This window comes from Panthera onca, chromosome A3 (assembly GCF_046562875.1).
Source record: "Panthera onca isolate mPanOnc1 chromosome A3, mPanOnc1 haplotype 2, whole genome shotgun sequence".
NCBI lineage: Eukaryota > Metazoa > Chordata > Mammalia > Carnivora > Felidae > Panthera > Panthera onca.
In genome coordinates this window covers 24,360,321-24,592,676 of record NC_138341.1, presented here as the reverse complement: position 1 = coordinate 24,592,676, position 232,356 = coordinate 24,360,321, and the positions used below count along the sequence as shown (strand labels likewise).

General features: G+C 45.4%; 3 protein-coding genes and 1 long non-coding RNA gene across 9 annotated transcripts; 1 reads left to right on the top strand and 3 right to left on the bottom strand.

Annotated features, from left to right (window-relative positions):
- Window positions 1-116,061: 116,061 nt before the first annotated feature.
- Window positions 116,062-157,876, bottom strand: LBH (LBH regulator of Wnt signaling pathway). 4 transcript variants are annotated; one of them, XM_078444828.2, is made up of 4 exons: window positions 157,781-157,876; window positions 157,414-157,529; window positions 139,210-139,312; window positions 116,062-118,738 (listed from the first exon to the last, which is right to left on the bottom strand). In XM_078444828.2, the coding sequence occupies exons 3-4, from the start codon at window positions 139,285-139,287 to the stop codon at window positions 118,550-118,552; spliced, it is 267 nt and encodes an 88-aa protein (XP_078300954.1). In that variant the 5' UTR covers window positions 139,288-139,312; window positions 157,414-157,529; window positions 157,781-157,876; the 3' UTR covers window positions 116,062-118,549. The 4 variants fall into 4 exon arrangements, with proteins under 4 accessions (XP_078300954.1, XP_060507866.1, XP_060507874.1 ...); XM_060651883.3 differs by lacking the exons at window positions 157,414-157,529; window positions 157,781-157,876 and adding an exon at window positions 141,912-142,160; XM_060651891.3 differs by lacking the exons at window positions 157,414-157,529; window positions 157,781-157,876 and adding an exon at window positions 139,638-139,785.
- An 11,277-nt stretch (window positions 157,877-169,153) lies between these two features.
- On the bottom strand, window positions 169,154-205,051 carry LOC144615828 (uncharacterized). Its single transcript, XR_013554437.1, has 3 exons — window positions 204,476-205,051; window positions 170,186-170,320; window positions 169,154-169,248 (listed from the first exon to the last, which is right to left on the bottom strand). It is a non-coding gene; the product is annotated as an uncharacterized LOC144615828 (long non-coding RNA).
- A 5,645-nt stretch (window positions 205,052-210,696) lies between these two features.
- Window positions 210,697-225,858, bottom strand: YPEL5 (yippee like 5). 3 transcript variants are annotated; one of them, XM_060651852.3, is made up of 3 exons: window positions 225,747-225,858; window positions 213,159-213,323; window positions 210,697-211,637 (listed from the first exon to the last, which is right to left on the bottom strand). In XM_060651852.3, exons 2-3 carry the CDS (start codon window positions 213,297-213,299, stop codon window positions 211,413-211,415), a joined length of 366 nt encoding a protein of 121 aa, XP_060507835.1. In that variant the 5' UTR covers window positions 213,300-213,323; window positions 225,747-225,858; the 3' UTR covers window positions 210,697-211,412. The 3 variants fall into 3 exon arrangements, with proteins under 3 accessions (XP_060507835.1, XP_060507845.1, XP_060507855.1); XM_060651862.3 differs by lacking the exon at window positions 225,747-225,858 and adding an exon at window positions 224,673-224,948; XM_060651872.2 differs by lacking the exon at window positions 225,747-225,858 and adding an exon at window positions 222,795-223,391.
- LOC144615962 (uncharacterized) lies at window positions 223,796-231,853 on the top strand. The gene is made up of 3 exons (XM_081795122.1): window positions 223,796-223,828; window positions 224,677-226,763; window positions 231,480-231,853. Exons 1-2 carry the CDS (start codon window positions 223,796-223,798, stop codon window positions 225,802-225,804), a joined length of 1,161 nt encoding a protein of 386 aa, XP_081651248.1. The 3' UTR covers window positions 225,805-226,763; window positions 231,480-231,853.
- The last annotated feature ends 503 nt before the right edge of the window (window positions 231,854-232,356 follow it).

The window sequence follows — 232,356 nt, the reverse complement described above, 5'->3', positions numbered from 1 at the left end:
ATTCTTGGTCTTCTGTATAGGTTTCATCTGAAAAGTGTCAATTGTTTCTTTCTGCTCTGAAGATGGGCACAGTGCTGCTAATGACTCTCCCTTGTAAAGACGTAGAGAGAAGCCAGCCAAGCTGGAGCAGAGGTGTGGAAACTCCAAGAATAGGAAGGTTGCAGAGACTCTGTACTGTATCAAGTTTTGACAAGCTTTCTCTCCTTCAACTATCAATTTCCTTCCCAACACCCCTACATTGTTTTAAATTGACACCATTCTGAGGCATTGTTGGTCACTTTACCATTTTCCCCTACTTTGCTAGATTTGTAGGAAATTGTGTGGTCCCTAGCAATGAAGTTATTAGCCTCGGGAGCAGGCCCCTGTCATCAGCCTGATGGGTGCTGCTTTTTTGATCTGTTGTGATCATTTGCAGGGCTGTCCTGTGAATGGCTCTCAGGAGGTAAACCTCATTCTGGCCCTCTCCCCACCATGTGCCAATTCATCTATCTTTTTTCTGAGATACCTATAGATCCTTCCTTTTTCTTCATTAATCTTCTCTATCTTCACTCATCTCCATGACCCTGTCAATGGAGACTTCCCTCATCTATTCTTTGATTTTTGCTATTTCCGCTTCACTCTCTTCGCCTTTATAGGAGAAAAAAATGCTCTGCATTGATCACTCCTGAGTGAGGGGAAAGCTATTCTGTTAAAGTCTTTGGGTTGGTGCCTTCCTTTGAGCATTTTTAATGTATTTTTAGCATGTCCTACTTCTTCATAGTCTCTTGAAAAGGGAGTTAAGTCTCCTCTCCCCTTAATAATCTTTTTTATAGTTTCAATTTCTTCCTGTTCCAATGGGAATTTGCATACTCTCTATTTTATCTTGCCAAGTTTCCAAGACTTTGAGAATTCCATTTTGATCAGGAGAGAGGATCTTGGTCATCACCCCACTTTTATGAGTCTTGTGACTTTGGGTCAGTCACTTAACTGTGCACTTCTGGTTTTCCATTTTACATACAAGGATAAATACACTTTACTGAAAGGCAAGTGATAGATAAGATAATTACTCGAGCTTCCTTACTGCTTTAACACCTGGACTTCTGTGATCAGAAAAGAGATGGTTTTCATTTTGTAATAACCTTTTTCATATATATCCTGTCCTTTTCATTAGTAAGTCCTTTTCTTTTAGTAAGTTTATAATATCCATAGCCCTTACAGTGTTCAGAAACCTTTCTTTTTTAAATGTTTATTTATTTATTTATTTTGAGAGAGAGACAGAGAGAGTGACAGAGAGAGCAGGGGAGGGGCAGAGAAGAGAGAGAAAAAGAGAATCCCAAGCAGGCTGCACAGTCAGCCCTGCCTGACATAGGGCTTGATCTCATGAACTGTGAGATCATGACCTGACCTGAAACCAAAAGTTGGACGCTTAACCGACTGAGCCACCCTGGCACCACTCAGATACCTTTTATATGCATTATCTAGCTTTGTCCTATGGCTAGCACATGTAACTAATGACACTTAAATTCTGTATCCTTAAACATTGTCACACAGAGTGTGATCATGCTTCTTTCTGTCATTCCACTTTCCCCAAAAACATTATATCAGGAACTCAATGCAAAGTTAACATATGTAGCTTTACCTTATTTTTTAATTGGTTGTCTAATATTCAACTGTATGGGTTACTATAATATGTCTAATCATTCTCTTATTGAGATAATTAGATTGTTTTCAATTTTGCTATCATGAATACTACTGCCATGAATGTGCTTATACATATATATTCATGCAATTATTTCTGTAAGATATTTCCCTAGAAGTGATATTGCTGCTTTTAGGATATGCTCATTCTTAGTTTAATAGCAAAGAGTCCTAAATAATTGTATCCATACACAACTTTTAAACATCTGGCTTGGCTTTGTCCCTTTTCCTCATGACAATTCTTTTGTCTACACTTAAAATATGGCATTGTCCTAAAAAATATGGATGTCCTTCCTTTGGTGCAAAAAATACTGGAAATTTATCTTATAGAAATAAGGATGAGTACAGAGATTAGCTATGAAGATTTTTAAAAATTATTATCATTATTACTAAGTACCTATTATGCACAAAGCATTGTATAAGGTATTTTAAATATATCATTTCACTTATAACAATACTTTTTAGTAGGTACTATTTTTAAACTCATTAAGCAAATGAAGAAACTAAACCTTAATGAGACTAAGTAATTTCCCAAAGATATGCAGTTGATATGCAGGGAATCTGGGAGCTGACTTCAGAAAAGTTTGTCACCGGAACCCACAGGATTAATCCACTGCACAAACTCCTTATAGCACAGTATGCAATAAAGAAATGTTGGAAATAACCAAACTAACCAACAATAAGGAAATGGTTACATAAGTAAAATATATTTATATAGCATATATTATACGTAGCCATTAAAATAGTGTTGCCCACATATTTATTATTATTGATATGACAAGATGTGACTTTCGGTTTTTTAAAAAGAGATATTGCAGGGTGACTTGGTGATTCAGTTGGTAAAGCATCTGACTTTGGCTCAGGTTATGATCTCATGGTTTGTGGGTTTGAGCCCCACATCAGGCTGTGCTGACAGCTCAGAGCCTGGAGCTTGCTTCAGATTCTGTCTCCCTCTCTCTCCGCCCTTGCCATACTCGTGCCTATCTCTCTCTCTCTCGAAAATAAATAAACATTAAAAAACTCTAAAAAACAAAAAGAGATATTGCAAAGTGGTATGATGATGGTCCCATATTTTTTTTTAAATGTGAGTGACCTAGATCCTTCTATATGCAAGGAAGAGCTCGAAAATTGTCTTTGGGGTCATAGGATTGAGAGTGTTTTTTAATATTATCTTTTGTCTTTTATTTCTTCTGACTTTTTCTATAATAATTATATATTACTTCTGTAATAAGATTAGATTAAAACTAAGTCTTAAAAGTAACAAAAAAGGGAATCCAGTTTTGTCAAAGAGGTTTTTTGTTTTTGTTTTACGTATTACAGAAAGAAGTTTGATATTATTGAAGTGGCTTTGAACTTCCAAGAAATTTACTTCACCTATTTGACATTCTAGTTTGTTTCAGATATCATCCATAAATTTACATAAAATAATCAACGTTTCCCTTGTGGCTTTTTTTTTGGGGGGGGTGGGGGGGAGTCATATATATTTTCAAGCCTGTTTTTTTACTCTACATTTTATTCTTTTACTTTCTCTTTCACATTTGTTCATCTTTCCAACCTGCTCCCATAGCTTCTGAAAACCCACCTTCCTTTCAGAGCCTTCCTTCTGCTTTTGGAGATTTTGGGCTCTGACACAGCTTTGTCCTGCCACCTCTCTCTCCTTACTCTGCAGAGTATCTGTGGAACCTTTTAATATATTTTGTAAGAAGTTAACTCCAACAACTGCACATATTTTACTAGGGTGTTACAGTTTATTTATTTTTTAAATGTTTATTTGAGAGAGAGACAGAGACAGAGACACAGAGAGAGGCAGAGAGAGAGGGAGAGAGAGAATCCCAAGCAGGCTCCACACCCAGTGCGGAGGCTGATATGGGGCACAATCTCATGACTGCAAGATCATGACTTGAGGTAGTATCTAGAGTCAGACATTCAACTGACTGAGCTACTCAGGTGCCCCAAGTTTTATAGTTTAAAGTGCTTTTGCATGAATACTCTTATTTGATTTTTCCCAGTAGGTCTTTATAGGAAACAGGGAAAGTCTCATAAATCCCATTTTACAGAAGAGAAAACTGAGCTTCAGCAAGTTTGACCTCACTAAACCTCCACATCTAGCAAATCACAATGCAGGGAGCCAAGCCTAACCTCCTGATTCTAAGCCCAGTGCTTTTTCTTTCTACCACCCCATACCACTGCTGAAGAGAGTTATCAAAGACCACCAGATGGATAACTATTCCCCAGATCTAAAGACTTATACCTTGATTGGGCAAACAGATCCTTTAATATCCAAAATGGGACCCAGACAGTGCTTCCAGTCAAGGTAACTTTGGGCTAAAGGCCACCATTGTCCCAGACACAGCAGACACAGAGCTATCCATGGTCCTGAGATCACTTGCCTTGAGCCCTCACTGACCCTCCCCGCTCTTGCCCATCTGACTTGTTCACTATTTGGTCATTACACACTACTTATTCTTTCGAATTTCACTGACTATTCTGTCTCATGTGGTCTCTATTTCTCTTCTTTGTTATTCATATCAGCAGGTCTCAGAATCAGTAGTGCCTACTAGTCCAGAGTTCCATATATGCTCCATGAAAACTTTTCCCTACATGGTTGTTATCCTTCAACCAGGATAAAACCAGCTTTTTGATAAATAGTGAATCCAGGAGTAAACCTAGATCTTTGATACATAGATAATTTCTCTACTCATCTTTAGCGTTGAAAAATGAGTATCAATCTACATCCAATTTTTCTTTTTAGCCTTCTGCATATTTATGCCATTTGTTTCATGTGTATCTGCCTCCAGTCTTCCTTTACCTATACTTGTGTTAACATGTTAACATATTTTCTTATATTTGTTTTTCTCTTAAATTTGCCTTTTTTGTCTCTTCCTTGCTTCCCAGGCTTTATGCAATGATTTGTTTCTATTGCCACTTTCCTGCTTCTGGGTTTTTGGTCCAGCAATAGTTAACCAATATGCTTCTTAGTTTTAATTTGTCTTATCTCACTTAGTGTCTCTCAAAGAATGGTCCAGAGTTTATGTGAGTCAAAATACTCTGTGGCTATCACTGACATTTAGATTTCTGGGCTCCATCTCTGACTGATTCTTCCACTTTGGTCTGGGGCCCTTCTCCTTCTGGTTGTCCTTATTATGAACTGGGATATCCCTGTTCCCAGCAAAGCCCTGGCCAGCACATGTGTAAGTCGATCTGAGCTCTGCCTTTTCAAGACCCCATGCTGTCATTCCTTCCAGTGGATATTTCTGCTCTGCTGCCCTTTGTCCCCACTGGACTGTGTATAGTTTGTGACTACACTGTGCTCTCATATCTATTCTCTACAGCCCCTCCTCCCTCCTTCTCATCCTCTATCTTAACCCTACTTTAATTTGTTCTCCTTCATGGGTAGCCTGCTAGAATTTCTCTGGACCTCCTGGAGCTCCAGTATTTCTATAGTACTTCCTCACTCTGCTCTGTTTTATCATTTCTGAGGGGTGTGTGTTTTCATCTCAGAAGCTGTCACCTATAAAGTCAAATTTGTTTGATTCTAATGATAAAGTTGTAAGTGAAGTTGAAATATGTATTATTCCTCCTTTCCAGATGAGGAAAAGGAGATCTAGAAAACTTTAGGTTCAAGGTGAGTGACAAGAGGTGAAATTAGAAATGTTGTCTGAAGAATTTTATATAGCAATTCAATTCCACAAATTCTTCCTGAGTTTCTACTATGGTCAAAGCCCAGAATCAGGCATTAGATATACATGAATGGAGAAAAACTTCCCTCTCTGGTTTCAGGAAGCTTCCAGTGGCCATGAAGAAGTTAAGAAATGCCCAAATAACATAGCACCAGCAGCTGTGTGCAGTGCTCCAATCTTCAATACATTTAATCGTGAAATAGGACCTAGAGAAATAAGGGAATGCTTGAATACTTTTAACTAGGAGGTAAGGAGTGATGGCACAGGAATTCTTGGGTGTGTGGAGTTTGATATGGGCATTGAAAACCATGTAAAATTTCTAGTGGAGTATATTACATGTTTGGAGAGAATGCCCGGGGGACTTCAGGTTTGGGGTTTGAGAAGTTTGAGAAGTAGGTAACTTTAGGATGGTAACTCGAGGCCACATCAATGTCCTTGATTTCAATGTCAAAGTAAATTGGAGGTGGGGGAAGTCTATAACTTCATTAAACCAGGCTTCCTTCACACATGAGTAGGAAAAACACAGAATCCTAAATATTATTTAACAAATGATAGCACAGATTTGGGCACATAAAATGGAGAACTTAGCAAAAACAGAAGATGAGACAAGCACAGAGACCCTGAGCAAGACAGTGACAGCATTTCTGAACATCAAATTGGGGATCAACACTCAACGAGTTTCCCGGAGAGGGCAGCCCTCCATCTCAAAGAGGGAGCTGGCACATGCCGCCCAGAGCTTGTGTTGACTTCCTAATGAGTGTCCCGAGTCTGAAATACAGCCTGATCTTTGGGGTCTTTGTAGTGTCTTCCACATTGTAGTCATGGTAAATAAAACTCCTATAAATGTGTCAAGCCACTTGAGCAGAGAAATGGGGAGTGTGGGAAAAGGTGATGTTTAAGTACAAGGCAAAAAGCTAACTTTTCTAAAGTATGTATTAGCAGCATGTAGCTAAAAATAGCCACCTGTTCCAGGTTGGATTGCAGATTGGAAAAGCTCTTCACATACCATATTCAAAAAGCATCTGTCACCCAGTAGCCATGGCAACAGGCATCCCTGAATAGATGTAGAGAGATGTTTTTGGAATGGAGCTGGAAAAGGAAGTGGACATAACAGCCTCTGGGTAAGGGGTGATATTTTCTGGTCCTCCCTTGAGTTGAAGCCTCAATTTTTCTTTCCTATTTCCTAGCCCTTCTTATTTTGCACAGCCATTGGTTCTTGTTTTTTGTTTGTTTGTTTTTGTTTTTGTTTTTTTTTAAAGCAGCATCTAGAGTTAGTGCCCTTCCAATTGACTAGACAGGAGAGAAGATGGGGAGAAGGGTGGGACATGTAATGACAATGAAGAGGTGGGATGGGAGGCCAAACTGCTTGGGTGAGCTTTGGGAACTCCTAGAGAAGGGAGTAGCACAGAATCTAATGTGCATTATGTTCTTTTGCTATTCACATATTTCCTTTGTCAATGGTTGTCTTAAATGTATTTATCCCTTTATATTGACAATATTAAATGCCATGGATCTTTTTCTTTTTATTGCTCTTTATGCTTTGTAAATGCCTTGAGGGTAGGGAGTCTTCTTTTTAGCTCCCCACCTAGCACTAGAACACTCCTTCAAACTGTCAGTGTGCTTGCATGATACAGCAGCATGACGTTCTCTTAAGGCTCAGAATGCCTACACAAAAGTTGTATTTTGCCCTCCACTTGTCAACTCCCAGAAACCCCAGTTATGACAAATATTTGAATGTGTTGAGCAGGACTCTGCTGTACAGATCCTCCTTGAAGATAGTCATAAATTATGAATGAGACCACTCCAAATAATTGTGCACAATAAACACTCTTAAGTACATGAATAAACATAAGTGACTAAAGATGCTTAGGGTGACTTTGGTGATAAGGGCAGAAAGGTAAGGATGGAAAAAAGCCAGAATCTCTTGAGTGTGTTCTCTAGGTAACTGACAGCCTGAATAAGGCAGACATTTGACCTGTGGAGAGACAGGATCAAAATCAGATTACTAGACAGGTGAAGGGTCAGCATATATTTTCTGAAGACACAGTTAAGAGTCCTTGTGGCTTTCATGAGATTTGCACTGGACAAGATCTGAAAACTATCTATATTCCTCTAGGAAGAGCTCTTTGCAAGCACATAGTTCTAAATCCTGGCTAAAAAGGTTGCTGAGAGACACTTTTCTCTGGTATTCTCAATGCCCTTTTGCTTACCTAATGAGGAAAATAATATATTTATCGAGCACCTATGCCTATGGGTTCTTCATTCAGCAGGCATAGGACCATTCATTCATTAATTCATTCAACAAATCTTTCCTGAGTGCTATTGTGTATGGCGTGCTGCATGGTCCCTGTCCTCGCAAACCTTATATTTGGACAAGAATGGGATATTGTTGCTGTTGTTATGATGGTCCCTGATGGTGACGGTAATCCTCTCAGCTATGATAGTCATCCCACTGCACAAAGCAGCCCAGTTTACCACACAGTGCATTAGCTACAGTTGACCTTTGAACAACACAAATTTGAACTGCATGGGTCCACTTATACATGGATTTTTTTTCAATGAATTCAGTATAGTACTGTAAATGTATCTTCCCTTCTTTATGATTTTCTTAACATTTTCTCTTCTCCAGCTTACTTTATTGTAAGAGTACAGTATAACATACAAAATATGTGTTAATTCACTGTTTATGTTCTTGCTAAGGATTTGGGTTAACAGTAGGCTATTAGTAGTTAAGTTTTTGGAGAGTCAAAAGTTGTATGTGGATTTTGACTACAAGGTGGGTTGGTACCCCTACCAAAGTACCCTATCTTGTTCAAGGATCAACTCTGTATTTTGTTTTCTCTATTCTTGGTGCACCAGCAGAGGGGGTCTTGCTAATCCTGGAGAGACTACCCCTTCCAGGGCTAGCTAATTCTTAGAGATAGCACATGACTCCCCTGTGAATCTGTGTTTCATATACAAACCAACCAACCCAGAGCCTATACTTGCCAACTACCTCCTTTATGGAGCTCTCACAGGTTGAACCACTATCCATTAGCCACAATCACCCCAGGGACAGGTACCAGGTAACTAGGGGAAGTCCCTATATCCCAGGGAGCCTGCTGAAATTATTCAAGCTAGCCAATCCTAAACCTGTATTACCTGCTTACCCTGACTCACCCATTCTGTCCTAGGAAAACCACTGTAAAGACTTTTGCCCATGTTTTCCCTTCACTTCTCTGCCTCCTTACCAACCCTGGTCCTTCCCTGTGTGGCTCTGTGTGTGGAGTGCCCCCTTCTCTTGAGAACTGTAACAAAGTGTATTTTCAACGGCAATCATCTCCTGATCTGTTGGCCTCATTCTACCTGAATAATAATAAAACCTACATTTTAAAAAAGTTTTATTTATTTAAATAATCTCTATACCCCACATGGGGCTCAAACTTGGAATCTTGAGATCAAGAATCGTATGCTTCTCTGAGCCAGCCAGGTGCTCCAATAAAACCTACATTTTACAATAGTAAGAGCTTAAGCATTGGTGTCAGATCGCCTGGATTCAAACTCATCTCCACCATTTACTGGCTGTGAGACATAGCCTCCATTTCTTATATCTAAAATAGAAACAACATCTAATGCTTTTGGCACTTAGAAGAATTAAATGAGATAATCCTTATGAAGCACTTAACCCATAGTAACTGCCATATGTGAAAGCTAAATAAACATGAGAACTAGATATATGTTTGAGAGGAAATAGAATGCTGGCCTTATGCCTTTTTAAAGTCTAGAATTTCCAAAGAGTCTTCTGGAATTTCCAAAGAGTCTTTCTTTGGAAAGACTTTCTAGAATTTCCAAAGAGTCTTTCTTTGGAAAGACTTTCTAGAATTTCCAAAGAGTCTTTCTTTGGAAAGACTTTCTAGAATTTCCAAAGAGTCTTTCTTTGGAAAGACTTTCTAGAATTTCCAAAGAGTCTTCCTATTCATGATCTTATTTCATCCTGACAGCTCTGTGAAGGTAGATGGGTAGATGGAGCACCCAGGTTTTACAGACAAGGAAACTGAGACTAAAAGAGAACTAGCTAGTTAATGGAAAAGATTGGAATAGGATCCAGCTGTCCTGACAACTAGTTCCTTCCACCAAGCCTTTCTACTGAGAGGACAGATGTGGTGTGGATGAGGACTTGGCAGTCAGACCGACCAGGCTTAAAAGCCCAGCGTCACCACTTCTTAACTTGCACATGCTGAGCAAGGTTAGAAGCCTCTGATCTACCATTTTCTCAGCTGTTGAAAAGGAGAAAATAAATTTTTCAATCATTACTTATTGGAGACTTTTAAAAAGGAATGTAATCAAAGCTAGCTGGGGTATGGAATAATAAGTACTCTCATATGTAAAGCACTCCTATTTTCTTATAAAGAAAATCTCAAATATAGAAAAAGCTAGCTGCACAGCATTGCTCACCACAATACTATCTAAATACAATTTGAAAGCAAGCGGCCTATTTAATAATAAGGAGATAGAGTATATTCATATGATTGGATAGTATACAGCCATTAAAAATGGTGTTTACAAAGTTCATAACAAAAACTGCATTTACTGTTAGGTCAATAAATCATGCCTTCTCTCCCATTTTGGTATCACCTAGGTGCTGCATTGGGGACCCTGAGGCCAGTAAGAGTGTCCCAGAGTGAAAATGTTGAGAAAAAGCAGATCCAGGCAGTGGTATATGAGCCCAGAGATTAAACACTTGCTACCCAGTGTTTCAGAGAGTGCCGTAATGAGACCCTGGGAAGGTTACCATTGATCCCTTGTTTTCTTCACGTGGGGGGCCATTGTCCCTCCAATTTATACCCTTATGCTTCAAACTATAAGGCAGCTCTTTCTGCATCAACTTTACCTCCTGTTCAAACCTACTTTCCTCTGCACCTCTGAGGTTTGCCCTGCTGAATCTTAGCCTTCCCTCACATGTGTCACCTGAAACTTCCCATCCTCCCAGAAGCCTTTCCTGGCCTGTAACGAGATTGGATGCACCTTTGCTTTGCTTTCACATTGGCGGAATCTTCTGGTCCTCAAACTCATCAGTCTCTACTGTCATTGCTGGGCAGATACCCTTCTTCCCCACATGGCAGAAAGCTCTTGTCAGGACAGGGCTGGGCTCATCTTTCTCCCCATCATTTCCCTCATAGCCTGCAGGCTCAACATACTTTGGTAAATGAATGAATGAGCGAATGACTTATGTATGTGTGTAGGTGTATGTGTGTGTGTTTGGTGGGGTTGGGGGGGACTTAGGGCATGAGTTTCTGGAATCCTGAGGAATAGGCTACTGAACTCTGCCAGCTACCAGTTTCCCCCTGTCCCTGCTTTTGCTTTTCTCCCCAGTTCAGGAAATGGCAATGTCAGCAACACCCCCCAGGGCAGCACAGACAGCCCTGTGAGAGAAAGAGGGTTGTCACTCTCCTGTTCCTTTTTCTAGCCCAGCAGATGTTCTAGGACAGCCCTCCAGGGGCTGGTGCTGCATAGCCCATACTGAGCACTGAGACCAAAGAGGCTCTGACAGGGAGGTTTTGGGGGTCATGCTCTCTCCATGAAAACTGAGTGGGGCCTCTGCTCAACACTAGTGCTGTTGTGGGGCGCCTGGGTGGCTCAGTCGGTTAAGCAGCCGACTTCGGCTCAGGTCATGATCTCGCAGTCCGTGAGTTCAAGCCCCGCGTCAGGCTCTGTGCTGACAGCTCAGAGCCTGGAGCCTGTTTCAGATTCTGTATCTCCCTCTCTCTGACCCTCCCCTATTCATGCTTTGTCTCTCTCTGTCTCAAAAATAAATAAACGTTAAAAAAAAAAAAAAAAAAAATTAAAAAAAAAAAAAACAAAACACTAGTGCTGTTGTGTATCTTCCTGCTTCCTCCCAAACAGCTCATCCCAGCTGGATCGTAAATAAGAGAACAATATAGCCACATATTTATAGTCTCTGTGAATCACTGGTGACTAATTTTTCCCATTTTGTAACCCTAAATAGTTTTCTCTTTAGGCTCCTAGTGAGGGCAAAAACCAGCCAATCATTTAGATGACAATGCACATTTTTATTAAAAATAAAAAATCCCTTTCTTAACATGGGACAGAAGGTTGGCAAATACAGATATTTAACCAATGACTGCTTCTCTTTCTGGAAAAGTGACGTTTTTATCTGTACCCAGCTCAGGAGAATCAAGGAACTTTTTCAAGTGAATATTTAGACAACCAGGGCTTTCCAAGGCTCTATGATCTTCCTCTAGCACCCAAAGAAGATTTAGAAGTTAAAAAAAAAAACCCAGAGTGAAAGGTATCACTCCTATTTTTCCGTTGTGTTTGTTGGCTGGGTCTCCTTAGCAAAGAAATGGTCTTCCAGTATTTTGGTTACATATCATTATGTTCCATTTAGTAAACCCAACTTACAAAGGAGGCAGGGACAGCCAGTTTCCAATGCCCCAGCTCCTCTGACATGTTCTTATTTAATACTAATTGCTCCCTGTAAAATTTGGCCTCTTGAATTTTGTTTTTCCATGATCAGCATTCTTCAATGTCTCCTACCAAAAGGCTCTATCAGTCATGCATAGCTTAGATAATTTATTGCATTGCCTGTGAGGATTTATTTCTATGGTGTGTTTCTAGAAAACTCATTCAACTCCTAAATCAAACAATGGAAGGAAATGAGTGTTGGGGGAGAAGTATCTAGAGAGGCGATCTGGGGTAAGAGGAGAAAATATCTGAAGATGTTATTTAACCAGAAAACAAGATTGTCTGTATTCAGCATTTCTAAATTGCTGGGAAATCGATTGACAAAGGTGCTTGGCTTGGAGGTGGCCCATGTGTGCATAGAGGTGACAGAAAATGTACTGAGAAGGCACAGCCAGCTAAGTGGTAGGGCCCAGACAGAAGAGGTTGGCTAGAAGGAAGAAGAGTTGGGTGGTCCCTGGGATTCTGAAGGACAAACAGGGTAGGTTCTGGGGAGTCTTGCTGTCCTCCAGCCTGGCTGAGGTCCAATCATAGTGCAAGTCTCATGTCCTACCACCTGCCCCTAGTGACTCTGGCTGGGGCTGGCTGCCTCTTCTGAAGTCCCATTGCAAAGAATGTGCTTGTGAAATAATTTAAGCTGGCTGTCTGTCATAATTTGAGGCACACAATGTCATTTTGCCCTAGAGAGCTCAAACCTGCTCCTTTGGGTTTGAGTCCGTTTCTTGCTCCCAGAACCAAATGACTTTTCACCTCTAGATCTCTACCCAAGGCATGTTTTGACCGTGGAACCAGGCAGGCTTCAAGGAGCCAGGCTTTCCTGCCTGCCAACTGAAATTTGCCAGTGCTGATTTTACACATTCCTATTAGTTTTTAACGAGTATTTTGTTTTAGCTATAAAATCACAACTGCAGGGCCATAAATTTACAGATCATGTGATTGGAAGTGCATTCTTTCTTTTTCCAAGGGTGTCTATGTAGAGCTAAGTTCCTAATCTTTCATTTACCCCATCCTTGGTAATACTCCACAGGTATTAATTGAGCACTTACTGTGAGCAGAGCCCCATCCTAGATACTATAGATGGCATAAAAAAAAAAGTTGCAGTCTCCCCTCAGGATCTGAGGCTGGAAAGGAGTGAAGAAATGAGTACTAAGTGATCAGCTCCATGAAGACACTCTTACCCACCCATTTCTGGTGCCCTCCTACCTCTGAGGGGCCCTCATTTTCCCCTCCCACATTGCCCTCTGTGCTCCAATCATCAACTTCTCTCAGTGCGCAGAAGGTCATCTCCTCTCATTGGCCAGTGGTCATTCACACCTGTTTCCTTGACTTAAAACACCAGTCTCCCCATAACTGTCACCTTGCCCAGGAAACCTTACTGACTAACCGTAGCCCTCACCACCCCTCTCCCCTGTCAAGTACTCTCCAGGTCACAGCATCTATCATACTCTATCATTGTTCCTTGTTTCATCATCTGTAACTCCTGCAAGCTCGGTGAGGGCAGGGCCTGTGTTTGTCTCATGTATCTGTACCTCTAGTGCCCAGCACAGTACCTGGCCCTTGTAGAAGGGACCCAGTAAGGATGTACTAAAAGAAGGAAGAAAGGCCTTCCCTCTCAATGTAGATGGAAGCCTTGTAGAAGCTCACTTCACATCGTATCCTTTTTTTTTTTTTTTTTTTTTTTTTTTAAGTAGGCTCCATGCCTAGGGTGGAGCCCAATGCAGGGCTTGAACTCATGACTTGACATCAAGACCTGAGCTGAGATCAAGAGTCAGATGTTTAACCAATTGAGCCATGTAGGCACCCCGGAACATTCCATTCTTATCTTACTGACTTTGAATTCAGGATGGTGACAACACACTTCCCCCTTCATACCCCATGACTTTGGGAGCCCAAGACAGGTCTTCCCTAAGCCTGAATGGGTTAAGGCAATGGGGATCTGACACCCCAGCCATTGGCTCAGGTACCTAGTGACCAACTCTCTATCAGAGTTTTCACAGAGATATTCATGAAAATACAGGCAAGCCCCTCATCCTTGTTCAGCAGTATCTTATTTTAGGCCTGTTAGGGCAGATATACAAGTCTTGTCTTCCTTTCTCCCAGCAAGTAGACAATGGCTGTTTAGCTGGCAGGAAATGGTCACTATAACCCAAGAGAAGTTGGCTCTGGTTGACTCTCATTTTTCTGCTATAGTCATTTGGGACATTTCAGCAATCTTTGGAATTTATATTCATACATACATACACACACACACACACACACACACACACACACATATTCTTTATAGTATTGGTTACAAAGGCCTGCACAGTAGGGGCATGTGACACTAGGGCAGGGAGTGGAGTCAAGGCTAAGAGTGGGGACAGCTAAGAGCCAAATTTTGAGCCAAGCTGGAGAGCACAAATAACGCCCACTTGGAAGGCCAGAGGTAGCACTTGATATTAGAATCGTAGATCCGAGAGTGGGAGTCTGGTGGAATGGTATCAATGTACAAGCAGGTTGAGAGTGAGGGGGTGGCTCTGGACAGCTGCCTGGAACACTGAGTGGTGGTTGGCGAGCTCACAGGGTTGTGGTTCAGGGGTGGGTCGGGCTGGCTGCAATGGTTATGGGCAAGGTGTATAAAACAGGATAACGTTCATGCCATCAACAAGCTTAATACATCATAAATAGAAGAGGTGTCGTGGGCATAAATAGTTCTCAGATAAGAGGGGTCAAGGGAGCCTCATCCTGGTTCCGAGGGTGCTTCCTGGGGGTGGTAGCATTTTAGAGGAGCCTTGGCGGTGGAGGTTAGATAAAGTTTATCTCATGTGGGTGAGGAGACAGAGGGGCACTTTAGTAGAGCTAAGCTGTGAATACAAGGCTATATTCCAGTTGGCTGGAAATTTGGTTGGAAGAGACTAAGGCCCTATTAAACCCTCTATATGCCAGACTCTGTACTAGAATTTATTTCTAGTTAAGTTTTTTTTTAATTAAAAAAAATTTTTTTTTTTTTACGTTTATTTATTTTTGAGACAGAGAGAGACAGAGCATGAACGGGGAGGGTCAGAGAGAGAAGGAGACACAGAATCTGAAACAGGCTCCAGGCTCTGAGCTGTCAGCACAGAGCCCGATGTGGGGCTTGAACTCACAGACTGCGAGATCATGACCTGAGCCGAAGTCGGACGCCCAACCGACTGAGCCACCCAGGTGCCCCTTTTTAAAAATTTTTTAATGTTTATTTATTCTTGAGAGAGAGACAGTATGAGTGGGGCGGTGGGGGGGTGGGTGGTGAGAAAGAGGGAGACACTGAATATGAAGCAGGCTCCAGGCTCTGAGCTGTCAGCACAGAGCCCGACATGGGGCTCAAACTCACAAACTATGAGATCATGACCTGAACCAAAGTCAGACACTTAACCTACTGAGCCACCCAGGAGCCCCTCTAGTTAAGTTATTATTAAAATTGATTAGCTTATAGCTTAGAATTCTCAGCATAGCACAGGGAGATAGGAATGATTAACCCTATTTTAGAGATAAAGCAATTGAGGCTTAGAGAGGAGAGAAATTTGCCCCAAGGCCTGTGAGGTTACAGTCAGGAGAGGGTGAGGAGAAGAAGGGGGTGGGTCTCGAACAGCAAGACCTGAAAGTCCAGGGGAAGGCTTTTGATGATTTGACCTTTTTTTTGGGGGGGGGGGGACATCAGCAATTCCGTATGGTTGTCAAAGGCACTTCGGAGCCTAGGACCATATCTGACCTGCTGCCCAGCCTTTTCCAGAGGCTTTGATATGTGAAGTGTTAATGCTGTGTGATTCTTTCCCACTTAGACAGTAAGAGGGTAGTTGTCTTACAGGAACTAGATGGCAAAGATACCAAGTGCTTGGAAGCCCAAGGTCTCAGTCCAAGTATGAGGAAAGGTGAAAAGAAGATGTGATATAAAACATGTACCCCCTTGTTTTTGATGTTCCTCTCTACCTTCTACCCCCCCACCCTCCCTCCCCAATCGACCCAGAAAAGAAGAGATTTTAAATAGCTAGATGTAACCCCAAGGCTTTACAAGACAGGAGGCCTTGTCTTCGCCTGGGGCCTGGGGTGGCAGAAATGGCCGACCTCTGCTTTAAGTTCAGGCATCGCGAATACCTGTGTCTCACTTGCCTGGGAAGTCCAGGGAAGATGCTGAGCCTTGGGGGGTCCTCTTGGCCACCATGGTGTGCTCCAAAGACACAGAGTAGAAGAGGCAGAGTAGCAGGTCTAGGCAGGCAACACCCCTAACCCCATCCACCCCCCCCACACACACACACACTTCCCACCCCCTGCACACACTCGTTTCCCGTGGCCCTTGCAGGGGGAGTGAGAATGAGCTTAGAGAGTATGACCACAGGGGAACCGCAGTCCTGAAAGGGGCCTGTGGCAGGCAAGCATGGTGCAGAGAGGATGTAGCAGCTTGGAGCAGCTGGCCAGGGACCAGATAAAGCGAGTATACAGGCTTAGAGCGGGGGGTATCTTTGATGACCAGACAGAGACACATTACATCTCAATTGAACTTGGGACAGACTGAGCAGGAGACATTGCCTCCCCCTCTGCACAGATGTGGCAGATCCCGAATTTAGCATCAACTTCAGGGAGGAATGAGAACAAAAGTCCCAAATTTAATAGTGCCGGGTCCTGAAATGAGTGACTTCAGTGACCGATTAACCTAGAAGCAACGATGCTGGTTTCTCTGCATCAGCCAGAATGGGGTTTGAGATAGAAAATAAATCCAATTACAGAAAAATAAAGAAAATGACATTGTATAGACCAGTCTTCTGACCGGGAGAACCAAAGCCTCTGTGTTTACTTCTTGCCTTCTTTACCCCTTCCCTTCTTTATCCCTTCCCCATCCTGCACCCCATCCCATCCACTTCAACATGCTGAACTGGGCCTCCTGTTTTACAGCACAGTGAGCCTGGTAAACAAACAAACAAACAAACAAACAACAACAACAAAACCCCAGGAATTTATAGCCTGAAAATAATGAAGCTAGAGGGGACCTTTGAAATGGTGTTGCCCATGGGTGCCTGGGTGGCTGAGTTGGTTAAGCATCCAATTCTTGGTTTCGGCTCAGGTCTTGATTTTGTGGCTTCATGCCCCACATTGGGCTCCTTGCTGACAGCGTGGAGCCTGCTTAGGATTCTCTCTCTCCCTCTCTCTGCCCCTCCCCTACTTGTGCAGTCTCTGTCTCTCTCAAAATAAATAAATAAGCTTAAAAAAAAAAAAGAAAGAAAGAAATGGTGTTGTCCAACCCCTTCAGTTCACCAGGAAAAGACATGCTTTGCACAGGGTCTGAACACAGCTGAGAAAACTTGGTCCCTGAACTTTTCCCACCACTTTTTCCCATCCAGCTCCTGTTGCTACTGGTCACCCAGGTGAGGAAACCACACCCTGGCCCCTCCACGCCAAGCCCAGCCTTACCCCACAGCCATAGCTCCTTAGGTGCAAGCTGCCTATCCCCCAGCTGGATGGGCTTCCTAGCTGGATCCCCCTAGCTGGGTGGTGGGATCCCCCTAGCTAGATCCCTCTAGCTGACAGGGGAGGGGGTGTGAGGGATGAGGGGAACTGTCTACCATGTAGCCTTATAGGTCACCCTCCTACAGACTGACCTCTTGGCCCCGGAACAAAGCAGTTCTCCAACACACCATGGATCATGCCTTCTGGGGGACAACATGACACATGCCAGAGATTCTTTCCAAGCCACAATTGCTCTGGAGCTGTGGCAGCAAGTCTGCCTGCTGGGGCCTGCGAGCTCCCTCCAGGCTGTGGGGAGGGCGGGGAAGTCTTAGACTTCACTGAGTTAGGAGTGCTGGCTGCCAGGAGACCACCCCGAACACCGAGAACCCAGGCGGACAAGCATTTGGGCCTCCCTGTCCTGAGGGTCGACTCTAAATCAATGCCAACCTTCTACAGAGGGAAAGCCCCAGTGTGGACCTGGCTCTGACCACCCTGGGCTAGGACCTCTTGCTCACTATGCTCATTTAATCCTCACAGACCAGGAGACAGGCATTATTATCTCCTTTTCAGAGATGAGAAAAATGAAATTTGTAAAGGTTAAGTGGCTTGGTTGAGGTCACGAAGTTTTTAAGGAGAGGCTGTAGGATTAGAAGCCTAGTGTGTCCACTCATTGGATACTGTGGTCTTTTAAGATAGATCCTTGTGTGTGTGTGTGGGGGGGGGGTGCTGGGTGGCTCAGTCAGTTAAGCAAACTCTTGATTTCAGCTCGGGTCATGATATCAAAGTTGTGAATTTGAGCCCCACATTGGCCTCTGTGCTGGGCATGGAAACTGCTTGGGATTCTCTCTCTCTCTCTCTCTCTCTCTCTCTCTCTCTCTCTCTCAAAAAAAACTAGATCCTTGTGTAGAGCGGGAGAACAGCCCAGCCTTGCAGATTAGGGTTTGGGAGTCAGAGCCCTCACTCACGTGGCTTCACCTCTCACCAGCCACAGTCCCTGACCATGCACTTCTCTCCCGGGGAAGTGCAGTGATCAGCACTGCTTCTCAGGATCTCCCACACTCCCTTAGGGATATTGTAAGTTGTGGGCACAGCAGCTCTGGGTCAGGAGTGACACTCCAAGAAGGTTAATCACCCATGAGCAGGGCTTACTGGAATCAAACACACCTGCAACAAAGTCAGACTTCCCTAGGATAAAACACCAGGCACAATCATTATTGAAACTAGGGCCCAGGACCCCTTCTCACCAAGGCTCAACCTTAGAAATTATGGAAATTTGTCTCAAAATGTTGAACAGTTCCTGATATTGACTGTAGTCCTCTTTTACACACCTCGGCCAAATGTTTACTTTTTCTATCACCACTCGGTTGGCTCTTTAGTTATAATCTGCCATCAGGCATGACAGTTTTCCTTGGTGTCAGGACTAGCTTAACCCTCACTTTCCTTGTGCCACATGCACCCCGATCTCCACACATTGTTGAAAGTAGAGGCTGGTGCCTCTGCTGACAGCAGGGCCCTTGCCAACCCCTCCCATGATCCAGATACAGGGTTTCTGGTGTTCCCTCATAAGTTTCCAGATGATTCAATTTCTTCTGTACCCACATCTTCGCCCAGCGGCACGTGCCCTTGCATGCACACGTACACACTCATGCACACTAACACGTGTCTAAGCATACCCAGAAGGAGGAATCCTTGAAACACTGTCTGTTCCCCAACTCAAGCTTTGGGTGCTGGGTGGGCTCCAGGTGCAGGAACTTGGGCCCTGAGTCTGTGGAAGGTTGGAAAGTTCTCCTGAACTCTCCAGGCCTTCAGCTGCATCTGTGCCTATTCCCTGAAGGGTTAAGGTGTCCCTCAGTGACTAAGTGGGGCCAGAGCCTGGCTCACACCAAGCACTGGGGGCCTGACTCAGAGAGCAGTGGTGGTCCTCTGCTACGTCCTGTTGTGTAGGATGCTGTTCCCTGTCTCCAAGGGTAGGCTCTCATACCCAGGCAGGCAGAGGAAGCAAGGAAGGGAGATGCCCATGGGATTTATAGAAAAGCCTGGCTCCTGGCCTTTTCCTTGTGTGGTGGCTCCAAGGCCCCAGGAACCCCATGAGCTTGGAGAAGCCCTCCTGGTCGATGCCAGAGATCAGAGGAAAGGTAATTCTGGCAAGTGCTAAAAATAGGCCTTGTGGTTATTTTAGACCTGTTTTGCTTCCATCGGAGGAGCAAATTTTGGATTCTGCTCAAACTTCCTGTCAATCCCACCAGTTTCTTCCTCCTCCATGCTCACTCCCCAGGCTGGTGGCATTCCAAGGGTTTGGACTATGACCCATGGTCATTTTACCCCAAGCTCTGTACACACATGGAAGCACACACAGAGAATTGAAAAGTACGTGAAGCATTATCTCCCTTTACTAGATATGATGTCCTCTATTTTCTAGCCTATCCTATTTCATTTTTAAAAACTCCTGGTTATGACCTGCAGATTAGTTTCATGACCAGTGAGGAGCATCCACAGTTTGAAAAACATTTAAACAAGCTATCCTTCCTTTTTTCTTTTCTCTGATGCTATCGCTAGTCAGTTATGTGGCTTTGGGAAGATCACCTGAACTTTACAGAACCTTGGTGTTTTTTTCATCCAGGAAGAGAGGGTGAGTCAATCCTATGGATTCCCTGAAGCTGTGTGGATTTGGTGCATTCTTTCTTGAAAGGGAATCACCTGTGGCATTTCCTGGTCAGCCCAGTTTGGGATTAACAGTGTCAAGTTCAAAGCAAAGGGAGTTTGGCATCTTTCCTCCACTGGTTCAGCTGTGGCTTTGTGGTGAAGAGTCAAGCTTTGTAGGTGGTCAGATCAAACCCCAGCTCCTCATGGGTCAGCAGTATGGCTGCCTTAACTTCTCTGTGCCTGAATTTCTTCATCTGCAGACAAGGATGTTACTGTCTCATAGGGCTGTTTGGGGTTAAATATGACAACAACAGAAATTTATTTCTCTTCCTCCCCTCCCCTTCCTTTCCATTTCCTCCCCTTCCCTTCCCTTCCCTTTCTGCTCACATTTACTAAACTTCCTTATGGAGATACTTCATCCACACCACTTCCTTTAGTTAGAGCTCTGCAGGTTGTAGAGCTCTGTCCCCCACTGTCCCCTTGGTCCTCTCAGGCATGCCATGGAGTAGGTAGTAGGTTGGCTGGGTAGGTATGTCGCCCATTTTATTGATTGGAAGAAGGCTACTAAAATGATTTGCTCGAGGTCACTCAGAGATTAGAGGCTGTAGGCTCAGGGCTTCTCATGCCTGATCAGTGGTTTGTCCTGCAAACCCGTTAATTTAATATAGCCTTGGGGAGAGCCCTTGGCCTAGAAAGGGCCAGAGTAGTGATTATACAGGTAACCAGATAGGATCACAGGTGTCTGACTTCACACATGGGTGTTAGTTATTTTTGTGGACAGTTACCCAAAATCGCTTATGATAAGGATAGAAAAAGTTTTGACTCGTGTTGACCTTTACTATAATTTCCAATCACCATATTTGTTCATTTAATTATTTTCACCTGTTTCCCTTTCCAAAATATACAATCCACCTGCATAAGGACCGTGTTTGCTTAGTCATTATGGTATCCCCAATACCTAGCACGGTGTCTGGCAAAATAAATATTTATTGCCTGAAAAGTATTTGTTGAGTAAATGACTAAACAGGCCACCTGTGGAGAGACTGAGCAGGGAATCTCTATATTTACATGGCTTATTTGATATCTGTGCTCTTTGACCTGGGTGATATTAATGTTATGTCTTATACACACCAAGGGAGTGGGGAAATTAAAGTAATTGTGTGGGTAATTCAGAGAACAATGAACCACCCACTTTAACCTTGATTACCTGGTTATTTTAGACAGAAGTAGTTTAAAACCCAAAGAACTGAAATAGTTGCCTAATTTCTCCATTTCAATAGATTCTTGCAGTCCTAGCTGCAGACAGATGTGGAAAGGCTTCCTCATTAAGAGTGTGGCCCTAAACATGAGACTCTTTTTTTAAAATGTTTATTTATTTTTGAGAGAGAGAGAGAGACAGAGTGTGAGTGGGCAATGGGTTAGAGAGAGAGACACACACACACAGAATCCCAAGCAGGCTCCAGGCTTGGAGCTGTCAGCACAGAGCCCAATGTGGGGCTCGAACTCATGGTTCATGAGTTCATGACCTGAGCTGAAGCTGGACGCTTAACTGACTGAGCCACCCAGGCGCCCCCCAAGAGACTCTTAAATACAGAGAACACACTGAGGGTTGCTGGAGGGGCTGTGGGTAGGGGGATGGGCTAAATGGGTAAGGGGCATTAAGGAAGACACTTGTTGGGATGAGCACTGGGTGTTATACATACAGGATAGATTACTAGAATCTACTTATGAAATCATTATTGCACTATATGCTAACTAACTTGGATGTAAATTGAAAGAAAGAAAGATAAAGAAAAAGAAAAGGAAGGAAGGAAAGAAAAAGAAAGAAAAAGGAAAGAAAGAAAGAAAGAAAGAAAGAAAGAAAGAAAAAGAAAGAAAGGAAAGCAAGCACTACAGCGGACACACAGCACCCAGGCAGCACTCACACACGGGGACGTGAAGGGGAACAGGAGTTTGAGAGAGAGACAGAGACAGGAAAGGGTATTTAAGAGGCTCGCTTTCCAGCAGGAGAAACTCTCTATGCCTGGCCTTCTGCAGAGTTCTGTTTCCTCCCTCGCCTGTGCCCTGCTGGAGCTCAGGTAACCACTCCTTGACCTTGACAAACCAGACCAGCTCCAAGTTGGACCCTTACGGGCAGAAAGGACCGGGCTTAGAGACAGAGTTCTAAGGAGATACATTTTTCAACTCTGGATTTAAAAAAAGAACAGAAAAAATTCAAGCCTAAGCCAAGAAGTTTGGCTTTGTCATGTCAATAGTATTTAAAGATGTTATTTGGCTGGAGCTGGAAATTCTGCGAATGAAAAACAACTTGGCCCCACTCTTGTCTCCCTCTCCTCCCTCTCCCTGTTGGTTTCCAGCTGTCCTTAGCTCCCCCACTGAAGCCCCACTAGTGTTTTTTTTTTTAATTATTTTTTTGATTTTGAGAGAGCATGCTCATGAGTGAGGGAGGGGTAGAGAGAGGGAGAGAGAGAATCCCAACTGGGCTCTGAGCTCTCAGTGCAGAGCCCAACATGGGGCTCCATCTCACGAACCATGAGATCATGATGTGAGCTGAAACCAAGAGCCAGATGCTTAACCAGTTGAAAGCCACCCAGGTGCTCCCCCAAAATCACCAGTGCTTTTGATATTGTCCTGGCCTGGAGCCCATTTTCCTCTCTGCACTGCCTGCTTCTGTGGAACTGGGAGATCTCAGTTATCTACCAGTCTCCTGAGAAGAATGGCACCACAGGGGGAGAGCAGAGTAGCTTCTTGGCATTTGAGGGAAGGTGAGGTGGAGGCCAGAGGAAGGAAGGAAGGAAGGAAGGAAGGAAGGAAGGAAAAGGCGGAGACATAGTTCTCACTGCCTGCTGTGTGCAAAGTCATCACTGGTATGTTGCTTTACAGGATAATGTATTTGAAGCTCAGACAACCCTGTGAGATGGGTATTGTAGGTAGGACCATCCCCACTTTACAGTCGAGAACACTGAAGCTCAGAGGGGTTAAGTGATTTACCTAAGGTCACAACGTTTAGTATGTGGCCACATCTTTCAGATTCCGAAACCCACGTTCCTTCCACCATGTACAAGGAAGTGATTGGCACACAGTCAGGGAGCCATCTGAATATCCATCAAAACGTATTCAGCCTTCACTTGTTCTCGCCTGTCAGCTTTTGCCAACAGTGTTCCCTCAGCCTTCCATCAACCCTCCAGCCATCTCTCAGGCTGAGTTCATCTCTTTCCTCCCTCTCAAAGCTTCCCTCACTTTCCCAAGCTAGAGTTAATCACCTTCTCTGTTGTGGTGGGTCTGTTGAGTAAGTCCCATGCTGGAGCATCTGTCTGTGTCTGCCTGATGGTATGGCTGCTGGGGCATGAGGGTGATGCTTAATGAGGCCAGGGCATTCTGATCCAGCCTGGCATCAGCTTGAGAAGACACAGGGAGGAGACAAAGTGTGGGGCACATTAGGCAAAGGAGAATTTTCCCCACTCCAAGGCAACAGACCCTGCCCTCCACTGGAGTTTGCTGTACTGGGGGTGGTGGTGGTGGTACTCACATCACATTCAGATTTCAGAAGGCCTTCTCCATCTTGCCGAGAAAGGGGGAATGCAAGAAACATTCAGGGGAGAATTGAGCTATAAGTTCTGAGCTCCTTCCCAAAGCAGAATATAGATCTGTTTCAGAAATCGTTGTTAGATGAATGAATGAATCTCTTAATGATTCAATGTTGCTACTCTCAGGAGCCACACAGCTTGGTCCTGGGTCAAGGGGGCTGGGGGAAGATGACTGTAAATACCACTCCTGAGTCCCCCTGGTTTTACCCCAACCACGCAGGTGTACTGGCTGGGCACTGGCTGGTCTTCTGGGTTCTTCCCAGGCCTGAGCCTGGCATTTTTCTATCTCTTGGGTGCCTCTGGGGATGTGATAAAGCCAAGGCCCCACACCCCTGTCTCCCATCCTCCACTTCTTTGCTGCATCGCTTGTGGTCCCACTCTCCACCTTGCCACTGGGATCATGCAGAGACCAGACCAGAGAGTGGCCCTGGGCCTCAGTCTTCTCAACCTAATGGCAGCAGCAGAGAGGCTCCCAAGCCTGGAGCACAAACCCATGGCTTCCCACAAACACCAGTTTATTCTAACTTGAACCCCGGAACAAAATGTGCATGAGCAATGGTGCACAAATGTGGGTGGGCACACGTGTGCGTGTCCAGGGTGGTTTCTCAGCCTCGGGATATCTAGTAGATACCAGGTTGTTCTTGGAGTTTGAAATTCAGTCCATCCAATCCCTTCACTGTATAGTTTATTTAGGTTAATAGGAGTCTTTATCTGAAAAGTGGGACATCAGAAATATGTGGGCAGACTTCATGACCACACAGGAGGAGAAATATCTGCTCATCATGACCTCCTCCCCTCCACCACCACCCTGTGTTCTAGAACCTTCTCCCTATAGACAGCTCCTCTCCTTTCCTCACATGCTTTATTAGAAACAAAACAAGCATAAGATGCTCAATGTCATTCATCATCAGGGAAATACAAATCAAAACCACACTCAGATACCACCTCATGCCAGTCAGAGTGGCTAAAATGAACAAATCAGGAGGCTATAGATGCTGGAAGGATGTGGAGAAATGGGAACCCTCTTGCACTGGTGGTGGGAATGCAAACTGGTACAGCCACTCTGGAAAACAGTGGGGAGGTTCCTCAAAAAATTAAAAATAGACCTACCCTATGACCCAGCAATAGCACTGCTAGGAATTTACCCAAGGGATACAGGAGTGCTGATGCATAGGGGCAATTGTACCCCCATGTTTATAGCAGCACTTTCAACAATAGCCAAATTATGGAAAGAGCCTAAATGTCCATTAACTGACAAATGGATAAAGAAGATGTGGTTTTTATATACAATGGAATACTACTTGGCAATGAGAAAGAATGAAATCTGGCCATTTGCAGCAACGTGGATGGAACTGGAGGGTATTATGCTGAGTGAAATAAGTCAGTCAGAGAAAGACAGATACTCTATGTTTTCACTCATGTGGATCTTGAGAAACTTGACAGAAGACCATGGGGGAGGGGAAAGAAAAAAAAAGTTAGGGAGGGAGGCAAACCATAAGAGACTCTTGGATACTGAGAACAAACTGAGGGTTGATGGGAGGTGGGGGAGAGGAGAAAGTGGGTGATGGGCATTGAGGAGGGCACCTGTTGGGATGAGCACTGGGTGTTGTATGGAGACCAATTTGACAATATATTCTAAAAAAAAATCTAGGAGACTGTTTTGAAAGATAAAATTATATGCATTATAGCAAATTATTTATAATATGAAGGACTGCCCCACCACCGCCACCAAAAAAAAAAAAAAAAGAAACAAAATAAGCAGAAGACATTGTTGATGACACAGAGATTTTTTTCATTGTCTGGGACCCGCCCCCCCCCCCACCTGTCCTTCCCTGCCCTGCCAGCGTGTGGCTCAGACTACCACAGCAGGCCACACTCTCTGACACAACTTTGTACCTTTTGCCTCTTTTTTCTTGTAGCCTTGCAACAACCTTCTGATCATGGTATTATTATCCTACTTTGTGGGTGAGAAGACTAAGGCTCAGAGAAGTCCAGCGGGTTGTCTGCAGCACTCAGCCAGCACCCAGTAGGAGTGGGATGAGAACCTCTGTCTTCTGACCCACCAAAGTGTGTGCTCTCAACCAGCATTCTCTCTCAACCAGCAGACAACTCCGGGGCAAATGCAGTGTCTACATTTCCTCTGGGCCACAGAGCTGCCTGGGAGGAAGCCTGCTTCTCCCGCTCTGTCCACTCTCCACACTCCAGAAGCATTCAGCCTGAACTGCTGAGTGTGGCAGGTGCTTATGAAATGGCTCTGACACCCCAGGAGCCCTCAGAGGGGCCAGCCTGTGGGTGTCTAGGGAATCCAGAGCCTCCACATGACCCCCCACCTCCGGAAGGGCTCCTTCTGCCCCAGGACCACTGGCTCTCCCTCAGTGAATGGCCCCAGAACCTTGACTCACAGCTGTCAGCACCAGCAATCCTCACTTAGGAGCTAAGCCCTGGCACTTCCCAGGACTGCACGGGGCCAAGATTCCCTTCCAGAGAAATACTTCATCTGTCTTCCAGCCTGGGGCCTGTCCCCTGTCCAGTGTCTTCATAATTCAGATTCCTGTAACTACAAAGGGGCTGGCACCCATGAGCAGGACTCTTTCCAGCTGAGTTCTATGAGACAGGTGATGCCTTTTCCATGAATACCAGGCTCTCTACTCCCTTTGGGCCTTACAGGATTAGAAGGATCCCCCACACACACCAAATTCTGGTGGCCTCTGATCCAACCCAGATACTCCAGGAGTCATCTGTGATGGAGCACTTGGCTTTCCATCCCTGGGGTAGGGTCAAAGACTTGGGGACAAGAGTCTGGAGCTGGGCAGAAAGAGAACAAAGGAACATTGGCACAAATGAAAGAGCTGGGGATCCTACACTTATGGGGGCGTCTCATTTTAGACAGGGTTACTCTCTCAAATCAGTGCACAAGGGAAGACCGTGCACAGTCACGATCCCCTTGATGCCTCCTTCTGAAGCTACCACCACGTTGGAGATCTGTCAGACTCTCATTAGTGTTGCCAGCAGATGGGACTTTGGCTAAGCGTGCACCCAGGTGACTGCCCCTAAACCAACATGATGTGATTCCACGGTGCTCTGCTAAGCATTTCCATGCCTGGCTGTGTCTCGTTGGGCAGAGCAGTAGGGCCCAGGGTGAACAACACTGAGAAGCTGGGAGCCCACTCCAGAGGCTTGACCCCTGTGCACCTAGGCTACCTTCACGTCGCTTTTCAGGAAGTTGCTCATTTTGAGGTGTTCCCTGTTGCTGTCTCCTCCCGACATCACCTCTGGAGACAGCCAGGCTTGGGGCCACTTTCTGGTACAGAACAATCAGGATTCTCCAGCACAGCCATAGTTTTAGGGCCTCTTCCCTCCCCACCCCTCCTGCACTGAGAGGTGTCACTTGGTAAGGGGGTAATAAATCCTATACACTAGAGGCTGGTGTCTTTTTGCTGTTGAGGTGCGAGGAGTGAAAGGTGTGAGTCTCCAGTGTGACTGTAGCTGACAGAGCTACAGGCACACACCTGGGTGTGAGGTGGAGAGAAAGGCGGTGGGGGAAGGGGGTGCTTTCGATGGTGGGACAAAGTAGGGCCAGAAACTGATGAGGCCAGAAAGGCTTCCTCTGAAAGAGCCAAGGGCACCCGGGGCTAAGGAAGCTGTCCTTTAAAACAGCGAGGATCAGAGAGAGGGCACCAAATCATGCCCAGGTTGCAATAATTAAAAAAGTCTTTCTTCAAATGACTGATGTTCCCTGAAAGTCCACAGGACGACGCAGGTAACTGATGTTTTGCAAATACCGATCCAGGTTCCCCCCCCCCCTCCCCCCCGCTCTCTGAAAGTAGGGCCTTCCCACAAAACCTTTCTAAGTCTGGAGGAAAGCAAAGAAGAGATGACAGGTTCGTAAAAGCAAAAACCCTCTTCGAATTTCTTCAGGTTAGGAAAAATTTTTACAGGCTTTTCATAAAAGTGAGGTGGCACAACGTGAACTTTTGAAAAGCAGGGATCCTTATACCAGCATTTACAAATTCATTATTTACTGGGAAGCCTGGGTGGCTCAGTCAGTCAAGCACCCAACTTAGGCTCTGGCCTGATCTCAGGGTTTATGAGTTCGAGCCCCACATCGGGCCCTCTGCTGTCAGCACAGAGCCTGCTTTGGATCCTCTATTCCCCTCTCTCTGTCCCTCACCTGCTCACTCTCTATCTCTCAAAATAAATAAAGAAAAACTTTAAAAAAATTCATTATTTATTATAACAAAGGCAGTGCAGTGATTGTTATGAGAAAGCCAACAGCCCAAGAAACAGATGACCAAGAAAGTGAAAGTCCCCCATAAGCCCACTGTGCTGGAAATAAACACTGTTAACAGTTAGGGTATTTGTACCAGGTTTTAGTCAACCAATTACTTGTATAGCAAAGGCATGCGCAGGAGGGGAAGCACGTGTTTTAAGCTGCCTCTCAGCTGTCCCTACCTGGAGAGCACCTTGCCAGGGTTCTGAAAGGCAAAGCACCTCTGTCCACCTGGTGGCACCACCTGCATTTCCTGGGAGGAGGGACCCAACTCCGAGCTGCCTTCTAGTTCAGTAGGAGCCATCTCAGCCCCGCCTCCTCCCCCAGGCACCTCTCCCTGCCGACTGGTACCGCATCTGGGTCCTTTCCCAGGACTCCTTGGGGGCAGGCAACCCCTCCACGGCACCCCAAGTCCTGCCCTGTCCTCAAGGCTCAAGGATGGTCAGATTCTCAACCCCACTCTTGCTCATAAGTGTCTCTGTCTGCTGTTCTCTAGTAGAAAGTGGGCTGGATTGGAGGTGAGGGCTGGGTCGGGAGAACACTGGAGTTCCTTGAACCCTCATGCCATCTAGAGCACTTAAATGCATATAAGTCTTTCGTCATGAAGGTAAATGACTCACGGTTACGTGGCTCATTGGCTGGAGAGGTGGCGCTGAAAGCCAGTCCTAGCTGTTGGAGAATCAGGAGACTTCGCATGGGGTCCTCCCTGGTGTTATGGGGTGCACAGCCATGGGGAAGCTGCTTCACCTCCCTGGACCAAGTGTCCCCATCTGTAAAGCAAGGAGGCCGGTACTCAGCTGTGACCGTTCTTCAGAAGCACCTCAGAGGCTTTAACAGTCTGATGTGTGGGCTCCGCCTGGGGATTCCGACTGAATCCGTGTGGGCTGGGGTCTGAGTGTGTTGCCTTCTGTGGCTCCCCTGCAGCACCATGGATCCTCGGGGCTAGACTGCCCTTCACGGGTGTATGGGTGTTGCTAACCCACATTTTATTCTCTCTCCCTGGCTCCCCAGACTCAAAGTACTCCTAAAAGGGTGTTAGACTCCAAAGGCTATGGGCTCACATCTCAGTTCTCTCACTTGGTGACCTCAGGCAGACTAGTTAACCTCTCTGTGCCTCGCCTTCTAGCCTGCAAAATGAGGAAGAAAATAGTGCGTGCCTCACAGGACCGTAGGGAGGATGAGATAATGTGTGCAAAGTGCCTCTCGGCAGGCCTGGCACTGTGGCTCAGTGGAATGACTTACTTCCATTCTCTCCATAACTCTTAAGGTCTGAGGTCAAATGATCACCCTAAGTCTTGAGTGTCCAAATAGATGGAAAGCAGGAAAAGGTCCCTAGGGAAAGCAGGAACACCTGGGGGAGATGAACCCATTCTTTAGCTGCTCAGGGAATTGCTTCTGTGACCTTACTTGTCCCTGAGATTCCCAGACACAGGGCCCGCTGTGTAACCAGGATATGGACTACCCAGCCACCCAACCTTTGGCAGAAGCTGGAAGAGTTGCATCTTCAAGATCCAAAGAAGTCCCTTAGCATCTGAGCTCCTCATCGTGGCAGTGGGCACCTCCTCGATGTCTGCCCCCCCAGCAAAGCTCTCCTGGCCATCCCCTTCCCCCACCCTTTTTTTCTCCCAAGGGTTGAGATGTGACTCACTGTTTGTTGTGACTCTGCAGTTGAGCTTTCCAAGGTTTGTCTGGGGGGAGGCCTGGTTCTTTCTTCAGGACTCACCCTGTAAAATATCTCTGGACTCAGCTCTGCCTGTTGCAGAAGGATCTCTGCCTCGAGAGAGGGAGGGAGCCCCGGGCACTGGAACCAGACACACCTGCTCTCCCTCCTTTTGCTTTACTACTTGTCAGCTCTGTGATCTCAGGCTTGTGGTTTTGCCTCTCAAGAGGAGTTTGAACACGGGTTAGCCTGTTTGACTCCGTTCTCCTCCTGTTGTGTTTGATCATGGTGCACGGCGACTTTCTCATGACTGGGAGAAAGAGCTGAGGAGGCAAAGGGGTCAGGACTGGAGTTTAATTTCTGGGCCTCCCAGCCCAGGACCTTGGAAATAGCAGGGCACACAGAGTCTGCAAGCCTGACTGCAGGCCCGGCCCAGTCACCAGCTGACTGCCACCTTGGGCAAATCAACAGCTTCTCTCCACTTCATTTACACAGCTGTGCTATAACGCAGTTAGTCTAAATCAGTCATTCCCAAAGTGAGCTAGTTGGTATACCAATTTTGCAAGCTGTTTCTCAAAAAAAAAAAAAAAGTCTCAAAGGTCAAATAAGTTTGAGGTATACTATAAACTCCACTCCCCAATTAGCACATCGTAATATATATACATCAATCTGTTAAAGGTGCCGAGAGAACCAGTAACACAGAGGCCAGTTTGGTTTTATTCAACTCACTTTTTCCTAAACTCTTTTGACCATAAAATTTTTCAATCCTATTAACATCCTAGAGCACTGGTGATTGGAGAAAACCACATGAGAAATGATGGTTTAATCCAGAGCTGGGCTTCTCAAACTTGAAAGTTCATTCAAAACACCTTGTTGATCTGCTGATTCTAACTCAGCAGTTCTGGTGGGGCTAGAAGCCAGCAAGCTCCCAGGTGATACATACCACTGAGTGAGTCCCAGAGGGCAGATTCCCAAGGATTTTTCAGCTTCAATATTGGAAACAGTGCAGAAGTGGAGACTCAGGGACCCAAGACTCATAGAGACCTAGGTTAGGGTCCTGGCCCCACCACTTCGTGGCAAGGTGACCTTGAACAAATCTCTCTACCAAACAGAGCATTCGTTTTCTCATCTGTGAAGTTTCAAATAGTATCAGCCTCATAGGATTGTTTGATGATTAAATAAGTCTTCTCAAATAAAACATGTAGTGCCAGACCTAACCCATGATAGGAGATCACTATACACTGGCCGTCGTTCATTAAATAGAGTCTATGCGTCTGTCCTGCTCCCATTCGGAGGCTGCTACCACGTTCACTTGCAAGGCTGCTTGCTGCCCCCGGACCTCTTTCCTTCCAGCATGATGGAACTGCCATCTCTTTTTATGGAGCTTTACATGACCGTTCTTCTCTAGCACATTCTAGTAACTTCTCCTGCTTCCACGGCATCAGAGGAGCTGAGAGACAATGGTTCTCCTCTGGTGATCCTAGACAGATTGTGCCAGCAGCCCTAGGGTTGGCACAACCCACATTTTTCCTGACCCTGTTGCAAGGGGTCCTCATTGATGGGTGAAGCGTGATCTCACCACATTATCCATGGGCCCTGGTGACTGTCTGGAGTTTGTATGTCACACGCGGAGACTGCGAGAGTATAACCCTATCATACTCACCACAGTGTCCCTTATAAGTGTTTTTACAACTGAATCGTATTCAAACCTTCCTATAAAATGTTCACGTGTGTCAGCAAGGCCTGTGTTTGGGCTCTATTAAGCTCTCTTCTTGTGTGTAGACAGTGGATTAAGACTACATCACCCTGGCTGCCCAGATCTTGCCCCATCTTGGAAGCTAAGGAAGGAAGAGGCAAGGAGGATCACCATTTTTGATCGCCTTTCAGTGTTCGGCTCTTGATGTATATCCTCATTTAAGCTTTGCAGCAACTCTGAATGGTTCTGTTTTTATCAGGCTCAGAGAGGCTAAGTAATTTGCCCAGAGACACACAGCTAGTAAGTAGGGGAGCCTAGTAAGTAGGGGAGCTGAGATTAGAGTTCAGGATCATTTGATTTTATTTCTGCTATGCTTTTTCTGCTCCCAGTCTTGATGGCAGAGGATGATAGCCTATAGCTTCCAAGTTTTACCTGTTATTGGAACACCTGGAAAGAAAATAAATCCTCTCTCAAGTTAAGTTATATATCTGGACCAATGTAACCATAGTGACAGTGCTGTACTATACAACCATGGAAGCTGCTGTTCTGAGCATGTGGGCAGAAGTAGGGACAGAGGAGAGAAGGTGAGTCCATGCCTAGGACAGGGTGACAGGCAAGATCCACTCTAGCGGGCCAGCTTATGAAATACCCTGTGTTAGGGACAGTAACTGGAAAGGATGGCATTTTAAAGGCAGATGAGAAGGGAAACTTCAACTTGAGCAGATCCAGACACCGTGTGGGTCATCTTCCGAACCTGGCACGGATCAGGACAGCCAGCTACTCTGCCTGCAATGGCCTTGGTCTTCTCTGGCAGTCTCATCTCCTTGGAGGGTCCCAGGAGTGGGATAAATCACATCTTCATTCTCTACCTCTGGTTTAGACCTATGTCATCCCTCCGTCTGGTCACAGAGACTGGTGCGTGCAGAGGTGTGTTGAGTTGCCCACACACAGTTGCACACATCTGGGAGCTTCTGGACTTCCGGATCCCTGCACTGCGTCACATACTTTATTTCTATGCCCTTTCATTTTTCCAGTGATGGAAGGGTGAGTGAGCATATGACCTGTGTCACAGGCCCAGGTGAAAAACCGTTGAAACCAAGACTTTCTGGAATGTCCCTGGAGTTTCAGGGTAAACTAGATAAAGTGCAAGTTGTTTGTCAACCCTTCCTCCAGACTCCTGAAAATTGACTTGGAGAGCCTCTCTGACCTCCGCTGCCAATAGGTCCTCGAGAGGCACAAACACTATTCAAAGCTGACAGCTCCCAACTTGACAATTGTCCTCTACACCATGCAAATGTGGTATGCCTAATTAATAACCTGGGATGCCCTGTCTGCTCCACACTCAAGGAGCTCAGAGCCTTTTTCTCGGTAACCACTGCCAGCTGATTTTTAATTATCTTTCGGACTGTCGCCTTTTGGAGCTCTGGAAAGGAAGTGCTCACCCCAGCTGGGCTGGGGCCAGGCCTGTTGGAGAACAATGTCCTCCTCCGAGTCCATTCTGTTTATCTCTCGGCTGGCATGCCAGCCCTCAGACGGGACAGGACTGTGCTCCTGCAAACCAAGAAGGAGAAAGAGTCTGGTGCCTTGTCGGCACTTCTGTAGGCTGCAGAGCTGGCATGATTCAAGAAACCGACCTCTTTTTAAACTCTTAAAACTTTGCATCTGGGTAGGACTGCCTCACTGAACGAGGCAGCTGAAATCTTCTATTGTTTTCTTAAATCAACACCTTTTTGTTTTTTCTTTAATGCATTGCCTCAGTCAAGCCTTGCAACCGTGCGAGGCAGCTACATTTGCTACCCCCATTTTACAGGAGAGGGGACTGAGGCTCAGAGAGGGTAAGCCCCCCTCTCCTGCCTGAGATTGCATAGTGGCAAGAAGAGAGTGCTGAGATTCAAACCCAGGCCACCAGGCTCCTGAGCCTACCCTTTTGCTATGACCTCTTCCTCCATCCTTGGAATTGGGCATATGCTCAGTTCTGTGGACCTGGAAACGGGTATGAGGAAAACACCTCAAACACCAAGCATCTGGTTTATAACTTTGACCTACTTTATCCCAGCAGCCTGTATGCACCTGCTGAATGCTGCTGAATAATGGAAGGGCTGTGTGGGGTCAAAGTGCCATATTCTCCCCACCGCAGTGAGGGTGAGGTCCAGGGACTCAGTAGACAGAGACAGATGTCTGTTTCCGGGAGGGGGTGGCTAAGCTCCTGGGATTACAGGTTCCTGCATGTTCTGTAGCCAGTTCCACTGGATGTTTTAGGAAAGAGATGGCTCATTCTGTCTTCATCCGAAGTTAAGAATCTGGGATGCTGCAGAGAGGGAAGGGGAGAGACACGGGGCAATATGGGAACAAGGAACTCTAGACAGAAGACGTTCCTGCCTTCTGCTGTTTATTGTTTTTCCACTGCCCTGATCCCAGGGTCTGCAACCCTTCCCCCTTACTTTTTCTTTGACCTTCCTCTCTGGCATGTTTGAAGCCACAAAGCTGACAAGCCAGAGTTTTAAAGTAGCCCTGGGCCAAGTGTGGTAGGTTGAATTGAGTTCCCGCCCCCCACCCCCCCGCAAAGGATGTGTGCACATCCCAAGTCCTGGTACCTACGAATACAACCTTATTTGGAAATAGGGTCTTTGCAGGATTAATTAAGTTCCAGATTTCAGGAGTGGGCCCTAAATCCAATGATGGTGTCCTTATGAAAGTGAGGAGAGGAAGATTTGAGACACAGAGACACACAGAGAGGAAGAGAGAGAGAGTGTCAACACCTATGAAGGTAGAGAGAGAGAAATTGGAGATGCGCCACCACATGCCAAGAGATGCCGGGAGTCAGCAGGAGTCAGAAGAGGCGAGGACGGATTCTCCTCTAGAGCCTTTGGAGGATACGTGGCCTGGCGATGACACCTTGATTTTGAACGTCTAGCCTCTAGAGCTGTGAGAGAATATATTTTTGTTGTTTTTAAGCCAGGCTGTTCATGGCAATTTGTTATGGCCGCCCTAGGAAACTAACACACCAGGGCCAGACTTTCTGTCATCATCTGGGTCCCTGTGGGGGGCACCTGTAGAGCAGTGCCCACCCTCCGGGACAGAGGTGTGCCAGCTGAGACTTTGAGTCTGACATGGTGCCAGGCTCAGCCCACAGTCAGTTGTCTGGTTGCTGCAACTTCGAGGACAGGTACTGGGGTTAATGGCTGGAAAGTGGTGCCTGAAAAAGCTGACCACAGTCAGAGCTGCCCTGGGAAACATTGGGCTGTTCGGAAGGCAGATGTCTTTCCCACTTTCCCTCACCTCCCCCCGCCCCCAAACTAGGTACAGTCTCTACCCTGGCTGGGTGGGAGAGGATTGGGAAAAAGGTGGGTTAAATGGCTCCCTATAATACAGTAACAGATATGTGTGAAGGATCCTTGGAAGCTCTAAAAGAAAGAGGTTTGGGCCTTTCCTCTGAAGAGCTGACAGAATCTGGAAGAGGAGAGAAGAAAAGAGAAGGAGGAGGAGATAGTTCTTTGACAAAACAGCAGCAGTGGGTGGAGCCGTGAGGACGGGAATGGCTGGCTGATGAGAGGTCCCTGGAGCAGGATTGGCCAAGGGAACAGCACAGTGGTGGCTTCTCCTCCATTTTCAGCTTTTCCTTCTCTTCTGCTCTGCCATCACCCTGTCCCTGATTTCTGCCAAACTGTAAAAGTCAGTTACGCCAGCTGTCTTGTGTCCTTGCTTCTTTGTGGAATGCAGGGAGAGAGATGCGCCATGTGTGGGGTGAAGCCACATGGAGAGCAGATGGCAGCTACAGGGGACAGACGTATGAGGCTGTTGATCAAACATTCACTGGAAACAAGCTGGATTGAGAGAGACGTAACTGCAGAATTCCCAGGGATTGGGCAAGGGGGATGAAGGAGGGCCTAGAATTCTGACCACCAGTGGGATGGGAGAGATTGGCAGGTGCTCTGGACTTTGGAGGGAAAGGTGAGTTGGAGGACTCGGGGCTAGCCAGGAGGCAGCTCTTGGGGACCCAGATTCCACTCAGTTCCTCTCTCCCCACAGAGCTAGCAAGGCGTGTAGCACACAATCAATTCTCAATAAATCCCCAGTGACTATGTCCATATAGTATTTGGGTCCATTGAGAACCAAAATACTATATAATATGCACAGGGAGCTCCCAGGCTACAAAGCCAAGTCAGACTATGCATTGGGGATCTTACAGGGATGTGGCCTTCTGTTCAGTCCCACCTGGCTCTGTGGAATTTCTTTCTCTTTCTCTTCCCCTAAACAAATTCTCAGTAGTTATTCAGTTTGTAAACTTTGGTCCCCCCCACCCCACTGAGATGATCATTCCCTACAATCTAGTTATTCAGTTTGTAAACTTTTTTCCCCCCAGATGATCGTTCCCTACAATCTAGTTATTCAGTTTGTAAACTTTGGTTTTTCCCCCAGATGATCATTCCCTACAATCTAGAATTCTCATCAAACAAGTCACATTTTATTTCTTCTGCTCCTTTAAGGCAACTTCTATTACTTTCTACATCCTGGACTTGAGATTTCTTGCTTACCCTCTTCCTCTCTCAACAGCTTTATTGAGATATGATTTACCTACCACAAAATTCAGCTTTTTAAAGTGTACATTTCAGTGGTTTTCAGGCTATTTAGAATTGTGCAACCATCACCACTATATAAATCCAAAACATTTTCATTGGCCTAAAAGGAAAGCCCATACCCATTAACGGTCACTCCCCATCTCCCATTCCCTAAGCCCCCAGAAACCACTAACCCATTTTCTGTCGCTATGGATTTGCTTATTTGGGACATTTGACATAAGTTAATTCATCCACATTGTAATATGTACTGGTGCTTCCTTTTTTTGTTGAATGAATAATAATCCATTGTGTGGATATACCACTTTTGTTTATCCATTCATTAGCTGATGGACATTTGGGTTGTTCTCACTCATTAACTACTAGGAATAATGCTGCTATGGACATGCATGGAAAAGTTTTAAAAAAATTTTTTAATGTTGATTTTATTTTTGAGAGAGAGAGAGAGAGTCAGAGCATGAGTGGGATAGAGGCAGAGAGAGAGGGAGACACAGAATCCAAAGCAGGCTCCAGGCTCTAAGCTGTCAGCACAGAGCCCCACACGGGGCTTGAACCCATGAACCAGAAGATCATAAACTGAGCTGAAGTCGGATGCTTAACCGACTGAGCCACCCAGGTATCCCCATGCACAGAAAAGTTCTTATGTGGTCGTACTTCTTTTTTTTCTTGCGGATAGATGCCTAGGAGTGGAATTGCTGGGTCACATGGTAACTCGATGTTGCACATTTCAAGAAACTGCCACACTGTTTTCCAAAGTGGCTGCACCATTTTACATTCCTAAGAGCAGTGTAGGACAGTTCTGATTATCTGCACATCTTTATCAATACTTGTTATTGTCTGGCTTTTCCATCTGAGCTCCTAATCTCCTTTAAAAGTTGCTTTCCTCTTGTTTACTCCTCCTTTTTTTGGCCTTTTGACCAAAGGATTGTACACAAGCCAGTAGTTGAAAATTTTTCACCTGAAATCAATGTCAACATATCTAAACTTTCATTTATATGACTGTGATTCCTGTTTGCTCCAGCCATGCACAGACTCAGACTACTTCAGAACGGAGTTTCCCCCAACCCTGGTGGAAAAGAGAATGATACAGAACATGCTTCTTTTCTGGGATCCTAGAGAAGCTACATGTAGAAGATGGGTGTGTTCTCTGTTCCTTTAAGAAATTTTAAGGACAATCACTGGTTATACAGTACTAACTAGTCCTCTCAGAGATTGCGCAAAAATAGTATTACACAACATATTATGGTTCTGTCATTTCATTTGCCTTCTTACAGAAACCCAGGGGCAACCATTATGAGTCTGTCCATCTTCTGGATGAGGCTACTTGCCTAAGGAATGGTGGAGCAGAACCTCCAACTCAAGCTAGGTCCTGCTCTTCTCTTAACCTGCAGGCTGTTCCCAGGATCTCTCCATCTTGTCACTGACTTGTCGGGAACTTCAAAGGGACCCTTCCCTATACCACACATTTCCTGCTGGTAAGTTGGACACCTGGTGTCTCAGCTCTTTGCGTGACTGGCTTGTGATTCCAGGGCTGCGTGGGGCTGTTTTGGCAACAACTGGGCTTCTGGATTTTGCTTTTGCTGTTTTCTTTTCCACTTCATTGTTTTCATAGGATGTCTGCCTTCCCAAAATAGCACCGGGGCATTCCAGGTAAACTCAACATCCGACCAAAATCCCCATTCAGCAGCAAGTCAGAGGGGATCTGGCTTGCCACTGTTTTCTTCCCTTCCTTTGATCACTGTGGCTCTGGAGGAGTAAGTCTGGGGCTCACTGTGGAGCCTGGACAGAGAAGGAAGTGGGGGGAGGGGAGGACGTGGTTGAGTTCTCTTGGAAGATGGCCAGCTGCCGCTCCAGCCTTCTGCCCCAACGCTAGAGGGAGGCCATGCTCCGGCCTCAGAAAATGTGAGGAGGAATGGAGGAAAGAATTGGGCAAGGTTGTGTGGTCTACATCGTTTTACACAGAGAAAGGAAACAACCAATGTGGACCCAGATTTTTCTCTGATTCCTGGAGGCAGCATGGTCCAATGGAAGAACACTGGGTTTGGATTAAGACAGAGCTGAATCCTGGTTCTAGGGTTTACCAGTAGCTGTTAGGCATAGAGCAGCTGTAAGTTGCCTTAGCAACTCCTTTACCACCCTGAGTCTCTAATTATCCCCATAATCGTGCCCACCATGAGCAGTAAAGACTGATAGGTGCAAAGCCTCAATAGGTCCAGGCCTTTGGTAGGTAATTCAGTCAATATAGATTAGTTCTTACCTACTTCCTAGAGCTCAGGAACATTTAAGGTCTCTTTTAGCAAATTTCAAGTATACAATACCATATTATTAACGACAGTCACCATGCTGCACATTAGATCCCCCCAATTTAGCCATAACTAAAACATTTACCAACCACTCCCATTTCATCCCTTCCCCCACCCCCCACCCCCAGCCCCAGTCTTCATTGCCTTTTGATATAATTATTACCCAAGTATTGAGAAGGTCCTAGAGACCAGTTTTGAGAAGTGAAAAACAGCACAGAATTTCATCAGACAGGCAGGGGCAGTGACCTGCAACTTTGCTCACTCATTTATGCAGCCCTAATATAATTTCCTACGGGTATCCACTCCCTGCCTCCAGCACATCCTAAAAATGAAATCTAAAAATTGTTTATCTAAGTTTAAATAGTTGCAAAGTGTGTGATTTCTGGCATATTGTAAATATTGACATTTAAAACTAACTGTTACATCACACTTTTAAATTTATCTGACGAAATATGACATCCAGTGACTATAGCATCTGTGATTTCATACCCACCACAATCCATTTTAAAATGTATGAAAAATCTAATTTAACATGCAAAATATCTACATACTTTTACCTCCTTGAACGTGTGTTACTATTCCTACTTCCTCTACAGACTTCTGTCCTGATTTATTTATTTTTTATATTTATCTATTTTTGAGAGACAGAGTGAGACAGAGCATGAGCAGAGGAGGGGCAGAGAGAGAAGGAGACACAGAATCTGAAGCAGCTCCAAGCTCTGAGCTGTCAGCACAGAGCCCGATACGGGGCTCGAACCCATGAACCATGAGATCATGACCTGAGCTGAAGTCAGACACTTAACTGACTGAGCCACCCAGGCGCCCCTGATTTATTTTTAATGCTTCAAAGTATTTTATTGACTACATTGAAAGTGGAGAAAGCCATTTTAGTGGTCAATTTTTCTCGTTGCTCCTATATGACTCTCCCTTAAGAGTATACATTCTTTGATGAAAGCAGGGGGAAAAAAGAACAAAATTGTTAAAGGAAGATTGTTATCACTCCCACCACCTGTGCAGGAGTGCAACAGACCCTGTGGGTGTGGACCCCTCCAGGGAATTGTTCCTCATGTTGGGTCCCCCTTCTTTTGTAAAGTTGGGACAGTCTCAGTGTGTGAGTTCTCTTATTCCCAGACAGCTCCATTTTAGGGAAGAGGGCCTATGGAAGTCAAGAGTCTGCAAAGTGGTATCCTGATTACTATTTTTGCCTGATGACCCTCTGGAATGTCCTGTGTATCCCAGTTAGGGGACAGCTAAGTTCGAATTTGAAACTCAGCTTTGCCACTTATGGGGGTCAGGGAACCCTAGGCTAGTTATCAAGCCTGTGCTTCCCCAAAGGATTGTTAGACTAAAATGAGGCTAAAAGAAATGAGGCTACAAAGTAGGGTCTCAATAAATAACATCAGTTCTCAGGGGCCACTTTTTTTTTCTTTTCTTTTTTACATTTAGAATAGATGAAATTAGGATGTATATTATAATCAGGGTGTACATTTGACGGGGTGGGGTAGGGTTGCCCCCAAAATCTGTTATTAAATTAATGGTATGTCTTGCAATTAGTTATCACTTGGAATTAAAGATATGGGGCACCTTACATCTTTCCATCTTGTTCTCAGCCTGGCTTCTTTTAGGTTGTTTTACCTGGTAACATTCCAAGGGGCCTTATGGGCCCTAAGAGCCAATTCTACAGCAACAGTGTGTGATCCTTCCTGGAGACTTTGCCTAGGTTGTCACTATGACCCAGAGATCAACAGTCTGTAGGTTTTGTGGATGTATTTTCTCTAGAACCACCAGTCCTAACCGTGGGACACTAAACTTCATATGATGTTTGTTTTTCCCTCCACAGCTCTGTGAATATTTCGTGCAATTTTCCTTGATCAGTTTGACAGATCATTGTCCAGAGGAGCTGTTGGCCTCATCAGATTTGGAAACATCACTGTGCATTCCTTATCATTTAAAAGAAACAAAGGTAGGGCCCCTCGGTGGCTCAGTCAGTGAAGCATGTGACTCTTGATCTCTGGGTTGTAAGTTTGAGCACCATGTTGGGTATAGAGATGACTTAAAAATAAAAAAATCCTTGGGGCACTTGGGTGTTTCAGTCGGTTAAGCATCGGACTCTTGATTTCGGCTCAGGTCATGATCTCACGGTTCACGGGCTCTGCACTGATGACTCGGAACCAGCTTGGGATTCTCTTTCCCTCTCACTCTGTCCCTCCCCCGCTCAGGCTCTCACTCTCTCAAAATAAATACACTTAAAAAAAATCCTCAAAAAAATAAAAGAAAGTCCATTAAAAAGAGATCTTAGCACTGACTTCTGTGACAGATGACTGTAAGTCACCTCCAGAGAAGGTTTTGTCCTTGACTTTGTGGCTCCACTTTGAGTAGATCCCTACCTACTAGGGAGTAGAGCATGAAACATCCTCTCCACTCACATACTAGGTGTCTGGCAAATGTTGTCGGATGAATGAATGAGTGAATGAATGAATGAATGCCATGAAAATTCATTTAAATAAAAACATTTTATAATGGAAGCTTCCAAACACAGAAGTAAATAGCACAGTGCTTCCCAAACCCCACCCAGCCCTAGAAAGAGCCCAGAAATTCTCATTTTGAAGAAGCATTTCCAGTGCATTTGATGTGCTCAGTGGAACCACACTTTGAGAAATGCCGTCTAAATCAGTCAAAGCTTCTGTCTTCTTCTGTCTCTTCTTTACCTCCTTGACCTCACCTCTCGCTGTGCCCACCTTGTATTCTGATCCAGTTGCTCTGAATTTCTTTTAGATCCTTGAATGTGCCCTGCTCTCTCTCAACCTCTCTCTCTCTTTAGATTATGCACTACTATTTTTCTTTTTTAGTGAAGTATAGTTGACACACAATGTTAGATTAGTTTCGGGGGCACAACAGTGATTCGGCAGCTCTGTAACTTAGGCTGCGCTCACCCCAAGTGTAGCTACCATCTGTCACCATACAACATTATTACAGTACCATTAACTGTAGTCCCTATGCTGTGCCTTTTGACCCTGTGACTTATTCATTCCATATCTGGAAGCCTATACTTCCCCTCTCCTTCACCCATTTTGCCCATCACCCCACCCCCTAACCACCAGTTTGTTCTCTGTATTTTGGGGTCCATTTCTGCTTTGTTTGTTCATTTTATTATTTCAGTATCACGTGTAAGTGAAACATGCTGTACCCTCTTTATCTGGTCTTTACATAGGCTTTAGTTCCGCCTGCATCACACCAAGTCTCCATCGTATGCCCTCACCCGCTTGACGTTTAATTAACTCTTATTCATGGTTTGGGTTCTAGTTTGGCATCACTTTTTCCCTGCTGCCTTCCCTAAACTTCGATTCCAGGTCAGGTGTCCCTCTACCTGCTCTCCCAGTGCCCCGCCCTTCTCTTCCATAACAACCATCATATTGCTTTGTCATTGCATCCTAATGACTGCTCTTCCTCTCCAACCAGACTGTAGGCTCCCTGAAGAGTGGAAAACTCATCCATCTCATCTACTGCTATAGTCCCAGCACTCAGCATGAGTCTGGCACACGGCATGCATTTGGCAAGTAATCACCCAAACTGAAACTGAATTCAACTGAAAGTTTATTTCAACCACACAAATGAGGGGAATGATTTTAATAGTAATAAATACCCAAATTTTATTTGTGTGCAGTATAAAACCCTCAAGCACTAGCGAGTACGTGCAAAATACCAGCCGAGTATAAACACCTGCTTGCTATGTATTCACTGTATTTTATGTCAGCTCTTATTGATAGATGTATCGCAGTAATTCTCAAAGAATTAAGAAAAATGAGGAAAATAACCACCACTTACTTTGTTCTGTCCTCTTACTGAGAAAAGATAACCTTTATTCATGTTTTGTTCAGCTTGAGGACTGCCAGCCAAGTCTGGAGGGCATTCTTTTCTTCTTTATGCTTTCATTTGCTCCCAAGAGAACGTATCATCTATTTCTGCACTGCCCAAGAGGGTAGTCACTGGCCACAAGCGGCTATTAAGCACTTGAATTGTGGCTAGAGCAGATTGAGATGTGCCGTGAATATCAAATACACACTGGACTTAATATGAAAACGAGAATGTAAAGTATCCCATGAAGATTTTTAATATTGATTACAAGTTAAAATTGATAATATTTGGCTATATTAAGCTATATGAATTAATAAAACATATTATTAAAGCTAATTTCACCTGTTTATTCTTACTTTTTTAATGCGGTTACTAGAATATTTAGAACTACATATGTGACTTGCATTACGTTTCTACTGGAAAGCACTAATCAACATAGCCATTTAAACTCTGCCACAGTATTTTCATCTCTACAATGGGAATAGCAATCATACCTTCCTTACAGGAGTGTTATGAGGATAAAATGAGTTCACATCCGTAAGATGCATGGAATAATACCTGGCATAGAACAAGTGCTTTGTAAATGTCCATGAAATAAATAAATAATGCTTACCAGATTTAGCATCTAAACCCCTTAGATTAGCCTAGTTCCCTACAAAACAGAATTTGAGGCAAAACTCAGGGTCTAGTGTTTTGTTGGAGGATATAATCTCAGGGAAGCTGGACTGAGGAATACAAGGAATGAGACAGGGAAGGAAGGAAGGAAGTGCAAGGTGGTATATTGTATTGTGCACCTGGCCACATCTCAGAAATGTTGTGGGAGGGGGAAGGTAAACAATGTACCTGCCATTTCCTTTCCATCTCCTGTTTCACATCCATCAAAGTTTGCCCCTTGTGGTACGAAGTCGTTTGCACTCTCTGGTTATATCTCAGGGCCCCTCCAGGTAGCAGTGGGGAAGTCAGAGACTCCAGGGGGTTAGGTGGGCTGAACCTAGGCTATGGAGCCACTGAGGCTCCTGACATGGCAGGTGTCATGGAAGTAAGTCTTTATGGAGCCTGACCCTCATCCCTGGAGGGTCATCCAGCAGTGTTAGTGGGGGTGGGCCATCTAGGAGTCAGGGCGAGAACCAAAGCCCAGGGTCGAGGGGACCAGGTGGAACCAGAAAAGGAGGCATGTTGTCTTGACCCAGGGAACCCGTCCTCTGAGATCCTGATGTACATGCTATCAGTCTTCTCCCCTCGGACGCCTCACTAGCATCTCAAGTTTGCACGTTTGGGGTTAAACTCTTGATCTCCATCCCTGGATTGATCCCCTAGCCCCAGATCCCCCATTTCCATCTTTTACAGCTCAGTAGATTTACCCACGTGCTCCAGACTGAAACCTGGGCCCCATACTTATGGTCTCCCAGTTCTCCAGCCCCACATTCCTCCATCAGCAAGTCCTTCTGGTTCTACCTCCAAATCACATCTCAAAGTCATCCAAGTTTCCTCACTCTACCCGATGACCAGGCCACCAGCATCTCTCCCTGGATGATTGCAGTAGATGGCAGGTGGGTCTTCTTGTTTCCTCTTTCCTCTCTCCTGTTCTTTCTCCACACAGCAGCTAGAGTAATCTTTTAAAAATGTAAATCAAATCATGTCTCTTGGCTGCTTTAATTAATTTTTTTTTTTCAACGTTTTATTATTTATTTTTGGGACAGAGAGAGACAGAGCATGAACGGGGGAGGGGCAGAGAGAGAGGGAGACACAGAATCGGAAACAGGCTCCAGGCTCTGAGCCATCAGCCCAGAGCCTGACGCGGGGCTCGAACTCACGGACCGCGAGATCATGACCTGGCTGAAGTCGGACGCTTAACCGACTGCGCCACCCAGGCGCCCCTCTTGGCTGCTTTAAAACCTTGCCGGGCTTTCCAGTGTGCTTGGAATCCAACCCAAACTCCTTATCTTGATCTATAAGCCCTCCATAACTTGACTCCTGTCATTTCCTCACCCGAGACACTTCCCTCTTTGCTCTGTGTTAGCCAGTCTCATTCTTTCCTGACACACACCCAGTGTTTTCTTGTTTTAGGGCACAAATTGGCAGAATACGGCTTGCTTGTATTTTGTAAATAAAGTTTCATTGGAACATCAGCAAGACAGAGATTCATGGACAACGAAACCTTACATGTTTACTATCTGACGCTTTACAGAAAAAGTGTGCTGACCCCTGTTTAAGGCCTTCGACCTTGCCCCAGGCTCTTTCCCAACCGGGTTCCTTGGCTTTTAACTCAAATAAAATTTCCTTGTCAACCTTGCCTTAATAGAAGCTTCTCTTTGAACACCACCCCCACCCCACACCCCTTTATTCTCCATTACTCCACTTTGCTTTTTGCCTTTTTAGCTCTTTCTCTATTTGAGATCACATATGTATTTGTTACTTTACTTGTTTATTGTCCTTTTCCTCCCCCTATGATGCTAGGCTCTATGAGGTCAAGGGGCATGGCTGTTTTGTTTGTCTTGTACCCCTAGTACCTCCAAGTGACCACTGGAACAGATGGCCCCTTTGGAGTGGTTCCCACTCTTGTCACCACCACCCTCGCCTGCAGCAATCCAGCGATTCTGCTACTGCTGAGAACAGCTTGGGGGTGGACGATGCTTCCAGAGAACAGTTGAGTATTGAGTCTGAGCAATGGTGTTGGAATTCATGACAATTCTCACCCATCTGAAGAGTTGTGATACCACCTCACTGTGTGATTTCTTTTTTAACAACTCCACAATTTCCACACTGTTCCACACACATCAGAAAATTAAAAAATGAGCACAGGGCAGTGTGTGTTTACCTTTTTATTAAGACAGCCTGAGAGTTGCTTTGTTGTGGGGCACCTACTCAGGAAGGCTGCTGGAGGAAGTCCTCAGCTGAGGCCCCGGAGGTTGCCACCTCTGCAGCCACCAGGGGGCTGTGCCACCTTCCAGCATCCTGATTCTGCCCTAACTGTCCCATGCAGGTGGGACGGGCTCCTGGGAGCTGGGAATCTAGGCAAGCAAAAACAGTTCAGGGGCATGGAGGAAGCAGACCTGTGGTATCTTTTTGGGGACAGGTAGAGCACAGGCAGGAAGAGCCTGGACATGTCAACACATCAGACTGAGACCCAGAACCAAGCACAGCTGGCTGCAGATACGCACAGGCAGTCATGGGGTGGAGGGGGCAGGGCAGGAAGTGGCTCAGAGGGCCACTCCCTCTACTTTACAAACGAGAACACTGAGATCTAGAGAAGGGAGCTAGCTAAAATTAGAACCAGCTAGAATTCAGGTTCCCCCCTCCCCCTCCCCGCCATGCTCTGAATATGTCCCTCTGGGCCGAATCTTCTAGGGTATCTGCTACTGCCAGGCTGTTTTACTGGGCAGTATCTAGAATGGCTGCACACAAGTAGGATTTGTCTAGAAAGCTTTCATGGAGGAGGCTTGAAAGAGCCCTGGACTTAACCTCAGATGGACCCAGGCCTGAATCCTGGCCGTCTGCTCGCTGAAGCCACGACAAGGGCCCCAAAACTCTTTAAGCCACAGTTTGACGTCCATAAATTGGGACAAGAGTCCCCGAATTGCTGAGCAGTTTTGTGAATTAAACAAAGTAACCCCCGAGGTGTGTTTAACAAGTGGTAGACACACCGTAGACCTGTGGGCGTTCCACTGACGCTAGTCGAATTTCGAGCAGCCCAGCTTGGCAGAGGAGAGGGCGGGGCAGGAATCCAACTATCCATGGCTTGTAACAACCTCTATAGTAACTACAAATACATTTGCAGAAGGAAGAATCCATGACCAGTGCCCCTTTCCCATCCCTTCAATCAGAATCTCCCAGAAGGCCAGTATGGCTAGTGACTCTGGGCCACTTTTACTAAACAAACAAAAAAAAAATGCATAAGCATTTAACTCCTGCTGGAGCAAACCTTTGTGTTCAGGTGCTGTGAGGATGATAATGTCTCCTCTGCTTGTCTTCTGAGGAATCAGGGTGTGTTCTCATCACATTTGACTTTCTGGGATCCAGGCTTCAGCATTTTCCAACCTTGCTCTTGTCTTTGGATCTGTCCTTAAGAAAGGCTCTGCACCCTCTCTAGGCCATTTTATGAGTTTCCAGTGGAACAATGCTATTATTAACGTGATTTTCTACTTTCCTGGAAGGCCTAAAACAAATGTATCTATGCAAAATGTTACTATTCAGTAAATGGATACCTGGCTGCCTAGTCTGGAGGGTTAGACTATAGCAATGGATGCCAACTTCATGGCTTTGGTCCCTTTTATGCAGGTTACACTCCCCCACGTCCCCCTTCCCTAAGCCAGGTAACCATCCGAGAACAAGGCAAGAGAGGCTTGTGTAGTAAATTTGTTAGTCCTTCTGGGAGAAAAGCTTCAATGCATGGACCATTGATGGTGGGTCATTAACTCCCTCAGTGGGCTAAAAGGACGCCATTTATTCTAATGTGGGACATCTATTCAGAGGTGGCTGAGATCCCACGGCGTTTCACTTCTCTAAGATCCAGGTTGTCCATCTGTGCTCTAAGGAATTTTGGACCTTCAGCAGAGTCTCTCTTGGTAGAAGAGAGGCCCAGCCAGCCACCAACCTCCCTCCAGACAAGTCTTGCTTTTAGCTATTTGCACATTAGGCATCAAGATTGCATTTGAACTAAAATTTTTGCAGCTAAAAACCAGTTTGGAAATCAGTGCATTAGAGACTCAAAATTATGGGCACCAGGCTCTGTTCTAGGTGATCGACACGTGTCATCTTGTGACTGACGTTCCTCTTTTGACCATCGCAGAAATGGGTGGTAGCCCTATTTCACTGGCAAGGAAACCAAGCAAGGCTCAGCAAAAGCTAAAGAAGGAATATCCCAGGTCCAGAACCGAGGCCTTCCTGGCTGGGAGCCAGCATCTCCACATCCTGCAGAATAATTGAGTGTACGGATGTCACAGGATTTCCCGCTGGAGGTCCGGGTTCAAGTCAGGTTTCTGCTTCTCCTTACCCAAGAGGTCCCTGATTAGACACTTTTTGTTTTCTGAGCCTCATTTCCCTTCTCCACAAAATGGGCATGGTAATAAGACCAGGGAGAAGAAGCATACAGCACATCAGATCTGAGTGGTGCTGTCTGTGTGGGGTCTTGGGAAATAGACCAGAGCACCTCCCTCGGGACTTGTCACACACACACACACACACACACACACACACACACACACACACACCCCACCAGGTGGTGGAGCTGGCATTGTAGCCAGCAGACTCTCTGATTCCCAAAGACCTCAGGTTTGGGGCTGTTGAGCTGCAAGGGCGGGGTGTCCCTCGGAGGCCAGAAACCCCTACTTGCTCTTGGTCTGGGCCTGTAGGCCAGGCTCAGGATCAAAGCTAGTGCTCTGTTCTCCAGAGCGAGACATACATCCCTTCACCCTGCAGCCCTCTTTAATTAACTGGGAGCCTCAGAGCAATGCCTTTTTTGGGTGCTTATCGGTGTATCCTGATAAAATAATTAATGGGTTTCTCTTCTCCACTGTGCACCCTCCTGCCCCGAGAGGGCTGTGCTCGGAAGGAAGGTGCTAATTAGTTCCTGTGCGATTATCTGGTTGAAGCAACTGCTCCAAGTCTCTGCGACTCATCCTCAGCCCTCCCCCACCCCCGGTTAGACTTCAGCTCTGTGTTCATTTCTTTTGCTAGGTGCCAGCTCTGCCCACAAAGTTCAGCCCCTTCCGCACACAGCCCTTCTCTCTGTCTCAGCTTGGGGTCTGCAGGTGGCACCCTGGCGCACAGGGCCCCACCTTGAGCTGGTGAGCCGTCACCAGGAAGCTCTCAGGGAGGTTCCTGGAAACACTTCAAAGCAAGTCCAGACTTTCCAAGCCCGCTTCAGTGAAAAGAGCAAGGGCAGCAGAGCGTCATGGAAAGAGCCCTTAGCTGGGGCAAGAGAACCAATTCTAGATTGAGCTGTGTGACCTGGGCTAAACTATGCTGTCTCTCCGTGTCTCAGCTTCCTTAGCTATAAAAAAAAAAAAAAAAAAAAAAAAAAGGAGTTGCTCTGTAGTCAGGAATGGCAAATGTATGGTTATGCCAACTGTGATGAATGAGTCATGGCTCTGCAACTGTGTCAAGATAATGAAGGCACAGCCAACTGCAGTGGGAAGCCTGAGTCGCAGAAGTCGATCGGTGATGTTGCTCACGGTTGATGCAGGTGCCACTGTGGGCATTCAGGTAGGGACAGTCCTCGCTGTGTTTAACTGCGCTTGTCTTTCAGGATGCTCCGTGTCCTTAGTCAACAGTCACTAAATGGCAAACAAACACTCCACACATTTCCGAACATCCCCTGGGTGGGGTGGGTGGGTATGCTATGCCACCCCTGGTCGAGAACCACAGGTAGGGAAGTAGAAGTAACAGTCTTTTGTGGCTGCAAGTGGCAAAGACTATCCTCAAAGGAGCTGAGCTAAAATGGAAATCTGTTTGTTTGTATGACCGAGAAACTGCGAGAGAGGCTCGGGCTACCTTTCTCCATCCAACAAAGATATGTCTCTCCTTCAGGGGAATCTGCAGGAGGGCAGGATCTTCCATACATTTGCCTCCCCCAACCCCTTTCTGTGTGGGGGGAAATAACAAAACAGATGAGCAGCAAGGCCCTTCCAACTATGGAAGTTGAATGGGGGAAACAGAGCCTTTTCTCACCCGTGACATCTAGAATATTAGCGGGACTTCAGTGGAGCCAATTGGAGGTGCCTGCCTGTGACTTGGAACCTAGAGAGGCCACACAGAGGTTCAAGGGCTCATCAGGGATCATTTGAGGCAGTAGTGATGGACTTGACAGCTCGGAGGTTGGTAGGTGTGCAGGGGTGATGGCCTCCAGCAGGACAGCAGCAGGTCCAGTGGCAGTGGTGGCTGGCAGCATCCTAGACTCACTGTTCCTGCAATGGACTTGGCTGAGCCTTTGCCATCCTTGGTTCCTGCCTCTGCCCTGTTCTTCAGCCTTCCTGTTGATTCCATGAGTGACCCAGGACCCTTCCAATAAATGATTTTCTCTATTAAGTTAACCAGAGTTGGTTTCTGTTGCTTGCAACCAAAACCCTCACTAAGATAGCTAAAGTGGTGGGGGTGCCTGAGTGGTTCGGATGGTTAAGCGTCCGATTCTTGATTTTACCTCAGGTCATGATCTTGTGGTTCATGAGTTCGAGCCCTGCGTGAGGCTCCATACTGGCAGCGTGGAGCCTGCTTGGAATTCTCTCTTTGCCCCTCTCCTGCTCGCTTGCTCTCTCTCTCTCTCAAAATAAGTAAATAAACATTAAAAAAAATACAGTTGGATAGGGGAATCTAGGCAGGATGGAAAACCAGAAAGCAAGTAGGATGCTTCAAAGTCTCAGGACACTTGGGAGAGGCAGTTTGGAATAATCAAAAGCCAACAGGACCCTAGGGCCACCATGACGATTTTCCTTGGTAGTGACTATGCCAGTGATCTTGTTGAACACTGGGAAATCCCTCTCACAGGGGCAGACTCACTTATATTTGAGACTTGGCTTTTTGAGGCTAGTTCCTGACACACTTCTCTCATGATCTCCCTCTTTCTAAACTCTGGCACAGAGAGCAAACACAGTGGCAGATGGGACGAGTCAATATTGTAACACCACCCGTGCTTCCCCTTTCCTTGCCACATAGGGTTAAACGGACAGGTGAAGCCACACTTATCACTGCCAGTTCTAGAAAACAACAAGAGCTTGCTTGAACTTAAAAAAGCAACCACACCAATGCCTGGGTCTTTCCCTCCTCCCGGATCAGCCGAGACACAGCAAAAGAGGGGCTAGTGTTGTTGCCATGAAATCTGTGGGTAGGGAGAGCCGTCTTCGCAGTAGAGGTGATTACTGTGCCCTCCCCCTTTTCCTCTAGCAGGAAATGGCAAAAGGTAAAAAACATAGACGGGGCAGGAATCTAGCAGAACCTGCAGGGGGAAGAAGAGGAGCGTCCTCTTTTGGAGCTGCGCAGGGAGCAAAGCTGGCTGAAAAGTCGGTCGCTTTCCTTTGAGTCCTTTTTCTTCTCTGGACCTCAGGGGTGGCTCTTGGAGTTTCCTAGTTAATTGCCCACCCTTCTCCCCCTCCAGCTCTGCCCCCACCTCCCAAGTGCCTGGAGGGTCAAAGCCATATGGCAGAGGCTGAGGGTTAAGACCATGAACTCTGGACTCTGCAGCCACATTTCCTGGGTCCAAATTCCAGCTCTGTCACAAGCTGTGTATATTTGGGCAAGTTCTTAGAATGACTATGCCTCAGTTTCCTCCCCTAGAATGATAAAAAATAGTGGCAGCTAACTTCATAATATTATTGTGAAGACTGGGGCACCTGGGTGGCTCAGTAGGTTGAGCGTCCGACTTCGGCTCAGGTCATGATCTTGCGGTTTGTGGGTTTGAGCCCCGTGTCGGGCTCTGTGCTGACAGCTCAGAGCCTGGAGTCTGCTTCAGATTCTGTGTCTCCATTGCTCCCTGCTCCTCCCCTGCTCACCCTCCGTCTCTCGCTCTCAAAAATAAATGTTATAAAAAAAAAAAAAAAAAAGACCACTGTGAAGATTGAGTTATAAATACCGTGTGCTCACAATGGGGCCTGGCAGAGAGTAGGATCTCAATACACACCAACACCCTAGTTCCTCTGTGTGGCACCAGGCACAAGGTTGAACAGATGATCCAATTCTCCAAAGATTTCCTGAATGGAACCAGGAAGTTAGAAAGAGCAAGATCATCAGTCTGCAAGGGCCCCAGATTAATGTTTGTTCCTTAAAACTGAAGAGATAGGGACGCCTGGGTAGCTCAGTCGGTTAAGAGTCTGACCCTTGATCCTCAGCTCAGGTCTTGATCTCAGGGCCTTGAGTTCAAGGGCTCTAGACTAGGCATGAGGCCTACTTAAAAAAAAAAAAAAAAAAGCGGGGCGCCTGGGTGGCGCAGTCGGTTAAGCGTCCGACTTCAGCCAGGTCACGATCTCGCGGTCCGTGAGTTCGAGCCCCGCGTCAGGCTCTGGGCTGATGGCTCAGAGCCTGGAGCCTGTTTCCGATTCTGTGTCTCCCTCTCTCTCTGCCCCTCCCCCGTTCATGCTCTGTCTCTCTCTGTCCCAAAAATAAATAAAAAAAGTTGAAAAAAAAAAAAAAAAAAAGGAAAAAAACAAAGAGATAGATTGTTCAGTGGCTCCCATTGCTGAATTCTGCCACCTCAGGATCACTTTGGTAGGCCAGTGGTGTGTATACCCACACGTGCACAGGCATGCACACACAGACACACAGGATGGGCCTCAGGCAGCCCAGCCACCGGTTCCAGGCACCTTCCTTCCATCTCTGGCAACTCCTCACCACCTTTGACCTAGTGTCCCAGGCAAGGGATTCCTCCAGTCGCTTTTCTTAGCCAACAACCCATTTCTATACCCTCAGCCTTCAAGACCCAGGCCCTCCTGGAAGAGAGAAAGTAGGCCTAGAAAACCCAGTATTCTTCAACTCCTCCTGCCCATAAGCCCTCTTGTTTGCAACTTTCCGAACACAGAATTCAGAAGCTCAAGAGCTCTTGACTCTTGTGCAGGTGGGAGTATAGAGCCGTGCCCTTGTCCCATCTTTCCTGGGGCCAGAGTCAGACCTTTAGTGACCACAGGACTACCAGCACCACTGCTATTGACGAAAACTTACATAGTACTTACAACATGCTTAGTACTGTTCTATGTGCTTTTTGTATCATAGCTCTTTTTAATCCTTTTAATAATCTTAGTAAGAGGTAAGGACTACAATCATTATTCCATTTTACAGATGGGAAAACTGAGTCACAAAGAAGTGGCACCTTGCCCAAGGTCATACAGTTAATAAGAGGCAGCCAGTCTGTCCCCAAAGGCTGAACCATCAACCACGAAGATACTTCACTCTAAGCACTGAAAGGATTGTTGCAGTGCCTCCCAACCCCCACTCACACGTGTAGTTCAAAATAAAACTAGGACTAAATCATAAAAGAATGTGAGAAGGTACAGGAGAGTTCTGCTTGTTTTCCTTAATGACCACCTGAAGGCTTAACAAAATAATCTTTCCAAACACACATTTTTCCCCTGGCTTGGCTGGTGCCCTAAGCATGGGTTCTTCGGCCTCGCAGATAATCCAAGGGTTGCTTTCTCCTCCCTCCAGCCAGAATGGCCTCTCCCTGACAAATACAAGGTTGGTCAAGCCTGGGATTTGTTGTTGCCCCTGGGGAGTCATGGAAGGTGCTTCTTGGCTGCGGTGGGATTGACTTTGGCCCTAGTCTGTAAATGGCAGGAGAATGGTTGCCAATCCAGTAGGACCTGCCTATAAATGGCAGGAAGGATGGCTGCCCTGAAGGACAACATTGTATGAATGGAGGGGTGTGTCCCTTGGGGGGATGAAGGAGGTTGACGGAGGCAGGGGAGTTGGTGGTGTGTGTGTGTGTGTGTGTGTGTGTGTGTGCGCGCGCGCGCGCGCGCGCGCGCGCTCACATGCACGCGCTCGCACGTGTGTGGGAGTATCTTAGAGGCCCTTCCTGGTCTCCCTGATCCGCTGGCTCTTCCAGTCACTGAGGCGATTTCTGGCACTTAGGCTGTAGTGTGTCCTTGGTCAATTGTTATCACCGAGAGAATGTTTCCCCAAGAACCTTTCTTCTCATTTCAGTCAGTTCTGTGACGTGATACAAACAGGACAATAGCCCTTGCATCCTCCACTTTACTGCTTTCCTTCATTCAACAAACAATGAGGACGTGCCACTCCCCCACCCCCACCCCCCACTTCCAGTGCCTGTGCTGGACAAAAAGGTAAGCAAAACTCACAGGTCCAGTCCCCATGAGTGCTCAAAGTCAGGTGGGACCTCCACGCTTCATTTTCCCACTTGACTCCCTTCCCTATCTGCCACCACACTGTAGGGCAGGGACAGGGTTTTATCTTTCTCTGAACCCCCTCCTCTCAGCTCACAACGGTCCCATTGCCCAGCACAAAGCTGGTGTTTGACAATGCAGGGGCTGGAAGCAGGGGACCTGAAAGGTTATCTAACCCACTGATTCTCAAAGGGGTAAAGTCACATCCCCCCAGAAGTGTTTCAAAAATTTGTGGAACCCTTTTGTTTACTGGGGGGGAGGGGGTGGCGGTGTTGCAGATGCTAGATGTTCTGCAGTTTATGGGACAGCCCTGTATAATGAATCGTTCTCTATCCGACCTTTCCAATGCTTCTCTGGACACTTACGTACTGGAAACTCTAGTTCTAGTTTTCTGAGCCTGGCAACTCTAACTCCATCTTACGTACAAACACAAAGAATTTTTGTGTGGTTTCAGTATATATTGAATGTTCCAGGCATATGACTTCTCTGAACATTGAGGGAAAATTGCACTTGATTTCAGTCAGCATTTCATGAGGAGTTGCCCACTGCTTTAGAAAATCACGTCACTAATGGTGGCTCTGCTCTTGATAGTAGAGTCATCAAGAAAACAACACATGGGTATCAGTTTGCATGGGTAGCTGCGGCTGTCATGGTGAACCTACACAGGTGATTCAAACATTTCTCATTAAGTCTTTCAGTGTAATGGTGGTTGGGCCTTTGCATATTGAATAGGTAATTGAATGTATGTATGTATGTGTCTGTCTGTCCTTTGACTTCTCCTTTTGTGTTCTTATTGAGTCATTAAATTGAGTTTTTGAAACTGAGTGGGTGGTTTGCATTTTTATGAATTTCATTTCAGAATAATATAGGGGGTGTTGTAATTGTTACAAAAGGGGGCCATGAATCTGATGAGGTTAAGAAGGACCCTGGAGCTAGTTCATCCCCCTCAACTTTGGTCTCAGCTGTCCCCAATGGATGCGAACCTCTCAAAATTTTAAAGCTCTCAAGATTGAGAGTTTTTACTATCCTCCATGGCAACCCATTTATTAAATTATTAATGTTGCAAGAAGTCCCTGTGGTATGAGTGAATCATCTGTTCTGTCTCTGGCAGAAATGATGGTCTGCTCGGGACCATGTTGAATTTCAGTCCCTTTTAAGTTACTTTTCTTGCCTTGTGAAGGACCTTGGGCTGGAGGGAATGGTGAATGGTGGCAACCTAGCTACAAGCATCGGGAATGGAGAAGGGCTAGGAGAGCTGTGGAAAGAGCACATTCTAAAGACAGGAGCCTGGTTTGTAGGCCCTGTGTAGCCAATAATCTGTGTACATTGAATAAGACAAGGGACTCAGTGATCCTGGCACCTGTTAAATATGCATTGCTACCGTGGCCCTGCCCACTACCAGGGACTCACAGCTTATCTGGCCAAGATGCTTCTGTTGTCTTCTGATGTTCTGCTATGATGGGGTGTGAGAGATGCCACACTAATGCATGGTGGTGCCACATCACAGGTGGCTTGAACTCATTCTATACCAAACAGCCTAGTCTGATGCTGCTGATTTAAATAGCCAGCACTGAGCCAAAGCTAAAACCTTCTTATGTTCCTTGCCACAGAAGCCCAACTAACACTAACATAAATCATCAGCTTTAAAATGCAAAGAGGCTATGTTGAAGGCATTTGGCTGTCAGAAGCATACAAGGCTTAACAATAATACCTGCGTGGCACTTAGGAGTTTTCAAGAAATTGGTACAGCAAACCTGTGAGGAGCCATTATCACTCCCATTATATAGATCAGGAAACTGAGGCTCCAAGAGGTTATATGTGTGGCCCAAGGTCAACCATCCACTTTCAAGGAGCAGAGCAGAAATTTCCACCCAGATCAGTAGAGCAACTGTTTCTGCTGTCCCATACTGCATCTCTACACTGTATGGGGTGCTTTGGATTGAACATATCTCTTGCCTATGCTAATAAAATCATGCTATTCCTGAATCAAATTGACAGAAGCCTGTTCTGGGGTGCCTAACCAAACTCAATTTTGTTGGCATAGTTAGGATGCTGTACCTCTCTTCCCACATCAGAAGGTGAGGAACCAGGACAAAGCCCAAGGCTATGACACTCTCAGGAAGCAAGTGGATCTAGCAGATGTACAGACCAACTTAGCTTTGCCCCAGATGGAGGCTTCTGCTGTATTAGTAGGCTCATTGATGCAATGGGCTTGATGCCTTTTTTGCCTGAAGGCAGGGGGCTGGGTGGGAAGGGCTTTGCAGTCCCATCTCATTCTCTGAGCCTCAATTATGAGGCTGTGACTCAGAGCTTCTTCACGGCTGAGAGGTGCTAATTGGTTCACATGCTGTTTTCCAAGATGTGATCTGGGAAGAGCTAGCTCTTTTGGTGCATCTCATTCCAGAGTATTCCCTAGGACTCTCCGTGATCCTGGGGCAGGGCATGGGGGAGGGGCAGTGAAGAGGAACGAAGTGTAGAAAATTCAATACAGGAGCAGAAATGATAAATCCATGAGCTACCAAAAATATACAGGATGAAGACAGCATATGGCTTCAAAGACTGAAGGTTCTAGGGATTTCCCCCACCAATCTGTAAGCAAGTGTATGTATCTGTCTGTTTGTCCCTGATAGGATTACACACATGTCTTGGGGGTTTAATCTCTGCAGGGTCACAGAGAATAAATTCAAAAACATAGTTACTCCAACTGAGTCCTCAGGAGTCTCCAAGGCCACATACATTACCATTTGTTCTTGTGCCTTCTTCCCTTCTGGGGGCTAACAAGGGGTTAGAGATAAGGCAGTGTCTCCAAGACTTGATAGACAAAAAAGTTGTGCACGTGCAACTGTGTGTGACCGTGTGTGTGTGTTAGGAGGAGCTTGCAAAATGAATAGGGTCTGAGGCATTTTTTATCTGGTAAATTGGGGCTTTCCCAAGAATGAACACGCTTGGCCATGAGCTGGCCTGGACTGCTTCCTGGGATAAGAGGGCTGAGGCACACATGGCTTTATTAATAGCCCAAGCGTCCCAGGCTCCTTTTTCCCTAAGCCAGTTCCATTTGTGGTTCCAATGGGGTTTTGTTTTTGGTTCTCATGAGTTATTTTCTGTCCTCTGCCCTCTGCCCTCTGCCCTTCTATGGTGGGTCAGCTGGAGGAGCTGAGCAAGGGGCCTGACTCATGGCACCAGGTCCAGTCCTCCAAGAAGAAAGGCTATGGGGGTGGGGTGGAGCCTTCCATAGAAAGCCTCCACCAAGTGCTTTGTGGGGACTCCAGGGTTACTGCCGCAGAGAACTGCTACTTATTGGAGCAAACTAGGCAGTTAGTAAACAAATCCAAGTGAAGATGTGGGGGAGGTGCTTCTGGGACTGCCAAGGCCTAAGGCTCACCTCTAAGGGAAGGGATAAATGTGTTCCCTCTGTGCACAAGTTCCAGTCCAGAGTTCCCTGAATAGATGCTAAGGCCACAAATACAGGCTCAGCTCCTAGTTTCTACCTTCCTTCTTGCTGGAGTCAAGGTTTGCAATATTGACAACAGACTCCATTGCACTGGTGCATGCATTCATGCTCAGCATCATAACCCAACATCTGTCCAATTTAGGTCAACTTTGTTGAGAAAGAGAGAGCATCTTGTGGCATAAAAGTTGTCATTATTTGATGGCCATGGTGCTATATATCATACCTGTTCCTTACTATCCTCCAGGGATATTGGACAGATAACTGTGTTTATCAACATATTTTGGAAGAAAGTGCAGTACAACTGGCTGTAGGACCCCCAGTGGGACATGTCTCCAGAAACTTGGGGCAAGGGCATGGACATTTAGGAGAAAAGTCCATCCTAGATTTGCAGATTTGGGAGTGAATGATTCACTATTAGCTGAAGTTTGAATTTGTGAATATGGATGAGTTCTCCGAAAAACAAAGTATTGAAATGAAAATGTGAGTAAGGATAAAAGCCTGGGGTAGGTCACCTTGGGGAGTGAAGAAAAGAGGGGAAAATCATGCTTAAGCCAACTTTGTGTTTCTTAAATCGTTCTCATGCTTAGAATGTGTTTAAGGAAGGAAAGAAGGAGGGAGGGAGGCAGGCCATCAGAATGGCAAGGGAACTGATACTTATCCAGCACCTTCTCTGTGTCGTGTACTTTGAATGTATCATCACCTTCAATTATTCAGTTATTTTCATGTTACAGATGAAGGTCCAGCAGTTCAGAGACAGGAACCCAAAGGCCCACAGGTAGTATGTAGTAGAGATCATATATGATCCCAGCCTGTTTGACCCCCCCTTACCTTTCACCATATTTCCTATAGGAGGAAAACCAAGCACCATTGGTCAGAGTTCAAAAGTAGAGAGAATTGGTGGCTCAAAGGGGAAGCAAGAGCAAACCAAAGTTTGTTAAAGAGTGGGGAGATCTGAGCATCTCTTTAGATAAAGTGGATGGAACACCAAGATTGGAAGAAATTAAAGATTCTGGGTGGGATATGGTAGGGTGGGACGTGGCATTGAAGAGAGATGACCTCCATGGGTAATGTGGACATACAAAGAGGGGAAGGGAGGGGCTCAGGGATGTCTGCAGAAATTGGAGACAAACGGGAAAAAAAAAAGAGTTCACTAGAAGAAAAGACAGAGAAGAGGATTTAAGACAGGAGAAGTCAAATGGACAAATGTGGAGACCTAAAATGCATGAACTGTGTGTATCAGTTAAGATTGGGTTTAGTATCAGAGAGGAGCAGAAAACTTAACCTAGTGGCTTAAACAAGCTACTTTTTGTGGTTGCATCTTTCTCAGTTCATCTTTCTCGTATAACTGGGAGACCAGAGGGAGACAGCCCAGAGCTGGTGTGGCAGTTTAGTGAGGCCCTTGGGGACCCAACTTCTTCTGCCCTCCTGCTCTGACATCCTCAACTCAGAGCTTTTATCCTGTTCCTCACAAAATGGTTGCTGCACCTCAAATGTTGTGTCAGAGTTCCAAGAAGGAAGAAGGGGGAAATGATGGACAAAGCTTTGCTCATTTATGTTGGTAAGAAGCCATTCTCCAGGACTTCGGCCTACCTTGGAACATCTAGAACGGTATAACCAACCTAGTCCCTTACCTCCACAACAGGGTGGGATTTGGGTATTTCTCTTTCCACCCCTTGTACAATAGGAAGGCAAGGCAGAAGGGTATTGGAATGGATGTTGATCAGGCCAAACTATGGAATCTGCCACAGTGTATTTAGCAAAATTGTGAGTGGTCCAGATTAGGCAGAAGAAGTGGCTGGAAGGGGGGGGGGGTGGCTGGTGGACGGAACAGAATTGTGAATGTCCTTCTTTCTCCAGGCTTGGTTTAAACTACTTAGAAGAGGCAAGACCCCGGTGGACGGTCAGCCCTTTAGATGTGACCCTGGATTTGGTCATTGGCAAGCAAGTGAGTATATCTTTCCAAAAGGTCTACTCTTTTTTTTTTTTTTTTGTAGACTTCATGCCCAGTGTGGAGCCCAATGTAGGGCTTGAACTCACAACCCTGAGATCAAGACCTGAGCTGAGATCAAGAGTTGGATGCTTAACTGACTGAACCACCCAGTCTCCCCTCAAAAGGATCTACTCTTAATTCTCAGGAGAATCTAATGGATAAACATGCCTTCTTTTTCCCATCAAATCCCTTCTTTCTCCCATCCATCCATCCAACCATCCATCCATCCATCATCATCAATGAAACATTTACCATGTATGTGCCAGATGCTGTGCTAAGCTTGCTTTCCCCTGCTCCTCTCTCAATCTCTCCTTTTTAATCTCTATCTCTTTTCCCCAGGCTGGGCCAAGACCTTTTCAAACGTGGGAGCCTAAGGATGAAGAGTTATCTAAGACAGTTGCTATTTCTGTCCAGAACTTGAAGCTAAAAATGTTCGAATGGAAAAAAAAAAAGTTTAAAAATATAGATGTGTATTTTTCTAAAACCCCATTAAGCTGTCAAGGGCCCTCAGTGTGTTTCCTTTCCCATCGTTGCTAATCAGCAAGGTATGTGTGTGCCCTAAACACAAGAGTATCCAGCCAGCCTCCTCCCCCTCCTTTTTCTCCCCACCTCTTTCTGCTGTTGCTGGCACTGGAACTGTTCCCCAGCCTTGGGAACCCAGAAGCTGGGCCTCCACTCTCCAGGGACACTGCTAGATGGGACAGCACCCCAGCTCCTCCATAGAGGCTGGGACACCAGCACTGGTTTTCCCAATGGCACGCTCAGACTGTCTGGGCTCCAATTCTGGCTGCACCACTTACCAGATGTATAACTTTAAGTGCTTTATTTTTTTTTGGGTCTCAGCTTCCTCATCTGTAAAATGGGGATAGATAACATTATCTATGTCTCAGTGTCACTATGAGATTACATCAACAGGTGAAGGATAGAGAACAGTGCCCACGTTCACAGAACTCAATATATGTTGCCCATTATTATTGTTACTATTCCTAGTATTGCTATTGCCTCATTGTGCTCCATTCCTTTGCCCAAATTTAGACAGTTGTAGAATATGAGAACTAAAAAATAGACTGTGTTGTCTCCTTATCTCATAATTTGGAAGTGAGAAAATGAAAGTGAAAGAGACTTTCCTGAAGTTGCCCAGTTAGGGGCAGAGCCACAACCTGGGTCCAGTGCCCTCTCTGTGCTGCCACTGCTTGGGCCACCCCCTCCTCTCTCCTCAGCCCAAATGCCTGTACAAAAACATTTCATATTATCATCGTTTACAAGTGTGTCCCTTAGTTCCATGTCATTGTCAGGGCCTGTCTTGTCTTGCTCATGTCCGGAGAACAGAGGCCATATGCATAACTCACTTGGCTCAGTGCCCATCACAGCAGCCATGCAGACAGAAGCCCCCAGAGGAGCTGCTCGGAAGAGAGACTCCAGGGGTGGGGTGGCATGGGGCAGTCCCAGAGCAGTGCTACTGCACTCCCAACCCAGATTCAAGGCAACACCTTGGGATACTCCCTCTTCCTCAATGTCTCCTTTGGCTAAATGGAAAATTGCTTCAAAGGAGGTATTTACAAGAGGAGATTTGAATAAGTTGAATACATAAAGCACTTTTTAGCTCTGAAATCAATGATTCTGATTCTTACATATATATAAATACAGAGTATCATCTCCAACCAGTGAAAAAGAGGTAGGGAATCCAGTTTCTGGGGGTACTGTGGACATTTCCATTTATTTTTTATTTTTTTAAAATTTTTATGAGGTTTTAACTTATTTCTGGGACAGAGGGAAAGCACGAGCTGGGGAGGGGCAGAGAGAGAGGGAGACAGAGGAACCAAAGTGAGATCGATGCTGACAGCACAACCCAATGTGGGGTTTGAAATTATGAGCCGTGAGATCATGAGCTGAGCTACAGTTGGATACTAAGCCAAATGAGGCACCCAGGCATCCCATGAACATTCCCATTTATTGATCTGGGTGATTTAGGAGTAGCCTTTCCAGAGCAGACGTATGTGTGTGTGTGTGTGTGTACGTGTATACACAGACACACACATATAGTTTTTTATGTACATTATTATGTTTTGACATCTTAAAAAACCTTTCTGGCTGGAGAGAGAATACTCCTCCCAGGGCTAGTCAATTATTAGGGATAGCAGAAGACTCAGCCAAGTGCATGCTTTTGCTGTACAAACTAACCAATCCAGAACCGCACCTTCTCTATCTGGCCTATCCACTCCAGAAGGCAATATCCCTTTGCTTTCATCACCCAGGGTCAGGTACCAGGCACTAGAGACCATCCCTACAGCCCAAAGTGCACTGAAATTACTCAAACTAGTCAATGCTGAGCTGTTGACCCTGTTCTGCTTTGCCTTTCCTTAGGAAAGTCAATAAAGACTGTGGTCTAGACCTTCTCCTTGCTTCTGCCTTTTGCCTCCTGACCACTCTGGTGTCTTTCCCATGTGACTGCATGGAGTGCCATGCCTTCTGTCTTTAGCACCTGTTGGCATAATAAATTTTATTTTTTCCTGAGCCTATCCTTTGTCTCCTCTTGTGGCCGCACCTGACTGACCATTACATAAAAGAATACAGAACAGAGTGTAAAAGTTCCCCAAATGCCTCCCCTAGCCTCGATATTCTTTCTGGTCTCTTTACTACATCAGCTGCTTAGAAATCAAGTTGGCTGGTTGTTAGGTGTCTCATGGGCATAACATAGGGTGTTACATGTGCCATGAGGGATCCAACACAAGTATGTCAGGATCCTAGCTTTTGAGAAGCTTGTAATTTAGATGGGAAGATAAGCTATGAACAGGTGACTAGTTCGATGAAAGCAGACACAAATGACAGTTCAAGACAGCCCAGCCCAGCTCTGGGTGAGGAGCAATAAACTACAGCCCCAAGGTGCTGGGAAAGGCCACTGGGTGGGGGTGAGGAGACAGAGATGAGAGCTCTGCTCTCAGGATTACCAACATCTTGCTATTACCTGAGTAATCTTCGACCTTTTGGGAAGTAAGTGGTTGGCCTGGACCCCCTAACTTCCTGTGTTTACCCCTCCAGTCTCCAGTGTCCTCATTCTATAAATATGGTGGGACTTGGGGCTCATTCTCTAGGTTGGCTTTGTCTTCCTGTTCTATGGGTCTTGAAAGACCTGCTATGTAAGTTTGGGGCTGCACCAGACTCTTGGTAAGAGACACACGTCATGGCCTGTGACCACACCTCACCCTCATTCCTGGGAGGTGTGGCCCCCTCCCCACACGGGACAGCTGATGGGCCAGGGAGAAGCAGGGGCAGGAGACCCCCACCAAGGGATTTCTGCCCCAGGAGCGCACAGCCTCAGGGCTTGATTCACTGTGTAAGTAAGATACACAGAGAATGAGAAGGGAAGCACTTTGATTTGGGGGAAATCAGTGTTCTCTCAGAAGAACACTCTGAAATTGAAAACAGTCCTCATCGTCCCTCATTTGTTTTATATGAAAAAAGGGTTCAGACAAATTCTAGCACTTTACTGTGGACCATTGGCCTCAAGGAGACCTCGCGTGTAGCTATAGCGGCTGACTTTTCAGCACACCTTCCTCTGGCATCCTTCTCCTCAGATGCCAGGACCACATCCCTTATTCATGTCCAAATGCTCACAACCTCACCAAATAACCTCCCTCTGCTCTTCTTGCTCAAGCCTGCATCCGTAAAATGTGCCAGTGGGAGAGGTAGCTTCTTTCTTAGCAACAAACCCTATTTATCAGTTAGGAAGTTTTAGGCTGCAAGCCCCAGAATATCCTGCTGATAGTGGCTTAAAGCCTACAAACATTTACTATTGCATGTAATGACATGTCTGGAAGCAGGCGGAGGTTATGACTGTTTAATGGCCCAATGATTTCAGCAGGGCTTAGGCATTTTCTGTCCTTTCTCTCTACCACTCCCATGGTTACAAGATGGCAGCCATAGTTCCAAGTGGTAAATCCTCATAGGAGAGACCATAATTGGTGGCTGAAGGACATTTCTCTTTACGTGTCTCTTTAATCAAGGAGGAAAGTCTTTCACAAGCAGGATTCCTTCATGTTTCACTGGCCAGAACTGGATCACATGCCCACCCCAGACCAGTCATTGGCAAAAGTAATTCTTCATTGACTAAGACCATGCATTTTCAAAGGCAGTGATATCACCCTCAAGGGAGTGAAAATTGATTTTTGAGGGCAAAAAAAAATCTTATTCTTTTTATGTATAAAGCACAGATATACATACAGTATATAAACATATGTGATATATCTATGGTATTAAAATTTCACAGGAGGCAATTAGGGGGAAAAAGTCTAAAAAGCTTCCTTAGGGTAATAAAAATAATAATTTTAAAAAAGGTTGATCAGCCCAAATGCCCACACAGGGATATTTATAGCACTTTTATTCATAATTGCCAAAACTTGGAAGCAGTAGTGATGTCCTTTAGCAGGTGAATGGACAGACAAGCCGTGGTGCATTCAGACAATGGGATATTATTCAGCGTTAAAAAGCAATGAGCCACCAAAGCCATGAAAAGACCTAGAGGAACTTAAATGCATATTATGAAGTGAAAGAAGGCCGATCTGAAAAGGCTGCGCACTATATGATTCCAAATGTATGACATTCTGGGAAAGGTAAAACTATATAATAATACAGTAAAAAGATCAGTGGTTGCCAGCAGTTAGGGAGGAGGGAGGGATGAATAGTCAGAGCACAGAGATTTTTAAAGCAGTGAAATTATATATGATATTATATGATATATAAGATACTATAGTGCCAGCCATTACACATTCATCCAAACCAGTAGAAGGTACAACCAAGAATGAACCCTGATGTAGACTATCACTCTGGGTGATAATGATGTGACAATGCAGAATCATTACCATTCCGATGGGGGATGTGGATAATAGGGGAGGGGGGAATCACACATGTGTGGGGGCAGGGGGAATAGGGGAAATCTCTGTATTTCACCTCCATGTTTCTTTGAATCTAAACTGCTCTAAAAATATAGTTTAAAAAAAAAAAAAAAGAACCACTGACCTGGACCAATTGCAATTCATCGCCAGACCCTGGGGATATTTCTTTTGGCCAGGAAATCTGGGGAATGATGGCCAAATAGGCACCAACAACGTTTGCCACATCCTGCCTAGAAAGAAACGTGCTTTGTGGGGTGAATACTTTGTGGGTATGTGTAGGTGTGAAACTTCAAGTCACCACGCTGACTATGGTGTCTCATCACTCACCTGCTTGCAAAGAGGTGCAGGGCTGGCTAACTCCATGGCTGAGCTGGGTTTGTCAGCTGAGGGCCAGAGCTGAATTTCTGGGGACAATAATGAGAATAAGCCAAGGACTGTGGGGGAAAGAACAGACACATTTAAAGGAGGTTTTTATGAAGTTTGGCTATGTGGTGAGAGATTGTGTTAAATGATTCAAAATATGTTTTTTCTCTCAGTTATGGCTCCAACAACATAAAGTCTGTGGCTCTAGATTGTTAGCATTCTTCTCCAATGAACACAGACCTGCTTGGGATTCTCTCTCCTTCTCTGTGAAAAATCACAGTGAAAAAACTCAGTGAAAAAATCAAAGGCACCAATTTGCTTTGGACAGTTGTCTAACTCCTGGCAGTGTGAAAAATACAGGGGCGCAAGGGTGTCTGGCATTCTTCCAGTCCTAGAATCCATGTCTAGTCGTGCAGAGAAGTTAACAAAGTCGGGATTATTAAAGTCCATTTCAGTGGCAAGAAGATCCGTGTTTTAACTAAGGAAAGGCACATTGATTCCTCTGTAACAATTATGACGCAGAGAAACACAAAGGAGTGTAAAGCTGCCTAGTTTTACTTTTTTACAAAACTGAATCGGTTTAGCTTTTAGGATGATGCCCTCCAGTATAGGTCCCTTTTTTGGGGAGTGGAGGGAAGGGGGATGTATGAAGACAATACCAGCTGCCCTTCCAGAATCCAAAGACACCAAGCAAGCCTGCATGGGGCACCAGAAAGGGGGTACCTCTGGCTTACCCCACCCCCCAGGGTGAAAATCATGCTGAAAATCAGCACGAGGGGCTGAGGGAGAGTTCAGTTCACAAGGACCTTGGTCTTCCCTCTTCAAAGATACTGGGCAGCATTTTGGATCCAGCCTCTGGAAAGACAAGCTACTGCCTCAGTTGGAGTGCCCTCCCACCAAGGCTGACCCTCTGTGGCGCTCTTTGGCAGAGGCCTCACTCATCACCCACTTGTCCCACAACCTTCCACCTCCTTCTCTCCCATGCTCCTTTTTGCAGCCACTTGTTTGGGCTGTTACTCTCCACTCAAGTCCTATTTCTGCTCTCCTGTGGAGAATAGGCCCCTGAGATCCCTGCTTAGGGCTCACTCATCTTTTCCCTTACTCGCCTGAGTCGGCCCACCTGCGCTGATGCACCTCACAGGCCCCTCTTCAAAGCCCACCCTGCCCGCCCAGAGCAGTACTGATGGGACTCTACTCGTGACTCGCACTCTACTCGTGACTGCAAGCAAGTCACATTTCCTTCCCTTTTTATTTTGTTTTTTTATTCTTATTTTAGATGCTTATTTATTTATGTGGAGAGACAGAACAGGGGAGGGGCAGAGGTAGAGAAGGAGAGAGAATCCCAAGCAGGCTCTGCACTGTCAGCACAGAGCCCCACGCCAGGATTAAACTCACAAACTGTGAGATCATGACCTGAGTCAAAATCAAGATTCAGATGCTTAACTGACTGAACCAGCCAGGGGCCAGACATTTCCTTCTCTTTTTAAATCAATTTCATTGTGATAGAATTTATATACCCCAAAAATGTACCCATTTTAAGTGTTCAGTTCAATGAGTTTTCACAAATATGTACGCACCCATGTGGATACCACCTCCTCAACAGAGCATTTCTATCCCCTAAGTCCCTTCCCCCACCAACTCCCAGGAAACCGCTGATCTGCTTTCTCTCACAATAAATTAATTTATCTGTTCTAGAATTGCATATAAAAGGAGTCAAACAGCAAATTCTTTTTTACAAAATTTTTTATAATGTTTACTTATTTTTGAGAGAGACAGAGACAGAGCGTGAGTGCGGGAGGGGCAGAGAGAGAGGGAGACAGAGAATCCAAAGCAGGCTCCAGGCTCTGAGCTGTCTGCACAGAGCCTGACACAGGGCTCAAACTCACGAACTGTGAGATCATGACCTGAGCCAAAGTCAGATGCTTAACCGACTGAACCACCCAGGCGCCCGAAACGGCATGTTCTTTTTAATGTCTGGCTTCTTTCTCTCTGCATGCTTTTGAGATTTACCTATATCATTGCATATAACAGTAATTTAATCCTTTTCACTGCTAAGTAGTGTCTCATTGTATGGATGTGCCATAGAATCTTTATCTACTCATCCCTTGATGGATATTTGTTTCTTTTCCTACTTTCAGGCTGTTGTAAATACAGCTGTGATGAATATGTGTGTATGTTTTTGTATAGACATGTGTTTTCATTTCTCCTAGGTAAATATCTAGGAGTAGCATTCCTGACTCACTTGGTAAGAGTTTGTTTAACTTTTTACTAAAAAAAAAAAAAAAAAAAAAAACCCAAACAACAAAAACCTGCCCAACTTCTCGAAAGTGATTGTACCATTTCACGCTTCGCCATTATGAGTGTTCCAGTTGCTGGACATCCTCACCAGCACTTGGGGTTGTCAGTTTTTGGAATTTTAGCTGTTTTAGTGGGATGTCCTTGTAGCTCACTGTGGTCATGTGTTGCATTTCCATAATGACTAATGATGTCCAGTGTCCTTTCCTGTGCTTATTTGGCTGTTCATACATCAAGGAGGTTATTGTTAACCTCTTTGGATCTCAGTTTCCTTGTCTGCAATGGGGAGGAATCTTCCTCACCTTCCTCATAAGGATGATCATAGCAGAGATGCGAAAGTTTTATTTATTTATTTATTTATTTATTTATTTATTTATTTTTAATTCTGAAGATTAACATGACGTAAGAAGATTCTATTTCTCCAAAGTGAGGAACTTCTTATATTAGGCTATGGGCTCTGGAAGCACTCACGAGATTCGTTTTTCTCAGCTACCACTTTGCCATCTTCTCCAGGTCAAGAAAAGTCACTGGCCCTCTCTTTCTTCTGTTATGTGATCCGAGCTCCTCAGTCCATGTCTAAAGCCCTTTACCAGCATCATTTCTGCCCTGACCTTGGCCAAGCCTCATCAGTGTTTGTCTGCATCTCTGTAACAGGTTAGTTCTCCCTGGCAGCCACAAGTCTGTCCTCTGTCCCTTTCTGGGATTTGCACTTTTCCCTTCCACGTGACCTTCCTTGTTTATCTCCATGGCATTTCCTTTTTATTTATTTATTTTTTAATTTTAATTTAATTTTATTTTTTTTCAATATATGAAGTTTATTGTCAAATTGGTTTCCATACAACACCCAGTGCTCATCCCAAAAGGTGCCCTCCTCACTACCTATCACCCCCCCCGCCTCGCTCCAACCCCCCATCAACCCTCAGTTTGTTCTCAGTTTTTAAGAGTCTCTTATGCTTTGGCTCTCTCCCACTCTAACCTCTTTTTTTTTTTTTTTCCTTCCCCTCCCCCATGGGTTTCTGTTAAGTTTCTCAGGATCCACATAAGAGTGAAACCATATGGTATCTGTCTTTCTCTGTATGGCTTATTTCACTTAGCATCACACTCTCCAGTTCCGTCCATGTTGCTACAAAGGGCCATATTTCGTTCTTTCTCATTGCCATGTAGTACTCCATTGTGTATATAAACCACAATTTCTTTATCCATTCATCAGTTGATGGACATTTAGGCTCTTTCCATAATTTGGCTATTGTTGAGAGTGCTGCTATAAACATTGGGGTACAAGTGCCCCTTTGCATCAGTACTCCTGTATCCCTTGGGTAAATTCCTAGCAGTGCTATTGCTGGGTCCTAGGGTAGGTCTATTTTTAATTTTCTGAGGAACCTCCACACTGTTTTCCAGAGTGGCTGCACCAATTTGCATTCCCACCACCAGTGCAAGAGGGTTCCTGTTTCTCCACATCCTCGCCAGCATCTATAGTGTCCTGATTTGTTCATTTTGGCCACTCTGACTGCCGTGAGGTGATATCTGAGTGTGGTTTTGATTTGTATTTCCCTGATAAGGAGCAACGTTGAACATCTTTTCATGTGCCTGTTGGCCATCTGGATGTCTTCTTTAGAGAAGTGTCTATTCATGTTTTCTGCCCATTTCTTCACTGGGTTATTTGTTTTTCGGGTGTGGAGTTTGGTGAGCTCTTTCTAGATTTTGGATACTAGCCCTTTGTCTGATATGTCATTTGCAAATATCTTTTCCCATTCCGTTGGTTGCCTTTTAGTTTTGTTGGTTGTTTCCTTTGCTGTGCAGAAGCTTTTTATCTTCATAAGGTCCCAGTAATTCATTTTTGCTTTTAATTCCCTTGCCTTTGGGGATGTGTCGAGTAAGAGATTGCTACCGCTGAGGTCAGAGAGGTCTTTTCCTGCTTTCTCCTCTAGGGTTTTGATGGTTTCCTGTCTCACATTCAGGTCCTTTATCCATTTTGAATTTATTTTTGTGAATGGTGTGAGAAAGTGGTCTAGTTTCAACCTTCTGCATGTTGCTGTCCAATTCTCCCATCACCATTTGTTAAAGAGACTGTCTTTTTTTTCATTGGATGTTCTTTCCTGCTTTGTCAGAGATTAGTTGGCCATACATTTGTGGGTCTAGTTCTGGGGTTTCTATTCTATTCCATTGGTCTATGTGTCTGTTTTTGTGCCAATACCGTGCTGTCTTGATGATTACAGCTTTGTAGTAGAGGCTGAAGTCTGGGATTGTGATGCCTCCTGCTTTGGTCTTCTTCTTCAAAATTACTTTGGCTATTCGGGGCCTTTTGTGGTTCCATATGAATTTTAGAATTGCTTGTTCTAGTTTCGAGAAGAATGCTGGTGCAATTTTGATTGGGATTGCATTGAATGTGTAGATAGCTTTGGGTAGTATTGAAATTTTGACAATATTTATTCTTCCAATCCATGAGCAGGGAATGTCTATTTCTTTATATCTTCTTCAATTACCTTCATAAGCTTTCTATAGTTTTCAGCATACAGATCTTGTACATCTTTGGTTAGATTTATCCCTAGGTATTTTATGCTTCTTGGTGCAATTGTGAATGGGATCAGTTTCTTTATTTGTCTTTCTGTTGCTTCATTGTTAGTGTATAAGAATGCAACTGATTTCTGTACATTGATTTTGTATCCTGCAACTTTGCTGAATTCATGTATCAGTTCTAGCAGACTTTTGGTGGAGTCTATCGGATTTTCCATGTATAATATCATATCATCTGCAAAAAGCGAAAGCTTGACTTCATCTTTGCCAATTTTGATGCCTTTGATTTCCTCTTGTTGTCTGATTGCTGATGCTAGAACTTCCAACACTATGTTAAACAACAGTGGTGAGAGTGGGCATCCCTGTCGTGTTCCTGATCTCAGGGAAAAAGCTCTCAGTTTTTCCCCATTGAGGATGATGTTAGCTGTGGGCTTTTCATAAATGGCTTTTATGATGTTTAACTATGTTCCTTCTATCCCGACTTTCTCAAGGGTTTTTATTAAGAAAGGGTGCTGGATTTTGTCAAAGGCCTTTTCTGCATCGATTGACAGGATCATATGGTTCTTCTCTTTTTTTTTTATTAATGTGATGTATCACATTGATTGATTTGCGAATGTTGAACCAGCCCTGTATCCCAGGAATGAATCCCACTTGATCATGGTGAATAATTCTTTTTATATGCTGTTGAATTCGATATGCTAGTATCTTATTGAGAATTTTTGCATCCATATTCATCAGGGATATTGGCCTGGAGTTCTCTTTTTTTACTGGGTCTCTGTCTGGTTTAGGAATCAAAGTAATACTGGCTTCATAGAATGAGTCTGGAAGTTTTCCTTCCCTTTCTATTTCTTGGAATAGCTTGAGAAGGATAGGTATTATCTCTGCTTTAAACGTCTGGTAGAACTCCCCTGGGAAGCCATCTGGTCCTGGACTCTTCTTTGTTGGGAGATTTTTGATAACCGATTCAATTTCTTCGCTGGTTATGGGTCTGTTCAAGCTTTCTATTTCCTCCTGACTGAGTTTTGGAAGAGTGTGGGTGTTTAGAAATTTGTCCATTTCTTCCAGGTTGTCCAATTTGTTGGCATATAATTTTTCATAGTATTCCCTGATAATTGTTTGTATCTCTGAGGGATTGGTTGTAATCATTCCATTTTCATTCATGATTTTATCTATTTGGGTCATCTCCCTTTTCTTTTTGAGAAGCCTGGCTAGAGGTTTGTCAATTTTGTTTATTTTTTCAAAAAACCAACTCTTGGTTTCGTTGATCTGCTCTACAGTTTTTTTAGATTCTATATTGTTTATTTCTGCTCTGATCTTTATTATTTCTCTTCTTCTGCTGGGTTTAGGCTGCCTTTGCTGTTCTGCTTCTATTTCCTTTAGGTGTGGTATTAGATTTTGTATTTGGGATTTTTCTTGTCTCTTGAGATAGGCCTGGATTGCAATGTATTTTCCTCTCAGGACTGCCTTCGCTGCATCCCAAAGCGTCTGGATTGTTGTATTTTCATTTTCGTTTGTTTCCATATATTTTTTAATTTCTTCTCTAATTGCCTGGTTGACCCACTCATTCTTTAGTAGGGTGTTCTTTAACCTCCATGCTTTTGGAGGTTTTCCAGACTTTTTCCTGTGGTTGATTTCAAGCTTCATAGCATTGTGGTCTGAAAGTATGCATGGTATAATTTCAATTCTTGTAAACTTATGAAGGGCTGTTTTGTGACCCAGTATATGATCTATCTTGGAGAATGTTCCATGTGCACTTGAGAAGAAAGTATATTCTGTTGCTTTGGGATGCAGAGTTCTAAATATATCTGTCAAGTCCATCTGATCCAGGGTATCATTCAGGGCCCTTGTTTCTTTATTGACCGTGTATCTAGATGATCTATCCATTTCTGTAAGTGGAGTGTTAAAGTCCCCTGCAATGACCACATTCTTATCAATAAGGTTGCTTATGTTTATGAGTAATTGTTTTATATATTTGGGGGCTCCCGCATTCGGCGCATAGACATTTATAACTGTTAGCTCTTCCTGATGGATAGACCCTGTAATTATTATATAGTGCCCTTCTTCATCTCTTGTTACAGCCTTTAATTTAAAGTCTAGTTTGTCTGATATAAGTATGGCTACTCCAGCTTTCTTTTGACTTCCAGTAGCATGATAAATAGTTCTCCATCCCCTCACTCTCAATCTAAAGTGTCCTCAGATCTAAAATGAGTCTCTTGTAGACAGCAAATAGATGGGTCTTGTTTTTTTATCCATTCTGATACCCTATGTCTTTTGGTTGGCGCATTTAATCCATTTACATTCAGTGTTATTATAGAAAGATATGGGTTTAGAGTCATTGTGATGTCTGTATGTTTTATGCTTGTAGTGATGTCTCTGGTACTTTGTCTCACAGGATCCCCCTTAGGATCTCTTGTAGGGCTGGTTTAGTGGTGACAAATTCCTTCAGTTTTTGTTTGTTTGGGAAGACCTTTATCTCTCCTTCTATTCTAAATGACAGACTTGCTGGATAAAGGATTCTCGGCTGCATATTTTTTCTGTTTAGCACACTGTAGATATCGTGCCAAGCCTTTCTGGCCTGCCAAGTTTCAAAGGAGAGATCAGTCACGAGTCTTATAGGTCTCCCTTTATATGTGAGGGCACGTTTATCCCTTGCTGCTTTCAGAATTTTCTCTTTATCCTTGTATTTTGCCAGTTTCACTATGATATGTCATGCAGAAGATCAATTCAAGTTACATCTGAAGGGAGTTCTCTGTGCCTCTTGGATTTCAATGCCTTTTTCCTTCCCCAGGTCAGGGAAGTTCTCAGCTATTATTTCTTCAAGTACCCCTTCAGCACCTTTCCCTCTCTCTTCCTCCTCTGGGATACCAATTATGTGTATATTATTTCTTTTTAGTGTATCACTTAGTTCTCTAATTTTCCCCTCATACTCCTGGATTTTTTTTATCTCTCTTTTTCTCAGCTTCCTCTTTTTCCATAACTTTATCTTCTAGTTCACCTATTCTCTCCTCTGCCTCTTCAATCCGAGCCGTCGTCGTTTCCATTTTGTTTTGCATTTCGTTTAAAGCGTTTTTCAGCTCCTCGTGACTGTTCCTTAGTCCCTTGATATCTGTACCAAGAGATTCTCTGCTGTCCTCTATACTGTTTTCAAGCCCAGTGATTAATTTTATGACTATTATTCTAAATTCACTTTCTGTTATATTATTTAAATCCTTTTTGATCAGTTCATTAGCTGTTGTTATTTCCTGGAGATTCTTCTGAGGGGAATTCTTCCATTTGGTCATTTTGGATAGTCCCTGGTTGGTGAGGACCTGCAGGGCACTTCCCCTGTGCTGTGGTGTATAACTGGAGTTGGTGGGTGGGGCCGTAGTCAGCCCTGATGTCTGCCCCCAGCCCACCGCTGGGGCCACAGTCAGACTGGTGTGTGCCTTCTCTTTCCCTCTCCTAGGGGCGGGATTCACTGTGGGGTGGCGTGGCCCGTCTGGGCTACTTGCACACTGCCAGGCTTGTGGTGCTGGGGATCTGGCGTATTAGCTGGGGTGGGTAGGCAAGGTGCACGGGGGCAGGAGGGGCAGGCTTAGCTCGCTTCTCCTTAGGTGATCCACTTCAGGAGGGGCCCTGTGGCAGCGGGAGGGAGTCAGATCCGCTGCCGGAGGTTTGGCTCCACAGAAGCACAGAGTTGGGTGTTTGCGTGGAGCGAGCAAGTTCCCTGGCAGGAACTGGTTCCCTTTGGGATTTTGGCTGGGGGATGGGCGGGGGAGATGGCGCTGGCGAGCGCCTTTGTTCCCCGCCAAACTGAGCTCTGTCGACCGGGGGCTCAGCAGCTCTCCCTCCCTTTGTCCTCCAGCCTTCCCGCTTTCCGAGCAGAGCTGTTAACTTATGACCTCCCAGACGCTAAGTCGCGCTTGCTGTCGGAACACACTCTGTCCGGCCCCTCCGCTTTTGCCAGCCAGCCTCGGGGGCTCTGCTTGGCCGGCAGGCTGCCCCTCCGCCCCGGCTCCCTCCGGCCAGTCCGTGGAGCGCGCACCGCCTCGCCGCCCTTCCTACCCTCTTCCGTGGGCCTCTCGTCTGCGCTTGGCTCCGGAGACTCCGTTCTGCTAATCCTCTGGCGGTTTCCTGGGTTATTTAGGCAGGTGTAGGTGGAATCTAAGTGATCAGCAGGATGCGCGGTGAGCCCAGCGTCCTCCTATGCCGCCATCTTCTCATGAATCCAGCATTTCCTTTTTAAAAGCTCTCTTTCCAGCTCACCCATTTCAGGAAGCCCCTTCAGACGGCCCGCCCAGTCTGTGGAGCCCTTAGCACTTAAGCAGGTGGATTGTGACACAGGGACTTTTTCCTGAGCCCCTCTAAGCTCCATGTTTCCAACCTGGAAGTCTCCATCTGAAACAGGCACCTCAGACTCCACAATGACCCCAGAGTTCATCACTTCTGTGTCCCATGACCCGTTTCTCCCTTGACTTCCCGATTTCTGCTCACACATTGCACTCTCCTAGTGGCCCTGGCTCCAAACCCCAGGATGGTCTGCGACCCCTCCCCTTTCCCTGAAGCCCTTATATCTCATTAGTTACCAAGTCCTGCCATTCTACCTCCACAGCGCCTCTTTCATTCACTTCCTCTTTTCCCTCCTCCCCTCTATGGCCCTGGCCTTCATCGTTGGAGGCCTGTACTTGGCCTCTTTGTAACCAAGCAGTACTCACTGCTGGTTGCCTTGTCTACGGCCCTTTCCCAGTACCCCCTCCTTGCCAGCAGACCCCACTTACCATGATAGAGACAGAAAATCTAGCTGCTTACTTTTTTCAGCCTCCTTTGCAGCCAGGCATGGTCATGTGGCCTGGGTTTGGCCAATAAGATACAGGGGATCCTTTCTGGAATGATTTTCCTCCCTCTTCTCAGATGTCCTCTGATACCAGTGGCTCTTCTTGCTGTTCTTAACTCCTCCCACTGCTATCACTACAGGCTGCTATCCCTACAGACAAGCACATCTGCCAGATTACCTCTCAGAAGCAGAGTTTTGACCAGGTTATATCCCTTCTCTGAAATGTTTAACAACTTCCCATCAGATGCTGGTGAAAGCCTAAAAGCCTATAGCCTGGCATACAAGGCCTTCCAGGATTTAGCTCTAATGTATCTTTCTTCTTTTCTGCCTGGTGATTTGCTTTCATATCACTCAGCCTGGCCAAAAGGGGATATGTGCTTTCCCTATGAATTAGCTGGGGTTTTCCAGAGCTTAGGAGGAGAGGTAGTCAGAAGGGGGACCTTCACTGGCCTATCCTGTTACCCTGTTCAAGATGGACTTAGGAACAGGTAGGTGTCATGGCTGCCCACAATCATTGTGTGATTTGATTCAACAAGGCCAAGGTTCCAAATGACCTCTCCCTCCAGGTGCCATGGAGTCTGGAATACCACCATTTGCACCATCATAAAAGCAGAGGTGCGTCTTGTCTGTGTTGCCCTCTAAAGCAAGGATTTGTATGACTGCATAGGCTAGAGACAGGCAAAGTTGTCCTGAGCCTCAAACAAAGATCTTTCTAAATATAATCAGATGAACTCAAATCAAGAAATTCTCAAGTAAAGAGCAGGTGGATTCCAGAAATGACAGCGGTGCGGGGAGAGGAAAGTGGGGACAATGAGAGAAAGGGAGACACACAATGTGTCAAAGCCTAAACTTCTCACTGAGCTGTGTGCCATTCTCTAGGCTTATTGAATTTAACTCCCCCCTTGGTTCCACTTCCTGAAAATAGTCATCATAAAAATAGCTAATATTTATTGAGCACTTCAGATGCCTGGTCTCATTTAATCCTCACACAATCCTATGAAATGAGTACTGTCGGTACTCCTGTTTTTTAGTTCCTTGCTCAAGGTTTATAGCTGGTAAGTGGCAGAGCTGAGCATGGAACTCTAAAGTATGACCAGCTGACATTCATTCATTCATTCATTCATTCCTTTACCAGACATTTATGGAGTCAGGGATTGTACCAGACATCTAAAGATAAATAATACATAACTCTTGTCCCCAAGGACCTCACCGGCTAGTGAAACAGCTGCATAAGCAAATATTCATACTATATCTCTGTGAGCACTACAATGAGAGCCTGAGCAAGTTATTCATCTTGTCCCTGGTACGTAACAAACTCCTGAGAGTTTGTCCTTCCTTGCCTAATCCCTGTCTCTTTCCATATCTTTTGTTATCCTCCAAGATGCTGACGTCTGTGTTTGTGACTTCATCTGATACCCTCTGACATGCTCTTTCTTGTCCTTCTAGACTTGGCTGGCCTCCAGCTCCATTCAGCACTGGCTACCCAACATCCTGTCAGGTCTGAGTGGGTAAAGGAAGGAGGCTGAGACCAGTCTGGGGAGCCAGTTCTCTGCAAGTGCCTGGAAGCAAGTCCTTGGACAAGTCACTTAATGCTGGGGGACCTCATTTTCCATCTTCTGTAGAAGAAAAGGTAGGATTAGATCCCCTGAGAGGTCCATTTAACTTTAGGTACTGTATTAACTGAGCACAACTTCCCAGCATGGTGTCAGAATAAAAGGGGAAGGGGTGAGTGGTAGCATTGCCCTGAACTTTCCAGTAAGCTCACCTTCTCTTTTTTCCTCACTCTTAGGCCTCACACCTGATAGACCCACCTTACTCCACTGGCATGCCTCTCTTTTCCATCAGGCACCCCCCTCACTAGGTGTGCTCAGGCCCCTGGCTCCACCCTGGGTCATAATCCACTGACTTCTCACCCTGAATGGCTTTCAAGGTCTAATTCACCCACGTCTGGGGCCCAAATGACAGATCCAGCCATGAGTCACCTGTGGAAGCAGAGGAAATCCAGGATTCCCAGTGCTTGGCCCAGGCTCAGATCCACTTGAGTGAGCTGGCTGCTTCCCTGTCATGAGGGCCAAGACTTCCTTCCTTGCCAATAGATGATCACAGGTCACAGGAGGGAGGCTTGCTGGCTGCCACCATACACATGCTTTCTCTCTGTCCTAGGCCCAGAGTCTATTATTTAAGAGTAGCACCCCAGGAATAGTGTGTGGACACTTCCTCCATAGAAAAATATTTCAAGTGTGTTTGTAGTTCAGGTTGTTCTTTCGTCCCTCCTTCTCCAAGCCAGCCATGGGTAGGAAACTAGTGTCCACACTAATCCACTAGCTCAGGACCTTCTCCTGATGGAGCCAAGATGACATAACCGTAGAATACTAAGACTTACAGAGGGGAAGTATCGTATCTCAGATAATTTAGCTAGCAGTGGGCCTGGCCCAGATCACACACCCCTGCCTTCAGACTCTCAAGTCAACACACATGCCTTTTATCTCTGATTCACTGTCTTGATTTGCCCTCTTATGCTCAACTCCAAATACAAAAAGACCTGCCATTCCTTCCGTAGCAGACTTTCATAACAGGAGGATTTTGAGCTGGGATTTTGGTGTGAAATGAATTGTTCTGCTCTGGAAGATGACTTCTTAAATGCTTCTGAGCCTGAGCCCTAAGCTTTACTTCCTTCATGTTCCTGCCATTTGCTGTTATAAATACCTTCACTCGCAATAGAAAGGACATATAGATAAGGACACAGCTGTCTCCCAAATATCAAGGCTCCTTAATTGGTCTCAGTAGCCAACCTTCTTGCCTGGACATCTGCCTCACTGAATCACCCTTCTAAAGAAGGAGCCACTGTTTACCTCTGTATGATTCTTAAGCATTTACTGAGCACCTGCTATGCCCAAAGCTCTGTAGCAGGCCCTTTGCAGCATAAAAATAGTTTACTTCAATAAATATTTATAATATACTTACCATGTGCAGAGAATGTGGCTGTGCACAAGAGGCAAGTCCTTGACCTCTTCTGGCTTACATTCTAGCAGCATGTGAAACTATCAGGATATGAAATATGGAAACATGAAAAGAATGAGTACCCTATCCTTAAGGAGTTATAATCAAGTACAGAAAATAAAACATGGTAATCAGTCAGCAATATTTTTTTAAAAGCCATTGTCAATATCCAGCCAGCCCACCCTTTGCTGTTGGGAAGAAAGTGGCTTCTGTGTCCATCATCTGTGCTGACAAGCATGTGTGGTGGAGAGGGATCTGGGTTTGGACTCAGCCCACCCAGATGAGTTCCAGACTCTGCCATGTGCTGATTTCGAAGCCTCAGGCCGGTGCCTTAACCTTTCCGGGTCTTGGGCTCTTCATCTACAAAAGGGCTTTTGCCTTGCTTTCTTGCCAGTTGTTTTGAGATAGCTAAGTTACTATACATGAAAGATTTTGCAAACGATAAATAGCACCAAAATATTGTTATTTTTTTCCTTCCTAACATTTTACTTAAAAAATTTTCAAACCTACAGAAAAGTTGAAAGAATTTTACAGCAACTACCCATATACTCATCACCTAGATTCTAACATTACTATTTCACTGCTATCTTTACTTCATCACCTCAAGCCATCCTTCTCTCCACTTTTTTTTTTTTTTTAATTCAAGTTAGTTAACATACAGTGTAGTCTTGGCTTCAGGAGTAGAACCCAGTGATTCGACCTTTGTATATGACACCCACTGCTCATCCTAAAAGTGCCTTCCTTAATGCCCATCACCCATTTAACCCATCCCCCCACCTAATTCCCTTACAGCAACTGTCAGTTTGTTCTCTGTATTTAAGAGTCTCTTATTGTTATTATTTTTGAGATAAAAGGTCAATATTTTAAAAAGTAACATGTTCCAAGTGTGATATTAGTACCCTTAGGATTCCCAAGGACTAGAGTTTTCTTTTCTTTCTCTATCTTTTTTAATGTTTATTTTTGAGAGAGAGAGAGAGACAGAGTGTGAGTGGGAGAGGGGCAGAGAGAGAGAGAGAGAGAGAGAGAGGAGACATAGAATCCAAAGTAGGCTTCAGCTCTGAGCTGTCAGCACAGAGCCTGATGTGGGGCTCAAACCCACGCACCGTGAAATCATGACCTGAGCTGAAGTCAGACACTTAACTGACTGAGCCACCCAGGTGCCCCTAGAGTTTTCATATAGTAACAAGTGCACTCAAGCACATCCATGTCAAAAATATTGGGGTGATTTTCTAGCCAGAACCTTCAACAAGACCAGGGTCACTTTAAAATTTTTCTTATGTTTATGTTTGAGAGAGAGAGAGACAGAGACAGAGCGTGAGAGGGGAGGGGCAGAGAGAGAGCAAGATACAGAATCTGAAGCAGGCTCCAGGTTCTGAGCCATCAGCACAGAGCCTGCTGTGGGCCTCGAACTCACGAACCTCAAGATCATGACCTGAACCAAAGCAGGGTCACGTTTAAGTGAGAATTGCCACCACTCACATGGGGTTGATTTCCCAGCTGGCTACTGCCATTTGAAATCTATAGTCAGAATGTTATCATTTTAGCTTAAGCTAGATGGGGTTTTGCCATGTGTTGAATGAAAATTGTCTACCTCAGTGAGAATGAGTTTATAATCTTGGGCACAAGTTCTAATAAGGTGATTCATTCAACAAGCATCTGCTCTGTGTTGGGAAGATACTTTATCTGAAAGGTCAATGGTGGTCAAGACATGCATGTGCCCTGAGCACTGTCCAGTGGAGACCTGAGATATGGAACTAGGAATGGAGGAAGCACAGTGACAGGGGTGGACAGGGGAACATGGATGCATCGAGCAGGTGCCTCTCAACCAGACTTGGGGTGGGGGTGGCAGCTGTGAGACACTTTGGGGGAGATGTACTGTTAAAGCTGGCAGCTGGGGAATGAGTTGGAATAAGCTGTGAAGGGGTGGGCTGGAGAGGTTCCTGGCAGAGGGAACAGTGTATATGAAACTGTAGAAGGGAGAGAGTGGGCAGAAAAGAAATGTGGGGCCAGGAGGGTAGAGGGCAGGGGTGATGTGACCAGAGGTGAGGCTGCAGTGCCAGCAGGGGCCTGTCATGAAGGATCCCATGTACCGTGGAGAGCACTTTGGACTCTGTCCTTAGGAAACTGACCAGCTTTGCCAGGGGCAATCATGGCTCCTGCCTGTTGCCTCAGGGGAGTAATGAATGGCACCATTTCCTTTCCCTCTTCAAAGCTGCCTGGGTTGGATGATAAATGACCTATCCTTAGGGCAGTGACTGGGAAGGTGTGGGGAGAAAAGACATTCAGCTTTTTTCCATCAACTGGGGGAATGTGGACACAGATTGACACGACTCAAAACACTAATGGGAACATTTCCACCTTTAAGGTAATTATTTCTCAAATACCAAAAGAAATGATTGAGTTCTCAATCTTACAGACCCTTTGCGGCCACCAGCAGTTCTATTGGTCACCCAAAGAAGTTTGAGGATGGACTAGCTTGCCTCTCGTGGGTCAGTAAGAAGGCACCCGGTGCCAGGAAAGGAGAACAGAGCACCACTTCCTTCAAGACAAAAGTGGGAAGCAGGCAGGGTCTTTCTTTAGCTCAGGTTGGGGAAGGATAGGTGTCTGAAACCACCTAACCTAGTTAGGCACACCCAAACCCCAGTTCCCAGCTCTTGGGAGGTGGGGGCTGGCTCTAGGGGGACACTCAGGCTTGTTCTCCTGCCCCCTCACCCTGGTAACTTGTTAGTGCTCTGTTGCCCTGACGAAAAGCCTCCTAGAAGCCCAGCTCCTTCCTGCACTGTTCCCAGCTGAGTAGGCTTGTTATCACTTAATGAGAGTTACTCACAGTTTAAGTGCTGTTTCCGACCTAGAGTTGGCATTTCTGCTCTGGCTCTGCCTCTGCATAGCAATTAACTAATTAACTATCAACAAGGCGTGATGCAGTTATGACACAGAAAGCTGAGCTCCTCGACTTCTCACCCAGAGAACCCCCTGTGCCCTTGAGAATCAAGAGGGGGCAGCCTGAGTTAAACAGCGTGTCCTCGGGCCCCAGCACTGGTCAGCCAGAGTTCAAGGCTACTCCCTTCCTCAGTTCCAGAGGCCAGGCTGGAGCTGATAGTGAACACTGGACTCTGGAGAAACCACTTAGCTACCAACCACTGTGTGCTCTGAGGAAGTGCCCATTACTGTGGCCCAGGGTTTGTCCCCAGGCTCCCTGAGCTTCTGTCCCTTATGAGTAAACAGACATAATACAAGCTTTTATTTTAGTGAATGTAAAAGGGCACTATGCAACCCCTCTTTGTACAGATGAGCAACCTGAGGCCCCGGGGCATTAAGTCTTTTGTGTGGGACCAGTAGGAGGCAAGTGGCACCTGGGTCAGAATCCAGGGTCCTGTGGCCAGCCAGCCTTGCCCACAGCAGCTCGCTGAGGAGGGAGCATCTGGCTTGCTGGAACTCTCAGGACAGCTGACCCACCTGAGGGGTGTGAGTCTCCACTCCATCTACCCCAGCTTCCAAAGGTGGTGGGCCCAGAGCTCCAGAGGTCCAAGAGCCCCCACAGGAGTCTGGAGGAACTCCAGAAGGCACCCCTGAAGGGGGTTCAGCCAGGGGTCCCTCCCTGGTCTTGAGGTCTATGGTGTGGCCCCAGGAGCCTCAGAGTTTCAAGGCCATTGACCCTAGGCAGGGGCCTGAGCCCAGTGGGGTTCCAGCTAACCCGCAGCTTTGTTTCACCATGTGCCTCCAGAGTTCACTGGATGCCTGGGAGAGCTGTTTGGTAAAAAACCCTCCCATACCAAGGAATCTCTAGGTGGAGTGACTGTGGAAGCCACCTCCAGTCAGAATTCACTCACATACTCTTGTGTTTGGTGATGAATTCCCAACTATGCCGTGAGGTTCTCCTGGGGCAAGCCTCCTCGAGCCTCTGGCCTCTCTGAATCTCCCAAAACACTTACCACGGTGCCTCAGCTGAACAGCTGCTCAGTTATACTCATGGTATCAATCACAGACTGTTTGCATTAGCAATAATTTCTTTCCAAATCTTGTCAACGTAATTTCTAAACATGTTAGCATTATTGTAGTGGTATGCAAGTGCTATTTGATTCTCAACATTTTTCATTTGACATTATTTTATCTATTGTGCACTTCAATGTGCATAATCCACATACTTGTCATTGTTAATGGCTACACTGGATTCCAGGGTCCTGACGTCCCATACTTTAAGCATTCCCTGATGGCTGGGCAATTGGGTTGCCTCCAATGTCTGAACACTATAAATAGTGCTGTAAGTCACCTGGCTTTTCTCCCCATCGCCTGGACGTGAGGAGGGGGTAGCATGGGGGTGGGAACCTCTTCTCTTGTGCATTTCTGGAAAGACCTACTCTTCATTTTATGTCTGCTGCTCTGTCTCACACAGTCCAGGGGTTCAGGCTGTTATTGGGGGACTTCTTACCTGGCCTATGACATTCTAGGAATGAGATGGGGTACTCAGCTCTGGGCTCTTGAATCAGCAGGTCTCCCACATTGAACTCTTGGCTTTGGAAGTGCCCTTTTGGGCACAGTGGCTGTTGGATGGTCTCATCAGACAAAGCCCTGGGGGGAGACCCCTTAACACAATGCTTATGTTCCTGGCAGGTCAGTTCAAGGTTACACTGGGAATCACAGAATGTCTGAGCTGAAAAGGGGACTTTCAGTTTATGTAATCCAACCTTTCCCTTTTATGGTTGAGGAGATTTAGGGCCAGAGAGGGGCAGTGACTTTCCCAAGATCACCCAGCTGTTATGGGCAGACTTGGGTCAGAGGCCTTAGCATCCTCCAGTCTTCCCACTGGAGCGTGTCTATGGATTGGAATACTCACCATAGTCAGTATGTCAATTCCCTACAAATTGACTTATAGACTTAATACCTTCCCAATCAAAACCACAGCACGAGTCTTTGGAGGTATGAGCAAGTGGATTCTAAAATTCACATGGAAAGGTGAGCCAAAGCAATTTTGAAAAAGAACAAAGTTGGAGACTCACATCACCTGGTATTAAGACATATTGTAAAGCAACAGTAATCAAAGACAGTGTGGTTTTGGTAAGAGGATGCACAGGATAAAGAACCCAGAAATAGGCCCGAACAGGTATGGGCACTTGATTTCCGAGAAAGATGGAAAACAATTCAATGGAGAAAGGAGAGTCCTTTCAACAAAAAGTGCCCGAACAATTAGACAACGCACACAAAAACAATAAATCCTGACCTACACCTCATACCTTATACCAAAATGAACTAAAAAATAGATCACAGACCTAAATGTAAAAATGTATAACTATAGAAGTCTTAGGCAAAAACATAGGAGAAAATCTTTGTGATCTTGGGCTAGGCAGAGAGTTCTTAGATACAACAACTAATGTATGATCCATAGAGACAAAAAAAATCAATTAGAGTTGATCAAAATGAAATACTTTTACACTTGTGAAAGACATTTTAAAGAGAATGGGGGAAAAACCTCACAGATTGGGTGAAAATATTTTCAAATCACACACCAGACAGTAGACTTCTATCCAGAATACATAAAAAACTATTGACATTCCAGAAAACACAACCAAGTTTTTTGAGTGGGCAAAGATTTGAAAAGATGCTTCACCAAATAAGACAGACAGATGACAGATAAATGCATGAAAAGATGTCCAGCATAATTAGTCATTAGGTAATGCAAATTAAAACCAAAGTGACATACCGTCACATACCTATTAGAATCACCAAAAATACCAGTGACACCAAATGCTGATGAGGATATGAAATGACCAGAATTCTTACATGTTTCTGATGGGAACACAAAATGACACAACTACTCTGGAAAAACAGTTTGGCTATTTATTATAAAACTAAACATATATGTACCGTATGACCTAGCAATCCCACTTCTAGGCACTTATACTAGAGAAATGAAAACTTATGTTCACACAAAAACCTGTACACAAATGTGCATTATTTACACTTGCCAATATCTAAAAACAACTCAAATGTCCCTCACTGGGTGAATGGAAACAGACTGTGGTACTTCTGTGTAATGGGATATGATACACCCGGATGATAGAGTGACAAACACCAATACGTACAACTTGCTGAATCTCAAATGCATGATGCTAGGTGAAAGAAGCCAGTTTCAAAGGTTACTGGTAGGGAGGAAAAATAATTTTCCCTCCACCTTTCTGAGTTCTTGCCTGAGACCCCCTGTAACAAAAGACAGAAAAATGAGAAAAAAAAGTGAACAGAAGTTTATTAATGTACACCTCATTTATACATGGGAGATACCCAGAAAAACTGAGGAACTCTCTGAGGTGGTCCAAGCCACCACCTTAAATACCATCTTCCGCTAGAGACAAAAGAAAGTTTAGGGGATGAGAGGCTACGGGAAATTGCCAGGAAAAGCATGGTAAACACGATAAGATTTGTTATGCAGATTTAAGTCTGTGCCTTCTCCACCAATAACTGTTTCTGGAGATTTGGAGTCTCCTTTCTCTTTCCAGTACAGGAAGGAGATGTTTTTACAAATGGAGACTTCTTTTATAAATGTAAATATCCCTTACAAAAGGGTAAGTTCTACTCTGCTTTTAGAGCTTCTCCTTGTCTGCTGTTTCTTAAAATAATCAACTCAAAATGATTCTCATGCCAAAGAGGCAAATTTTGGGGTGGCATACACTTCATTACATACTGTAGAGTTCCATTATGTGATATTCTGGAAAACTACAGGGACAGAAAATAAATCAGAAGTTTCTAGGGGCTTTGGGTGTAGGCAGGGTCTGAGTGCAAAGGGGTAGCAGGAAGGAATTCTTTATAGTGTTGGAATCGTTCTTTATCTTGTCAGTAGTGATGGTTACAGAATGTGCATGTGTTAAAACTCAGACAACAGTGCACCTCAAAGAGGTTCCTAGTGTATGTAAGTTAAAAAACACAAAAAGCAAAAGTGACAAGGCATTTCTATACCATTAACTCACATCTGAGTCTCTTTACAACCCAGTAGTGGATCCCCTACTGGGAACAGATTATTTAAGAAATACTTATGGGCCAGGGTGCCTGGGTGGCTCAGTCAGTTGAGCATCTGACTTCGGCTCAGGTCATGATCTCACAACTCATGAGTTCAAGCCCCGCGTCGGGCTCTGTGCTGACAGCTCAGAGCCTGGAGGCTGCTTCGGATTCTGTGTGTGTATGTCTCTCTCTCTGCCCCTAACCCACTTGCGTTCTGTCTCTGTCTCTCTCAAAAATAAATAAACATAAGAAAGAAAGAAAGAAAGAAAGAAAGAAAGAAAGAAAGAAAGAAAGAAAGAAATACTTATGGGCCATTGCCATGGACACTGTTCTACGTACAGGCACAAGGCAATGTCTTGACCTCAGAAAGCCCTCATTCCAGGAGGCAATTCTGAAGAGAGCCTTGTCTGTGGACCTGTAAACTTCCATCTCAATTCTGCTTTCCCTGGGGAAGAGTCACCTTTTCTGGGGCAGGTGCGATGGCTCTCTGTGAGGGCTGCCCCTGGGCCCTGGGATGCTGCAACCAGGCAGCAGAAAGCCTGACAAAAGGAGCATTTCCATGTATCTGATACTCAGAGGCCCTGGCCCAGGCGTCTACTCCAGGGACAGCATTTGGCCAAACTTTTCCAACAGAGAAAAGAGACCCCTCCCCCCTTGGCATAGCTCACATTCTCTGGTTCACACCGCTTCTGCTGTGAATTCCCCCTTTTCTCTTATGATTGAAATCAAGCCAAATATGGGTAGGGGTAGGTTGAGGAGTACTGGAAGAGCAAGAGAGAGTAGGTGAGTGGGCCGGAGCAGTGGGTGGAGAAGCAACCGTAAGTCACGCCAGGTGCTACTCTGGTCACTGTTCATGTGTAATTCTTCGAGTCCTCAACAATCTTACAAAGCAGGTATTTCTTACCCATGTAGAAGTGACAGAAATGAATCCTAGGGAGATTAAGTGACTTGCCTGAGTCCCATGGCTAGGAAAGCACAGAACCAGTCTTCTAATTCCTCTTTGGGCTTCCACAGCTTGTGCCCTGGTAGAAAACAATGTCAACTAGGGGTTCTCAAACTTGTCTGAGCATCAGAGAATCACCTGGGGGGCTTGTCAAACCAGTTTGCTGCTTCCCCCACGACTGCTCTGGAATTTTTGAGTCTGTAGCTCTGGGGTGGGTTCTGAGAATTTGCATTTCTAACAAGTTCCCAGATGTTGGTGGGGCTGTTGGCCTGGAGATCACACTTTGAGAATCATTTATTATAAACACTATGCTTATGGGCTCTTGAACCACACACTTTTGCGGGGTGGGGAATTCTGGTTTCACCACTTTCTTTTTTTAAATTTTTAAAATGTTTTTATTCATTTTTGAGGGAGAGAGAAAGAGAGAGAGAGAGAGAGAGAAAGTGCACGCACACAAGTTGGGGAGGGGCAGAGGGAGAGGGAAACACAGAATCTGAAGCAGGCTCCAGGCCCTGAGTTGTCAGCACAGAGCCCGAACACAGGGCTTGAACTGCTGAACCGTGAGATCATTCAACTGACTGAGCCACCCAGGGGCCCCTGGTGTCACCACTTTCTAGCTCTGGGACTTTGAACAGTTAACTTAATTGTATCTCAGTTCTTCACTTTCAAAATAAGGATTGTTATAGAGTGTTATAAAGATTGAAGTGTGTAGAATGCTGCCTGATAAAACGTAAACACTCAAAAATGTCAGCTCTCAGTACATGCTGGACTCTTCTAAAATACATCCTCTCGGGTAGTTGTCAAAAGATCTTTAGAAGTTAATAGCATCATTTCCGACATTTTCATTTTACAGATGGAGAAGAAACACAGGGTCAGGAAGATGAGAGGCACCATGCTACCCTTCACAACCCAAGCTAGGATCTGAACCCAGATTTTCTGGCTCGTAGTTAGGGCTTGGGACAAATTAGGTTTCACTGCTTCCTGGAGCCTGGTCCCCTTTCTTTAAACTCCAAGCCCTGAGAGTGGATGATTGGACACTTAAGGCTGAGTGCACACATAATTAGCTGAGAGTGGGTGGGGCTGAGTGCCGGAGGGAGGAAGAGAGAACAGGAGGCTTCGGGAGGATGTTTGCCTCAGAACATGGCATGGAATTACTCAGGATGCCTGGAGTGGGCATTTTGTGTCTTCAGAGGGCAGATAGACAGGGTGACTCAATGTCTTGCCCACACATTCCCTCTTTTCTCTTGGCTGCTGTAACTGATTGAAGTCATCAGTGAATGATGTGGCAGGTGCAAACGGATCACCCACTGATGGTGTACCCAGCACCAGAGGACACCCCTACTCCCAGCCTAATATGGACAGAAAATCCAGCTACTGGACTACAGCATCAGCACACACTGCAACCCTTCACAGGATGAATCAGAGCATCCCACTCACCCACATCGAACACGATGTTCCACAAGAAGGATCAACAGCAGCAAACGCTTCTGTGGCGAGCAGGTGGGGGTCTTTGTATCCCCCAGTCCTGATTGCAGCCAGTTGTCCCGCATTAAATGCTTATGAACAATGGTGGAGGCAGGGGATAGAGTAAGCCCAACCACTCATTTGCCAGAAAGGAAACTTTGACCCATGCCTGGCACTCAGCGGGTTTATAAATGGATGACTCCCATTTCAAATTGGCAGCCTGATTGCTCCCGTGAATTCCAGACTTTACTCTCCCCTCGTCTACTTGGGAGTCTCCCATATTCCCCAGATTCACCATGTCCAAACCTCCTCTCAATATCCTCTTCCCCCATAAGTTTGCTCTTCCTCTTGTCTCTACTGTCTCAGTTGGTGATAGTATCCACCAAGCACACAAGCCAGAGGCTCAGAGAGGACCCAATGTGCATATTCTAAAGCAAAGTTCACTCTGAAAGCTGCTAGTGGCCCTAACATGGGAGACACTCAGAAGCAGAGCTCTCAGGACATCCTTGGCAGCTGCCTTGACTTGTTTGCCCCGGGGAATGTCCACTCCCCACTCAGAGGGGCCCTCACCTCCCTCTTTCTGAGGGGAGCCACGTGAGGTTTGTAGATTAACCCTTATCTTAAATGTCAAGCTAGAGGAATCACCTCACACAAGTTTTGGGATAATCTGAGATGCAGAAGAGACACATTAGATTATATTACAAGTCCTTCTTGACCACAGTGCCTGCAATTCATTCTCATTTTGCCCCTTGTCAATTTCTTCTACTCAGGGACTTAGTTGCAACAGCAGGGTCTCCATCACCAGCCCTTGATTTGGGAGGGAACAAAAAGTGAGGAGGTAGAGGGGACTGGGGATACCTGGAATCCTAAACAACACCCTTCAGTCTGGTGTCTATTTGACCATGTTGAAGTCCCTTGCTAGTGTGCTAAGGGGAAGGGGAGCTTTCTTCTCATGCCCCTCCCCTTCTCCTTCCTTCTACTGTAAAGGCCCCCAGTGCTGTTTCTGCTGGGAGAGTGGGGAGGAGGTAGAAAGAGAAAGCACACAAGAAACTGAGGCGTTAAGCCATCTCCTGCTGGTCGCATTTTCGCAGCTGAAGACTCCTGTCAGCCTTGCAACTCTCAGATGCTGAAACAGTTAACTTCAGAAAGAACAACGGAATGATTTGGAATGTTTCCACTTATTACAGGGAAAAGGAATGCATTGTTCACATTTCTTAGCCTTTTTTTTTTTAATTTAAGAGAGCGGGCTATTAAAATGTTTCCTCCAAAATAAAAAGCCTTTCGAAAGTTCTATGAAGGTAGCCACATTTCAATTACTTTTATTATAACTAGATTTAGATGTCTATTTGGTATACTGCTGGGCATAATGTAAAGCCAGGGATGAACATTCCAGACTCATCCCCAGAAAAATGCACTTTGATTATGCACATAAACTATGCATACATAGTTTAACTTGACTTTCTAAACCCAGGTTTGGGGGGGGCAGGTTTGGGATCCCCCACAGCCACCTAGTCAGGGTCACTAGGTTCACAAACTTTAAGAACCAAGCTCATGGTCACTAAGAAGCTGCATGACCTTGGAACAAATCCCAGCCTAGGGTCTCAGGTTTCTCATCTGTGAAATGTGGAGCCTAGATAACAAGATCCACCTCCTTGATCTTGTTATCTAGGCTAGCCTTTATATTCTGATTCCACGCTAGTGCTGGCGCGTGTGTGTGTGTGTGTGTGCGCGCGCGCGCGAGTGCGCGTGCGTGCGAAGTGACCAATTTTAATAAATAATAAAATTACTAGGCTGTGTCTATTGTTTTCTGACTCAACCCTTGTTTAAGAAGTCTTACCAACACCCTGCCCCGCCTCTTTATGTGTCTAACCGCTCCGTGACATGGTCCTCTCTGGGAACGGGTCCTCCCCACCAAAGAACCCAACTTCCCCTTAACAAACTTTTATGAATATTGTAGAAACAATTTTTTGTTTCAGTGGAAAACTATGCATATCTATAACACACCCTTTCTGGTTATCAGATTCTAATGTTCCACTGTCTTTGAGCTATTTTGTAATGCCTTGTAAATTGTAAGTATCTGATTGATATGTAAATTCTGCCTGATAGAGATTTGACTCTCTAAACCCAGGTGTTTTTTTTAATTTTTAAAAAATGTTTGTTTTTGAGAGAGAGAGAGAGAGAGAGAGAGAGAGAGATACAGAGCAGGAGGGAGGGGGGGGCAGAGAGAGGGGAAGACATAGAATCTGAAGCAGGCTCCAGGCTCTCAGCACAGAGCCTGATAATGGGGCTCGAACTCATGAACTGTGAGGTCATGACCTGAACCCAAATCAGACACTTAACCAACTGAGCCAGCCAGGCACCCCTCTAAACCCAGTTTTATCTCCGTTTTTCTCCAATTCATTTCAACATTCTTTACTCAATCTACATTTATGTGTTTCTGACTTGTCTTGTAAATATCTGCCTGGTTCCCTCATGTCATGAGGAAAATAAATTCCTGAACACGTACGTTTTTATATCTGTGTGCAAGTCATGATTTCACCTTTTTGTGAAAATTGTATTTTAATAATACATGGTCTCTTCCTAACGTTTTAGGAGACTGTTTCTCTTTTTAGCTTATTATTTGAATTTGGTTTCATTTCAAGGCTCTCCTATCCTCACCAATTACCCCCTCACCTCCTCCTTCTCCCACCACCTCATGTGTTCCTCCTTCTAGATTCTTCTGTTGTTCTACCCCGGACTTGTGCAGAATCAGGCTTGAACATATCCAGGCACTGCTGGAAACCAAATGTTTTGGGGGTTTGTTATGTTGGAAATTTCAACTTCAGTGCCTTAGAAACACAGCCTGGGCATGTTTTGGTATTTGGTATCATTTAAGAGCTGCCTATTTGGTGCCAGGAGACAGAGACCATAGTTAGCATTTTCCCAGCTTTGGAAGGCAGAGTTGGGGCCTGTGTCTTTTCAGATAATTTGTATGACATTAACTATGCAAATAATTTAACCCTTCCTTTCAGATTTTTTTTTTTTCACTTTACAATAGAAGGGGTTTAGTGTTGAGGGTGACTTCTGTTACCTTCAGTTGATGATTTTGTTTTTTTGGTTCTTAATGGCTTCAGTTAACGTTTGGGGGGTTGTTCTTCGTTTTTTTAAATGACTTTAATTAAGAACTACAACAAACCCTGATGTGACTTTGCCAATATATTTAGCTGGCTTATTTGGGTGTGCACATATGTGTGAAACACAAGAGATAGAGGAAATGAGAGAATGCCCCAACAATTTGCAGAGTGTACGAACTGTGATGCTTACATTTATAATTTCCATTTTCTTCAGCTGTCAGGTTTGGGCCCCAAACAATGATTATCCTGGGGGAAACAAGAGCCTTTACAGGCAGCCCAAGTTCACGGCTTTCCTGGGCCCCTAGCACGGTAGGAGGTGATTTGTTACCTAGACAAGCTAATTAGAGACACTTCTTTTACTCTCAAATTTACAGCCAGGGGAGGAAGGGGAGAGAGGAAGTGAATGGGTCTCACTTCTTAACTTTTTTTCAAAAAAAAAAAAAAAAAAACTTAACCCTTTCTTTACCCTGACGTGGACAAAGTACATTTTAACCCCCAAAGTCACTGTATTAATGTTCTCAGATGTCCTGCCAGAAAACTTGCTGCTGCATCAAAAAAAGGGAGAAATTATACATGTGGTATATAGCTTATGGAGGAACATTTTCTGAAAATAGGGATAGAGAGAGGATGGATCACAGATTGAGACTAAACATAGACTCTGGTCCTCGAGGAAATTTCTCTGAATAGTCCAGTGAGAACCAGGGCGGCCATTTCAACATTTTATGAATGGAATTCTTCGTTAACATTTTTTCATCAGAAAAAGGCAGACTTAATCCTAGACTAATATAATTGCAGCATGAGAGATATTAATGTAATGTTAATATCACATTAAAAAAAGGCAGTGCTATTAAAGCCTCTAATTTGCCAAGCACCACTGGGTACCAGATGCTACATACACACAGAGAAATCTTTTCTTTAAACATGAGAAAGTCTGTGATGTTGTAGGCAGAGAAGCTGTGGATGCTTAGGATCCTGATTTAGATACTGATGTTCTTTTGAGCCACCAGAGGAAAAACCCCAGCAGATACCCAGAGAAGGTGCTAGGTTGTTTGGGTCCTAATTCTGCCTCCTTTTTGGAATTGGCTCTCTGGCTGTGACAAAGCGATTCAAGAAAGAGTGATTGGAAATTCTTGGCCTCTGGAAATCCCACTGATGGCTTCACATGGATCTCATTTCCTCCCAATCTACCAGAAGCCCAAATGAGAACCTTGGACCATTTCAGACTCACCTTTCTCCCTCTTCCTCTGCCCACATGTAGCACCACTGATTCTAACCCCATGTCCAACCCCTTCATTGGCTGCTGCCTGAACAACTGTCTTTCTCATTCCCTTGTCTGGATAAGCAGTAGGCTCCGTGCTGGGTCTCTCTCTGCCCTCCCATCCTTTCCCTTCTGTCTTCATCATGCTGCCAGAGTGGTTACCTTAATTGCAAATCTTATTGTGACCCTCTCTTGTTTACAAATCACCACCTAGGCCAGTAATGGGAAAAGTTGGCCCTTAACTAAAGGTCTTTTTGGTCTCACCTAAAAAGCTTGAAAGCAAGTCTCAAAAGAGCAAACTGCTTTCAGGTTACATAATGGAGTCTCAGAATAAAACTCAAAAATATTTAAGTAAAAAAAAAAAAATCCAGCATTCAACAATGTAAAATTCACATTATCTGGCATTCAATTAAAAATTATCAGGCATCAAAGACCCAGAAAAATAAAATCCATAATGGGAAAAAAATCAATTTATAGAAACAGATTCAGAAATGGCACAGATGACAGAAACAGGCAAGAACATTTTTTTAAAGTTATTATAAATATACTCCACATATTCAAGAAGATAGAGGAAAGCATGGGCATGTTAGGAGAAATATGAAAGATACTTTTAAAAAAAGATCTAAGTCAAATTTCTAGGGATAAAAAAATTAAATGTCTAAGATGAAAAACATATTGGGGACACCTGGGTGGCTCAGTCAGTTAAGCATCTGACTTTGGTTCAAAGTCATGCAGTTGAACTTTGGTTCAACCATGCAGTCACGATTGCATGGTTCATGGGTTGGACCTCCCACATCAGGCTCCTCACTGAGAGTATGGAGTCTGCCTGGGATTCTCTCTCTGTCTCTCTGCCCCTCCCTAACTTACACTCTTTCTCTCACTCTCAAAATAAATAAACTTTAAAAAAAGGAAAAACATACTGGGTAGGAATACAGTTTAGACACTGTGACTGAAGGATAGAAACAGAGCATCAATGAGCTGTAGTACAACTTCAAGCAACAAAATATAGAAATTATTGCAGCCCCAAAGGGAGAGTAAAGAAATAAAGAAGAAATAGCTAAAAAAATTTTTCCTAATTTGATAAAAGGAACCAGGAAGCTCAATGGACCTCAGGCACAGGAAACATCAAGAAAATGACACCAATACACATAATCAAATTACTTAAAAAGTAATAAAGAGAAAAATCTTGAAAGCAGCTGTGAAGAACAAACAGAAGAATGACAGCAGACCTATTGTTGGAGATAACACGACCCAAAGGACAGTTGAGCAACTTTTATTTGTTAATGTTTATTTATTTTTGAGAGAGAGAGAGAGGGAGAGAGAGAGAGAGAGAGAGAGAGAGAACAAGCAGGGGAGGGCAGAGAGAGAGGGGGACAGAGGATCTGAAGCGAACTCTGCGCTGATAGCAGCCCAGTGTGGGGATTGAACTCACAAACCATGAGATCATTACCTCAGCCAAAGTTGTACACTCAACTGACGAACCACCCAGGCACCTCTGAGAAACTTATTTTAAGAGCTGAAAGCACTGTGAATCTTGAATGCCATCCATAGCAAAAATATCTTATAAAACTGAAGGGATATGATTATTTCAGATTATTTCAGATATGAAAGGGATATGATTATTTCAGATATGAAGATTACTTCAGACATCCAGTCCTACAAGAAAGTTAAAGGAGGACCTTTGTGCAGAAGGAAAATGAAATCAAATAGAAATCTGATTGAAGAGTTGGTAAGTGGTAAATATATGGGTTAAATATATAGAAAAAAAACTTTTGAGTTTAAGATATTTAAGATTTTGACTTGAAGATATTTAAAGATATTTAAGATATCTTTAAAAGATACTTGATTGGGGTGCCTGGGTGGCTTGGTCGGTTAAGCGTCCGACTTCGGCTCAGGTCATGATCTCACGGTCCGTGAGTTCGAGCCCCGCGTCGGGCTCTGTGCTGACAGCTCAGAGCCTGGAGCCTGTTTCAGATTCTGTGTCTCCCTCTCTCTCTGCCCCTCCCCTGTTCATGCTCTGTCTCTCTCTGTCTCAAAAATAAATAAATGTTAAAAAAATTTTTTTACATAAAAATAAAAAAATAAAAGATACTTGATTGTTGGAAGTAAAAATAATAATGTATTGTGGTGTCTATATGTACAAGTAAAATATTTGACAAGAGTAACACAAAAATTTGGGGAGAGAGATGAAAATGGAAGTATACTGTAAAGTTCTTAAGTTATGCTGAATTGGCATAATGTTACTTGAAGGTAAACTGTGATAAATTAAAGATATATAAGTCCTAAGGAAACCATCAAAACAAAGCCAAACCGCAAAAGGTATCAGTAACAAGCCAATATGAGAAATGAAATAGAATTATTAAAAATAATCCAATCTAAAAATGAAAATAGAGGGGCGCCTGAGTGGCTCAGTTAGTTAAGTGTCCAACTTCGGCTCAGGTCATGATCTCACAGTTCATGAATTCAAGCCCCGCATTGGGCTCTGTGCTAACAGCTCAGAGCCTGGAGCCTGCTTCAGATTCTGTGTCTCCCTCTCTCTCTGCCCCATCCCCACTCATGCTCTGTCTCTCTCTGTCTTAAAAATAAATTTAAAAAAAAATTTTTAATGAGAATAGAGAAGGTAGGGAACAAAACAAGTGGGACAAATGGCAAACAAAGGGAGAGATGGTGTAAATTTATAACTAATCATAGCAATAATGACATCAATGTAAATTATGTATACAATTCCACTTAAAAGACAGAGGTTGTCAGACTAGATTTTAAAAAGGTAGATTCTAATCACATTTTGTCTATCAGAAAACAAATTAAAATGTGAAGACACACATAGATTAAAAGGAAAAGGATGCAAAAGGACATTAATCAGAGAAGCCTCTCCTCTAACCATGGGAGTAAGAATCCTGAGGGTTGGGAAGGGGATGAACAGAGAAAGATGTCAGCCATGTTCCTCCCACATCTTCCCTTGCTGGGGGAGCTGAATCTCCTCCTCTATGAAATGCAGTCAAGTGTGTTTCAGTAGTCCCCAGTGGTCACTCTGACCCAGCCTTGGGAGGGCAGACAATGGGGAAAGTGGAGGAGAGAATGCATCCGTGTGACACTGGTTTTGTCTTCGTGTCTAGGCAGGACTGGCTGCTAGAAAAGTGGCCACAGGAAGAGTTGGGGGTGGACTGGGAAAGGTGCCAGGTCATCATGGCTTCCAAGTCAGGGACAGATGTGGGAGCTGAGTACAGGGCTGAGTACAGGACTAAGTACAGTCACCTTAAGTGACTAGGGTGTGGTATTATTTTTTATTTATCAAAAATTTTTTATACTGTTGGGTAAAGGATGCTAGCAAGTTGGGAGTGCTGGGGCATCCTCAGGTCCTGGCGTGAGGTCAGCCCTAGTGGAGTGCAATTCTGCCTACTTCATTCAAACTGAGTTAGCCCTTCCTCCAACACAACTTTGGCTATACAAAGCCCAAATCTAGCTCCCTCAAATTCCTGCCATGGCTACTGGTGATTATCTTCACATCAGTAGAAACCAGCATGATTGTGAAGGGAGCATTCATGGTGCTTGTTGAGGAGCACTTAAGTAGGGTCAGACAGATGGTAAAGCAGGACAGCCAAATACCTGAGGGATGAAGTCAAGGTTAATGGTACAGGGTTGAACCAAGGAAGCTCTACCAGCCTCAGACTAAATGGTGGTCCCATGGGAAAGTCCTTCCTTGGGGAGGAATGAAGGGCAAAGAATGTTCTGTCCTGGGGGCAAAGAGCTCAGGTCTCAGAGCAGCACTTCTGACGCATGAGGCACTTTAGGCAATGGTTTCCCAGAATTGGATTTCAGGGTCAAAACTCGGAGACACCTGTCTACAACACTCTGTACTCAAACAAGCATGGAAATCTCCATGCAGTCGACTGATAATGGGACTCAAGAGAATCAGAGACACTCTCTGAAAGGATAAGTGAGGCTCCACAGCAGGGGCCTCATCTCTTTCCCTTGCCCACTGTTTCTTCCAAAGAAAGAGTGGTCACCCACAGGCCACCAGACAAGTAAGCACACAAAAGTTGCCTGAGACCAGCCAAGCGTCTCCCCAGACCTGTGCCTCAGCCACCACCCAGACTATGTCTGAGCCTTCGTTTTTTCAATTTCCCCCTCCACCCAGCTGTGAGAGTTATCTTCCCGCAAATCACAGCTCCCTCTTATCACAGAACAAACTCGACATCCTCCAGCCTGGAATTCTCCACCAATCTTTATTTCTTCCTTAGCATAAAAATGATGTGCATTCACATCTGTTTCCCCACTCACTTGCCTTAGCCTGGGTACCCCAGAAAGCAGAGCTCAAGGCATAAACAGATATACTACTGCTTTATTAGGGTGTGCAGTTCTTGGGAAACAAGAACAAATGAAAAGGGGGTGAGGCAGGAAGCCAGGAGAGCCAGCACGCAGTGTGCTACTCAGCTGGCCCCCACTTACATTAAATAAACCAATTGTTTGATATCATGGGGCCATCTTCCAACGGTCTGTATGAAGCTCTGAGTCTCAGGGCAGCCCATCAGTGGAGAGGAATGGGGAAGAATATGTCTACTGTCTCCATCGGCCAAAGATCTGCCCAACCTCATGCTTTGGGGTTGTGTGTATGAGGCACATTAGTGGCACCTCACACCTCAGAGGCAGCATGGAAGCCCCGGGGTAGGAAGGAGAGGTGCACAGTGCAGGAATGAGGTGAGGGGCTTCCAAGATGATGCCCCTGGAAGTTGGATGGAGGTGATGCTGAGCTGGTTGCATAGAAGCAGCTGGAGCACAAGCAGTAGCCAGGAGCCCCAGAAACGGTGAGGCTGAGAGGGTCAAGGTGGTTTAGAAGGGTATCTCAAGTACAAACTAGTCCCGTGTCCACGACATGCAGAGGTTTCTCAGAGAACATTTGAAGAGGAGTACATGCTTAAATATAACAACTATAATAATTCGTGTAAGGTGCTTGTGTGGCCTGGTACTTTGGAAATCCTTGGCAAATATTAGTTACTATTATTACTATCATCCTCCATAGTATCAACCCTGCTCCATCTCTGTGGCCTGGGAAAGGTGTTTCTTGCCCACTCCCTTGGCCCTGTTCCTAATACATGGCAGGCAGTCCTTCTCCAAAGGCCATTCCTCCACATCACGTATGTAATTCAGGCAGGGGAGCTGGTCAAGAGAAGAGAAAATGGGCCTGAGGTCAGGCAGGGTGGGGCTGTGTTGGGAGGGGACCCTCAGCTGCATTTCCCCAGATGACTTCCCCTGGCCCTGCCCAGCCCTGCTTCTGCTTCTCTCCACTTGGTCAGCAGACATGAACCAACACAGCAGGCCTCCTAGCACAGATGTACCAGGGCAGTGCCAAGGATGCAGAGACTCTTTCCTAGGCTCAGTGCCTTGGGAAGGAGGGAGCAGCTGAAGGAAAATACCAGGAACTCCCATTTTAAGGCGGTTGGATCCTGGCCATGAAACATCTCTCCCTCATTTCTTCACCTTGACGCAGACTCTCTCCTCACTCCATCCTGGCCTTGGTCTCTACTTATCATTCTTTAAAAAAAATTTTTTTTAATGTTTATTTATTTTTGAGAGACAGAGCATGAATGGGGTAGGGGCAGAGAGAGAGGGAGACACAGAATCCGAAGCAGGCTACAGGCTCTGAGCTGTCAGCACAGAGCCTGACTTGGGGCACAAACCCACGAACCGCGCGATCATGACCTGAGCCAAAGTTGGATGCTTAACCGACTGAGCCACCCAGGAGCCCCTCTACTTATCATTGTTAGTCTGGAACTAATAAGGCCTGGCCTGCTGGCTTTAAACAATTGGGTGGTTCCAAGTGGCAGCAAAAAGCAGAGTCAGGCTCCCCCAGGAAAAGAGTTCATCAGGAATGGGAAGAGGGGACAGAGCTGGAACTGTATCTTCCCTCCCCATCCCCAGAAACAGAATTCCATGCCCTTTCCCATTATAGAAACTCACCCAGTAGCCTGCATCAAAGAACTGCTCTGGACCTGGCTGGAGAGGCACAAGAAGAAAACCCAGAAAGCTCTCCCAGAGGGATGCAGCACAAGAACTTTACATGTAACCCAAAAGTTTAGTGCACATGGCAGGGGGCAATTCATATGTTCGTCACCTTAAAGTTACAATTAAGTGGTGTGATCTCATTAGCTTGTTTATCCATTCAGCAAATGAGTTATTAACACGAGACGAAAGGCCATGAGTCCCCTTCATGAAGTCCAGCTGCAGCAAGAAGAAGGTCCATAAGCAAGTTAATTAAATTATGACAAGGGAAAAGTCTATTAGCTCACAGAGAAGGGGAAACTCACTCTTTCTTAGGGAACCAGGAATTGTTGAGAAGGATTTTTTTAAAACTAGGTCAGGAAGGAAAAGTAGAAGTCTGCCAGGAGGAAAAATGAGGCGGCTGTGGACAGGATTGGTGCATACCAGAGAAACAGAAAAATATACTATGGGGGTATTAAGGAACATGTATTTATAATCATTCTGTGGATTTTTCCTTAAAACTTACTAGGTTCCAGGTAATTGGGTTTGGTGTCAGGAGTGTAGAAAGTAACAAGGCAGAAATGATCCTTCTCTCCTTGTAGTGGAAAAACATGAATTAAACAAACAAACTTCCCACAAAGAACAATACAATTGTGCCAAGGCCGTTAAGGGGAAGAAGAGCTATGGGGGCAGGAATGGGGTGACAGGGGCCCACTTGATCTGGGAGTCAGGAAAGGCGTCCTTGTGGAATACATGGATGAACGAATTAGTCAGGTAAAACATTCCAGAAAGAGGGAACAGCTTGCATGACAGTTCTGAAGTAGAAAAAGCATATCTGAGAGTAGTGCCCAATAGGAGACTGGACAGTAGAGCACTCTGGCTTACAGGGCACAGACAGGGTGGGATGGCACAGGACCATAAGGCCCTGCTCTTTATCCTAAGAGCAATGGGGGAGGGTGACATAATGAAATTTGTCTGCTCCTGATGGCCCAGTGAAAATGGAATGGAGCAGTGATGGATGTGAGGAGACCAGTTAAACCAGTGAGACTCAATCATAGCTGTAGGTTAGAATTAACTGGGAAATTTTTAATAAAGATGGTTTGGTTTGAGCCCATTACCAGAGATTTTTAAAAAAAAACTTTGTCTGGGATGAGATTTTGGTATTGGTGCATTTTTAAAGTAGTGCAGGCACATCTAGGGGTGAGAACCCTGGAGTATGAGGGTATTGCTTTGAAGAGGAGGAGATGGAGACTATCGCTCCATCACAGGTGACAGAAGATGGTGGCTTGGCTCATGGTGATGGAAAACAAATGATGGGTCCTTCTAGGAGGCAGAATAGAGAGCAATAACCAAGAAGTATTACCAGATTTTTGGTTTGGGCAATTCTCTGAGAACTAAAACATTGGAGAAGTGCCAATTGTGAGGTTCATGGCATGAATTCAAGGTTGGATGTGTTGAACGTAAGGTGCCTGTGAGCCAACTGAGTGGATAGCAGGCAGTTGGATACATAGACCTGGGGCTCAGAGAAGTCTTGCTGGGGTGCAAATTTGGGAGTCATAGATGCAGAGATAGTATTCAAGATGTGGCTGGGATTGCCTGGGAAAAGGAAATTGTGTAGGGTGGGAGGAGAGGAGAGGGCCTGGGACCAAGGCTGAGGCACTCCTCAGTTGGAGGTTGAGAAGTGGCAACATAATCTATAAATAAGAAGCCAGAGAGAGGCTTGAAGCCTAGAAAAGTCAACATTTCAATATTCCTGAAGGCCAAAAACAATGAGGTCTGAAAAATGTTGATTGGATATAGCAACCTCTAGGTCACTGATGATTTTGGAGAGAGCTATTTTGGTGGAGTGGTTAGGACAAAAGCCAGACTGGAGTGAATGGGAAGGAAGGAAATGTAGAGGACATGACAAGAGTTTGGGTGTAGCAGGAAGAGGGAGAGGGTGGTGGTCGCTGGAGGGAGTTGTGGGATCAAGGACATGTTTGCTCAGATGTGAGAGAACTGAGTGACCCAAAATGTTATTGGGAAGGAGAGGGAGGGATTGCAGATGCAAGAGAAAGATGGGATAATTGCAAACATGGGGTGAAGGGGGTGGGATGGCATCCAGACCCGTAGAAGAGGGATTGGGATCCATTGTAAGAAGTCACCCTCTATTGTAAGAAGATAGAGGAATAGATGGTTGGTTGGGTGCTGAAGTCGATAAGTTTGGCCCTTTAGGGTGGGAAGGTAAGAGACTTCTCATCTGATAGCTTTCATGTTCTCCATGAGACCCTCTACTGGGAGCAAGGGGTGTGCATATTGGGAAGGAGTCTTCAAAGATCAGCGTTAAGAGGCCTAGAAATCTGAAGAGAGTTGGGATGATTAACAGTATTTATTGTGGAGAGATGATGGTTGAGGTGGCCAGAGAAACAGTAAAACGTGTCTGTAGTACAGATTGGTGGAAAATGCTGGTCGAGAATTTATAGTAGTATTGGGGCACCTGTTGGTTAAGTGTTCAACTCTTCATTTTGGCTCAGGTCGTGATTTCATGGTCTGTGGGGTCAAGACCAGCATTAGGCTCTGTTCTGGGCATGGAGCCTGCTTGGGATTCTCTCTCGCATGCGCTCTGTCTCTCCCCTGCTTATGTGCGTGCATTCCCTCACTCTCTCAAAAATAAAAAATAAATGATAAAAAATAAATAATTAAAAAATAGAATTTAGAGTAGTATTAAGTTCTGGAGTGGTTTTCTGAGACTTAGCAAGACTGTATTGCATTAATTATTTATTGCTGTTTAACAAATTATCTCGAAATTTGTTAAAACAACCAGTATTTATTGCCTCAGTTTGGGGCAATAGTTTTGGGGTTAGGAGTTTTGAGTGTAGTTTGGCTGGGTGACTCTGCTTCGAAGCCTCTCACATGGCTGCAGTCAGAGGGCAGCCCAGGGCTGGGGGCTCCTCTGAAGGCTCCAGTAGGGAAAGACCTGCTTTCAAGTTCACTTGTGTAGCTGTTGGGGGGATTCAATTTCTCACAGGCTATTGGGCTGAGGGCCCTCAGCTTCTCACTAGCACTTGGCCTGCAGCCCTCTTCAGTTCCTTACCTTGTGGGTTTCTCTGTAGAGCAGCTCACAACATGGCAGTTGGCCTCTCTTAGGGCAAGTGAGAGGGAGGGGGGTGTGCAGGATGGAAGCCATGGTCTCTTGTGACTTAATCTCAGAATTGGTATCCCATTGTCTCTGCCTTACTGTTGTGGTAGAAGCAGATCACCATGGCCAGCAACTCTCAAGAGGAGGAGATCCACACACGTCTGCAAATACTAGGAGACTGAGATGACTGGGGCCATCTCAGAGGCTGCCTGCCATATTGCATGGAGCATGCGGTATAGGTGATGAGGCTGGGGAAGGGCTTTGGTAAAATTGTGCAGGGCCAAAGATGCCAGACTAAGAGATTAGAGTTTCATCCCATAGACTATTTGGGGTTATGGGCAATTTTGAGGCAAAAGGGGGTTAGATCAGTTTTTCAAAGGCTGACTCTGAGGACAGGGGAGTGATGACGTGGTTAGGGAGATAGAGGTTTAGGAAGAAGAGCCGGGAGCTGTTGGCAATAATCTCCTGCGAGGATAGGGACTTAAACTGGAGACAGAGTGGTTATGGGAAGGGAAAAAAATGGATTCAAGGGGCAGCTGAGCACTGCTACATGGTTCTCAGCCAGGCCAACTGGTTGTGGCCCAAGAGGTCACCCCTGATGTGGAGTCAAGCTGGGGTCTTTAAACATTGGGAGGAAGGACAGTGTGGAATCTCCCCAGAATGGGGTGGTATCTGTTTTTATCAGCATGCACAGGGTTGGGGTAGCCTCCATCAGGGGAGGTGGAGCTGTAGATGAGCCAAGTCGTTGAGGGAAGGTGGGGACTTTCTTAGAGCAAAGGAGCTTTAGGAAAAATGCAGATTTTTGAGAAGCCAATGGAGGGTGGACTGATTCAGAGTAACCAACTCAATAGGAAAACTTACAGGGTGAGAGGAGGAGGAAACAGGAAGGAGAGCTGCTGAGTGGAACCCAGGTTGGGCGGACTGAGGTGGGGGCTCAGCCACAGAGCTGAGCGACAAGGCATCTGGCCAAGGAAGCTGGCTAAGTCACAGCTTGTGGCTGAGGTGGCCCCAGCTCAGGCAGGGTCATAACCACATGCATGTACATGGCATTTGACAGCCAGCAGGACATTTCCATATCAGCTCCCCTGTAGTTTCAAAACAGCGTGGAGAGGTGGGCAGGGTGGGGATGATAGTCTCCAGGTTAGAGTTGAAGAGAGAAAGCCTTGGGACTTCTGGATGATTTGTTCAAGGTTATGCAGCTGGTACACGGCCGGGCTGGAGAGTGAACCCAAGGTACTGAGTCCAGGCCCCATGCTCTCTGCCTCGCTGTGCTGCCTAAAGTCACCAGGGTGATTGCATGGAAGGTCCCACTCCTTCAGGGATGCAGATGGCCAAAGGCAGAGCAAAGGAGCAGCATGATGAATCCCCTAAGAATTCTCACTTAGGAGGAAAAAAAAAGGGATAGGTGGGAGTAATTATGGAGAGACAAGTGGATTCCGACAGTGGAGCCCAGGGGGAGCTCTCCAGGAAGGGGTGGGGACTCAGGACTCCACAGCTGTTAGGAACCCTAAAGGCAAGGTCTCTTCCTCTCTCCCAATCTCTAGCTTCCCACTTACCATCTTTGTGGCTGTCTCACTGGTCTCTCCCTCTGCCTGTGTGGACCCATCTTTGGGCCTTACCTATTTCCTCCTACCCACACATCTGCTTTGCCATCTTGTCCCCAACTGTTTTCTCTGCTTCTGGGTGTGCATGTGGTGCCGAGGTAGGAGGGGGCAAATGGCCCATCCCATGGCTCCTGAGGCCATGTCACAGCTCTACCTGGTAACAGACCAGACCACCGATAGAACCTCCTGGAACACAGGATACAGCCTGATACAGCCAGGCCTGTGACTCTTAGAAAAGAGGGTCACTATGAGCTCAGATCTGAGAACTGGGGTCCTCATTTGATGCCGTATGGAAGAAACAACCCCTGGGGACACAGCAGTGACTTCCCTCAGCCAGTCATGTTCCAGCCTCAAGGCCTTTGCACTTGTAGTTTCCTTTCCCTGGAAAGCACTTCCCAGATTCTATTTGGCTTGGTCCTTCACACTGCCCAGGTCTTTGCTAAAATGGAACTTCTCCATGAGACCTCTCCTGACCACCCTATCTAAAACAGCACTCCCGGCCCCCTCCCACATTCCTTACTCCTTGCTTCATTTTCCTCCATTACATATCACCATCAGGCCCACTGTAGGTTTGGCATTTAATTTTTGTGGTCTATGTCCTCCTTCTACAATGTGAGCTCCACAAAAGCGGGGGGTTTTTACTGTCCTGTTCACTTTTGTAGTCCCAGAGCTTAAGCATAGATAGTGGGTGCTTGATAAAGATTTGACGAATGTACTCCTTCCTAAGTGAGATGTATCTTATTGTCCTAAATGCCCTCTGCCCACAGCAGTGAATGAGAAGGAGTCTTGTGAAGTAGGGATTACTGGGCTCCCTCAAATGGGCAAGAAAATAAGAAAGATTATGAAACCAGAGGTAGACAATTAGAAAGAAAATCTTTCCTTCTCTAATCCTTATGGGTTGGCAGAAGGAGCTAATGGTTTGAGAATAAATGCATATAGAGACTTGCTCGGTGAAATAACCACAGGGGTGCCTGGGTGGCTCAGTCGGTTAAACATCCAACTCTTGATTTTGGCTCAGGTCATGATCTCGTGATTTGTGAATTTGAGCCCCGCTCTGAGAGTGTGGAGCCCACTTGGGATTCTCTCTCTCTTCCTCTCTCTCTCTCTCTCTCTCTCTCTCTCTCTCAAAATAAATAAATTTTTAAAAAATTACAGATGTGGCAAATTCCATGAAATGGAGTAAATGTTGCAAATGTTACCAGTGAAGGCTGCCTCGGTGTGGGGTTCATCACGATCCCTCTAGTGACACCCCATGGGCAAACACTTAGCCTTTTAATAACTAAACCTGGCTTCCCTTGGCCTGATCGCTGCCCTTAGTAACACAAAGTGTTCTACGGAGTGAGGAGACCTCAGCCCGAGACCTTGTTGCCCCGAGTGCCAGGAGGAACCACCCAGCTTGGTCAAGCCCCAGGTGAGGCAACCCAGCTGCTTAGGGCACAAAATTTAAGGAGGCAACACTCTGGGGTTAGTGACAGTGCAGGGTGGTCCTTGCAGGAACCTAAGGATGAGAGCATCCTTTAATCCTGTGCTCTTGATAGGATGCTCGCTCTCAGGACAGGGGTCGTGATAGATTTCAGGGCCCTGGGCTCTTTTGCCTGTGTGGACCCATTCCTTCTTAAAAATACATATATTAAAAATTATATTTTCAAACCATGTTAATAAAAAGACTAATATAACCTAAGCTGGATTATATTCACATTTTTCCTCTGATTTGAAAATAAAACATTTTAATGGCCCCTAAAATTGTCCTAGACCCTAGGCTCTGTTCTTAGTGGCAAAGCTGCCCATGGCAAGGGGTTGTGCAAACCCGAGAGCGAGCCCTCCTGAATTCTGCACCTTAGAAGCTTCACTTGCCTCACCCTAGTCCCAGCCCTGGGCACAGGAGCATTCAAAATCCCTACATTGAAACCGGTGTTGAGTGATTTTATTTCCTTCCCTTCTCTGTCTGAGCTTCGGTATCCACATGTTTAAAACAGTTACAATGAGTTGAGAGGCGTTTATTGCAATATGAATAGGAGAATATAATAAAATCACCATGTGATCCAGCAATTCCACTCCTAGGTCATAGCCCACAGAACTGAAAGCAGGGACTCAAACAGATACTTGCACAGCCGTGTTCCTAGCATCATGATTCACAATAGCCAAAAGGTGGAAACAATGCAAATGTGCACCGACAGATGGATAGACAAAATGCGATATATCCATACCATGGAATGCTATTCAGCTGTAAAATGGAAGGAAATTCTGAAACAGGCAACATGGATGAATCTGAAAACATTATGCTAAGTGAAATAAACCAGACACAAAAGGACAAATGTTGTAGGATTCCACTTATATGAAGTACCTAGAAGAGACGAATTTGTAGAAACAGAAAGTTTATAGTTTCTGTTGGAGGTGATGAAAACATTCTGGAAATGGACAGTAGTGATTGCGATTGCACAATACGGTCAATGTACCTAGTGCCACTGAATCAGACACTTAGAAATGGTTAAAACGGTACATGTTATGTCTAGTTTTACCACAATAAAAGAATGTATACATGATCATCTTGCAAAGGGCAAAATGTCCTACAAAAGAAATCGTTGTTATCATTATTGATAATTGCTGTATTGCTGTAGTAGATGAGCATTCCAAAGTTCACAGACCAGACAGACAGACGGGCATAAAACTGCTTTGTAAACACAGCCTTCTCCAGCCTGGACCTGTTGCTCACCACCCACTGTAGCCGCTGATTTAATGACCGAGTCCAAGAATGCATGGATGCTGGTCAAGATTCTAGAAGCCCTGGGTATCTCAGAGCATGCACTTTCACCTGGGAGACCTGCCATTCCCTGCCTTCCAATAGCCTTTCCTCTGAGGGACCAGGGATACGGGGTTGGCTGAGAGATCTAAGACAGCCTTGGAGTTGGTGGCATGAGGGGTGAGAGGTCAGGTTACCTAGCAGGCCCTGATGGTGGGTACTTTGTGCTGAACTTGGCCTGATCTGGCTTCCTGGCTTGGGAAGAAGGTCTTGGTATCTGAGCAGAAAGGAGAGCTCTGGGGGCATTAAGACCTGGGATGGAGGCCCACAGGCCTCGGTGTGGGAGCTAGTCTTCCCATGAGCAAAAACCCTATTTGCCAAGATGAATCTTACAAAACACCCCTAAAGGGGTGAGGCGGGACAGGGGAGTCCCGGGATGGAAGGACACTTCACAAATTCACCACAGAGTTTCTTCTGATAACAAGTCTATCCAACAAGTGCGATTTTGGTTCCAGGGACACCCTGGCTCTCAAGGCGAGCCTGTGAATTCTCCAGAGTTGGCAAGCAATTTGTTGGTATTTGTGGGGAAGAAGCCTATAGGTCCCATCGGATTCCCAAAGGAGCCCGTGACCCAAAAACTACTTTTAAAACCACTGTTCCTGTGAATTTAGGATCTGTTCTTAGAGACCAGTATTGGAGTTGTACCCAGTTTTCAGAGGGTATAGGGATTCCTCCAAATGGGGTGTTGGGCTGCACACATCAGGCAGGAGAGAGATGACGCTTTAGGAAGGGTCACTGCTTCATCTTCCTAGTTTCTTAAGTGAAACAGTTGGTTTTTAAACAAGCAAATTTTACATCGGTGCACGAATGCTGGCTCCAAGCGACAGGACGTCTCCTTGTTGACCATGATCTCCTCCTCCTTCCTCCTAGCTTCTGTGTGTATAAATGACACGCCCAAGTCCCCAGTCAGCCCAGAGTATTGAGCCCATAAAAGAATGACCCCCCCCACCCCGCCCCAAGCCCCACTGATCCCAGTCTATTTTAAGCCCCAAACAGAGTCCTAGGCGATCTGTAGGGACTCTGGGCCAGGCTGGCAAGCATCAGGCAAACGCCAGCTTGTGTGGCCCTGCTTGTCCCTGCACGGGAGGCAGTAAGGAGAAGGGTCATAAGGCGTGGGTAATTTAAAGGCTCTGAAGAGTGACTCAGACATTCCAATGGGGCTTTTCTTTTTCCTCTTTGTTGATGTGTGAAATGCAATTGCAGTCACTTTTTCCAATGAGTTGATAAACCACGATTATCTGTGGCAGCTTGTGAGCCAGGGCCATCGTGAACAACTCCACATGCCAACATTTTTCTCTCTCCCGCCCCCAACACCTAAGATAACCACCCAAGGCTAAGGCCAGAGGTATCTTGGTCCCAGGAATTGTAACAAAGGTGCAGGGTGCAAGTGGTCACAGGCAGTTGTCTGAAAAGAGTGGTCCCATGGAGGGTTGCAAGCTTGTGAGCTCAGGCCCATCCTACCCCCACTCCTCTGTCACCTGGCATAAAGGAAGAGCAGACAAACGGCTTGTTGTGCATCAGAGAGGAGGTCATCAAGGAAGGGAAAGACCTACATCATTTGGTGAGCACCTTCTGTGGGTCAGGAGCTGAGCTGACTGTCCCCTTCCCTCCGTGTGTGTCATTTCATGTAATCCTCGTGACAGTAGAGGACTACTTGAACCTGAATGCATACCAAATGCCAGATATTGTACATACCCGATCTTTACAGCGATTACCCCAACTGGTTATGGTCTCCCTCCAGTTTACCCAGGAGCAAACTGAAGCACAGAGAATTAAATCACAGGGTCAGCAAGTGAATGGCAGGAGAGTAAGGGTCTTGAACCAGGTCTAACTCTGAAATCCATCCTTTTGCCCCACACAAGGCTGCCTCCCATCAAGAGCTGGCCTTGTTGGCCCATGATGGCCCATATGCCCAGCTATGGCCACAGAATTGAGCCTTCCAGGGATTTCACACAATGTAGCAGCTCTTGGTTTCCTCCTTCCAAAGAGACACAGGCTTCCAAAGAGAACCTCCTGTCCTCATCAACTGGTTCCTAATCAACAGACCCGCTAGGCAATGGCAATGGACAAGAGGAGCTGGGGAGCCCTGCTGGGTGTCACTGAGTCTGCTGTACAGTCTGTCTTCCCCCAGATGAGGAGACAGGATGATGGACCCTCAGATCGGCACTGGTTTGCCAGGGGCATAGTCCTCACCTCTGGAGGGGAGGTTCTCTTCAGTGGCAGGACTGTTGGGGGACCTCCTCTGCCCCGCCCCCAGCCAGGACCCCAGAGCCTAAACCTGGCTGGCGGCCATTGGGTAAAGGATTGAGAAGTGAGCCAGGACTGGGGTGGTTCTTCTGCAGGCTGTTTAAAGACCTTCTAGCCAGTGGGCACTTCTCACTTCTGGTGGGAAGCCACACTGTAGTCCCAGGCTGTGGTGGTGCAGCCAGCCTGGGGTGGGGTAGTAACAGTGGTGAGAGATGGAAGTGATGTTTGGGAAGGAAGTTCTGCTGAAGGTCTGACTGCACAGGGAAAGGAATCAGAGGACTTGGCTGTGAACAAGAGATAGGAGACAGAGAGTTTTTTCAGTGGACTTTCTGGAGCACCTGGCTGGCTCAGTCAATTAAGCATCAGACTTTGGCTCAGGTCATGATCTCAGGCTTCCTGAGTTTGAGCCCCGCATCAGGCTCTGTGCTGTCAGCGCAGAATCTGCTTCAGGTCCTCTGTCCATCTCGTTCACACTCTCTCAAAAATAAACATCAGGGGCACCTGGGTGGCTCAGTCAGTTAATTAAGCGTCCGACTTCGGTTCAGGCCATGATCTCACAGTTTGTGGGTTTGAGCCCCGCGTCGGACTCTGTGCTTACAGCTCGGAGCCTGGAGCCCGCTTCAGACTCTGTGTCTCCCTCTCCCTCTGCCCCTCCCCTGCTCTCCCTCTGACTCTCTCTTTCAATAATAAATAAGCATTAAAAAATTTTTTTAAATAAACATTAAAAAATAAAATTAAAAAATAAAATGGACTCTTCTAGTTCAGTTTGTACTAAAGACTGGGTGAGGTTTGCACTCCCCAAGGTGAGTTTTATTTAGACCCAAAAGTTTAACATTCACAAGTTTAAAAAGAGGTAGAGAGGGAGGGATAGACACTTTACCTCCAAAAAGCCTTGGTGCCGTGAAGTTAAAACTGCCACTAATACTGTGGGACTCTGAGCTACTTTCTCATCACTAAATGGAGACCAACACTCCTCAAAGTGGGCTTTGTTTTGTGTGTGGCTGGGGAGGGGGGGCTAGTTCAGGAGTCACTTCAATATTAAATCCACTGGAATTAACGGTCTTTTCTTTTGACTGCTTTTAGAATTTTCTTTTGGTCTCAGTTCTAGGTTTTATTTATTGTATCTTATTTGACAGAGAGAGAGCATGAGCAGAGGAGAGGGGCATAGAGAGAGACAGAGAGAGAGAGACAGAGAGACAATCTCAAGCCACAACCCTGGGATCATGACCTAAGCCAAAAATCAAGAGTCTGATGCTCAATCGACTGAGCCACCCAGGAGCCCCATCAGTTGTTCTTTATTTTAATTTGTTGCGTCTAGGTGTGTATTTCTCTTCAACTTTTGAGCAAGGGGTGGGGGGTGGGGTGGCGGTCCAGGAGCCTTCTCAAATTTGTGGGACATTGTAGCTAATCATTTATGACAAATTCTCATCCATTTCCTTGCTGGACATTGTAACCCTTTCATGTTTTCTCATCTGCTTCTGAAGCCCCAACTGGATGTGTACCGGATACTCTAGCTCTGCTCTGTCTCTACCCAGTGTTTTCATATTTTTTTCACCTCTTTATCCTCAAAGTTGTGGAGGACAATGTTTGGCACATAGAAAGCACATGATAAACCATTACACCCTTTCCTGGTAAAGGTGGGCAAACATAATTATTTGGGCAGGTGGGGGAGCCTTCTATTTAAAAGACAAACTGGAGGAAAAAGAAAGAAAAATGAATCACTGCAAAGTATATTTATATGAAGAATGAGGATTTTTGAATGGTCCTCTATACCTTTGCTACTCAAGGCGGTTTTCCTGGGCTGGCAGCATTGGCCTCACTCAGCAGCTCATTAGAAATGTAGAATCTCGGGGCGCCTGCGTGGCTCAGTCAGTTAAGCGTCTGACTTCAGCTCAGATCATGATCTCACGGTTCCTGAGTTCCAGCCCCGCATCAGGCTCCCTTTCTCTCTCTCTCTCTGCCCTCCACCAGCATCCCCCACCCCCACCGCTTGCTCTCCCTCTCTCTCTCAAAGATAAATATACATTAAAAAAAGAAAGAAATGCAGACTCTCTGGCCACCCTGGACCTCCTGAATCAGAATCTGCGTTTTAATAAGAGCCCCAGAAAATGCATACACACTGTAAAGTTTGACAAGAGCTTCTCCCTCACAAACTTGGCTGAGGGTATTAGAATTGCCTGAGGAATTTCTGAAACTACTGGCACCTGGGTCTCATTCCCAACGACCCTGATTTCACCGGTCTGGGGTGAGTCCTGGGCATGGAGAGGTTTTTTGGTTTTTATTTGTTTTTTAAGCTCCCCTGGTGATTCTAATGCTCAGCAAGCCCTGAGGCATATTCAGGTGTGAGGGGCACCTGGGCCGGGAGAAGCAAAAGAAACAGAGGTTTCCCTGCCTTTCCCAGCCAGCAGGAGTCTGTCCTGGGTTTCCCCAGCCCCCGCCCTAAGGAGGCCACAGGGCTTAGAGGAAGGAATTTGCCTTGGGATTCTGGGTTCTAATCCAGTTCTGCCTCCCCTCCACAGGCTATGTTCCTGAGCCCAGTAACCGCCAGTCAAATGTAGGACTAAGTGAAAAATCCCCTTTTGATTCCTGGTGTCCTTACTGGAAAATGAGGCTACTTATTCCCTCCAGCCATAAGATCTGCTGAAGAGGGCCTCTCCCAGTCCACACCCCAAGCATCTTCAGTAGGGAAGGTGTGTGTGCCCCCAGAGGGTACAGAGCACGTGATTCCACTGACGTGAAGGTGGCAGGAGTCAGAAGAGTGGTTACCCTTCGGAGGGGTAATGGGCAGCCAAGGGGGCACTCAGAAGCCTTCTGGGGTGTGATAGCATTCTAGATCTAGACCCGGCTGGTGGTTTAATGGGTGTATAAACCTTCGCTGAGCTATTCATCTGGGAATTGAACACTTTATGTAAATTATACCCCAATTAAAAACAAAGAGCAAGTAATGCTCACAGCAGGCCCCGGGGGAACCAAAAGTTCAAATCGCTTGACCGCCAGGAGCTGATGATATCAGCTAGCTTGGGAGCTTAAAGCACAAACTGGGGAGAGGGGGAGAGAATGAGAGCCCTAGACCCGGATAGACATGGACAGAGAAGGTGCTTCTGGGAATAAGTTGGCCCAAATTCCAGGCAGTCAAATTAGTCCTAGGAGAAAAGGGTGGGGTTTGGCCTCTAAGTATGGTGACCGGTTTGCCCAGGACTCCTGGTTTTAGCACTGGAAGTTCAGTATGCTGGGAAACGTCTCAGGCCAAGGCAGGGGGGACTGGCCTGGCTCTGGGCTGGCAGAGCCCAGGGAGAAGCCCCCTGCACCCAGAACCCCCCGAGTCATTCAGGAGGAGCCCACGATGGGTTAGGTAGATAGGCTCTCTCCTCTTCGGCCAGAGGTGGCTGTGAATCCACCGAGTCAGAGATGGCAGCGGCCACCTCCTCCGAGGCCCTCCCGAGTTCCTCCACCTGCATTATGTCCCCACAGTCTCCACCCTCACAGGGCCCATCAGGCTACTTTGCAATTGTTTATTTGCTTATTGGTGTTTTTCTTGGCTTTGAGCCCCTGGGGGGTATGGGTGAGGCTTCCTTGCCTTTGCACGCTGTATTCTAGCTCTGCTCAGGGCCCCTGCACCAGTGCCTGGGGGCGGGGTGGGGGGGGGGTGGGGGGGAGAAGCTTTTAATCTTTTTGTGCCACGGATCCTCCCCGCAGCTTTGAAGAAGTTTTAATCCTCAGAAGACTGCTTCCAATGCATAAAATAAGATGGGGAGGGTCACAAATCTATTATTCGGAGATACTGCTATCAACAGATTTCTTTAAGTGCCTTCGTGATTGAGTCTTAACCATCATCCTTCAGTAATGCTCAAACAGAACCCAGAGGCAGGTGTGATGTTGAGAAACCATGACTGCAGATGGTGTTGCGGGATCCCTGCCGCCCCTGGGCCCTGGAGGGGAGAAGACGCGGGATTTCCACTGGTGCCCATCCGAGGTGCCACTGGCCCGGCTGCGGGTTGCCACCTACATTCCTACTAGAGGGAACCCCAGTTTCACTTAGCAGTTAATGAAAATACAGGGGTACATTTTTGCCCCATCCAAATCCACGTGTGCCCCTGAGTTCTACCCATAGACTTCAGGTTAAGAAGTACTGGGTGAGTGAAGGCAAGTCAGATGTAAACTGTGGAGTGCAGGGCCCCTTGAATGTTGCTAGTGCTTGAGGGACGTGGGTGCTTCTGGGATGGGCAGGGGAGGTGGAGAAGCAGGCTAAAGCCCGCTGATTAGCTGGCAAACTTTGAGGCCAAAAGCAAACAGGGGAGCCTAGTCTCCGCAGCAGAACTGGCTGCCGGCTCTCAGTAAGCTTTGTGGTAGTAAAATAATATTTGGGGAGACCCTGGCCGCCTCCCTCCATTCCCCAGGGTGTGGGAGGGCACAGGGCTGGTAGAGCCGGTCTCTGCAGCCTGGAGAGGCCTTTGGGGAACAGCGGGAGGTGCTGTGGGGTCAGCCCCGTGTCAGACCACCGCCTGGCTAAGGCAGAGGCTTTGAGGGCTGCTGGGAAGGTCTTGTCCATCCCTTACAGTTCCCTGAACACCCCCCTGAGGAAGACAAGCTTCAGGTAAACCCTTCTCTTTTGGGGCAAAAGTCCACCTCAAGGGAGGTGGTACATTCAGACCTCAAGGTCTTAGCAGGAGTGATTTTTTTATATCACACTGTGCAAGAGTGCAGGGGACCAGAGACCCTGGGTCGGGGGTGGGGGGGGGGGCAAGCAGCCCCACTCCTGGCACCGGCCCAAGTGACCGCCAGCTGGAAAACTGCCTTCTAATTAGCAATCAGGAAATCAAGGCAAAGCACAGCGCCAAGCAGCATGACCCCAGCCACAGCCTGGTGACATTTCCATCCTGTAGACGGCATGCCCCTGCCCTGCACGGTGGGGCTGCAGACCCCATGGGTTATTTTTATCTAATGCTGCTATTGTTGGTCATTGAGTAGCTGCTGTGGTGGGTTCCAGCAGCCGTGAGCTTGCAGCAAGGGTTTCCTGTGCAGCTTCCTCCTCCTCCCTCTCGAGAGGCTCCCTCCCTCCACCAAGGCTCTCTGGCAACCTGAGGGCTCCTGGAGCCTAACCCTGGCCTTGGAGGCTGCCAAGGGCCCTGTGGCCTGCCCTGGCTCTCCCCCCGAAGCTCCACTGCCTCTGCAGAGAAGGGGGTAAAGCTGTTACTTCCAGTTATCTCTCTCACACTCCAAAGCTCTAGAAGGTAAAAGCACTGCTTTCTAGCAAGCCAGGTTCTCCAAGTCAGTGGCTCTCAGAATGTTTTAACTGTGACTTACAGCCAGAAAAAGATTTTTCATGACCTGGTACACACATCGTAGCTACGTAGAAATGAAAGGTTTCAGAGAATAACAACCTTCCTATGTCTGCTGCACTCTGGTTTTTACCCCCCCTGTACTGTTCTGGGTTTTCCTAGTTAGGATTCTGGTTGCAACCCACAAATAAATCGATTTCACAACCCAGTAAGGATTCATGATTCCGTTTGAAAAATACTGTAGCAGATCGCGCTTTCTGGAGCTAGTGCTCTTTTCTGAACGAAGGAAGGGCCCTGGAGTGTAGAGAGGTCTTCTGAACTAGGCACCGTCCTGGTTTGGAGTTCTATTCATTTTGCAGAAAAGGAAGCCAAGGCTCCACCAGCCTGAGTAGCTTGCCCACAAATCAGCCACGGGGGAACATGGCAAATGTTACAAACCAGGACTTCCCCCCACCCCTCAGGAAGCCAGCTCTTACACATTTACCAGTGCACCCTTGATTCCAACCCTGTTCTTTCTGGTTCCAAAGTCAGTGTTATTTCAAAGCCTGCTGACCTCAGCTTCCTCATCTGTAAATAACATTAAAAATGCCCACTTCATGGGAAAAATTATATTCCCTGAGTACATTCTGGTAAGAGGGACAGTGACTGGAAGGGAACAAAAATGCAAATAATTATCTGCCTCTGTGATGGATTTGACGTAAGGTCCCAAACTCCACTGTCTTGTGTAATTTCCATCACTGCTAAATGGAGTTTGCAAAGAAAAAAAAAAAATCTCTATAAAAACTCAAGCTTTGCAAAACTGTTGAGAATTAGAAGAAATGAAGGTAAATCTGTAGCCCGGTGCTCTGAAAATGGCAGCCAAGGTTCGACAAGAGGGAATCCACGTTTTTCTAATTGGAAATAGCAAAGGAAGTATTGCAAATGAATTGCGTTTCAAAGTAGGACCTTCTTTGCAGGTAGAAGGGAGTATTTGAATAAATATTCTGATGCATAAACTATAGCGACACACATAGCCTACATTAGTCACTAATTTTCAAAATTCTAGAATAAAGGCTTACAGCCTCACATTTATTCAGTCCGGCACATTGGTGCCCCTCTATCTGACAGCAGCCTTGGCCTGTCTGGAACTCTCTCCCATTTGTGGCCACCCTGCTCTCCCAGGGCCACACAGGAGTCTGTATCGTCATCCTCATCATATTTATAATAATAACTGCTCTATCAGTTTCCCACGGTGGCTGTCACAAATTACTACAAATTGTATGACTTAACACAAATGTATTATCTTACCGCTTTAGAAGTCAGAGGTCTGAAATAGGTGTCACTGGGCTAAAATCAAGATGTTGGCAGGGCCATGTACCTTCCGGAGGTTTCAGGGAGAACCGTTTCCAGGCCTTTTCCATTCTCTAGGGGCCCCTGCATTTCTTGGTGAGTAGACCCTCATCCTCAAAGCCGGCAGCATTTCACCTATGAACTTCTCTCTGGCACTCACTTTTCTGCTTCCTCGTTTCATTATAAGGACCCTTGTGATTAGATTGGGCTCACCTGGGTAATCCAGGGTCTCCCAAGCCAGTCAGCTGATTAGCAACCTCAGTTCCACCTACAGCCCTAATTGCCACTTTTCCCACGGAACCTAGCATATTCACAGGTTCCTGAGATTGGGACGTGATCATCTTTATTCTGCCCACCACGTTTCACATTTTGAGTACTTACTACGTACCTGGTACGGTTCTAAGCATGTTACTGGTAAAAATGCATTTAAATCTTGCCATAACTCTAAGAAGTAGGTATCCATTTCATAGATGAGGAAAGTGAGGCACAGAGAGGGAAAGTAAATTGCCCAGGCTACACAGCTAGTAAGAGGCAGGGCTGAGGTACAGATTCAGGAGTCTGGTCTCAGAGCCCATTTTCTTAAGCTATAACCACCCTTTAGCCACTGAAGGACAGATGTACAAATCAAATGCTACTTAATTTAATCCTCATTTGGTGATCCAGGCGCCCTTATGGGATGTGATAGTGCCTCAGGTCAATTAATACTGACTGTACTTTGCCACTGGTTGAACAACTTTGGATGGGCTGACCAGTGGATTTCCAGGGGCTAAGATGTTTGACAAGTCTGCTTCCTTACCCAGTGGGCCTCTCACAATGGCCAATAGTGATTCTAAACTCTGCTCTGTGGTATCTGACCTCAGCTACTTCTCTTTCTCTCCACTTCAGCCATTGTAGCTTCACAGACATTCCTCAAACAAAGCAAAACAAAACAAAACACCACAAAAACAACAACAACAACAACAACAACAAAAAACAAGTCAGTTTCTAACGCAGGGCCTTTGTACTTGCTAGCATCCCACCTGGAATCTCTTCCCAGTCTACACAAGACTCAACCATCACTTCAAACAGGTCTCTGACCAAGGATCAAAAAGGAGCCATGCATCAGGCCCACCTTGGTGGGTCTCCCCTCTCCTCTCCAATATTTTGGTGGAAAAAAGACATTAAAATTTTCTTCTTTTCCCTGCTTTCCCCCTTCATGGTGGTGAACAAAAGGGTCAGATTAAGGGAGTTATATTTGTAGGTAGGGAGGTGTCTTCACCTTGAGGTTCCCCTTGGCTCTGCTGTGTACAAATGGCCCAGAGCAAAAAGCAGGGGACAGAAGCCAGGGGCTAGTTTCTTAACTGCCAGCTCTTTAAGGGGAAGAGAGGAAAAAGTCTTGACTTACAGGGGACCTGCCGAGTACTCAGTCTTCATATCTCTGTGCAAGATGTACTAGAAAAGAACACTGTGGACACTGGATATTAAGAAATTGACCCAGAATTACATTTTTTTAAAATGTTTGTTTATTATATTGTGAGAGAGAGAGAGAGAGAGACAGAGTGTGAGCCAGGGAGGGGCAAAGAGAGAGAGAGACACAGAATCTGAAGCAGGGTCCAGGCTCTGAGCTGTCAGCACAGAGCCCGACACGGGGATCAAACCCACGAACTGTGAGATCATGACCTGAGCCGAAGTTGGACACTTAACCGATTGAGCCACCCAAGCACCCTGGCCCCGAATTACATATAGAGGGGCTGAGTAGGACTTGAACACAAGCCCACTTGAGTAACACAGGAAAGTTGCTCTTCCTTTAGGGAGAGAGGAGGTGAACTGGGATAAGGGGGGGACAATATTGAAGCAATTGGCCAACCACAGGAAAAAAACCTTTTTTTTTTTTTTTCTGAATGAGTAATTATTGTATTTAGAAACTCACAAGGAGACAATGGGAAACAGAAGTGAAGCCTTTGTTTCTGTCCCTAGGGGATATTTGCATATGGATACGCAATTGTTTTAGCACCACTTGTAGAAAAGGCTCCCTTCTCCACTGAGCTGTCTCAGCACCTTTGTCAAAAATTAATCGACTATACTTGTGTCTGTTTCTGGACTCCCTAGTCTGTTCTATGGATCTATTTGTCTATCTTGATGCTAATACTACACTGTTTTGATTACTGTAGCTTTGTAGTAAGGTTTGAAGTTGAGATTTGGATCATCTAACTTGCTTCTTTTTCAAAGTTGTTTTGGCTTTGCATTTCCATATGAATTTCAGAATTCAGATTGTGGATTTCTGCAAATAAAGCTTGCTGTATTTTGACTGAGTTGAATTTATAGAACAATTTGGAGACAACTGCCGTCTTAACATAGAATCCTCAGATCCATGGAACATGGTATACCTCTCTGTCGATGGAGGTCTAATTTAATCTTTCTCAGCAGCGTTTTGTAGTTTTCTTTGAACAGCTTTTGCACATCTTTTGTCAAATGTATTCCTATACTTTATATTTTTTATGCTAATGTAAGTGTACTTTAAATTTCAATTTCTAATTGTTCATTGCTAGTATCCTGAAGTATAGTTGAGTTTTGTAAATTGATCTTAGATCCTGCAAGCATGATGAACTCACACGTCAGTTCTAATAGGTTTCGTTTGGGGGGGTGGGGGCGTAGATTTAATAAGATTTTTCTATGTAAATGATGTTATCTGTGAATTAAACCATTTTATGAGGGGCTACCTTCAAGGAGGCTGTGTTCTAATACATTGCATCTCAGGCTATTAGAAGGAAATAGAGGGACAATCCGGGATGAAGATGATAGAGGGCTGCAAGTTATTCTCAGGACAGCAGATGCACAAATCTCATGGTTTTATTTAGGCTAGTGCTAAAACGGATCCATAGTCTATCAATGCTGGCGGACACTCTCAGCATAGATCACTTGATTATCTATAGTCCCCATGGTTATGAGCCCAGTTGTGGGCCGAGTGAAGGCAAAAATATCCAGCTTTATGTTGGAAAAGTGTCAGAAAACCCTTCCCACAAAGCGCCACCTCCCCTCACTGCCACCTCCATGAATCCTCCTTCCTGATCTCTGGGCCTTCCATCCTGTCCCCTCCAACCCATCTCCAAAGAGCCAGACTGTGTAAAAATGTAAATGATACCATTCTTTGCCCTGTACAGAGAAGAAAATCCAACCTCTTTCCCCAGGTGTCAACAGCCTTCCTGGCACTATTTCCCTGCTCCCACTAGTTAAGCTCATTCCCAGCCTTCTCTCTGATGGAAGCACTCTCTCCGTGCACCTCACCCCCTTCTTCAGGTGTCCATCTTGGCCCTCCCAACAGATACTCTCAGGGCATCCTGTTTTCCCGCCCTTGAACTCACCACACTTATCATTTTACACTAAAGCAGGGCAGTGAGGGCTGAGAATGCTGCCCTTGTGTTTACTCCAATCTCTTAACGATGCTTGTCAATCATAGGCACTCGATGCATGTTTTGAATGACTACCAGAGCTTTTAGTGGCATATATGTCCATCCTTCACCCCCAGTCTTTGTGGATGACCTTACAAGGTACCCTGGGTGTTTCTCTTTCCTTAGAAAGGTGGCATAAAACTGAGGCTGTGTGTTAAAAGCTCCCCATGATTCTAAGCAAAACGAATGCTCGGACCTTGTCCTAGCCACTGAAATCCAAGTCTCTGGGGGTAGAACCCAGGTAGTTGTACTTTTAAAAAGCTTTCCTGGTGATTCTGATGTGCATCCAAAGTTGAGGACCATGGGCACAGAAGGAAAGGCTGCTTTCATTCAGCCAGGTGACAAGAACCATGGGTGGGTTCACCCCGGAAGGGCCAGTGGGCAAGATACGGAAGGGACCCCAGTGGAGCTCCTCTGAACTCAGCCTCTCACAAGAGTTGCATGCTGGTGCCGTGCTCTGCCCGTTCCAATGGAAGAAAGAAGGAAACCAGACCAGAGTGGAAAGCATTTTCAAACTTTATTTACAACTGTCACAGTGACAAAAAGTAGTTTGGAAAAAAAAAAATGCTAGTTTCTCCCTGAGCCTCAAAAAAGAACAGATAGAAGTTACAGGAGGTTCATCTTACAACAGGCATTTTTACTGAAATACTAGGGTTTTTTTTTTTTTAATACGATCAGTTAGAAATACACACAAGTTACTTAACAAAAAAAAAAAAAAAAAAAAAAAAACCAAAAAACAAAAAACAAAACAACAGGAGGCCAGATAGGAGCTCAGCCACTTGTCTAAGAGTGGCTGGGTCCCTGCAACAGGCTCGCTGTGGCAGGCCCTGACTTTAGTTGTCAGCCCCTGGCCTGCTCAGACTCCAAATGGTCGTACAAAGGCATCTAGCGACCAGCAAAATAATAAGACACCCCCATAAACACACATATACACAAAGTAGATTTGTTATGCAGTTTGCAAGCACGTTCCTAGCACACGGCAAGACCAGGACAGATGAGAGAAAGGAGCAGTTGAAAGGGACACAGAAACACAGGATTTTAAAAGGCAAGGCCCCATCCACAAAGGGAGGCAGGTGCGGGATGAGGGAGGGAGGACTCTCTGCAGCCAGAACAGGACCAGTGGGAACATGAGGGATGCCCTGGCAGTGCGGGCTGCAGGCCTCGCCCATTCCCGAGGAGCTGGAAGAAGTTATTGCCATCGGTGTGTGTGACACAAGCAGACAACACAGGGGGCAGGGCGCGGGGGGCGGGGGCTGGGGGCTGGGCGTGGGCTTCCCAGAACCAAATCCTGCTGAGGTGTTAACCGCGCACCCTCATCCCCCTGCACCCGCTCCCCGGAACCACGCTAGCCTTGAGGTATTAAATACAGCTCTATATACAAGTCCCAAACTGCGGTCCACCCAGACCCACTGGAGAGCTGCAGGGTGCCTCTGCTGGCCCAGTTCGGCCTCCAGGAGGATTTCGAGCTCACCTCTTGGCTGCACACTCATGCTGTGAGCTACAGGAGGTTTGAAGAGTGTGCCCTGCAGCCTGCTGCTCCAGATGGTTCTTAACCATAAGAAGCTCTAAGTCCAAGGCTAGCTTTCTCGCACAACTGTGCCCTTGCAGGGGACAGAGGAGAGGTGGGAGGGATGAGGGCCAATGCTTAGTGCTCCCTCATCATCATCACCGTGCCATCCACCCACCAGCATCCGGAACATCACGAGGACAAGCCAGGGATCTCATGACACCTTCAGTTTCAAACTGCTGCAAGAGAGCCCTGTTACCCACCCCCATCGGCTAAGTCTCAGATTTGGAATCTCCATTCAAGTTCATCTCCCCAACAGGAAACAGAAGGAGCCTCTCCTGCTCTCCACTCGGCTCCCACCAAAAAAACAAAAAAAAAACAAAACAAAAAACAAAAAAAAAAACAGGGCAGGAGCCCACATGGGAGTGGGTACCTCTGCTGGTCAGGCTGGCTGAGATTGGGAACCACCTCTGCCTGACTGCTATGCCCAGGGGCTGGGGAGGGGTGGGTGTCAAGGAGAAGGAAGGCCGGCCTGTTCCCGGGCAGCTCTGTGCCTCTCTCAGAACGGAGCAGGCCTGGGGGAGCAGGGGGCAGGGACCTTTGCGTCCAAGAGTCCACCCCGGTCCTTCCACAAGGGTGGGACGTGCTCCCTCTAGTCCCAAAGGGCTGGGCCGGCAGTGGGGGGGTGGGGGGGGAGGGGCGTGCGCAAAAGGGAAAAGCTCAAGAGCGCTGCCTCTTAAGAAACTTCCAGATTACAGCGGGTATGTGAGCCGGCCATGCCACGGCTGGAGCGAGGGTGGAGGAGGAGCCGGGAGTCCTTCCTGCCCACGCCTCACCTCCGGCTGGCTTTGCAGGCAGCCGGTTTCTACTGCTTTTCTTTTCTGCCTCCCGTTAACAGACCAACACAACCAAAATAAAAGCAAAGGCTGGTGGTGGGCAGAACTGGACAGAGAGAGAGAGAGAGAGATGAACACGTTGTTTTCTGATGCCCCAGCGCTGCTGGCAGGGAAATTCCTGGCTGCACTCCTCTGCTGGATGCTTTCTTTCAAACGTGTATTTTCTCTTCCTCTCCTGTTTGTTCTCTTACCCCAAATGTTCCTCGCTCGCGGTGCACATACCCTATCCCTCCCCCCACCCCTGGAGCGCACTGGAATCCCACTGCTGCCTCTAACCTGCTCCGGGTTCAGATACTGATCTCAAAGATGCACCACTTCCCCGCACCCCACCCCCCACCCCTGCTCTACGCAGCTTCCTTTCTCAGAAGGCCTTGCAAATTGTCGCAGAGGGCTCCACTGCCCAGCATCTCAAAAAAAGAAAAGGAAAGAAAAGAAAACCAACTCAGTGATTTGCAGGTGCAAAACGGAAGCCATCATTTGACATTTTCAGAACTGCTGTGGCTCACTCCCTTCTTCCATGGGAAAGAACACAGTTCAGGGACAGATGCCGTCTGGTATGGCCCCCAGGGAGGCGGTGGGGACTCTATTGCTCCTTGTTGTCTTTCTCTGTGTCTTCACAGTTGTCCTGCTCGTCCTCCTGGACCACGAACTCCTCGGGGGGCCACCGGAGCTCCCCGCTCTCCACCTCGCCCTCCGTGGGCTCTACCACAATGGAGGGCAGGCGGTCCTTCACTTTGCAGGAGCGGTCAAAGTCCGACGGGTCGGGGAAGATCTGGAAGAAAAACAGAGCAGGTGTCGGGTCACACACAGTACCGGAAAAGAGAAATCCTGTTCCTTCATTTCACATACACGTGCAGAACGGAGCCCCTCCGGAGGGCCCGCCACCGTGCCAGGCTCTCAGGATCCCGGAAGGCGGGAGTCAGGGAGAGGCGTCTGGGGCCATCACAGAAAATTGTGTCTCAGCAGACATTAATCCTGAAGCTGCAAGTTTTCAGGGCAGTGCCACCAAATTTGTGGTGCCACTCTGTTCGTGCCTTTTCTTGTCTTTTATTTCCAGATAAAATAATTCAAAATCATGTCACCCAGAGTAAGCCACACCTGTCTGCAGCCAGCGTATTACCCCTGCAGTCTAAAGCATGTCACAGGAACCTTGACAGTGAATTCCTCCCAGAGTAATGATCAGCACCTAGTAGAAGCCAGCTCCCAGGTGCTTTACATATATAGTTTGGAACTAATACAGTTGTGCTGGAAAAATAGGTGTTTCTGATACTAGCCCCCAGAACACCCTGCCCCTCAAACAGATGAGTCCTGATCTCTCTGCAACTATAAAGTCAGGGCCAAATCAGGGTTGAGGGCATGACAGGTCCCAGTCACAGGCAAGCCAGGAAGAATTCTGTTCTCACTGTTTTCACCTGTGAGTAACTCCTGGCTCCTTGATGGTTCTACACCTGGAAGAGTCTTTTCAGAGTCCCGCCAATGAGGCTTCTTTTTTAAATGCCTATTGTGTGTCCTGTCTAGAGCTGGGAGAAATCCCAACCCAGGGGATAAAAACGAGGGCCACGAGGGGCTCTGCGGATTCCCTCTGTACTTACTGCCCTATGACTACAGCTGACCCAATTCTCTGCCCAGCAGCTTAAGTACTTAATCTGATGGGCTGCTGGTCCCTTGCCATCCACAGCCTTCGGTGACACACCCGAGAGCGGGAGAGAGGCGCCTCCGTCTGGGACACTGAGGCTTACAGAACACCGATGTTGAGAGCCATGTGGTGCCTTCAGAGCCACCTCTTCCAGCCTCTCCATTTGGTAGATGAGGAAACCAAGGCTCAGAGGGGCCCGGAGACTTGCTCAAGGTCACACACCTTGTTAATGGCAAGAGAAAGGAAAGCAAAATCGGAGTGGATGGAGACACACATTTGAAGAGAGCCTGGAGATTGCCCAAGCCGGGCGCAGATCAAGATAGGCCCACGTCAGCAAACAAGGGTCCTCTCTTTTCAGGAGGTAGCAGAAATGCTCTCCTACAAACTCAAGACCTTCCCAGCTTTTGTGATGCCCAATCTTATAGCACCCCAGCCCTGAGCACCGCCGTCTCAGTCACAGACCATGTCGCAGGCCACGTCATAGGCCACGTGGGGCTTCCGAGAATCACGGGCCTCAACAAAACCTCCCCAATCCCTGCAGACAAGTGATTATTAACCATTTATCCAATAAAGCCCTATTGCTGGGGATTAAGCCTTAAGCCAGCTGCACAACCAGGCATCATTAAAGACTTAACAGGCTCATAAAAAGTATCGTAATGGCAGCCAGGAGGAAAACAAGCCAGAGGCGGGGTTAGACTAGTTGGGGCGAAAGGAGGCATGGGGACAGTGGACCCACGCTCTAGGTTTTCTCTCCCTGATGGGGCCAGCCCTGCAGTTCTGCCCTTGGGCTGTGCTGTGCACACAGACCTGATGTGCTGAGCAGGGAGAGGGTCGAGGGGCCCAGTTGGGCCCCTCCTCACTTCTCATATGGAGCTGGAGTCTGTCCATGGGGGTGAAGCACAGGTGCCTTCTGTGAATGACCTTTGGGACTGAGCAAGGGGAAGCCTGGCGAGTGGAATGCATGCCACAGTTTTCAAAGCTCTTTCAGACATCCCCTCATGGAGGTGCAGAGAGACCCTGGGCTCTGTGGGACCCATGGAACGGCTAGGATTCAAACCGAGATCTGCTGTTTTCAGTGCCTGTGCCTTTTGAAAAGTGAACGGATGCCTGTTTCACACATAGAAAACTGACCAGGGAGAGTGGGCAAGACTCCGGGCCTTAACCACCCATTCAGCTGCTAGACACTCCAGCTTAGGAGCAAGGATGACCTCTGGGCAGCTAGGTCTAGAAGATGAGCTTCCCAGTCTGGACAGTTGGTCTAAATCTTCAGGACCTGAGACAGAGCTATGACATATCAAAAGGAGATGGCCGCCGGGCTCAGCATGGACCTGGGCCCCTGCCTCTTCCCTCCGACCTCAAGCCCAGGGCTGGGCCTACCTGTGACATCCCAGCAACTGGATTCTAATTATGATCACCCGAGCCAAGTAAGAGCAAAAGGGACAAGACATAGCAAGGCCAGCTGAAGGAGGAGGAGGACAGTGAGAATGGAGAGCATGTCATTTTGTTTCAGGATGGGAATAGGTCTTTAAAATTAGGGAGGGGGGGAATGTTAAAATGATGATGATGGTAATAGAAGATAAGCCAGGCACATTTGGTGGGCAGAATCTCATCCTTTACAATAATCCTATGAAGTATATAGTGATCCCTATTTTATAGATGAGGAAACTGAAGCCCAGAGAAGGCAAGGGACTTACTCAAGGCCACACAGCTAGGAAGTGGCTGAATGGGGACCTGAACTCAGACCTGTAGAACCTCAAATTTGATAACACATTGTGTAAAGCCACAGACCGCAGATTCTCTCTACGTCCATGACATTACTTCTATAACCCCAATCGGGTTATAGACTGCCGGTGACTCAGTTTCTCCTTTTGAGAAGCGAAGCGACCTTCACGTCTCACTAGATGTGTACAACTTCTTGGCAAACACACAGATGATAAAATGCTTTGAGGACATATGCTGAATTCAAACTGGAATGTCCTCTTTGGAGTCGTTTCAACAAGACTACAGTAAGTATTCAATCTCCAAGCAAGAGGCGGCAATACTCACATGGTAATTAAAATAACTCCAAACAATGCCTTTCATACCAGGAGCTGCACAATTAAGTCTTTTAAGTCCTTGGGGGAAGTCTGAGCACTGAACTTCTGATACTGTTCAGATGCCAGAGAACTTTGCTCCCTGAATGGCTCAAGGGAGGTGCCATTAAAATTTTTTTTTTCCTTTACAAAGCCTGTTAATTGCATTAAAAAAATCACTATAATAATCATACCTTTCCATCAAAGGTTTTATTTTATTATCAAATAATGCCAATTTATGCCTCTGAAAATTGTAGCTGTCTCCAAAGACAAACATGAGCCCAGACCAGTTTCTCATTTCCTCGCATGCAGACAGAAAGCCTTGCAAAGTGTTGCTGAGCATTTTGCCAGCACAATCTTATCTCCGACAGCTGCTTAAGAGGCTGACCCTAAGGAGGTCGAGATTTTTCCACTAAGTCATGCTTTTTAATCATCTAGGCAGCAGAAAAATGAGAGGTTGCAACTGCAATTTGACGGGGTAGGGAAGGCAGTGGAAAAAAGGACTAAAGTCAGACTTGCCAAGCACATGACAGGTAAGGCCGGGGCGGCAGGCCAGCCTGGCATGCTGTTTGCCTGCAGGAACTGGCAGGGAATAAAGAATGGCCCCTGTTCCAAAAAGAAACTGCTTCTGGTTCAACCTCTTACCCCAATGTGCCCCTTGTCTCTGGACTAGGGAAGGGGAAAAAAAAAAAAATCCTTTTCTCTTCTCTCTGCAGCAAAGACTCATCTTCAAGAGGTCCAGAAAGGAAGATGGGAGGCTCTGAGAAGCCTTTCCCACCATAACCCCCCTGCATAGGGCAGGGCAGATCTAGAAGTATCCATCCCCAGCTGTGAGTCTCTCAGCCCTGTCCCTCCCTCCCTCTGCCGACATTGGATTCCACATCCAGCTATCCCACTGTCACGCTTGGCTGCCGGAGCTGATGGCTTGGATGAAACTAACAGACACTAAGTTCCTTCCTTTGCAAATGGAGTGAAGTGTTGAAGTGCACACACAGCATCCCGGCCGGATCCTGTGTGTCCCACGGTGTGGGAAACAGCAGGCGTTCAAACTTGGCACGAGTGAATTTTATAGAGGACACTTCTCCAGGTGGCCTCTAATCCCAACAAGCCCTGACATTTTGGGAACTCAAATGGGTTCACTTGAAAGGTCAAGGGAGCTTTAGAACCCTCTACGAGGAAGAAATGGTCTGTGAGATGTAGTTTGGGTGCCAATATACTGGAATTTCTGGCTGTATGGATGAGAGCTGTCCATTAGGACTTTCTTTGATAATGGAAATGTTCTGTCTCTGTACTAACAGTAGCCAGTAGCCACATTGGCTATTGAGCACTTGAGATGAGGCTAAATTGTTAAATTTTCTTTAACTTTTATCAATATAGACTTATCTATGTAAATATAAATTTAAATTTAAATAGCTGCATGTGGCTAGTGGCTACTGCACTGGGCAACGCAAACATAAATAGTTAAATACAAGGACCAGGAAAACAGGCTGGTCCAGGAAAACTGTCAGGATGTTTGGTTGATGGACCAACATGGGCAGCCTCACAGCAGAGTAGTCTGGGGTTGGGGGTGAGGAATTAGAAGGCTTTTCGCCTGAATGTAAGAATTGCTGGTCAGTCAGCTCCCATTTCACCCATGGAGGGGAACTGAGAGGTAATATCAAATCTCCAAAGGCCTGAAATTTGGGGGCCTAGCTATCAACTGTCTGCCTCTAAGCCAGGTGACCTAAACCTGGCTGCCTCTGCAGTGGGGAGAGAAGAGAGATGTCTGGCACCTGGGATGGAAAATGTGAGCAATTCTGGTGGGAACAGCCCCTCCCCTGAGTGCACGCGTCCCTCAGCCATCATTCCTGACAAACGACTCACAAGAGCTGGCCACAAAGAGGGTGGAGGGCTCGGCAAAGAGCTGAGAGATGCTAACAGGGAAAGCGGACACCAGCCAATGCAGGAGATGAAAGGTGGCTAAATGGATACAAAGGGCTAATTACCAGCTCTGCAAGCTGAGACCTCAGGGGCCTGGGCATCCAGCTTCTCTGTGCTGGGCTGTCACAGAGGGATGGGGTGGGGTGGAGAGGGGAGGGAGGGCAAAGGCCCTGAGGTGAATAACCTGGCAGTCCCCGGGGCGCTGGGAGGGATCTGCCTCCGAACACAAAACCAGTGAGCCTCTCCCCTCTCGGGTTCCAGAGCAGAGATAATCAACCTCAAACCTGCAATGGAAAATCGCCATTCCCACAGGTGGTAGGCCAGGAGTCTGTAAGACTTGGCTTTTACTTTGTCCCCCATTTCTTATTACTTCTGTGACCTTGCTCAAGTCATTTTAACTTCTCTTAGCTTCAGTTGCCAGAGTAAAATGAGGAAGGAATTTCTGCTTTATAGTATCATTGGCATGATTACATGCAGCTCCATGTTGAGTACCAGCATGGTACCCAAGGGGCTCAAAGCTGTGGTGGCCGATTCCCGAACTCTTCTCTTCATCTATAGATTGGGATTAATGTTCATTCCCATCTTATAGTGCTTTGGAGAGAATCAAATACCGGTATGTGTGAACATGTTCTGTAAACTTGGAATTCCTAATAATGGTTCTTATTAGGTAAAACTGCGGTCCCCAAGGAGCGCTTAGAGTGAGGGACTGAAAAGTCAATAGTCCCAATTGCTTGGGACGGGCACAAGTGAGCAGAACTCCTGGGTGTGCACTCACAATTCTAGGCCAGGTTCTATGGAGAAAGGATTTTGACTTTATCACTTCCCTCCCAATGCTTCTGTTTTCCCAGGGTTTGGGTTGGGCCAGCTGGAACGAAAGCCACTGCCTTGGTCCAGGACCTAGTCTAGTCTTCAGTGGATTCCCTGTAGCTAGTGATCTTCCCATCATGCACCACCCCACCCCCACAGACCTTTCTAGGGGCCTGCTGCCTCTCAGCTTCCCTAAGTCCGGGTTTCTTCTTTTTCTTGGAGAAAAACAATGGATTGGCCTTGTGTGTTTATTCCTTCCTAGGAGGGGCTGGTTTATAACAATGGGCAGATCTCTACCAGCATCCTGCTCTACCAAGGGCTGAACGAATGAGCAGCAGCTAATCCAAATGAAAAGTCACCCTGCTTTTTGACCCCTAACAATATCCAAAGGCAAGAAATATATATGTTCTTTGAAACATTTGCCTCCTGCTATTGTACCACCACCACCACCACCGCCGCCATCATCATCATCGTTATTTGCATTTTAATGACTTTTCAAAGTGAAACGTGGCTGGTAAGAACAGAAAGAATTATAGCAAAGGGACAGAGTGGTTCCTAACTGGATTCAGGGAGGAAGAACAGTCTCATCTCCATTGGGATGCTAGTCACCTCCTTCTCTCCATCCGTGACACTTTCACTATGCTCAAATCCCCCTGGCCTGGGACTACAGAATATCCACCTCACCCTCTCCTACCCTTCTCTGGTGTCTCTAATCCTATGGGAGACTTGAGGAGAGATTTAAGGCTTTGTAACAACTGTTGGATCTCCTTCCTTTGGATTAAAGATGCTTAAGCCTCCAGCCCCGAAACTTAAAAGAAAAGGAAATCCTCTAGATAAACACCATCCTTCATAAACATCTCTCAAACACACACCCATCCTGCAGGTCAAGAGTTCCAAATTCCAATTAATTAGCACTAATTGCTGCTGATAACTCTGGGCCCAGTGAGTTGACAGGGCTTTTGGAGTGTTAAAGAACACTTCTCTCAAAGTTCTTCAGGGCAGTGAGAAAGAGACTGCAGTTATCTGGCATAGATGATTTCAAATCCCCACATCCTACCATCCTAAGGACTATATTAGCATTGCCCTTTAGAAAGAAGACTTGCCTCCTGGTCACCTCTGGGCCTCTAGGGATGACAGATAGCTTTTTTTCATCCCTCTCCATTGGTACAGCCAAATGTCCCAGAGCCACACCTACTCTCTCTCAAAAAGCCTAGACTGAGGCGGCCAACCATTCCCTCATTTTCCATTTTGGAGACAAAAGTCTTGAATATTTGGCCTAGTCCCACAGCCATCCCACCCTTGTGTGGACTCCCCTTCCGAACCCCTACCACACATGGCTCCCAAAGACATCCCTGCATGGAAACAAGTCTCTCAAGTTTCTGAGGATTCCCTTACAGCCCTGCCCCATGGCTTTAGCTCGGCCGTCATGCAAAACCACCACCTCTGTGGCACACTACCAGGTCATTTGGCTTTTGGCTTCACAGTGTCTCCTGATTCTTACGCCCCTGCTCTAGGCATCATCCTAGGCTTTTCTTCAGACAGCTTCCCGGCTTCTCCTGTCCATCAGAGGAGGAGGATTCCCCAACCTACAGCTGCACTTCCACTTTCCCACCTTCTGTGAAACATCTCCATTTGGATGACACCCATCATCTCCAACTCAACTTGTCCCAAAGTGGGGTCATCAGCTAATATACCTATCTTTCTTTGAGTTAAAAACATTATTTTTTCTTCCCAAATAGGAAGTGTTGCTTGATAGCAGGTCCTATAAAAGACCTGCTGGAGATTTTAGTTGGTCAGAGCTGCAGTATTGATGCCACAACATGGATACAAACAGGGCTGTATTCCTAGAGGCTGTCTACACTAACAGGGAGGCGATGGCCCTGCTGTCCTCTGATCAGACATATTCTTTGTTTAATCTAGAGCAGCCATTCTCAAAGCTCATATCCCAAGGTCTTTTCATGGAAGGAGCGTACATGGGGTTAAAATATTTTCTTAATACAAAGATGTTATTTGCCTTTCTCTCTGTGTTGACACCTGCACTAATGGCATAAGGAACACTGGTGGGTGAAACTGCTGGCACCCTGGCAAGAATGAATGGTGTAGCAGCAAACTGTACTTACAGGTATTATATTCTTTACCACAGCACACAATAAAAAAAAAAGACTTAGTATCCTTGACAAAGCTGTAAAACTTAACTTTTATTAAACATTGACTCTTAATTTTTTTTAATGTTTATTTATTTTTGAGAGAGAGAGAGAGAGAGAGAGAGAGAGAGAGAGGGACAGAGAGAGAGACGGAGACGGAGGGTCCAAAGCAGGCTCTGCACTGACAGCACAAAGCCTGACGCGGGGCTCGAACTCATGAACCTTGAGATTATGACCTGAGCTGAAGTCAGTCGCTCAGCTGACTGAGCCACCCAGGTGCTCCTAAATATTGACTCTTAGGTACATGTTGCTTTAGTATTCTATGTGATGAAATGGAAAGCCAGCAGACAGCTCGCTGCTGCTGTACTTCAGAGCACATCTCAAGGAAGAGCACGCGTGCAAAGGAGTTGCCAGCTGAACTAGCCACTATTTCCACGGAACACCATGGTTACTTGAAAAAAATGATGGCCCAACAAACCATGGTTATTTTGACTTGGGTATTTGGGGGACATGTCCTCAAAAGTGAACAAAACAAGCATGTCACTTCACGGAAAATGACTAATATTTGTTACCAATGATAAAAATCAAACTTTCAAGCATAAATCATATCAGCCACCATAACCTTGTCAGCTTCCTAATTACTTGAAGACTTTCTGATGAGACCAGTAAAGACATGAACAAATGTGACTTTTTGACATTTTATAATGACACGTGTCAACATTCGGAAGACCTGTCTTGTTCAGCCAACGTGTGTCTTCCAAATGACCGACGCACCACATCACAAAACCAAACATGGGTAAAAGACTCATTCAAAGTGTAAGACAGACTACTGGGTTTTAATGTAAGAGTACAACTACTTTGTTGATGAGATTTCAGATTCCATGTTGCTACTAACCTTTAAGAAACTACCACTTGCTGAGTTTTGGTGAAATACCAAAGAAAAATATCTGAATAAGGCTATTAAGATATTTCTTCCTTTTGTTAGCTTTTCTAATATATCTGCATAGGCCCAATTTTCTTTATTTACTCCAACCAACACTTATTGTAACAAATTGAATGCAGAAGCAGACATGAGAGGCTAGCCATTTTCTGTTAAGCCAAATATTAAACAGGTTTGCCAAAATGTAAAACAATGCCTTTCTTCTCACTAAACTTTTTTTTATGTTAGTTTGGTTTTGAAAACATATTTGTCTTTATTAAGAACTGTTATTTATATTAACATGTAATGGTTTTACAGTTATTTTAAAATAGGGTTTTTTAAATATTTTCTAATTATATTTGAAAGAGAGAGAGAGAGAGGGAGGGAGACAGTACTTGAGTGGGGTAGGGGCAGAGAGAGACACAGAATCTGAAGCAGGTTCCAGGCTCTGAGCTGTCAGCACAGAGCCTGACGCTGGTCTCAAACTCATGAACTGTGAGATCATGATCTGAACTGAAGTTGGAAGTCCAACCAACTAGGCACTTGGTTTTACTGGTTTTTTTAAAGAATTTCATTTATTTATTTATTTAGAAACAGAGCGTGTGTATGAAAGCGAGCGGGGGAGGGGCAGAGAGAGAGAGACAGAGAGACAGAGAGAGACAGAGAGAATCCCAAGCAAGATCTGCACTGCCAGCACAGAGCCTGACACGGGGCTTGAACTCATGAACCATGAGATCATGACTTGAACCAAAATCAAGAGTCTGACACCCAACCAACTGAGCACCCAGGCACCTTGGTTTTACTGTTATTATAAAGGAGTTAATACAGAAAATTTTTACACATTCTGTTTTAATATCAAAAGATATGATCCACATAAACAAATACCTCTGGGGGTCCTAAATAATTGTTAAGAATGGAAAAGGGGCTGAGATCAAAACATTCGAGAACTGCTGACCTAGAGAAAGAAAAAGCACCCTCGGGAAGATGACCACATAAGTCAAGGTTGAAGGACAGTATGTTTTCAGACTGAAAAGATTTGAGAGGAGCATAAAGCTGCCTTCAAACAGCCGGAAGGCAGACATGAAGAAAAGAGAGCAGATTTTTTAATTCCAGAGGGTGGATCTATCTAGGATCAGGGTAGAGGATCTCACCTCATCATACAACAGTCTAACAGAAGTAATAGCATCGGCCCTCTCCCCTAGAGATGGGGAAATCAAGGCCAAAAGAGGTGATGTGAGTTTCCTTAGGCGACACAGACAGAAGCCAAGCCAAGATTAGAAACCAGTTATCCAGATTTGTAGTCCATAATCTTACAGCTCTGAGAGGTTCTGAAATCCACGTCACCGGCTGTGTCCAAAGAGCACCCAAGTGACCCAACGTCATGCCACTGTTGCATGCGCTCCCACGTCTGAGATGCTAGAGTGTCACGGTTGGATTCCACTTTTTGTTTGTATACTCTCTAAAAGAATTTTGAAAAATTCTGTCATTTCACTCATTTTTAAATCGACACCTGAAACTTCTGATATATCATAAACATCAACGTTTTAAAATAAAATGTTTATACCATTCTTTTAAATGTACCCAATGCCTTGTATAAGCATTTAAAAAAATTTTTTTTTAATCTTTATTTTTGAGAGAGAGAGAAACAGAGTGTGAGTGGGAGGGGCAGAGAGAGAGGGAGACATAGAATCTGAAGCAGGCTCCAGGCTCTGAGCTGTCAGCACAGAACAGAGCCAGACGCAGGGCTTGAACTCACAAACTGCGAGATCATGACCCGAGCCAAAGTCAGACACTCAACCAACTGAGCCATTCAGGCGCCCCTGTACACAATGCCTTATAAACACCAAAGCAACTTGGTGTCAACCCTCACCCGTTAAAAAACTCATAAACAAGCTCTTAAATTTTATCCTTTTCTCTGTTTGAAAATGTTTCTCCATTCTACTGTTCTATAGAATTTTAACTTAATAGAAGCTTTTAGTCATGAGGTTTTCTCATACTTCTCTGCAGCAAAGAAATGTATTTATGGATATAAATTGATAGTTAATATTTGTATATCAAATGACCCTAAGGCCTGTTAGGGAAAAAAAAAATCTGGATTGGTTCATTGCAGCTATTAGTATATAACTGATCAATAAAATACCACAAATAATTGTTAGATACAAAAAGTAATCTTTTTTATTGGTTTCTTAATGTGATAGATAGTGGGATTTATGGAGCTTCCCAGTCAGTAATATTTTGAATGGCCCATTTGTTTGGTTCCCTCAGGGCTTCAACACCCTGGGGAAAGTACCTTAAAAGATTCAGGAGGGCAAGACACAAGTCCTTCTCTTATAAAAGAGGAGGAAAAGAGCACCTGGGTGGCTCAGTTGGTTAGTCAGACTTCGGCCTGAGTCATGATCTCGCGGTTTTTGAGTTCAAGCCCCACATCAAGCTCTGTGTTGACAGCTCAGAGCCTGGAGCCTGCTTCAGATTCTGTGTCTCCCTCTCTCTCTGCCCCACCCCTTTTTGTGCTCTCTCTCTCTCTCTCTCTCTCAAAAACAAACATTAAAAATATAATAAAAAAATAAAACAGGTGGAAGGCAATCTTGACAGGAAAGGTAGGGAAAGAAAACCGGAGAAGCCCGTCTTCAGGAAATGCAATGTTAGAAAAGCAACAGAAGGAAGCTGAAGATGTGGAAATAGGTTTCCCGAAAATGCTCTCTGCTGTCACATCCCTTGGAAAGTTCCTGTGAACCCCAGGGCAGCTGTCCTCTGGTGTTAACACTTTGTTAAAACATCAAGTAGTACATACATAGAACATCATTAAGAAGTCATTTGGCATGAAAACCTCTAATATTAGGGTGCCAAGGAAAATAGCCAGGAAGGATCCTAATGCTCCAACTGTCACATCTGAGGGGGCAAATGACCAAAGAAATACAGAAATCATAATGGAGTGTTAGCTGATCTTTAAGAATGCTTTCATCTAAGAGGATACAACGGTTGAAGAAAAGAAATTCCTTCATGATAACAATAGTGATGCCAGCCTTGGGAAGTTGGACACCACTGAAATTATTTATCCCTCTATGTCCACATACACATTATGGCTCAATTATATTTTTTCCTTACTCCTTTGTTTAAAAAATATTTTTAAAAAATGAAACAATATCACCACACAGATGGAAAACTAGTATTGCTTGTCATAGGCGGTAACCATGAAAATACACTAACATTTGTGAAGTTTGTCCGAGTAACACCTAAATTGACTAGTCTGTGAATCCTACTGGAACATCGGCTTAGGCTGTTTACTTGTTGCCAAGAAGCTGAGGCTTGCACAGTTGTTGGGTAAAAAGTCCCTGAGCACTGCGCCCAAAACTTCCATTATATTCAGATCTACTTCTAAGAGCACAGTCCCTCCTGAATTCCGAAGCAATATTTCTAAACCATGACCATTCCATGAGCCAGACCTGGAGCCCCAGAAAACCAAGATGGCCTAAGGGACTACCCGAATGTCCATCCAAATTTCATGGGTCTCCAGGCAGAGGCGATTTCACTAGTCTTCCTCAAGGTCACGTGGTGCTCCAATGTCATTAATAGAATAAAGGAGACAAGGAGAGCAATCACTGACCCATTTATATCTATAATCCAGAGTGTGTCAATCTGCCCACAATGGGACAAAAATATAATCACCAGCTATTTTGCAATGCTGGCTAAATACAGCCTAAGCATCATTAATTGTTATCATCTCTGCTCAAAATAAGCAATTAACGAACTAAAGGAAGATGTACAACATCTAAACACTCTGAAATAACCAAACACCTTTCTGACTCTACCCACAAAGTTCCTCCATGATCCCAACTCTACAGATTTTACACCCCTGAAATTCTGTGTGCTAGAGCTTTCCAGACAAGAAGCTTATATTTTGATAAACACTTCTATTTGTTTTGTTTTTTAAGGTCATATATAATCAAGAGGCTTAATGATGTTGAATCTCTTTGAATCAGTAGCTGTACTTCCAAGAATTATTCCAAGGAAAGAAATCAGGCCTGTGCAGAGATTTATGTAAAATAACGTTCAGAGCAGCATTCTTTGTAGGAACAAAATACGCCACAACCAAAGATTCAGCAGTAAGAAGTGGCACATCACGAAATGAAACACCATTTTACAAAGAAAAACAAATGGACATAGTTACAAATTATAGTAAGTGAAAAAAGACTCAATAGAGCGTATGTATACGCTCTCTAGATATTATATGTATATAATAAATATACATATTTGTCTCAATTTTGTCTTTTTAACATAAAGACATACAAAAATACTAGAAGCAAACATACCAAAATATTTCAGTGATAGAAATATGGTGGATTTTTTTGTATTTTAAATTTTTCTAAATTTCTAAAAGGAATAAATATTACCTTTTTAATTATAACACACACACACACACACACACACACACACACACAGCATCTTTTGACTTTAAAACTCTGTCTTAAGACTCTACTCTGAGGAAAATAGTATTAACTATAGACAAAGATTTATACATAAAGTTATATATAAATTTTCACATTATTTATAGGAGGAAAAACTTATACAATCTAAAAGTTTTCAACAACTGCAGAATGGTAAAAAGAATCATGTTGTAACCATGGGACATGACATTGTTCAGTTATTAAAACTGCTGGCTTTAAAGCCTTTATAAGACAAGTTGTAATGATGTGATGCTGATGACTTATACACTGTGAAGTAAAAAAGGCACAACACAACTGTGATTTTGGCTACCTGAAAATACATGTGCACTGGAAAAGAAGGGAAAAGTTGCTACAATGTGAACAGCTGTGACTCAGGCATGGTGGGGTTATGATGATTTAGAAAACAAAAAGGTTAAAGAAAGTTAAAATTCCATCACGGGCAGAGGTTACTTTTAAAATTTGAGGAGTTAGCGAAAGAACAATAAAATACGTACTTTATCGGTGAAAATATAAACTAACTGGGAAGAGGGAAAAGGAAGAGAAAATTTTCCTATAATCTCGACACTCCAATCTAAAACAACCACTATTAACATTCCACCGTCTGCCCTTTTGGTCATGAGGGAGTGCGTGTGAGAGAGTGTGTGTGTGTGTGCGCGCACGCACCTGTTCATGTGAGTGTCTGCAAGTGTGTGTGTGTGTGTGTGTGTGTGTGTATGTGCGCATGCACATATATATGAGTATATGAATCTCAGCAAGCACCTCAGGGTCGGTCCACAGAGATCAGTGGCTGAGCTCAGTGCTGCCCACACCCTTTGGGCTAACAATGGTGATCTATTAAATTAGAGCTTGTACACAGGGCCGTGTCTGGAGAAAACATTTAGGAATTTGGGAAAGCAGGGACGCCTCTCAAATGCAGGGTGGATGAGTGTTCTACAAAGCAAAGGCAGAAGGTGAATTCAAGGTATACTATTAATTCTGTCTGGGAACCACCTTCAGATTCAAGTTAGGATAAAGTCAGACCTAGAAATCTAACACCTCTGAACTGAGATTTGTGAAGGCCCTCCTGGCTCAGGCCATTTCTACTCTGGGGGAGAGATCCAGAACCTTCCTTCCCATTGGCTCCAATAAAATTCATGGCTGAGCAGCAAGCAGTCAGTGCTGCCCTGGCTACATGCTTGGGTGCCTCTTCTCTACAGTTTACCTAAGAAAGGACCTTCCGACAGTGCCAGCAAGGCAAAGGATTCTAGTTGGCGGGGAGGGGGGGAAGAGCCCAAACTTCCCTTAAATTCAAAATGCTAGCTGAACAACAGTCTGGAGAAACTGAGAAACTTCTGGCAACTTTTAATTTTTTCCCCAGGTCTGCGCAGGAAGGAGCCCTCCCCCAGCCAAGGGTTCGGGAAGCAGCAGAAGCAGGATTTGATTTGCCGATAAAGAACCCTCCCGGGGTGGGCTCAGGGACAAGGGAAGGGCAAGCGGGGCGGTGAGAGGTAGCAGAAGGGTCCAGCAGCTAAGAGACTGGAAAGAAGTAAGACCCTGACAACTCTGAGCCCCATGTGAATGAGGGCCTGTTTTCATATCCTCTGAGGATTATTTCAGGACTCGGGCCTGAAAGATCATTTCAGGACATTCACTAGACACCCAGGAATAGCTCTTGGCTCCAGTGGCAAGATTCGCCACCCAAACTCACCCCTTTCCCTAAGGGTACAATCCTCCTTTCTATTCGACTTGGAAGACTGGGCCGATGTCAGGAAGGTGCTGATCCTATAAAAATCTATGCCGTGGGACAGCCGAGGTAGAGGGAAAGGGAGAGAGGAAGGTCCGATCGATCCTTCAGCACTCACCGTGCAGCTGTTCGCGGGACACTGTGGCCGGCACCATAGGAACAGAGCAGTCTAAGACACAGCCCCCCACGCTGCACAGCGATGAACATATCACCACCTGAGAGGCGTCAGGCCTGACACAGGCCCTTTGACAGAAGGCTGGTTGCTTGATTCTAGCATGTAACACGTTGGCCAGGAAAGCAAAGAAAGCCCGTTCTCTCCCTGGCCGTGCCACAGACTCACCGTTGTGACCACATCGCGTGTGTTGGGGGGGGCGAGGGTGGAGGAATCCCCCAGGGGACCAATTCCAGCCTTCTGTAGGCCTCAACCCGGGGCGGGGCGGGGGGGGGGGGGAGCTTTCCAGACTGTAAACATGACGTGTGTGTCAAGGCTTTGGGTATACAAAGGAAGGTGCTGGATCCCTCATACAACCTAGAGTTGATATGAACAGGGTGGGCACTGACTCGAAGAGAGATTGCGTGTGCAGACACAAACCCACTTGGAAACAAAGCCTTCCTGCTACACCCTGTGGCCCTAACTGGCTGTTTGGCATCACATTATTAAGATTTGTACTAAGGAGGGAGTGGAGTGGAGGGGGTGGGGATAGAAAAAGGAAAACTTGCTGTGATTCTGGCAACATGTCGTGTCCATGGCTGGATATCTCCTGCCAAATGCTTTGCAATTTTAGCTTTATTTCTCTCCAGGGACAATCGAGGGCTTTTTAAGATGATGACTTCCTAGTGACCATGGGACTTCCGTGAGGCCACTCAGCAGGGCTTCCAAAACCCTTGAGAACATGGTGGGGTACCACAACTGGGAAGGGATACAGGGGCGTGAGGAGGAAGAGACAGAGCTGGTGAAGGAGTCACCAGGCATGGCCTCCTGAGCAGAGGCTTGTGGGAAGCAGAGACAGGGACTCAGAGCTCCAGCCTCTCTGAGGGCTGAGCCTGGGGAGGAAGCTCAACCAGTCACTTGCTGCATCGGGTGCATTTGCACAGCGGGGGACACCCAGGGAGAGCCAGGCTCAGGGGGTCTTCATAAAGAAAGGCTCTGCACAGAAGGTATTTCTGAACTGCTGCTTGACTTCAGAGATTAACCCAAGCCTGTTGGCTGAGACAGGAGCTGCTGCTTCTGATAAAGGGAAGTGGTAGGTGCAGGGTGCGGGTAGGGGGGCGGGCAGGTGGAGTCGGCTGTCATTGGGCCTTGCAGATAGAAGAGAGCTAACACTCAGGCTCTCAGACTCTCAGACTGCAAGAAGCAAAGGACAGAACTGTGGCGAGAGGTCAGCCCCCCACTCTCCCTCCTCGCTATGGTGCCAAACCCAGGATATCCCTCCCTCCTCCTGTCTTAGGAAGCAACGGGGAAGACGCAGGGAAGCCCTGAGCTCAGGGGATCAAAGGGAAAGCACAGGACGCAGAACGCTGTGGTGTGTGAAGAGCTAGCTCCTTCTGATTTACGGCACATCCTCCCGGCTTCCCTGAGGAGAGCCCGCTGCCTAGCGGACTGGCGGATGGATGTCAAATGGTAGGAGTACGTGACCAAGAACAGCAACAGGGATACGAAGGACAGCCAGTGAGAGACACGCATGCCGATCACAGAGGAATTTAAAAAGCTTAGGGAAGGACAGAGTTATCAGATCTCGGTCTGGATGCTTTAGAAGGGGCAGTTTTCAGAGAAAACCAAGGAGCCATACCTCTGTCTAGAACTTAGTGAGGGCAATGCAATCGCGGAAGTCTCAGCACTGTGCTGGGGGGCAAGTCAGGCAGCAAAGCCAGAATGCCCACAGCCCTTGGGTCGTGGCAGTGGCAGTGTCTATAGGCAAACTCTCAGGACCCTTCCCCACACAGGACCTGGGCCGATTCAGGTGCAGCATAAAAGGAGGCCCAGCCAGAGAGGCATAAAAATGCTACATCCTTAGAGCCCCCAGAGCCCAGGGAGGGCCCCACCAGGCAGCCGCTGACCTGCTTCCTTGAACTGGGGAAAGTAAGAAGGTGTAGGCAGCAGACATTCCTGTCCCACGGGTGGGTCAGAGAACAGGGGGTCCACAGCCACAGTACAGGGAGGCAGCTGCAGCAATTAGGGACCTAAATGTCCTCCCGGGGACCCTCCCGCTCAGCCCCAGTGAACGGACTGCTTACCCGCAGCCTGACCAACAGGTACTCAGACTTTCGAGTAACCATTTACTCACCCACCCAGCCAGGTGTCCTGGTTCATGCCAAGTGGGTGCACAGACATGGACCTCACATACGGAACGGACTCTCTAAATAAAGTTCAGATGCACCAAGGCACTGGCTCCGCTGATTTGTATACAGGCTCACAAAATGACACTATCATCCTAGGCACAAGAGGTAGGGCTTTACCTGAACTTTTCAGAGGATAAAAAGGCATTTATCTGAAGCCTTGACAGGCATGAGCTGAGGCAGCCCTTTTAAAAACCTTAAAGTAGAGGTGAAGACGGCCAGCTTTAGGATCAGAAGACTCAACTTCACCAGAACAACCACCAGCCACTTCGCACCTGCTCTGTGAAAGCCTGGAGCCAACAGGCACCTTGGGTTGGGGAGGTGATGGCTGATGGGCACAGAGAGGGAAACAAGGCATCCCCTGCCCTCAGAGACCTGGGCAGGGAGAAGGTCAGGCAGGACCTGCAACCTCAAAGCCTAGGGAAGCATCGTTTCAAAGCACACCGGCCAGAGGTGTTGAAAGAAGAAAGAGGTCCCATCTGGGGCAGAGAGATTAGGAAAGCTTCATTCCGGGTAGGTCTGGAAGGTGGGGGAATGACTGACAAAGTCCAGTGTGCCTATTTATTTTCTGACCTTGTTTCAAGGTCGAATCACAAGCCTGAGATTCTATTTCATCTGCCAAGTCGGGATTGATGTCTCCTTCCCACTTTCAGTTCCTTGGAAAAGCAGGTCTTGGTAAAAGCCATGTACTATTATTACCCTCAGGAAGAAGGCCAAGAACAGAGTTCTGAGATGTCCCGCCCCAGATCTGAGCCCAGAGGATGAGCTATCCAGCCAGCGCAGTCCCAGCCAATCCCCAGAGCTCTGGTGGGAATGCGTTTCATTGGGTGACATTGGCTTTGAGGGGACCCAGAGGATATCGGTCATATGACAATTGTCAGATCAGCTCGCTGTAGAGCCCCGCACATGGCATAAACAGGGACAAACCAAAGGGGCATTGGGACACACAACAAAGTTAGGTTAGAGGTGGAGGTGCTCTCTTGCAGTCCTAATTTTCTTTCAAGGCCCAGCCCCAAGTCGGACGTTCCAAGCCTTCTCGTTGCCATCCACACCTGGACTGACCATGGCTTTGCATTGCTTTACCAGACTGCCTATGTTCCAGTTATGGTGCACATGCTGGTTTCCCTCTGCGCAGCGCCCGCCCACAGCGCACTGCACACAGCCGATGCCCAGTAAATGTGGCCTGGTTAAAGATTACACCGTCCCCCCACTTCTCTTCATCAGGCAACCAGAGGACCTTTCTGAAATCTTGTGACAAGAGTGCTTTGAAGTTCCAGGTAAGAGATCTTGGAACTGGACAGTCGCCCCCACCCAGGTAGCAGGAACAGATTTCCTGAGCGGCCGTGAGAACTGGGCCCTCAGGCCAGCACCACAAGACAAGATCTCGGGCCCTTTTCTCAGGCCGCATCATGACATTTTGGGAGCCCAGAGGCAATTTTATTATTTTCCCCCTGCCATTGCAATCTCAGCTTGGCCTTCCTCACCCAGAGCTCAGCCCCTTCTGCCATCTTTACCTGTCCCTCAGATACAGCAGAATGGCCTGAAGGTGGAGACAACAGCCCTCTGGGAAGTGGCCCTTCACCCTGGGACATGTTCAGAAGGAGAATATAAAAGGCACACACAAGACATCCTGACTGTGTTTGGAAACGTTCTGTGATGGAAATCTAAAACCCAAAACTGAAAGAAGGTCTCACCTGTAACCACAGAGAGATTTGGTCTGATTCAGTGGCTTGGAAACTGGTATCCAAAAACACCCTGGCTGGTGGGCCAGGAAACTTCTACCCTCCCACAGGCTGTGGGGCCTTTGATTGTCTCTTTCAGACCCTCTCTGGGGGTGGAGGGTATAAAGCCAACCAGGAGAGGGTATTCCCCCTCCTTCCCTCATCTCCTCAGGCCACATGAATACTTATTTCCAGCCAATGAAAGGGGCTTGGCCAGACTGACACAAAACAAAGGGGCCTTCTTGAACCTCCCAGTGTGTCGCCTACCAAGTTACCTTACCCAGACTTAGCTTTCATCTCAGCTCTTCGATCAACAAGCCCACCCCCCATCACCATCACACGCCCGCATCTTTCTATTTGTTTCTTCCTCTACAAAACAAATGCCCTAAAATGGTTCTACAGAATGACTAGCCAGAGCAAGTCCAGATTCTAACCAAGACCAGCTCCAGGCACAGACATACGACATATCAGAAGAGCAAGGCTTTGGAGTGCGGGTCTACTCAGTCTGAGCCTGTCTCTTCACCTGTTAAACGGAGCAAGACCTCCCACCTCAGAGCTACGGTCAAGAGTAAACAAGTAAATTTGCAAAGTGCACGGCTCACAGCAGACATTGTTAGTATTTGCTGAATGGGCCGGCCCGTCACACCCTATTCATCTTCCCCGCGCCAATGCTCCCAGCACCAAGGTCTTCCCTTAAAAACAGACTCCTTCCTCTCCCACGTGCAATAACCTAGGAACTCCCCTTGGAAATATGGAAACAGTCTACTGTCCCAGAGGTATCTGAAGATGCTATGTAGCCGGCCAGGCCAGCGCACAAGGGCATGGCAGGCGAGGAAGAGCACTGTGCTAAGAATCTGAAGGTGTTACTTGGGCCACTTTTTGAGTCTTTATGTATTCTGGATCCATCACACAGGATGAACTCTAATCTATATGCCAGCAGTCACATCCCTGAGATAGCTTGCCTTTGGGGACAGTTCTCAATACTAAGTACTTTGAACATTAACTCTGTTAGCATCAGCAGGTCAACCATCAATCTGAGGAAGAAAGCAGCGTGTGACACAGATATTCTTCCACCAGATCACCTTTGCCCATAAGCTACCCTTCACGGTGATGTTTCTATTGCCCAAGGCCTGGCTGGGAAGGGAAATTCTGGTCTGAACTGACTGCACAAATCATGTCTCCCCTTTGCTGCTGTGAATGGGAGGGTCCACAGCAGCCAGCATGACTAACCAATGACGTCAGTTCATGCTCACTGAACCCTTGCTGTGTGTCCCAGGCACTATGAATGCTTTCTCCACACCACCTCATCAAGTTGGATCTTTACCACCATTTTCCACAGTAAGGACTATTGTTGCCCCATTTTACAGGTGAAGAAACTGAGGCTTACTGGCATTAGGGGACTTTCCCAAGGTCACATAGCAGTTCCAAGTGGCACTGGGATGCAGAACCACGTCTGCTCCAGCCCCAGCAGAAGTTGCCAGGCTCTGAAGAGCCAGAATGAACCCAGTACTGAACTCACCTGATAGGAAAGGCCATCCTTTCGGGGGTTGAGGCCAATCTCCTCCATGGATGGGGCGTTCATCATCACCTCAGTCATCTCGGCAGATCTCAGGTAGTCAGGGCTGCCAAGAAACCCAGACCAAAAGTCAACAAACACACGCACTTTCATGTTCCTATCCTTGGTGCGTTCTGCTGTCAGATCAGGGGACTGTCTGGAGGCAGGATGAGAGGTGTTCAAAACAGACCTCACAGAAAAACAAGCTCACACCCTGAGGAAGTGCCGTACAAGCCCAGAGCAGCACAGCTCTCAGTCTCAACCAACAAAGCCCCGAAACTGCCTGGAAACCTCTCTGGCAAACCTCTCTTCCCTCCTCTCCTGTACAAGTCCCCACTGGCACAGAGCAACTCTGGATTTTCTTTTAAGTGACAGAACAGAAAAAACCATACCAGTAGGTATCTGAGTCCATTTGTCTCTATTAAAACCAATTCAACCCGTGTCTAGGAGAACTGCATATTATTATTACATAATGATAACAGGTCAACCTCAGGGAAACCAAGTCCAATAATGCTGCCTTGCTAAATTTCACGCTCTCTCTCTCTCTCTCTCCCTGGTGTTCCTTTTTGCAAAATATCCCACTTAAAGCCCCAAGGGGTCAGCTTCCTGCAAGCGTCACATCTGCCATCCAATCTCCTTCCCTAGCCCAGCCACAGCAGCTGCAAGCTCACAGCTTGAAAAACATCCCCTGGATTAAAAGCCTTAAAGATGCCCAGACTCTGATTGCAAAGGAAATTTCCAGAGGGGCCAAGCTGGCCCACCAATGGCTGACATGTGAAAGTGCTTTGTACTCTGTAAGCAGGATACAAATGTTCCATTATCCCCACACAAGCCACCGGCACCTACGGGGTCCCGAGTGCACAGTGCCAAATAGTACATACCAAAGTCAGTGTATGCCCTACACAACACCCAATATTTTCACCATCATGTCTTTACACATTGTTAGAAAAAAAGAAAGCAGGCAAGGCTTTAAGACCGACTGCATCTAAGGAAGCAGGGTTTCCTTAGATTCTTCTTCATTTTATGATGACTACATAGAGTAGAAATAGCGCTGGATTTGTGAACAGAAGCAGGAGGTCTGGTCCAAGCTCTGTCACTCAAAAGCTGTGTGATCTTGAACAAGTAATCTAACCTCTCTGAGCCACAGGTGCTCTGTTTCTTACCATGATGCTAATAATGCATATCCCACAGTTATGCTAAATGGCTAATCTCTGGGGGGAGAAAAACCATTGCAAACTATTTAGTGCTAATCTACTATGAAATAATTCCCAATTATTTTATTTCCCTTCATTTCTCAGGGGATAATAACCCTGATGGGCCCTGACACCCACCTTGGCAAGTTTTGGGCGTTCAGGGGCACAAAGCCTCCAGTTGTCTCGGAAGTCTCACCCACATGGCATTTGCTGCTCACACAGCACGGAGGTGGGAGGGAAGGGGCGCGCATCAGGAGGGGGGTACGCAAGCCTCACGGGTGGGGGAATTTTTACTTTGTTTGGAGAGTGCATGTCCCTAAACAGAGCCTGCGTGGGGGAGGAGAGACAGAAGATGCTGGGCGTCGGGCAAGGGTTAGGGTCAAAAGTGGGGACTCCAAAGGCAGATTCATCCGGGGTCGTGGAAAGGCTGCCGCCGACCCTCAAGGAAACGGGCCCGAAGAGCGCCCACCCGGCCCCTCGCCTGCTGTAGCGGCGCTCGCTCCTCGCTCCGGGCTGTGGCGCGGGCCCGAAAAGTTGAAGCGAGAAGCATGAACTTTCCGGTTTCTGGGCTGAGCAGGACCGCGCCGAGCGGGAGCCCGCGGAGCAGGTCAGCGGCGCCCGCACCTGAAGGCGAGCTCCGAAGCCGCCAGTGCTCGACCCCTGGCCGCTCCTCCTCTTCCCCGAGGCAGGAAGGAAGCGGCAGCCGGCGCGGCTGGGGGCCTCGCTCCGCAACCAGCGCGGCGCCCGCGGCGCATCCCTCCCGGCCCAGATCCCCGGTCCTTGCGAACCTCCTCCGTCCCCTGCCTGGCCCCGGATTCTTCCAGCCCATCCGGCGAGGGCGGCTCCCCAGCCCCAGTCCCGGCCCCCACAAAGCCGCATCGCGTTTTACGGATTATGGAGAGGAATGAGACCGAGAGGGTGCAGCGTGTACTTGTACTGCTGCTTGTGGCTTTAACCGGGTTCCGTGTGGGGAGAGCAATTTTCCCCACCCCTCGAAGCTCTGCAAAAGCCGCCCGCGCTGCACCAGCTCGGCCCCGCGGCCGCCGGCCTCGACGCCGAGACTTGCATGCAAACAAAAAGAAAAAGGGGAGGGGCCCGGGGAGAGCTGGAGCCCCCTGCGCCGGCCCCGGCGCGTGCCTCCTGCAGCCCTCTGCATTAGGGTTTTATTAGCGGGGTTCAAGCTTGATTCCTGGTCCCCCACCCCCACCCCACCGCCAGCACATACACACCCTCGCAGCCGTCACTTAAGTGACGGCTTCGAGTTCACTCCCTTTGTCTGGATGCTCTCGGCACCCCCTCCCCCCACCCCCACCTTTGCAACCTTGACGTTGACTCCTGCACGGGTTGGGAGGCGGGCGAGTGCGGGCGTCCGCGCCGCCTGCTGCCCTCGCACCCGAGCCCGCAGGAGCAGGAGCCCGGGCCCCGCAGCCATGGCCGCGAGACGGATGCCCGCCGAGGGCGCAGGATACTCACCAGTGAATGGGGAAATATACAGACATGAAGTCCTAGGGGAGGCTGACCCACGCCCTTGTGACTTAAAAACGGTCACTGCGTCCCGAGTAAGGGTGTCAGGGGCGCAGACAGGCGCGGCCGGCGGCCGAGTGCAAGCACTAGGCGTTCGCGGGTCCGCCTTCCGGAGACAGCCCCGCTGCCAGCGGCGTCCGCAGAGCACACGGAGCTCTCGGTTCTCCACCGAGCTCGCGGCCCCACAAAGAGCCCGGGAAGCCGTATTTATAGGGGCGGGGGGCGTGGCTCGGCCCCGGGAGACCCCGCCCCCTCTCACCCACTCCTGGAATAACGTCACCAAAATCATGAATGGCTTCAGCTCTCGCAGCTCCCGCGGGCGGCGGCTCGGGGGCGCGCTCAGGCTCAGCTCCCCCGAAGGCCGTGGTTTGCTTCTAGCCGGCCTCCCTCCCCACGACTCACACACGCACACACGCGCGAGTACACGCGCGCGCGCACACACGCACGCACCAGGGTGGGAGTTCAATGTCAACGCCGCTTCCCGCCGACGAACCCGCCGGCGTCCGCGCCCCTCTCCGCGCCCCCCTCCTTGCACAGTCCCCTGGGCGCTCCGGGAGGAGGACTGTGGGCTAGAGGAGGGCGCTGGGCGGGTTCCGGACGTGACCGCTCGGCGGCCTCGCTGCGCGGTAGGAGGGCGCCATCCTTCGACCCTGGATGCCTGGCTCCAGAGACCTCCTTTGCACCCTCTCCTCGTCCCCAACCGAGAACTCGGGACTCCTCTTCCGGCGTTCAGCCCCCAAACTAGGCCTCTCCCGCGACACCTCGATCCCTGCGCGGGAGGCGCGTCCCTTCCATCTCTGGCAAGCTGCGTGGAGATTAGAGCACCGCTGAAAAAGAGGCGGTGGGAAGGTGGGAGGGGACGCGAAGCTGGGGAGAAGAGTTAGCTTGCGAGGGACTGATTTGCAGCCTGCAGATCCGTGGAGGGTTTTATTTGTGTGAGAAAGGATGTGGTGTCGTCGTAGGGTTTTTCCACTGGACACCTACACACACCGTGGCGCGGGGCATGGGGTGCAGGTGGGCACTGCGCAAGCCCATCCCACCATCCTTGGCTCCCAGATCTGCTGCAAAGAGCAGAAACAAAGAGCTTCAGCCAAACCCCTCCCACGCTGCGCAAGAATTACAACTCCAGGGGTCTGTCCAGGTGGTCAGGCTTTGCTGTCCCCACAGCCAGGATGGGAGTCTGCCCCTCTGTGGCTGGAGCGCGTTGCTTCACACCTCTGCTTCAAAAACTCCTGTAAAATGGCTTTAGAACCCTGATCTATATGTGTACAGGGAATTTGAGGAAGTGTGTGTATGAAGAAGAGGAAGGGGGAGCTATCAAAAACTTGGCAAAATTGAATGTGCTTTTGAAGTCAGCTCCTTGAAAGGTAGTGGACGTATTAAATCCATAGATATGCGCTTAAAAGTGGAAATACATACACTTATCTCAGGTAAAGGATGGTAGGATTGATGGTGAGGGTTTAACAGTGGCAGGACCATGAGGAAGCCCAAATAAAAATAACGATAAGAATTAAATAAAAATAACTTTGCTATTTTTAGTCAGTCATATATATACAACCTAAGTTATAAACAGTGTACTTCCTATGAAAACACAGCTTCAAGCCCCTCCCCACAAGCTGTTCCTTTCAGCCAGAGAAATTCAGGAGCTTCTCCCCACCCCGACTCCACCCGGTAAGATAAATCACAAATTGATTTATGCTGCCCAGTACCACCTTCATGCTGCTCCTCTCCAGGTAGTGTCCTGATGGAGGTCGATGCTTCTATGGACAGGTGCTAAGCGGAGATGCTCCAGTATGGGGTTACTGCTAACAGCTGGGGGGGGGGGGGCAGGGGGAGGCGTACGTGCCTTTTGCATAAGGTGGAGAAGTTTCTGGAAGGCTGGGTGTGACATGTTGTCATCTCTGCAGCCAAAGGAGAAGCCAATGCTTGGAGAGCTGGTTTCCAGGTTGAAACTTGACAAGGCCTGAGGTAAGCCCTGGGAGAGCAGAACCAATGCCCCCTGCCATTTCTCCCCGGAAGCAATCCCTGGCAAGACCTGGGATGAAAGACTGACTCACCACTTTTACACACCAACAGTGCCACGTTACATGTTTGTGATTATTGCTTGTGAGGTTTTCTTTACTCAGAAAGCTACCCCCGACCCCTGCAACACACACACACACACACACACACACACACACACCCTTAAAGTGTCAAAATGGCCTCATTTTGAAGAGGTTGGGAAGTAAGGCCTCTGCCAGCAGATGTCTGGCCTCCTGCAAATTTCCTACATTGGAGAACCTTCAGGTAACTAACTACCTGATGCCTGCTCTTGAGGAAACTTTGTATTATGCCATTTTAACTAACTTTACCCCTTGTCAGTAAGTTGGAATGGAAAGCAAGCCTTGGGTTAGAACCCCAAATCTACACTTTCTGTTTCTCCACTGGAGCCACAGCGGTGCATTCATTCACATGAAAATATGGGAGGCAGGGGCTAAACTTCGGCATAACAACTATGGCATTTCTCGATCGTAATACTTTTTGTAGCGCCTTGCAGTTTTTCAAAGCATTTTCATGATCTCGGCTTTCGGAAGAATGTAAGAAGATTACCACAGTACTACATACAGTCCCTAGCTTACAGTGTGCAAACGGAGACTGGAATAAATTACAGCACTTGCCAAAGATCACACAGCTACTCCGCTACTTTGCTCTGGATCAGCTCTGGAAAGACACAGGGTATTTGAACATGCTTCCCAATATCCTGTGAGATAGGATATCTTCCTTCTGTCCCTACTGCCTTCGAATAAATAAACAGAAACACCAGTGAATGAAGTTAACATAGAGCCCCAGAACCTTAGAGCTAAGAGACCTTCCAAATCACCAAGTCCAGTCTCCTCATTTTACAGGTGAGAAGACACCTAAGAGATTAAATGGCATGTCCAAGGTCACCAGGCTATTGAATGGTGTAGATGGAACCTGAACGCAGGCCTGCAGACACTGGGCCAATGCTTTTTCCACTACCACCCTATGTCTTGCGCTGCCTCTGCCGAGAAGTCAGCAGCAGAAGTGAAACACAGGACCTGGACTCTCCAAGCCACATCAGCCCACAACTGACATTCACTGAGCTTCTCTTATGTGCAGCCCAGTGAACTAAACATCCCTCTGCACTCCCTCCATCTTCCACCTTTGTCCCCGGGAACTCACGGGTCCCAGTGCAATTCTGCATCAATAGAAATCCAAGTGTGATCAGCCCTGCCTTGCTTTCCAACATCGCATACATCCAGTTTCCTGGCTCCTTCTCTCTCACGCCTAAAATAAGAATTCCTTTATATATTGTTCGAGTTCCCTCTGGCACCACTGTGCCAGGTATGCAGGCCACGTAGCCAATTAGTCATTAAGTTAAAAAGTCTCCATCTAAATTCATTTAGCAATCTGGTTCCATGCTTTATCCCCCCTCTGCCTTGCAAAAAGATAGTATTGTATGCAATCTGCCTAGCAGTGGTGCCCCTGGTTAGCCGTAAGGGACTTCATGAAGCAGCTAAGTACACTCAGATGCACATTTGTGCCTCGCAATGACTTTAAGACATAGGCACTGTTCCATTTGTCAGATGAAGGAAGAGAGGCTCTGAGAGATTAAGCAGGCCATGGCCACACAGCTCACAAATGGCTGAACCAGAATTTGACTCTGGGTCTTGTTGGTTCTAAAGCCTATGTTTTCCCCACAATCCCACATTCATCCTGGCCCTCGTGGTTTCATTGATTTGTTTTAACAGAGAAACTACAAACTGAATATTACAATGTTAGTTCCAATGGCAAAGACCAGGACTACTGGAGTCCATCCAATGGGGTAGGGCTGGTGGAATAAAAACATTTCCCACCCACCCTGGGAATCTGGGAGCTTCTTAAAGATATGTCAAAGGCGTGGGGTTCAAAAAAAAAGTGAGTAGGAGAAGGGGAGTTTCTAGCCAATTTTTTCAGTGAAACTCGTTTGAGTACATAAGAAATCTGAAAGGCAAGAATGTGTGTGGGTTGATGTAAGGATGAAACGAGATAGAGTTATGAAAACACTTGGTAAGCTGGAAAGCACTGAGCAGATACAGGGCTTGTTTTTAAGGTGCTTGGGGGGAAATATGGGGTTCAGCAGAGTTGATTGCATCTGCTTTGGTTTTTCACTCAGTTCAACCACAGACTGCCCCATTTTCCCCTGGAGTCCCTTGACTGAAGCTTCCAGCTCCGGGTGGGACAGACAATGGAGGCAAGCAGTGAAGCTCTGGCCGGTGGGTGCTGTGGTGGCCCCAGTGTCCCCACGTCACCCCTCACGCCCCCAAGAGTTCCTCCAGTCTTCGGTGCTCCACAGCACATGTCCAGCTGTGTTCTGGACACATGACAAGTGAGCAAGGCCTGTGTGTGGGCATGCTTCCCACCTCAGCCGTCAGGGAATCAGTCCATGCACAAACAACCCAAGCCCACCAGACCAAATCCTCTAGCCTTTGACTCACTTTGCTGTCCGTTCTCAGGCACATTGCATGACTGCTCTGTTAGGAGTCCCAGACTCCTAAAGCAATAAAGCAGGCAACAGGAATCTTTTTAGCTCTCAGGACACTAATAAGGCAAAGAGAAATTGCTCTATAAATGCTCAGGGGAAAGGGCTTTGCATGCTATCATCAGGGCTCTGAGGCTCGACGTAAAGTGTGTGGGTACTCTTGCACTGTGCTATCTTGGGGGGGGGGGGCTCCTTCTTTCCACCCAGAATCCCTTCACCCCACCTCCCACCCCCCAAAAGAAGGCTGGGATCTGCCAGCCCATAAGCTTTTGCCTTCCCACATATCAAAGAGATTCGGCCCTGGCGTTTTCTTTATTTCTATCAAGGGGCCTTTGAACCAAGGGGATTTTTAGAGAAAGAAAACTCTATGGAATCTTTAGGGTCCAGGCTCTTGAAAGAAAACACTAAAACTGGAGCCAGTTCAAGGCACTCGTGTCCAATTAAGGAAATGCTCACATTCCGATCCTAGCTCTGGCTCTAGCGTGCTTTCTCTCTTTCCACATCTACACAGGAATGCACTTTAACAGCCAGAAAAGAGGTACCTCTCACCAGGACATGTATCATATAGCACAGGGATCCTTGGGGTGGGCTCCAGCAGGCTGCTACCTTCCCTGAATTAGACAAAGAGCACAGACCATGGAATCATCCAAACTCCCTTCACACCCCCCTGTCTGCCCCTCCCCCCAGCTCCCCCTATGTCACCCACAACTCTGGACCAGAGAAACTCTGGCATACCTGTGGGTTAGGAAAACACAATAGTTTCTCGTGAAGGACAGGACTTTCGGTTTTCTTTTCAAGTAGACAGGATGTCACCCTGCTTCCTCCAGGGGCAGCGGCGTCCCTCCTGGCTTCACACCCGTGGCCCCTCTGTGGAGGAGCAGTGAATTATGCACCAGCGAAGAGCTCCTTCAGACCTCCTGTGCCAACTGTAACCCGAGCTCACACCAGCTCGCTGGAGCCCTAGGTGTGTTTCACACCCACAGAGTGCCCAGCCTCGGGATCAGATAGCTGGGTCCATGTTACACTTTCCTGCCCTTTTTCAGCAGCAATTCAACCAGGCCTTAGGCACCTACCGTGTGCCAGCTGCTGGTGGCTCCAAGGAATCGCTTAGGGGAATTTGGGCTCTCCTAAATCCATCACCCCTCAAAGCCACCCAAATAAACACGCTCTACGTGATAACGGTGTATCTGCCAGGCCGACACAGCTTTAAGACAAATTCCTTAAATTACTTTAGTTACACCTTACACAATCATAAGGCTGAGGAAAAACAGCACACATGCATGTAAGTTTTGCATATGAGTTTGCATATAAGCCCCCTCGCCTCTGCCTATCCTACCAGATTTGTTCCCCTTGAGCTCCTTATATAATATAAAGAAATCGAGGGCTGCCTCTGGTGCTTGGCATGGGATCCATCACTGGGGAGACTAGGAGGACCAGACGTCAGCCCCCTCTAAGACCATAAGATAACCACTGCAGTAGAGACAAGTGACCATGGTGGGGGCTGTGATTCCTTTCCTCTTGGGAAGAGGGGTGCTGACCACCAGAATATGAGCTCTGTAAGGGTAAGGACTGAGTCTGTTTCGTTAACTGCTCGACGTCATCACCTAGAAGAGTGCCTTGCACGTAGTAGGTACTCAAGACATGTTTGTTGAATGAATGAATGAATGAATGAATGGTATCAGGAAAAGCTAAAGAGAAAGGATGCCATCAAGCCAGCCTCAAAGGATGGGTAGAAGCCAGAGAAGGGCAATCCTATCTACAAGAACAGCAAAAATAAAGGCCCGGGGGTGAAAAAGTGCCAGGGGTGTGCTGGGAGCTAGGAGTGAGCAGAAGAATCTTTATCTTGGGAAGGAGCACTGGAGCCCCCCCACCACTCCAAATGTGCATGCTGAATGGAAAACCTATTGGCTAGTAAAGGTCCTTGCACTCTGCAGAATGGACTGTGCACAGAATTTCTAGCAGGAAAATGTCCCTCACCTCTACAATGAGTTAACGTCAGCATTTCTTTTCCAGTTAGGTGGCGGCCCAGGCAGAAGTGTTAAGTAGGTCAAATTGAGTTTATGTGAACCGTGTCTTCTGATTCTTCCCCTTTCCACTCCCTCTCATTTCACACCTCTCTCTGACCCGCCCCAAGCGCCCACTGATCTCCAGACACCCATGCTCCCTTCATAACAGCCTTGCAAGCTCCAAAAACGTGCTTTTCTTTCCTACTGAGTATCTGTCTTTCCAATCCCTAATCCAGGCAGCTGCAAGGTAAGCACACTTGACCTGACACATAAATTCACACTATGGTGAGAGAGAGACACCTACAATGCTTCCAGGGCCTCCGTGGAACAATGGCATTTCGGGCAGGGTAAATGGGTGAGAGGAGGGAGTTCCGTGGTCACAGAGACTGGTGATGGTTGATGGCAGAAGTCTGCGGGGAAACCATGCCAGGGTAAGACAGAGCAAGAAGTGAACAACTCAAAGGGCAGGGGTGGGTGCAGCCAGGGGGCTTTCCTTCTGGAGGGATCTGACTGGAATCCTTGCCCCCAGCTGTCATCTGGCAACAGCACTCTAGTGGATTAAACCCAGTGATCAATGCGAGGGGGGAAAGGGTCTCCCTCTCCCTTTTTGCCAAGAAGGTACAGAGCTTTGGACTGACGGGGACTCCTCTGAGTGGGCCCCAGGCACCCAGTGCACCTGCCCAGGCCCAAACCAGGCCAGGCAGCCCAGGTGTGCACCAGCGGAGCAGTCCTGCAGCAGCCTGAGCAAAGCCGACGACAAGCCTTGACAGTGAGAAAGGCCATATGCCTTTTCACATGCTTAATGAGGCCCTCGGGGCAGCAGAGGCTCCCACACAGGGCTTCTTAGCCTCGTGAGCATGTGGACTGGTACAGTATGGGTTCAGGCAGGAGCCGCGTCAGCTACTGGGGACGGTGGGGCAGCTGGGTACCCTCCACCCCGACTTCTGAAGCCTGCACCGCTGCAGCAAACCAGCCTTGCACTCCCCACCTGCCCTACCTCATTCCTTTTCATCCAGGCCTTCTCTTGGGAAACAAATGAGAAAGATGCAAGGAGATTCTCCCAAGACTGTTTTCTAGCTAGATGCGTGCTTAAATGCCCCTGATGTTACTATTGAAAACAGCTAGAGAGGGCATTATGTGTGCTTGAGTCTCTCTGGAGTTTGTCGGGGGGGGGGGGGGGGGGGCAGCATTCCTCACTCGCAGCCACCTGCTCTTTTGAATTGCAGAGTGCTTGGAGAGGCACCAGTGAGAGCCTTGACTCACCTTGCTTCCAGTTTCCCCCTAGAGGGTCCCCTACACAGGGGTCATTCTCGTTTTATTGCTTTCATCTGCAGGACCCCAACCTTCCACAATGCTTAATAATTCCTCAATTTAAAAAGAAGAAACTATACAGATGTAAATTAAAAACATAAAATTTTTAAAAATTTAACAAAATAGATACCAACGTCCCTGGCAGAGGGGGAGAATGTTCTCCCTCTATACCTCAGAGTATGTTTTCAAATTTACAAAAAGCTCATCTTAATGATAGAAATAGGTCCTACAACATCAGAGTTAATGTGGTATAATGTGTATGTATTTTGTTTTAAGTGTTCTCTATAGCAAGCAGATTAATAGTGACTTGCATTTTATTTCGCACATATTTCTTATTCATGGCTTTGATTTCCAATTGTATATTGGGTAACATTTCCAAACAATGTTTTCGAACAACAATAAAATGTTTTTCACTAATAAAAAAAAATAACAAGAAGAAACTACAAAGACTCATAATCACTACAAATTATGATGTTGTCTGGCATTCTCAACAAGAGAATGAACAGGCCTCGTCACTTGGCCTCAGTCTACTCTCCGTAAAATGGGCCTGACGTTTCCTGCCCTCAGCTCACTGCGCAGTAAGGACATACTAGTGGCAAGTTCTCGGCTTCCTCAGCAGAAAGGTGCAATATTAAATCATCCTCCATTGGATCTGCTCGAAGAGGAAGAGTATAGAGAAGGGAAAGTGAAACTCACATTAATTACTTCATTGTATTGCTTGTTAACAGGAAAACAAGGGCAGCAGCCCTCTCTGGGTTTCTGGGAAAGTGACGCCAAGCCAGTTCTCTTAGAAGAGAAGGACGCTAAGTCTAATGGTTGATATCCCATCTCTCCCTCTTTCCAGCACTTTCTTGGAGCATTTGCCCTGGCTCTCGTACTTGCCGTCACCCTGGCTAGAAGCATCCTGGCTCGTGAGCCACTGTGGCAGTCCAGGGAGGTTATACTAGCCCTCACCGGCAGGTATACGGTCTCCCACACGCACAGCCTGCCCGTCTACACACGACGATGTGGCCATTTTAAAGCCATTTGTATTAGAGTATTTCTCAATACCCTGGTATCCAGTGCCAACGAATCACCCGGCTCTCCTTTTGTCATCGGGGCTCCACACGTCCACGCAAGCACACGCACTTATGTGCCAGCGACACCTCAGAAGCTGACAAGTGCCGTCTTCTGGGTCCGAGGTAGGGAAATCACACTGACCTGAATCCAGATAGAAACAGAGACGTCTCATCCACCTCACATTGTTTTACCACCTTTGTTTGTGTGTGGGTATTTGTGACAAAGAGCAACAAACACTTCCCAGTGACTTCGGGGGAAACAGGTGTGAGGGACTGGTGTGATTTCAACACACCCAACACTCTCTTCCTCCTACAGAGCCACGCTGGGGAGCAGGGGAGGCCTCGCAGTGATAGGAGCCCACAAGGGGTGGGCTGCTAGCCGTCGGACAGAAAGGAGGGGTGAGCTCGAGAGGGGGTTCTGCAGGAGGCTACTGCAGTGGCCCCAGGGGGAGCTGGCACTCGCGGGAGGGGCAGGTGATGGCAGAGGCAATGCAAAAGGTGGAGGTTTCAGTACTTGTTTGGATGTGGGAGCAGAAGAGAAAGAGAATTGGAGAAGACGGGTTTCTTGAGCCTGAGCCATTGCAAAGCTGGCAGCACCTGCTGAAAAAGCCAAGTGCAGAAGGGGCTGGTCTGGGGAGAAGGGGATCCGGCCTTTTAGGTGGGTGGGGTTCCCAGGAGATGACCACCCCTGAGCTGTAGCAATGGCTGCACATGCTAACACACATTCCACACCAGTTCTCTCTTTCACTCTTGAGTCCATAGAAGCCCAAGCTTCTGTTCTGAAGGCCTGGTGTCTGGCCAGTCTGGGCGCTGTGGGTGCTTGGATGCTGTTGTGGATGGGTTCTTCAGAGGCAGATGTGGAGACAGGGTTTGGGACCAACACCCAGGAGAGGCAGGGGAAGAAGCAGGCTTCCAGAAGGAAGTCTAACGGAAATGCAGACTCCACAAATCTCAGCCAATCCTATGGGGAGCTTTGGAGCAAAACTTACCTGTCAGAATGCCCAGCATTGAGACAAAATTCCAGTGCCTTCTTTCCTCTGCCTTGTTGGGTCCACAGTGTGGGCTGTCCCGGGGAAGGGCATGACCTTGAGAGAGATGGCTGTCTTTGGCTGGTGCCAACCTTAAAGAGCGGACAGCTGGAGGCCGTCTGCTGACCCCACTCACCACAGCTGGGCCCTGGGCCCTCCTCTGGCTGGGGATCCAGGTGGCACATTTCTATTTCTACCACAGATCCCAAAGCTTACAACTCCACTTATGGCCTCACTTCAGTTTGCCATGCATGCATCGCAGAGGCCTGCGGGCTCAGGGAGTCCTCAGGGAGGGCACAGACGAAATGCTAGTTCATCTCCATTTGCGGGTGACAGAACTAAGGCCCAGAGAGAGGAGTTGCCTTGCCTCAGCTGTGACAGTCAGTGAGTGGTGAGCTTAGGACCAGCACTTGGTCTGGGCCTCTGGCTCCTTGGCCTGTTCTCGTTCTCAGAAAGGAGACTGCTCTGTGCCCAGCAGATCATGGTGGGGACACCACTGCTCCCAGCCTGGGGATGGGGCTGTGGTGCCCCTCAACTTGCCCACCGCCATCTGCAGGTTTGCTGGGACATCGAGGGGCTCACTCCCCAAAGCATGGAGTGAAGGCGACACCAGACCTGGTGAAAAGACTGACTTTAGATTTCCTGAGGGGAAGGGCCCAGGGGGCCTTAGAAGTCAGCTCTTCAGGTTCTTATTGTGGAAGTAAGCCAGCTCAGCAGGGGCAATTCTGGATTCTTCCATAATTGCTCTTTGTGGACCAGGCACTGTCGTGTCCATGAGCCTGCACTGGGGTGTTCTAGGAAACATCCCCATGAAGCAACACAGAGCTGGCGTCGAGGCCACACTTCATGACGTTCCACTGTGTCTTCCGATTCTCCCCCTGGGGACCCTCAGCGCCAGGAATGGATGCACCTCTCTGAAGGTCCTGCTGCTTTTTTGCACGTCGTCAGTGCCGTGGGTGCTTTTCTTTGCACTTTCACTCTACAGGTTAGGGAGTTGGAGCCTGATGTGAGGAAGCCTTAGTCCAAGGACACGGGACCTCACGGTATTTGAGGAGGTATTAACCACATCAGGCTTTTTCCCTTTTACCTCTATTTCCCCCCATATTCTCTCTTATTTTGTTTTCAACTTTGTTCTATTTTACGTGGTGTCTGTAAACTCCCTCAAATGCTCTCTAGAATGATGTAATACGTAAACAACAATAGTATATCTGACTTCTTTGGAGACCTCCAATGCGTTTTCTGAGTGTTTTCTTCTGTGTAACAACTCCCCAGGATGGAGTGGTGATCGGTCTCTGGGAGGGCCTGAACTTGGCCTTCCCTACCCTACAGTGCAAATCATGGTCCCATCTCCAAACTGCCGTGGGTGAGGTTCAAATGCTAGTGGCGTCCTGGGGGAGTCCGACCTGTTGAGTGGCCACCAAAAATCAGGTCTTCCGACTGTCTGCAGGGGAGTCTCTCATTGTCCCCACTTTGCTATGCATAGTGCCTGGCCAGGACCGGCCAGGAGGGCTGCCTTTCTCCTTAAGATCTGGACATGATGCAAGTTCATACCTGGAGGCTGTCTGGCTTTTGTAAGCGCACATCACAGTGCTTCGAGATATTTAATGTCTCCAGGTCAGTTAGTCAGTCCAATTATAATTGCCATCACTTTGGTGTTCCCACAGGCTGGGGCAGTTTTTTTTTTTCCTCTCGCAATCCTGACTGGTCCTAAGAGGCAAAGAGGCATTCTTTCCAAGCTGACACATCAAAGCATCTGCTCCAGGTATTAAGAGTCTCAAACGGCATGTCGTAGGGGTGAACACATGAGCACCAGAGGGATTTAAAACAAGGCTTGTCCACCCTTCTGACTTGCTGTCTCTACTGAGGCCAGGACTTGCTAGGCCAGATATTAATTCTAGGGTTCCTGCACTCCTGTGCTTGGCCCTCACAATTCTGTACAAAAGGAATTACTCATTCTCGGGTATCAAGAGGGCAAATCACCACGGGCAGAATCACCCAGCCCAACTACAGGGTGTTTATTATCCTTTGTCTTCGGGTTATTTCAGATCACTGGGAAGGGAGGAAGGTAATGAAATCTCTTGGAAATGACACGTATATAGCACAAATTAACCTCTCTTAGCCTCTATTTCCTCGCCTGTCAAGGAGGGGTGGGGATAATAACACCTCCCTCATGGAGCTGGCACGAAGAGGACAAGAGCTAGAGGCCAGAAACCACCTGGTCCAGCACCTGTCACAGAGTCAAGATGGAGCTCCTTAAATAGTAACTATTTCGACTGTGTAAAATGCACACAGTCATCTGCACCCTAAGACTTTGTTAGCTCTCAGTGTGGTCTGTAGACTGGCCCGGCAGCTTGTTAGAAATGTGATTCCTCAGCCCTGCCCCAACCTGCTGAATCAGAAGCTGCAACTTAACGAGATCCCCAGGTGACCATATGCACATTACAGTTTGAGAATCATCGAGTTAAGGAACGTCAATTTTACCGTTGAATCCGGTGGATTGGATGGCATTTCTCTTGGCAACCAACAAAGTCAGTAATGCGCCCGTCAATCAAATACAGGCAATATTTACCTAACACAGCCCGCTCCCGGGGCCAGTCCGACTGTGCTGTGGCTCTGGCCAGCCTGCTGTTCACCATGCTCACCTGCCTTCTGCGGTCACCTGCGCGGTGGCCAAGGCTCCAGGGAGATGAGAGCTCCTCATATACTGGGCAAGCACAGATAAGGTTTCTCACAGCCCCACCTGAGTGCCTGTGCCAAGGTAAACTTGCTCTCCAGAATTGCTCCCTGACTGGAAAATGTGTCAGTCTATTTATTTCTCACTCCCACTGGAAAAAAGGTTGGGGGGGGGTGCAGGGAGTGGTTGGCCATGATATCATTCTTTCCACGGAACTTCTCAAAGGCATTGCATTTCACGGTGACTTTCAGGCCACTTGTGTTTTGCTGCATAGTATGGAACAGAACTGGCCGGGAGCCTGAGTTTCTCTTCCTTCTCCACGGCACTCTGCCCCCTCCTCCCTACCTCTTTCCGGGGTTTTCACTCCCTGTGGGTTTTGCAGGCAGCTCTCGAAAGGAACCTGAAAGCCAAGATGTGGGTGAGAAAATTTTCCTAGCATATCTTGCCGAGGAGACCTGTATCTGAGGACACAGTGGCTGGTTGGTGGGGATGCAGGCCAGGTGTTGGCTCCAAGGGGCAGGAAAGGGGACTGCCTGGGGGCAAGTCTACTCCCTTCAGACACATCAGAGAGTTGGGAATCAAGAGCAAAACAATTTTTCCAAAAGCCACACAAAGAGTCAGCACCAGTTGGGGGCCACTGCATTCATCACCATTCTTGTTTATACTTCTCTGGAGAAGAGCTAAGATTTTCCAACTGGGTTTCTGGTTCCTACTAGCTGCTGAGAGATGCTGCAGGCTAGCACACAGCACTGGAGGGAACCTGGGCTCAGGCTGGGAGGGCGAGCGCATCACTCGTCCCCTTTATCAACATCTCCTGTAGGTTCACATTGCTTCCAGCCAGAGTCTGAGGTACTTATTAAGACAATAAGAGAGGGGCCTTGCACAGACCTGTAAAGATAGTGAGCTATGGCCTGAGAACTATGATTAATCCAGCCTAATTTAAGAACTATAAAATTTTTATTCGTAATTTTTCAACATGTAGATAAAATCAGAGACCAATACAGTGAACCCCTGTGGATAAACTTCCCAGCTGTATCAGGACAGACATGGTTATGCTGTCCTAACAAACATCCCCAAATCTCAGTAGCTGAGAGCAATAAAGGTTCATTTCTTACTCATCCACCTGTCCTCCATGGGTTGCCTGAGGATATCATGTCCTCTCAAGGACTGGGGAAGAGAGAAGCTTTGACTCCGTGCTGCTATGTTGGCCAAAACTTTCATGCACTGGCCCCTGAGGCCAGAAACATAAGTCACATCCACTCCAGCTGATTGGCCAAAGTAAGTCTCCAGGCCATGCCTAACCTCAGAGGGGACGGGACATGCAATCCTACCATTGCAAGGAAGGCAGAGAGCCGGAGATATTCAGTGGGCAGAGCATATTGCCTTATTTGCTTCCAGTCTTTCTACTTCAAAGACAGCAAATATTAGAGATACAATGGAGTTCCCCTCTGGATTCGTCCCCAGCCCGTCTCCTCCCTCATTTCCCAGAGCTAAGCACTGTTTTATTTTTTAAGTTTACTTATTTATTTTGAGAGAGAGTGAGAGAGAGCTTGTGCCAGCGGGGGAGGGACAGAGAGGGAGAGAGACAATCCCGACGCGGGGCTCCATCTCAAGACCATACAATCATGACCTGAGCTGAAATCGAGAATAAGATGCTCAACTGACTGAGCCACCCAGGTGCCCCTAAGCACTGTTTTGAATTCAGTGTTAATCATCCTCATGTGTGTTTTTACGTTTTTTACTATTTTTATTGCATTTTTATGTATCCAAAAACATTATAAAGTATTATTATGCCCTGCCAGCTTTTAAACTATGTATGTGTATATATACAATATCATAATTTTCTGCAGTGTTAATTTCTCCCTTAGAAATGTGAGATTCGCATTCCAATTGTGAGATTTTTATCTATGCTGACACATGCTAGACTATATTGCATTGCATAACTGTAATATGATTTACTTATCCATTCTCTTATTGATCTCCATGCTACAGCAAGCATTTTAATACATGTCTCTTTGTGCTCACATACAGGACTAGATGCCCAGGAGAAGAATTTCTGGACATGACCACCTACAACTTTCCAAAGTACTTGTACCAATTTACAATCCCACTAGCAGGGAATGAGTTTCTGTGATTTAACAGCTCTGCCAACACTTGGCGTTGGCCGACATAAATTTTTGCTGATCTGGTAGGTGTAAATGGTATTTTATCAATGTTTTGATTTGTATTTCTTTGCTTAATAGTGGAAGCAAGAATCTTTTTGTATTTCTATTGACCTTCTGGGGTTCCTCTTCTACAGATCAATAGTTTATATTCTTTTCCCATTTCTTTCCAATGCTATATATCTTTTTCCAATTAATTTGAGAGGTTTCTTTATACATTACACTCATTGCAAGTACCTTCTCCCAAGCTATGGTTTGTTTTTCACTTTGTTATAGTGGCCTTTTGTTATGCAGAAGTTAATTTTAATGTAGTCAAAATTATCAAATTTTCATGTTTTCTATTTTTTTTTTAAAGAGAAATTGCTCCTTAAGGTCATAAAGAATTTTTCTACATTTTCATCTTATGCTTTAAAATTTTTCCTTTTGTTTTTAGTTCTTTAATCTATATAGGGTTGATTTAAGGGAGAAATCTAATTTTGTATTTTCCATATGGACAAAAGTTGTTCCTAGGATTCATTTATTAAATAGACCACCCTTTCCACATGGATTTGTAACACCATCTGTAACTGGTATTGTTTCCAAACATGGGTGGGCCAGTGGCTAGGCTTTCTGTTCTGTTCCATTGGTTTATCCTTTTGCCCAAACTCTGTTGTCCTCATTACGAAATATTTTGATAATAAATCTTGATACCTGGTAGGGCAAGTTGTTCCACGCTCTACTTTTTCAGAATTGCTTCTCAGTTATTCTTGGACCTTTTGCTCTTCCAGATCCATTTTGAGAAATCAATTTCTTCCAAATCAGATTGTCTAGTTCCAAACAAAACAACACAAAACACCTGTTAGACTTCAAATAAAATTCTGGTGAATATGACACCTTTATGATTTCGAGTGTTCCTATTCATCTTCCTTTGTATGGTACCCACTTACGATTTCACAGCCCTTGATAAGACCCTCCTTTCCTCCTCCACTCCCCCCTCCAACACTTCTAAGTTTGACTCAAACATCGCTTACTTCTTATTTCTTACTATAGCTTCAGTATCTTTATTTCTAGTACTCACCTCTTTCAAAGGTTTCCTAATTCTTTTTTCAGTGTGTAATAGGTAAACCCCAGACATGCATTATAATGATAAGGGGGTAAAGGAGAGGGTTCTCATAGTATCCTGGGAGGAGATATGACAGCATAATTACATATGAGGGGGTACACAATAATCTTTTCTGAGCTTTATGAGGTAGCATGGGTAGTAGTTAAGAGGCCAGACTGCTAAGTTTGAATCCCAGCTCTATCATTTACTGACTCTGATCTTGGGCAAATTACTTAGTATCTCTATGCCTTAGTTCTCCCTTCTGTAATGTAGGAGTAAAAATATTAATTATCTCATAATATTATTATGAGAAATAAACAAGTTAACATATTTAAAGTACTTGGGATAGTGCCTGGTATATTGTGTTTTATCTATTATTGTCATTACTAAGATAGGATTTCCAAAGCACATTGGGAATATAGTTTGAATTTTCAAATTAGACAATGTCAGAGTAACTCACTAATCTTAACACTGAGCAAAGAAGTTGCTCTTAGTAAGCAGAAGGGCACCATCCACATAATTGAAGGTTTAATCATTAGTGATCCACAGTGGCTGCTAGTTTAGTGTTAACTATGTTGTAAATTTCACAGAATCAATGAGTTCAGAGTTGGGTGGTACCCAAGATAATCCAATCCAATGTCCCACCCATGCTTAAAGCCTCTTAAAATAAAGCTATACAAAAGGAAGACTATTATGAAAGAAGATCGGAAAGGCACGAATATTGAAAGGACATCAAACTTATTTTAAAAATAAAAAGGAGATGGTAGGAAATCACATGACTCAATAAAATTTCAAAGGTTGCTGGGAGTGGCCATTAAGAGAAGCCAAAAGAGAGGGTGTTTCTAAGAGCTGGTAGCCTAGGTCCAGGAAAGAGAGTCTTATCCAGAAAAATATCTGTATGTTGGAAACCAAGGGAGTATTTGTCAAGATTCTACATTACTACGTATGTGGGCTATTTGAGGGGTTTGGAATATGTCCTTCTCCCTCCTGACCACCAGGCTGCCAGGGGACCTGACATTTCCACCACTGGTGCTCTCTTTGGTTAGGACTTTGGCTGTCTATATAAGTAACCCATGAGGAGTAAACTTAGATCATCTAGGAGACCCTTAGATTGAATTCCTCAGCACAGGCCTGGCTGTGAGCAGGGTCATAAGATGTAGATATAGTGAAGGAAGTTCTGCTGGGCAGAGGGGAAGGGATGTGGGGTCCTCTTACAAGCAGTGGATGCCAGACTGGAAACTCAATGAGACCAGAGGAGGGGAGCAGGAGGGGTGGGGGATGGGGTGGAGAAATACAGCAGAACTTTGGGGCTAAGCATGTAGGAGGGGAGAGTGATGAGCCTGGAGTTTCTGCTCCATCTGGATGGAAGCTGGCTCTTATTCCCAGAAGTTTCTTCCCAATGATGTGGAAAGCCACAGACCTGTAGGGAGTCTTGACCCCCTCCAAGGAAGCAGGATTAAATCCAGGACTCCATATTACCATGGAGATTCTCCCTTCAGAACTCAGACCTGAGGGCTAGAAGCTCTTATGTGCATTGTGATATGTCCCTGATGATAGCAGCACCTGGTTACGTGCAGCTCTTCACACTTACAAAGCACTTAAACATCTCTTTTGCTGCTCTTTATACCCTTACAAGCTGGATGAGGCAGTGTCATTAACCTCACATTATAGAAAAGGAAACTAAGGGTCAAAAAGCAGGACAACTTGCCATAGGTCCCACAGCTGGACAGGAAAAAGTCAGATCAGCTTCACCTCAGGATCCCCTCTACTGTCAGAGTACAGCTTGAGGCCAGAATTGGTTGAGATATGGCAGTCATTGTCTCAGAGCATGGCTGAGCTAGGCTGGCTGGCCCAGGTGCTTATTCACACAGGGAGGGATCTGCTAAAGGGGCTGCCACCCTGATAGAGGTTATGGGTGCATGAAGCTTGGTTGCTGCCCTGACACCACAGTACCTCCTGCTCCAGCCCTATGGACTCTCATACTCCTCCATTCTCTTAACTTCATTCATTCATTCATTCATTCATTTAACACACAGTGGGCATTGATGCACTAGGAATACAGATGGAAAATTAGACCCTATCATTGCCTTTCAGAGTGTGATGGAGCAAGGCAGTACCTAAACAGACAAGGGCAACAAAATGTTGACTCTCTTTTCAGAGAGGAAGGATCGTGTAGTGATTAGGATCATAGACTTTGGAGACAGATGGGAAAATAAACTATGGAGAGAAGGTATATTTAAAGGTATCATAACCAAGAATTTCTTAGAAATAATGAAAATGGATAACTTCAGATTGAAAGGATACAGTATTAAACAAGATAGATAAAAAAGGAATTCACACTTAGATACATTGTAGTGAAATTTAAGAACATTAATGATGGAGGGAAATTTCTCAAAACATCTATAAAGAAAAAAATAGATCAACTAAAAATGAAAAAGAATGACACAAACCCTCAATAACAGAACTGTACACAAGACAATGAAGTAATATTTTAAAGTGTTGATGAAAAAATAATTCAAACCTAGAATTTTATATCCAGCTAAAATACCATTTAAATATAAGTAAAATAGGGGCGCCTGGGTGGCTCAGTCGGTTGAGCGTCTGGCTTCAGCTCGGGTCATGATCTCGCAGTCTGTGAGTTCAAGCCCCGCGTCAGGCTCTGTGCTGATAGCTCAGAGCCTGGAGCCTGCTTCAGATTCTGTGTCCCCCTCTCTCTCTGCCCCTCCCCCACTCATGCTCTGTCTCTCTCTGTCTCAGAAATAAATAAACAAATTTAAAATATATATATATATATATATACATATATATATATATATATATATATATATATGTAAAATAAAAATAGTATCAGGTATATAAGACTCCAGATAGCCTGTCCCCAAACCCCTTTTTGAAACATTCTTGGAGCTAATTTTTTAGTGTAGGAAGGAAGCTAGGAAAAAAAAAAAACTTCCAGAATAATCCTGAAGAAAAAGAAGATGAAGGGGGAGGAGAAGGAGGAGGAGGAGAGGAAGGAAGGAAGGAAAAAGAGAGAGAGGGAGGAAGGAAAGAAAACATATACCTAAGGTCAAAAATCAGAGAAATAGAACATAGCAACAATAAGACATTGAATAACCTGGTGTTGTGAAAAAGATTATAAAATATACAAATATTTGACATGACAAATACATGACAAAACTAATGGGGGAAAGAAAGAGAAGATATAAACCTGTAATAAATACTGAAAGAAACCACAAACACAGCAGAAAGTTTTAGACTAACAATATTATGAAGACTTGTAATTAGGAGACAATAAAATCGATATAATTTTGGCAAAATGTGAAATTCCAAAATTAGAACAAGAATAAATAGCACACTGAGTTACAAGTATTCAACTAAGAAATACAATACAATCAAAGACCTCCCTCTTCCTGAAAAGCCCTAGGCTCAGATGGTTTTACAGAGAAGTTCTAGCCACCTATAAGGAGGAGATAATCACATAAGATACATAAATTGTTCCAGAAACTAAAAACTGGTTTCTCCTTTGTTGTAAGACTGGTGTAAGCTTTATTACAAAGTCAGATAAGGATTGTAAAAACAAACAAAAAACTATCAGGCTATTCCATATTTGAATATAGATATGAAAGTTATAAATAAAATATTAGCTAACTGTACCCCACAATGTATTTAAAGAGTTATGACCAAGCAAGGTTGATTCTAGACTATAGGAAACTGTAATATGAAGAAGAGAAACTATTAAGGTCATTTTTACCATTAAAGAAAAATGTCATGCATTTTGTGCATTTAAAGCATTTGATAAACACCTTGGAATTTTAAATCGTATATTTTCTCAACTTGATGAAGGCTAGTTATTGACTACCTACAGCAAATATAGTACATGGAGAAAGTTTAGATGCATCCCTGCCAGCACAGGTACTTTCTATCCCTCCCGTGGATGAGCAGAGTACTAGAGGCTTGGCTAAACGATACAATCAGAACAACACATAAGAGCTATAGGAAGGAGGGAGAAGTATGACCGGCTGCACGGAAAACTGAACATAGGGGCACCTGGGTGGCTCAGTCAATTAAGCATCCTGACTGTTGATTTTGGCTCAGGTCGTAATCTCACAGTTCGTGAGTTTGAGTCCCAGGTTAGGCTTGGTGTGGATGGTATGAAGCCTGCTTGAGATTCTTTCTCCCTCTCTCTCTGACCCTCCCCTGCTCATGCACACTCTCTTTCTCTCTCACTCTCAAAATAAATAAATAAACTTAAAAAAAAAAAAAAAAAAGAACTACCATAGGATCCTGAAATCCCACTTCTGGTTATACACTTAAAATAAATGAAAATAGGATCTTGAAAAGATATCTACATTCCATGTTCACTGCAGCATTATTCACTATAGTCAAAATTAGAAACAACCTAAGTGTCCATCAACAGATGTGGTATATATATGTAAACATGTACACACACACACAGGAATATTATTCAGCCATGAGAAAGGACATCCTGCCATTTGTGACAACATAGATGGGCCTTGAGCACATTATGCTAAGTGACATGAGTTAGAAAGAGGGCAAACACTGTGTACCACTTACATGTGAAATCTAAAAAAGGTGAACTCATGAAAATAGACTAAAATGTTTACTGGGGATGGAGGGTGGGGGAAATGGGTAAATGTTGGTCAAAGAGTATAAACTTCCAGTTACAAGATGAGTAAGTTCGAGGGGATATAATGCACAGCATAGTGATTATAGTTAATAATACTGTATTATATACTTGAAAATTGCTAAGAGAGGAAAACTTAAACGTTTTTGCCACAAAAAAGAGATGGTAATTATGTGATGTGATGGAGCTGCTAGCTAACTCTATGGTGGTAATCATTTTACAACATAGAAGTATAAAAATCAACACTCCTGTATACCTTAAACTTACACAATGTTATTATGTCAATTATATCTCAATACATCTGGGGGATAAAACTTGAGTGTGCATAAAAATCACCTGGAGATCTTATTAAAATGTAGGTCTAATTCAGTAGAACTAGATGTACCTGATATTCTGCACTTCTAACAGGCTCCCAGGGGATGGCAATCCTGTTGGTCTGGGGACCACATCCTGGGTAGCAATACAGTAGATCTACACTGTCTAATAGGCAACCACTAGTCCCATGAGGCTATTTAAATTTTCACTGAAATTAATTAAAACTAAAATTTATCTCCTCCGCCACATAAGCCACATTGCAACTGCTCGATAGCCTCATGTCACTAGTGGCTACCATATTGAAAAGCACAAAAATATAGAACATTTCCATTAGCATGGAATGTTCCATTGGACACCACTGCTCTGTCATTCAACTATTAGAATACGTAAAACTATTACAGAGGATCAAGATCAAGGCAAGAGTATCAATGATTTACTGTCAGCCTTACAAGGAGTTAACTTGGACCTTTAGGTGACGGTTGAGGACTGACCTAAAGTGACTGATTCTGAACATCATCGTCACTGCCTTGGATGCAGGAGTCAAAAGCATGTATATACAGTAAATAAACAAATAATACAAAATGAGCAGGGAAACGCCTCCAAGCTGAGAATTCCAGTCCAGAGTAATATAAAACAAATCAGAAGCCAGTAAGAATAAAACAAATGAAATAGGTACAAGTAGCAAGTTATATATTTTGGGATGGCAGGAGTGGGGAATGAAGAATCACCGGGAATGAAGCAGAAGAAGGACCAGAGGTTAGGGCTGAAACAATAATACCAAAAAAGAAACACTTATTAAAAGCATCACAAGCACAGTGGTGGTCAGAAATGTATCTGGCTCAAGCATCCAAATGAATGAATGAATGAATGAATGAATGAATGAATGAATGAAAGAACAAATGGACTCGCCATCCCACCAACCAAATTGGAGGGAGTGCCAGTTTGGGGGCTAAGAAGGGGTGTGGAGGAGTGGAATACAATGAAATTAAACCAAACAAGAAAGGGTCTTTGCACAGCTTGATAATGGTGATAATAAGTCGAGAATGGTGTGCTTAGATTTCTATACCAGAAATTTTTTTTTTAATTTTTTTTAACGTTTATTTATTTTTGGGACAGAGAGAGACAGAGCATGAATGGGGGAGGGGCAGAGAGAGAGGGAGACACAGAATCGGAAGCAGGCTCCAGGCTCCAAGTCATCAGCCCAGAGCCCGACGCGGGGCTCGAACTCACAGACTGCGAGATAGTGACCTGAGCTGAAGTCGGACGCTTAACCGACTGAGCCACCCAGGCGCCCCTCTATACCAGAAATTTAAAAAGAGAGAAAGATCAGATGGAGAGGGATGGAAGGTCTCTGTTGGTGGTAACATTAGTGCAAGGTGATGTCTTTAGGGCCATAAGTCCAAGTCCTGAGTTTGTTTTTTAACCATTGTATGACTTTAGGCAAATCAGTTAAGCTTGACAGATTCTTCATCTTAAAAAATGGGGTTAAAGGTATATTCTGGCCTACCTGCCTCTCAGGATTGTTGGCCTGATGAATAAAATCATGGATGTGACCTGAGGTTGTGCCCCTGGACAGAAGCATAGAGAGTTGTGAGCCGTCAGAGGGCTTCCGGGTGTGTGGTCTCTCTCTGGTGTTTCAGTGCTGAGCTATCCGGCCTGGAGGGACTTTGCCCACAGTCCCTGGGGTGGAGGGAGCTGGGTCACATTGCTGACCCTCAATTTTTCTCAGCTGCTACCTGGGGAGGCTCAGGGCTTTCCTCTGGGGACATAGGACCCCCAGGGACCGACAGCCCATTTGCAGCACACCACACTGGGATGGAGTGTCCTGAAGGCAGGGCAAGCCCTGCCAGAGAATGGGGGAAGGGACATCCCCTTCTCCCTCTATTTCTCACCTCAAGGCCAGCCAGCGCCTCTCCCCCAGCCCTCCAGCACCCGTGTCCACATGACCACCTTGTCAGTAGCTCACGTGCCAGTGAGAGACGATGTCAGGGGAGCAGCCTGTGAACTCACATGAACCAACCTGTGTGCAACCTGCAAGTACACTTTATAGTTTGCAAAGAGCTGTTGCCCTGATTATTCCCCTCGTCCTACGAGGCAGTTGTTATGATCTTTTCGTGGATGCAGAAGCAGGCACAGAGGGGAACGATGACTCAAGCTAGAAAACGGCAGGCTGATGACCCGAGGTTTGGATTGTTCGTCTTCAAATCCTGTGCGGGTTCTAGAGTCTTGTGCTGCTGCACGTCTCCTGGGGGCATCCTCCTGCCAGATGGGAGGGCTCTTTTTTCCATGCCTCTGGCTCTCCAGTGCACACTGCCTGAGACTGGCCTTTCCCGCAGTCCACACTGGTGCGTTCCTGCTCTTTCTTTAGGGCTCTCAGTGAAAAAGTCTGACTGTATGGACTCCCAGGCCCGCCTGGGTTTTAAAGGATGTAAGCATGGAAGATGGCAGGCTTCTGCCGCCTCCTGGTGATTCACGAGCATTGCTAACCCATTGTCGAATTTCACCAAATACCTTTTCTTCTTCTTTGAGATCATTTTCTTTCTTGAAGATACATACTCTGGGGAATTTTTCAGTTTTTACTGTGTCTGAACAGAATACAAATCAGGATATCATACTATGAGCCACAGATGAAAAGTCAGGAAACCTGGACTCAAACCACTTGTCTTTGTGGGATACTGGGCAAATCTTTGAGCCTCAGTTTCATTATTTGTAAAGTGGGAATACTATCTACATCTTGGAGGCATCAGGAGGGTTGAGCCATGGGACATATCAGTGTCACAGAGCAGGGCTCAAGGAAAGTCCCGGTTATTATTTGCTCATATTCATTGTTTTGCAGGATTGTCATAGGTCCTGCATTTGCAGGAGACCTCTTGAACTCAATTCAAGTATTTCAAAGAATTGTAGAATTGGAAGGCAGTGAAAGCAGGTCAAAAAGTGACTTTCAGAAGTTCTTTGTAAGGCTCCTTAAAAGTAGTTAACATCCCAAGCACTGCTCAAATACTCCTGTCCCAACACCTTACCTCATATCCACCAGGGAAAGTCACCATCTCAAGAAGCAGTCCATTCCTTCCCCGGCCAGCTCTGCCTGGGAGCAGGTGCTCTCTCCTTTGTGGGTAAGAACTTCACTTGACCACACTTGCTGAGGCCCAGAAGTGAGGTCAAAGGGCGGACTTAGAACCTATTTTCTTCCAAAGTCCATTTGCTTTACTCTTCGGTGGCTTAATTTAAGTTTGGGGCCACCTGGTTTTGCCTTTAGTAAAATATCTCACTCATGAATTTCCCCTCTGTAGAGTGGCTTTTGGAGTAATAAACTCCCATCTTACAAAGCAAGAGTTCTTGCATGTGTCTCTTGGCCATTCATAACTCGGTATAGAGTCCCTAACTTGATGTCTACAGCAAAGGAGTCAGGACTGCCTTCGCTGAGAGGCAATCTGGGGACAGGCAAACCTGGATGGGGTGAGGGAGGTATAGCAATGGGGGGACCAGGTGAGGCCATCTGGGAAGAAGGGCTCCCAAAGCTGGAGGTTGGAGAAGTGTTCAGAAAAGGAGTAAGAGAGCAGTGGAGAAGGTGGTTACAGTTAGTTGACAGTTTGGTAGCAGAGCTTCTGAAAATCATCTCATAGTCAGCCTTGGCCACTTGCAGGAACCATTAAGAAATCATCCAGTCCGGGATGCTGGGTGGCTTGGTCAGTTAAGCATCTGACTCTGGGTTTTGGCTCAGGTCATGACCTCACGGTGTGTGAGTTCAAGCCCCACGTCAGGTTCTGCACTGACAATGCAGAGGCTGCTTGGGATTCTCTTTGTCTCCCTCTCTCTGCCTCTCTCTCTCTCTCTCTCTCTCTCTCTCAAAATAAATAAATAAACTTTAAAGAAATCACCCAATCTGGAAGGCTACATAACTCCTTGGGTTCTTATCGAACCTTACTTATGTATCTTCTGGGAGGAAGGGGGAAAGAAAGGAAGGACCATGGAGGACCAGGTTCCCCCATCTCTGTCTCTCCTTTTATTTGTATGTTACAGCAACATTTCCCTGTTTCACTGCTTATGGGGCCTCTAGATAAAATTAGTTCTGCATGTTTTATCTCCCCCTAGATGGTGGATGCCTTCAAGGTAGGACTGGGACTGATTTACTCATGTCCTTGGAGCCTCACAGAGTGCCTGGAATAAAGCAGGTGCACAAAAATGCCTGTTGAATTTAAGTGGCCACTAGGTCATCTGAGTAGATTAAAGTTGGAAACTTGACATCATTTAGTCTAGTAGTTCTCAAACCTGGATGTGCATTAGAATTGTCCTGCGAACTTAAAAAAAAAAAAATTAGTGCCCTAGTCTCTACTCAGGCCAATTAAATCAGAATCTTGAGGGCAAGATTTTCATAGTTTAAATACCCAGAAAGCGCTCACTACCTGAAGGCATGATACAGTAAATCCTTTTATAAAACTGAGAAATCACTTTCTAATGCACAATAATTACCCATTGTATTATGTTTGAGTTATCTTGTAATGCATTCTCTTAAAGTTGAGCCTGTGTGTACAAAATATATAGAACTTGAAATTTTTAAAAAGGAACTAGGAAACATATAAGGGGAAAAGCTAATTTTCACTGGACTTTCAGAGACTTGCCCATTCACAGCATGGCAAAAGATTCAGCATAATATCATAATGCTTGAACTGAATTTCATTTAAAAAAGTTTTTGTTTTTATTTGAGAGAGAGAGAGAGAGCACGCACCTGTGTGTGCATGCACAAGAGAATCCTAAGCAAGCTCTACACTCAGCGTGGACCCCGACGCAGGGATCCCATGACTCTGGGATCATGATCTGAGCCGAAATCAAGAGTCAGACGTTCAACTGACTGAGACATCCAGGTGCCCCTGAATTTCATTTTTTTAAAAAAGAAGACAGATAAGTCAAAGGGATGGAATAGAGTGAGAGAAAGGAGACTCCACCCTTCATTAAGAGTCTTTGTGTGACCTGTTGGGGCAGATGCTGTCCCACAGACACCTTCTTTTGAAATCTGTGTATATTTGAATGTCCTTATGTTTAAATGGGGTAGAAGGGATACAAACCTAAGTGTGGATTTTAGTTATATTCAAGGATCTGTTAAGAGAAGCTTGTGTGGCCAACACCTTCCCTGCACAGACCCAGCTGCAGGAAGATGGCAGAGAGGGTCTACTGATCTCAGCACTTCAGTACTTGAGCAGGGTAGGGACAGGAAGTACCCTGGCACCTGTTTCTCTAAGTGTGGTCCTGAACCAGCGGCATGGACCTCATCTGCTTGTTCCCTAGAACTACTGATATGAATCTGAATCTTAACAAGATTCCTGGGTGATTGATTTACAACACGTGAAAGGTTAAGAAACACTGCCTTGAAGGATGCCCCACTCAACTCCTTCTGAAGCTTGCCCCTGGCCTCACATGGAGAGGCTTGATCTTTTCTTATTCGCCCCAGTAGCCAGTATGTAACTCTTCCAATATTTGAACAACCTTTCTGAGCCCTCCTGATTTTTTTTCTCTTTATAGGGAAAAGAAAAAATAAATGAAATAGCTGTCATCACTGATCTTAGGCCCAGAGGGAGAGAGGAGAAGATCAAAAGTCAACATCTGTGATTCTGCAAATAGAAAATGAAATGTTTCCCAGGCGGGCTGGGAAGTAGCTCTCAGGTGTTTGGCTGGTCCTCCGTGGTCCCATCTGAGGTGACTGGGCTCCATCCAGAGCCTTTAAAGGGAACCCCGGGGCTGCCCATCGTGCCCATCCTAAGCAATAGGAATGCTTAGCCAAATTCCTGGGGAAGCTTGAGGCAGATCTGCCAAGGCCCAGGCACCAGCCAGGTGGGTCACTGACAGCTCTTCTGCTCACTGGAGAACTTCCAAGAAGGAGTAGGATGAAAAGTCCCCTGATACAGGACACTCTGTACAGGTAATAGTCCACTTACCTCCTCTCCTCATCCCCAGCTCTGAGCCAGCACCTTGTCCTTCCTCTGTCTGGGGACCATGTCTATCTAAAAAATGAGGTAGAGTCTCAAGCCTTCTTTCTGTCTTTCTGGAGTTCTTGTCAAGTTGTTTCTCCGAAAGAAAAGCCAGAGTGCTACAGAATAACTGAGCGGCCAGCATTGTGGGCTGGGGACAAACATGGTGGGGGGAGGAGTAAGGGGGTTAGTTCCAGAGACTTGGTCTCCCAGAAGTCCCTGTGATCCATACCTGGACAGGCATCCCCATCAGGGCTCCCCCACCCTCTTCCAGTGTGCCCGTCTTTTCGTCTTTGACAATGAGGCTAATCTGTTCTATAGGACAACATGCTGCATACCTGTTCTCCTTCACCAGCACACTTGGCCTGCACCTCTGCAAGGCCTACCTTCCCATAGCCAAGGACCTCCAAACAGGCTCACCTTGGCTCACATGGAGTTTCGCTTTTCTTGCTCTGGATTCTGGCCAAGGGGAAGCCTCAGAGGCACTGGCCTCAGGGACATCAATTCCTCCCGGAGAGCTCCTGTAGGGAGGGTGTTGGGCAGCCAGGTCTAGAACAGTCCCTGTGCTATGCCATGAGGTGTCCTCTCTACACTGGACCTCCTCTCCAACAAGGTAGAGGAGACTGGGAGCAATTCAGCACTTAGGGGCCCTGGGCTGGAAGCTCATTGCTGCCTGGGTTTGTGCCTTAATTAAGAAGCAGAGTTGGGGATTACTGAGCAACTATTCATTTCTGACCTAGTACCCCTAAACAAGCAAAACTAGGTGCATTCCTGGCTTGAGGGTTAAGAGTGGGGGAAAAAAAATTCCTTGCTTTCTTTCGATATTTTTTTCCAGATGTTCAAGTTATGGTTTATTCGGGGATAAATCTTTAAATGTTGGCACTCCTTAACCAATAATTCCATCTTCCTGAGGACATATTCAAGCATATGAACAAAGGGCTCCACAGATGTTCATGACATTGCCACTTAAGGTAGCATAATGTTCAACAAAGTAGCCTAAATGTTCCATGAAAATATCATAAATGTTCAACACCAAGGAAATGGCTAAATCAATTATTATATAGCTTTATGGTGGACAATGATACCCATTAAAAGTAATATTTTCCAAGAATTTTAATGACTGGGAATATACAAGAATCATGTTAATAGAAAAAAGTGGGATTCAGAACTGTATAAACATTAATTATAATTGTGAAACTATATATAATATAGATGCATATATATATGTCTGTATATATAATATAGAAAAAAACACCAAACTTTAAGTATTAATAGTATGGAATCTGTGGATTATTTAAGTATGGTCTTATTTGTTTACTTGTTTCCTTATTTATTCTTTTCATGTTTTCTTGTTGGAATTAAAAAATGTATTCTAGGGGTGGGAAATTTGTATCAGGGCCGTCCTTATTCCCTGTGCAATCAGTCCCCACCGTGTGGGCTGCCTGGGGCCTGGCTCACCTACTCTGTGTGGGGCGGCAGCTGAGTCCACTGCCCTTCTGCTCCCACCAGGCAGTCGTCTGCTTCTTCAAATCCAAGCCAGCTGTGTGTGCGGCTCTGAGGGCCACCGGCCAATCCTGCATGTCACCTGCATCACTGAAAGGAAGCGAGACAAATCCAAGTTCCAGTTTCTCTCCCAGAGTCCCCATCCATCTTTGTGGCGTCTGGTTTGTCCTTTTCCTCCCCACTCTGTGTCCATCCTCCCTTCCCAATGTCCATCCTAGGGACTTTGGGCCCCACACTGGATGCAGGAACAGCCACATTACGTAGACCGCTCAACCAACATCCACAATTGCATGAGGTCTAATCCCCCCCAAATGTCTATTTTCTATCACTCATAGAGGTTCTGCCTCTCTGATCAAACCCAATGGGTATAGGGAGGAGCCCAGGGACATCCAGACAAACACCCCCGAGCCAGGCTTTGATCCCAAGACACACTACAAAGAACAAACTTCTTCTATAACAGCATGTCCCTCCTCTTTTAATCTCTGATACCCAGGGCAATCTGTTCTATGGGACAATTGGCCCAATTTCTGCAGCAAGTCAATAGCATGGAATAAAAATAGCAGTGAAGAATGGGGGAGAATGGACTGCTAGGTTATAAGAGAACTGAGAGACAGGATATCTAATGTAAAGTGTAGCTAGATCCTGATGAGAATAAACCATTTTTAAAGAGATAGTTTTTAGATAAATCTAAATCTGGTTAGATGCTAGATGGTGGATATCAAGGAATTATAGCTTATTTTGGTAGGTGTGACAGTGACATTGGAGTTCCATAGGAAAATTTCTCCCTTTTGAAATACGTTCTGAAATGACACAGTCCTGGTGATTTGTATTAAAATATTTTGGCAAAGAAAAAAAAGGAAAAAAGGATAAATGAAGCAAGTGTGGAAGATTTCAGATGGTTGCTGAACTCAGGTGATGGATAATGGAGGTTCTTTCTACCATTCGCTCTTTTGTTTGGATATGTCTATGTCAGCCCTGTTCCCTCTGGCACACGGTGGGGTTTGGGCATAAGTCCTTAAATCTCTCCAGTTGGTTCCTTGCCTGGGAACAGAGTGGGGAGCTAAGCTCAACTCTTGATGCTCAGGTTGGCGGTCCCCCAGTCGTTGCTCCATACGTCCTTTTCCCAAATGTTTCCCAGAGCTCATGGGTCAGAGAAGTGCAGTTATGGTGTGTCCCTTGCCCTGTGGCCTCTATTGTCTGTGTGGCCCCATGAAGAGGAAATAGAATGTGTTGCTCCCAGCTGAGCTGGAGGGAACTAGTGTCCAGGACTTTTTGTAGTCCACAGAGAGCAGCAGCCTCTATATCCTCCATCCCAAGAGCAGCTGCTCCAAGTCTTGACATACAAATTCAACTTTGTTTGGGTTTACATGGGTAAAGACCCAGTCTTCTGCAGACCAAGAGCCTATGCATTCTATGCCTGCTGTGGTTAGGGCCAGTGCAATGATGTGGGCGCCGTGTGCCAGGACTGTGAGGGGCTCTTTACGCAGCATCTCATGACAATAAATGGAAGGTTCCATTCCACCCCTGGCCGTGCCCTGCCTCATCGATTAACAAATATTTATTGAATGCAAGGGCTGGAAGCGAAATTAGAAAAAATGATAACTCTCCATCTTAAAGGTGTGAAAAACTAAGGCCCAGAGAAGTGTGCTGACCTGTTGGGAATTTCTTGTTTTGACCAGCTGCAATCTGGATATTTTACTGGAGGGGGGCGCAGATTCCTGAGATAGCTACAGGGCAGGGACCCCTGCACCCTGGAAACTGGAAGCTGAGGGAGGTTGGGTGCTCTGTACCTCAGTCCTGGCAGGTGGGGGATGGGCTCGTGAGCCCTGGGAGGTCACTCCTCCCAGGTCAATGCTGCCGCCTAAATCCTAGGGGGTAAGATGAAGGTGTCAGATGAGGCAGGAGGGGGCGTCAGCAGCACGTGTCCCCGGCAGTGGTGCCCACAAAGCTAGTGGCAAGTGTCCAGTAGGGGCAGTGTCCTAAGCAGGCCATTCCTGGGGCAAGGTTTCACCTGTGCCTCGCCCACGAGGGCCAGGTTCTCCAGGCTGCCCCTCAGTTCTCTGAGCTGCCTCCTCACTTGCTATATTAGTTCCCTTTTTCATTTCATTTTATTTTTTTACTTTTTTTTTTTTAGTTTTTATTTATTTTTGAGAGAGAGAGAGAGAGCAGGAGAGGGGCAGTGAGAGAAGGAGACAGAGGATCCGAAGTAGGCTCTGCACTGTCAGCACAGAGCCTGATGCAGGACTTGAGCCCACAAACTGTGAGATCGTGACCTGAGCTGAAGTCAGATGCTCAACTGACCGAGCCACCCAGGTGCCCCTTACTTGCTGTATTAGTTCCTATTGCTGCTGTAACAAGTTACCACAAGTGTAGTAACTTAAAACAACACAAACTCATAATCTTACAACTCTGGAGGTCAGAAATCTGAAGCAGGTCTAACAGGAATAAAATCGGGATGTCAGCAGGACTGGATCTTCCTGGAGGCTCTGGGGAGAACCATTCCCTTGTCTTTTCCAGCTCCTAGGCAAGGCCTTTTCCTGCATTCCTTGACTCATGGCCCCTTCACCTGTCTTCAAAGCCAGAAGAAGAACACCTTCAAATCCGTTTCTGACCTCTCCTTCCAATGTCACATCTCTTTCCCTGACTCTGACCTTCCTGTGTCCTCCTATTAGAACCCACCCAGATAATCTACAATAATCTTCCCAATTTGGGATCCTTCATTTACACACATCTGCAAAGCATATTTTGCCATGTGAGTTGACATATTCACAGGGTCCAGGAATTAGGACCTGGACATCTTCCAAGTATCATTTGGCTGACCGTGCCCTCCAATAAATTCTTACCCTGTTTCAGAAAACCAAGAACCCTTTCAATTACAGTGGACCCTTGAACAACATGAGGTTAGGGGTGTTGACTTCTCACACAGTTGAAAATCCACAGATAACTTTGGATTCCCTAAAAACTTAACTAATAGCCTACTGTTGACCAGAAGCCTTACCGATAACATAGTCGATTTGCACACGTTTTGTATGATATACTGTATTCTTATAGTAAAGTAAGCTGGAGAAAAGGAAATGTTACTAAGAAAATCATAAGGAAGAGAAAATACATGTCACAGTCCAGTATTGCATTTATCGAGAACAATCTGCATGTAAGTAGATCGGTGCAGTTCAAACTGTGTTGTTCAAGGGTCAGCTGCATTTGCAACTGAAACTCCTGACTGGCACTGTCACCACACTTGGAATTGTTAGAGCTAGGACTGGAATCTGCTTTCTTTGAAGAAAATGGAATTTCTTTCTTTGAAGAAAATGAAGAGCGTCTTTCCCGGTATTATGCAAACCTGCTTGACTCCCATTACCCACAGTCTCTCCTGCCAGGCAGGAGGCTTCGCTTGTTTGGTGCTCCATGGGGTCCCTGCGTTGGCGATGCCTGGGGAGATGACACAGAGCCCCTGCGCTGGGACAGCAATGGCCTCCCCTAGACACACAGCCAGGGAAGGCCACCTCTGGGGTGAGCCAGGCTTTCCACTGTGATGGGCGCAGTCCACTGGGAACAGTGGGAAGCACTGGGAGACACGTGACAGACGTGAAAGCCTGAAGCTGCACGGGCCACACAGCTGAAGGGATTCCTCTGCAGGAGAGTCTGAAAGGGCCAAGGAAGCGAGGGTTTTGCAGACTTCCCCGATCCAATTCCATACACAAGTATCAAATGCTTGCCATGTGCTGAGCGCAGGGTAGGAGCGGCCGCCCAGATGAGCAGAAGTCCAGGCTCCGTTCTTCAAGTTGCTCACACCCTCAGGGGGTGACCCACGCGTGTGCAACCACAGACTGGAAGGCAGGGCCGGAAGGGGCCTCCAAGAGCTCGCTGACCCTTTCTGCCCCCATTATAAAGAGGAAACTGAGGCCCAAGGAGGTAAGGAATATAAGCTCAAAAGCAAGAGGTGGCAGTGCAATTGTATTAAGTGCTGAAGGCAGAGAAAGAAAGGGAAAACCAATGAGGGCAGGCGGCATCGAAATAGAGCTCTCTGATGAGACACAAGCTGGTGAAGGAAGATCGTGGGGAGGGGGAATCCGGGAGGCAGGGAAAGAATGACACGAAACCTGGGACCCCGTTGCTCACTGAAGGAAGAGAGAAGAGAAGCCAGGGGAAGGGCCTGCTACATAATTTGTGGGCTCCATGCAAAATAAAATTGCAGGCCCCTGTTGGGTCAGGGAGACCATGCTCCTCTTCCCACGGTCTGCTGGCTCCCACCTCAAGTCAGAGGCCTGGTGACCCGAGGGATTACGGTCTCTGCCCCAGAAAGCACTTGCACCTCCAGCAAGGGTGGGCAGGAGGTTCTGGCCAAGCTGCCTAGGCCAGCCCTGAAGGCAGACAGCTGCTGACGCCCATCCCAAGATGTCATGAGATGTGGGCCCCATCCTGACCCTCTCCATGCCTGTACTTAGGACCCTGAGTCTGGCCCCAAGTGACCTAGTAGCCACCTTGGGCAGAGGACAGCAATGGTTGCAGGATGGGGGTGGGGAGGGACAGGCCATGTAGGGAGTAGAGTCCTGGGGCTCAGAGAAGAAGGTGCCCCAGGGTGGCAAGGAGAATAACCAGGAATGAGAAAGGACTCCAATGTCCTGTGAGACTTCACTTGAGAAAGACAAAATTATTAAGAATTTCAGGACAGCAACTGCAGAGCAATAAATCCCAGAGCAAGGGCCCCCTTATAAGCCACAGAATCCTACGTGACTACTACACTGGTCACGTGTGCACGAAGCTGGCCCTGCCTGGGGACCTTGCTGCAGTCCTCTCCACCATCCTAAAGGACCTTCATCCCCAGCTTCTGGAAGGCACAACTTAACAGCACCAATGCCCACTGAAGAAGGAACTGAAGAAATGCAGCCAGAAACCAGGTCAGATGTGCACAGAGGAGGCAATGCTGAGGAGACAGAAGAAACAGGCTATAGGCGATAGCCACCAGTGGGGGGGGGGGGGGGGGGGGGGGAGGAACGTGTTGTTTTGTATTTTCTATTGAATACCTTTCACACAAGTGAAATGACGTCCTATTACTGTTGTTTTTTCCCCCCACAAAACTCTATTTTGACTTTCTGTGGATTGCCATTAAACATTCGAAACTACATCAATACCATAAAAACAAATTTGAGGATGCTTGTACATGAATGATTTTGGAGAACTGTAACAATGTTTTTGGTAGGTGAACATTTTTTTGAAACCCTAGTCCGAACAGGACTGTACACAAGAATATAAAACTTGTGACATTTTCTTAGTTTTAAACACCAACTTAAAAAATAGAGGTACTTTTCTTTTTAAGCTGCCGGCATTGACAAAGTACAGTTTTCATCTTGCTTGGAAATGCCCAGTCATTGGTTCCTACAGCAGCCCTGTGAGCTGAGCCACCTTGGGGTGGCAGGGGACCAACAGTCTTGAGTGCCTGTTATACTATGACCACTTATCCTAAAAGTGCACCCACTTTTGAGTCCTAGTTCTGGGACCTAGCCTCTCTGATCCTCAGTTTCCTCATCTGTGAAACGAGAGGATTGAATCTCTCCTATGTAGTCTTCGGGTGTTGGGTGTTAAACGAGATGGTGTGTTAGAGCTCTGGTGTAATGGATGGCACAGAGCAGACATTCAAATGGTGGGTCTTTAAGTTCTCCTGAGGTGTTTTAAATTCTCCCCCAAACCCCAGGCAAGAGTTGTGATCATCCCTGCGCTACCTGGAGGGAACAAAGGCAACAGGTAAGTACAAGTGTCAGGAGTCATACCCGGCTGCCCCACCAGAGCCAGGCTGCCTGCCTTTGAACATCCTTCCTTGACTTGCCTTAAATTTTGGCCAGCAGCTGCCTTAAACATTCGCGCCACGTTTGAATACCTTACTCCCCAGTGTGACATTTTTTTCCAGTCACCTTTTTAACACTTTGATGAATTATGTGCTTATGTAACCTAAGCTCTGCCAACTCCATAAAAAGCAAATGTAGTCTTCCCAGATAGAAGGTGCTATTCTTCTGAGAAATAACATTACTCTCGCCTTGAAATCTGTGGATTTGAGGGTCGCTCCTGCCAACTTCCAACATGGGAATCAGCCAAGTGTTTAAAAACTGTCACAAGACAATAAGACTCCAGGGGGGCAGTTGACAGGAGGGGATGCTCAGAGGGATGGTCTGTCCCAACAGAACTAAACCAAACTAATTTTTTCAGGATGAATTTCTTATCTCTGCCATTCTTTGGAATATACTATTTTTCTGCTTTCTATGGAATATAAAATAAAATAATAAAATTAAATTAAAAAGGAAGGAAGGTGGTCCGGGGCAGGTGCTAATATCCCATTTTATGTATGGGAACGGAGAGGTTCAGGGTCCATAGCTCATAACAGTGGGTTCATCTTCAGACTCTTAAGTCGAAGATTAAGAAACACATGTGAAGGGGCGCCTGGGTGGCTCAGTCGGTTGAACGTCCCACTTCGGCTTAGGTCATGATCTCCCGGTTTGTGGGTTCCAGCCCCGCATCAAGCTCAGTGCTGACAGCTCGTAGCCTGGAGCCTTCTTCAGATTCCGTGTCTCCCTCTCTCTCTGCCCACCCCCCTCCCCCACCTCCGCACTCACACTCTGTCTTTCTCTCCTTCAAAAATAAATGAAAAGGGAGAAAGAAAGAAAGAAAGAAAGAAAGAAAGAAAGAAAGAAAGACAGACATGTGAAGCACCTGACACAGCTCCATGAGTGATAAGGCAGAAGGGAAGATGGGGGACAGAGGTAACACTCCCCTTCTCTGCCACAGGCGCCTCCTTCCCTCCCTCTGGTTTCATCCCCTTCAAGACACAGGGATTTGTTTGGGGCCACTGTGACACTGCCCCCTCCTCATCTCTGTGTCACTCTTTGCTGTCCAGCCCACAGCCCTGGAATTACTGACCCTTTTACCTCAGCAGGGCGTTCTGCCACCATACAGGCTCTTTCATTCCAGGGCGATATTGACAAACCCATCTGCTAAAGATAAGTTGGTGCCCCTGTTTCAGCGGAAGCATAGTGTGGTAGGTGCTGGGGCTACAGAGGGCGCCCCCTGCTGACGCCTCCTCAAACAAGATTCATGAAGAGCATCTTTGTGTTTTGAAGCTAACAAGCTCTCGATCGCCTCCCCCACTTCTTCTTCCTTTTCATTTTAACATCTCTTTCCCTACACCTGGCACTCAGGGTAATTCCACTCAATGGCCACTGTTCACAGGTGACAGGTTGGTGACCAGAGAAGGGACAGCTGGGAAAGGCATTCTTCAATTTATCAAGAGATGAGCTATGGCATCTCGTTTTTAAAAAACAGACTCTAAGAGCTTTCCCCTTAAGATCCAGAACACGACAGGGATGTCCACTCTCGCCACTGTTGTTTCACATAGTGTTGGAAGTCCTAGCCTCAGCAATCAGGCAACAAAATGAAATAAAAGGCATCCAAATTGGCAAAGAAGTCAAACTTTCACTTTTCACAGATGACATGATACTCTACATGGAAAACCCAAAGACACCAAAAAACTGCTAGAACTGATACATGAATTCAGCAAAGTCGAAGGATATAAAACCAATGTACAGAAATCAGTTGCATTTCTATACACCAATAATGAAACAACAGAAAGAAATAGCAAGGAATCAATCCCATTTACAATTGCACCAAGAACCAGAAAAGACCTAGGAATAAACCTAACCAAAGAGGTAAAAAATCTATAGAAAGCTTATGAAAGAAATTGAAAAAGACACACAAAAATGGAAATACATTCCATGCTCATGGATTGGAAGGACAGATATTGTTAAAATGTCGAATCTACACATTCAAAGCAATCCCAGTCAAAATAGCACCAGCACTCTTCACAGAGCTAGAATAAACAATCCTAAAATATGTATGGAAGCACAAAAGACCCCAAATAGCCAAAGTAACACTGAAGAAGAAAACCAGGATGTGTGGGCGATCTGGCTGCAACATTGGTCATTGATCGCCAGGGTTGATTCAGCTGATCTGGCTGGCTAGGCGGGTGTTTCCTTCCTCCCTCACCGCCCCATGTGCGTCCCTCCCGAAGCACATGTCGGTTGAAGAGGACAATCTTCCCTGATAGAGGAGGACCATTCTTCCATCAAGGGTATACAAGTAGCTGTTCTCCCCTTCTAGAACCTCCAAACAAGCTCTCAAGGTCCATTTGTAGGAGAACGTAGGGTAGTCAAGCTTCCACGACTCCAGACACCTCCAAATGAGGCACTTCATGTGGCAGTCTGCCTTTCTTAAAAAAAACAAAAAAACAAAAAAGAAAGAAAGAAAACCAAATCTGGAGGCATCACAATTCCGAACTTTAAGCTGTATTACAAAGTTGCAATCATCAAGACAGTATGGTTTTGGCACAAAAACAGACACACAGACCAATGGAATAGAATAGAAAACCCAGAAATGGACCCACGAATGTATGGCCAACTAATTTTCGAGTATCCAATGGAAAAAAGACAGCAAATGGTGCTGGGACAGTAATATGCAGAAGAATTAAACTGGACCACTTTCTTACACCATACACAAAAACAAACTCAAAATGGATGAAAGACCGAATTGTAAGACAGGAAACCATCAAAATCGTAGAGAAGAAAACAAGCAACAGCCTCTTTGACCTTGGCCACAACAACTTCTTACTTGACATGTCTCTGAAAGCAAGGGAAAGAAAAGCAAAAATGAACTTTTGGGACTTCATCAAGATAAGAAGCTTTTGCACAGCCAAGAAAACAATCAACAAAACTAAAAGGCAACCAACTAAATGGGAGAAGATATTTGCAAATGGCATATCAGATAAAGGGTTAGTATCAAAAGTCTGTAAAGAACTTAACCAAACTCAAAACCCAAAAAACAAATAATCCAGTGAAGAAATGAGCAGATGATGGGCAGGTGTCCAGTGAAGACACAAATAGATGCTTTTCCAAAGAAGACATCCAGATGGCTAACAAACACATAAAAAGATGCTCAACATCACTCATCATCAGGGAAATACAAATCAAAACCACACTGAGATACCACCTCACACAGGTCAGAGTGGCTAAAATTAACAACTCAGGAAACAACAGATGTTGGTGAGGATGTGGAGAAATAGGAACCCTCTTGCACTGTTGGTGGGAATGCAAACTGGTACAGTCACTCTGTAAAACAGTGTGGAAGTCCCGCAAAAAATTAAAAATAGAATCACCCTAATAGGTAATTTATCCAAAGGATAAACTACTACTAGGAATTTATCCAAAGGATAAAGGAGTGCTGATTCATAGGGGCACATGTACCCCAATGTTTATAGCAGTGCTTTCAACAATAGCCAAATTATGGAAAGAGCCCAAACATCCATCAACTGATGAGTGGATAAAGAAGAGGTGGTACATACATACAATGAAATACTACTTGACAATTAAAAAGAATTAAATCTTGCCATTTGCAACAACATGGGTGGAACTGTAGGGTATTATGCTAGGTGAAATAAGTCAGTCAGAAAAAGATATATCGTATGTTTTCACTCATATATGGAATTTGAGAAACTCAGCAGAAGGCCATAGGGGAAGGGAAGGAAAAATAAGTTGCAAACAGAGAGGCAAACCATAAGAAACTTTTAAATACAGAGAACAAACTGAGGGGTGATGGGAGTGAGGGGTTACAGGGTCGGGGAAAATGGGTGATGGGCATTGAGGAGGGCACTTGTTGGGATGAGCACTGGGTGATGTATGTAAGTGATGAATCACAGGAATCACTCCCAAAGCCAAGACTACACTGTATACACTAACTTGACCATAAATTATTTTTAAAAATAATAAAAAAAAGAAAAGAAAATAGACTATAAGTTTACAGTTTTAGGTTTGCAGCAAAATTGAGGAGAAAATACAGAGAACTTCTCATATATCCCTACCTCCGCTCACAAACAACTTCTCCCATATTAACAACCCCCCCCCTCCAGAGTGGTACGTTGGTTGAAATCAATGAGGCTACTTGAGACATCATAATCAGGCAGAGTCCATAGTTTACATTAGAGTTCACTCTTGGTGTTGACTATTCTGTGGGTTTAGACAAATGTGTAATGACATGTTTTCCTCAATATTTCAGCAATATTTTCACGACCCTAAAAATCCTCTGTGCTCTGCCTATTCATCCTCCCCTCCCCATCCAGTCCCTGACAACCTCAAATCTTTTTACTGTCTCTACAGTTTTGCCTTTTCCAGATGTCATGCAGTTGGAATCATACAATATGTGGACTTTTCAGATTGCCTTCTTTCACTTAGGAATATGCGTTTAAATTTCTTCCATGCCTTTTCATGGCTTGATAGCTCATTTCTTTTTAGCACTGAAAAATATATCCTTGTCTGGATGGACCACCATTCACCAATGTGTTCGCCTACTGAAGGACATCATTTTGGCAATTACAGACAAAGCTGCTATACACATCCTGTAATAGGAAAAACTCAACTTTTTCCTCTCCTTTTCCCTCACCCCTTACTGTGTCTTTATCTTGTGTGTCTTTTTTACCTTCACAGAAAATACTTCACTTCTGACACTTCCCATCACCAAATGTGTGGAGGTTTTTCCCCATATGAAGCAATTATCCACGATACCAGGAGGGTGTCCTTCAATATAGCTCATTTCTAACACTATCTACCTGGAGATAGTGTCAAATCCCACAGGGTAAGGTCTTAGTCCCACAAGACTGCTTCCGTCCCACTTCAGATGCTAGTCACAAATAGTAGGTCCCCAGGTTACTCACAACTTCTGTCCAATTTGGCAACAAATCAGAGATTTGCATGATTCCTTTCTCAGGTTTAATTAATTTGCTAGAGTGGCTACAGAACCTAGGGAAACACTTAATATTCACCAGTGTATCATAAGGTATGTTAAAGTACACAGATGAACAGTCAGATGAAAAGACACATAGGGTGAGGTCTATGTGTCTAGGTGTGACAGAAGCACAGGAACTTCTGTCCCTGTTTAGCTGGGGTGAGTCACTCCCCTGGTGTGGTTGTGTTAACCAACCTGGAAGTTCCTCAAACCCTAAAACATACTGTGATTTTATGTAGGCATGATCAATCAATAATTCCATTTTCAGCCCTTCTCCCTCCTCGAGGGAACGGGAGGGTAGAGGGGAGGGTGGTGGGCAGGACTGCAAATTCCAAGCTTCTGATCATGGCTTGGTCTTTCTGTGACCAGTCCTCTCCAGGAGCCATCCAGGGAGTCTCGTTAGAACAAAACCACTCCTATCATCCAGGAATTTGCCGAGTTTTCAGAAGCCCTCTGTCAGGAACCAGGATAAAAGACCAAATGTTAGATTGAACAAAAGATGCCCCTAGTACCCTTATCATTCAGAGAATTTCAAGGCCTTCAGGAGCCCTGTGTCAGAAATGCAGGAGGGGAGATAGAGACCAATGTATATTTTCTATCATCTCACACATCCTCGTGCAGGTTTTTCTGTGGTCCTAAGTTTCCTAGGCAAAGTATAATGCAGAGGGAGATAAAGGGCTTTGCATGTGTTGTGAGTGAATTGGAGGTGATTTCATAACTTGTGATACCTTTTTTTGAAACCTTGAGACCAGAATCGCTTTTTACAATCAGCAATGGAAATATGACATAGGATTTCCTCCTCTAAAATTTTTCCCTGAACTTCCTCCCTGTTATCTTCAGTTCCAGAAACCTACAGCTCTTTTGCAGCAGGATCACTGAAAGCTCTCAAAGCTTCTGAAAGCTCTCATGAGCCCATGAACTTACAACATTCTGTCTTCCACACCAGACTGTGAGGACTTGAGCACAGGGGACTGTGTCTTATTCATCTTTGTGAATGGACCCTAGCCATTATTCAAAAGTTATTTCACAGATGCATACAGAAAGGAGGGAATTCTTTCTTCTATTCTGGAAACTGAAACCAAATTTCCATCTGTATCTATAGCTAAATCTGTTTGTGTTTTATGAACTCTGCTCCATTCTTCAAAGGATTTTTTTAAAACTTATCCATTTTTACCAGTGCCTTGCAAGGCAGAAGGTGGTATTGTTTTTCCACTGGGATGTAAATTCTAAAGTCACAGAGCAAATCCCCAAGACAGGAATAGAATCAGTGTCTTCTGTCTCAAACCAATCTCCTCTGTCATCAGCTTGACCCCAATCTTTCTGGAGCAGTCATTCTTGAGACAGAGTGAATTTGGTACTGATGTCAGTGAGGGACAAACTTCATCCAACAGGATCATTATTCTACAACATGCCAGTCACTACTATAGGTTAATTGCAGCTGAAAGGATGGAGAATTGGCCAGCCTCACTGCACATGGTACAGTCAAGTGAAGGGGGAAGATGCGCTCTGAGCCCAGCCTGGTCCGTTCCCTTTCTCAGAGTTCAGCCAGAGAATTAGAGGCTGGGTGCCATACCTGAATTACCTGCTTTAATCCTCACAGCAGGTGAGATGCTGCTATTATCCTATTTTACAGACAAAAAATCCAACAATCTAGTTTGTTGACTTGCCCAAGGTAATCCAACTTGTAAATAACAAAAAACAGATTTTACTCCAAATCTAAAAAATTCCAACCAATGCATGTTACTTTCCTGTGGCTGCAATAACAAAGTACCACCAACTGGGTGGCTTAAAAAAAAGGGGAATATATTCTTCTGCACTTCTCAAAGGTATAAGTCCAAAATCAAGGTGTCAGCAGGGCCATGTCCCTCTGGGGCTCTAGGGGCAAGTTCTTCCTTGCCTCTTCTAGATTCTGGTAGCTGCCAACAACCCTTAGTGCTCCCTGGTTTACAGATACATCACCCCAATCTTTGCCTCCATCTTTACTTGGCCTTCTCCCCTGGGTATGTGTTTCCAAATTTCCCTCTTCTTATAAGGACACCAGTCATATTGGATTTAGAGACCACCCTCATCCTGTATGACCTCATCTTTACTTGATTACATCTGCAAAGACTTTCTAATTAAGGTTACATTCACAGGTTCCAGAGGCTAATATTTGGACCTATCTTTTTGGGGGACACAATTCAACGCATAGCACCATGTTTTCTCCCATTATATCAGCTGCCTCATATGAAAGATGACTGAAATGGCAAATGATTTACACTCAGGCATTATTTGCTCTCAGCTCTGCTTGAGGACTTCATAGTATGGTGGAAACAAGACTGGTTCTTGAGCTGTGGGTTGGGATCGCAACTCTGCCATACCTGGGCCCCAGCTTCCACGTATGTAGAAGATGGAAGTTAGATTTGATAAGTGGTAAGATCTCCTTAGAGCCTGATGTGAAAGGCTACAAAGACAATAGTGACAAAATCTTACATAACACCTCTCTCTGTCCAAATTAGAGCTATTTTAACCCAATTCAGTAAGTATTTACTTAGAATTTCTATGTACCCATGTCTAATTATATTGTATTTTCCACAACTAGAAATGTTCTTTTGAACAGTGAGTGTGCCTAGAACCTAGTGTGGGCTCAGGAAATGCTTGTTAAATAAACAGGGTAATAGAGTGTTAGGAATGCAGGAGACAGAGAATTAGAATGGTGGATTAGGTTGACATGTTCACCAAGTGCTATGCAGGTTTCTGCCTTGTTGCCCTCAGATGAGTATAAGCTTGGGGTGGGTAGAATTTTCCTCTGTTCTTTACAATGCTAGGACCAGGGCTAGTGACTGTAGAGATGCAATGCATGGTTTAATTCCCTGCCTCCTTATTCGGTTTTACATAAACACATAAACGTGATCACATCATTGGCTATTTTTTGTTGTGGTTCCCTTTCTCCTCCACCCTCTTCAGTACCCACTATCACCCCAAATCCTTCTGGGGGTAACTATATTAACAACCTGGTATGTTTCTTTCCGTATTTTTCTCCATACATGTAGACTCATGTGCAGGCACATGTACATGTACATAGGTACTCATATACATAAATGAGGAGGTTGTTTGTCATTGTTTTATATGACAGTGTCGTATTTTAGAGACTTAAAAAGCTAAAGTATCTTGCTTTTCTTAATAATAATAGCTGGTAGAAATCCATCCAAGTTCATTGGTGTAACTCTAATTTGTACTATCCAATGGATGCACATAGTTTCAGGGTATAGGTATACTGTAATTTATTTAGCCATTCCATGGCAGATGGACAGTATTTGATTTACTGATCACTTGTTCTTGAGAAAGACAGTTGCTGAGAATTCTCTGATCTTATTGCCAAATTATATTGTCCTCATTTACCACCTTTCTCCTTCCACCTCCCAGGTGTCCACATGAGCTGGCCAGTACTTGGAGTTCTGTCTTCTCCCATTGAAACTGAATCCACATGGTTCTCACTATTTCATCTTAATGGGATCTGAGGCTTTTAAAAATGGAATCCAGACTTTCTGGGCTGTTTCCAAAAGAGATGACTTTTTACTTAATGGCATCAACCCCACTAATCCTGTCTGAAATTTAATCAACACATTAGACAAGAGAAGAAAATGTTGTTTCTTGAGGGAAATGGAATGAGCTGTCTACAATAAACACACCTCCTGTCGATCAGGTGCCCTGAAACAAGGGAAGGGCAGCAGAACCTGACCTGGGACCTGGCCTTCTGAGCCAAAGCCACTCTGCCTGGGGGTCCTGCACAGAGCCTCCAATCTTCAGCAGCATCAAGAGAGTAACAATCAAGTACCTTGTTTGATTGTTGAAAAAAAATTTTTTAATTGCAAAAGATAGCCATATATATAAAAGTATATAAAAAATAAGTGTTATAACGAGTTTAATAAATTACTATAAGTGATCACCTCTGTGTCTACTTCCAGTTCAAGAAACAGAATATTACCTGCATTCCAGGAGCCTCTTTCTGCCTTTCCTTGAGTACAATCCCTCCCCTCCTTCCCAGAGGCAGCAGTGTCCTGACTCATGAGAATCACCTCCTTGTATAATAATAATAATAATCACCTTTTGCTCAATGTTTTTAAAATTTTTTAACCCTTTCTTACCCAGTTATAAAATACATATGGTAAAATGTATAATTCTTGCTGAGCTTTTGCATATGAATAAACCTGTGTAATCACTACCCAACTCAAGATATAGAACATGTCCAGCATCCCAGAAGACTCTTTTGTGCCCATTCTCAGCCAATACTCCCAAGGGTAACCACCGTTCTGACCTCTATCACCCCAGATAAGTTTTGCCTGTTTTTAAATTTAGCATAAATGGAAGCGTGTTTTTGGAGTCTATTTTTTTCCCCCACGTTTAATAATACCTGAGATTGATTCATGTTGTTGCATGTAACAGTAACCGGTTCTTTTTTATTGCAGTGTAATATTTCATTGTATAAATATATCCCCCAATATTTATCCATTTTATTGACAAACATTGGGTTGTTTCCAGTTTTTAGATATTATAAGTAAATATGAGTAAAAAGCTTCTAAGCACATTCTTCTTCCTCTCCTCCTCCCCCTTCTTCCTATTCTCTCTCTTCTCCTTCTTCCTCCTCCTCTTCCTCCTCCTCCTCCTGTTGTTGTTGTTCTTCTACTTCTTCATCTTCTTTTTTGTTTAGATAACAGAAATTTATTCTCTCACAGTTCTGGAGGTTAGAAGTTCAAGATCAAGGTTTGGTTTCTGGTGGTTTCTCTTCGTGGTTTGCAGACGGTTTGTTGCCTTTTCACTAAGTCCTCACACAGCCTTTCCTTTGTGTGTGGTATCTCTTCCTCTTACAAGAACAGTAGTCCTATTGAATTAGGGTCCACTCTTGTGACTTCATTTAACCTTAATTACCTCTCACCCACCCCGCCACTTAAAAAAAATTTTAACATTTATTCATTTTTGAGAGACAGAGAGAGAGCACAAATGAGGGGCAGAGACAGAGAGGGAGACACAGAATCCGAAGCAGGCTCCAGGCTCTGAACTGTCAGCACAGAGCCTGATGTGGGGCTCGAACCCATGAACCATGAGATCATGACCTGAGCTGAAGTCTGAAGTCAGACACTTAACCCACTGAGACATTTAGGTGCCCCCACCCCCCACTTTTGCTTTTTTTTTTTTTTTTTAAATTTCTATGCACATTCTTATACATGTCTTTTGGGGACTAATGTACTTGTTTCTTTCAAGTCTGCTGTACCCAGGAATGTAACTGCTGAGTACTAGAGTAGGAATATATTTAGCTCTTATAGTATATTCAGATGAATGCCCAAGTAGTTGTACCAATGTACACTCCTACTGCTGATGTATGAGAGTTCCAGTTGTTCCACATCCTCTCCAACACCTGGTATTTTCAGTCTTATTAAGTTTAGCCATTCTGGTGGGCATGTGGCAATACATTGTCATAGTATAAATTTATGTTTCCTCATAGGGGCATTGAATATTAGCATGTATGGCTTGAAAGAACCTAAAAGACTATCTACTCCAACCCTTCCCTTCAGAAGAGAAATAATAAACAAAACAGACCCAAAGAGGTGTGACTTGCCTAATATCCCATAGTTAATTGGCATCAGAACAATCTAGAAGCTTAGAAGAGTTCAATCTGGTGCAGAGATTATCTCTATGGTGTGCAACTTTACCCTCTCGTTGGCCCACCCCATCCAAGACAGCCAGCCATCTGTGTACTCTCTGTCTATGGTTTACTCACCTATTTCTGGCCTTTGGCCCCAGAGATATATAGCTTCCTGGCTTATCATTTATTGGCTGTGAAATTTTGGCCAACTCACTGGGATGGTTGATTTTGTATCAGCTTGGGGAGGCTATGATGTCCAGTTGTTTGGTCAACACTATTCTAGATGTTGTTGTAAGATACCTTTTAGATGTGATTAACATTTACAATCAGTAGACTTTGAGTAAAGCAGATTGTACTGCATAATGTGGGTGGGAATCATCCAATTAGTTGATGGCCTTAAGAGGAAAGACTGAGGTTTCCAAAAGAAATTCTCCTCAGGACTGCAACATAGAAACCCTGATTGAGTTTCCAGCCTGCTGCCATGCTGAATTCAGACTCAAGACTTCGACATCAGCTCTTACCCCTATTTCCAACCTGTTGGCCTGCCATATGGATTTCAGATTTGCTAGTTTCCACAATCACATAAGCCAATTCCCTAAAATATTGCTCTCTCTTAAAATCTCTCTATATAGAGTTTGCTCTCTATATAGGATATAATGAAACCAATCTTGAAAAGTTGTTAGATCAGATACAATGCATATAAAATTCCTAACACAGATATTTAATACCTAGTTAATACATGATTATTTAAAACATAAACCACCTAATTTATGTTAAGTAGGTTGAGAAAGTGGTATATACTCAGGTTGAAAAAATAATTTAGTAGAGCCAAAGGATATAAAATGAAAACTAGTCTCTCTTTCAGCCCAGAGAAAACTACTGTTAATGGTTGCTCATATTTCTTCTACAAATTTCTATGTAAAAACATGCATGGATTTAAGAATGCTATACCAACAGCCTTAGTTTTAGGTTAAAAAAAAATGTAACATATATAAAATACGTAACACGTATAAGACTGTCTCCACATGGTCCACATTCTGAGCAGTGTCCTGACCAAAAAAATCCTCAACAACCAAAAGTTAAAAATAAACTCAAGTTCATAATTGCATTGTTACCAGATGAAGGATTTGTCTTAGAAAATCTCACTTTTCTCTCCCATCCATTTGGCTCACATACCTGAGCTATTTGGCATTTTGTTCTTCAAAATTCCCTAGAAAAACTCTTTTAGCATGACTCCTGGTTTCTCTTCCTTTTCTCTTGTGCTGAGTGCCAAGCGCTGTCCATTAGCTGTATTATCTAAGTTAATTCTCATGCAAACCCTACCAGATCCACATTTTAAGAATGAGGAAACTAAAATTCAAACAAGCCGAGTAGCTATGTTAAGGCATTTGCAGTTGAAATAGCTAACTTATGCCAGAGGCCAGGGTCAAATGCTACTGGTTTTGTCCCATCCCCCTTTCTCTCTTTTGAGTTTTGGGTGCCTTCTCAAAGAGATGCCCAATGTCTAATGATGCTTTCAATGAAGTGTCTCCATTTATAGACTAGAACTTCCCTTCCTTACATCATAATATCCTTAGGACCATATTTAATTCCTCTCCGGGAATTCTGTGGGCACTACCCACTAGGGCCTGAGTGAGTCCTTCTTACCTCCTTCTCACTTACTAGGCTGGGAATGGAATGGCTCCATGACAGCAAAACTCAACGACATCTTTCAATTCTCTACCCCCTTTGAGTTTCCACATCATAGTTACAGTGAGGAAAGGGGAATGTGGGGAGCTACAGCTTTTAAGTGTTTCTATTTGTTATCATCCATGTAACTAGGAGGCCCACAGTATTTTTAAAATAGGTCCACAGAAACATGGAATCCAATCTTTCCTTTAAATATGGGTTGGACTTAGTGACTCCCTTCTAACAGATGCAGTATGGTGAAGTGACATTGTGATTTCCGAAGGTAGGAGGTAAAAAGGATACAGTGTCTGCTTGGCTTTCTCTATTAGGACCCTTGTCCTTGGTACCTAGCCACCATAGTCTGAGGAAGCCCAGGCCACATGAAGAGGCCACGTGTCAGTTTTCTGGCCAACAGCCCAGCTAGGACTTCAGCCTACAGTCAGCATCAAGAGTTAGCCACGTGAGGGGATGAGCCTTCTGATTTCCAGCTAAAGCCCCAGACATAGTGGAGCAGACGAAAGTCATCCATCCCCTCGGTGCTCAGTCTGAATTTCTGAGCCACAGAAACAGTGAGAGATAATAAATTATTATTGTCTTAAGCTTCTTATTGGGCTAATTTGTTACTTAGCAATAGACGGCTAATACAAAGCCATTTCCAACGCCCTCAGTTTTCAGGGTTATGTCATTCATACTGAAATCTCAGAGGGTGAATGACTAGAATACAATGTCATCATTTATTGACTATCCTGCCATTTGGAAAGCAAATCAGAGACTCCTACCTGTTGCTAAGGAGTCCTGGGCCTGGGAACCTACTTGTCTTGTCTACACTGAGATCTGGAATGTCAGCCATCTGTCCTCAAAGGGTGGAGCCACACCTACCCAGCTGACTGAGGCCTGTAGAAAGCACATCTCAGATGGGAGCTTCGTGGATCAGTCCTGCTTCTCGCTGGCTGCTAGAATTGCTTCTTTTTCTTCCTCAGCCCACTGACGCTCACATTAGATGTTAACTGGGAGAAATGATAAGGGTAATACCCCGTGGTTTACTAATTTTTAGCTGTGTGTCATTGCAGCAGGAACTCAGAGAGTGCATGGATCCCCACTCCTTGTTCTTTGGGTTGCGGGCAGAAAGCACACACCGATAATTTCGAGAGATGTCAATATTCCCCAAGTCCCCGCTGTAAGGTTAAAAATTCAACATACCCAGCCCGGTATCTGCCCTGCCATATGCTCATTTCAGAGCAGCGAGGGCAACGTGCCCAGAAATGCCCTCCTGCAAACTCCCCTTTGGGTGGGGGCCTTGAAAATGCTCACGCAGGCATATGCCCCTATTCACTCAGTGTGTCTCTGTAGCATGTTCGAACCCCCTTCCCTAACCTTTTCTCTACTGCCCAGTACAGAGCTCCCTGCAAACCCTTCCAGTGGAAAGCAGTTCCGGTGTTTCCCAGATGTTCAGTCCCCCAGGCAGCGCCGCTGGGCCAGCAGCTTGCTGGCCCTGAACCAGCCTACTGTGATTCCGCAAGGGAGTCTCAGAGACTTCCTCAATTTAGTGACTCACATAATCGTTCTCCGCTTGGAACATCCAGTTCCGAACCGTGCCGTCTCCCAGAAATTGTATTTCCAGCCCCAGGCTCGTGTCTACGATATCCCTTTGGCTTTCCTGTGGTGTTGCAGGAAGCCTGCTCGGGCGGGCCTTTCTCTCTCCTCCAGAGATGGGTGGCCAGTATGAAAATGCACTTTGGGCTCACATCCAGGCGCACAATTTTAAGTCAAGATGCAATTGGGCACTGCCCTTTGGTTCCAGAATCCGGAACAGCAACACCCTTCCCCTCTGCCCCGTCCCGCCCAGCCCCCAACCCAAGCTGGAACACTCACAAAACCATGGTATAGGTTTAGAGCGACGTAACAATTAATGAAAGACAGGTATCCTCCACTTTTTGAAAGTTTGCTTTCTGCCACTTCACTTTTACGAACGACCTACACCAGTGTCTGTTTTTTCCTAACCAAAAGAAATCCGAAGAGGATTTCGCTTTTAAGGCAAAAAAGATGAGTGAAAATATATCTCTGGGAACTACACTCAGTGTCTCCACCTCAAACGTCTGTAGCTTTCATTTATTTTGTGCATCCGTGAGCAAGATGTGTCCTAAGGTATCAGAATAGCCTTAAAAAGGTTATTTGGGGCGGGGCGGGGGTGTCTTGGAATGGTCAAAAAAAATTTCTGTACAAATGAATGGTAATTGCTTCTTCACTGAATGTCATCGTTTCAGGTTTCATAGGAAAGGTCTACCTTCGGATTGCGGGGGAAACAGGTACAGTGTATTGTTCTGCTTCATTTAATTTAATGGCTGCATCATGTACCATGGATGTACCATAATTTGTTTAACTAATCCCCTATTGAAGAACATTAAGGTAATTATTATTGTTATTAGAGGAGCAGCTGAACCTTGGAAACACACTCTTAAATGCTTTCTCTCTGAGGAGCATGAAGAAGCTCCTCCTTATCAAGCTAACAGTGCCCTTGGAGATAATTACACCCCAGCCAGAGGTTCCCTGGCATCCTCAGAGGTGGGTACTGATGGGAAGTGGGCCACTCAAGGGTGCTGGGGTGGGAAAGGGTTGACAACCAGCACAGCCTTTGAGGAATGAATTTGTAAATCGAGGAAAGTACAGGAGAAACTTCTAAAACATCCACTAAGGGAAAAAGTAACCAAACTTCCTTGTATTTTCTGATCCTAATCCTCAGAACCCTTCTTTACGCAGCCGTGGAATGTATCTTCTGGAGATGCCATGGCTGATGTCGCCTCCTCTTTGAGGTTCAGGAAGGACTGCTTGATATAAAGGAGGGAAGCCAAGAGACCCAGGGTCTGCACAGCCACAGTCCTCCTCAGATGAAGGTTGGCTCCTCACCGTAACCTGTGCTCCTTTGTGTTATGTGACAGTGCCTCAGAGCCAAAGACAGCCACGTTTAGGCAGGCAAGAGGGAAGCCAGAGGCCTCTGGGAACGGTCCATCCATCTGGGAGGGAAACATTGTGCTGGCAGTGACAAAGAAATGTCATCAGAGCCCGGGCTGGAGGGAGAGACCACAGAGAGAAGGCGCGGAAGCCGGACAGCTGTCAGCAATGACTGCTATGCTCCAGACACTCTTCTGAACACTTTACCTGATCTCACTCTGTTTACCTCATAGCAGCCCTTTGAGGGCAAGTTCTAGTGTCCCATCCTACAGATGAGAAGGAAGCACAGGCATGTCACATAACAGCCCAAGGTAGGCACCTGGTGGCCCTAAGACCTGAACCCTCCTGCAGTCTGACTCCTGTTCTTGCCCTGACACTGGCTGCTTTCCAGGTAGTGGGAGCGGAAGCAGTGGGGAGCGGTCAAAAGTAGATAGAGAAACAGAGTTTTGTGACTGCCAGTGGGACTAGGGTCAGAAACTAGGGGCACCCACTTGGGAGGGGAAAACAAGAGGACCGGGTCACCAGGACAGCACTGGTCCCCGAAGGACAAGGAGCCCTTGTTCCGGGCTCCAGGGGTAGGTGGGGCCTAACCTTGAGGGTTTTCAGAGCTCAGTCCCCATAGCTGCCTTGGGCCTCAAGTAATAGCAGTGGGTCTTTGTTTCCTAGGGCCTGAGAAGGCCTAACTGACTTGCTTTATTATGTTAATTGTGCAAGATAATCATCTTGAGCTAAATGGTCAGAGAGAAGAAAAAGAGATTAGGGTAAATAAACCGGGAGCTCCAGAACCCAGCTGAAGGGCAGCTCAGCTCGAAAGACAAAGGAGTTGCAAGTCGAGGGACCTTTAAATCAGACAAAGCGTCTGTGTATCGACACCACTGCCCAGTTAATCCCCATTGTGTTTCACAGTTTTCCATGGCTTTTCGTGTCCTCTGTTTATTTGTCACATCAACCCTAGGAGGCATGCCAGATAGGTACTACTATCTCATTTTACAGATGAAGCAGAGGCCCAGCGAAAGTAGGGTTTGCCTAGAGGGCAGCTGAGCCAGAAGGAGAAGCCCCGGTTTCTCAGAGGTGAGCAGGGTGCGTCGTGTCAGCTCTCTAGAGGTGAGTGTGTGTGTCTCCTCCCAACTCCACATCACTGAAACCAGTCATGGTGAGCGTATTTACACCATGGAAATCAGCAAACAAATTCCGGGCGCCCCCACTCTCCCTGCCCGCCAGAGCTGGTTGCTCAACCTTTACTGACACACCATTGAGAATATCCCCATCATTTTTCAGGTTGGTGCTAAAGAAAACATTATGCCCCTTGAGATAGAAGTTAAAGATAATAACTAAGGTAGCAAATCCGTCTTTCCCATCCGGATGGCCAACAGGCACATGAAAAGATGCTCAACGTCGCTCCTCATCAGGGAAATACAAATCAAAACCACACTCAGATATCACCTCACGCCAGAGTGGCCAAAATGAACAAATCAGGAGACTACAGATGCTGGAGAGGATGTGGAGAAACGGGAACCCTCTTGCACTGTTGGTGGGAATGCAAACTGGTGCAGCCACTCTGGAAAATAGTGTGGAGGTTCCTCAAAAAATTAAAAATAGACCTACCCTATGACCCAGCAATAGCACTGTTAGGAATTTACCCAAGGGATACAGGAGTACTGATGCATAGGGGCACTTGTACCCCAATGTTTCTAGCAGCACTCTCAACAATAGCCAAATTATGGAAAGAGCCTAAATATCCATCAACTGATGAATGGATAAAGAAATTGTGGTTTATATACACAATGGAGTACTACGTGGCAATGAGAAAGAATGAAATATGGCCCTTTGTAGCAACATGGATGGAACTGGAGAGTGTGATGCTAAGTGAAATAAGCCATACAGAGAAAGACAGATACCATATGTTTTCACTCTTATGTGGATCCTGAGAAACTTAACAGAAACCCATGGGGGAGGGGAAGGAAAAAAAAAAAAAAAAAAAAGGAGGTTAGAGTGGGAGAGAGCCAAAGCATAAGAGACTGTTAAAAACTGAGAACAAACTGAGGGTTGATGGGGGGTGGGAGGGAGGGGAAGGTGGGTGATGGGTATTACAGAGGGCACCTTTTGGGATGAGCACTGGGTATTGTATGGAAACCAATTTGACAATAAACTTCATATATTGAAAAAAAAAAAAAAAGGAAATCCGTCTTTCCAAATGGGTCAAATTCCCCTTTTGTGGCAGAAATCCTAAGAGCTAACATTTATTTTGTGCTTGCTAAGTGCCAGGCTCTGTGCTGTGGGCTTTATTTTCTTTTTAAATGTTTATTTATTTATTTTGAGAGAGAGCATGAGTGGGGGAGGGGCAGAGAGAGGGAGAGAGAATCCCACGAGGGCTCCATGCTGTCAGCGCAGTGCCTGATGCGGGGCTCAAACTCATGAACCATGAGGCCATGACCTGAGACAAAATCAAGAGTGGGATGCTTAACCAACTCACCACCCAGGCGCCCCTCTGCTATGGGCTTTATCCATTATCTAATGGATTCCTCATCTCAAGCCTTCTCTGACAATGAGGACATTTGAGGACTAACTTGCTCAAGGTCGCACAGCCAGAATGTGGTGAAAATAGGATTCAAATCTAGGTCTGTATCAACCTCTCAATCATGGTGCCATCACCATTATTATTTTATAAGGAGGGTAGACTTTTCTTTTCAGTTCTACAGCCCCCCTCCTGTTCCCATCTTGTAAACATATAACAGAATTATAACTAAAATCAATCAAGACAACTGATTTCTAACACACAATGAATATTTTAAGGGCGGTCTGAAATCTCAATAAAATTCCATAACGTATTAAACCGTTTTAGCTAAATTTATAATCATGGCCTATAGAGAATGTCAGAATTAATATTCGGCTCTCTTATTATTTCAGCCATCGAAGATATCTTATGTGATAATTGGCTCTTAGCAGCCACAATCTAATTTAATTTATTTATGAATACCTTGTATTTATATTTCATGGATATTGTTTTAATTATTAAATCACTACATCTTAGAAAGAAATGTAATTTTGTTATACGGCAAATGTTCTTCATGTCAACATCTATAATGCCATTTTAGAAGTGTATAAGGCCAAAGAGATTGCTTAGGCTTCAAAGACAAAATTTGTTGCATTTTGCTGGAAACCATTTTGTCAGAAAAGAAATACTACAATAGAGACCTATTTGGAGATCTAAAACAACTATTGTGCGGATAAAGGGACAAAACCCACCTATTAATGCACTCTAACCTGTAGTGTCTGTGGTGTCTAAATGGCGTGTCTCTCAATCGGATGGGGGCCTTCATATGTGGGGGGACGTGGGAGCTGGAGAATTCACCGGAGGCAGAACAAAGAAGATAGAAGTTTATGAATACACCGCAAGAGAGCAGTGTGCAGAACAACAAAGGAGAGGCTGTGGGTGGGGGCTGTTTTTAAAAGGGGAAGACGAGTTATGGTCAAGTATGGAATCTTCCCTTTTTTGATAACTGTGCCTCGTTGTAAGTAGCTCATTGGTCAGTTAGGGCCTACGGATACTTTGACATGGGTCACCTGATGTGCCTGTCTGTATTCAGGCCACAGGTGGTCACTGTGGACCCTTTCTACATTCCAGTGCTCAAGCCTATTTGCCAAAAAGCTGCCTCTACAGTGTCCAGAATTAATATCGTATTTCAGAGAGGTGGACTGACTCGAAATAGACAAAAATAAGCCATCACAGAGTCAACAGAACATGGATGTGGGGTTGGTAGCTGGATCCTGGCTTCAAATTCCAGATCTGCCATTTCCTATCTGTATAACCTGGGGTGAGTTACTGAATGAACCCACTCGGAACATCCGTTTCCCATTCTAAAAACGGGATCAACAATACCGACCACCCAGTGGAGTTACAGTGAGGGTAGAACTGGGTAAAATTTTCAGAGTACAGTGCAAAATGAAAATGCAGGGTCCCTTGCTCAAAAGTTGTTAACAATTTCAAGACAACAACAGCAGAGCAGTAAACCAAGTGTGGGGGCCCTTCTGAGAGTAGGGCCCTCTGAACTGCACAGTCGTTCACCCCCGAAGCCAGCCACAAGTAAGGATCACATGAAGTGCTACATGTAAACTGTGTCCACTTGGGAGGTGCCTGAAGAATGTCAGCTACCCGTGTTTTGGCTGTTTGCCACCTTATTTTTGGCTGTTTGCCACCTTATTTTTATGCAGCATGGAAAAGAAATCTAGTAGTCACTTTTGTTTTGAAGATGGGTATACCAGAATAGTTTGGTAGATATCAAGCACTGAAAGAGTTCAAAGTCACAACAGTCTAGGCGAAATGGGGGCACAGAAGCCACGAGAGTGCCCCCCACCTTAGATGTCTGTCAATTTTTGGAAGAGGAATAGAGAACGCGGGATTCTGTTTTCTAGCAGAGGTCTTGAAACCATAAAGCTAATCTCATTGGGTTTTGCACTACATTGAATTAAAGCCCTAATTCTAATTTCACCAAATAGGGTTACAGGGAGAACAGGAAGTGAAGCTTGATAACTGAGTTCCACTGTCCAGAGGAAGTCAAGAGAGAACAGAAAATCAATTTCCTGACTACGGAGAAACTGGTAGAGTTATTCCAACCTGTTGGGAACAGTGTGTTTCTTTGTAAGGAGGCGAAGACATTCCTGCAGAGACTTTTCGTGCAGAGGGGGGCCATGTGGTTTTCTACACATTTCTCTTTGGGCATCCTCTATCACCATGGACTGATGGAGCCTCTGCTGACTTTCTTGGTTCTTACCTCCTGCAGGTGAGAACACACTGACCAGGCTATAGATAGGAAAGGTGAGTGTCCCTGGGATGGAGACATTCATCCATCTCACCTACCTCTTCCAGAGAGTTCCTTTTTGATTTTTTTTTTTAATGTATCAGCACCCAGCTTCTGCCCAAGGTCCCCTTTGATCCTTACAACTCCCTATTTTCTCACCTAGGCCACACCGGACCACCCCAGCTTCTCATTGGTTTCAGTGCACTACTTAGGTAGAATATTTCTACCTAACCAACAACTTAGAAATGTATTGAACTTCACAGTTTTGACACACCTCATCCAGCTGGTAGACTGAGGCCTTCACTTCATTCTGTGTGCCTTGAAAGTGGGAGACAACAATGAGGGTTGTTTTCTAAAGTACTTGTCCTTTATGGAGATGGTCCCTCTTTTACTTTATTTTTTTTTAAGTTTATTTATTTATTTTGAGAGTGAGAGAGTGCGAGTGGGGGAGGTGCAGAGAGAGAGGGAGACAGAATCCCAAGCAGGCTCCGCACTGCCAGTGCAGAGCCTGGTGTGGGGCTTGAACCCATAAATGGTAAGATCAAGACTTGAGCTGAAGTCAGAGGCTCAACCCACTGAGCCACCACTCAGGGGCCCTCCTTCCTTTACTTTGTTTTTTAAATTTTTATTTATTTTTAATGTTTATTCTTTTTTGAGAGAGTACAAGTGAGGGAGGGGCAGAGAGAGAGTAGGAGGACAAAGGATCTGAAGTGGGCTCCATGCTGATAGCAGCGAGCCCCATGTGGAGCTTGAACTCAAGAATGGTGATGGGGCGCCTGGGTGGCGCAGTCGGTTAAGCGTCCGACTTCAGCCAGGTCACGATCTCGCGGTCCGTGAGTTCGAGCCCCGCGTCGGGCTCTGGGCTGATGGCTCGGAGCCTGGAGCCTGTTTCTGATTCTGTGTCTCCCTCTCTCTCTGCCCCTCCCCCGTTCATGCTCTGTCTCTCTCTGTCCCAAAAATAAATAAAAAAAAAAAAAAAAAAAAAAAAACGTTGAAAAGAATGGTGAGATCATGACCTGAGCCAAAGGCAGACGCTTAACTGACTGAGCCACCCAGGTATCCCTCCTTTACTTCAGAATTCTCTACAACCTGTGCCCAGAGCCTTACGTGCAGTAGGTGGTGAATCATTAGTTGTTGAATGAATATATTCCTATGACACCATTCCTTTCATCAATGTAGTTTTATCATGCCGTGTAGACCAAAGGCTCCTTGAAGCATTCGTTTATGGAAATATTTATCGAGTGCCTGCCACATGACAGGAAAGTTTCAAAAACAAAAGGAATGAATACCATTAACCCTATCAAATACTAACTTATCAATAACAACATGGTGGGTCTTCAGAGGGAAAGTGACCCACTGGGCAGGCAAGTGCAGGTGCGGTCATCCAACAATAAATCCTCCCAGGGACTGGGGTTGACCTCTCTGTGAGAGCCAGAATCTGGAAAAAGTGAGGGTCTCAGTGAACACAGAATGGAGAAGGTCAGCTGTGGGATACTTTACGGCAGTAACTATAGAATCAGACTTGTCAACTGGGGGCTTCCCCAAACAAGCCATAACCTTGTGTCTTCATCCATTCAGGCTGCTATAATAACAATACCGTAGACTAGGGGGCTTATTCTGGAGTTCTGGAGGCTGGGAAGTCCAAGATCAAGGCACTGGTGGATGTGGTGTTGAAGCACACCACATCAGAAAGAAAATATGCCTTCCCTACTTTTCTCCAATCCCCTAGAGTGTGGTCCTGCCTCCTCTCCAGTTCTACTGGCAAAGGAAGCAAGTATCAAGGATCATTCCTGGGCCCAGGGGTCCGCAACTCACAATGCATCGAGCTTTACCTTCTCACCCTGTCGGAAGACCTCTCCCCCCAGCCCCTACCCAGGCCTTATACCCCAACAAGGAATGGGGTGGAGTATTCAGGATGTGTTCTATCCCTTTTCTCTCTCCCCTGAAAGCCTGGCTTTTCCTGGGCCATGAAGAGATAGCAGGACTCCTTTGATAACCTTGAGTCTCTGGCTCAGAGGAGATGAGGGCCACTAGGGCTCTCCATTCTTTCTGGAGAACACCGAAGGAGAGCAGAGAGGTACGTCCAGCCATTGTGCTCACCTCCCAGCAGGAACCATGGCCCCGCACTCTGACTCCAGCTGTCTCCAGCTTGCTGTGTAGCCCTCTTTAGAGCTGGCTATCTGGTCCTTAGGTGCACTCGCTGGTTTCACAGCTCTTCTGCAGTTGGGGCAGACCCAGTTGCCAGGTCCTCATTTCTGGAGGCTGGTCCTGGGTCTGCAAGTATGTGCTGAGGGCCCCCCAAAACCTCAAGCATGAGATGGGAAAGGTCAATGGCCCTCCTGCAGCAAGACCCTCATCTGCTGACCAGGAGGCAATCACAAGGGTGCTTGCTGACAGGGTGGGCTGGGGTCACCAGGACAGCAGATAGAGCAAGCTGTCTTCTCAGTGGCAAATAGGCCATTTGGAAGGGACATAGAAACCCTTCCCAAATGGTGCCTCACAACCACAGCACCCTGACCAGGGTCTCTGCTTTAAGCCCAAGAATAGGGGAGCCACTGAGGAGTTGTATCCAGGCCTGCCTGGAAACTTGCTTTAAAGCAGTGAAGCATGGGGTGCCTGGGTGGCTCAGCCAGTTAAGCATCGGGCTCTTGATGTCGTCTCAGGTCATGATTTCACAGTTGGTGAGTTCGAGCCCCGCATCAGGCTCTGTGCTGACAGTACGGAGCCTGCTTGGGATTCTCATTCTCTCTCAACTAAATACATTTTTTAAAAAACTTTTTAAAAAGTTGTTTAAAAACACTAAAAAAATAATAAAGCAGTGAAGCAGGACTCTGAGCCACGTTTCCTGGGCTTCCTGGCTACAGGGGTAAGGGGCCTGCTCTGAGCTGATTCTTGGGTTATTCCCTTGGGATCACCATCAGCTCTGCTCACGAGGAGCAGGGGCCTGAGGTGGCTGGCCTGTTTCCTGGCCAGTCTGGCATTTCCTTTGACCCAACCCGGATGTGCCCCCTATTCGAGGGAGAAAAAGGCTGGCATGGCCTGACCAGAAAATGGTCCAACGGCGCCCCCTGCTGTTCGCATGCTAGACTGCATGGATTTGCAATGGAAATGTCGATCTGCTGTTACTTGGGGGAGTTTTTTGTTTTTGTTTTTTGTTTTTAAGCACTATGTTAGTTAACTGTTGCTGTTTAACAAATAACGGCTTAAAACCAATAATGTATTCTATCTCCCGCTGTTTCTTCGGGTCGGGAATTTGGTTTGGCTGAGCAGTTCCGGCCCCAGGTCTGCCACAAGGCTGCTATCAGATGTTAGCCAGGCCTGCACGTCTCACGTCTCATGGTTTGACAGGTGCTGGGAGATCCACTTCCCAGGTGGTAGACTTGTATCAGGCAAGTTGGCGCTAGCTGTTGGCAGGAGGCCTCCCCACCCCTCCATGGGGGGCCTCCGCACCCCTCCATGGGGGGCCTTTCCACAGGCTGTTTGCATCTCAACACATGGAGGCTGACTTCCCCCAGGGCAAATGATTCCAGAAGCTGAAGTGGGAGCAGCCATGGCTTTCTGACTTGGTCTTCCACTGTATTCACACTAATTCACACTGGCTGTGATTCGGTATAGGAGGAAACTACACGAAAGTACGAGTGCCCGAGGGTGAGGCTCCCTGGGGAACCATCTCGGAGGCTGGCTACAGTAAGCATCTATCATGGGCTAAGCAGTGTATAAACAATATATAACAACAGCTGGAGCATACAGTTGGCAATTATCTCATGTTAAGTACTTTCCCTAAGTTAGCTCATTTATCCTCGCAACGACCTGACAAATCTGGTCCTTCTATTACACGTTGGAGAGATGAGGAAATTAGGGCTTGGGGAGGTTGGGGACTGAGGTCACACAACCAGTAAGTGGTTGATTGAGCATTTGAGACTTTGGCCTGTGTTCACTGTGCCAGAATGCCTCCATCGGCGTTTAGAACTAACAACCAGAGACGTGGGCACAGATGAGGAAACTGAAACTCAGAGGTCAAACAACATGGTCAAGTTTACCAAATCAGTAAATGGCAGAGCTGGGGTTGGAGTAGAGGCCTGATTCCAGAGACCATGCTCTGTCCAGCCCATCGCATTGCTCTGGAATGGGAGAGAGAGACACAGAAAGGAGAGAAGAATGCAAAGAACAAGGTGGCCAGCCCATCCAGTGCCTCCGTGTCTATCAGAAAGAATGCTCCCTCCTTGGTGGCTACAGTTCTGCAGATGCTTCTGGGCTTGGCAAGCTCTGCCCCCACTATCCTCCTGGTCAGGGCAAAATGTGAGTGTGGCCACCCTGGGGCAGGAAGGTAACATGAGAGAGATGTGGTTAGAGTGTAAGAGGCGGTTGCAGGGGCTAGAAAAAGAGGGAGAAAAAATAAGGAAGAGAGAGAGGGGGAGGTAACAGACAAATGAGAGAGATGTGGTTAGAATGTAAGAGGCAGTTGCAGGGGCTAGAAAAAGAGGGGAGGAAAAATAAGGAAGAGAGAGAGGGAGAGGGAGAGAGGGAGGGAGAGGGAGAGAGAGAGAGAGAGAGGGAGGGAGAGGGGGAGAGAGAGAGGGAGAGAGGGAGGGAGAGGGGGAAAGAGAGAGAGAGAGATGAGATTGTGAGATGAAGCAAGAGGGGGAAAAAATGGCAAAAGAAAACCAGACCAAGTACATGGGGTCTGATTAGTCCTCCGTGGCAGATGCTTGGGACCTTCTCTCCCAGTGGCTGGGAGCTCCAGCATGGCTAGCTGGGGAAGCAGAAGATCTAGTGCATGGGGTCCTGAGACTCCAGTTCACAAGCTCCTCCTCACCTCCATCACTAGTTGGAGGAACAGGGCATCAAGAAGACACTCCAGCATGTAGCTGGCTGGAGGAACACCTAGTTTCAGGGAAAATGGGGTGGCTGCCAGGTCAGCAGCCTCCCAGGAGAGCCAGGGAGACCCAGTCCAGATGATAATGGTTATAGCATCAGAGAGTTGATTGACAGATTAACTAGAGCTCAGACTGGAAGGTGTAACTGGTGGCTTCACTATTGTGTGTCTGTCTCTTTGTAGTTTGATCCCCAAAAGGAATTGTTTAATTTGTGGGTTCAGCTTTGTTACTGACCACTGTTCAATTAACATCTGCTTGCCTTTGCATCTGAATTTGTCAAGTACGACTTTCACACCACACATGGAGTCAGAACCCACCCTGAGTTGCTGATCATTTGAAGTAGGAAGGTTATGAGACTCGGAGGCAGAAAGTCATGGCTTTGAGTCCTAGTTTTAGCAGCAGCTGTACATGAGGGATCCCCCACCCCAGCAGCCTCAAGTGCTCCCACAATCAAGCCTCACTGGGGCTGCCTGTCCTGAAAGTTCAGCAGCCTCCTGGAGGCCAGTATCTGGCAGGAGGGCAAAGAGGAAAAACCACTTTTTTTCCTGCCTCCAGCCTCTCTCTACTCCAGTAAGATCTTACGGTTGCCAACTGGTTTTCCAAAAAAAATGTGTATTTCACCCTTCTGTGTTATACTCTTCCAATGCTTTCCATCCACTTACAGCTCAAAGTTTAAATTCCTGAGCACAGCAAGTTGGGTCCTTCCTGGTCCACCTTTTCAAACTTCAAACTGATTATCCAATCATCCTTCCAACTGTCCAACCATCCTGCATCCTGAAACTCGACTTCAATGTTTCCCAAGCTTATCTGCACATTGGTTCACCTGGGGAGATTTGAAAAACATACTAATGCCCTGTGTCCCACCTTCAGAGACTGTGTAACTTAATTCATCTGGAATGTGACCTGGGCTTGGATTTTTCAAAGATGGCCAGGTGATTCTTTTTAAAACAAAACTTTTTTAATGTTTATTTTTGACACAGAGAGAGACAGAGCATGAGCAGGGGAGGGGCAGAGAGAGAGGGAGACATAAAATCCAAAGCAGGCTCCAGGCTCTGAGGTGTCAGCATAGAGCCCGACGCGGGGCTCCGACTCACAAACTGTGAGATCATGACCTGAGCCAAAGTCGGACACTTTTTTTAAAAATTTTTTTTAACGTTTTATTTATTTTTGAGACAGGGAGAGACAGAGCATGAACAGGGGAGGGTCAGAGAGAGGGAGACACAGAATCTGAAACAGGCTCCAGGCTCTGAGCTGTCAGCACAGAGCCTGACGTGGGGCTCGAACTCACGGACCGTGAGATCATGACCCGAGCCGAAGTCGGCCGCTTAACCAACTGAGCCACCCAGGTGCCCCCAAAGTCGGACACTTAACCGACTGAACCACCCAGGGGTTCAATGCCCAGGTGATTCTAACGTGCAGACAAGTTTCAGGACCACTGCCCCACCCTGTACCAAATACTGTAATAGCCCCTGAGGACTTAAAGGTACAAGTTGGTTTAGACTAGATATTTAGTATTGGAGAAATATATCAATAAATATATAATTACCCAACAATACACACAAGTGTTATGACAGAAGTAAGCCACGGACGGTACTCTCGAGAAGGTAGAGGAGGTATACACAGCCTGCACTGGTGGGATTGAGGGGTGGCCAGAGCTGTTGAGTCTTCTGGGACAAGGAGGTGTGTTCCAGGCAAAGAAGGGGGTGGGTACCCTAGTCAGAGGGAAAACTGAGCATAGCACGGTGAGCCAGAGAAAGGTCACTTTCAGAGGCGGACAAAAACTCAGTAGGACTACAGCTTTGAGGCTTATGAGCCTGCAGAGTCAGACGTGGTCTTGGAGGGAACAGGGAATGGACAGTCAACAAAGGGGGTGTCAGGGATGTGACCTGGTCAGACTTAGTGGCTGTGAATGCCCAGGAGATAACAGCAGTTGGTGAACAGGGAGGGGAGACAGTAGGAACCAGTAGGAAGGCCTTCCCTTCTTCAGAGAAGTCTCCCTTACGTCTTCTCCACCTGTACACTCCAGCTCATCACAGACACCCTATCTTGGTGCCTCCGGCCCATGGCAAGGTCCTGGTGGAGAGTAAATGCTCATGCCTCACGCCACATGGGGAGGTAGAAACGCCACAGGCTTCCGAGTCAGGCCGACTTGATTCAAGACCCTGTTCCACTCCTTACAAATGGTGTGACGCTGAGGACATCAGCCACATTCTCTGGGCTTGGTTTTTTCCACTATAGCATGGAGAAAATGCCAAACTCATATGATTCTTTTGAGCATTAAAAAAAAATGTGTATCAGTGTTTTTTATCGTGTAGGCCCCCCCAGAACAGCAGCTTCAGCATCACCTGGGAATCTGTTAAAATGCAAATTCTCAGGCCTTACCCAAGACCTGCTGAATCAGAAAGCCCGGGAGTGCAGCCAGCATTCTGTGTTTGAGCACACCCTCCAGCTGATTCTAATGCATGCTAAAGTTTGAGAAACACTGGTGCGTGTAAACCGCTTCATCCCTGGACTTGCTTTCCCGGAAGCCTACACTATTCCTGAAAAGTAGAAAAACCCACCCAGCCACCCAGCTCTGGCCTCTGTTCCAGCCCCTCCCTTTGCAATTCTTCCCAGGTTGGTCACTGAGGATATAAGGCTGAGGAGGCCAGGAAATCCGTATGTCTGAGAGGGAGTGCCATACCCCCTGCGTGTGCATTTGTGCATGCCTGCAGATGCAGATTTTTGACCTCTAAGGAAAGCTGTATGACCTTGACCTCTAAGCATGCATGTGTCTGTATGTGGGAGGGGTAACGCTAACAGGCTAGTCATTGCTCTAAGCACTTTCCACATTTTAACTCATTGTATCCTCACGACAGCCCTACGAAGTTAGTGCTGTTATCAGCACCATTATCATTACTATCAGATGAGGGAGTCCAGGCACAGAAAGCTTAAGTAACTTGCCTAAGGGCACACAGTTATTAATTGTTAGAGCTGGGATTCAGGCACAGGGACTCTGGCTGCCGGGTCCATGCTCTTAACCAGTCTGCCTTCCAAGGCTGCTGTGAAAATGTTAGTGTGCTCAGGCTTTAACATACTCCTGTTGGGCTCTCTGTTGTGTTAAGATGCTTCACCCCGAACAGAGTCTTCTCTCTGCTACTTACAATGAGAACCTGGCTTTGTCATTTCTCCTCTCCTGGCCTTAGTTTCCAAATGTTTAAAATGTGCAGTTGGGCCAGATTAGGGATATAAGCTGGAGCCCCAAGGCCCCAGAGAATAAGCTGTGTTTGGCCAGCTCTCTTGATCGGAGTTGAAAGTGATGGTCTTGAAGTGGTATATGTTCTCGCTCTCCACGCTGCAGCCCTACCTTCCGTGGTCTTACACGGGCCCACAGGCCTCACCTCAGTGAACTGTCCGGCATCCAAAGGCACTTGAGTTTGAGATCACTCATCAGAAAAATGCCTAAATCTGAGGGCCCATGAATTTACAACTTGCCCCAGCCCCCGCTCCTCCAATTTAAAGAACACTTTACCTGAGATGTTTCTTGTGCAAAGAAGGCCCTGAGGCTTGGCTCCCACCTTTACGGACATCCTCTACTTGGAATGGCTGTCAGATGTGAGCAGTGTCCTTTCTTATGGCCGCGTGCCCTGGAAAGATTGAGTTACCCTTCTCCTGGTTTACCTCCTCCTGGAAGGGAGACAGATGAAGCTTGTTTTAGCATGGAAGGCCAATCCAATTTCAGAATCCATTGCACCTGCAGAGATGATTTCTGTTATTTGTATTTAATTTGGAAGGTTCCGTCTTTTCAAATTTAGGAATGAATCGATTCCTGGAAGAATGAAGGTGCTTCATCAGCTTTTGCACCCCTATGTTGGTTGCCTTTCATTTCCTGCAGGAGGGATACAATCAGTATTGATAAAGTAGCTTGGAGCATTTTTACTGGGCTTCATCTGGGTGCTGGGAAGTGGGTGCCAGGTGCTGCTGAGTATTAGCATATTGTCTTACACGGGGAACAGGCACTCAAACATTGCTGGATGGATAAAGGAATGAGCGAAATACTTTCTAGCAACTGGAGCCTGTGCTAAATAACTCATTGACTCTCACTCAATTTATAGGAATGTATTTTATTTTTGGACTACTATATGGCTTATAAAGAATTTTCACACACATTCCCCATAAATTTTTTTTTCCATATTTTAACATTGAGGCAACGAGGCTTCAGGAGGTTAACCGACCTCAAAGTCACACTGTGGCGTTCAGTTTTCTGTGACTCACGTTGTCATTTCCAAAATAAAAGCTAATATTAAAAAATAGTTGTTGAAAAAAATACTGCTTGAAGCTGTGTAAGCTGAAACTTTGGATACTAAAACAAACATGGTAGAAAAAAATCACTTCTCCCCAAAACTAGAAACCAGACTATTTTTATAATCTTTGTAGTTTCCAAGCACGTTCTCACATCTGATTTCCTTTGACCCCCACAACAACTCTACCCTGTTGGAGTGAAGTCCTCTCGCATTTGGGGGCACTGTGAGACTGTCTCAGATGTTCTTTTCCAAGAGACAGGTCAGACTGGCAGTTAAGGGCTGAACTTCTTGCGTACTCATGCCATCTACTGGTACTTTCCTGGGATCATGAGTCCCAGCTGATAGTCTATTAAAAAATATTTTTTCTTCATTGTAAACTTCAGCAGGGGCCACTCAACTGTTTTACTCCTTATTACTCAAGTCCTTGAAAATACTGCCTCCTCTCAATCTTTGAAACTTGTTTTCTATGGAGACTACTTTAACACAGGACCTAAGGTTTACTCAGAAAGGGATTGGAAAAGTTTCTGGTTCCTCTTGGCATATCGGCAGGTTTTACAAATGCGTCTGAGCACCTTCCAGTTGGCTTGGAACCTGTGGGAAGGGAGATGGCTTAGCTAGGGAAGGAGAACTCTCAGAGAATCTTCATGTGTTCACACTAACACCTCCACTTTGCCCAGTATTTTCTGGGAGGGCTACAACCAGCTAGTGTTGGTTAGCTGAGAAGGTCGGTGGCCCGATGCTGACAGCTCACCCCATGGTACCTCAACAGTTCGTGGGAGGGGAGTGAGATTCTGGGGAACAGCTGAAGCCAACTTCCCGATGCAGGGACACACCGTGTGGGGTTTCTCCAACTGGACCAGATCCTGAAAGCCTCTGGCCAATCCTCAGGAACACAAATACCTCCTTTTTCAAAGCTGGGCTTTGCTCTGGATACGTTTTCTAAATTATTAGATGCAATTGGTCTTTGTACTTTGCTTTAAATCCAGGGACAAGACATGACGTGTTCATTATCTTTGGGGCAAATCTACAAAGGAGGGTCAAAATGAGATGATTTGGTATATAAACCATTTTTGCCATAATCTTGGGACTCTAAAAATTGGATCAATACTATTATAGCAGTAGTGTGGAATAGGCTAAGACAACACAGGAGAAAGAAAATTAGGTTTGGAGTAGTCACTACCTATTAGTGAACATTCTTACAGGATTCTTCTCAAAAGTTATCTTGTCTGGCTGTGGGGGAAATGGAGGTTTTATTTTTTCTTTATTTACTTTATCATTGAGGTTATATTCAATGAGCCTTTTACCTTTTCTTCCTTCTGTTCCATGGTAGGAGAAAAATAGGAGCTTTGACAATTTTTGAAAGCAAAGTAAAATGTCTATTCTTTTGCCTATGAAAGGCAAAAAGGTCAAGATGATAACATTTGATAAACAGCAGATTTCTTTCCCTAAATTGTTATAAAGGCATATTAAGACCAGGAAGGATTTCAAGAGCTTCGAAAGCATTCTGGCCATTCTTTAATTCAGAGTAAAATTGGAGTAAATTGTGAAGGATTGTAAAGGATTAATGAAAAACAGCATAGTTATTCCATACATTTGCATAATACTCAACAGGTTTTTAAGCCAGGTATTCCACTATGTTTTAACAAGAACCATTAAGATAGAACTTGTGTTTGTAATTTATACTTAAGAAAGCGAAGGTTAAAAGGTTAAAACGAAGGTGAAGCCAAGGAGCACTTGGGTGGCTCAGTCAGTTAAGTGTCTGACTCTTGATTTCTGCGCAGGTCAGGATCTCATGGTTCATGAAATTGAGCTCTGCATCTGACTGTGCTGACAGTGCGGAGCCTGCTTGGGATTCTCTCTCTCCCTCTCCCTGCCCCTCCCCTGCTGGCACTCTGTCTCTGTAAAAGAGCTTAAGTCACATACTTCCCGAAGTCACATAGCTAGTAAATCATACTCAACACTGAGTCTTTAAAGTTTAGTGATCTTTTAGAAACTTTTTCCCAGGAGACTCTTCCTCTCCTTAAAAGTTATTATCTGTTGGATTATTCATTTTAAGGATCACTGTTTTTAAGCAGGTGGCAATCTTATTAATCCTTTTTTCTCTCCTTCCTACTTCTCTATGGGCCTCTTGTGAGAAACACCTGTTTGTACCAGGTGGTAACCATAACCACACATTATAGTAGCCCCTCCCCACCCCCTTATCAGCAGGGAATACGCCTAAGACTCCAGTCAATGCCTGACACTGAGACAGTACCGAACCCTACACATAGTATGTTTTTTCCTATATGTACAAAAGATAAAATTTAATTTATAAATTAGGCACAGTAGGAGATTAACAATAAAGTAGGACAATTTTAACAATATACTGTAATAAGTTATGCAAATGTGGTTTCTCTCAAAATATATTGTACCTTTCCTCTTGTGATGATGTGAGAGGATAAAGTGCCAACATGATGAAAGTGAGCTGCATGACAAGGGCATTGTGATGGGAGTCACACTGTCAGAAGGATCATCTGCTTCCTGACCACAGCTGACCACAGGCAGTGATTGATTGCTCAGAAAGTGAGACCACAGATAATGGGAGACTACTATATTTTGAGTTTGAATAACCCTTTGAATAGTGATTATCATGTATTCACAGACAGGTTATGTTTGCAGTAGGGTAAAAACTCTGGGTTTCTTGGCTCCCCCTCAGAGACCAATCCAGTATCGGGAAAGGGAATGGGGGCATAATTCAGTTTAACAATCCTCCCAGGTGGTCAGATTACAGATGACGTCACAAGCCTAAATATGTAGAGTGTTGTCCAGGGTCACAAAATCCTTAACGGTGCTTTGGAACCTGTGTTTTACATACATAGTATAATATACAAGCTTCAATTTGTTAAGTCCCACTATTTTAAAACAAAGAAGCCATACAATTCACTCAACTTTAGATGGGTATCCATCCTAATTTTTCCTTTTAGTTCTGCTTTATTTCTATAGTAATTTTCGTATCAGTGCAAAGTGCTAGCCTTTAACAGTTTTTCAGTTTAATCTTGCTCTACTCCCAATTCACACCTTCCCTAGAAGGTTTTATATGGCTCCTGGTGGGAAGCTGGTGTTAAAACAGGCATGCAATAGTGGGTATCTATTTAAACTGAGATATTTTTATAACCAGTGTGGAAATGAACCATCATAAACATGTCTTTGAATATTTTACAACTGGTAGTTTCCCAATCCTGCCAGATCAAGATTACCTGTGGACTGATTTCAGCCTGGGCTGGGGCCACCTCTGTATTGAAACATCCCATGTGACTTTTACGAATAGGTAAATTTAGAAAACAGACATGGTACTACTATTTTTCTCCTCTAGTGCCAAAGTAGCCACTCACAAGGGAAACATAAATCATTACAATAATCACTAACAAATGCTTAACCTCAGAAATATTCACTTTAGGTTCTCTTTAAATAAAAGCACTCACGTGGCTTAAAATCAAAATAACTCATAGCCACTGTCACTTAAAATTAAGAGGAAGGGTTCTGGGGGCACCTGGGTGGCTCGGTCGGTTAAACGTCCAACTTCAGCTCAGGTCACGATCTTGCAGTTTGAGAGTTTGAGCCCCACGTCGGGCTGTGTTAACAGCTTGGAGCCCAGAGCGTGCTTCAAATTCTGTGTCTCTCTCTGCTCTTCCCCTACTCACATTCTGTCTCTTTCTCGAAAATAAACATTAAAAATTAAAAAAAAAAGGATTCTGAAGTCTTCAAATATTAAAGCTTACTCTGTCCATCCCTCAGTGACCCACTGATTATGTGATATACTCCCCTGTATTTGGTCAACCTCCTCATCCCAAAGCAAAATCCTTCCCATTAGTGCTTTCCCATCTCCAGTGAACAGTGTGTTTGCTTTTCCATAAACAATCCAATTCAACTGGATCTTCCACATTGCTTTTTTATTTTTGCAAAGATTTTAAGAGGAAGACAGAAGACCTTGTTGTTCATTGTGGTACCTGCCAGTCGCTTAAGTTAATGTAGTGATGGGTCATTTTATTTGTTCATATACAATAGTTCATCAGTGCCTGAGACAAAGTCATCTCACAGAAGTTAGTGCTGGTAAATTCAGTATCTCCTGGTGGAGATTAGGTAAAGTTGAGCCAGAATGTCACTTTATCACTGCTAATTGAAGAAAGCCACAGCTACTCAAAGGTATGACATATGTGTTCACGTTAAAACTAAGACAAGATGAGGAGTGCCAGGGTGGCTCAGTCTGTTAAGCATCCGACTTTGGCTCAGGTCATGATCTCGCAGTTTGTGAATCTGAGCCCTGCATCGGGCTCTGTGCTGACAGCTCAGAGCCTGGAGCCTGCTTCTGATTCTGTGTCTCCCTCTCTCTCCCTCTGCCCCTCCCCCAACTCAAGCTCTGTCTCTCTCAAAAATAAAAAGTTTTTTTTTTAAACTAAGACGATTACTAGAGAAGGCTCAGTGGAAAATAAGTAATATTGCACCAATGCAAGACAAAATATACTTTATTGTGACAGCAAATGCTCATAGTGCTGCAGATAAGGCAGGCTAGCGGGGATGTGCGTGTAATCCAAGGCCAGTATGGAAATGGATGGGAATGAAAGCTGGTTCTTAAAGCTTGATTTATTCCACGGTGAAGGAAAGATCATTTGTGTCCACTTCTCTCAAATGCAGTATTATACACCTACTTCATCAGAGACCTATGCCTCTAACCAAAAGCCCGAAGGCAAAAAAGAGAAACTTAATCTTAACTGTACTCAGAAGTCACTTCTAATACCAATGACAGAAAGATTTTGTTAATTGAGGCAAATATCCTTTCTAGACAAAGACCTAGAGATTGAGCACGCAAACATCCATTCACACATTTTAAATAATTAGCCAATTTTAATGTTATTTATTCCACCAGAAACAAATACTAGAATATCTAGAAATAGTTTGGATAAAGAAACATTTATATTTTAATACTTCATAATGTTGTAAATTTGGGGCTAAAATAACACCCTGAGTCACATTTGATCCCTTTCTGCTTGAAAGGACCAAGTACAGTTTAAATTTCAATAGTTGAACTTCTGAGGGTAGATCTGAGAAAATAATGCTAATGACAGATCTAGTGCTTTGATGAAACTATTAGGTTCTACAGACTTGTCAAAATCAACACAAAACTGAGGACAGGCTGAAAACACTTTGCAAAGCAGTAATTTTAGATAGGCTCCTTCATTTCTCCCCTTCTTTTAAAACAGATGCAGATGAAATGCTTTCTGCATGGATGCACAGACATTCCGTTGAACTCTTAACGCAGTACTAGGAGTTTAAACAGTATGCTTTAAACAAAGTAATCTCTACACACTCAATTTAGCTTAAGAGATGAAAAGAAACACTACCAGGAAAATTACTTATCAAATACTCTGCTCTTTTAAAAGGTGTTTTTAAAAGCAACACAGGACCAAAAACATCCAACTATCACTTTATTTATATTACTATGCTTAAGTTACATGGAAAAGACAACCAAGCAGTTCTGCCCCATTTCAGGAAAAGTTTCCAATCAACACCAATTACGTGGTGACAAATAACTAGGACTGGAGACATCTTTGGGTCAAGACTGACAAGGAAGGATGGGCTCTGGTGCTACGGTTCATCTCCAACAAGAATATGGCACAATGGCCAGCACAAGCCATACTAACACTGAACCTTTAGCGCTGGTCACAAATTCGGATCTCTTCCCTGAAGCTAGCAAATCAAGTGAAATAACTGGGTTTAAAAAAAATTTTTTTTAAATGAAGCCCAAATAAGTTTAAAAACCATGCTCTTGACACATTTTTCCTTTCAAAATTTACATACAACACACTTTTTCACTCTAATAGCCCAGATTTTTTTCCTCACATAGCCCATCACGTAGCTGCAGATAGACTATTCTGCCTCAAGATGTAAACACAGGGGAAAAAAAATTAACAGCATCTGCATAATATTCTCTCTACACACTGCTGCTGGATGGAAAATTGAAAATTAAAAAAAAAAAAAGAAAGAAAGAAAGGTTCCATCTTAGATTCTCACAACCTCTTGTTCCGCAGTTCATGAATCCGACCCTGATGCTAAGGTGACAGTGTATGTAAGTAGATTTTTGTTTTCAGTGAAGGAGACCTGGGAAGAGATGGAGTTAGCTCTTTTTCTTCAAGAGTTATCGGATGGTACATGCTCCTCAAAGCCCTCGCTCTCTCGCACTAGAGCGCGCTCCAGGATCACACGGCCTTCCTTATAGCGCTGGCTGTCTTCAGTGGCAAACTCATAGATCCATCCCAGTTTGCTATTGCAGTTCTTGCAGCTCACGTCTCGAACCATGTGGCGGCCAGTGAGCATGACCCGGTCTTGAACTTCACTGTACTGCAGGTTAACTACCTAAGAAACAGGGGAACACAAAATTGCAGAGCCATGTGAGTTGCTGGCCCAAAAAGCACACACTATTGTGGTTGATGCAATGACAGCAACTTGAGAAAAACAAACAGCAGTTGTTACTTTAGTCAAACCTACCATACCCTTCCCAAGGGCTATTTTTAGAAGCTGCTGGGAAAGGCAAATATCTGGAAATTGCACTGGACATCTAATGCAATCTTGAATTACTATACTATATACTAGTCCTAACCACATTATTCATATACACTAGTTACATTTCTGTGTTGCAGCGAAGAGTCCTCAACTTGGAGTTGTAAAATGTTGGTTGGGATCTAGCTGTCATCATTCACCATTCAACAAGGAGTTCAAATAAGGCTACCAATGTAAAAGAACCTAGTATGCAACTTGTATTCCATAAAAAAGGTTTGCCAAATCTGTTTCTGGAAATACATTTTATACACAAACCGAAAAAGACACACTAAGCCAACTATAGATCATACATGGCAATACACAGTTTTTAAGTGGATTCAAATAATCTGTGAAGAATTTCCAACGATTCTGACCATCCGAAAGTCCTCTACACTTTACTCTTCTGTAAATGGCCAGATAGTAAATATTTCTGGCTTTGAAGGCTATATGATCTTTGTTCTAACTATTTAGCTCTGCTGTTGTAGCACAAAAGCAGCCACAGGCAATACATAAATGAATGACTATGGCTGTGTTTCATTATTTACAAAAACAGGCAGCTGGCCTGCCATAGTGTACCAACTCCTGCTCCATCCCTAAAGAAAGATCAAGGGGAATACACTATCAATTCTTTGAGAGAAAAGCTTATTTCTAAGTGGAACAGAGGGGTGTCCACAGGGGAAGTTTAGTTGACCTTTTAAGAGCAGTACCTTAGACTAGTTCTGTCTCTTAGCCTAAAAGATTTGGAAATTCAACTCTGCTAGTACACATTAGAGATTTCCAGGAGACAGAATCGGCTCAACCAATTTTAAAGCCAGCCAGAAATTAGAGAAGTGGGCAGACTAGTCATTAATTAGTAAATCGGTAAACGCTCTTCCCCTTGGCATGCCATAAGCCACAACATAATCAGAAGGATGACTGGTGAGCATAAATTAGAGCAAGGGAAGTTGGTTAGATGATCTTCATTCAGTTGCACTGTCAAGCTATGAAAGCTTAATGCAGCTATCCCCACATAAGGACAAATCAGTAACATGGGTGTAGTGGCATTTCTATGTTCTTCCACAGTCCATGAAGTCACTACTAAATTCTTATACTGAATGTTTTCTAAAGCAATGGAGACTACTCTTCTTATTGTAACAGTCTTCAAACTTTCATGGTAAAAAACTCACATTCTAGTAATCCCTTCCTAAGGTCCCAAAGGTAAGCTAGTGGGCACTCATTTGAACATGCAGATTATAGCTCTCATTTCTGGTATCTCCAAACTCTGAGAGGTATTCTAGTACTGCTGTCAAATACATTCACTGAACCCACTTAGGAAATGGAACTGGTCTTCCCACCAACCTTGTTAAAAAGAAATGCTCTGCCAGTGGCGCCTGTGAACCGAGTAGAGATGAGTTCTGAGCGGTTGGTCAGGATTGTATCGCAGTTTGCACAAGAAAACAGACGGGTACCACCAATGTGATCAAGGAAAATTCTGCCCATTTTTATAGCTGAAGTTCTAAAAACCTAGGAGCAAATGGAAAAGCACAAGAAAGCATTATGATTAAAAAAAAAAACTGCTGGTATCTACTTGGTGGGAGTCATTTATACATACATATATATGAGAACCATTTATTCATACATACATAAATTATATATATAAATAAAATATCTACTTTGTAGTAGGACTCCTTTGCAGCACTCATTATGGGAAATAGTTGACTCTGTACTAAAGGATCCAAGGTTCATTCACTGAACAAATAAACAGGCAAACCAAGCTAAGAACCGTTTAGAAACAGTGAGCCAAGGAAGCAAACATGTTTAGGCGAGGCCAGAACAAGATCACTTCTCTCTTGGTTGGTATGAAAAGCACAGGAAAAAGTGGAGTATCAAAAACTGAATAATGAGAAGCACAGGCAGAGATGTCAGAAAGGCTTAGGCTAAGTGTTAAGTGTACATTCTGAGTATGTATAATTTGAGGAAAGACTTGTGGGGCATGAGTGGGATGATTCCAAGAGTAGAAAAAGGGGTGATCAGAAAACGAGAAGAGGGGAGTCTTGGTCCAGAGCATGGGGTGGCTCTGGTCATCAGGTACCTCTACAACCATGGAGGGGTGATGGCATTAACATTAGGTTGGAGTCTGTGGAGCACTAGGTGCTTATTTCAAAATTGTCACAATAACTCTGTGAGGTTATCACCCCCACTTCATAACTTATCCAAGGTTATTAAGTGATCAAAGGTTACACAGCTTTCAAGTACAGAAAACCATGACTGGAGTGCAGTTCACCCAACCTAAAGCCAAAATTCTTCCACTGCCCTGGCATATGGCTAGGAAAACAAGAACAGAGAAGAAGAGAAAGAGAAGCCATTATTACATAACTTATGTTTAAGAAATCACACTGATTCAATTTATCACAGAAGTGCTGAAACATTGGGGGGATGGGGGGGAAGCTTTGAATCCAAATTCCAAAACAAGAATAATCACACTTCAGGATTTCAAAAGTTAGAGAGTGAATATATGCAACTCCTTCAATTTACAGCAATTAATCCCCTTAAACGCTATTTTTTAAAGATCTAGATATAGTCAAGAATACACAACAGCTCTCATTAAAAAAAGAACTTATTCCCAGTGTGGCTTTCAGCTCCTGTGTTTTAAATATTTGTATTACATATATTTTAAATGGCATGCAGAGTTGCTATAGCTGCCACTATGAAAAATAATCTACAATTTATGTTTGTAGTAAGAATCCACTGTCATTTTAAATTTGGGGAAATTTCATTACAAATTAAAAATTCCATTCCTTCTTACATCTGTGAACTTCTTCCTTAGTTATTAGGTGGTCCTAAGGTCATCAGAAAAGTCATTATCACAAAGATCATTATGACTTCCATTAAATATTTTGATATGAAAGTTTAAGAAGAATGAAAAACAAATGGTAAATACAATTAAAATCTGTGGCTAGTGAAAGGAAAACCACTTCACTTTAAGCAAACATGCCAATGAATAAACCCTGGGTGAAAATGACACCACTTAAGAAATGGTATTTAACTTTTTGATTACATTTTTGCAAAATGACAACAGAAGGTAAAACTATCGTTTCAGCCTTTAAAATGATAGCTTTCCCTTTTCCAAAGACTTAAGAACACAGTATTTGTTACATAAAGGTCAGAGGTTGCAAATTTGAGGCCTGCAGGCCGAACTCGTTTGGTGGCATAGGGGACACAGCAATGAACAAGACAGGCAACCCTTTCCTTACAAAACATATGTCCACTGTGGACATGTTTAATGTGGCCCACACAGTTTATTAATAAAAAAATTTATTAATAAAAAACAGCTGGGTCACCATTTAAGACTTGAGAGATTTCTAACGATAGAGCCTGTATTTTTTTTTTTTTTTTTTAAACAATGGGGAGATTTGGCACATGGGGCACCTGTTCTCATAAGGCAACAATGACTAGAGTTGAGTGGTAGCTGCAACTCCCCTGAGGTCATTCTGTCTGCTCAATCACCACTCTGCATCACATAATTACTTCCCCTGTAAGACATCGGAGTGTATGACTCTTCACATAACCAAAGCATGCAACGGCTTGTGAGCAGGTGATCTGGGTCATGTTTCTTAATACCAGTCATCTACAGAAAGTAATCAACAGCAAGGTTTCCTGTCCTACGTCTTAAGACACAGTGCTGGGATTCTGTATTTCTCTGAAAACCAGTATTTGTGCAGTTCACCCCCCTGCTTGGGCTTCTGGGACTCACTACTTTAAGGCCAATTTTTCTCCAAACTTTTAAATATAATATTCATAGTGTAACTTATTTCAACCATAATACAGAAGTATCTAGATGTTTTTGAATTGGCCATGGCAGACACAATGCTGTTGTGGAAAATGTACTGGGCTTCAAAACAAACTCTGCCTATACCCTACATCATTCTATCTTTGATTCAAAATTACAATATAGCTTGACTATTTGCTACTGGCCTTTTATCCTAAATGGGGTAAAGAGATTTAATATGCTTTCTCTTCCCTGCTTCAAATTCAGTCTATTTTTTACTTTTACCCAAGTATTTTTACTGGATTCAATTATATGATTCATTACCAAAACCAAAAATATCTGTGCAGAGTCACTATTTCTAGTTGTGGTTTCCATTTATAGAGTACTATATATGTACACAAAACTGTAAAATGTAGTTCTTATTTGCCAAAAAAGCTAAGTTGGAATGACATGGAATCTAGCAAAAACCAGCAAAACATCATTTTCTGTCAAAAGTCTTTAGGAAGTAGAAAAACCTGTGCAGGGTGGGGTCATCAGGTTCTAGGTGTTAAGCCTTAGCTTTGCAGGGCTAGGAACAACCTACTACTGACTCACACTATCCAAATTCTCAAGAGGCTGGTATCAATCACAATGCCACTTTATTATTTAAGGAGGAAGGTCATTAAAAAGCTAAGACGTAACACCTGAGTCAGGCTTCTTGGGATCTGGGGAATATATTAAACTCTGCCTTACACCTAGTAATTAGTGTCTACACTGCATGGGACACTGCACTTGGTACTTTACATACCACATTTAATCTTGACTTTTCTTAACTAGGAATTTGTCACCCTCCTAGGTAGAGGAAGAAATAAAGTCCTGACACTGGCCAAGCTGGGGCCTGAATGAAACCTTGCCCCAGTTCTTTTGACTCTTTATTCTCTAGTGACCACTGGGCTGCCAGATTCAGATTTACCATGTACCCTTCCTGCCTCCATGCTGATCCCTCCTAGATTTCCTTTCTTGGTTGGTGGCCAATTCAAATGACACACTCTCCTAAATGAGAAACCCTGGCAACTTCTTAGAAAAATTGCAAAACCAACAGTACTTCCTAAATCACTTTTGGAGGTCTTTCCTCCTTCCCCATCAATGTCTTAATTCAAATTCTCATCCCTTCTAAATAAACCTCTTGTGGCTAGGGACTGTGTTATTATCAAATGCAACACACATTCACGGGTGTCACTATACTTGCGCTAAACTTAATAGCACTACAAAAATAAGGTCAAAGGCATGTGCTTTAGCCATCTCTAAGAGCTCAAATAGACTACTCCTTCACAAACTTTGAAACTTTTTGTCTGACAGAATATAGCTAATTCTTTTAAGAACAACCCCCCCAGATTTTTAAAGGAATAAATTACACACCATAAAATCTAGCCACTGTAAGTTTACAACCGAATGATTTTTAGTAAATTTATAAAGTTATGCCACCACTGCATATCACCACAAACCAGCGTTAGAATATTTCTATCACCTCCCCCAAATTCCCACAAGCCCCTCTTCAATCACAGGCAATCACTGATCCATTTTCTGGTTTTATGTTCAAAATATTTCCCAGATATGCTAAGTCCCTTGCTTAAATTTAGAAGAGTCCCCAAAACCCTTCAGCCACATATTTAAAAAAAAAACCTTAAAACTGAGCTTTCATAGATGACTAACAATTTCTGTGTCAACTGTAGGGACACCTTATCGTATCTTAACTAGTAAAATGCACGCTTTGGTCTCTGTCAGTGTTGAAGTTCAAGTTTATAACCAAAACTAAGGTCAAATGCATCACAGCTAAAGCTTTAAGATGTGTTCTTTCTTTTTAACATTTCAAGCAAAACACAATTTTAATAAGTACTATTCCCCCAGATAATTTAATAAATAAGGTCTCTTTGGTACTCCTTTTCTTAGTTCCAGGTTATTAAAATCCTTAAAAGCTTGAAAGAACTACCAAACGTGGTTGTTTATTGGTAGGCTATTATCAGTTTAACTGAAGTTACTGGAAACTTGAGAAGCCAAGTTGAAAATACAAGTGAAATTCATAGATGATCTATACATCACATTTAGTAACTGTTTCAATTTCCTTCCCCTTGAAAATTTAGCTACTTAGAATTTCCATTTTCTATTTTAATAGGAGACCCTAGTGAAGCAATCACATTTTTAGAAACTATACCTTTTTAACAGAATTTTAAAAAATTTACACGATTTACAGAACTTGTAAGAGAAAAAAAGAAACGTTTTTTTCTCTTTGAAAAATCCATGAAAGACATCTCCAGGAATGGATTACAAGTGACTCTTGAACAAAATGGGGGAGAGGGGGATGGTTAGGGATGCCAACCCCTGCCCCCACCTTGCACAGTTGAAAATCTGCAAATAACCACAGACTCCCCCAAAAACTTAATAGCCTATTGTTGACCAGAAGCCTACGGACAACATAAACATAACATAAACCACAGCCAATAACATAAGCATCAAATAACACCTTTTCTATATTAGATGTATTACATACTGTATTCTTACAATAGAGAACATTAAGAAAACTATGAAAAAATACATCGACAGTATTTATTGAAAAAAATGGATGTATAAGCAGATTCATCAGTTTAAACTTGTGTTGCTCAAGGTCAACTATGTTAAAAATTAGACAATATGGGGGTGCCTGGGTGGCTCAGTTGCTTAAGTGCCCTACTCTGGATTTTGGCTCAGGTCATGACCTCACAGCTCCAAGCACAGAGCCTGCCTGGGATTCTCTCTCTCTCCCTGCTGCCCACACATACTCTAAAATAAATAAACTTAACGTGTTAGACAATATAGACTATGTAATTTCCTAGTTTGAGGCCAAGTCAATAAAATATCTTCCTAAAAATGGCTATTTTTAGGTCAGATTTAAGTTTTGTTTTTAGCAGTTTTAGGTTCACAGCAAAATAAGGCAAGATTTTTGTCTTTCAGAAATGTGTGAAAGGCAGGTTTTGTATGGATAGTTTTCAGCCCCTTTGGAGAAGTACCAAGGAGTGCAATTGCTGGATTGTATGGTAGGTTTAGTTTTGTAAGAAACCACTGTGTCTTCCATTTTATATTCCTACCAGCAAGGAATCAAAGTTCCTATTGCTCTACACATCCTTGCCAGCATTTGGTATTGTCAGGGTTCAGGGTTTTGACCATTTTAATAGGTGTGTATTGGTATCTCGTTGTTTTAATTTGCATTTCCCTAATGACATATGACATGGAGCAGCTTTTCATATGCTATTTGCCATTTTTCAATCAGGTTGTTTTCTTTTTGTTCAGTTTTTAACAGTTCTTGGTATGTTTTGGAGAAATCCTTTATCAGAAGTCTTTGGCAAATATTTGCTCCCAATCTGTGGCTTATCCTCTTACTCTCTTGACATCTTTTGCACAGAAGTTTTTAATTTTAATGAGTTCCAGGTAATCAATTATTTCTTTCATGGATCATGCCTTTGGTGTTGTATTTAAAAAGTCACTGCTATATGCAATACCATCTAGATTTTCTCCTATGTTATCTTCTATGAGTTTTATAGTTTTGCCTTTTACATTTAGGTTTGTGACTGATTGAGTTAATTTTTGTGAATGCGTGTACAGTCTGGGTCTAGATTTTTTTTTTTGCATGTGGAGGTCCGGTTGTTTTAGCACCATTTATTGAAAATACTATCTTTGCTCTGCTGTATTATTGCCTTTGCTGCTGTGTCAAATATCAGCTGATGATCTTTACGTGGATCTATTTCTGGGCTCTCTATTCTTTCCCACTGATCTATTTGTCCATTCTTTGGTCAATACCATACTGTCCTGATTACTGTAGCTTCATATTAAGTCTTAAAGTCAAGTAGTGTCAGTGTTCTGACTTTATTCTTTTCCTTCAATATTGTCTTGGCTAGTCTTTTGCCTCCTTATAGAAACTTTAGAATGCATTTGTTGATACTCACAAAGGAACTTGTTGGGATTGGGATTGCATTGACTCTAAAGTTGGGAAGAACTGGTATCTTGACAACATGGAGTCTCTCCATTTATTTCATTCTTTATTTCATTCATCAGAGTTTTGTATTTTCCCTCATACAGATCTTGTCACATTTTGTTAGATTTATACCTAAGTATTTATTTTGGGGTACTAAATACCATTGTTCTTAATTTCAAATTCCACTTGTTCACAGCACATTTCTATACATACATATATATAAATCAGTAACAAATATGGTGTCCTGTTGGTTAGTCTGGCTCATTGCTACATACTTTCCTTAAAAACAGGGGTCAGGCCCTCAGCTGCAGCAACTTCCTACTCGACACATCTCTGAAGGCAAGGGAAATAAATGCAAAAATGAACTACTGGGACCTCATTAAGATAAAAAGCTTCTGTACCGCAAAGGAAACCATCAACAAAACTAAAAGGCAACGGAATGGGAGAAGATATTTGCAAATGACTTATCAGAAAGGGTTAGTACCCAAAATCTATAAAGAACTTACCAAACTTAACACCCAAAAAACCCAAATAATCCAGTGAAGAAATGGGCAGAAGACATGAACAGACACTTCCAAAGAAGACATCCGGATGACCAACAGACACATGAGAAGATGCTCAACATCACTCATCATCAGGGAAATACAAATCAAAACCATACTGAGATACCACCTCACACAGGTCAGAGTGGCCAAAATCAACAACTCAGGAAACAGATGTTGGCAAGGATGTGGAGAAACGGGAGCCCTCTTGGCACTGTTGGTGGGAATGCAAACTGGTGTAGCTGCTCTGGAAGATAGTATGGAGGTTCCTCAAAAAATTAAAAAGAGAGCTACCCTATGACCCAACAATAGCACTACTAGGAATTATCCAAAGGATACAGGAGTGGTGATTCATAGGGACACATGTACCCCAATGTTTATAGCAACACCTTCAACAACAGCCAAGTCATGGAAAGAGCCCAAATGTCCACCAACTGATGAATGGATAAAGAACATGTGGTATGTGTGTATATATGTGTGTATACACACACACACACACACACACACACACACTGGAATACTACTTGGCAATGAGACAGAATGAAATTCTGCCATTTGCAAAAATGTGGATGGAACTGGAGGGTATTATGCTAAGTGAAATAAGTCAGTCAGAGAAAGACAGATACCCTATATCATTTAACTCATATGTGTAACTTGAGAAACTTAACAGAAGACCATGGGGAAAGAAGGGGAAAAAATAGTTTCAAACAGAGTGGGAGGGATGCAAACCCATACGAGACTCTTACATACAGAGAACTGAGGGTTGATGGGGGGTGGGGAGAGGGGAAAATGGGTGATGGGCATCGAGGAGAGCACTTGTCAGGATGAGCACTGGGTGTTGTATATAAGAGATGAATCACAGGAATCTACCCCCAAAACCAAGAGCACACTGTATACAACGTATGTCAGCTAACTTGACAATAAATTATACTAAAAAAATAGTAACAAAATATAAAACGTAAAAGAAAACAAAACAAAACAAAAAAAAAAACCCCAACCAAACAAACAAAAAACAGGGGTCAGGCAACTAAGGCCAGTGGGCAAAATTCAGCTCACCACTTGTTTTTATACCACCCACAAACTAAGGATGGTTTTCACATTTTAAATGGTAAGAAAAAAACAGAAAAATAATCAAAAGATTATTTTGTGACACATGAGAACTATGAAACATTCAAACTTTAATGTCCATAAATAAAGTTTTATTGGGACATAATCATGCACATTTGCTTATACTTGACAACTGTCTCACCTGAACAGCAGAATTTGAACAGTTATGGCTGAAACCTTATGGCTTGTAAAATTCACAATATTCACTATCTGGCCCCTGACAGAAGGTGTGCTGACCACTGTTAAAAACTCCTTCAGATGGCGAACAGGGTTTTTCACTTAGAAAGCAGATAGTCTTTTTTAATTAAAAAAAAAAAAAAAAAAGTAAACTTAGTTGCCACTCAGGGTTAAGGATCAACAGGAATACCAGACAAGATCAATTTTATCCTGCTCCCCTTTTCTTCAGATTTCTCTAGCTAAAATCTTTAACTTTCTATAATCAGATTAGCTCTAAAAAGATTACAAAAATAAATAATATATTCCTAGCTGCTGCCTTCCATTTCCAGGATTTAAATAACGTGGCCCAGATATTTGAATTCTGGAGTCAGACAGCCTGGGTTCACATCTCAGCTCTGCCCCTTGTAAGCTGTGTAAACTTTGGATAAGGTATCTTCTGCTTCTTCAGCTGTGAAACGGAGACAGCATTACCCATCTCTCAGTTGTGACAATTAAATGGAGAGAATACATTAGGAGAACAGTGCCTGGCACATCATAAATGTTAAACAAAGGTAAATGCAGTAAAACTAGCCCACCCCAACTTCCCCTTCCTATTAAAGAGGAGAAATCAAAACACAGACTATGAAACAAACAACTGGCTTCATCTCCTGTTCATCACTGCAAAGCTAAGTGATGAGGTGACAGAAATTAAAAGCAGAAGGAAAGTTAGAAACCTTGTGAAGCATCTCAAATTCTCAGTGTCACAGTTCCAGGTCTTAAAATAGGTACACGCCCTCCCTGTGGTTAATAATCCAGTTAGGATCCAACCCTGGCAGGCAGAATTCAGCAAAGAAAGCATTTTACTGTCCAACCCTAAAAACTCCAGAGAGAATAGTAAGCATTGATGTCTCTAAGGATCCACTGATGGGAAAACCCCCCATTCACAGATAAGATTCTTCCTCAGTAGAGAGATTAGTTTCTTAGGGCATTTCCACAGACCACAGACCACACAATACTGGGACTCCACCTATTGCTGGGCCAGTAAGAGGGGCTTTTCCAATGCCAGAAGGTGGTTGGCAAATACAAGGTACAAAGACTCTCTCCAGCAGGGAATGGTGTAGGAGCCCAGTACAGAAAGGGCTGAAGAAATCTGCCCTTTTAGAGGAGACTGCGTTTTGCAATAGTTCTGGTAAAATGAAAACATGCTGGAGCATGTTTATCTACTTTTCAGTCTCTCCCGTCTCCAAAACAAAGGAGCAAAATCTAAAGACTTTAAATAGTTGATTACTATAGTTAACATTTAATGCTGTTATCTCATCAACTATTTTCATACTGATTTGTGATGGAATTCTACTTAAAAACTACAAGGGAGAAAATACGTTAAATTCATAATGTATCATAAAATCAATTTACCAATTTTTGTACAAAATATTTACCAAGCCAAGGTTTCAGGGACAAAAGCAAGCTGTGTTTTCCTCTTGTTAATTCTCTTGCGATACCCGATCAGTTTTCTTTACTGTGTCAAATGATGTTCTAGTGGTGGAATCAGCTCTTCAACTGACAGTAACTTCACTATTTTGGTTCCCGTCCTTCAAATAATGCCTTTGTTGTTGTTGAATGTTTTCCAGGTTTACTATATTTCTATAATACGTATTTAGTCATCACTAGAAAATAGGAGTAGTCATGTAACTCAGTGAGTCAGCTAAACAATCTGAGTTGGTAATCTCCCCAAAACACCCACTGGCAAGACAAATTCAAGATCTCTCCTTTGTTGTGATGCAATACCGTGAGTCAAAAAAGCCTCTTATTGGATAGACTAGAGTATAAATTAACTGTCTGGTTTCCTAATTCAGGTGTCAAGTAGCAAGTTCATGTCATAGCTAAGGTTCAGTTCCTACATTACCCAGCCATTACTACACAGGATTACCAGAGAAACAGATGATTTCTACAGCCATTCAGGCTCTATAAAACCTAAAGTGATATTCTTGGTGCAAATATACTTAGGACTATGTTCATATCTCATGAATATATTTAGAACTAACTTTCACATCTCGTGAACATATTTAGGACTGTTAGGCCTGTATTGGAGGGTACTGTCTAATTTAACATCTTTTTAGACTTATTTTGGTTTTATTTCCCTTTGCTTTTTAATGGTTTCTAAACCTTTTTCTCTCTCCTACTACCTAAGTAGAACAAAAGGCAAGTAAGTCTAGGGAAAAGTCCTTGATAATCCAGAGACTATGTTTAGAAACCACATGTATGTTACCAACCTTACTTTTCTAAAAATCCAATTTCATTAGTTCCCCTGTACAGAATTAAATAGTTTACTTGAGCACATTTTATCATCTCCCTCTCTCATAGAGAAGATGGTTGCTAGAGATAAACTTCAAAAACAAGTCAACCAGTAGGCCTGCATTGGGCACTGAGCTGGGAGAGTATGATAAAGGTAGACATCGGTCTTTCCCAGGAAGTACATTCTACCTGGTGTTCCAGTACCTACCCAGAAAGATAATGGGAGATGGAAAATTCACTGTGTGCCAAATTCCACCAGCTCCACCTTCTCACTATTTGTAAATGGTCCAGGCCTATTTTTCCTTCTAGGCCTGGATGTCCCCCAAAGACTCCCGTTTTCCAGGTCGGGGCAATACCGGTCCAGTTCAAAATGCTTCCTACTTGACTCTTACCCATTTTTTTCACTGCCCCCGTTTTTCAACTTCTATAACACTTATTTCGTATTTGACTAACGTTTAAGTTTACATGGTTACTCAATTTCATTTGTTCATGACTTTTTACTAAGTTACAGGCTTCTAGAGAAAAGACCATGAGTTCTTGGTAATTTCCATCTTATCTAATACAGTACATATATGCCATAAACTTTCAGGAAGAGACTACACCTAGACACTTCACATCTGGCACAAATATTTACCCAGGAAACACTTCATGTATTTTGGTTCACCTGTGTGCGAATTCGGCTGCAACACTGTATGCGCGGCTACGCAAAGTGAGCTAATATCCTATTACCCCCCCCCCCCCCCCCGCCCCCAGTTACTTCACCAGCAAGGCTAATTTTCCAAAAACACAAGGTTAGCTAGCCTGAGGTTACTTCAGGTTTTCCATCTGTCAGAGAGACCTGGAATAAAAATCCTCAGATTACCAACAAGGCCCTGTAAACAGAAAAAGTTTAAAAATAAATGAGCGGTACACCTTCCCAGCCTCTCCCTTGAAGGGGGGGATTAATAAGAGTCAGGATTAAACAGATCTTTGTAGCAGTTCCGTTTTCCAACTCCCGCTGTTCATAATACTCATTGTCTTACCTAGCTGCCTAAAATAAAGGAGCTGCGAGAGCACGCCCACCCCCCAGCCGGCGGCGGGGGCGGAGGAGGGAACAGGGAGGAAGGGCGCGGCCCCCTCCGCCGGCAGCCTGCAACCGCGCGACCCGCCAGCCGCCTGCGGCCCCAGCTGGCCCCAGCTGATTGTGGGCACGTGACGCCGCGGGCCAATCGGGAGGGGCCGACCGAGCGAGGCGGCCTCCTCCCGCACCACAAACACGGGCCGGAAACAGCTGAGCGGGCGGCGGCGCGGGGTCCCGGCCGGCCCGCCGCAGCCCGGGACGCCCGACGGCTGCCCAACAGTCCCACCCCGCCCTCCGCCAGCCCGGCGGGGCCACACGCTCGTTCCTGGGGCCAGCCAGCGAGCTGCAGGGCAGGGTGGCCGGCAGTCACCCGGGGGGGCAGACACAAAGCCAACGAGGCCCCCCCGCCCGTGCCTAGTGCCGGGCAGCCGAGACAGCGGCCCTTTTTAAAGACGACCCCCGCCCGTCGCCCAGCAGAGCTCGGACTTCACTTCGACGCCGGGGGCGCGGCGAGGCTGCAGAAGAGCAGGCCTCCCGACGACCGCGGCGGCGCGGAACCCCGGCGCGCCCCCGACACTGCGGCGGGGACGCGGCCCGTGGGGGCGGGGCAGCCGGGGCGGGGGAGGTTGCCGGCCAAACTGCCCGCGGAAGGGCCTCCCAGGCTGCTCCGCAGATACTGGCCGGGCGAGAGACTGCGGCAGGAGGGCGCGGGCGCCGAGCGGAGGGGTCGCGGCTGCTGCGGGCGCGCCGGTCGCCCCGGCTGCGCGGCGGGGGCGGGCCGACGGCGGCCGCCGCGCCTGGGCCTCACAAAGAGGAAACAGCCCAGCCCGTCTACCCGCAGCCCCGGCGCCGGGACCCGCCCAGAGGGGTCGAAGGCGGCCGCGCTGGGACCCCAGAGGGAGCGCGGCGAGAAAGAGGCACTTCCTGCCAGGGTCCCCCGCCCCGGGCCGATTCCCGAGTGCTTCGAAGCCGTCGACCTGGAGGGCTCCTCAGCCTCCACCGGGCTCCGAGCCCGGCCCCCACCAACCGCACTCACCCCGAGCGGCTGTGAGATCCGCGGCCGCCGGCGGTTCTTCGCTCCACAACTGGGATGAAGCCCCTCGGCCACCCGAGTCTCCAGGTTTAGTCAGGCCCTGGCCTTGGCCCCGCCTCTCCCTGGTTGGGCCTCAGCGTCAATCACTCGGCGTAGCTCCGCCCCTCGAACAGTGGGCTCTCCCAGTTGGCCCAGAATGCCCTTCATTTCTAGGCCCCGCCCTCATTCCCGGCACCCTGCCCCTTCCGCTGGGCCCCGCCCCTTTTCTGGTTCACCCTCCCCCACTCCCTCTCCCCTCCGCGGCGCTGCCCACCCCTCCCAGAAGCCGCAGATCCTGAGCCAGCTCCCGGAGCTCGCCCCGCCCCTGACTCTACTCCTCGTACTCGTGCAGCCAATCAAAGAGGCTAACTCTGCCCCTTCTCGGGAAGAGGCCAATGTGAAGAGACTTAGGATCCACCTCCTTCCCAGCTGAGAGCACACAACACAGCATCCACGTGAGTCAGCTTCTTAAAGGAGAAGGCTCAGCTTTCTAATTGCGGCAGCTGTAGGACATCGCGCGTCATCGGCGTCACCAGGTGGTAGCTAAGGCCTAGCTTTTTGAGGCCCAGTAATGACAAATGAAAACAACAGGCTGTTTTTCTAGGCAAAGGAGGTACCTAGATAGTTAAAACGTACCGTGTAATTAATTTCCTTGAGACTGCTTACTCTAGTCACTCCTTATAGAGCGCCACCATTTACTTACAAACCCCGAACCCTTTGAATCCCAGCATATAGGAAATCCTGAAGAACATCTATGGAAAACGGCATTTTTCAAGTGTGCTCGACTTAATTTACAACTCTCTGAGTTTTCTGTTGGTAGTGGAAGTGATTTTCAAGAAGATGATAAAATTCAGAATCTTTTACATGGAGATTGTCTGCCTATGAAAGTCTGAGGTTTGTTGAAAAGGGTTGCTGTTCCTATAACCATCATGAACACTTGAGATAGAAGGCTTTGCGTCTCATTTCATTAGCATTTCCCAGGTAATTACATTATGATCTTTGCCTGATTTTGAGGATGAAGTATAAATATTTGATGATGCCTATTTCTCAGACAAAAAATAAAGGCTAACATTTGAGGTTAATCTGCAAGGTGTTTAAAGTCATCAGGGGCGCCTGGGTGGCTCAGTTGGTTGGGCGTCTGACTTTGTTCAGGTCATGATCTCACAGTCTGTGAGTTCGAGGCCGGCGTCGGGCTCTGTGCTGACAGCTCGGAGCCTGGAGCTTGCTTCAGATTCTGTGTCTCCCTCTCTCTCTGCTCCTCACCTGCTCACACTCTCTCTCTGTCTCTCAAAAATAAATAAACATTAAAAAAAAGCCATCTTTAGTGAGTAAGAGGTTTTGAAGCAAATACTAGCAATTTGACTTCTCATCAACCTCAAAAAAACCACAGGTATTTTCATGCAGTTCAGATAAAAACCTGATCATCAAGGGAAAACAAGCAGATAGGAAGTTTTTTTTCTTTTAAGTTTTATTTATTTATTTTGAGAGAGACAGAGACAGTACAAGTGGGGAAGGAGCAGAGAGAGAAGGAGAGAGAGAATCCCAAGCAGGTTCTGCACTGCTAGCACTGAGCCATGAAACTGTGAGACCATGACCTGAGCGGAAACCAAGGGGGTCCAATGCTTAACCAACTGAGCCACCAGGTGCCCAGAGATAAGGAAGTTTTAAACATTTTTAAGTTTTTTTCTCATTGTTTTGTTTTTACTTAACTTTAATTACAAAGTAACACATGTTCATTGTAGGAAGGTCATACAGCCTCATTTCCTAACAGAAACCTGTGTTCTCTGCTTACAGTTTCATGTACATCCTATTCTTCCTGAAACAAATGTATATGAAAGCATATTGCACCTCTTACTCCGTGCATCTAAAAGCCAGTGCAACTTTTATCTACAAATTTACTTTTGTCTATATCCACAGTTTTCCGTGGTATGACTTCACCATCTTTTATTAAGCATTTTTTTCCTACAGACATTCTTCAATCTTTTTCTATTAAATGTACTGCTGTAAGGAACATGTGTGTTCACTGATAACCTGTTTGTCAGGTATTTCTGAATATAATCATTTGAAATGGACATATAGTGTCTAAACCCACAGGAATGAGTTGTTCTTAAAAGTGAGCACTTTTGAGTGCCAGGTAAAACAGTAGAGAAGACTATTTATTTATTTAACAAATACATAGTGCTAACTGTTCTAGGTTCTCTCACATTAACGCAGTGAATTTTCATGAAAACTCTGAGTTCAATACTGTTATCCCCATTTTACAGATGAGTCGACTGAAGCACAGTGATTAACAAATGTGTCCAAGGTTGCCTGGTGGATATAAATTACAAATATTAAGCACAGCATTTAAAAGCTTGGAAGGGAATGATGAAAATCATATTTTAGAAAGATTAAATGATAGTCATATGCAGAGTTAAAGCCCAAATGTGAGGTAAGGAGGGCAGGTAGGAAAGGAACAGAAGTTGCAGGTTTGACTTTAACAGAAATGGCTGCACTGGACTGATTGATTGTTTATAGGTGGACTAAGAATTTTCCCAGATAAGCCAGAGATTTTCTAGGTGACTGATGGCCTCCTGTTGCCGGGTATAGGGCTGTTGGGAAGGTCAGTTTGGGGTGGAAGACGATGGATTCCCCCTGATGGTGGCACACCCATTAGAAATAAAGAATATACAGTTGAAGATAATGTAACAAATATGGAAGAGAAATGAAAAAAGGTAAGAGATTTTTAAAGATGGTCTTGTTGGGCTTTTGGTTACAGTTGTGTTATACCTTTTAGTTTAATTAAATTTTTTTTTTAACGTTTATTTATTTTTTAAGACAGAGACAGAGCATGAACAGGGGAGGGTCAGAGAGAGGGAGACACAGAATCTGAAACAGGCTCCAGGCTCTGAGCTGTCAGCACAGAGCCCGAGGCGGGGCTCGAACTCACGGACCGCGAAATCATGGCCTGAGCCGAAGTCGGACGCTTAACCGACTGAGCCACCCAGGCGTCCCCCTTTCAGTTTAATTAAATTTGGGACAAATTAGTACTTTATAATACTGAGACTTTCCCACTAAGAACATGGTTTGTTTATCCATTCTTTTATGTCTGTATAATTTCATGGTACAGCTACCATCCGTTTGGTTGTTCATATATCTTCTTAGGGCTCTATTTAGGTATTGTATATTTTCTGAGGATATTATGGGCTGAATTATGCCTCCCCATTCATATGTTGAAGTCCTAACCCCCAGGTATCTCAGAATGTGACTGTATTTTGAAATCCAGCCTTTAAAGAGGTGATTGAGTTAAAATGAGGTTGTTAGAGTAGGCCCTAAAACAATCTGACCGGTGTTTTTATAAAAGGAGATTAGGGATGTGAGCGCAATCTGGCTGTGACATTTGTCACCCCTTTGATCACCATGGTTGATTTGGCTGATCTGGCTGGCTAGGGAGGTGTCCCCTTCCTCCCTCACCACTGCATGTGCCTGTGTCCCTCTCTGAAGCTGCATACTTGATGGAAGAAGACGACCTTCCCTGTTAGAGAAGGACCATTCTTCAGTCAAGGGGAGACGAGTAGCTGCACTCCTCTGCTAGAACCTCCAAACAAGTTCTCCAGGTCCATTCGTAGGAGAATGTGGGGCAGTCAAGCTTCCACAACTCCAGACACCTCCAAATGAATTACAGCTTGTGGACGTTTGCCTTTCTTAAAAAAGACAGAGATTACTACATAAAAAGGGATACCAGGGATGTGTGTACATATAGAAAAGACCATGTGAGGACACAGAGAGAAGGCTACCTGCAAGCCACAGAATAAGGCCTCAGCAGAAACCAACCCTGCTGACACCTTGACTTTGGACTTCCAGGCTCCAGAAGGGTGAGAGATAAATTTCTGTTGTTCAGGCTACCCAGTCTGTGGTATTTTGTTGCATCAGCTGTAGGAAACTTAACAGAGGGGTTGCTGTGAATGGAACTTCTATTATATATTATAACTCTTCTTGGTTATTTATTTTGTAGGAAAAGTAATGATTTTGTAGTTTATTTTCCCAAATATTCTAGATTAGTCTGTCTTCAAATGATCATAATTTTGTCTACTTCTTTCCAATCATTTGCCTTTTATTTGTTTAAGTTTCTTTGAGCACATGTGTGAATATTTTGGTCAAAACTTCCTTTGGGGTACCTGGGTGGCTCAGTTGGTTAAGAATCTGACTTTTGGTTTCAGCTCAGGTCATGATCTTGTGGTTGGGGAGTTCAGGCCCGTGCTGGGCTCTGTGCTGACAGAGCCCTCGCCCTTTCTCTCCCTCTTTCTCTCTCTCTCTTTCACACACACACACAGTAAATAAATAAACTTAAAAAAAAAATCTTTTATTGCTCGTTTGTAAGTTTCCTTTTTTAAAAATAAAAAATGGGTGTGAAAATTTATCAAATACCTTCTTAGTGTCTATTAAGATAATCATGTTTTTCTCTTAGCCTATTTCATTATATGATATATTACAGTAACCCATCTCTAACATTAAACCAGCTTTGCATTTTGGGATAAAAACTTTTTTATCACTTGATATGTGCTAACTCTGACATTGTTCCAATACATAAAATCAGAAACATGAGCATATCAACAAACACCAACATACTCTGTGCATTATTCTGGTTGCTGACTATGCTTTCTGGCGGAAACTCTCTGATATGCCCCAAATAGGTAGTTCAGTATCACAGCTACAAACCTGGGGTCTGACTTTCAGAATGCCCTTCTGTTGGTGCTTCCATGGACCTCTCCTTTGCTCTGATTTTCCTTCTCTTGGTTTGAAGGACTCTTACACTGAAGCTGGGCCCTTGGAGATAAGACCACCTTTCAAGTGCAGGCTTCATGCCCAGCTCTAAGTCTCTCTGCCTCCTCACACTTCCCAAGACCTTGTAAATCTCTTTGCTGGAGAAACCCTGAAACACTTGGACCCCCACCCACCTCTGTTACTCTCTGCAGAAAATCATGCAGACAATTTAGAGTCAGATTAAGACTGCTGAAGATGAGCTACCTCAAAGTTTCTCAATCTCAATATTTCCTCCTCTGTTTTCTATTTTCTTGGCACTTTCTCCAGTTAGAAGAAAGACAATCTCAAAAAAAAAAAAAAAAAAAAAAAAAAAGGAGGAGGAGGAGGAAGAGGAGGAGAAAGACCATCTTTTTTCCTTTCCAAAGCCTGATGGACACCTATACCTGGAGAACAATTCTCGATCTTGAAACTCAGGCAATCTTTAAGAGAATCCACATCTTGTCTTAATAGTACAAACAACACATATTTCCTTTTTTCTTTTCTTTAAGTTTATTTTTATTTATTTTTGTTTGAGAGAGATAGAGCATGAGCGAGGGAGGGGCAGAGAGAGGGAAAGAGAGAATCCCAAGTAGGCTCTGTGTTGTCAGTGCAGAGGCTCAAACCCACGACTGTGAGATCATGACCTGAGCTGAAATCAAGAATCGGATGCTTTACTGACTGGGCCACCCAGGTGCCCACAACACGTATTTCCTTAGGCGTAGGGTTGTCACTCCCCTCTTGTGCCTGTTAATAGACCACAATCCCCCTGGCTCTTTCAACCGCTGCAAGTACTTACCATCTCTCTCTTGTTGGGACCCTACATACAAGTAATCTGCCCTCACATCCAACACCTAGGTTTAGCCCCAAGTAACCTCTTAAAATAACTTGTCTGTCATTTCCCTTGTTTTATATTAGCATCACCTTCATTCCTCCCACCCCCATCCTGTTGCCTGGAATGTGGATGCCGCCTGGACCACAGGACCAGGACTTTGCCCTAAGGATGGAGGAGCAGACGGCTGGAAGGAACGTGGACCCCAAACACTGCATAGAGTAGAGCTGCCATACTAGCCTGGGACTGCATGATTTGGGTTTTGTTTTGTTTTGTTTTGTTTTGTTTTGTTTTGGTGAGGGGAGGGGAGGGACACTGCATGTTTTTTACTTTAACCTGAATTTATGAGAACTTTGGGTAATTTAAACAGACCAGCTCCTTTAGGCAGAAACATATATGTAAGTGCAGTCACAACTTGGTAGTTAAAATATCAATGTTAATTAAAATATTAATAACTTTCTCTTGAGTTGCAGCCCTGCCACTTTACTAAAAGCTGTCTCAAAAGTCATTGTTCATAAAATTCAGCTACATCTTTTTGGACTGCACAGATTCTATGTGGTATTTGAAATCATCAACCAAACATTCAGTCTTCCAACTTTTTATTCTCCTGGCTTTGGCAGTAGAGTAGTTACTTGTGGTAGACGGAATGATGGCTGCCCCCCTCCCCACCCTACCATCCTCCACAATGGCTATGTCCTCACCTCCAGAACTGGTGAATGTGTTACATGACAAAAGGAATTTTGCTGGTGGGTTAGTTTAAGGATCCTTAAATGGGGAGATTATTCTGGACCATCCAGGTGAAGCAATGTCATCACAGGGTCTTCATAAAAGAGAGGTAGGATGGCCAATAAGCATATGAAGATGTTCAATGTCACTAACCATTAGAGAAATGCAAAGCAAAGCCATAGTGAGAAATCAGTTCATACCCTTCAGGATCATTACCATCAAACAAAACAAAACAAA

Coding starts and splice junctions, on each gene's coding strand:
- LOC144615962 (XM_081795122.1), top strand. CDS start 223,796: ATGATAAAGGTAGACATCGGTCTTTCCCAGGAA. Junction 223,829..224,676: donor ACATCGGTCTTTCCCAGGAA/GTACATTCTACC, acceptor TGTCTTACCTAG/CTGCCTAAAATAAAGGAGCT.
- YPEL5 (XM_060651852.3), bottom strand. CDS start 213,299: ATGGGCAGAATTTTCCTTGATCACATTGGTGGTACCCGTCTGTTTTCT. Junction 211,638..213,158: donor GAGCATTTCTTTTTAACAAG/GTTGGTGGGAAG, acceptor CCTGTTTCTTAG/GTAGTTAACCTGCAGTACAG.
- LBH (XM_060651883.3), bottom strand. CDS start 141,937: ATGTCTGTATATTTCCCCATTCACTG. Junction 139,313..141,911: donor GTATATTTCCCCATTCACTG/GTGAGTATCCTG, acceptor GTTTCTTGGCAG/CCCTGACTACCTGAGATCTG. Junction 118,739..139,209: donor AGGATGGCCTTTCCTATCAG/GTGAGTTCAGTA, acceptor TTTTTCTTCCAG/ATCTTCCCCGACCCGTCGGA.